The sequence below is a fragment of the Aphis gossypii genome, chromosome 3 (assembly GCF_020184175.1).
Source record: "Aphis gossypii isolate Hap1 chromosome 3, ASM2018417v2, whole genome shotgun sequence".
Taxonomy (NCBI): domain Eukaryota; kingdom Metazoa; phylum Arthropoda; class Insecta; order Hemiptera; family Aphididae; genus Aphis; species Aphis gossypii.
In genome coordinates this window covers 43,589,678-43,815,323 of record NC_065532.1, presented here as the reverse complement: position 1 = coordinate 43,815,323, position 225,646 = coordinate 43,589,678, and the positions used below count along the sequence as shown (strand labels likewise).

The window sequence follows — 225,646 nt, the reverse complement described above, 5'->3', positions numbered from 1 at the left end:
AATACTAACTGGTTCACGATAAAAAAATCACCCTGTATTATGCATTAGTATAATTCATATGATATTGCATGAAACTTACAAAAATACAATTTATCATCTATATTATATTATATACAACAATTTTTAGAATGATATTTGTTTTTTAATCATACCGATTCGAATTTAATATTCATTGTTTCTCAGCGTTTCGGTGCACTTGATTTATGTTTATACATTATTTAATAAATTACAATATGTACAAAGAATGCAATTAAATTATAATATTATAATAAAATTCTTCATTAAAAGTTAACATTTGACAATAATAATTATGTCAATTACTAATCAAATAATTCTTTTAATATTTAAGTATTTTTATATTTTTAATTAATTGTTTGAGGAATATTTCTAGAAGTCTCTGATTAGAACGAATAAATAATAGATATTATAACAGAAATGTGATTATCCTCTACTTGACATTTAGACATATTTTCAGCGGATATCGTTTCAACCCTAGACGTAATTTATGTATGTATAAAAGATACCTACCCCGGCCGCAATTTACATAAAAAATTAACGGAATAAACGGCGTGTTGCAACTGTTTACATCTTACAAATGTAGCCCTGCAGGTATCAATTTTAGCGATTTAGGTCACCCTCCAAAATAACACCGTCTATAAAGGTTTATCAGCTGCAGCATAATCTGATAGGATTAAAAAACTATTTTTGCAGTATTTTTAGTAAAGAAAACTGCGCGAGTCTATTAGACTGGGTACACCAATCGTACTTCTTATAGCATTATTTTTAACATTGATTTTATGTAAATAACAGTATTATAGCTCACATATAGGTAGTAACTAAAACTACGTATATATATATATTATTAAAACTTTATACTATGTAGTGATAGAAATCAATAAATATGTACACTGTACCTACAGTGAATTTAGAAAGATATGGGTGGGAAAACTACATTAATCTTACGGTCTTAACTGTTTATTATTTTGTATTTTTTAGTAATCGAACATTCAAATAATTTCAAATATATTATTTAATACTTAAATTGAATAATTGAAATTCTTTGGATCGACAGAAACCTTTTATACATCTCCTTTAGTAAGTATAGTTTTGGTTAAAAGTATTATACATCCTGGGATCAGCTTTCACAATGGTCAGTGGGTTAGGGGGTTAGATCCTTATTTACACTAATATAATATCATTAACACTTTATTGTTTTTCACAGCTGTAAAATGTTCTCTTTTGCAAAATTATCTTAATACACTTACAACGATGAAGAAAAGAATTTTTACGACGATTTGGAAACTTTTATGTAGACGATGAAGGTTAGCAAAAATACAGTTTGAACAAATATAATGAATGTAGTAGGCGATAGTAGGTTACTAATTACAAATTTTAGTTTTCTGTGTATTTGTATTTGTATTTGTGGACCACATGTATGTGTATGACAAGAATTCACGTTTGTCGGACCTACAGGCTACAGTATATTTAATATTATTTTATATTTTCTACTTCATTTCAACCATATTCTTTTTATATGCGTGTTAACATCTGAGTGTCTTTTTTTCGTTATTTAGTCGATATACCTCCCTGCAGGCTGCAATGTCAATGTGTATTGTGTATAAATACTAGCATTAGGACCGGATGAAGAACGTTAACTATACGATGATCAGCCTTATATATGCCATGTATTTACATTAGGTTTAATGGTGAACAAAAAAATAAAACGCAAACAAATAACACATCCGACTACCTAGTATTATATTGTTAATATATTTTATAACGTTTTACCCATAATCTTTAAGGAAGTACATTATATATCATATTATTCAGTAAAAATTGTTGTTTAATCTCGCATGGGACCTTTATTAAGAATACGGATATTTTATAATATTTAGTTCTTAGTATAGACTCTAGATGTACTCTTATTCGAAAATACAACAGCAGTATAATAATACTACATAAAAATTAATACATGATGTATTGTAGTTTTTTATTGTTCATACAGATATACACGTTTGAATTTTTATTTTTTTTTAAATAGAAAAACATGTTCTTATGTCAAGTTAAAATCGGAATTAAATATAAAAATATTGGCGCGTGTGTGTATTTTCTTCGATATTTGTGGACGTGTTTCCCGAATAAATGCTTACTTCAGTTTCGAGATTTTTCAGCCTAGGATATAATTTCCAGTGATTGTTGAATAAGGCGGTTAATCTTTTAATGGCCTGAATACACCATCATTTGAGTCTTTTTATAATTATTGTATAAGCTAATCTGATGGAAAATCTCCTATTAAACTTTCAACTCTTAGGTACCTATATAGGTACAAACAATTTTATGAATTTTCAACTACAAATAAATTTGCAAATATTCATGATTTTGACGAATTGTTGTTCATATTTGAACTTGAAATATTAACCAAAAAAATCTTGCCAATGTATTCTTATAATTTTTTAATCACTTAAAGAATAACTTTTGAGAAACTTTGTATTGAATTTTCAAGTATTTTGATTTGACCAAAAAATTTTATCCACACTTAAAAAAAAAAATATTATCAGAAAAATCGAAAATTTCAGTTGTCTTTAAATAGCTCAAAAAAAGTCTAAGTACTTTGATAATAAGTCTTGTAAATAAAATTCCAATCTTAATAACTGGTGAAATTTTCAAGTATCTTCGACTTATACTTTTTGAATAATAACAAATATTTAAAATCATTTGAGGATAAATCGTTATCGTTAATAGGAGGTACTAAATATCGGCCATACTTATATTCATCGTTTAAATAACTACGACATCCTGGCTACATTTATTAGGTTATTAGGGAACAGCGTTTCCAAACGCGTGTGAATATCGATTATTATTTAATGTGTCTACTACTTAGCATCAATACATTCATTACATTTAATCATATAGCTTTTATTAAATAATATACATTACAATTTATTAACAGTACGATGATTGAAGTTTATTATTTGTGAGTACGCTATACCAGGGATCTCCAAACTACGGCCCTCAAACAAATTTTAAATTTAGGATAATAAATATACAAGATAATATATCTATCATTTAAAAATTAAAAATTGTATGTTTTAATGTGTCATAATGTATGTGTATAAACTTTTGGCCCGCTAAGAGATGATGATATTTTTTGTGGCCCTTGAATAAAAAAGTTTGGAGACCCCTGCACTATACGATTCGATCACTTGGGCATGTTAACGGATGTGCATTGTATGGTTGCGGCAGATGACCTTAATGTGTCTGCTAATAAGCATCAATAGATACATTCTTTATATTATTGATATTCTTAACGTGAACATTAATTGTCAATGACTATACGAGTCTAATATATCCACTATTAAATTAGATTTTATACTCGTTTTTATTTGAGTTGCTATATAACATGAGAAAATATAATTTCATAAATTATAACAGTTTTGACTTCATTTAAAACAGAGGTATCCAGTTCTACTCTAAACCAGATGTTTTTGGTACGCTATGTAAAATAATAACATTTGATAACAATATATGATTAGAAATACATATTAAGAGCTATATATTATAAAATATCCGTATCTTTAATAAAAGGTACTTGCGCTTTATTTTTTCGTTCACCGTTAAACCTAATGTAAATAGGTACATGTCACATATAAGGCTGCTCATCGTATTGTTAACGTTCTTCATCCGGTAATATTGCTAGTATTTATACACAATACACATTGACATTGCATCCTGCAGGGAGGTATATCGACCAAATTACAAAAAAAAAAAAAGACACGCAGAGTTTAACACACATTGTATCGTTTTAACCAGGATATGGTTGAAATGAAGTAGAAAATATAGTAATATACTGTAGCTTGTAGGTCGGAAAACGATAATTGTTGTCATACACAGACGTGGTAAGTACACAAAAAACTAAAATTTGTTAGATCATCAACATTATATTAAAATACCTAATACTATTATAAAATTATACAAAAGTAAAACACAAGTACCGACTACCGAGACAAATTGATATGTGTACAACAACAACAATAAATTATTTTCATCTAGCAAGTATTTAAATGTTTTCGTAGGAATTAGGAATTCGAATCTATTCAATTTAATTTATTTATTGTATAATGTACCTATAAATTTTAAGCCAAATTGTAGAATTATATCATTGGTGCAAACGGTTGCACGGATAGAACACAAACTACACAAATTCTCTCAAAAAATTCCTTATCAATAAGCAACAATTAAGCAAATCGATATAATATTTTAGATTCTGAACGGAGTGATGAATGTATTGATTTTACAATGATGTATGTTTTATTTTTGTGTCTGTGTACAGCATAACTAATCGAAATAATGCTTCAATTTTAAACTTCGGGGGTGGTTTCCGATGGAAAAGTGAATATCCTTGGTGCATTATAGAGGTAAAAAGCAAACATTTTCCAACAGTTTTCAGAAAAACAAAAAAAAAAATGACGGAAAAACGGGAATTTTTACGCAAAACTAGTTTTCGACCGAATCGATTTTTTTATATGGTTGTTATTTAAAAACTAATCACTGTAAATACTTGAAATTTTCACCAAATGTTTATGTTAGTGTTATCTATATACAGTTAAACAAAATTTTTTTGACTTTTTTTGAGTTATTTATAGACCACTGAAATTTTCGATTTTCATTCGTATTTTTTTTTGTAAGTGTCGGTAAAAAAATTTTGGATGACCAAAATAACTAGAAAATTTAATACAAGGTTCTTTTTGTAGCTAAAAAAAATTAAAAATCGTTAGTCACAATTTTTTTTTATAAGCGTTTATAGTTCAAATTTTTACGAAATCTGTCGAAAACGTGAATATTTGCAAGTAATTTTTAAGTTGAAAAATCATAAAATTTTTTGTGCTAATAACTAAGAATTTAAAATACAACACTAAGTTTTCTATAAGTTTTCCTTCAAGTATCTATAGAGGAAACTCGAAGCATCATTATAAGAAAAATTTTAAGTTAATTTGAAATTTAAATTTTTACGAAATCGCGTAACGATAACGATTTTATCCTCATACGATTTTAAATATTTGTTATTATTCAAAAAGTATAAGTCATAGATACTTGAAAATTTTACCAGTTATTTAGATTGGCATTTTCTTTACATGATTTAATTTTCAAAACATTTTGAGTTTTTTCGAGCTATTTATAGACAACTGAAATAAATTTTTTTTTGAGATGTCGATAAAATTTTTTGGCCTTATCAAAGTACTTAAAAATTTTAAACAAAGTTCCTCATATTTTATTCTTATAGTAATTAAAAAATTATTAGAATACATAGGCACAATTTTTTTTTATTAGAATTTGAAGTTCTAATTTTGACGAAAATTCGTCAAAATTATGAATATTTGAAAATTATTTTGTAGGTATAATTCATAAAAATGTTTGTATAGATAGCTAAGAGTTAAAAATTTAATACAAGATTTTTTATAAGTTTAGCTTACAATAATTATAAAAGAACTTACATTTTGGTGTATTCAGGCTATTAAAATATATATAAAAAAAATAATTATCAATAATGTTAGTATAGATCTTGTAAATTATCGATAGTATAAAAATCGAAACTATCAATTGTTAAAACTTGAGTGAAACACGGGAGCGCTCAGAGTAGAGTATCTAAACGTGCTGTGGGAGTTGCCTTTCTATTTAATCTTTTTTATGGGCTTAAAATCAATTATAATCATTAAATATAATCAATTACGTTTACAAATTATTTTGTGTACTAAAATTTAAAACGTAACCATTTCTAAAAATATATTAAATAAAATAATATATTATTCTATTTTATAAATAATAAAAAATAAATAATTATCCAAAATGTAAGTATCGATCTTGTAAATTATCGATAGTATAAAAATCGAAACTATCAATTGATAAAACTCGAGTCAAACACGGGGAGCGCTTGAGTAGTATATCTAATCTATCTGGGCTCACTAGTTTGCCATTTTGCCAATGTGTCATGGTATCGCCAACAGTACACTCTACAGTCTACAGAGTACAGACCAACTCAGTCTCGTTTTTGAGTCACGGCTTCGAGGTATCTATTGTGGAAGAGAATACAATCGTCACTGTTCATCTCGTGTTGTACATTCAGGTATGTCTGTTTTATTTATATAAATAATCAAATATTATTTTATTTAAATTGCATTCTAACGACCTTAAGGGTGGGTGAGAACTGACAAGTATGGGATAAGGCGTTTAGATTAGGAAGAAAAAGGATTTTTAAATTTTTTTCGAAAGTGATTCTCTGCATGCTTGGTGTATTCAAATTAATTAGCAGACTTGGGCTGTATAATAACTTGATTAATTATAAATAGTTATTAGGTTTTTTATTCTCTGTTATTATGAAGTATTATGCATTGCTTTACATGACAAATAAGTTAAAGTTAAGTTATCAATTTTATGTAGATTTTTGTGAATAAATTAGGTATAGTTAATTATTGTATAATAATGTTTACAGCAACCAATTTACGAACAAACTGATTTCTTAATTATATTATAATCATTTTTTTTGTATAAACAGTGTGTCCCGCTTTATATGTAGGTACCACTAAATATCTCAACTCGGTGGTCTTAGATTAAAAAAACGGTTTAATGTGATAGATAGGTAGTACCAAAGTGCACATTTAGGGAAAGTTTTTACTCCTTTATTCTCGCAACCGCAATCCAAATTAATTTTTTTTGAATAAGATATATATATTTTTTTTTGTATGTTTTATGTGAATTTTAATTAGTTAAGATAAATACTTAATGTTTTATTTGCTACATAAATATTTATTTAATATTTGTATTATTATTACAGCTTTAATATATTAAAACTATTATTTTTGTGTACTTAACTATTTAAAGAATTTAATAAAATCAATTCTAATCGAGAAAAAAAACCGTTTTAAACTATTTAAGCTGTAACAAGATTGTGCTAGACTTTCGATTGTTTAATTTAATTTATATTAAAATGCACAATTTTGAATTAATGATTTTACTGAATCGATTTCGGACCAGCCAAAGTCTCACATTTTTTTCATAGCAGAATAATATGTCTATTTAAAAACTAAATTAGTGTATAATCACTAAAATCGTACCATTTTGTACTATTTGACATGATTGTGCGTGTGTATATTGTTACGGTTTTTGGAAGCCGGGCGAAATGTGTAACACACTAGTGCACATATACTAATATTAATTTACTTTGCACACACTAAAAAGCCTTATGGTAGTAGACACATTTAAGTTTCCTTATAAAATTCCTTAGGATATAACCGACTAGACAACATAAAAAATGTTTGTTATACGGTTAAGAAAATGCAATAAATTAAATATATCTACATGCTGATTTGAAAAGTCATTTCAAAATTGAAATTTCTTTAGGATAATAATGTTATGTCTCTATCGACGTAAAATGAGATGACCGTCAGCGATATACTGCAATACATGCGGGAGTGTTACCTTTTTCAACCAAATACTACGCTATATTAATTTGTATACAAGTCATTTTATACATTAAATCGTGTTTAGCGGTAAAGATGTTTTTCTCCTTATATTCAACTGAAAAATCTTAGTAATTATATAATTTTATTTCATATCTAACCGTTTCTACATAATATTATATTATCGGTTTTCCTACTTGACCGTGCAGATAGTTATTGAGATTACTTTGCGACACCGGTCGTGTGTAATGATCTCTCTTCGAGGACTGTCGTTTTCAGATAATTATATATATATATATAATATACATATGTATTATACATATCTTTACCAAGGCAACAATTTATAATCTTCGACTGAAAAGGTTTATACTTCTAAAGATAATTATATATATGTATATATTTTTTCTGACTATATATTTTAATGTCCTAGAATATATATATATATACCGGATGCTACTTAAATCAAGATTAAAAGTGACATCTTTTTAAAAAACAATATTGTCCAGTGCCCGAAAACTATTACAAGGGTATATAATAATAATAATAATAATAATAATAATCACAACTCTGCAGTATGGGCTATAACAGTCGTTAAATCCTCACACACAATGAAAACACATACTCGTATTATGCCGATGTATATAAAAGACTACCAACATATGGTGTCACACGAACAACGAAAAAGAAAACTATATCAGTATTATCGTGTTGGGGTCCAAACAGCGATTTCTCTTTGGAGTCTTCTACGGAATATTTTGTTCACAGCATGATCACACCCATGTATTTCATTGTATTTTCTCTGCCTATTGTGCTCGCAGCTGCAATATTCTACCGCTATCGTCTCCGATAAATGACGTTTACCGATTAAGCATTTTAAATTTCAAATATTTGAATACGTCTTGCCTATACGTAATATGTATATATATAAATTAATAAATTATATATAATATAATATAAACATAGTGTATACATTTATTGTTTCACTAAATTGGTAACCTTTATCATTTATTTTTCCAAAAAAATGTTTATTATTCGACAATTACTGAAACCTATAGTGATTAAACATAATTCCATGATCTATTATCTATAAAAATTCATCTTCGTTAATAATTGTCTTTTTAAAACTATTAGTAAATTTTTTTAAAAAACTTTGTCAGTTTAAGTTCAAGACATTAAATATGAACTAGTTTTATATTATATATAAACTTAAAACTAGTTCTTATAATAAACAAGTATAGGTACCGTTTTTGTTCACTTTACCGCTGAATCAATAAAACATTGGTTGTGACTCCAAAACAAAATAAAATTCAAATTGTAGCATGATTGTAATTCAAAATTTTAAGAATGATCTATCATACTTATAATGGGTTTCCAGTTTTTCAGAACAATCACTAAACATCATACATTGAATCAATAGTCACCTAATATGCATTTAAACATGATTGAGTGGCCCTAACTTAACCAAGTCCATTAAATTTTATTGAACCATTAATTTTATCAATTTTTTTGTGTAACACGTCAATAGAGGTAATACTATAGTTTATGAAAATTAACAATTTCTTATATGTATACTGAAAAAATGAAAAAACTCATTTAGTTCGTAAGTACTATAATAATTATAAATTTTATAATAAAAACACACTGCTAACACAAATATGTGTATGTACTTGGAAGTATTATTTATTACTGTTATGAAAAACAATTTGGAGAGGAAAATAAAGGTCATTTAGTCATATAGGTATTATGTAAATTGCAGCCAGTGTAATTTTAAAACATATGTGAATTGCCTCCCAGGTAAATTTGAAATGGACGTAAATTACGGAACATGGATATATTTGATTTCCTAAAGGCTGTTCAATTACAAGATAAGTATTAATATCATATTTAATATTGTTCAATGCTATGTGTTTTACAGTTAAAACGTGTAAGTATTTTATGAAATTTTATAATAATTTGTATAGAAAATTTAAAGATCGCAATTATTTACGAATTTCTGGACCAATTATAAATCGACAAAAACTTAACAAAAATTTAAAAAGAAAAACCATAGACGTAATTTACGTATGTATAAAATATACCTACCCGGGCCGCAATTTACATAAAAAATTAACGGAATAAACGGCGTGTTGCTACTGTTTACAATGCTTCACATCTTACAAATGTTGCGCTGTAGGTATCAAGTTTAGCGATTTAGGGCACCCTCCAAAATAACACAATCAATATAGGTTTACGAGCAACAACATAATTTGATAGGATTAGTTAAGTGTTTTTGCAGTATTATTAGTAAGTATATTGTATAGTATTTGAAGGAAATAAGTAATATTATACTTAATGATTTTAATATATTATTTAGTGTACTTTCTTCTTAGGTACTGCAATTTAGTTGACATTCGTTGTTATTATTTATATTTTTTAATTTACCGTGACAGAAAACTATGCGGGTCTATCAGACTAGGTACACCAATCGTAGTTCTTGTATCATTATTTTTAATATTGATTTTATATTAATAACAGTATTATAGCTCACATATAATATCATTAACACTTTATTGTTTTTCACAGCTGTAAAATGTTCTCTTTGGCAAAGTTATCTTACTACACTTGCAACGATGAAGAAAAGGATTTTTACGACGATTTGGAAACTTTGAAAATTGATATACAACCCTGTTGTATCGATATTATGAATTACCAGAAAAAAAAGTCAAAATTAAATATTGTAGATAATGATATCGAAGTTAAATATATGGAAGATGAAGGTAAGCAAGATTATAGTTTGAACGAATATAAAGAGTGTAATAAACTCGAATATTATTACTGTATTTACTTTTATTCATAAAACCCAACCATTGTTACATATTTTCCGTTTAACCGTATTAAATACTACTCTAATGGCTAATTGATCACCTTTTTCCTATAATCCAACCCTGCACATTCGCACATGATCAATCGTTGTGGTAAATATTGATAATGCTCCTGAAGGGAACGAGAATTTTCATTTCACAAGTATTTTTTTTCAAATAGTAGTCCCAGGACTTTGGAAGGCTATCATAAATATTTTATTTGATATGTTTGGTATAATACCTCAATATTTTTCACGGACTTGTTCTAATTTTTAATTAAGTCCTGCTGAAATATTTATCTACGCAATAATCTCCTTGAAAGGATTCTAACACTGCAATAAATGAGTCAACACTTTATTTACTTTTAAATATGCATTTGTATTATGAGTTATCCAGTTATATAATAGTATGTTAAATTTTAGATTACCCGATGAGCGAAAAGGCCGCTGCAAGTGGTCATTTAATATGTTTAGCGTTCACTGAAGTTTGCGGGTTCCCGTGGACACGATCCGTACGCGCAAATGCTGCTAAAAATGAAATTGAATACAATCGCTTTCGTTCATTTGATGAGGTCGTGTGCCAGGTAGCGGCCCTTAATGGCCAACTGGAGTGTCTAGTATACCTCCACAACAATGGGTGTCTATGGGACGATAACACGTGTAAAGCCGCCGCAGAAGGTGGGCATATTGATTTGTTGCGGTATGCGCATGAAAACGGTTGCCCGTGGAACGAGACCACGTGTGAGGCAGCTGCAAAACGTGGGCACATGGACATGCTGCGGTATGCCCATGAACACGGTTGTCCATGGGACGTGAGAACGAGTATCGCGGCCGCAACCTACGGGCACGTGGATGTCTTGCGGTATGCCCATGAAAACGGTTGTCCATGGAACGTGGACACGTGTAACGCAGCCGCAGGCTTCGGGCACATGGATGTCTTACGGTATGCGCATGAACACGGATGCCCGTGGAATGAAATCACGTGTACCATGGCCGCAAGCTCCGGGCACGTGGATGTTTTGCGGTATGCGCATGAAAACGGTTGTCCATGGAACGAGAACACGTGTGAGGCAGCTGCAAAACGTGGGCACATGGACATGCTGCGGTATGCCCATGAACACGGTTGTCCATGGGACGTGAGAACGAGTATCGCGGCCGCAACCTACGGGCACGTGGATGTCTTGCGGTATGCCCATGAAAACGGTTGTCCGTGGAACGAGGTTACGAGTATCGCGGCCGCAAAATACGGGCACGTGGATGTTTTGCGGTATGCGCATGAAAACGGTTGTCCATGGAACGAGAACACGTGTATGGCAGCCGCAAAACGTGGGCACATGGACATGCTGCGGTATGCCCATGAACACGGTTGTCCATGGGACGTGAGAACGAGTATCGCGGCCGCAAGCTACGGGCACCTGGATGTCTTGCGGTATGCCCATGAAAACGGTTGTCCATGGAACGAGGACACGTGTATGGTGGCCGTAGTCTACGGACACATGGATGTCTTGCGGTATGCGCATGAAAACGGTTGTCCATGGAACGAGATCACGTGTAAGGCAGCCGCAAAACGTGGGCACATGGACATGCTGCGGTATGCCCATGAACACGGTTGTCCATGGGACGTGAGAACGAGTATCGCGGCCGCAAGCTACGGGCACCTGGATGTCTTGCGGTATGCCCATGAAAACGGTTGTCCATGGAACGAGGACACGTGTATGGTGGCCGCATTCTCCGGACACATGGATGTCCTGCGGTATGCGCATGAAAACGGTTGTCCATGGAACGAGGACACGTGTATGTGGGCCGCAGGCTGTGGGCATATTGATGTGCTGCGGTATGCCCATGAACACGGCTGCCCGTGGGACAAACGTACGTGTGATCTGGCCAGGAGAAACGGAAAAGGCTCATGTCTACAATATGCGCTGGAAAATGGGTGTTCAGAGATTGATGTATCCCCGCAAGAATATCAAGAATTGCAAGAATGTGCACCATCATAGATTATATTTTATTATAACTTTTAATTATCGCTGGTAACCGATTAAACGAGCTAAAATAAGTTGTATTTTGTAAATTGTAATTTTTATTTGTAAAAGAGTTAGGTGGGGGATTGTCTCACCAATTCCCATTTTCTGATGTATTCATTTGTTTTTATCAAATAAACTATGGCGACCGGGAGGAAGTAATGCGAAAGCGGTTTCCTACCGGTTGTCGGTTCCAACCAGAAAAAAAAAGTACAATACCTTACAATTTATTTATTTATTTTTTCAATTATTATTATCGAAACGACCGTTTGGGTCTTTATTGAAGTCTTTTTCGTTTTGGGGTAGAGCGCAGTATGTAATACTTGAATCCCCTTCTCTTAGGAAGAGAATATTCATTTGTGTGGATTTCACTCCCAGTTGAGTGGGTCCGATGGGGGGAAGAGTAGGCAACCAGAACGACAGCTGGGAAGAGAGACTACCGAAAATTATGCAGAATATTTTTTGCACTGAGCCGGGTTCGAACTGGTTACTGCGCGCGTCGTGGCCAACTTGTGTGACCACTGCACCACACAGCCCCTTATAATTTTATATGAAACAAATGTTATGCACAGGGGTTTCTAATAATTTATTTATTAGGTATTCTTAGCAGTTTTGCTGGACAATTGGTTTTCGGAAAATTGTTGACATAAACGTTCTGCGGTGTTTGAATGATCACGGCATTTTGATCTTCGAAAATCACATAATTGACTTCGCACCATTAAAATGTGGATTACGAAGTTTTCTAAAATTACGTTTTGATTATTATGAAATTAAACTCTACATTTGCAAACTATAACTGTAGTGATATATACATTTTTATTTATCATTATTTAAATTTAAGAATATTAAACAAATATATCATCCGGTACAGCTACACAAACAATAATTAACAAAAGATATTTATTGTTAATTAGGTTATATTAAGATTTAAGATAAAGAAGATAAAAAAAATAAATGGAATATTATTTATTCAACTACACAAATATTAATTAACATAAGGTAACTATTATTGATAAAATTATTTTTAGAGTTAAGAAAATTATTAATCTTTGAAGCTGTATAAAAACAAATTATTATAATAATAGTACATATAACATGCCAATATACAAATGATTAATGCCGCCATCTGTAAATTTAAGTACAAAGGTAACATACTAACATTTATAAAATATACTAGGTATGACAATCAACAGGACGCTTAGTTACTCACCTAACACATTCTTAGTAAATGTTCAAAACTACTGTTCATTTTTATAAATGTAAAAAATGTAATTTTCTGTTAACTCTATCTTTCGATTTGTCTATTATAATATTTCAATAAAACTTTTTCTCTTCTAACTATTTAATATCCACTACAACAATTATGATAGGTACATCTGATGATCATGTTCGAAAGGTAAGTAAAAAATATACATAATAAATAACTTTAGTACTCGACACGAAAACGTGTGGATGACCGCAGCGTGACAGCGGTTCTATATACACTTGAGCAGTTTAGAAACTACCAACGCTAAAAGGCCACTGGGCCTGCAGTGATCATCCGCACGTTTTCATGTTGCGTACTATACTATACATTACCATTTCTTGGAGGAAAGACTCGTACCCATCCCCTATTTTATATCTCATAAAGTGATGAGTTAAAGATACATTATTGAAGAAACAAATATTTAAATACAATTCCATACTTTATATTTATATTTTATTTTTAAGTCATTATAAATTGGTAGAAGTTCAATGTTTGTAAATTGAGAATTTTCTTTTTTCCTTTAAGATTGAAATATATATAAAATTCTAAAATTTTTCAAGAGACTGCAGCCAATAAAATAATAATAATAATAATAAATTTGAAATACAAAAATATAAAAATTTTATCATTGAAAATAAATAAATTTAATTTCATAACTTGCTAATAAACAAGTTGAGTATAAAAAAAAACTGATAATAAAGATCATAAGTGCCATTGGACTTAGTAAAACAAATTGTTAGTATACAATTTGTACAAAAAATTTATATTTACAAATAAATTGATATGATTACGCGAAAATTACATTTTCAATTTCGTTTTCTTTCGTGGTGCAAATTACCTACCAAAATTAACTTATATATGTGGCTCAAAATACATGTAATATTTTTTTATTTTGGTGCAAATTACATACGTACTTACATGTACCAATTCGTGGCGTAAAATACAAGTAATAAAATGAGCAAAGAATACCGTCTCCCGATATGAGAACTTCAAATGTTACCGTTATTGCTATTTCGTTGTGCGGTGTGTACCTTTAATAATATATAAAATAAGGTAAAAGATAACACCTACCTATCTTATCTGTAATGGTCTCACGAACATAATTTGAATACACACCATAATGAATGGGTATAACCATGTTCAATAATTGTATTGTAGAAGAAAAAGTAGCAACGATTTGTTGTGGATCACATATTATAGGTCTGTACAGTACACACTTAATACACGATAGGTAGTAGGCGATAGTAGGTTAAAAATTACAAGGTTACAGATTATAAATTTTGGTTTTTTGTGTAATTGTATTTGTGGACCACGGGTGTGTATGATAAGAATTAATGTTTGTCGGAACTACAGGCTACTGTATATTATAGATATATAGTTGACGCACACTTATGACTTAACAGGAAATCATCTATATATAATTGACGCAGAGCGTGGGAAGGCGAATTTTGCACGTGCCACTGACCAGCAGGGATCTGCAGGTACCGCGGGAGTCCCTGGATGATATATAAATGCCCAGAATAGGCACATTTCAGACTTGATTCACCAGAATTAGAGCGAGCACCTTTACGTCACCCAGTTCAATAATTGTACCTTTTGGACCTAGAAAATACCTTTTTGGAATATTTTTTAGAGTTTAATTTATTTAATTATTTGAACATAGAATATTTTCGTAAAAATAAAATACTTAAAAAAATATTTCATCAGTCTTTATTTTATTAGCTAATCTACTTTATACTACATCTCTACCGTTGCTCATACGTGGCACGCTACAGGTACAAAAATTAAAATTAAATATATAATTGATTATTTTATGTAATTATAATTATATAATATGATCATTGATCACCATCAAATAACAATAATTTTAAATTAATAACTTATTGTATACTTTCGACGATATTATGTTTCAGATCGCTCGTACGTTTCACAATTATTTGACTGTTGTATTTTGTTTCATAAATATTTATTATGAGTGACTCATTGTCAATGATTGATAATGAAAATAATATACGATCTCGTTATATTCTTATTTGTATTTTTTTACTATTTTTTATTGCTTAATAATAATATAACCATTTTTACCGATGGGCATAAAATGGGTTATTTCGTTATGTTACATGCGTGAATAATATTTTATTTTATAAAAAAAAATTAAGACATCGGAAGTATAATCAAATAAAATCAGATGTTATTAAAAAGTCTGAAATTTTATTTATTTTTGCTATTGATACTAATGTTCTTAAAAATAATAAAAGATAATCATGATGCTACTGATTTAAAAACAGATCTAAACAACTTACACAGTTGGAGTAAAAGTAATGATACGTTTTTAAATATAAAAAAATGTAAGGTTATGCGTTTTAATTTAATCAAGAACCCAATTATTTTTTTACAATAATATTAACAATATTTTAAATAATGTAAGTTTTATTCCGCTTAAAATCAGACGATTACAGCTAGTCTCAAAATAGAAATAAACTGATTTCTAGCTTGAATGATTGTCCTGATTTACTATATTTGATCAGCTTTAAAATTCATTCCTTTAATACCAGAAATTCTGAACTTTTTTATTCTGTTCATTCTGACAAAAATTATATAATAAAATTGTCCTGCTAATCAGTTGATGTTTGTTGGTTATAGTTTAACTTTTAATTTTCACTAGTTAAGTTTATTTTTATATTGTCGGACCCATGTTTCTTTTATGATATTTTGAATCTTAAATGAATAGTTTCGTTATTATTATTTATATTAATTTGTATTTTGTATATTTCTCAATGTATACCGTACACAATTTATATTTAATTGTAATCTCTGTTATTGGCACTTATTGCTGTATTTAACCATTTGTTTAATGACTCTTTCCGTTTAATTATTATAAATAAATAAATAAATAAATAAATTATTATCTAACTTTGCGGGGGGGGGGTTAGGTTAGGTAAGGTTAGATACCTAACCTAACTTTCATGGGGCCTTGATAACATGATATAAAATTTTTAATATTTAAAATTACACGATTTTTATGCTTTAGTGTTCAGTATTTTCCGTCATTTATAATTATTATATAATTGGTACGTTGACTTTTATCTCTATTACGCCCCATTCCTAAAACCTAAAACAATGAATTATATTAAAAGAAATAGCTGTAGTATTTATCTATTGGATGACTGTTTTGGGAGGTGCCTATATATTTTAAGGTTAGGTTAGAATATGAAACATGCGCATAATTTGTGTCTACGTCTACTATTATTATGCCAGGTAGCGCCAGTGTGGCCAGACGTAACGGAATAATTTGTGTTGAATTGATAATTTTTTGTCTATTATAGTCAATTTGCCGTAAGTTGACCCACTCGCTCGATGAAAATCGGTCACGGCCGCGCACGCCACCGCGTCTTCGGAGCGCTAGTAGTGTCGTCCCCACCGCTCCTATTGACTACTGCACCGAACATTGTCGATTTCCGAACACCACCAACCAATCACAGACCGCCAATCTCCGACCGGGGGGTCTGAACGTTCTGGCGGCTCAGTATGCATGCGCGGAAGTGGGTCAACTTATGGCGAATAGACTATACTTATTTGTATTTGTATTTGTATTTACTATTTATCTGTTATTTAAACTATATATATTTTAATAATGACGTGTTTTTTACTAGTAAGAAAGTGAGAATACCGTCGATTACAAAAACTTAAGTATGTAAAAAATTATTCAATGTAAAAATTCATATTTAACTTATCCATAACAGTATTCTTCTTATAAATAAAGTTCATTATTTGATGTTTTCAGTTCAAATGATGTCTTATTGTTAACAAATTTTAGTTAAATATTTAATATAGGTTAGTTTATTTAAAAGTAAAAAAAAACATAAAGTAAAACAAGTATTATTTGTAACATTAATTTAAAACTTATTTTTTTTTTTATATGGATAATAACAATCGTGTGATCTAACATTTTATGGTATTTAGAATATTATAATAATATTTTCGATTATGATAAAAATAATATAATAAATACCCCAGTTTTAAAAGTAATGGTTTACTGTTGGAACATACAACTTATGTACTTATAGTAGTTTTCAGTTGGTTTACAGAAGTTAATCAATCGTTGCTGGTGCTGTGAAATATATATTTTGAAAAACATATGATCAAAAGTTAATTATCTTAAATAAAATTACAATAAATAATTAACTAGATTCTGCCATTTATTGTGGTACTTACAACTGTACTAGGTTACTAGTTAATTTCAGTACCTACCTATTGTTTCAATTGTACCACTTTCACCACTTATATCACTTGTACCACTTTCACCACTTGTATCACTTGTACTATTAGCACCACTTGTATCGGATGCATTGATTTGTAGTTTATTTTCCTCAATTTTTTTAGCGCACCATTTGCCTGAACCTTTAGTATAATAATCATTATCTACAAACAAAAATAAAAGTTACTATTAAATTTAATGGTCTCATTATTTGCGTTAAGTTAACACATAAAATAATTTATAAAAATGTAGCTGTTTATTAGGTGTTTTTTTATGAATAAATCAAATCAAACCCGCAATAGCAAGGTCGTGGAAATAAAATAATTTAATGGTTCGAGAGAAATATTCAGAAAATAGCCACCACGAACATACGTAATTAACGTCTTGACAAATTGTGTTTTCAGATGGGACTATTGCAGGATCTATTTATTTACTTCGATACTCACTGTGAATTAAAGGTATATTTAATGTGTGCTATATATGATAATTTAACTAAATCTATAATGTTTTACAAGGATTGTATAAGATTCCATATTATTTATTAAGAATTTATGTTCTTCATTAAAATAGAGTATGAAACAATTAAGAAATACATTTAATTTGTGTCAATAATTGCTTTTTAAATAAAAAAAAGCGAGCAAGTGAGTACCGCTCTGCTGTACATTAGGTGCCGTATGGATCATTATTATATATTATAGGAGTGTTAAATTTGAATCCAATGATAGTTATCATTGTATACGAAAAAGGATTCTGAACGAAGATGATTTGTCAGCCTAGGATATAATTTCTAGTGGTTGGTGAAAAAGGTGGTTTATGTTTTAATGGCCTGAATACAACAAAATTTAAGTTCTTTTATAATAATTGTAAGCTAAACTTATGAAAAACCTTGTATTAAATTTTCAACTCTTAGATACTTATACAAAACATTTTATGAAATATACCTACAAAATAATTTGCAAGTATTCATAGTTTTGACGAATTTTTGTCAATATTTGAACTTCAAATGCCAATTAAAAAAAATTGTGCCTATGTATTCTTATAATTTTTTAATCACTATAATAATAACTTATGAGGAACTTTGCATTAAATTTCCAAGTATTTTGATAGGGCCAAAATAATTTTATCGACACATAAAAAAACAATTTTCAGAAAAATTGAAAATTTCAGTTGTCTATAAATAGCTCAAAAAAAGTCAAAATATTTTGAAAATTAAATCACGTAAAGAAAACGCGAATCTTAATAACTGGTAAAATTTTAAAGTATCTACGACTTATACTTTTTGAATAATAACAAATATTTAAAATCGTTTAAGGATAAATCGTTATCGTTACGCTATTTCGTTAAAATTTAAAATTCAAACGCACTTAAAATTTTTCCTATAATGATGCTTTGAGTTTTCCCTATAGATACTTGAAGGTAAACTTATGGAAAACTTAGTGTTGTATTTTTAATCTTTAGTTATAAACACAAACAATTTTATGATTTTTAACTTAAATAATTTGCAAATATTCATGCTTTTGACGAATTTTTGTCAATATTTGAACTTTAAATGCTAATAAAAAAAAATTGTGCCTATGTATTCTTATAATTTTTTAATCACTTTAAGAATAAAATAATATGAGGAACTTTGTATAAAATTTTCAAGTATTTTGATAGGGCCAAAAAAATTTTATCGACCCTTCAAAAAAAAATTTTCAGAAAAATTGAAAATTTCAGTTGTCTATAAATAACTCAAAAAAACTCAAAATATTTTTAAAATTAAATCAAGTAAATAAAATGCCAATCTAAATAACTGGTAAAATTTTAAAGTATCTACGACTTATACTTTTTGAATAATAACAAATATCAAAAATCGTTTGAGGCTAAACTGTTATTTAACGCGGTTTTGTAAAAATTTAAATTTCAAACACTCATAAAAATTTTTTGTCTGAACCCGGTAGAGTTTTTTTTACAGATATTTGAAGAAAAATGTATGGAGAACCTTGTACCAAATTTTCAAAACTTAGTTATAAAAGAAAAAAATTTTATGATTTTTCAACTTCACAATTACTTGCAAATTTTCGCGTTTTCGACAGATTTCGTAAAAATTTGAACTAAAAACGCTTATAAAAAAAAATTGTGACTAACGATTTTTAATTTTTTTTAGCTACATTAAAAACAACTCATAAGGAACCTTGTATTAAATTTTCAAAACTTTTTGGTCATCCAAAAATTTTTTATCAACACTTTTAAAAAAATTTCTCAAAAAAATCGAAAATTTCAGTGGTCTATAAATAACTCAAAAAAAGTCAAAATTTTTTGAAAATTTAATTATATACGGATACCACTGACATTAACATTTGGTGAAAATTTCAATTATTTTCAGTGATTAGTTTTTGAATTACAACCATAAAAAAAAATCGATTTGGTCGAAAACTGGTTTTGCGTAAAAATTGCCGTTTTTCCGTCATTTTTTTTTTGTTTTTCTCGATTTGTTTGAAAACTTTTTACCTCTATAATGCACCAAGGATATTCACTTTTACATCGGAAACCACCCCCATTGTTTGAAATTGGAGCATTATTTCGACTAGTTATGCTGTACACAGACACAAAAACAAAACAAAAAAAAAAACACACACCATTGTAAAATCAATACATTCATCACTTCGTTCAGAATCTAAAAAATGCATGAATTTAAGTATGTAGGTGGTTCCAGGTATGAAATTGTACTTTGTTGGGTTACAATTTGTAGGGATTAAAAGCGTAAAGCATTTTTACCTATTAGTATCAATTTTTTAAAATAATAATAATAAAAAAAAGCGGTGATAACTTACACAAAAAGTTTTTTTGGGTACTCAAGGACCCCCACTCACCGAAAAAAGGTGGAATTGTCAGCTCTTGGCGTTAGAGTTTAGGGGCCACTGGATATAATGATTTTGTGCTGGTACTTCTGACACAGCAGTAAAACATATTTTAAATCAATCTTATGATAATTTTACTTGTGCTTGTGTAAATTTATTTTGTCTTTATTAAATATTAATGAAATGTACCCTCAGTAAAAAAATAGAAAAATCGATTGCCCTTTTACAAGACATAAATGATCCCACTTATCAATTATTATTTTATATTTTTGTAGCTTGTTCTAAGTCTTGAAAAGATGTTAAAAAGAAATATTTGTGTCCCCAACTCAATATGATTTTTATTGATTTGATGTCCGCAGCTTAACATTTTGATTACGAAATCGTGTGCACAATTGTTGTGTTATAGTTTTTGTCGAAACAGTTCATCCGCTACTATTATGTAGCCTTCAAGTCAACTGATTCTCAACTCTAGGAAATTTTCATTAATTCGGTTATATAAGTAACTAAAAGTACATACTTTTGTTCCTTTCGCGTTCAATTATGGATTTTTCTTGATCAAAGTATATCTTTGCCATCTCTAAAAAAATATTTACAATTTTATTAGGTAGTAGGTATTTTTAGTATTTTCTTTTTTTAGTAAAACTTATCTATTAGTATTTATTATTTTTTTGTTAAGGACAATTTGTATTTTTTTTATAATTAATAAATAATAAATACATATTTATGAATTTGAATAAATAATTGTTTATAGAATTAAATACACACATGTAAATAATGAGTATTGGTTTATTAATTTAATTACGTAAAAAAATTATAAAATTATCAATTTTATGCTTGGTTAAAAAAATGGTGAATTAAAAGAAGTTGAGTAAATGAGTTGAATAATGAGTAAACCGCTCTGCTGCTTAGTAGATAGCAAATGAGTACCTGAATTGGATGTGTTTTGAATTCAATGATATATAATTGTATACGAAAGAAGATTTTGAGCGTAGACGATCATCAGCTTATCGTAATAATTAATAAGTATATTATATATTTCATCATATTATATTTTCATATTGATGTTGCTATTAAATTAATTAATTTTACTATTAATATTATTAAATTTTTTTCAAAAACATTGTATTTATTATATTATTAGTAGTATTTAATTGTTATGATAATATAAAATATATATTTCCCATACTTATTACATAAGTGTTATAAACTTTTGAGTCAATACCACTTTACCATAAAATAAGTAAAGTAGTAATCAATAAAGAAATTATTTTTGTTGAAAACCGAATCAACGATAAAATCCCTGGTTTACTAAGAAAAGTGTTGTGAATTTTTACTCTTGACTCAACCTACTTGATCCGATTTATTACCAGAAACCACTTCTAAAATAGAAAACATTTCTAGTACCCCACACATTTTCATTACAAAATCAATACGACAATACATTCATTTTTTCGCTCAGAATCTAAAATATAACATGAAATATATTTAGTGATTTTATAGACTGATAGTCCATCACCATTCAGAATAATTTTTTGTATACAATAAAAAAATAAATATACCCACAATATAGTGATCCACTTTATAAGGTAACCTATTATACATATAACTGGTACCCACTTTTTAGATATTTATTCCATTTAATCAATTTACTTTTCATGGCAACTACGTTAGTGTCGACTTAGACTCTAAGTCTTAGAAGTAAATGACAATTAATATTAATTAAGCTACCATAATTTATTTTGTATTTAAAATTATAAAAATAAATTACCATTTAAATTTTCTAATGTATATTCTATAAAATAAAAATATAAGTACATTATTGAATTTATTGCTATACAACTTATGATTTTTAATAAATTCTAAATCTTAATTCTTAAGTTGTATTTTAAATTTAAATTGTTAACATTACCTTCTATATTAGGATCAACTAGGTACAGAATAAGGTAAGAAGGTGTTATGTACAAATAAATTTTTTGTTTTGATAATACATTTTATAAAGATTACATTTTTGCGATAATAATTGTTTTTAAAATTTAATTTTTATCGAAACAAAATTTAAAAATTATAATTTACATTTTGAATCCTTAATTATTTAGTGTAATAAAACGGTATGATTAATATTTTCTTATAAATAGTAAAAGATTTGAAATTTTATGTACAAATAGTATGTATATACTAACAGAGATATTCACAATATTGCAATGGAGTCCTAAATGGCAGTGTAAAGAAATTAAAAAATTAATATGATTTCATCAACTTGTGTCATATTTTATATTTAATAAATAATAAAAAAATATACAATATACAAATATTACTATCTAAATATACTATAAAACTATTAATACTTCAAATTCTATGAATTGTTTTTTTAGATAAATATAACTAGTATAAGAATAGATAGCAAGATCAACGAATATTGGTTACCATTATATTTTGTTTGTATTAAATCATCGCAGTACTCGTTTATATAAGCTAAAAAGTATAATTTTTGATAATTAGTACTGGGAAATATTTTTCATCGAAACATTTATATCTCTAATATAATAAAAATAACTATTTTATTATTTTTAGGATGCATCAAATGCCTATATACTTAAAAATGAATTTATTAGACCGATATGTCAAACTATGAAATCTACATTAAATAAAATGATTGGCTTAATTAAAATGTTGAATAAAAGTCTTTCAACTCTAATAAAAAAATCTTATTTATTTTAAACAATGAGCAAACTATTTTAAGCGTTTCAAAATTGTTTTAACAGTTTTATAAATGTATATGCATTCTTAAGACAATTATACGTAATAATAATATTTACTGAAATAATACAGAGACTGACAAACTCGTCTAACTGTTAATCTTATCACATATTTATATTTGTGTTATTATATTGAGCAGCCGGTAACTTAAAATTTATATCAAATAGTATATGGTTTTGATAATTTATTACTTATCCTCATAGAAATAAATTAAGCACTTATTAACAATTAGTAAAAATATAAATATTTAAGATTTTTTACTCTTTCGTATCGACTATAATAAATATGACTTTTTTACTTGAAAGGTTATTTTCAACTTGTCCAATATTTAGTAAAAATCGATAAAAAAAAAAACAAACTAAAATACTTACCTGGCAGAGAACCAGTATCTGTATAAAACTGTTCGTCCTTGTTTACTGAATCATCACATAAAAGAGGATCTTCTTTTTTCCCTAATGAAAGCATAGAAAAAAAATATTAAAAATGTATTAATTAGTAACTATATTGGAATGTTATACTTCAGTTATAGGTCGGTGAAAAGTTATATTATACAATATATACAAATACATCTAAAAACTTACTTTCATCATTATTCTTTTTTATATTATTATTAAGTTCTTGTAATGCATGATTTAGAAAAAGTTGACGATCATCCGGAAAATCACCTGGAATAGCCAATTTTTTTATCATTATCACTAATTTATGTTCAATTGCCACACGATTCATAAAATAAAAATTTATTTTTTGGACCTTTTTTTGGTGACTTCGTCTGTTACATTGATGCTATTTTTAAACCAATAATGCAATGTGTTCTGTGTTTTATTAGTATAAAGCATCCTCATTTCACACTCAATTCGTCATCGTTAATTTTGTTGTTATGTTACTATTACTTAAATATAAATACGAGTAGGTATTTGAATTTTTTTACTCTTTCGTATCGGAAGTATTACTTCATGACTTGTTCCATGAAACGTTTTTTTAACTAATCAAATTTCTGGTTAAACTTGATAAAAAATAATGAATTACTTACCTGGTAGAGGATCAGTGTTTTCCTTTTTTTTTTTACGTCCAAGTTTGTTTACTGAATGATTGCATATTTCACTTTTAGACTCTTTATTAATACCTAATAGAAAAATACAGAAAAATATTTAAAATGTATTGATTAGTATATACTATATAGTATTGATATGTTATAGGTCAGTGTCATTATTGTTTATAAATCAAGAAGATTGTAAAATAAAATAAATAACGAACTATCATTCTATTATTTCTTATCATATTAATTTTTAAAATTATTCTCTTTAATTTTAATTTCCCTTTTTTCCTTACATTTGTTTTACTCATTCAATTACCATTTTTGTTATTCATATTTTAGTTACTAAATTAAGTACATTAAGCGGGTACATTAAGTTGAAATACACAACTTATATCGTAATTAGTACATGCATGAATTATCATAAACGATAAACGTATTAACGAGTAAAGAAGAGTATTTAAAATATTGTTATTAGTATGTAATGGAGTGAATACGAAAAACTAAAAAGGTATTACGTTAACACATCATAAACAGGGAGACGTAGCTTAAAATCATACATTTAAAAACTTACTTTCATTTGTTATTTTTTCATTAAGATTTTGTGATGCACGATTAAGTAAAGGTTCGTGATCATCTGAAATAGCCAATTTTTTATTATTATCACTAACACACAATCAATTACCACACAATTCATAAAATAAAAATATATGTTATGGAAATTTATTTGGTGACTACGTTTCAGGTAATAGGTATACTGATACGGATACCATTGATTAACCAGCAATGTAATGTATTTGCATTTTATTAGTATAAATAATACAAGTATACTTTATTATAATAATAAAATTCTCATGTCGGGTTTCATAAACAATTATCATTATACATTTAATGACCTTAAAACTAACTAATGGTACACATGATTTAGTATTCCACTATTATTGGTAAATTTACTTTTTTTTTAAAAATGTGATAAAAAGTAATTATGCAATTATCAATAATAAACGGTGGTACTAACGAAAAATCACTTTGTAATTATTTTTCAAAGGTATAGATTTCAATGAACTAATGTATAATAGAATTTAATAGTCAAATTATTCAAATTTTTATATTAAAACAACTAAAAAAATTATATTTGAGATTTTTTAAATTTTACATAGAATAGTTATCACATACGTCATGTAACTCACCGAATGATTTTATCAGACCGTAATAATTATACGTAATAATAATATTTACTTAAATAATACGAAACTGACAAACTCGTCTAACTGTTAATCTTATCACACACTCACATTTGTGTTATTATATTAAGCAGCCGGTAACTTAAGAGTTATATCGAACAGTGTGTGGTTGTGATGATTTATTACTTATCTTTATAGCAATCATAGTTTTGTTATTATGTAACTATTATTAAAAATAAATATTTGAATTTGTTTACTCTTTCGTATTGACTGTAATAAGTATGACTTCTTTACTTGTTTCATGAAAAGTTATTTTCAACTTATCCAATATTTAGTCAAAATTGATAAAAAAAAAAAAACAAACGAAAATAATTACCTTGCTGGGAAGCAGTATCTGTATATAACTTTAACTTTTCGTCACATCCATCCTCGTTTACTGAATCATCACATATTTTAATAGGAGGATCTCTATTTACGGCTTCATTAATCCCAAATAGGAAAATAAAAAAATATTAAAAATGTATTGATTAGTATATTGGAATGTTATATTTCAGTTATTTGTCAGTTATAAGTTATATTATACAATAATATATAAATATACATCTAAAAACTTATAGTATACAACATTATTATAAAACGCTCATGTTGGGTTTCAAGAACTATTATTATTAAACATTTAATGGCATAATAATGGAATAATGATCTCTTATACATGATTTAGTGATCCACGTTTGGATCATTTATTTTTTTTCGAAATGAGATAAAAAGTAAATATGCATTTATCAATGATGGTACTAACGTAAAACAACTTTGTAATTGCTTTTCAAAGGTATAGATTTGAATAAACTATTATATAATATAATTTTACAGTAAAATTATTTTCAAAATATACACGTCAAACTTTAATATTATATAGAATATAGTTATCACATTACACGTCATGTAACTCACCGAATGATCTTAACAGAACGATATTTATAAATGTATTTGTATCTATAGGTACATAATAATTTGATATATCATAAATTTATTATTGGATGAAGTTTAAAGCTTATTTCTTTACTAGTTGAATTTAATACTAATTGAATACAATATTATAAACTAGTTTTACATAACTAATAAGGTTGCGTAAAATGAAAATGAAAAATATACTTACTATCAAACCCAATTGTCTTAAGATCAACTATTAGGCATTTTTCAATATTAAAATTATATTATTGGCACGCATAATATTTATTGAAAAAAATGATTTATAAAAATAATAATAGTAAAAATTTAAAACCTATTAAAGTTCATTTTAAGAAGATGGTCTAGATGAAAACGTGAGATGTGATTTTAGAGTTGAATTTCGTTAAAAAATAAGGCTTGAAACTATATCGTCGAAATAAAATGAGGGTGTGAGTTATTCACTGGTACCTATATGTAAATTGCACCAATTAGGACCCTTTTAAATCTTTTTTTACGTCAACTCACAGATATATTAATTTACTTTAAAAAAATGTTAAGTCTATCAATTTAAATTCTAATCTAAATTAAATAATTAATATACATAATTAACAATGATGACGAATAGTATTAATTCATAAAAAATTAATAAAAAACAAAATTATTGAATAAAATTAACAAAAGTTGGTTATAGCCAAAATCATTTGAAGGACTAAAATGTGTTTAATGTATAGCATTTTGTTCATATCAAGGTATTATATTATTATATTAATTTATAAGTTGTTGAAACAATATCGTTTAGATCGTTTAGATACTCGTAATATAGTGTGCAGTTTACATTTCTGTGCAGCTAAACTAATACCGTTGCATAATTGTGTGATATACTTAAATGCATTTCTTACTAGAGCATTCTAAAAAATATATGGATATCTATTAAAATTTTGTAACGTTATGATGATGCAGTATAACCTGAAATCACTCAATGCGTTATTTGTATTATGTATAATGTACATTGTATGTAGTTCGCTACTTTTTTTAATTTGTATACGTCATTAAATAAAGAGTCTCCTTTGCTTTCGGATACATAGGAAAAGAAAAAAGGTATCTATTATAACAATATTTAAAAGAGAGTCCGTTATTTTTATTCGTGGCGGTTTCCGAAACTACTGATTCAAAATACATAAAGTTTAATGTGATTTTTTTATAAAAAAAGGACATCGATCCATTATCTTTTCATAATTTACTTTATTAAATATGTTCAAATTTCCACAAAGCTACTTATTTATTTTTTTTTTTATTAAATATGATATAAATACGTATTTGATTAATTTGTTTTGCTTATCTTAAAATATTATTAAGAACAATTAAGTTTATTAAAAATATTAATTTAATTTTTTGATAAAATTAATTATGTTTTAGACATTTAATATAAAATAAGTAAACTTACTCAGATATGCTGGACAAAAAAATAACGATCGAATTTCACATATTATTATTTGCTATTTAGCATATTAATATTTTTATGTAACGGTTTATGTGTATTTTAAGATACATTTATTTTTTGTGATTAAATGTGATGTCCCAATCATGATTTACACTTATCACGTCATAAAAAAATAATTTTAATAGAATAAGTTTAATACATATTTTATAAATTATCCATTCTTTATAATGTTATCATGTGGTGCATCACGGTGGTGGCTGTTGTACCTCGGTGGTCTAACGATATATCATAATCAAATCACTAGAGAGCGCAATGCATTCCTTTTCGTTACCTACTAAAATATTAATTGTATAATTTTCACAATGATCGATTTTTATTCTAAGATTATGAATTGATTAAATATATTAATTTTAAATGAAAAATTACTTTGATAATGTGATTACGTTTTTAAATTATCTAAACCTATTTTTTTTTTTAAAGGTCGTATACAAATTTAAGTAATCTGAATTTTCACATAGAATCGGTTTTTGTCAGTATGTAACACGGCGTAGTGTAAAGGCAAAACAGGTGCATAACGGCGCTGAGGAATATCGTTTCATTATCAATCATTATGAGTTGTAATATTATATTGAATAAGTTTCAACTATATTTATTTATGGAGTTGTTCATATTATTATACAGTTATTTTATTTGTTTTAGCAGAGACGTATTATACATGTGTTATATCAATAATAAATAAGACTCAATTTGGAGTTTCAACAATTGATTTTAAATTAGCTTAATTTAAGAATATATTATAATCTTACTTTTACAATAATCTTTAAAATCTGTTATTATATTGTAATACTTTCACTGATTAAGTACAATAATGTCATATTCTAGAGAATCAATTCTAGCATGAAAATGAGTTATGAAGGGGAGTAATAATTATTCATATATTACATAAATTATAAATACACGATAGAAACTCGAATAAAAGTACACTATTTAGGTATATAATTGTGTTTACAATTATCTGTGTCATAATTATTTCATCATATATAAATCTGTGTAAAGCCCAGATGTTGTTGTCCTAACAACTTAAATGCATTTATTACCTAAAAAACACAAAAAAACGCACTAATAAATACGTAATGCACTAACAAAAAAAATACATAGCATAATAAAGTATATCGATAAAAGATTAGTGAAGTATTAGATTTGGAAAAATTTCAAAAATTGTATTTATGACATCTATTTGAAGAATATTTTTGTCTGTTTTTTGTTGTTGTTATTATCACTACTGTTGTCGCCGTATTACAATTTCTCGATCATGTTATTAAATTTTGATACAGATTGTATATTACTTGTAAAAATAAAAAAAAATAAAATAAAAAAAAAAATGTTATTAAATTATTCTCGTAATTGTGTACTATTTTTTTTTTAAACTATTGTTTGACTTAAGTATTTTTTATTATTTTAAAACACTAAGAAATAAAAATGCATTTATCACTATATTAAAATAGATAAAATTAACTTAATAAGTAGATATTGAATATTGATAATTTGTTTACCTATAAACGGCCATATTTTGAGTTTTAGCTTGCCGGAAAACTCTCTTTTACCTTCCTTCTCCTCCAGTGTTGTTCCTTCATTACCAATTAATGAAAATTGTAAATGTAAAAAAATATAATAATAACTATTATTAACTATTTACACATTTGTTTGGAACACTTTTAGTAAAAATGATAAATATACTTATATATAGGTACCTGGTACATACTCATGTACCACTTATTTATATTAATAAATATTGGTTATTTTTAAGAAATGAATATGTATTTGACGTACTATTCATTTTAACCTTGATAAAACTAATGAACAACAAAAATTACTAAATAATATTACAATATTAAAACTTTAAAATGTTATTGCATTAAATATATTATTATTACGGTGGTGTTTGATTATAACTTGTTTATAGTGTAAAAAGTTAGAAGTTGTCGGTTTTAACGGCTTAATCAGCCATGTGCTACGTTCTGCGTAATGCCTTAATCATTTTTCCGAGGCATTATTTGTATAAAAAAAGATTTTATAGAATATCCAATCCCACACTTTAATTATTCAAGTTTTTAAATTTTCACCTACAGATTGACGATACTATATAAATAAAACAAAACACGTTTATAATATCATACTTTTATAATAATTATAGTTGGTTCAATACAAAATAAAATGTAAGTAATTACAAACTCTTAAGTTCACCCTATGGGTATGCACGGAAATATCTCACCTTGGCACATTCTATATATAGATCTGCTTGTTATAAAATGTTGACATAAATAAATTTATATTAATTCTACCTATGTAATTAACGGAAGAAAATAATTAATGATATGGAAAACGTGAAAAATTATTGCCCACCCAATGTCAATTTTTGTATCACATGTTTTTTTTATCTTATTTATTTTTTGTTAGATAATTTATAGGTATTATAGATATGACATATTAGATTATATCTATCTAAAAATAAATTTTTCAATAAAAAATCGGGAAAACAAAAACAATACTTTGAATCATAATAAAACAAATTGGATTATATTAATTATACTAATATTGTCTTAATGAATCTTAATGACATAATGATTTTAGAAACCATTAAATCGGAGAAAGTAATTAAATCATATTATCTTCTTGAGTTTACAGTGCTAAAGCATGAAGAAATAATAGACAACGTGTGTAATGTGTATATATATTATTATGATTACTTGATGAGTTGATAAATTATATGTGTGTAAATCAAAATTTTTAGACAAATAATATAATATATATTTATTTATTTATGTATTTATGTATTTTTTGTATTTTATGTGTTTTATAATTTCACGTAGCGGATGACACACTAACCTTGTAGTGTTCTCAACAATCTAGAACAATACTGTAATGTCGATGTTATCTGTAATACTGTTATTGTTTTTATTACTCAGAATAAAACGATAAAAAAGTGACTAACAAATTATATCATTTTTTCAAAATGTTTGTACAAAAATATGGACTGAGCGAGTAGAGAGAAATTTGAAGACAGTATTATTAGAAGAACATAACATACTACTTGTACATACTATACAAGTATACAGATCATAAACAGTGAGAGGATGAGACAAAACGATAGGTTTAACAATATAATATCAACATATTTTTTCTTTAATAAAAGTACAGTGTACTTTGAACTATCACAGGTAAAATTTATTTATTTTTTAATAAAATTGGCACTAAGAAGTTCATGGAAAAATATGAATGACCCGCAGTTTAAATGCAGTTTATATGTTATTATCTATGGACCATGTTTAAATTAAAGTAAGCAAATTTCAAAAATAACGTGTGTATATACTTAAAAAAAAAGTTGTGAAAATTGTGACGTGGGAGAAGGGGTGTTCCACACATGTACGTCATATTGTTACTTTGCGTTTTAAGGCTAAGCTGTATAATGCCATGTACAAGTATGATGCATTTTCCTAACGTAACACCTAAACTAACTATGTTGCTACTCTCCGATAGTGGGTACAGATAGATATAATTTATTACTTTTTGCAAGTGACTGCGATAAGCTTAGAGGCCACGTTCGTATTTTTGGCATATTCTGGGGAATTCTTTTTTTTTCACAGAACCTCTATACATTTTTCAGCACAACACTATCTCAACGGATGCGTTACCACACGGCACACACCTGTAAGACATAAATAACTAGGAAAACATGTCGCTTACTATTAGTACTTATAAACAAAATTATAATAACTAGGTAAAATAATAAAATATATAAATTTCTCACAATAATCAATATGGTTAAAATAAATAATGGATTACTGGAATCAGCTATATCTACATTTTGCATTAATGCATAGAGTATAATACTTATTACTCACTTAAAGGATTGGGATTTTTTCATTATTTTATTTTTGGAGGAGTCTTGTTTTTTTATTTTTATTTTTTGGCTTGAATACCTTTTGGCTTTAAATACTATGATAAAAATCACATTATTTTTGCTAGTATACATATTATTGTTTATACTATTGCAGTAATTTTAAGAAAATATAATGTTAGTTTGTTATCAGTCGACTTCCAGTAATGAATGGGTTCTTGTTAATCTTTTACTTTTTTTCCAAAAGAAAAAAACTTATTTCAATTCAATTTGACAGCACGAGGTTAAAAATTTATCAACGTTATTAATATACTCGTATTATTGAAATACGAGTACATTAATTTTTACAAGTAATTTACAGTTTGTTTGTAATTATTTTCTGAAACTAATAAATAATTTAATATCAAAAGGCTTAAAAATGTTTGTGTACTTATTTCGATCAAGTAAAATTTTGAAGTAAAATTAATAAACTCGTAACTATACTTTTTATCTTTGGAAATATCTTTCAGAATATCATGATTTGGAATAGTATTTAAACGAAAAAATAAATAATAAATAGGTCAATCATTTCGAAATAACAATAATAATACAAAACGAGACAGTGTCACGTTTTATTAATTTTTATCGCTCAGTTAACTTAACAATTGAAATTCTATGCAAATTTAAAGGTGTTTCAATACAAATAAAAATTCGTACCTTAAAATCAATGCATTAAATTATTTGATTCAATTTTTATTGGATTTCAATTATTCCCAAATCGGCTAATGTAGTATTGTCTCTTTATTTTCAAGCATTTAAATTTTATGTTGCTGATTTAAAACGACGTATATGTTACGCGGTACTCTGCTAATGACTATAAAACATTGTCTATCTCTGGTATAGTGTATAAATATTTTAGTGACAGATTAATACCAAGTAGGGTAATGTTGGAGGATTTTGATGTTAATAATTTGGCACTTGGTTACACAGATAAAAATATAACGTAAATTTAAATAAAATGTTATTGTACAAAAACAAAATGTTTATTTTACTGTATATCGATGGTCTGGTAGCATTACGCCGATGAAACTACTTCAGTTTACACATAGTATATCACAGACCAAACGATTATCATCAAATATTTTGTAAAGTAATCAAAAATAAGTATTTCAACAGGAATAGTTATTCCTGTATGGTATAGGATTCCGTGATACTGATAACACTACAGACGAATGAAACACGATGTACGCGTATTCATATATACAATATTATGTATATTATACATAAATATTATTATAAATATATACATATTTTAATGTATATTAAAAAATATAAGTGAATAATAACAATGATTAATAACTGAATAAGACGTAATATTATTATACATTTTGATGGATATCAGTGTATCATAAATGAGCTTCATAAATGGCATAAACATAACGGCAAAGTGGTAGTCTATCGCGTTTGCATGACCCTAATTAGTAATTTATTGGAACTATAATATTTAATTAATTATTTAGATACCTAAGTTTGGGATTAATAATTGTTGGATGCATTTCGTTAATAACTTTCACCCAGTAATCACTGGACATTGTGATTTTGTAGAATTACAGTATAAATACAAACGTAAACGGCACGATAATAATTCAGGAAATAATAATATGTATAGACATTATGTATCTATACACAATAAAGGATTATGCAAAAATTAATAATAATTTGTTTGCTATATTTGTATGATTCAGGGGTGGATCTAAGGGGGGCAAAGGTGGCAACCCCCAAATAAAATAAAAATAAGATACTATAACATAAGTTCAAATTACCTATATATATTACTGTTTATTATATGCTCCCCCCTTGGAAAATTTTTGAATTTGTCCCTGTTATGATAAAGTTTTTGTAAATGTATCAAGTATCTATTGAATTTGTATTAATGTTAGAATTAATAAGTCCTTAACACAAAAAGTTTAGATGACAAAATATTGTCAAAAAAAAAAAAAAAGATTGAGTTTCATTATATTTTAAAATATTTTTAACAAAACTAAATTTTTTTCAGTTTCTTTGTTTAATATTAATAAGTTACGATTTTAACGGTCTGTTAAATAAGGTTAAGTTGAGTAAGAATAATGAAAATGTTAACAGTTTAAAAAAACTATATTTTTTCATTAAAACTTCAAATATAAATATAAAAGTTACATTTTTGTCTTCAGCTTAAATATTGTATTATTTAATATTACTAGTTGTTATATAAAATCTATCATAAATACATTAAAACCAAATAAATCTATTGTAGCTTTTTGTTTAATAAACGGTTTCATACAAAATTTTATTAAAATCTTAGTATTACACTACCTGTAGCAATATAGATCTGTATTTTCATGTTAATGGGTTTGGTTAATAAAATCTGTAAACGGCTGTTAACATCTACAAGTGGAAAATACTATAGTGTTTCATTTCAAAGGCTCCAGTTCGATAGAGGGATTATAGGTTTCTAGTCATTGACTTCGAAAGGCCATCAAAAATTCTTATTTGAATTCAAACGTAATACAAACATAAAACTTCTTAATACAATAATAAAATAGTTCATTCGGAAAATTCAATGTATGATATTATTGATCATTTGTCGTCACACCCGTTGTGTTTATATGTGTAACGAACCGGATGGAGTGGAATACGTCTAAATAAATCGGGTTAGGCCTTTTTTTTTTTTGCGATATCATACTTTTCTTTTCTCGCCTTAAGGATAAAAATGAACTTTTGTTTATTTTTCGTGACGTTTTGCGTTTGACGTTGGAGTGGTGATAGACTCGCGCATTTGGTACGACTAACACAATAGACGTAACATGACAACGCCTTAAGTGTGGACTAGGCAGGACTGTGTATTATAATACGCCGCTTAAATATACTACAGCAGTAAGCGTATTACTGTGGGAAAGCAAAACAAAAAAAGCACCAAAGCCTTGTCATCACTGAGACTGAAGTGTCTGTTTTCGTTAGAAAAATACCACTATTATTATTATGGTGGAGAACACTCATACATTCTACAATTACATTATGTCTTCATCGGTTAGCCGTCGGAAGAAAAATCGAAGATAAATCCGGCAATATTCTGTATAAAAGTTTTATAACAGGGCGATTATTTTAATTTTAGGGTGGTTATTTTTTATATTTTTTACAACACTTTTTTTTTACATCATTTTAAGTAATACTTAGAAAAAAATATTTATGAAAAAAATTAAATTTGTTATATTATTCATATTATTAAAACAAGATTTGTATAAATTACCACATTGGTAATTATGAATACGCGCACGAAGATTATAATATATTAATACTATAATACAATACTAGTGTAGATTTGAGGGTAATATCAGTTTTTATACAAGATTATAATATTATAATATTATATTATTTTATTATAATAAAGTGTAAGTATTGCGCCACAATCATTGAGTGGGCACAGTTTACCTAGGTTTATATTATTGTTTAATACAATGGTGGAAGTATGTTTGAGTTAATAACATTTATTCAGTTTTTAATATTTTAAATAGGTGTTACCTATTTTATTATTATTTAAAATCAGGGCCGGATTATAGTTATAATATAAGGAAGACTATTACTTTTGGTGAGGCAATTTTATCTAAGACAAGTTCATTTTTTTTTAATTAGATTTTGTAATTTGTGTTAAATCAAAAATAAGATAAACCTTAAATTAGATTTTTATAAATTATGATTCTTATCTTAAATTAGTTAAAATAACTATAGACAGTATAGAATATTTTCATACTATAATATTATCACAATATTAACTATACCTAATAAAACAGTACTTAATATTTGTTAGTCAACTAATGTTTAAAAAAACTTTTTTCTGTACCTACTTTGCTTCGCAATTTTCTTATTAAATTCTTCAAATGAAATATTCATAGCCAATTCACACTCTATTGATAGTATTAATAGAGATGTTAGCCTTGGATCATCCATCATACAACGATATTTATTTTATAAGATATTAAATAGCATTAAAAATGAATTTAAAATAAATATAATAATCAAATATTTCAATTTAATTATATTATATTTACTTCATTAGTGTTTGTATCTATTTCTTGGACAACTTCAGTAATTTTCGGTCTCAATGAAAGATTTTTAATATGTTGAAAGAAATTTGTCAATTTAGATATGTTGGCTCCATAATCTTTTCTATTTTTCTGGGCTCTTCATTTTGAAGCATAAGATTCATGTTTTCGGAATGACATGATTATGAATTTACAGTTAATAGATCAATTAAATTAATATAAAACTTTTTTAAACGTAGTTTTATATAATAATAATAAATACAGACGGAAATCTCAAGAAATTGTGGTGCTCTCTACGCTAACACAATCAATACTGCGGCTACGAAAGTCGAAAGCCGAAAGTACGCAATTAAAAATAATTTTATAGGTATTCATGTATTATTAAGAAGCCTTCCCAGTGGATTGGATATACCAGTGTGTTGTTCATTAAACGGTTATTTTTATTCTGCAGATCGGGAAGCACCTTCAAAAACAACGATAACGAGTTACGAGTTGAACGCAACAAGCGACGGCCACTGTAATAGGGTTTCGGTGATGATAAAGTGCATTTTTAATTCTGTTTTTATATTATGGTATAAATTTGAAATTTATAAAAATGTTTTATTTATTTGATGTCGTAATATACAGGAAAAAACGAGTTGGTACATTGTGGTCCCTTTCATTTTGCATCCTGGGGCTATAGCCCCCTCCCTAGCTTCCCTTGATCTAGCCCTGTTTAAAATATGTCCAACTAAAAAAAATTATTGTGTATATTTATTTTTTAGATTTTTTTAGTAAAAGTATGCAATACTTATGAGGAACAATATATTAAATTTTCACATCTTTGCTATAAAAATGGAAAATTTTATAAATTTCTTATTTCAAAAAACTTTTAGTTTTTAAATTTTTGTGACTTACGAATTTTGTAAAACAAAATTTTGTTAAGGTTCAAATATCGTGATATAATAATATTATGTTATGCGTATATCAGCTACGAAAATATAAGTACGAATACAATTAGTCTAGTCAATAGAAATCTAGACAGGAAGACGTCATTTTTAATATCAATATTATAATATTCAAAATTTTAATGGCAAGACGTTATAATATAGAATAATAATAATTATAATTTAATAAATCTGTGCAAATATCCAAAATTTTTTGGTACACTGTGTAGTTTTTAGTTGAAAAGGTTTTTTATTGGGTCCAGACTGTTGGTTTTTAATAAATTTTTAATTTAATGCTTATAAATATTTAGAAATTGAGCAGGATAATTTGATATAGTCAAAAATTTTGAAATGATAAAACGGCCAAGTTTCACGAGAGTTAGTCGTGATTTTAACTTTTGTAGATAACTAAAAACGGCTGAACTTACAAATTTCCAATTTGTGCTTACATAAACTTACAAATGACATGACAATTTTTGACTAAATTTGGAGCAAATTTCTTAGAACCTTTAAACTAATGAAAAAAAGAGTACACACAATTTGTTTTTCTTTCCTACTCTCTCATATGTACTTCTATACTATACAACTATTACAGATCAAAGAACAATTTTTTCCTGTGTGGTATGAATTTTTTTTTACTTAAAACATGGGGTTGGAATTTATAATTTAAAAAAAATCGTCAGTAGTTGTTACTGAAACGTAATAATCATATAAATAATTTATCAAATGATAAAACTAATGTAATGGCCTTTTTAATGATCTGGTACACTCAACACCTATAATTGTACAACAGAGATTTACCTTCTTGTCTGCATTTTTAGTTTTTAAACTAACAACAACTATAAACAATGTGTCATATTCTTAATATTAAATGTTAAAATACGTTTTTAATTTCTTGTATTCTCTTATAAGTTATACGATATTGCTTCATGCTCGATAAAAATATCACTTTGTATGTGGAGTAAAATGGTTAATTTAGTTATTTGAACAATAACTATTCAAAAATAGTTTTATAATTAATAATGCAGACATATTGTTTACCAAATCGTCTTTTCTATACATTTTATATTTTGTTTGTGAAAACGTAACAATAAAATCGTTTTCAAACAAGTTTTTTAAATCAATTAAATTGAATGAAACACACGAACCGGAGTTATATTGTGCTTTAGTTTTTTTTTTTATAAGAATGGCCGTTCAGGCTAATAAGAATAGCAATAATAATTCGGTCTTTTGTGTTATGAGCATACAAATGAATACGAATAACGAGTTACATTTCAAGCATTATTAGTTCCACTTTACTTTAATATTATATATTTTTATTTCAGAATGATAAATGAAACTTGGTGTTTGTATAATTCGTAAATACACTGAAGCTCTAGATTCCTTTTAACTTCATAACAATCCTTTTAAATTTGTAGCCAGAATAAAGTCGTAGTTACAAGTTTGTTAATTTTCATACACAATATACATTTTTATACGTAGCTAATTAGCCATTTATAGTTACAATCTAGAATAAAACAGAAATTCGAAATATATAACACTTTTTTTTCAATAATTATGGCTAGTATTATGCGTATTTTAATAAATAACACGAAATTATGGTTTTTACGTAACTCTTTCGAAACAATAATGAAATATTAAAAATATAACAAACAAATTACTGTCAGCCAATTATTATTCAATATACATATATGAGATTCAATATTAGTTCAATAATCAAGGTATCTTAGGTATATAGTATATAGATTATAGATATTGTGTATAATATTATTTATTTTTTTTTTTTATCGTCATTTATTGACTTTACGTGATAACAATATTATAATTTAGTATTTATATAGTTATTTCAGACCTCAAGAAGTCTACTGCGCAGCCTAAAAGTGATAATAAAATACCTATAGATATCGCCTATGACACACATTGTTGACAAACCGGAATCGTACGACGTCGTCGCAATAATATTATAATATAATATGCCTATTGCCAACGATAAAGCAGTTGAAATATTGTTCGTATTAGAATATTGAATGGAATTTTGACGTGAACTCCGACTGAAAATGACCCAAAAACCTATAAAAACATATATCGTGATATTGCACTGCGTAAATTAAATTGTATAAAAAATAAAAATAGAGACGGTTACGATTATATTATATTAGAATAACGTTGTAACATTTTTAGTAAATACTAAATTTATTTTATAGGTAGGTAATTTAAAACTGAGATATTAACGTGCTCTGGCTGCGCCGAAACGTTCGTCATGAATAAAAGTGTATAGACCGTATTTGGATTACATATTATGAAAACAGTATATAATAATGATTGGTACCTATTGGATAAAAAATTGTCTTTTGACACGAATAACCGAATATTTGTTTTTGCTGTATTCAATGATCAGCGAATCGTTGTACTCGACAATGATATTATTATACCTATGGTATCTGTAATTCTGTTTAATATTATGATATGTAGGTATGTCATCGTACAACACGGGCGAGCAGCTATCGTATACATATATCGGCACGATAATTTTGACAATTTTATTGTTATCGTTTACATCACGACATGCGATTAGAATATTGCGTCACTTTATTTTTTATGTTTCATTCGACTGTGAAATAATAAAAAAAAAAAAAAAAATTGCGGAAAATGTAGTATAATAAATCCGATATACATAATTATTTCATTATATTACAATGAAAAATATACGTTGTACAATGAACATAATAATATTATTACACAACGGGCGTGCGCCACTCATTTCCATTTTATGCTTTAACAGTAAGCATTTTTATTCAAATTCTAATTTTTGGAATTATTAAATACACACTTAAGGTGATATTTTTCTATACTTAGATGTGTATATGCGATTTAATTATAATATCAGTGGCAATAAATAAAGTAATTTTATTCAAATGATGAAAACATACATGATATGTAGACATTTCAGTATTATTATTATTTTGTTTCGTAAAATGGAACTACCGGAACATCGAGGGTCTTATAATTGGCCTCACGTAGAAAACGACAATATAATTATACAGATATATTTGTGTACATAATTTATATATATATATATATATATGTATATATATAACATATTCCGTGATATAAAACGGTATATATGTATAATATATAAATGTGTTTGCGTATCTCCTCGAGTACTTAAACGATTATACTTAACGGGCCGCGTCTTATGATTTATATGTATCGTAACGTATAATCCCGAAATGAAGAGCGCTAGCAACTACGCAATAATTATAGACGCAATTATGCTGTACACATTTGTAAAGCTTGCAGCGGATATTAATTACGGGTAGCTGGCATCTAGGTGTAACTATCCTAGACATTAAATCATCAACGCGTAGAATATAATATAGAAATGACCATCGCAATTAATAAGGAATATTATGCTTGATAAAAAAAAATAATTTTTTAGCACTTAATTAACGTTTAAATTTCGATCAAGTAGTATATTATTATGTCTTTTTAAGGGGGAACGAATTAAAGCCCTTATGAGTAACGTATTAACTCCGTTTTTAAATTTTTTCATTAGTAAAAATTGTCTAGTTTAGCTTTTTAATGAATTACGGAGAAGTAATTAGAAATATTCTAAAAAATGTTTATACAAAACATGTATTTAAATTTGATGAAGTACATTAAAATAACATTTTGTTAAGTGATTTTCGTCAAAATCTACAAAAACCATCCTAAAATCAGTTCATTTTGACATAGATGTACCTATTTTATTTTTGTTGTAGGAGAAATGTATACTGACTTTTGAGTTATCGTCTTAAACTTTTCTTAAATTTTTAATATAGTTATACAATTAAGAAACACTCATAGATGCGAGTATTCAATTGAAATAAGTAATATTGGATGCATAAACGTTTTACGCAATTTTAGTGCGAATTTTCTAACAATATCGGGAACAAAAGTAGAAACTTATCCATTGTTTAATATTAATTATTATTAAATAAAATAAACGTTCTTGATTTAAGATTTTAAGGTAATGATAAATGTATTGGTTTTACTATATGTTTTTTTTTTTTAGATTCTTTGTGTAACGATGAATTTATTAGTTTTATAATAAAGAATGTTTTGTTGTATCTATCATCAACTTTTGGAGCTGTTAAAAATTTAGATTTCCAACTGCATTATTTTTTCTAAGTGGAAAATTAATCTTAGATAAACTAGATTAAGTTAACCTTTGGGGAAACGATAATTTTTAGTAATTTTCTCAATTTGGAAGAATTGAAATTGTACATATTATTTATTTCTCAGAAGAAGTATTATTTAAACAATATATAATTACTGTTTTTTTTATTGACGTCTGAAATTCAAATATTGACAAAATTAAGTATTTAAATTTATTTAGCAGTTTTTCTTTTGTAATTTAAAAATATTATTTGTAGGACTTGAAATAGAAAAATAAATTATTAGTAATGTAAATCTATCATATTATTAAAATATACTACCAGGCTAAAATAATTTTGAGTATACAATGATTTATCATTGAAATAAAATTTAACCCATATAATACAGTGATTAACTCAATGACAAATTATTAACTTGAGAAAGGTTTTTAGTAAACATTGAATCAAGTCTACATTATGAGAGTGCCAAAAGTAAAAATTTTAAAGGATTGTAGAAACAACTCATGAAAAACCAAAATAACAGAAATATTAACAAAAAATCAATTTTGTGTGTGTGTGTGTGTGTGTGTGTGTGTGTGTGTGTGTGTGTGTGTGTGTGTTTTTTTGTAATTCGTGAACAGAAATCTACAAAACACATATCTTTAAATGTTCACTAAATATTTATTTTATAATTTTCTGATTAAATTTGAAAAATATATTTGGCTCTTTTTGAGCTATTCATAGACATTATAAATTTCCAAGTTTTTTAGTTTTTATTTGACCTTATAAAATAATATTTTTTTTATCGTGAGAAACAAACCTTGAAAAATAAATACAAGGTTTCTCAAATATTTTTCATACAATAATACTAATAAATACAGAAAGTAAAAATCATAACTCATTTTTTATAAGCGTTCGAACTTTAATTTTTTAACCAAAAATTATAAATCGTTATCTATAATTATCTCTGTTACATTCTTTATTTATATGCATTGTTTTTTTTTAAATACCCAATGATTTATTGTCGAATTCAAATATACATTAATTACGGTGACTTAATTAAGCAAGTATCTACCATTAAGTCGAAGAGCAACTTCTCCGTGTTTAAGTATAATATATTACTATAGGTATAGAGAAAAAGCGTTTACGGATAAACCTGATTTTTCCTAGAATAGGCATATATTTTTATTATAAGTATATGCACATTAGAATGTTGTGACCTAACCCAGTACCACTTCCCTTCTCATACCTTCTGATTCTTGATCCCGACCTCATAAAATTTACTTATTTTACTCATTATATATTCTACAAATTGTACATTATCATATATTAATTTATCGAAAATCATACTAATGTATTATAATTATATAATTACGATCAAGTTATGACGTATTAACCAATGTAAAATGTAATAATATATAGGTAGTAGTATGGTATAATATCAAATCGGCACATACTCTTCTTAATACAAATTACATTTGAACTGTAGCGAATACGTTTTATTAATACTGTAAGTCTATATACATTAACTTTTGGTGGTTTATTTTAAATATAATAAATATAATATATACACATGAATGTATCTCATTCTTAAACAGCTGAAGACGCTTCCTAAACGATCGACGAGAATTATGAAACGTTATTTACGCGCACTTGTGTCAGACGTCCGTTTTCCAATCGAAATCACTTTTTCATGATGCGTATATAATATAATATATACCTACTTATCAACCGGTACGCGAGTAAAACGTCAAACGCAGTGTGGTGCATTTATGATATTACATACGAATAATAATATATAAGTAGGTATATACACACACACACACACACACACACACACAGAGTGATTTACCGAGTAAGTTCATCTTCCATTTAATTTGCATTTATTCAAAATCTGTTTTTTAGATTTTTCCGGTAAATATGAAAATTTTTCTCTATCCAACCATAAATCGAACAAGGTATTTTAGAATTACTCTACTTTTTTTCTACTTAAAACGACATTTGTCAACATTATAATATCACCCATGAATAATGCGGTAAAAAAATTATGTATACGAAAATATTTTCTATATTACTTTATAATAAATACATATACTTAGATATACTTGAACATCTGTAGTTCAGATAAAGAATAATAAAAAAAATTAATAAGTATTAAATCAAATTTTAACTGGCCTAGATAAGATATGGTATTACATATTATATACGCGCGGTAGGTAAGGGTATTTACGAAACATTTCAATATTTACAAGCAGATTTTTATCCAGATTTCTAACAAGTGTACAAAGGTTAAGACCGAATACACAGTTACATTATGTAGTTATGTTCAAAATCGCTTTAATTATACTGTTTACTCGTTATATGGCTGTTAATTTGATTTGAAACATCGGAACGAGATATAACATATACGTATTATATATTATATATATATTTATATAATAATTACTAGGTACACGTAAAGATTAGTTTCGGTGTTTACTATAATCCCGACAAAATAAAAATAATCAAATATATAGATATAAATTGCACTATTATTATTATCACCTTTACGAAAATCAATCAAGCCTATGGACTTTGTTTGAAATACGTTTCACAACCAATATGTATAAGCGTGCACTTTCGTGATCTTTCAACTATTGACAGTCGTAAGCCACCAATAATAATTATAACAATACAACAACACGATAGTTTATAATTGTTGATGGGTACAAAAGTACAAGTGTACAATCAAGTATGTTTAGCACACGTGCATATTGTTCGATAGTGAAGGATTTTGTTGTTTCCGTTTGAAGACATTTTTTTTTTTCAAAAATAACAATTTGTACGAACGCATTACCGATAGGAGGATAATAATATAATAATATTATATGAAATGAAAATATAATAGGTATACCATCGTATTAATCATATTATTATTATTATATCTCTAGTAACCTTTGGGTGTGACTCGATTAACTCGTTTTTAATTGACTAGAGCGTAATAATAATCAGGCCGCGGCAATAGTTGAGCAATGCGCTATAAAATGTAATAAAATTATTATAATATAACATTAATATTAAAACGATGTATATCTGCGCGAATATTGTATGTAATAATAAATAAACGATATTATATCTACAATAAACACGCCCGAGTGTGTGTAACAATCTATAGTGAAGAATATAAGGTGAAACAGAGTCTATGCCTATGCGAGAGATAGAGAAAGAGAGAGTGAGCGTGTGTGCGAGAGAGAGATTAAATGTTGTTGATCGGTTTAGAAAAAAAAAAATGTGAATTTTTTATATCTATAACGGAAGCGCCACGAGTCTACGACGTAGAATAGACGCCGCCGCTACGAAGGACTTTAGCATCGGGTTCGGAGATTTTGTCGAGTGAGATGAGATTTTGTACGGGTTGCGTCACGAAAACCGGACGCAATGTAAAACCGCATATTATCGTATATTATGTATACAAAATAAATAATAATATTATGAGCGTAAAACGTATATAAAATATTATATACGCGTAGCTGCAAATTTCCCCAACGCTTAAATACGTATTACTGCAACCACCGTATTCGATGAATCGCGTGTTTTCGCCCTGCCACGCCCACACGAGCTTAAAGTTATCGACATATCGTCACGCACGTTATTTTACGTATAAAAGGTCTGAGACATTTTGCACAACGCAAAACGCTTATGCAAACGCTGTATAGTGCGCGATATCGTCACTGCAGGATGCTGCTATCGAAACCGCGGACAACCGTTAACTCTGAAACGATTGATGTGTAATTATTTTTTGACCAACGAGATTTTTTCTTCCATTTCCACTACCCAAATCAGTGCTCGGAGGATGGGGATTTCGAGATGCAGAGGAAAAAGTGAGAACCTGCAGATTACCGCAGACCATCACATCGATTGACTTTGACAAGATCGCTGTGAGATTAGGACTATCGTTTATGTTCAACTGTATTGAAGGCGGAATAGTATCTATACTTTGAATAATTTATCTGCTAAACTTTATTTTTTAATTAAAAAAAATAATAATAATCATTAATAATATTTGCAAATATGTGATGTTTATAAATAATATTACTATATACAACTTTTTGACCCGGCAAACTTTGGATTACCAATTATTTGCATATTATTTTATTTTGTTTTATTGTTATTATTATTTGTTTTTTTTTTTTTTTTGTAGAAGTAGTAGTAATAATAGTATCACTCAACCAAAACTAAAGCCGATGGGAGCATCTATCTAATTTTTTATGTAAATATAGATTCGATAGTACTTGAAGTTTCATACTTATATAGATTACCGAGTATAGTAGCAAACGCACAGTCGAGAATATAATATATATATACATTATACATATAAACATTTAAGTTACAAGGTCAGTGTCGTTCATCTATGGCGTATTAGTAAATTAGTTATATTATTTATAATTGTATAGGTACATACATCGATTGTCAAATTTACCAGTATTGAGTTCCAACAACTGGCATGCTTGACAAGTAGTTATACTTAAGTATATATTGGCTGTTCCTTAAACATGTGACACATTTTACCAACTATCTTCGAGAAACACACAAATGACAAATGTAGACCATTCCTGCAGCATTACAAGTGTCCACATGTGACAAACATTTGGCAAGTATATACGAGTCGTGGGAACTCAGCTCTAAAAGTTATATATAAGATAGTCAACATGACGATTTTATTAAGTGTCATAAACTTATAACGTTTCAATATATTTTACTGAAAATATAGGTAAAATCCACTTATGATCGGATAAATGGTGTGATTAATAACTAAATGGTAATACATTATTTGACATCAAACACGCTCAACACATAGTATAATGGCCGTGGGCTTAAGTACCTATTGCAAAATTTTTAATTAATATATTTTGTTTTTTTTTTTTTTAAAAACAATCAAATCTTGGATAAAATTACTAAAATCTATGTTATTAATAAATTAATCCGTTTGTGTATTTCATACACAGTACAGATTCTCTTCTCTGAACTTCAAGAATAAGTGAAAATGAAGTCTTCCTATATGGATTTATTAAATATAAGACATCGCATAACTGTAAAAATACAAGTAGGTATAAGAAGACAAATATATCCAATAAATTGTTTAGTAAATAGCTAAGTATTTGTTTTTTATGTATTCATTTTTAGATTCGTAACAGTTGATACTCAGTGAAGTTATTACCGGTTATCTTAAATTCTTAACTGTAGGGTTGGAAAGTATTAAAACAAAATTCTTTGGACGTATGTTTAAAACCGTTCGATCAACGTTTAAAATACTGTATTCAAATTAAAAAAAAAAGAAAAATTTTACGTATTTTTACTTTCTAGTTAGAATTTAATTATTAATACTGATAAATAAATAATTTTTTTTTTTTTTTTTTAATTTATAATATCTCAAAAAAGTATTGTTTTTAGTTTTTAAAACAAGTTTAAAATATATCACCGTAATTCACAGTTTACAAGAAAAACATGGTGTTAATCAAATAAAACATTTGTTTTGTTTATTTTAAGAAAAACTATTTTATTCAACCCTGATTATAAGTAACTGGACGAGTATTTATAGTATTGTAAGTAGTAAGTACGTAATAATAATATTATAGTGATTATTCACGGTATACATTTAACTGATTTTTACATCATTGGGTTGTGTTAGGGTAGTCCTCTCGCGAAATATCCCGAAGTTACAATTTATAATTGATATCTGTGACAAAATATATCAAAAATGTTTTAATCGACGTAGAGAATGTTCAATATTTATCCGCGTTTCCCCGCGTCGGGCCTCCGGTATGCGTATAATATTGTGACACAGTGACTCTCGTTATTATAAAACATTCAGCCGTTATTATAATAATAAGTAAGTATTATTAGTAAATTACATGACTATACCGTAAAGTAGTTATTAATTACGGATCGTTCGATAAATTAATTTCGTTAGTTTTTATGATTAGCCCTTATCATCCGAAAACCACGTTGTTGTACACGATAACTTATTATTTATTAGCATAACACATACAAATAGATACGCTTTTATCATCATATACCATATAATATTAAATACCTATCTATGTAATATTATAATAGGATATACCGTATTAAATCGCATTTAGGGTTCGCGGTTTTATTTTCATGTCGTCACTATTTTGGACGGTTGATCTTTTAATACTCTAAAATAAATAGGTACCTACACGACTATTATACAATTATCTGTTATTGTCACGTCGTCATGCTTGCAGTAAATGAGCTAAAAAATCGTGTATGATAAAATTATTTAAATCCATCTTATTTCGTCATCGTACGAGACGAAAAGTTAATTAATGTGTCTAACTACATTGAGACCATACCTAGTCATAATGACACGAACGATATACTTGTACGTGTTTCTAATTAATGTCTGTCGAAAACTAATGATGTAATATACCTATAATTTTAAAATATACTTAACTTCCTACACGACGTCAGTAGATTTATTGATAAGGAAAATATCGTTTAGTTTATTCAAATTGAAAAGAGAAATATACATAAATTATACTTTTATAAGTACAGTGAACTCGATTCACCGAATTCCGAGTTAAAGTTTCATCATAGTTTACAGATTTATTTATTTAGGGATCCTATGACATAATCAATTAAGGTATAATAATATGTATGTATATTGTATATGTTATGTATAATTATCGTTTTAAGTTTAAATGCATGTAATATAGTAATAAAAAATAAATTTAAAACATTAAATAAGTATTGTAATATTATACTACGATATCTATAAATTTATTACTGAATAATAATAATAATAATAATAATAATTATTATTATTGTTTGATAGAAATCTAAGTTCAATTATCTATGAAAATACGTATACGTTTTTAGACTACATTAGTAAGTTGTGAATGATGAGTATACAGTTTTTAAATGATTTAATATTATTTTTCGGTATATTACATGATATTATGATTGAAAAACACGGTCTAGGATCAGGATTATTAATACTGTTTCTTAAAAAGACTATTTTCAAAATCGGTCATAACTTTATAAGCTTAATATTTACTGTATATTTATTATATTAGCCTATATAAATATAATATAGTATACCTAATATTTATACATGAAATAAAAATGTATTCAATTGTTATCTAAACTCTTTGATGAAAATAAAAAGCATGAAAAAGCTCTGCTATACCTATGTATTAATAGTTAATCCGGCCCTGTCTATACACATAATAAAATGTATTGTTAGGATTCATAAACGCAATATCATGTCGTTTACTCGTGTCGTATCTATTGATGCAGTGAACGCATCATCGGTAGAAGTGCAGGATTTACACGTCTTATCGCGGTCAGGCATTTCGATATTGTTATTCGCGATTGAAGTTTGCGGATTTCGACATAATATTATGTACTTACTACGTCATAACGGGGTCGCGTGTATGTAAATGTAATCGATCAAAAGTCTTTAGTTTTTGGTTTTGCTTACTTACACCATTTACTAAAGTCAAAGCGTCAAAATTAAAAACGACCGGTGGTCTTGTACGTTATAATATACGCGCTACTAAATCGAACAACGACACGTTGTTCTTTACTTATCGAGTATACCTACCGTATTATCGTCGTTGACTAATATTAGGTACTAGATGTAGGTATTATTAAAAAGACGATTCGTCCAGAAAGTAAAACACACTGATATAATATGCAAAACGGCTAGTATGAGTTAGAAATTATAGTAGCCGATAAGTATTGTTCTTATATATACATCCGCATTTTCTAGTTTTTTTGTTAATGAATGTAGTATGTTATTAACACTTTTCGTTTGTGCCATAGTCGTCGTAAATTTCAGAGACAATGATGTGTGCGAGTGTGACTATATTATGTTCAGTGAATAGTGATAAAAATATCCACGCTAGATAATTACGACAATAACGACAGCGCACAAGATAAACAATTATTATTTATTTACAAATTAACGATAACTTTGACATTTTTATAGCCAGGAAGATGCGTGTGTACTCCGAGTGTGTTCGAGCGAGTTTTTTCGTCCGGATGACTATTTTTATTTAGCGCTCAGGTAGATAAGTCACACCGTGTTGATCTTGGTTATCTTAGCCGTGCGTCAGTTTACACAGTGTGTATTGCAATGATATAGTCACGTATGATGAGTTTGCGCACCGTCGCATATCAAAATTTTCGTTTTTGCGCCACAAAGTACTGTGCATATCGAATTTTTTTTATCAATGAAACCTATTCTCAGAACGGAAACTAGTCATAATATGTAGTAATTTATACCTGAGAGACAGCAATACCTTGATTTTATAGTTATAACTCTTACGTCATAATTATTGTATTTTTCGTCATGCAAAATTATAGGAAACCTATAGAAGTCATAGATCTCACATACTAACATAATAATATTCTCATAAAATAACTATCTATTTATTTTTTTCGGATTTTTAAAAATTAACATGTATTTCTTTAGAGTACTATTTTTAATTTATTTAAGACATATTATGTATCACATATTTTTGAATTTAACTCTTTCTATAAAATAATGCGTTATAATAATAAACATTCCCGAAAAAATGTGAACGTAATTTTGCATTGGTTTTGTGTCGAATATGGGGTTGAAATTACATACGCCCGCTACAGGAGTCACGGCCTTGGCCATGAAATAGCATATTAATGAGGGATACCGCAAGAGATATTGTATATATTGTTTTTAACCTGTTATCACTACAAACGAGCCGACCGACAAATTAAATTTCTCACTAACATAATTTAATACAACGTAATTGTGTTGCATAATAAATGATATATTCCGAACTTCACTTGCGTTTTATCTGTGTAACAGTATAATAATAATATTTTATTATTAAAATATATTATACTATGACAGAAATAATTTACTATACCTACCTAATTAATTATTTATTGTGTTAAGTCCGGTCAAATATAAGACAAAAGCGTAACGTTTTTAATATTATTATTAAAAAAAATATATCAACGAAGTTGGTATAGCAACGTAATTATAACATTATAGGTAATGTTGTTATAATATTTATTTCATCTTTGTTATTATTTGGTGGCCATAACAACTGTATCAGTTAGAAAAATAATGTACCCAGCCAAAAAAAAATATATATATATATATAATATGTTAATACATTAAAAAAGCTTTTTTTACAAACCACAACATCGAATGCTGATCAATATTTTCAGGGGTAAATTAGTAGGAGGGCACGTCGTAAAGGGATCAAGAGAATTCTTCAAACTAAGTGTTGTTTTTAAATTGTCTTCTTCTAAAAGTAAGTTGGTACGCTCTAGACTTAAAGTTTAAATAAAATAATCTATTATGTTAAAAATAACAATTTATTTTAAATTATTATTATTTTAATATTTTCAAGTTACTTTATTAAATATATGTTTTTGGTTATCTGGAGAAATCAATATAAGAGTTTTAATGGTATGTAGCTGGTACGTATACAGATCGGAGGGGGAGGGGGTTGGGGTTCACCCCCCAAAAAAATAATTTATTTTAATATAATTAAGTCAAATTATACACCTATTACTGTAAAATATTTTTTTAATTTGTATTGCTAAATTTGTAAGCCGCCCCAAATTGTATTTTGTGTACGTGCCTGATATAATGTGGTATTAATTTATAAATTAGAAGATGTATACTAATAAATTTAAGGATTTTTCCCCATCATAGGTCGTAATAACATAATATATTTTCACATTTTAAGTAATAATTATTATTTAGTTCTATATGTATGGAATATTTTAAATATCTTAAATTATTGACTTAACTTAATATGTTTGTAAATTTAAATTTAATTTGTATATTTAGAAGTATATTTTTGTAAATTATTTTATTACAAAAAAAGTATTATTTATACGTAAAAAACTTTTTTTATTGCCTCTGGTTTTGTCGCTGTTGATACTGGTGGAAGTTTGGTATAATAGTTGTATAATAGTTTATATATAAATCATCTTAGTTTATTAATATTTGGAAAAATGCTTGTATTATTTTTCTAAAAACTAAATTTTTGTTCACACACATCATATTATAATATTTATTTTATCATACAAGCATACACTTAGTTTATGAATATAAACATATCCAAAGTTTCTACATCTTCATGTTACATGTAATCACACCAATGTTTAAAAGAGGGGGGCTGTTAATCATTAGATTGAAAATGAAAAAAGTTTAAAACCAAAATTAAAGAAAATACAATAGTCGATTTGTATTACTGAATACTGACCATACAAAATAATGAAAAAAAAAAACAGTTGCATTTTATGACCTAGTAACGTAGATAGAACCTTATTATGATACAATTTACAAGTTGTTTTTGTGTTTTATTACTTCATTTATCTTTTCATAACTATTTTAATTTAACATCATATCATTTAAATAATATTTTAATTCGTCAAATCGTCTGAAATTGAATTGATAATGATATTAAAACAATAGTTTATAAACATTTTGTTTATATTTAAATTTTTTATATGTATATAGTATAATATTATATATAAAATAGTATACATAGTATTGTTATATTTATATATCATTTAAATATTGAAATTAAATGTTTGAATATGATTAGCTGAGCTTTATTTAGCAACTAATTGCCGGTCATTGTAAATAATTTCATGATTTATTCACGATTTGGTAAAAATAAAATAATAGTAATTTACAAAAAAACAAAATAAACATCACATTCTTCAATTTTGTTTTATAAGTCTATTAGTTAACGAGTTAGAAAAAAAAATAAAGCAGTGCGCTTCAATTTTTGAAATGGAATACTCGCATGGACATAGCCATCTTACAGACTCATTAATGAGTAAGATTTACGAAAATTACGTATAACGAATTTATTATGATGAGTGGAAATTTATTTTATTTTTAGTTACCTTAACGTAAGATTTGTTTGGTAAACTAAAAATTGTCATTTTATGTAAGCTGTTTCAAAATGTTTAAATAATAAGTTCAATATTGGTTGTTTATTGTTGACAAAAATGATAAACCCCAAACATATTATAAGTGCACAGTACCTACTTAATTCTTACGTTGATGTAAAACTTTTTAAAAATGTGCATTGTACCTATTTTCTTTTTCCTAGACCTTAGTAGGTATACGTTGTAATATTTTAGCAATAAAAATGTTTTTCTATATAGATCTGAGTAATAAACATTTAAATTTTTAAATTGATAAAGGCAATAGCATGTTTAATGTCTTTATAATTGTATTTATCTTGCAAATTTCCTTGATAACATTATATTATAGTACCTGTTACACATTACCTGTAGTGACATGTGATTAAATTGAAAAAAACAATAGAATCTTCGTCTAAAGAGTGAACTATGTATACATCTATTAACTAGTACTTTACTACGACAGAATTATACTATTATCATAATATGACGATCTAATAACAGGCACGTTGCGTACGTATAGGTATATTGTTATAGGGCACGCGCGAGTAGATCGTATGCGACATATTGTTTGGTGGGAGTCTGACTGGTCACGTGTTGAACATAGAGGAGGGGTAGAAATACGATAACGCCATGTAAACAGATTACGCTCCGCGTACACTTAAAAACGGATCGTCCGACGGTTTGATATTTAGTCCATCGTCGGCAGCACATAGCCACCGATTAGTTCTATCATAATATGCTAATATTCTACTTACACGTCGAATCCCAATGATACCTGAAGTCGTCATCTGATTTGAATCCGTGGTCATTTAGTTTTTTGACGTTATTTTCATATATTGTCACCGCTTTTTATCACAAAAAAAAAAAAAAATGCCGGATTTCGACAGCATCGGAGAGTAAGCACACAATATTCTATTATATTACAACATTGTCGTCGACCTTTTCGAGAAAATGTTAACGATAATATTTAATGACCCCGTGAAATTATAATATAATCATTAAATTATTCATATTGTGTTTTTTTCGCAGGGACGTTTCGAACTGCGGGCCGAAGGTACATTTACAGTGGGCTTCCGGATCGCAACCGGTCAGGAAGTTGAGCGTTGTATCGTTACTGCCCAATAAGGTACGAACAATAGTAATAACTATATATTATAAAGCATATCCCTCGTATGCTTTCTGTCCTTCTGGTGTTGGGCTTGGTATTAAATAATAATAAGTAATTGTCAGTTGTACGATTTCCGTTAGATTAGGTTATTCCTTTCTGAAATTCTACAAAACGGTAATATTGTAATAATCTATTCAATTTAAATATCTGAGAAACAAATTAGAAAATATTAACCTCGATCGTATAAATAAAAAATTATGACGTGATTGTGTAATTAATCTACATTATTATGTATCATTTGATTAGCAAGAAGCTAATAATTGTGTATCATATACACCCAGTTGTAAATTACTGTTTAAAATTAAAATTTTTTTTAAATATTTGTATTGATGCTTTTTTTTATAATTTTAACTGGTTTGATTAAAAACTATAATACACAATTACATATTAGCTAATTTAGTACTTTTATAAGCAATGATTACATTATTAGCATAGTTAGGTACGTATTTTTTTTAATATTATTAATAAATTCATTGATTCATGGACATATGTTTTTTGTTTTTGTCATCGACATAGTATACAGTTTGGATGGATCATACTAAATATTATTATAATTTGTTATTCACTATTATAAATTTTAATAGTTATATTAATATATCATATTATAATGTACCATTCTTTATTAGACATGAATGTATAGTTATAAAGCATGATTAAAGTCAATATATTAATATATAAATAACAGATCCGGACATTGACACATTGTATTATATACACCTAATTAAAACTTTTATTTTGTAAAACATAATAAATTCAAAATACATTATTTAATTTTTAATAATAACAATAAATCTAAATGTCTTCATTAGTTTAAACATTTTTAAAATAAATAATTAGAAATAATTATGTTTTATTTTCTTAGGAAATGTTATATTTGCGCACTTAATATTCTTATTTAAATCTAAACAAAAAAAATTAAATTTGAAAAAAATAAGAAAACTAATGTAAAATAGTAATTTCAACACCTTTCCTGTCTTATAATATTCGGTGGAATGATAGAAATCAAACAAACTTTACTCTATAATATTATTTGTAGGTATATTTTTTAATTTATATAGAAGCCATTAAGTATGTGTTGTTTAAAATGTTATATTTTTTAAATTTTTTTCCAAAATATTATGATTATATAGTTAAAGGATTTCATTGAGGAAAGCGTGCGGCTGTGCAGGCCGTCGAACTTGCACGTTTGTGATGGATCTGATGCCGAAAACGCGATGCTCATTGAACGTCTATTGGAAAACCACACCATCGTTCCGCTACCCAAATACAAAAACTGGTAAGTCTGATATATTAAGGTGACGACACATTACCATATTTTTATAGTTTTTGACGGACTATATTTATGGTTTTATCATTATGCATTAATAATAATAATATTAAATGCATACTGACTGGTCGCGATCCATGGGTTTAGGTGCCAAATTGTACAGTACATCTGTTCTAAATTTTAATTTTTTTTTGTTACTAGTGTTTAATTTTTGTTTTCAATTGTAATTAAATATAGATGATGGACTAATATAAATATGTCACAAATCTGGATGATATGTTATAATTATCGCAAGGCACTGAATTTTTTTCACACAAAACAAATCCAATATTGGTTTTTAATTTTTTTTTTTTAAACAATATCATTAGAATTATTATACTTAAAAGTGTTTTATGTTTACTTCAAGTAATCATTTTTTTTTTTAAATTCTCTCTGTATTTAGATATAACGCCTTTATGTACTCGTATTAAAATTTCATGTTTAATGGTTTCGAGTGTATAAAAATCAAATACGCGAAAAAAACTGTACAATTAGAAGTGTTAGACTTATAGTATTTTTACCATTAATTTACTCAATAGAAACTTATTTAACTAATTTGAGAATATACGGGCAAATTATCTTAGACATCACTAAACAATCATGGTTATATATTATAATCATAAATTTATGATTTACATTAATCTCAATCTTCGTCTAACTGATATCGATATAAAACTAGTATACGAACAGTAGCTTAATTTTTATCTACCATAGTAAGTATATTTAATAACTATTATAGTAATATTATACTTCCGCTGGCGTTTTATTTTACGCATTTTCAATATCGTACGGTATTTTTTTTTCGCACTACCGTCACAGCATAGTAAATTGGAATTTCGATTAGTTTCATTTGTACATAATATCCGGATCACAGGAATTCGTTTATAAATGTTTTGAAAATTTTCGTTTAGTTATAAACTCTCTCTCAAAAAATGTATTCTATATTTTTTATCATTAAAACGGCAATCCATGTTTAGGAAGAAAAATTAGGAAAACGGTTAAATAAATCAAAGAATTATATTATAGACGTACACTGTGCTTATGAACAGTAATAATCAATAACTACACGCGTTCGACGTATGGGGAATTCATTTTTCTCGCTTATACGAAACGCACACGTCAACACGTGTAGTACCTAATAGCTATACGATAATTTTTTCAAATAACCGAAAACGTCATTAATTTGTATTGAATTATAATATTATTTCAGACTAAATGACGCCAACTTTATGTGTTTAAATTAAAAGATTGTTTTTTCTTTTTTTAATATCTCAATTTTTTTTAATTTACACATTTTAATTACTATCTGCATATCGGGTGGTTAAATAATATTATTTCTATATTAGCTTGTGAAATAAATACGCACGTTGAATAATAATATAGCATCATCACAATTTTGTATTTATTACATCGAAAGTTGTTATTTTACGATGTCGATGTACAAATAAATTTCTAAAACTAATTTCGTGTAACGTAATAATATAATAAAATGTGTGTAGATGAAAAAAACACTGATATTGGTTTTATGTACTTACTTTACTTACTTTGTTTTTCTGTTTGAATGCGATGCATATTTTGTGTTGGTGGGAAAAAATATACGATTTAACTGAAACATAAATGTGAAACTACACTTCACGTTTTATATTATATCATATCGAAACAAAAAATAAAACATAAAATATATAATATTATAAAATTCATATAAAATTGAACGACAGAGGCCGAGTGTATTTTCGTTTCGGACTAGATTTCGATTTTATTCAGTGACATAAAAAGTCCAATATTTAGCATCGTGAAAATAAAATATTTCCAACAGAAATCCAGTTTTGCGAATAGATGCTTTCAGACGTTTTGTTGAGAATGCACTATGAAATGAATAAGCTAAGTCCCGTGTAAAGTCAAATAGTTTTGACAGTGACCGCACAACTGATTTTTAAACGATTTTCGGATACAATTAAATAACACTAACCGGACGAAATTCTAAGTTTCAGAACGTTTAGTGAAACCTGTCTCAAAATACTAAAACTATTTAATAGAATTTGAAAAGCTAAAGAAAAATTACCTCGTTCACTAACAAACCAATTTAATATTATTGTATATTATCACGATTAAACAATTCTTAACATTTAAAATATTGTTCTTTTCACTTTTAACGTTTTCTATATACAAAAATGATTATCGTTTTATTAATTTAATGTATTATTTCGTAAATAATTATAATTTTTAGTATTATTTGTCTATAATCTATCAATCTCAGTCGATGTCCTTAAACAATTATTGTCGCAGAGTCGTAAAAAAGATGATAACATTGTCGTATTTATCAAAATCGCATTATACAATTAATCAATAAAATAATTTAACTATATTATAAAGTTGATTATTAATTATTCAAGTTAGATAGCAGAATAATGTAGGTTACGCTAGCTATCATGGTTGGTGTGTTATAGTAGTAATATATTGTTGACTTAACAATGAGTTAAAAAATGTAATCTAAAAAAATAAGACACATTTTAAATAATTACACGCCAAAGAATACTTGCTGACATTTCACCTCGCGCGCGCGATAGAAACAACGTATTTGAATCAAATAATAATAATGATTAATTATTTAATTAGGTATTATTATAGTAGTTATCAACGCATTTTTAAAAAAAATCAGTTTTTTACGATTTATCTAGTTATTCATCTAGTATGGCAATATATTTCAGTTTTTAACCCGCATAAGTGTAACAAAGTGAACTCATGATAATTTTGTTTTAGCATGTAAAATTAAAAACATATTTAACGTTTTGCGAATCTGAGACGATAATAAGACACCAATATTGTAACACCGATATCATCGCGGAAAAAAAAGAAAATAAATATAGAAGTTTAAAAAAATTGGAAAAAATAGATATTTTATGTAAAAAAACAAAATATGACTTTATGTTGAAATTTTGTTGAAACAACGAAAAAAGTTAATTTCTTAACTACTTATTATACCACAAGCATATTATATAAAGGTTCTTAACTGCAATCTAACCAATAATAATTTTTTTTTGCAGCTTTTTGGCCAGAAGCAGTCCCAGGGACGTTGCTAGGGTGGAGAGCCGGACGTTCATATGTACTAAGAACAAGAGGGATGCAGTTAATGTGCCAAGGGGTTCGACCAAGGGGATGCTGGGAAACTGGATGAGTTTAGAGGATGCGGACAGGGCTGTTGCCGAACGGTTCCCAGGATGTATGGAGGGTAGGACTATGTACGTTATACCATTCAGCATGGGACCTCTGGACTCACCGTACTCAAAACTTGGAGTCCAACTCACAGACTCAGCGTATGTCGTGTGTTCGATGCGCATCATGACCAGGATCGGCACCAAGGTGCTGGAAAAACTTGACTCTCCCGACGATAGTGGCAACGGTGTGGGTTACTTCGTTAAGGCCTTACATTCAGTCGGCCATCCTGCCGATGGTCCAGTCCAACATCCACACTGGCCCTGTGATCCCGATCGTACCATCATCCTGCATAAGTCAGTATACCCATTATAATATAATACTAATTTAATAAAATCTCATATTGTTTAGTTACCATACACTCATACCTTTGAAATATTATACTCTATATATAACATTGTTGCAATTCTTAGTTTCTTCAATGAATAAATATCATTATATGAGTGAAGTAGAAATATTTATTTAATTAATATAAAAATTATGACAATAAACACTTTGTGCTAAATAATAAAATACAGAAAATACATTCTTATATAATCTTGATAAGAGAAAAACTACTCACTCATACTTTAAAATGTCTTTTAAATAATTTTCCATTTACAGCCTATTATATCAACGGTTTAACGAGACTAAGTAAATTTTAAATGGTATCAGAAGAATTCAATCTATTTATTTTGATATTAGTATTCATATTAGTTTACAATTCTTAGATATTTTGTGATATTATTATGCATATAATGTGTACATAGTAATTTATATACAATACAGAGACCATTACAGTATCAACAGGGGTCATTTGATTTATATTTTCCCGAACATTTTAAAAATAAGAAATTATAAATAACATAAATGATAAGACTTACGTTCGATTATCATAAGGGTCTAAACATTTTTACATAGTTAGGTTGTAGGTTGGTATAATATGCATTAGATGAAGTTAATGTGTATTAATGATAATTTACAGGCCCGAGATGGACGAAATCATTAGTTATGGAAGTGGATACGGCGGCAACTCACTCTTGGGTAAGAAGTGTTTCGCTTTAAGAATTGGTTCGTCAATAGCTCATCGCGAGGGTTGGCTTGCAGAACACATGCTGGTTAGTATTTAGTAATAATAATAATATAAAATTTATTATATGATATTTAATGATATAAGAGACACGATTCTTCGACGATGGTACGATAAAAAAATAATACGACCGTCACAATTCACGTATTCTAATTTGCAGGAGCTTATTTTCGATTCGTTTTCACCTCCCTTGGGACTTGTCGGAACGTTATTACAATTGAAATTTATGATAAATGTATTATCTTACACTACAGATCTTGGGCGTGACTAATCCGAAGGGTCGGAAACGGTACGTAGTAGCTGCGTTTCCTAGTGCCTGTGGCAAGACCAACATGGCAATGATGCGACCCACACTTCCAGGTTACAAGGTGGAGTGTGTGGGTGATGACATCGTATGGATGCGGTTTGACCGGAATGGACAGCTGAGGGCCATTAACCCAGAATTTGGGTTCTTTGGTGTGGCGCCTGGCACGTCTAGGACCACAAACCCTGTAGCTATGGATACCGTGTTTGAGAATACTATATTTACCAATGTAGCACAAACCAGCGATGGTGGTGTATACTGGGAAGGAATGGATAAACTGGAGCCTGGAGTTACCATCACAGACTGGCAAGGTAATCCATGGACACCTGGCAGCAGCACACCGGCAGCGCACCCAAATTCGAGGTGAGTGTTTGTATTGAAGTAAAATTAACAAAACTCGAATACGACCGAAAATGATTTTAAATAAAAAAAAATTACTGGTTTTGGGTAAAATTCAAATTTTCTAGTATTTTAGATAATATCTACAACTTTCATAATTTTCGATATCTACAATATCCCGATTTTCGAATTTATACATTTACTTGTTATATAAAAAAAAATATTTGTTTAACCCAACTTTAAAAAGTTAATTTATTTAATTACAACCGAAATGGGTCACTATTATATTTATTTGACAACTTTCATTTTTTTCAAATTTAATATAAACTATAAGTATTGTATTTAACATTTAATCTACTAAATCGCAAGACAAAATTTGGTTTGTCTATTTCAATAAACTACTGAATGAATAAAAATATACATTGGTTTAGTTTTGTTTTTTTAATCATTTTATACCTAAAGGCTATAATATTATTAAAGAATAAAATATTAAATTAATTTTTGAATTTTAAGATTTTGAATATAGAAATCTATCTTTAAAAAAGATTTTAAATTATAAGTATAAAAAATTTGTGTTCTTAAAATTCTTATGTAACTAAATTACTTTATTACAAGAAAATAACTATGCAAAAATAAAATTGTCTTTTTACTTTAGAAACAACTCTAGGTACTAGTTAATAGTCACCTTAATAAATTTCTTTATTACAAAGGACTCGTACTATATATTTTGTAGGTTTTGCACACCAGCCGAACAGTGTCCGATTATCGACGCTGATTGGCAATCTCCAGATGGTGTACCAATTGACGCCATCTTGTTCGGTGGTAGACGTCCATCTGGTGTGCCTCTGGTATACGAGGCATTTGACTGGAAACATGGGGTGTACGTTGGTGCTTCCATGAAGTCTGAAGCCACTGCAGCTGCCGAGCACAAGGGCAAAGAAATCATGCATGACCCATTTGCCATGCGGCCATTTTTCGGATATAACTTTGGACACTACCTGCAGCACTGGCTGTCAATGGAAACACCCAACGTCAAAGTGCCCAAAGTATTCCACGTCAATTGGTTCCGAAAAGATGACCAAGTGAGTGCATTGCTCAAATACCTGCAGGCCCGTATTCGTGGTTTATGACCAACGTAATTTATCATTTTGATTTTGGTGAACCAGACTTTTTTATTTATATCATGACAATTTACAATCTGTAATTAATTATACATAATAAATAAAAACGATGGCTGTATATAAACATAAATGACATACATATACCATAAAATAACACCAGAAGCTTATGATGAAGGAAGCCATCCAGCGATGGAACTCTCCAGGGGTTAAGTCAATCAGACTTATATTTTCGATTTTGACCATAAATAAAACAAAAACTGTGTCTTTTAATATAGGTAATAGATAAACAATATAGTTTCGTAAATTAATTAATAGTCCTTGAAAAAATTTCAAAAACTTTTATGATATTTAAATTTTGAAAAAAAAACTGATATAAATATTAATAAATATATAATATAAATACACAATTTTGTTTGACAAAAACGTCAATATCCTACATATTATATTATAGAAATCTTTTTCCTGGAACTTAACTTAAAATCTACCGTTTACCCATGTATGATAAGTTATGTGTTGAAATTTGCATAACTATTTTCACTCAACGTTCATTATTGTTAATTTATTCACACTAATAATGAATTAACGTGTGTCTGAACAGGGAAAATATATGTGGCCAGGATACGGTGAAAACTGTCGCGTTTTGGATTGGATTTTGCGACGAATAGACAACGAACCACTCACAGCACAACCAACACCCATCGGTTATGTGCCTACCCGTGAATCGTTCGACGTCCATGGACTAAACATAGACTTTGACGGACTATTTTCTGTTCCCATAGATTTTTGGACGGAAGAGGTAAGTCATTGTTCACATTTTATTAATTAAGCTTGTTTCATTAGTTTATATGTTTAACTATATTATATTTTTCACATTTGCAGGCCAAAGAAGTGGCAAATTTTTTGAATGAACAGGTGGATGAAGATTTGCCAAAAGACGTACAAGATCAAATCGATAGTCTGTTTAGACGTCTGAGTTCACCTCAACAAAATTAACAATTCACACTAACCTATAGACTATTCAAATGTTCTCTTATTGCCCATTAAAGTTATTGCATATATTATTTTTAAGTTAATGATTTAAAGTAATTTTAAGTTTAATTAAATGTATAATCCTAAATTATTAAGTTTATTTTTATAATTATATTATTTATATACAATATTGTACGTTTTGACTTAATTTGATCCATCGTTTTCAATTCCCACTTAAAATCATGCGGGGAAGTGAAGGTTATAGATTTATAGATTGTCCGAATTTGAAACCGTATTTCTCAGGACAAAATATGTTATAATAAACATAACGATGAGTTAACGTTTACCTATAGTCCTAATTTGACGTGATGTTTATAAATAATTATCGACTTGCAGAAACAGCTACCTATACTCAAATCAAGAAGTGTGAATAATAAAAAAGAGAAGTGAACCATTAAAATTTAAAATAGATAAATAAAATATATATATTATTAACAGTTTATGGCCAGTATCTACAATAAAATTTATATAGTATTTAATAAATCACTAGCTTTTATAAATTATAATAATATGACGATTATTAATACCTAAATAACGATAGTCAGGACTTATGCATAGGAGATAATACTGCAAACATTTGGACAGAAGAATTTTTGAATTGATGATAACAATAGTATAATAGTATCGTTGGATAGCTTTTATAAGTAGTACCGACTTTATCAATCATAACTATTGCCATGCTGGTCATATAACTCACATGCTATGAAAAGTTTATATTCATTACAATCTAATATTGTTGTAGTATCTAGATGATTTTCTATAGTAGTTATATTTGAACAGTTTCACTTCGAACTACATTATTTTAATTATTATTGTTATATACCTACGATCAAATACTAATTAGATGATATTATATTATATTATATTATGCACATTGTACACGTTTGCGTCAAAAAAAAAAAAAAATAGCGCAGCATCAGTTTAACGGTGACCATAATGTAATAATAATAATAATAATAATTATTATTATTATTATATTTGCGAAAATATTACCATATTGGCGTGTATAACGTAATATGGACTTTAGTTCTACGAACTAAGTCTAAAAGTGCAGAAAAAACACTACATAATGTTTATATATTATTATTCATTAATTAAACTATTTAATTGCGTGGTGAATTATTATTAATATTTTTATTACGATTATTATCACAATAATACTAACCCATCGGCCATGTGGGTGAAGGTCTTTGGCTAATACTATACCACTACGCACTTACATTTTCAAGACTTATTTTTGGGGTTATTATATGGTTATGAGGTTATGATTTATTTATTTTTTATTAATTTTAACTTTTTAGTGTTGAGTATTATAAGAACCTAAAATATGTTAAAAGTTTTGGCTATAAATAGAAAATTACCTAATGTGTCAATGTTGAACAACGTGTAATTGTAGTAAAACTACAATATACTGGTACGATCCTTGAGTTTTTGTTCAATAGGAAATTATAAAAACGGAAAATCAACCCCCAATAGATGTATTTTATTATTACAATAATTTGACGTGTTTTATTATCTTTATTAGTATATTTTAAAATATTAAAAGTAATTCATCACAAGATATACTCATTCACAGTAAAAATGTTGTAAACGTTGTATACGAAATTTTAACTCTCTAAATCATCTGTAAGTATATCGAATACAATTTTTACCTGTAATTCACAGAACTTATTACCTAATAGAGAAAAATTTGGAGAACCGATTAAATAGAACACCCATTCATTCTACTTATATTATAATTGATATCAATCCCACGTGTTAATTTTACGAGCATCATTAAAAATCGCGCACTTACCATTCATAATAATAATTTTTAAAATTTAAATACTCCAAGTACCCCACGTATTTTATCTACCTACAATTTATTGTTTAAAAGATAATTTTGACTTATTATAGATAGCTGAAAATTGCATACACTTGAATGATATATTCTGACAATTACATATTAATTGATATTAAAAAACCATGTTATTCGATATACGTTTTTTGATCCATTTATAAAAAATTATATAAGTAATTCGATTTATTATTATTATTTTTTTTAATAATACGAAGTTATTCAGTTATCAATAAGTTCTTCATTTATCTTATATGTTATCAGCAAAAGATGAAAATGGTTTTTCATCCGGACAAGTTGCTATTGTTTTAAAAAATTCATCAGAAACCAGAAGTGATGGTAAATAAGGCAAGCTAAACAATGGCTTAAAGTTTAAACCAACATCTAGATTGTAAATTTAAATCATTGTACGCCTCTTTTAATATTGTAATTGGACTAATTTTCTTATACTATGCTTCGCAAAGATGAAAACGACAGGCTTTAACAATAATTAATAATTAAAGGATATACGTCTTCTTTAACATATGTATATATATGAACTTCAAATCCAAAATTAAAATATAAGAAAAACGGTTGGAATGAATAATCCTGAAAGTTAAAAATAAGATTTATGACTAAATAATAATGAATAATTATACGTTTCTAAACGGTAATGTAATTTTAAATAAATGTGATATACGTCGTTGTTCCTAAATTCTCTACCAGTAGTTATTGTAAATAATTGTTATTATTACCTACCTGTAATTATTATTCAGACTGAAATAAAATCGTATAACTACATAAATCAAATTTGTATCATAATTATTTAATTAAACTAAATGGTATTGGCAAATCAAACTCGACAAATAAACTTTTCATCAATGAAACTATAAATAGCAACAGTCATTACAGCTAGAGAAGATCACAAGACAAGATAAAAGTATTATGTAAAATATACAATGATTATTATACCTAATGGCTAATATCATATCTTAACAGCTTGTTAGGTTTTGTGAGTTTTGGATAATTATGTTGTATATTATAGTGTCTTTAAAGGACCAAAAATGTTTAATTTGAGTTTTGTTATTATAACATATTACAAATTAAGAAAACTTAAATTTTCAATTCATTTTAACCAGAAATTAAATTCAGTCCATAGTTCTGAATAATATAATATTATCAAAACAATAATTATATTGTATGAGTATGATACTATAAAACTATCACATGAGTCATATGAGAGAGGTTACTAGTTTATTACACACACAATGACAATGATTACCATTTAAAATCGCATAACAAGTTAATATATTTAAAATTAACCATTGATCAATTAAAATATTGGAAATAGTAAACGCAATCTGTACCGCTACATTGCACGTTTGTTTAGATTTTAGATAATGAAAATAACATATTAATAATAATAATTAATAATACCTAAGTAATTATTTTTTTCAGTAATTAGTGGTAATAATTAATTTTAATTGTATTATTTATTGTGTCATATTTTGTAATATCACTATAAATAGGAATACCTAGTATACAATTGAATCATGGTTACAGTAAGCTGATAAGAAAATTAATGAAAATGTTTTAATAGTTGTTTCTTGTGCCGCGTTACATTGATCTTCAATTTATTAGAGACTTATTCGGTTAATGGTTGTTAAAAAACAACACTATCTCGCATTCTCGCATATTATTAAATCTATGACTCAGTTACCGACGTTTGATTAAAATTTGGTTTAGATATCGGTGTTTATTTTGTGTAAAATGAAAAATATGTATAGATGTAAATTGAATTTACATATAAAAATATGTAAAACAGAATCCGATATACCTAGTCGATATACTATAAAATGTTAAACTGTTTTATTTATAAATTTAGTTGTTACCATTTAATATTATTATGAACATGAACATACATAAAATATTAGAGTTTAAACTCTAATAAAAGATTATTACTGTTATAATATAATTATAATAACATCAAATATGATTCAAGATTTTTAGGTCATAAAATTAATTAAGTATATTTATAATTATGTCAAGAAAATACTACTTAATTTAATACTGTTGAAAATGCATTAAAAAGTTTTAATTAGAAAAAAATCTAATTTATTATTATTATATTCATTATTATTTTATGAATGTTCTGTTATAATTTATAACATAATGAATGTATGATAACTAAGGACTTAGGCAAAAAAAAAATAATAATAATAATAGTAACACTTACACACAGATATATTTAATATTAGTTATAATATATATATATATATCAATTAATATTTAATAGTTAAATAACTAAATAAACCAAAATTATATTGTTAAAAAATAGTTTTCTTGTATCATATAAAATCAAATTTTTATGATTAGTGTTACTTAATAAGTATAATTAACTATCAAGTTGGTAATTTAGTACTCAATCCTAGAAAAAACACAGAATGTGCAAGCCCATCACAACAAAACGATATGTAAATAATATCCTATACAGGTCCAACGTATATACACTGCTATTATCACATTCAGCCTAACCTAAATAAATAGGGTTAAACGGAATTTGAAGTGGATGGTAGAGAGGAGAATATAACTATGAATATTTATAATTTGTATTGATCCTCAATTTTTATGTTAACTACTATAAAATGATTCAAGAATGAATATTTTGTGTTCATATCAACAAAGTTTTAAGGGTGTAAACATAGTTAATTTTACGATGTCATTTTTTACTTCCCTTCAATTGACATCCAGAAAAAACAACTGTCAAATGTGATTTAACTTTTGAGTATAGTTGTATCGTCAGACACTATTTATTTTTCAATTTAAAATTAATATTAAATTGGTAGTTAAAATATTAATTAATCTTTGTAACCAAATAATATTATATTAAACAATATTTTTGAAAACAAGTGTTTTTTGAAACTATAAGTATTAAATGAATCACCCTGTATTGTGTTGCAACGCCTTAAATTGCCTTCTCACACGAGCCATACGTAGGTAAGACGTGCTGTTTTAGATTCTGAGCGGAACGATAAATCTATCGATTTTACAACTACGTTAATTGGTCGTCGTACAGATTTGTTGGGCATACGTAAACTGCACCCAAATGACCTCTTTTTTTGTAAACAGCGTTCAGATTATTATCGAGATTAAAAAGGTCTAATGTAAACTGCGCCCGAAACCAAATCCAATATCTGCAATATCAATATTATCAATGTAGAATATTTCAATCCGCATTGTTACGCGCAGAAATAGAAACTTTCGTCTTTATCGCGAAGAACGTGATGAGTGTACGCTCGTTATTGTGTGCAATAAGAACGGTGAAGAAACAGGAAACCGTGTATCTTAATACTAGCGTTCATGCAAACTAGACTTATTATTTAATAAAAATTAAAATCACGATGGTTTAAAAATTATCGGAAATTTTAAATTTTGACGAAGAACAGAAGACATTTACAGTTTAAACAAGCAAAGTATTTTTAAAAACATTATAATATGAAAATAATATTGCAGATCAATATTTATAATTTTGTATTAATCATATACCTATATGTAGTATATTTTAATATTTATTGTTATATTAAATTTGTATAACAAAGTATGTAAATTATATATTTAATACATACCATTTTTTTTTATTTAATAAGAAATATTTATAAAAATAGAATTAACCAATTTGAGTGGATCTATTTATAAACATTAAGAAACTTTTGCGTATATTAGGAAAATATAATAATTTAAAGAAAAACGAGCGTCTAATGTGTTTGGAAAGAAAATTAACTGAAGTTATCCGTCATAAATTTAAATTATAAATTTCATATAAAAATATGATTATAAGTGTTACAAACTCAGTTTCCATTATATCTTCTTAACATAGATAAAATCTTGAGCGAAGTTTACAACCTGCCAAATTTTTAGTATACCTTAGTTATATCAAGCATCAAACCTTTTCGTTACGAATACTGGTTTAAGAATGGTTTGTTTAATGTACAAATATACAATAATTAATTTTTATAATTAAATAAAAAGAGATTAGAAAATGTAGAATTTAAATTCTTATTTTTGATAACGTATATCCTGATATATAAATATTAAATATATTATATATTTTGATATTATCATTTGATGAATATTTATCAAGAATAGCTCATAATTTTTTAATACAAATAACAAATGTTATTATTAATTGTCTACTACTATTTCATAGTTTATAATATAATATTCCACTACAAATAAATGCCCAATTAATGTATTATAAGTACACTATGATAATATTGTCATTAATATAATCATAATGGTGTATTACTTATAAGTTTAAAAATGACAAGTGTTTAGTAAGTTTAGTTTGATTTAAACTGATATACAAGAAAACAATAGTAAAATACTTAAAGAAAATTGTACTTAAGACATAAGTCACCATTGAAAAAAATGTGTTAATTATAGCTAGTAAAGTTTTCATTCCTGTACTTGTAACTTAAAAGATAAAAAAAAATAAACAAACAGCTTAGGTTTTTGAAATAGCATAATTATGTATTAATACATAATAATATATATTTCGCTATACAAATAGTAACTATAATAAAATTGGTCCTAGAATTTACAGTAACACAAAATATAATGGTTTTTGATTTTATAAACTATGAGATATAAAGTAAATTGTTGTTATAACAAGCATAGAAAATTGGATAAAACTGTCGTAGAATTTGTTTGTCTACAAATATTTAAAATGATTTGACATTGTTCTCGATAAAATTAATGAATTTATTTATAATCAAAATTCTATAGGATGTTATTTCAACAGTGAATACTTAATATAATATTCATAGTTATTACCTGGCTGGATAAATTGTTGCAAGATAAAAATTATAATACAAGAATAGAATTTAATTATTTCTATATTATTCGTTCATAAACCTATTGTTCTTCTGTGTTTTTTACTTGTTAAAATTAAATTACTATTTAAAATATTATTTTTTTCATCCTTTATTTTGGTATATATACGTACCTAATACCTATTGTACCCCGTATATACCTATTGTTTTACTTTTTGTATTTAATATCTTAAATTTACCATCGATTGCTTTTAACTAATAATATAATAAATACTTATAAATTATAATGTTTATAATGTAGTTGTTGTAATTAAATATTTATTATGAGTTTGATACATTATTATTAGTTATTACGTATAAAAGAAAAAACACGGAATAAGTATACAAGCCTATGGTTATATTTTTTACGAATAAGTCTTAAATTATTTTACTATCCTAATAAAATCTAAACTTTTCCATATAAATTTTGGAATCAAAGATAATACGGTATTAAACTAAGAACAAATTAGGTTCAACGAAGTACGGTATTATTCAAAACACCTATGTTTTGTTGTAATTTTAGATAAATTAATAAAATTTTGAAAAATAGGTACCCACATAAAAAAACTAATTATTTATTTTATTTTTAAAATAAAATAACAAATAGTAGATAAAATGTTACATTATATAAAACGACACTCATGTCCAAAACTATTTATTACAATATAAATCGATTTTGTGGAACATATATTTTCTGAGTTTTCAATTAGCAGCTGCTTAAGTTTAGCACTTATAAATGTCTTAAAAAAAAATCTATTTAATTTTGAATGAATGGCTTTAGTCTGGAGATATTTACTAAAACTCTATTAGTGCATAAGAAACTTTGCGGTTTTTTCTTTTGAGAGTTTGGTCATAAAAATCGAAGGAATACCAATATATAGTCAGCACATAAACCGCAAAACTTATTAGATAAGTAATCGTTACTATTTATAATGAATAATGATGAGTATTACGACGCAATGTTATAAAATTTCGAAGATTTAAGATTTAAAAAAAATTGTAAAAGCTAAAAGTTCAAAAATATCACTATAGGCTGTAGATAAAAACATAATAATTTTGTGTTATATGGGTTAGACATTAATACGTTTAATCATATATAATATATATACATTTATTATATGTCACTTCAATATTTCAAACCATTACTCGACATGTAATAAATATATTAATATTTAGTATTTACAACATGGGTATACGACATGCGTATACGCTTTTAGTTAAATAAAAACCCAGAATGTTCAAAATATTTACTTTGCTAAGCAAATACGAAGCTTGTATAATAATTATTATGTTGTCTTCGTCACTGTCAAACGCAAACTTAAACGTTTTGGAGTGTTAACGTTTTAATTTTACAGAGAATAATGTGAAGCAATTTGCAATCAACGATACAGTTAAAAGTTTTAACAAATTATTTTATTAGGAATTTAAATCCCAAAATAATGTATTAAGAGATATTTTTATTTTCAAAATTTCTATTACCGATCTGGTATACAATTCTTTTTTATATATCCGAATGTTTTAATAGTAAACTATGATTAGTTTTTTAGTTTCAAGATATGTTTATAACATATTTAGCCGTTGAAAATTTATTTGTTTCTTTTTTCAAAAAAAATATCATAACGACATGTTCATAATAGATTAAAATTGTTGTTTACGTTTGCCCTACCACCTATATAATAATATATAATAGGTACTATAGGGGTGGATAGGCGGACACATACTAGTTGAGGACGAATTATTCAGGTCAGTATTATAACAAAAGAATTGCGGGCACCAGTTTCGCTGTCATCATATTAATTGCGTACAGAGCTTTTTTTAATAAAAACCACTTGAGTTTCAGATACAAATATTTCCCTTCGCCACTTTTCAGGACTTAGTACAAGCAACCAAAAAATTGGTAGGTGAGCTTAAAAATATGTGTGTTCTTAGTTCTACAAAAGAGCAATCGTTATTTTTAAAATTTTGTTAAATAATTTAACGTTATTATATTATATTATTAAGTTTTAATTTTGTGGCAAAATTTTTTTTTGAAACAGCCTATTAATAATAATATTCTACTGATTTCAACACTCACTTGAATAGGTGCTGCAACATTTATTATAATAATAATAATTGGACATTTGTCCGCAATTAGTATTTTATATTTTTTGTGTCCGCAATTCATATGTTACCATTTTAGGTTTCGTCCGCAACTCACATAGTTTTTGTCACTTTGTCTGCAATTCGGAAACACCGGGATAGGCCTATCGGGAAATCGGGATCTTCCAGGTGGCCCCTGTCCGTATCAAAGTATGGTGCTCCCAATTAAAACACAGTATTTTAATATATATGTTATTACTTATTAATAGGGCTTAGATTTTAAAACATAATAAGCAACTAAAAAAGCACACGATTGTTTTAAAAAAGCAAAAAAAAGTATATTTATTTTTTTAAAAAAGCAAAAAAAAGCATGACCAAAAATTAACATGAACTAGTTCAAATTAATAAAAAATTAATTTAAATTAAAAAAAAAGAATTAACTACCGTGTATTTTTCTTGAATTTAAGTAAGTAGTGAAACTGGCTCTATTGTCTGATAGAATACTTAACATTTAATATAGAAAACGAACTCTACATCCACTGAAGTGATCGGTGTATACTTCATACAAGAGGTTTCAAACTACAACACTAAATTTTAAATTTTGAAATGGTCGATATCGATGTTGAAAGTATACTGACCGTATGGGAACTGCAGGCTATATTATGTAGATTGACGATCTATACGTTTATTACATTTAAAAACTAGCCGATAACGAAAACAATAATAATCCAATATAAACATTTAGTCCGCATTCTGGGTTTTTACGTTTCTTATTAATTCAACTTTTTACTATAATATATCTATAGTAGCATAATAAACAGATACAGTAAGTTCCCGTTACAACGAATACCGATACAACGAAAAATCCCGTTATAACGAAAGTTATAGGATCCCCTACCGAAAAGCCACATACAAAAGCTATTTCGTTACAACAAAATTTTCGTTATAACGAAAAAAAAATTCGGTCCCTTGGAGTTCGTTGTAACGGGAACTTACTGTATTAAATTATTATTAACCTAATATTGGCCGACGTGTTTTTACACCATTGCTTTTAATTTTTGATACTAATATTTTTTTCTATCTATCATAACAATCACCACGAAATAAATTAACGTTTCTACTTTGTATTATTTGTATCCATAGATAATTCGTTGTTTCATCGCCATTATCCATCAGTACATTATATTTCGAGTAATAATAATATTAAATATTATGAGAAATTTATACAAGAAACTTCCACTGACAATACGATGTTCTAAACGTGAAATATAACATTTGATATCGCAACAACCACAATATCGTGTATAATAAACATTAAATTGTAACCGAACAGAGTCTGAACTACAGAACTGTATTTCACAAACCAGTATTCGCATCTACATTGAACGAACATATATTGCTTATAATATATTACAATGTACCCATGTCACACCCATATAGTGATATTGATTGCTTCATTAATTGGGTGTCCAATTAATATACTTTCGTACACTTGGTTTGCAATTTCACGTCACACATATTTATGTTTTTCATATCTCTACTCTCTAAAATTCGCCAGTTGCTTTTATCTTAAACGATAGTGCATTTGCGTTTTATTATTAAAATTGAATCTATATGTATAATATTTAAAATAATTTATTATAACATAATATGATTTTATGAGATCCGTATATTACTATGTTTCATACTTTTATGTATGTATACTTATATGAATCAGAGTAATTATCTAAGACAATTAAAAAAAAAAAAAAAATGGTTTAAAATAATATTACTTCAATGTTTATGATATTGATTTTATCATGAAAAATTATTTAATGTCTATCACAATATGTTAAAACAGGTAATAATAATTTAGTAGTTGCATTTTTGTTGTCATGGTTTTCCGAAATAAAATTAAAACTATCTGACGTTCATTATTATATATTTTTTAAAGTGTTGATAAAATCATTAGAGCTTACGCATATAATATATTAGTATATTCGACTCACCGCGTGTAAGCTTGATCGCCATCGTCTCCGTTGTTCGCGTTTGAAACCGTTTGATTAATATTAATTAATCGTCAAACAGCGAGGTTCATCGCAAAATAGTTCTGTCAAATCTGTTTGTGTTGCCGAACTTAGTACCTGTATTGGATTAAATATTAATAGTGATATACTATTATTATTTAGATAATAATGTCATACCTGCGGTTTTTATTTGATCGTCGCAAATATTATAATACTATTATAATGTCTTTGATAAACCCGTTATCATTATCCTGACTAGCTAGTAACCAGTAACCACTATTCCTTTCGATCCAATACGAAATTGATATTATATAATAAGGGTTTGAAACGATTCTTCAATGGTATATATTATACTAACATAATATTATAATAAGGATAAGACACAGGTCATCGTGTACAATACTATATTATAATGTATACCTACATTATGATAATTACCTATAGTGTTTCTTCGAGGGCGTATGACGTTGGTCGTGCGTAATGCAATTTAATATTGTCGTCCATGATCGTTTTCAAAATGTTATACCTGCACACAGTACCAAAAGTTCGGGGAAATTCGTTTTTCCTATTTTAAACAATAAATTACGTGATTACGTGATCGTAATATTATACGTGATTTGAGTGTTTTTATTGTACTTGGAAATTGTGTATACCAAATCCAAATGTCAATACAATTTTATATTGGTCGTTTTTCTTCCATGGAAATTAATTATTTTTTTTTGCAATATAGCCATTCTGTTTTAATTTTCTTACCTTTTAAGAATATCATGTGCTGTAGTGCTTATATATCCAATAATATAAGAAGTATACACAATAAATAATACATTTAAGTTGGCTGAGTAATAAAGTTGTACACATTGATGACTTAAGGTTATGTTATTGATGATAGATTTTATTATTTTCATTAGGACGTAAACAAATGGATACTACGAACATCAAATTTTTCAAGGTAACTGTTTTAAATTAAAACCTATTTTGCAAATATTATTTTTAACTTATGTTTCAATTCTGTGTTAAACTACTCGAATTATTATAAAACGTACTTAATAGTCCACAAGTTAATTAATTTAATACATTTAGGCTTTAGTACATTCAAACGTTTAATAATCTCAATTCTTATGAAAAAAAATACGCGGTAAATGGACTTTCTTCTTACATATCAATACACATCGTTAAAAATGTTTATATGTATATTATTATAGTAATATATTATATAGATACGTATATATACAATAATAATTTAATAGTATTATATATTATATTTATTACTTAAATCCCCCCCCCCAAAGTATATTCATTGAAATGGAACTACTTAAATGACTTACCTACTTTTAAAAACAATGGAAATACCTTACCTATTTAAATCATACAAAGATATTATTACAAACTCAAATTGTCACAAGAAATGTTAATTAAACAGGTCTGAGTAAGAATATTATTTATAGGTGTAATAGACGTACAGACGTCAACTAAAAATTTATTATCTGTAATCGCCGATTATTATAATGATTGTGGGGATGATTAAGCTTATTTACATTAAAGATAATAATAATTATAATAATGATAATAATAAGAATTTAGCTCCTCCCATGCACAATATACTAACACACATTATTATATTTATCGGGTCTGTGGGTCTTACTAAACTAGTTCACTGTTCACCCAAATAACTTGTTTATTTATGTATATATTAACAAAAACGTGTGATATCCAAATATGACTTTAGAGTATAGATTACAGTTCTATCGACATAGTCACAGCCTCACCTTGCGTGCCAATCCTCCCACAGATTAGACTCATACGTAATTGTACATTTAGAATTTATCTAACTAAATTCGAATTGAATTTGAGTTCAAAACACTCATCCAAGCGAATATGGAAAAAGTAATACAAAATTGTTATCAACTTTATTATACCACACCATTTAACTTAGGTTCTTGTGCATTTCCGTTATCAGGGATTTTTATTGTTGACCTTTCTACATTAAGGCTTGAGTTTTGCGATCTAAACTTAAAAGTATTTTGGTTAATAAATGTCCACTGAATTTGGCAGTTTATAGCAATGTTGTTTATTTATTTTAATGCATGGTAAATATTTTACACAGAATTCAACTTATTCCTACACTTTTTTGAGTAGGGTCTTCTTTTGACGTATTCAATTTATCTGGATACCTGACTCCTGGAAACTTCACCAAATAAGTAAAAACTTGATTCAATGTACATATAATAAAAGAATTTCAGTATACGTATGTAAGCAAGACCATTTTTGATAAAAATAAATCTTTCCCCTTTTTTATAGCTATTTTGAAATAATTATTTTCGATCAGTGCCCTATTTCGATCACCAATGTAAATTTGTATAATTAATTTATCATTAAAAATATATCACCCATTTTAGATTCATAAATTGGCCGTTTTCAAAAATCTTTCTATATTATTGTAGCAACAAATATCTGATATAATTGTTCTAATTTTTAATAGATTGAGTAAATATTATAATAGAGGCAAGAGCATAAGTATAGTTGTTTTAATTAATTTATTTAGTTTGTCCTATAGCCTATGCTAATAAATAATTTTACAAAATTTTTAGTTCACTACCTATGTTTTATACAATATTTGTAAAAAACTATCTATAGTATATGACGGAACACATATGCACATATAAAATACTGTACGTATTGTATACATTTGCACAATTCACAAACGTAACTCATAATTATTTATACTGTACCTCTTACTTCACCAATTATACCCAACATGATAAAACACAAAAATCTTCATTGTGGTAATGATTTTTATTTTTAAGTGGTTTAACCTCCAAATGATCCAACTGTATAAATTAATAATAATTTAATTACTAAATTTGTCTCCTTTTCAACTTTTAAATAGGCAATAAAATCAATATAATATTATTTCAATTTATATCATTATAATTTGTAACAAACAAATCACTTTGTATAGGTATTGCTATTGATTATAAGTACTATATTCGTAGTAATATTTATAATTAATATTAATATAGGTATATTACGTTTTCATTAATTTATCTTATATTCTATTCCCTATCTTCAGTTATAATGACAACCATATCTCGTGAGTTCGGTTACCATTTTCATTCATATTGTCATATTACTATTAATTAGGGAAATATTAAGTTATTGTTTTCCATATTCGTAGTATTATTTGAATTCTTATTTTATGATTTTTAATTTTTGTGTTATTAGTTTAATAATCACCAACTTAAACTTTTTAATTCGTTTGTTTTATAATTGAAGTTCACTAAGAGTTTCTAATTAATTATTATTAACAATATTATAATTGTATCACATATTATTATGTATATTAAGGAACTGGTACCGTGATTTGTTTTTATAAATTTAAAAAAAAAAACAAACATCTAGAGTCTAGACTCTAGTTGCTAGCTAAGTATCACCAGAGAGTGATTTCTAAAAAAAAAAAAACTATTGTTACGTAATAATATCACATCTGCTTATTGAGCTACGTATTGTACAAATACCTAATTGTAAAATAATAAAAATAAAAAATATTTATTATGTATACTAATCATTTTAAGTGATTACATTTTTGAAAAGCGGAATGATGAATTTATAAATTTGTATATTTGTATGTGTTTTTTTGTGAATATTTTTATTTTTGTATTCAAATTTTGAAACAGTAAAAGTGATTCGTTTTTAATTTAATCAAAACATTTTTTTTATGCAATTATGTAATTTTCAAGATAGCCATTTTGTTGATCATCTTTTTTTAAAACATATAATGTATATAATATAATATATTGTATTTGTATTATATATTATGGTGTGTATATAATGGTGTGTATATATATATATTATATATAATATATATATTAACCAAGTGAGAGGAAATAACGTTTTTCAATTTTTTATGACAATCTTTAAACAACTAGTAATTAATGAAGTTTTCAGTTAAGGTTAAAAAATTTAAATTTTTAATAATTGGTATTTTGTATGACAAATGTCAATTCATATTAATAAAAAAAAAAAATTAATTGTTTCACATTTAAATTATAAAATGTCTATTTTAGACTGACAATACTTATACATACGTAACTTTAAGTTTTGATTTAAATATAATTAACAATAGCTGTGTCTTATCGTTCACTGAACAGTGAAACTGGTTACCTACTTATTTTTAAGTATTTTTATTATCATGAATTGAACCTAAAAAATTACGAAATGAGGCTTAATCTCACGGTAATAATAATATTAACTACGCGTATTGCAATTTTGTAGATTATAATTAAAATTATTCATTTATTGTGTTTTGTCTTTAGCTATAACATTTTGTTTCGTACCTTATATATTGTTAAATATTTAAAAATGACTCATACTTTCTCAGTAGGTACCTGGTATATGAATACTTCGATATGGTGATATGTTACTTCCGAAACAACTAGTCATAGACAAGCTGCTTATAGCTATGGAATCAAATATCCCAATTATGAAAAACATCGTTCTAATTTATCAACAAATTAATATCTCGACTTTTGGAAATAGGTAAAATTGCGTTATCCTCGAGTTACCTATAATCTGGTTACAAATACTTTTTTTCTTACATATTCATAAACACAATTTCCTCTCACTTGGTTTATTTTTATTTAATTTTAATAATTTTTTTATAACTGTTTTTAAAAAAAGATAATCAACAAAATGACTATTTTGAAAAATTAAAAAAATTGATAGCATAAAAAAATATTGTTTTGAATTTTTTAAAAAAAAAATCGAATTATATGCCATTCAATCAGAATTTCCATACTTATTAAAAACACGTTTACATTTATTGATTTTTTACGGAGATACTAAGGGTGAATCATAGTGATATGGTACTTAAGGTCATGTTGAATGTATTATAGTCTTCTCGCAGTTTTTTTATTCTTTACAAAATACAAACATAAAAAATTAATATCAATATATTTGAGTAAAGATAAACATTTATTTTATTAATGAAGACAAATAGATAAACAATAATATATTAAGTGTTCTTCTTTAACATTAGTTTTTATTCAAATGGCGTACGCTTAAGCATTATTGAAGTCGAATCAAAATAGTTAAATGCAATGAATTAATTTTTCGAATTTTTTTTTAAAAAAAAACCTATTGCAATATTGACTAGATAAGAATTTAAATTTTCATCTTCATTTGTTTATCTAGACAATATTGTCAAAAAATGTATTTACTATTTGGTCATTTCGACTTTAAAAAACAGGAGTATTACAACAGCATTATAATTTATCAGTATTTTTATTCGATTTTATTATTTAAGATGACCAAATTAGTTATAGATAAATATAAAAATAATAATTGTGCACAAAATGTTTTATTATTATTATTATTGTTGTTGTTGTGATTATTTGATTCTTTTTTTTTAGTATATTTCCAAAATCACGCCCTAGTCACTGATATGAAATAATAATGATAATAAAAAAAGCGAACAGAAAAAAATTATGAAAATACTATGTCAGCGGCTATGGCTACAAGCGACGACGCGGAACCGGTCTTCCCACTGTACATCTGTACGGTACCAGTCAGAAACGGAAGAGGTGTCGTTTCAGTTCAGTTCGGGCCGGTCGTCTGCACGCGTCACCTACAATATTGCAATAAACTAACGGTTGTCCTACACGGAAAAGTTACAATCCATCGTCGTCCAAATAGTAGTGGATATCCCTGTGTCACGGAAGTAATATTTTATTACAATACATTATCTCGAATGCCGCACAACGGTCGGTGATCATCCGGTCCTAATCACAGACGACCATGAACCTGGTAACGTCGTCGCCAAAATCGCTGCTGTTACAGTTTTTGCTGTTGATAGCCACGCATGGAGCTCTAGGTTGGCCGTGGCCGTCGTTAGGTGGGCCTTCTAGAGCCGTCGGCAGAGGTACGTATACAACCTTTAGGAATAAAATGCGCGATTATGAATTTTTTGATTTTGATACTCAGAGAGGTCAAATAACGCACCAATATTGAATAAAATAGTATACAATAATATGTTTATCGTATGACTCGAGAACTTGTTACTTTTTGTACAATGACATCATCGAAAATAATCAAAATCTGTACTTCCACTTGGTTCGACTATATTATATACAGTAGGAAGTTTGGTTTCCTGAGTGCGGTAATGTAACATAACCAAAAATACGTAATTAATAAACACACACAATAATAGTATTAATGCTCGGTAAAATTTCTATAGTTTAAAACTAAATACTTTGAAAAACAAAAACGGGATAAAAATCTTTTAAAGGTATAGATTTACACCCTTGTCAATGATACTTTTAAAACTCTTGTAATTATAAACTCATATTGTTTAAAAACTTTTTGGATATATTATATACTATACAGTATACCAATACACATCATTCATAACATTTTATATGTAACAAAACATTTCAGTTAATGTGCATGTAGATTTTTTTAAATTCACTGTCTCGTTAATAATATCTTAATTTAGTGTTTTTTTTTTATATTCCATAAAATCAATATCTTACTGACCACTAATATTGAGCTTGCATAATGCAAGTAGTACAGTGACGTAATAGTTATCACTTATCATTATAAAAAACGTTTACCATGTGATATGAAATACAAAAAATTACGGATTAACTTACTGGTGGAAATACTTAAAAGACGTCGAAAAGCTATACGGTGTAGGGAGTATGGATTTAAAATAAGGTTAGCAATGTATTTAGTACACCTATTTATTATTTATTATTATATCTAATGTTTACTATACGTTTATTAAATTTGACCGGAATTTTACGTAAAAAGTGGAACATGGTTCTAGTTAAACAGGTCACATCCATGCGTCGCCACCGCTCACCATCGCTAGTGTTCCACATATTATTATCATTATTAAATAGAGAGCGGCCTCAGCCGTGACCGTCGTCGTGGTCATTGTCGTCCTTTCGGCAGTGACCAAAACGAAACCGGCTACTAGATAATGTTTTACGGATAACGGTGTGCACAAGGCCGCTCGTAGTTGGTCAAGTTCAAGAGCGATGTTTTCCCTCTGACGAACAAAAATATAAACTAGTTTACTCGCTTATCGCTAAGCACAGTCTTACAGTTTAATATATTATAATAAAAGTATAATAATATTTTTACATCACCATAATCTGTATACGTTTCCGCATCAATGTTTTGCATTTTCTTAAATCATAAATCCAAATTAATATTTTACTGTTATATATTATTATATGAGTATGGAGTTTGACTGTATTGAATCTTCATTTACACGAGTTACAGACTAAATATTTTTTTTCAGTTCAGTTTTTATGATGTTTTAGAATTTCGATATGATTAAGACATAATATTTCTAAATTTTGCTTAAAAAATCAAAAATTATAAATAGAAAACATTACATTTCTAAAATTGATTAGGTAGAAAATATTATGTAGACAATTTTTTTTTTTAGTTGATGAAATTGACAATTTTTACTGTTTTAAGTTGGTATGTTGAAATTTAAATAAGTCCATTTTAAATTGAGCTATTGTGGAAAAAGTATAACATAATAAATCATGCGTTTTAATTGATGTCCATAATTTATTACATTTAAATTATACCTATTATTGTTCGGCTTTTTGATGGAAAGAACTATTTTTTGATATTAAGTAAAATATTATAAAATTATGGCATATAATATGGAAGCCACTTTGTTATCTAAGTTATCTTTCAAAATCAAATGCCATATATTTAATCAGGTTATACCTAGCTGAATGTAATTTATCACTCAGTGTTATCGCATAAATACGTTTTGTGGTTATTATATTTTCACAGCGTGCTATCATGGCAATACTAGATTAGAACCTATATTTATTATAATAAATTTAATTAAAAAAAAATAAAAAAAAAATAGTATTGTACATTTAACAGTTTAAATGGTATATTTCGTTTAATTACGCGAAAAGTTTGTTAGCAATATAAGGGGTGGGGGCAATAACATAATATATTAAATTAATAAACAATTAAGTTATGATCACAATTACACATTAATAGGTATACACACATTTAGAGAATAATTGATTATATTATATTAATCACTTCAAAAAAGGACTATTAAATATTCTCTTGAACTTTTAGTACTAATGAGTAAAAATACACTTGGATCATAATAATAACGACATACATAGATATAAATTGCTAATTAATTAAAATGAAATAATGCCTTGAGTATTGAAAACGATTCGCTAAATTTCAAACTATTCTAATATCTAATATAAGATATTTATGTGCATATATTTAGAGTTCAAAAAAATCGTATGAAATTAATTTTGATGAAACTGTCATAAAGTATTTTATTTAAATGAAAAATAAAAATAATAATTATGGTCAACATTTTAAACATTATCTATCACATTATATAATAGATAACTCGCAACGTATTTATTATATTTTTTAGAAAACATTTTTGAAGCATTACTCTACACCCATTATTTATATCGAAATCTTCTGTAGCTCCAAAAATCGATTTTTGGACCGATAATAAAAATAATAATGTACTCTACAATTTTACGTGGATGTGAGACGATTGTACTGAAAATAGAAATCATTGTCGACTTATCGTTGTTTCGCGAGTCTATAAAGCCTGGCTTTTAAAGATAATAATATTAAATTGTATTCTATAGATGAATATGCCATATATAGCATATAACTATTGCTGTTAAGAAAATTGAGTAACCAAACAGAAAAAAGGATACACAAAAACACAGTTTCAGAATTTAAAATGTATACCTATATAGTACATATATAATTTGTATTTTTTTTTTACAAATATATAAAACGCAATGGGACGTATAATGTAAATGGAAGATTAAACGCTATAGCAGCAGCTTTTATAATATGTGCACATATATTTTTATATATTTTTATTTCATACCTACTACTAAAAAAAACTTTTATTGATGTATTTTTAGGTTTGATTTATGATGTATGGGTTGAAAACAAATTTCTTTAATATTGGTGATATACAATAAACATGTTACACAGAAATACAGCATTATATATTATTATAAACAGACAAATGTAATTGTAGCTTTCGATATGTTCTGCGCTTCATTTTTCTAACGAAATCTTTACATTTTATCCTTTATTAATATAACACAATACACTTAATAAAATGTGATCTAGTTAAAATATAATATAATAAATCATAAATCTTTATCAAACCACTATCACTAAAATCAGATAAACTGGATTTTTTTTTAAATGCACATTTTTGACTACTTTTTGAATTAAATTTTAAATGTTAAATAAAGAATAAAAGAAAAAAATAAACTCTATTGGGCTCAAACGTTTTTTCTCGTAACAAATTTATATTTCAATTTGCAGATTAATATTACACATTTAATCTTCTTTAGTAAAAATTAACATTATAAAAATAAAATGTTATTGAAAAAATAATGTAATTCTAATTGACCTTAGTATGTTAATACTATTTTAATATAGTTGGATAAAATAAATTATTTTTTATTCAATATCTTTTATTGAATACAAATTATTATGAAAATATATCTTATTAATTATTACTTAGGTTCCATAATGTTTTAAATTATACAAAATTGGATGTAATGAATTATTAGGTAAAATATAATCATTTGAGTAAATACAATTAGTTGAAATATTAGTTATAGGATTTAATATGACTTCTCGTTCTCTTAAATAATAACAGCTCATTTAACTTGAAAATAATAATAAAAATATAACGTAATATTGTATGATAGATAGTTTTTAGAGAAAATTATTAAACATTTTCTTCGACGGCATAATTATTAATAATTGTTACCGTAATTTTATTTTCTAACAACATTACATTATTATTCTAGGTAACTGAGTTGTGCCATACATCAGCAGAACACGTCCCAATTAAAATTAATTATTGAAATTTACAAAATTATAAGTGAATTATTAATTCGATAGCGCTAAACACACTATTGACTTTAGATTGTTCAATAACAACAACTTACACATTTAATATTTCTAATTAGATATTATACGTTACGTGCGTATACTGACGTAGCGTTACGTTGTTTTTGTTCGTTCGAGGCATCGATTTTACTGCCGATGATAAATGTCTAGAGTTTACATTATAATTTTTAATAATAAATATGAGTTTTGAGATATCATAGTCATTACACTCGTAATAATTTATCATTCCTTGCTGTGCAAGGGTAATATATATCCAAACAAGATACACTATAACCGTTTCACGTAAGTACTGTAAGATATATTCTTCTTATAATGCGCGTTCTCGTTTTACCGATTCATAATTCAAATAGGTACCTAACAGTAATAATTTCGTATCTTCTGAGTTGAATTGCTCTCTTTTATTGCTATCTCTTTATTTGCGTTTAATGATTCATTTAATGCTTCGTCTAAAGATTCTCTATGGTGTCGATGTTAAAAAATTACCTATTATATTATACTTAGTTCGAAATTTCCATCAATATTATAGGATTTATTACTCAGCCAACCCGATTTAATTAAACGTTACAAATTTTTCAACTTCTTTTATAGACATTTAATTGGTAGAAATCGTTTTTCAAATTAAAAAAAAAAAAAAATGGATAAAAAATGTTATCAACATTTTATTTCTACACTAATTGATCGTATCTATTATAATTGCAGAAGTCTATAAAAACTGTTATTAGTGTTATCTCTGATAACCAAAATATAATATAATTGTATAAAAATAATTTCTAATGTAAGATATTATTATTTTATGTAAAATTATTGTAAATAACAAATATTATTGCTACCTACTCTCATAGCTAGTACAAAAATACCCACTCGTATACTTACTGTGTTTTATTTTATAATTAATTCTTCCTGGCTTTTTTATTATAAAAAGTTCATGTTTATGCCACTTACCACTTGTATATGAATTAATACATAGTTGTTAAAAAAATTTTAAGTACCTCATACTATGTCGATTATCTTTTACACAAGTTTAATTACCCTAATAATAGTATATTGTTCTGTGGGGCCCATTAATATAACCGCTTTCTTTGAATAGATTTTTTAAATAACCAAATAATATGTGACATTGTGAAAAATTGTGTATTTTAAATATGCTAATAATGTAATATTAGATCTATGGCAGCAAAGAAGATTACGAGGATCCCTCGTAATGATGAGACATTCCTTAAAAATTAAAAAAATTCAATTAATGCAATTCAAATATAAAATTCGAAAATATAAAAAAACATAATATGATCAAACAATGTTAATTGTTTACTGCTTTGAGTGTAATTAAGTCTTTTAAAATATTGTTCTGAACGGTCACCCGAAGATCAATCAATAAGGTAAAAGAGTTCGAAGAGTTATAAGTAGCGATGTTCACTATATTAACAATTTCAATATAAAAGTTTAGGGTACTAAAAAAAAAAAATCTTTTACAAGCCATTATCTATAATTAGTTCTTCACTATAACTTTGGAATAATAAAGGAGAAACAAAAAATAAATGTATAAACAATATATACATGCATTAAATTATACCTTAGAAATCTATGCAGTAGTGACAATTATTATTGGATTATTGGATATTCGTATATAATATAATATATAAAACACAATCACAATAAATCATTTATCATTTCGATTTTGTCAGAACGCAAATAAACAGCTTATTAATAAAATCTTTAGAATCTCCATAATTTCATGGAAAAAATTAACATAATATTATATAATTCGATGTCAGTAGGTGTCTCTATAATATCCTTAGATATAAGAAAATGATCAGATATGGATAAGCCCGACGTCAAGTCATATAATACCATAGTATATAGTGTATACGTGCACATTATATTTATAGTGGCATAATACGTTTTTCAGCAGTATGTGCACTCATATATATTATGTGTATAGCGATATCCGTTCAGATTTAGTGATGTGGCGGAGGAGGAGATTGTGACATATATAGCGATTTCCTTTGGCTTTTAAAGAAACGGGTGGTTGTAATGTAGTGCCTATAATATACATAATGTATCATAATATACAGTTAGTCTATTTATATGTCTACACTTATTATTTCAGACTTAAATTGTGTTTGATTATTTAATTTAAATTTAAAACAAAATTATAGCATTAAAATTTTTTTACAGTCATAATTTTGCTGGTTTTAGTATTTTAAGAAGTATGTTTTATGCAATATTCCTATACAAAAATATCTAACTAAAAATGATATACTTATACAAATCTTCAATAAAATAAATATAATTTAATTTTAGATTCTGATTGACTTTTAATACTAAATTTTGATTTCTGATACCGAATTATTGGATCTAATTTGAACTTTCGAAGGTTAAAAGTAAAATATTGTTAGCACTTTCCAAACAATCAGGAAAAATTAAAACATTATTACGTTTTTAGGACATTTACAATGATATTGAATTTATTAATGAATTTCTATTTGACACATCTACTACAAGTAATTTCATCAATGACGTAAAATACGTAAATTACGTAAAATATTCTTTGTATATATAGTCGTATAACTATCATATTAATATATCTTTAATCGTATAAAATAGTAAGGAACGCGCAGTAAATTTCCAAATAGTCAAAAGGAAATAATAGACATATGAACATAATATAATGTAAACAAATATTTGTTCAGGATTTCAAACATGACTAGAATAAATCAAGTATAAATGTATTAAAGAGAAAAAAATGTAAATCTTTAATCATAATATCGGCTGTTATTATTTTTTTTTAATCTTAAAGCAAAATAATTCAAAATTAAACGTTATTTATATTGAAACAATATCGTTAATGTTTATTTATATATTTCACTGCCGAATTTTGATAGTATTTCTTGATAGTACTGACAAGGTATTAAATTAATATTATACTGATGTTATACGAAACTATGTAAACAATTATAGTATAAGATTTTGTAATAATTGATGAGTTTTTTTTGTGAGTGATAATTGATAATTACGACTGTACAGCAAAAGTTAGAGACCATATTATTGCCATTGTCAATATTCATTTCTATTGTGTCATAATATAAAGTGTGCATAAAAGTATAAATAGAGAAATAAATGGAAAGTCATACAATTGTTTTAGATACTACGTAACCTATGCGATGACTGAAAAAAAAATTGGAATCGAAATGAAATATATCTGACGAGCAAGACGGTAGGCCGTTATTATTTCTGTCAATATTACAACGATCGATCGACTATGCTTATTACTGTTTTCAAAACAAGTAGCGTATTTCACTGATAGGCTATAATAAAATGTAAAATCAATATATTGAGGATGATACATCATATTCGCAGCTCAAAATTAAAGGCATTAACATGTTCCTTTTTGTTGGAGTTTTAGATTTATCATTATAGACTGTAAGTAAGCTTTATTTTTTTTTTAAGTGCTAAAACTACTTATATTTTTTATATATTTAGATATATTTTTAATCAAAAGAGTACATGGATTTCCATTTCATATTTGAGTATTTAATGATCAAAATAATTTTTAATATTAATTATATATTGTACAACTTTGTAAATGAAAGAATAATCTCATTGATCCGAAGTATTAATGTTACGGCATAGATTATCATGACTAATATTTTTTATATGATATGTATTAAATTGTATATTATAAATTGTCTGTAGATGAAAAAAGAGTAGAAAATGTAGTTTGTATGTTTGTATTGAAAAATAATTCTCTATAATTTTTAATGTTAACATAAAAGTAAAAAAATAAAATAAAATAGTAATCATAAATGCATTAACATTTAGTAGTTTTGTAAAGTATTAATATTATTATCCTATAATTAATTATAATAGTGATTTGACTGGGATGTATAAGAGATTGGGACAATAACCGACTGTTTTACAAAAAACATAGTTTTAGAAACGATAGTATTATTGGAAATATTTATGTGTATACCACTATGACGTACGCTTACCAGTTACAGTACCGATCTGATATTATAAACAAGTTATTTGTAAGAAAGATCTTGTGTTCATAAGAGCTAGTTTGGTAACCCGTCTGCCGTCATGTTGTAATATACTCTGGTGAGTCTGAAAGAAAAATTGAATTATTATCACGCAAAAAACCCGTCGCCAAATATTAATAATAACCATCTATCACGTTGACAGTCTCTGGGCAATTAGCTATATAAATTCACCCACGAGACGGTAGTAAAGTTTTCGAGATACACGCATGTAACACAAACTAGTTCAAAAGTCGTTGTACCTCGTACAATTTTTTTTACGTCCGTATAATATGGTCGTATTATTGTACGATTATATGGTTATTAGCTTATTACAATTATTGATCACTATATTAATATTATTTAAAAAAATATATTGAAAGTTCACAATTATTACAATAATAATAAAATATTGATCAGTTTGCAGGCATTATTATTAAAAGAGGCAATTCATTTTTAAAATCGAATCAAGTTAATATTTTCTCTCTATATTTATTAATTTTAAACTTTGAGAATTAAATATGTTGTTTGTTATCGATTGACTTATTACTTCACGTTCAGTTTAATTTCGCTTGGCAACTTCAGTTAATTGATTTTATTGACTAGGTTAGACTATACCTTTGAATTGATATATTTCTCTATCAAAACTTATACTTTTGATGTGATTCGGAGTACGCGTGTGCTACCATGAATTATAGAATTAAAAAAAAAAAATAAAAATGCAAAGAACGCCTAACGTACTCGATATAAAACCATTTAAAAACGCGCCTCGTTTAAATTAACGATGATGGATGGATGGGAAATGGTAAATTTCTCGATGACTAAAATATTTACCACGGACACTTAATATAATTAATACGGCGACGACCTTTTTATTATATATTATACTTGTCAGTATAATTTTTAAAATGTAAATCCCTTTCTCGGTTTTTAATTTCCGGGAAACCCGAATTTTTGAGAGTTTTTTTTTCCTATCCAAATATATACATATTATTACACAATGTATTATAAATGTATATACATGTACGTCAAATGGTTATTATTATTATTAGGTATCGCGTTTAAACGTTTTCGATAAATTAACGTTTAAAATATTTAACGTATCACTCACAACTACCAACATAATAATATATATTATGGCGGTTGTTATTATTATTTTTTGTGTGCAAAAATCGTTCCTTAAAATATTCATCTTACCGGTGACGATAAATATTCAACGAGAGTACGTTTTAAAAAACAATGAAGTATTCATTTTTCTTGTTACATAAAAATATATATATTATTACATTCACTTTGCGTAGTTAGGTCTATAGAGACGTTTCACGGTTGGGAAAAAATTAAATTTATTAGTCAGTGAAAAATCGTAATAAGCATGCAGCTAACAAATTCGGTCATATTATTGTCAAAGAGCTATTTTTATTTTTGTACTTTTACGTGAGCTTACCGTATTGGCGCTTTATATGTATGATGAATGGCTTCGTAAGAAGTTCTGACATGTCCATTGATTTATTGATTTCTCGAAACCTATAGCTAGAATTGTATATTTATAAAATATCAAATAAAAAACTCTCTCTCACACACACACACACACACACACATACACACACACATATATATATTGATCTTGTGAAATATATATAAAAAAAAAAATAAGATATTTGATTGAAATTTATTAATCTACTTCTTTGTTAATTTAATACATTATTAAACAGTGATTCTTTTAAAAAAATAAAAAATTAGGGCGAATGAATGTTAGTATATTGTTGATAAAAAAAAAAAATCCTAAACATTATAAAAAGATAACTTAAATGGATTCCGATGTCTATAATTTTATTATTATACATGTAATCCGTCTATTGGCGAACATGATTGTGGGCTCAGAATACAATATCACACCCCACATGGCTGTCAGGAGACTGATTGCATTTTTTCGATGGTGACAGCATTATAATAATATATTAGAGTAGTAATAATAAATAATAATGATAAAAAAAAAAATCCATTCGTGTAAATTACATTAACATAGATACGCGTGAACACGCGGTGATCGATAAGTGGTAATTTACACGTTTTGACAAGCAATACTTTATATATATATATTATATGGCGTTTTAATATCGTTCGTAGATCATCATAATAATGTAATGTAGTCGTCCTGGTCACATATATATAATATATAAAAGCACGTGTGGTACACTATTGTGGTATTGCATTGTGATGCGAATGATCACTGGAAATTCACGTCGAAGTAATCAGAGAGTAAAAAACCCGCACGTACGTCTGTCTTTGCCGTATTATATTATTGAATTGTGTTATAGAGGGTTATGGTGACGTTTAAAGCTATTATAGTTAGATTCCGGGTTTGGCTCAAATATTTCATTTACCGTCGTCGGTGTTGGCGGAAAATGTACGAAATAAAATTTCGTCTTTCGTATACCTAAACATGCTCAGTACACTCGTTTATATTGCATATTAAAATAACACTACCATACTGCAAGCAATTTAACTTTTGAATTTGCTTATTAATTTTTCAAATTAAAAATCGTCTCAACTATCTAATAAAAATAATAACCAATATTCAATATACCTACGTACAATTATCGTTATTGAGCCGGTTTAAAAATGGTACAAAATAATTTAAATGGTTAACATTAACAATTTATTATTATCAATTAGTTAACTACTCTTGTTAAACGCAAAATACCTACGTCTCTAAATAAAAATCTCACTTTATTTACTGTCAAAGATCACATATAGCACACAACAAATAATAAATAACTTTAAGGCAAATTTTAAAACCACACAATCTACTTAATACTATTCACTATATCACTGCTTGATAAACCATTCAATTTTACAATCTTCTCATATTATATACTTTCATGTAATTCTGTGGTAAGTAGGTAATTTTAGAAAACTTCAAAAAAAAATTATAGTTTTGTTTGTATATATAGTATAGTCATATGTTATGAACAAAATTAATAATAATAATAATGTTTAAAGAGGCGTGACCGATAGAGGTTCAACCGAAATTTGTTCTTTGTGTCCTTTGTGTATTAGACAAGATTATTACTGCTCATCATAAAAATAGCATAAATTATATATTTATGTATATACTGTATATATATATATATATAATATGTTATAAAAAAAATATTTATAATATAATATAATGAATAGTCTCAAAAACTGTGGTGGTTTGGAGATGACACCACGACAGTTGACGATCGTCGTAGAACGTGTGTCGGGATAATGACCGCTCCTAGCTCGCGCGGTATAATTTATAGTGTGATAAATTATGTAATAACTATATACATATTTTTGCTTGACACACGAGCAGACAATCATAATTTATTATTGTATTTAATATTGTATTATTATAACGACACGCGACAGATAAAAAGATATTCGTTTCGTGGAAAGAAAAAAAAAACGGTAATAACAGAATTTCGAAAAACGCTACTCTATAGGTATGCCAATATATGCACAGTAAGTAGCGCACTAAGCATCCATATCGGACGTCACGTAATCTAATTACCTCGTCAGATCGTCATTTGAGAAAATTGTTCGTTTATCACGGTATAATAATGATAATAAAATATGTATAGCGTGTTAATAGTGATCGGAGCACGACAGTCAGTTGTCGCCACCCCGTTTCTCCCACACACACGATAATTTTGGACGTGCGCTAGGATTTTATTTTGCGTTCATGCACATAATATGATATGATGCGATACGCACTCAAACATAAATTTATATATATGCACGATAAATGCTCGTGATTAATCATGTTTTGGAATTGGTTGTTGGCAGTGTTGAATTTCTTCCCGGTGCCGGTGACCGAAGAGTGCCTGTCCGACGATTCGCGGAGAACGGGTAAAGTATAATATATTTTTATAACCGCGCAATGTAGCGATCGAAGTATATTGTTACGAATCGTACGGATGGATTTTTTTTTTTTAATTAAAATCATCACTTCGTAATTTTAGGTCTATGTTTGAACACGTATGAGTGCAGAATACAGAACGGAGAGTCTCACGGCGCTTGCGCTTTGGGTTTCGGAGTTTGTTGTGTTTGTAAGTATGATGTACACACCTTTTATAATAAATTATATATGTTTATGCACAATATTATCATATAGTCATATTTTAACGCTGTTATGCATAGGTGTAACGAGATAATTTTTTTTTTTTTTTTGTTAACATTTTAATTAAAGCTGTATTTTTTTTTTGATCTCGTCGAGTTACGCACCTATGTCTATCATCGCTGATATAAAAAGTCAGTTTTCACGAATCAGAATAGTTTATGTATTCCCCTTTATTCCACAGTGGCTTATCTGAAGGAAAGTGTCATCGCGAATACCTAATGGTGGATGTGCTATTAATATAGCTATATTTATTGTGATATTGAATTAACATAATATTATACACGTTGTGCATAGTAAATATATATATATATATAATTGAGTAAGATTTACGCACATATACACATTATTACATTTAAATATATTATATTATAACGCTCTTTAGTCAGTGTCACGAGTCTATAAATTTATTATAATTTCGATCTTTTTATAATGCGAAATATAAAATCTTTCGATAAAATACATAAAATATACACATATATAAATAGTTTATCTAAAAAAAAATTATACGATACAGTAAATGGGAGTTTTCATATTTTATACACCTTCTTCAAAATAAAAACACCCATTCCACACGCCACTGTTATGCCCTGCAAGTGAATTGTCATTCATCACCATGATATATTGTGTTGATTGTTCTAATAATATAAAATATGATATATGACGGGTATTATAACTATGATAAACTATATATATATTATATTATCTTGTATGGTTTGTCGCAGTCACATCGTCCTGCAACGCAGAGGTAGCCAACAACGTTACGTACTTTGTCAATCCAAATTTCCCGGGCCTGTTGAACGACGTGGGAGAATGCTCGTTGCGCGTCAAGAAGATATCCAAAGACATAAGCCAGATACGATTGGACTTTGTAAACTTTAATCTAGTGAGTCGCTTAACAACCACGGTCTTGGGTGGGACTCGCCCAGCTATTTCTCTCGAAACAATTACACCTATATAGTACAATAATAATATATTTTAACAAATTGACGATTGGACAATTCCGACTCTCGACTCTATAACGATATTATTGTTCGATTGCAGGCGCAGCCCAACAGGAAAACGGGAGTGTGCGAGACGGACACGTTCGTCGTCACCGGCGGAGCGTCCAACGACCTGAGGATTTGCGGTCTTAACAGCGGCCAACACGGTAAGTCGTTGGGTACACGGCGGAAGACTCGCAATTGTGTCAAATCCGGGTTCACTATCTACACATACGCCTCCATAGTTGAAAACAATAATTTTATAGCACGGTCACGATCGTTCGAATCATTATTATATTCGCGCATTCGTAATTTATCGCGTTATAATATTCTATCTACCACGTGTCACCACACGAAGTTATGCGGTTTAAACCTAAACGTTGCGATGCATATAGCGCGTGTTATACGCCGGTGTAACAAATGTAAGTGCGTTCGCGTTATACCGGAACAATGACAGTTGTAATAATCGCGTGCGAATACTATACACGGTAATTTGGTTGGATGCGTGCTAGCTTGAGGGAAAACAACAAATACGAGAAGGGAGGGTATACCACGGTGGATAGGTTAGGAGTGACATAAAATGCTACATTTAATATTATATATATATAATATATATATAAAGTGGTTAGGATCTCATTATAATTAAAATTCATGACAATGCTCTAAACAATTTTGGGCTACTTTTTTTTTTAATAATAGCTACTATAAATAATGTAGATACACCTACGCGTGTCTTGAAAGGTCGTTCATTTTTTTTTTTTAACGAAATCGATTTTTGGTAGCTCCAGTTTCTTCTTCAGGTTTTCACCGTGGATTTTTCATTTATTCACTCGTTGCAGTATCCGGGTTCATAAATTAAGTACTTTATTATAATATCATTGTCAAAAACGACTAACATTTTATTATTGTGATTTCACAGTATATTACGATATGGACGACGAGAAAGACTATATTACTATCAACATTAGACTGACCAAAGGCAACTACAACCGGATGTGGGAGATTAAAGTGAGTGTACAACTTACTACTTACCTACATTACAACAGTTTGTCGTCGTTATATCGTCGTTCGGATATCGTTAATAATTATCAACAATTATTGTCGTCATATTGCGTGTGTATTACTGAATGAACTATAAGTTATTTTTATAATATAGATCACCCAGATCGAGTTCTCTCAGCGTGCGCCAGCCGGATGCCTTCAGTATTTCCACGAAGTTGCCGGCACAGTGCAAACGATGAACTTCGCGGTCAATGGCCGACATTTGGCGGACCAAGACTACGTGATTTGCATACGACAAGAACACGGTAGGTACCTATATAATTAGCGACGTCATATATACAGTGTTATTTGAACTGCAGACCTTAGAATCTTTATTCAGAAAATGATCTAAGTAGTTCATAGACATAATATAGAACCAAATCCATGATCTCGATCAATTTTTTTAAGCTACCTATAATTTATGTAAGTTATACATATAGCATATAGTTACCTCAATAGTTTGTATAACTTAAAATGTTTATAAGGATAGGTACTTGCATAGTATAAATACCTAATTTAACATATTTTTCACTTAATTATTATTATAATTTTCTATAATTTAATCTTATGAAATAAAAAAAAAAAATTTTTTACTTTTTATTCTTGACTAAACGTTTTAAGAAAATAAAAATTGTTCTTTTTATTATTAGATTACATTTTTTTTTTAAATTTATTATTTTAATCCTATATTCTTATATATTGTAATAATTTTAACTTGTTCTTTATTTTCACGCTGATGAGTTTTAATTGGGGAACAGTGTAAAATATGAATGCATAGGAGAATATTATAGGAGCGAAAGCATAACTCGACACGCCCTTTATTCCACCAACACCACTGACTTCCAAAGTTCACAATTTCACATAATAATGATAATTATTATTTTATCGGTTAACCATGAAACCATTTAACTAGTTTTGGCGTTACAGGTATGTGTTCGATCGCGTATGAACCGTGTGACGAAAATTCGTTCAAGATCGGACCACCGATATTTTCAGGTGAGTTGAACGGGGGTTAATATATCAATATTATACATTAAATAATCATATCGCATTAATACGATAATTTAAAACTCTTATTGTTTTTATCATTGTCGTATAGACACAGGAATCGAAGGTTCGGGAGACGAAGGTGGCAGTGGTCCAAGCGGGAGCCAGGTGGTGTCCATGGACGTATTCCGGGAATGCAGCGACCGTGTCATGATGCCCTGCGATTCCGAAGAATTCATAACGGTTGGTATCCTCATCCACTAACTATAATTATAATATTTAAGCTAGATCATTCGTTTTTAAACACGTGCATTTTGTTTGTATTGTTTATTTTCATTGTTCAGCCTCAAGGAGGACCTGGGATATGCGATCTGCTCCACTGTGGAAATAATTTCTGCACAGACAAAGAAACGCCGTGCCGGATTGAGAGTGAGTAAATAATATCACTAAATTCTAGTAAATTATAGAGAACGATTTGTGTAGCGTATAATATAATATTATACGAGGTGATGTTTTCAACACGAGGCATTATAGAAGAATTTCCCTCCGTCGAATCTCATGCGAAATACTTTAAAATTATTTTAAGCGATAATCGTTTTGCTTATTTTTAAACAACAGACAGTAATTATTTATGTTCCATATTCTCAAGCTCAAACGTAATAAGAATAATTTCGATAGGTATAGGTAAAAATGTGATCCATTAACATTCACAATATATGTATTTTACATGCGCAATTTCGACAGACGGCGTTAAAAATGTATTTACCGTGTTTGTTATAATAATATAATCATACATATCTACTCTGCAAAGTTATATCAACCGACTTAGTTAGTGTTAACTTTCTTTCGCCGCAGGTAGCACAACTCCATTCGTGATGAGAGTGCAATTTGGACCAGGAAACAGGGAAGAAAACCCCGAAGACAACTTGGGAATGTGCATCAGATATGAACAACAGCAGTGTTCGTCGTAAATTTGTTTTTGTTTTATTTCGCACTTAGCGTGCCACGACACAAGGTGTCGCCGACCGTGTGAGAAGTCGGTGATAATGAACACATTTGGCGACATCGTGTGCGCCTCACCGAATTCAACGCCACCAAAGATTACACTTCAAGCTTAATATACTGATACTTACTATTGTATTTTTACTCTTAATATTTAAATAAATATTATACTCCTTTGTAGGTTCTATAATATTATCAATCACCATACAATACGTTCTGGGTTATGGATAATCTTATGTGTGTGTATGTTCCTATTTTGAATTTGTTAAGTGATTATCAAAAAGAATAAATAAATAAAAAAAAATACACAGCCAGAGTTTGAACGACAATGATGTAATAAAACTTTATAAAGAAATAACATAAAAACAACCTTAAAAATCACAACCAGGGAACGTAAAATGAATGTCAAAACATAATAATATAATCATAACTTATACAATTAACATAAAGAAAAAAAAATAATATACAAGAAAAAAAGTATTCGTGGACAGAAACAGAATTTAACTATAAAACATAATAATTTGATTATAAATAGATAATAGAATTATCGTATAATAACATGTTCATGTTTAATTATAATAATAAATTTAGTTCTAAACGAGTATAAAATGTTTTTAAATACAATATTTAAGTGTAACGTTTAATACATATGATATAATTTTTCATAAACATTTTAAGAACGACATTATTATATATATAATATATAAATGAGAATATGAATTTGTATTGTTTATCGAAGCAAATTATTATTTTTGTCTAATTATTCTTGGTGCATTCAAAAAATGATCGTAGATGATACTGCTACGCATAAATGATCTACTAGAGTAATTATTATGTACATAAAAAATTTAATAAATTATATAAGTATAATATATATATATAAATAATCATCAATGTTTTTTTTTTAATGTTTTTTTTGCCGAATAATATTATTGATAATAATAATAATAATAATAATAACGTGTTGTAACGCAGTTGTTGAATAGAAACAAAATAATTCTGTGCAACACATTTTATATATAATTATATAATATAGTCTATTATTTATTTTATATTTTATTATTATTTTTTTAAAAGTGAGCAAATTTTTCTCTGTAAAACCGTACAAATCCCACAATAAGGATATTTTCAATCAACAAAAAAAAAGAAACTATTATTATTATTATTGGTTTGTTCAGCTGTTTCGTATTCAACGACACGCATAATAATAACATTTTACATTATACACATAATATTTTTAGTAGGTACATACGTATATAATAATATTCACTTGGGTACAGAGGTCAATCCACCGCCGATTATGGCCAATATTATATATATAAGTCCGTTTCAACTATAATTAAAGACATGTTTGCCATGAATATTTAGCTATCTAATATCACAATATATAAATACATGTACGAGGTGAATTTTTGTAACGCAAGACACTGTGAAAAATAGCTTTTGATTAAAAGTAGATTATGTTATAATATATTAACCTATTTATTTGTATGCTCTTTAAGAATATAATTCTTTTGTCAGAGAATACATCATTTATAATAATATTTATATAATATACAAAATTACAATTACCTATACTTGGACCAATAGTTTATTGTTTATACAGTTTAGATGCTAATTTATAGACGAGTGTGCAAGACTAGCGAGAAATAGCTGCTAAATTTTAAAAAAGTATAAAAACTAATGAAATCTATAATATACTAAATAATATAATATAAAATTATGTATATGAATTATAGGTAAGATAAAAAAAAAAAAAATAATTTTTTGCATAAATTGCATTTCAAACGTATTAATACCATAACTTGTACGGTCACTTAAAACCATTTATAATATATTATTACAATACATAGTTAATATTGTGACGTTTTATATGAGTGTCTCACGTTAAAAAAATAAATTACCCCGTAATCCGTATGTATTATAATATTATATACAGCCAAATGACCATGGTTTTTGGTGGGAGTGATGACGATTTGTTCGATCGTTTATTTTTAACAATATGAGAAAACCGTTAACGAAAACGAAATGTTGCTTAAAAAAAAAAAAAAAATTAAACAAAAACAATATATTTACATCACGTGTTACTGGATGCGAATACATTAGCAACGGAAGGCTGTATTATAATATTATTATATTAACGATGACGGTGAGAGGGGGGGGGGCGTAAATACAATATTATTATACTAATTAGTGGCTGCTGCCTGTGTAGGTACCTTCGAACGTCGTGGATCTTTGGTCAGAACTTAATGCATACACATTACTTGGTCGTGTTTTGGTCGTTTTTTTGTGTGTGCGTGCAGTTTTATAGTATTAAAAGATAAATTTGTACATCATATTATTATATAGGACTGGAGTCTCTCTAACGTTAATAATAATAATAATAATAATAACAATAATAATATTATAACGCTATATATTATTATAAATAAATATACCTACTGCCGTCATATAGTAATAATAATACTCGGAATACAAATTACATTATATTATAATATATTATATATCATAACGAGAGTGTATATTATTATTGTTTTCTCGAGAGAAAACGACGAAACTTAAAAACGAAAAAAATAATAAACGATTTTGATCCTTGATTTTCACTCGTATTTTAGAATAAACGTTCCACTGCCACGGCGATCCGCCGTAGCCATTCACGTCTTCGTGGCCGACTGTTTCCTCGGACCGCCGACGCCGCCGACACCAGTGGACATCACCGGTTCAGCTTTAACTCCCACGCCGTTCGGGTTCAACGTCATCGCGACGCCGACTGCATTCGGAAGATGACGATGAAAAAAAAAACAAATAATACATTGATCAATAACACTGTAATGTCGCTTTCTATAAATAAGTTCGTAAAAGGCACGTTTATTTATCACACAATATATTGTCATTGTCATCAATACGACGATTGATTTGGAGTTCAGATGCTGCAACTACACACAACTAATAAAATCATTCAAAAATAAAGCGACAATTTTATATAAAACTGATAAAAGCACTTATTGGGATTTGGGGCACGGACACATCAGTTGCCCGGCGATAAGCAACATATCACAATATGCCATGTCCTAACTAATCACAATTTTCACAATCGTCGAGATAAAAATAGCGTCTAGCAAAATATCTTCTAAAATAAACAAAAGCACTAAAAATAAAGCAAAAATGCACTAAATTTCTATAATTCTAAAAAAATGCAAATATTTATTATAAAGCGAAATATTTTTTCTGAAAATAATCTTAAATACGATATGAGAAATAAAGGATTTCCATTAGTTAACTAAAAAAGTAAATAATAATAATTACAATAATTACAAAAAACCTAAAATATTATTACTATGATAAAAAAAAAAAAATGGTAAAATTTATCAAAAATAGATTATACGAATTATGTAACGACGGTTTACGGTAGAAGAAAAGTGTAAGTATAATATACTATATACATTATATTATATGACTAAATAAAATTAAATATATTATGTATCTAATATTACTGTTTCAATGTCCAATTGGTATTTGGTAAACAAAAATAGATAATAGATAATATTACAACAATATTATTTGCTATAATTATTATAGTAAACGTGCACACCCGACCTGCGTTTATTTCATCCGACCGTAAAGTCTACATAACATTAAATCAACATAATAATATTTGCCCGGCTTTATACTATATATATATATATTGTATTATATACTATATATACTTATTATAATGCAATATACCCTGCCGGTTGTCGATATTATGCGTATATAATACTATATATACTTGCTTAGGTAGGTACATACCTCTCCTTTAATATACACCGAGCGCTGACAAGACGTTCGAACGATGAAATTATTTTATAATGGAATTTATTAATAATATAACGGGCACACGACTGTCAGCAGAATGAATTTAATTTTACATTGGTCGAAAATTACGATTTCGTTTACTCTCGCGTTTTAGATTCTAAATGAACCGCAACGGAGGCGATCGGATTATGTTGGAGTCTGACGGTTAGACGTTTTGAACACTATTAATTATTATAATATATTAACACGAAGGTGTATATTATTATATTATTTTGTTATCATTATTAAAATATAATTGTTATCTAAAGCGCGAAGCTATTATAAAGGTATTTTTTAAGCCAAAATTTGTTTTTAAGTATTCGTTATCGTTAGTTTGATTAACAGATTCCATTCTGCCGCACATAACGATTTATTTTTGAATAGAAAAAAGCCTGTAGTATTATGAGTAGGTGAGCAGATATTATAACAAAAAAATAAAATACAAATAGTAACTACTATAGTTTCGAACGTAGGTACTTACACTTATCATAATCAGGTTACTAATAAAATTAATAATAATAAAACATAAACTAAAATGAATATATTATGTATTATAATTGAATAGTAATAATAAAATAAAAACACATTAAATATTTAAACGATAAAATATCATTGTAAGTGATATCTAACATTTGATAAGAATATTCGGTTTGATTTAATAATAATTATGACGGTATAGATTTTAAATATGATTATTACTACCTACCTATCTATTAATAATTTAATTGTTATTTTTACCAATTATTGTAACCTATCGGTTTATATGTTAGAAAAATATTATTTTTCTATTTCATCGTGTTTATGGTTTTCTTAAAGTATTTCACTAATGTATGAGTTAAAATAACGCTTATTTTATGTTTTGAGATCGTTAACTGTGTCGAAATGTGTACTATACTATGATTATTGTGGAGTTGGTACATGTTTAGAAAAAATTGATTTTAGTTTTCATTTTTTTTTTTTTGTATCATTTCATCTGTATTTTTAAACTAACATTGATACGTACATTAGTTATACCTATTTAATAATGAGAATTTGCGTTATCAAGTAGAACTATATATCCTTTAATAATATTATGTCTCTAGTGGTTTTTTCACTTATGAAATTGTTTTTAACAATCAATAGTTTTCTCTTTATGTACTCATGTAATTATTAATAAAGTATATTTCATGATAAAGTCGGTACAGATAATATATATATATATACTGTTAACAAAATAAATAAAATAAACAATTTAAAATTTAAAACATCTCTTGTATATAAACAAAGAAATTTTTTTATTTCTTAACTATTGTGATGTTGGTTCATTTTTGGTAATGATGTAGAATTTATATAAAAGATTAATGACAAAATATATTGAGTTATAGAAAAATAATTTAAATACAATTATGAGTAAATAGGACAAGTGACTTGCAAAAAAGTAGTATCTAAATGAAAATTAATGTCACGCAAGTCATGAAAAGTAAACAGATTTAAATTCATAAAATAAATTTGCTGTACATTTATACTACAAATTTATAATATTATTTAATATAATTATTTATCATAAAACATCTGGGGTGATTCCTACGACTGTTACAACTTAACTAAGCTATTTCCTAATAATAATTTATCATTTAATGATATATTTTTTTCTGAATTATGATCTATAATTGTTTTATTATTTCTATAAATTTGATTAAAATAATGTTTTAGTCGAGTTTAAATAAATTTAACCATTAATGTTTAATTTAAGTGTAGGTACATATTGATAATTAATTTTGTTTAGAGTTTTAGACATGTTCTTCGAGATGCTTAAAATTACCTTGTATTGATTAAAGTTTTTAGATGAAGTTTTTTTTTTTTTTTTTAGTAAATCAAACTAAATTTGAAATAGTTATAGTTACAATTCTAAAGCTTACATTTTTAATAATAATATGTACATAGCTTACTATGTTATAGTTTTTTTTTTAATTTTCTTTCTCGGATTAATTATTATGCTGTATCTAGGTATGAACCTACTCGTATATATTATAATACATTCTTATAATGAGTCACTGAGTTTTTAAAAGGCATTTAAAAAACTCTATAAAAATGTATTGATTATAAAACGCACCAACAGTATAAATCAATAAAACTAGAACTAGTGTAAAATACTATTTAATATTTATGTCTTCTGAATTATTAATATAAAATAGTTGAGAATTATTTAGTAGTAACTCAAAAAAATATTATTTGCAGGACTTGCAACTTTTTGATACTACTTATATGACGTATACTATTATTATATGTGCTTAAAAATACTCATTTTAAGCAATTTTAACTATGAGCTTAATTACACCATTTTACTGAACGTTGGTATTGAATTATACGTTAATAATAGCTGGTAATGTTCTGTGAAGTTAAATTATAATAAATATTATTTAAAATACTTGATTTTTATTTATTCGGCTAATCTAACGTAATTCTAATGGATTAATAAACTACTAATTTTAATTCAAGTATATGATAAAATATCCTTAGAAGTGCGTATAATATATTACACCGACAGACAGTCTCTGTTCAGAATTTTTTTTTTCGTATACAGCGAATTTAACATTGGATTCAAATTTATCACATCCATTACAGTGAACAACTCAATACGTGGTACACTTGATATTTATTGTAAAGTACGAGTATATGCTGAACTTTCCGGTTTATTAGATCCCCGTTTGTAGCACGGTATAATAATTATACGAGTACACCTGACAAACGATAGGGAATATTGTCAAAAGCCATCGTAAGTTTTAAAATTGTAAAGAATCATAAGTAATATACAGAATACACGATTTGAACGGGTTCCGGTGGATGTCGGAAAAGAGGAAAAATAATATATTGTCAAAATTTGTTTTCGCGAAAAGAGACGTGGACCGAAAGAGTTTCCGGAATAATTGTTAATGAAAACGATTTCTTTAGTAGGAAACAGCAAAATTTATTCTACTCGCGAACTCTGCGTCTTTGCTTTATATATAATAATCTGAGTATAGGTGCTTTGCTGATAGTTCTGTTTGGTATCTCTTATACTGTTTGTATCACATACGTCATGCAGTATAAACATATCACAGATATATAATTTATATATATTATGATGACATAGCGTCAATTAATTTTGAAAGTATCGTGTCTTTTCCAAGAACTGTCAGTTAATGTTTTTGTGTTTTAAAGTTACTTTGAAACTTAGTTTTGTTACATTTCAGTTCGACGGTAAATATAATTTTAACATCTGACGACTATTTAAAATTAAGACCAAAGTTTGAAGTTTACATTCACACTTAAAAAAAGTAAATAACGCCAATATACCTACATGTTTATTTAACAATTACCCGTGAAACTATTTTATTTGATTGGGGAAAAAAAAAACATTTGTGTTCTTAATTAGTTTATATTAATTATACACACACTGGTTGATTATATTTTTGTACATAAGGTATAATTTTAGATACAAATATTTCACTGAAATAACGTGGTTAAAATTTACCCGGCTGAAAATGTATAATTATTGAATTTCATCGTTATTTATCTGGCTACGTCCGGAAAAAATTAACCTAAGTTGTGATGTGTGTAGCTCTTTAGCATAATAGCATGTACCTACCTATTGTACCAGCCTATACATAATTCATTTTTAAAGAGAAAGATAAAACATGTTTTTATCAATAAAATCTTAGTCCGTGTTACCTTGTATCCACTATAAGTTGCATGTAGTAGGTACTATAGTTTTTACACGCATAAATATTAGTAAAATATAGACGGTATTGTTGTTAATAATTCACGAAACGTAAAATTTAAACGAATTTAACAATATACTCGGTGACCCTATATCGTAATATAGTTGAACCCGTTTGATATGATCGTCAGTTGTCGCTTTTGTATCCCTTGATGACGTATTTTCAAATATGTGCTCAAGTCGTCGAGGGAAATCAAAATCTAGTCACGCGTAAACAATAGGAGATGAAAATAATTTCGATTTCCTAAAATATGCGTACGAATATGGGGGCATCCCAGCATGTATTGAAACGATAATATGACAAATTCTGTTGAATTTATCGGAAACTATAAAATATAAAATATTATAACATTATGCATGAATACTATGTATAATATATATATATTATATAAGTATATGTATATATATATATATATATATATATATATTATATATATATATATTATATAGTTTTTTAAACATCGACTTAAACTCATTGTATTGTAAAGCTAAAGTGTAAAATTGTTTTTGATAGTTAGACTTACATATATTCAATTCACAGGATGAAATTTAAAATAGGCCTTATGAACAAATTAAGAATTTAATATATAACTTTTTTAATTTTTCTGTCAACTTAAAAAAAAGGAATTTCTAGTTGAAATTCACGTATGAAATTTAATAAAATATGACAAAGTAATATATACATTATAGTAACTTATATTACCTCAAAGCTTATATTTATTCTTATCTCATAAATCAATACTATGGTAACTTACAGTACTTCAAAGATGATCTGTTATTCCTGGTTTAATATAAAACTGAATAATATTTAATAAAACCAGGATATTATAAAAAAAAAAAAAAAATCAATTTTATCATATTTTTTTATGACTGAGGAAAGGAGGCTTATTACTATTACGTATTTGCTAATAAAATGTTTGGCTCGCTTATAGTTTCATAGATAATTTTAAAATATTTAATTTTTAAGTTCTAGTTTCCAGGATTTATTTCAAACCAACCAAAACCACGCAAACGTACCTGCAAAGTTGCAACATTATGTTTCACAATTGTGCACGCTATAAGACTTTAATGTTAATTAATCATAAAGCTATTGGAACATTATCCAATAGGTATCCGGTCAACGTTAACCAATGTTTAATGTGTTCACCGCTGTTAAACAACTGACAGTTGGTTAATGTTATTTGCATTATATTCTACGATTGTTACTAACATTATCTATATCTAACGTGTATAACATGATAAATATATACACATATATACATCTTAGGGGCGTAGTCGAGGGATAAGGGTAGCTAATTAGGATAAACTTCCCACCACCGTTAGCCATGTATTGGTTAGTAAATTATGTTATTAAAATATATCAGGTTAAGAGGACTAATGTACATTAGATTTTAATTAGAGCAGCATGCTATACATTATATTTGTTTGATGATGTTTATTTATTTATTGTTCTGTATGGAGTTTAGGCACATATTGTGTATGTGTGGTTATTTGCAAGTTGTGAAAAAGTTTCAAAAGTTTTTTCAAACGCCCCTGCAGCCTATAATGATTGAAAATCGAGTTCAGTTAGTACTACCAGGAGAAAGTTTTTCGGTTTCTTCAGTAGGTATACTACGCAATAGCTTTTAAAAAGACAATGAACAATTATGGAACTATAATAAATGCGTGATAAAATATTCTGAGGAAGTATAATCTGAACTTTGATGATTTACCTTTCAAACATGTATTATGTACCTATCTATTAACAGCAGTCCACCATTACAATATTGTGTTCTAAAACAAGACGAACGAAGTCAGACTAGTAATCGATACGAGCATTTAGAAAATACGATTTTATTCAAATAGTGTTGTCCTCTCGGTTCTACGCCAAAATTATTTACTAACTTAATGGTCTTAATGTAATCACATGTCACCACTATAGGCCTGCATATAGTATTAACGGTTAACAATCCAAAGTGCTGTTTTTCAATCTTTCTTAGAAACATTCTATGAGGGGTGTCCGTATAGTTGATTTTATTATTCTGCCAAATATTCGTATATTTCAATCATTATTTTCTTTCTTCTACTGAATTAAATGTTCATATAATTTGGGCCAACACACGCATTTTTAATTTAAAAATATATCATATAATATTTATCACATAATGTTCATTATTTTTAAATAAACACTTAGGTAAAAGTAATTGGTACACATTTTATATGGTAACATAGTAAATATAATATTATACTACTGTCATAATTTATAAAACCTACGCATTTTGTTACTTAGACAACATAACATAGAATTAAATCGAACGTAAAAAAAAGTATTTAGTACTTCTTTAGGACACCGTGTAATCACCTAAACTACTCAAAAAATTTTCATTTTTATACAATGTTCTGTGCTTTTAAGATATTTAATATATTTAATCTCTGGCGAGTGTTGTGTAGTATATACCTCAGTAGGTACTACTCATTCGTAACGAAGAAATTAATATAACTTCTAAAGTCGTATTTTTGTCAGTTTTCTGTTCAGAACTTTAGTTACTCGTAGTTTTGCTAACATTTAATTATCTTTAAGATCCTACTTCTCGTATAATGTTTGTTCATCACAAACTTTTCTTATATTTTATTATAAAATTGAGTGATGTATAAGTGGACATTATGCCATCAGGTTAGTGTACGTGGAAATTTATTTAAAAATATATTTTTTCATATTGTTATTTGAACTCGTGCAAACAAAAAAATACTACCCATAGAAGACTATTCCACTGAAATGTATTGAATCACGTCATATAACGTATCACAGATCTCTGATAATATGTAAAAAGAATATGATCACGATTTTCTTGCAAAAACTTCAATCTCCAAAAAACTTTAAACGAATTAAAACGAAAATAATCTTCGTCATTTTCTGGTAGAAAAAAATTATTTGTTCTACAGATATACGAGTTATGAGTCGAATGGTATGTGTGAATATTTTTTTGTTGAGTTTATTACTTGTTTATTTTTGGTATAATTTCTAACCTAATGTAGGATGTATTCGAAACGGGTATTTTTCGGCGTACTTAACGAGTGACGTCACAACAGTAATCAACTGAACCGCAAATACAGTCACTGCCTGCCGCTCTGCCGGTCCGTTCGAGGTCGGGTTTTTTTTTCCCCGAGATAATATATAGAGTTTTTGCTTCGTCATCGGTCGTTCACACTTCAAAAGTTCAAAAATTTTTTTTCGCCTCTCTTTCCCGTCCCGCAACGATGACGACGACGACCAAAACAAAAAACGAAGTTGTCTGGACGTCAGTCGGCGGCGGATAATAAATCTCCGCGGACGGGGTGCGGAGCGCGTATGCAGTCTTTGTAGTGCTTTTGACGGTTCATTTGGCGACTCGGCGCCTGGTGACACAACGTTTATTCGAGACAATAGCAGCAGTAGTATCTTTTCAAAAGTCTCCGGGACACTTCACATAATAATAATAGTATATGTGTGCACGTAATATACATATACGTACATATATACCCTTCACATCGACCGCGTTCAAAAACACAGTAATCAACAGCACATTGTATAGTTCACGGACCGAAATCGCGTACTTAAATCCATGCGTGCGCGTGCGCCGTGTGCGTGCGTGAGTGCGGTGCGTGTGTGAGCGTACATGTGAAAGTTAATTAATTAATTTTATATTATATAACAATAATATAATATCATTATCGTGGTCGTAGTTATATTGTGGTTTTGGGCGATGGGAGGAGGGCTTGTTTTTGAAGTCGGAGAATGGCTTTGTTTTTGTATTCGGTCCGGGGATTTCACGACCCTTGCCACGCCGTAAACCACGCTGTCCCATTACCGCCGCTTTTTGACGAAACGTACTTCCAACCGGAAACAATGGACTTCCGCCGAGTTCCATCACTATTGTTTGTGTCAACGTGCGCCGATTGCCTGCACGACGTTCCGGTATTGCAGGTGCTGCGTTGTCGGTAACAGTCTTATAGTGATTTATCGCCGGCCGCATTTGTAACGGACTTTGAATTTTCAAAATTGAATCAATAGCTGTCATTATATTATTAGTGTTAAAATAGTTTGAGTAAGATTTACAGTTTGGTCACTGATAAAAAAAAAAAAAAATATTGGATCTACGACGCCGATAGTTGGCATTTTTTTTAAAATTTTAACCACAGAAACGAATGTTTAAAAGGACACATAGTTTCCAGACACATCCAGACGTCTGTGGAAATTTCATGAGAGTTTGAGTAAATGATATTTTTCACGTCAGATGACTTAATTCAACCACCTCCTTTAATTAAATCCAAAATCGTTGAATATTAGATTTGCAAAACATCGTAACAAAAATTAACAGTTTGAAATATTTAACATCAAGTTCAAAATAAGTAATAAATAACTATGCAATATTCGAAAACAACAATTGATGATGGAGTTTATTGTGTTGAGTACGAAAACCCGTCAACGATGAGAAGGAAAACAAACTGAACTGAAGCAAGTAAAATTTTAATAAGCTTCTATATACATATAATATGAGTTTGAAACATATCATCTGTATATTTATATAATATAATAAATTCTGTTGTTTCAAATCTTATCAGAACAATAGATAAATAGGTACTCGTATTTTTTTGTAAAACCTTTATGTCCTTATTTTAACACAACTCCAGAAGTTTTTTTTTTAAATATTATCAAACATTTTTCAGAGTAAAAGACATTTCTAAGTACCTACATAAAATGTCGACTAAAATACGAGAGAATACGATTTAGCGTGTTTCGTGAACCAGATTCACACATACTTTACAATGGAACATATTATTAGTATGTGACTTTGAGTGCTTAAAATATATTTATTTTTAAGTTTTTAACGTATTATAGCCCGTTTTTAGGATACCTATCGCACATTATTATACATTTACACGCACGCCAAGTGGCTTATATTATTATTATTATTATCGCGTTTCAAATAAATGAAAAAAGAAACTACAGAGTCGCGAGTTGAACATAAAATTGTGTACTAACTAAATACTCCATTTCTAACAAAAGAAATTCAATTAAATATATTCTTCTCGACGAGTTTTTTGTAATTAAAAGAAAAGAAAGTACAAATATTGGACATATTACGTGTACGCCATTTGAGCACAATACTCCAGATTTCCTCATGTTCTTAGTCATGAGACAATTACGATAGTTATATATATATAAGTCCGTATTAATGTCGAACGTTTACACATAAATCATTAATCACCAAGATTGCTAACATGAATATTTGATTGAATTGTCAATTACCCGATCACGATAAATGGCGTTGTTTAAACAGAACGTTATACGCACGCTCAAAAGTTGTTGAATTATAAATAGTTCAATAACGTGCATAAGGGTTGCCACCCCGAAATCATTTTGTAATGCATCAAAACAATATTATCCTTTATAATAATATATACATCATACCTAACGATATTTGTATTATTATGATAAATACAATACACACGTCGCAAACAATAAAGGCAGACGTTTAACGTCACTAAACGCGTGGAAAAATGTAGTTGTCGGACTGGGGAGTTAAGTATGATTTTTCTTCGAGAAAACTTTTTGGAAAACTTTATAGGCCAACAATGACTTTCTTTCGAATTTCCAACCAATTTTTCTAATATTTTTCATGCAAATGCCAATTGAAAGAGCAGCATTATTTTTCGAACGTTGTTTATATATGGTAGTATACTTAGTATAGTATTGTATGGATATTACTTTCATTAAGAGCAATTAACGACAATTGTCATTGTTTTTTTTTTTATTGAATAACAATATGCATTATTTTAAGGACTTACGTCTACACCCAATTCAAAATATAAAATGTATTCATAGTTTTAAAATGTCATTATATAAAATTTTTTTTAAAGTAATTTACTTTATAATGATATGAATTATAGGAACACGTTAAAAAAATATACACAGCGAGAATATCTAATTAAAATATCATGAAAGAATATTGGTTGTACATCGTTTTAAGAACTGTACCGCTAATGTTGCATCACACTGTGGCCTAAAAATATATTTTATGTGGAAACTATTGATTAAAACTCAAAAACCTATGTAGTATAAAATATATAAGCATACTGTAAGTATAATAACACACGTATGTTACGTTCACCTTTGCCATAGTTTCTAATAGTATGAGTTTTCTAGAATTAATTATTATGAATGAAAAAGTCATCTGAAAATAATATATCCGTCAATAATTTCAAAAAAAATTGTGTCGACATACATTTCTATAAAGTAATGAAAATTCTAAGTGTCGTAAAAAAATTGATTTAATGAACACTAAAACATCTATACGTTATAATTATTTTTTTAAATTTACATTTATTTAGTAAAGCTCCAGTGCACCTCTCTCGCATCGATTGTTATATTATAACGTATAATGTACATGCACGACAAGACTCATTAAGTATAACATACCCTAAATTATTATAGCACGCGTAATTCCACAGCCACTATCGGCGCAGACGATGCGCATAAGTTGATTTGACATTTTTTCGAATGTCAGAAGTTTTTTACTTTGTATGCACTCATGCTTATACATTTATTATATTATTTTTTTATTTTATTGTGTTTTGCACTTTATGCTTGCCTTCATGCTATACGCCTCATCTACGTTTCGTTTTCAATTATTTTTAACCGACGTCTGTCGATCGATAGTGGCACAAGTTGGCATCGGGACATTTATTATATAAGTTCGATTTTCCTTTTTTGCAAATTCAAAACACCAATAGACACGTCGGTTTACATCGGTGTATCCGCACATTTCTTATAAAATTTTCAGTTTGTATAATATTCACTCTAATAACGGTAAAGTGCTAAAGATTTTATAAAAAAAAAAAAAAACCCGATCCCGCCAAGATTATTTACTTAACGTTTTCTATTATTGCCTTATAAAATAACTATGTAGTACTACGGTATCTTAGTATTATATAAACTATAATTTATTTTATTATAAACTAGTATATTATGTTGCATTATTGATCTTAAGTATATTTTCTTTTTCATCTGTATTAAGAAACGTGCGTTTAACTTATTAACTGTATCGGTATTTCCGACACGTCCATAATAAAAATGGCAATTGTAAATTGTAGTAAATTTGAAATTTGCTTGAATTTGCTGATAATGTTGAACAGATATTTTTTTTCTTGTACAAGATAATACTGCGTTATGAGAAACTTAACATTTTTTTTCTAAATAAGAATAACATAATATTTTTGATATCATAAAAAAATATAAAAAAAAAAAAAGAGTCCGAAATACATAATATATTGTAACAAGTGTTAGTAAGAAAATGTGTGAAAAATAAATTTAATTTCATGATATTAGCGTTAATTAGTGGAAATTATAAATTTGTGTGTTTCACACATATGTTAACGTCCGATTACAAGCCGAGTGTGTTACTATTATATCTGTGTGCATAGTAACATGTTATAAAAATGTTTAGGTGAAAATCAAGGTGTCCTTTGTTTATACGAAAATAGTAATACCTAATGCTCGGCCAAAGAGAACAGAATAAAATAAAGTTAATTATTTAATTCTACAACTTCTGACATCACACATTAATCGTAACGTGATAAAATCATGTTATGTCACACGAATACACGATATCAGAAATCATTGATATATATAATGTTAATATTAGACACTACGTCTTCGAGAGATACGCGTAAAGTCATAAATGTGCACATGCAACAAGACTTTCAATGAGATGATAATACACGGTTAAGGCGTGTGTTTTCAGTAACATGCGTCATTCACCCTAACTATAATATGATGCCTTTGAGCTGTAATTTATCTGTCAGTGCGTGTTACTAATTCTTTTCGTTGTAACTCAAAAGGATATTATATTAGTACATTTATGTGTGTACGGTGACTTTGTGATTTAAACAACTACCTATATGAAATGACTAAACTAAAAAGGTATTCAAATGTAAATATAATAATATTGAACCGCTGCAAACGAAACCAAAAAGCAACAGAAATGTTTGATGTGCATGCATACTACGTACACATCGCACTATACTAACAACTAACCCGAATGCGAAACAACAAAAAATAACGTTATGCAGATATTATAATATTCCGACACGTCGGAAAAGTATCTACTGCATTAGGAATCAATTAGCTTTTTTATTTATATTTTAGACGTCAATAATGTATAAAATACAATTTTAATTTTTGATAAATCCGTTTTATAAGCTGTCACTTTGCCATCAACCGAGGCAAACATATAACTACTGATTATTCGAATAATATTGTTATCATTATTATAGTACACGATAGTGAGTTGTATTTATAGTTTTTTATCGTCGAATGTGGGTTTACATGAAATAAGATATAACATCTCATAACATTCCTGGTATTAATACCCCAGGGACGATCAACGTTGAGACGTTCCAGTTGATGTAGTGATCTTCATTTCGATCACATCCCGGGGCCTCCATTAACATTTTTGAAATTAGATGACATGTCTTTTTATGATTTTGGTCCCGTCGGCCAATCGGAGTAGAATATGATTTCATAGTCAAACCGTACATTGAAGTACAAGACGTTATATTATTATGTCAGAGATATGTCTGGAGAAGTGGAAAATCAAAAATATATTTTTTTTTCTCCATGTCGAATAATCTCATTACACTACAGATATGATTCAAACCGATAACATTTCTTTGAAATAAAATACCATTACGAATAATAATATGAGTAATAACTAACTGACATGAATCCAAACATTATGATGACGGTTAAAATTTAGATTTAAAGTCAAAATAATATCTTTGAACAAAATATACTTTATAACTTATAGATTTAAAAATATCTAATTAGTTTAATGATATGTAAATACACTTTAAACAAATTTAATTTTTACTTAATTTAACTACATAGATTATGGGTGAAATAATGAGTTATTGTGTGAACTGTGAAGTATACCTAATAATATTATTTAAATTATCACTAACGAAATAACTTTAATAACGTATTACGGTGATGGATACTCGTCTTTTTATTGGATTCCTACTTTGCAATCAAAACTAAGATAATCGTATAATACTTATCAATGTTAAAATTGGATTCAAAAATACTAAATAAATCACCGTGGTGCGAGTAGGAAAAAAATATAAAATAAATGTGTAATTTTATAGAGTTTGTATTTTGTATACCGTTGTAGATTTGTTTTGTTTTTATTATGTTCAGAGTGTGTTATCGATTAGTATCTCGTGACGGGTTCAGTTTCTGTAAGCATTACACACAATTTATAAGCTCATGATTAGCAGTAGATATGATATGATCCAGCACCGCTTGTTTAACAACACACTTTAGGTCCGTTTCTAAAGATCATATGATTATAATAAATATAATATCCATTAATTAGAAAATATCGTTTTCGTGTATTTTTTTTTTTTTTATCTTAAATCTTATGCGTAATAAATTATAAAATTATTTTCAAGACATTTTGTTCTTGTTTCAATAATCTATACTTAGGACGAAAAGTGTTTTTAAACTCACGGCGTCCGTTCACAATAATTAATGCGAAAAGCAATGGCACTGGCAGACCTAACGTCTTACAAGTCTTCATTAATCATCACCGTGATTTAAAACCACAGAGTTGTGAAACACGAGTTTATGAACCATTATACAAATTATACCATACACTGAGACTTTAAGTACAATAATGGTAAATCGATCATTAAGACAGTTTGATTAGGAGGACTACTATTATAGAGCTCTTACATCTTTTCTATAAGAAATTTGGTAGAGTACTTGTGAATAATTTATTTAATTTAGAATTAAAATATTATAATGTGACGATCGAAACAAACTTATTTTAAACAATTTCCATTACTTAACAGGCTATACTAACGTTATTTGTGATGTAATTCAATTTAATAATCACAAAATACCTTCATATTATATAATAAATACAAATAAATATAATTTTAATTTTTCGATTTAAAAAAATTATTTAAAAAAAAAATGCGTAATCACTGTTGTCCGATATAAATAAAATGTATGTCCTCAAAACTGATTATGGAGTTCTATGTAAAGTTCTATATAAGTATTCAACACCTTCATAAAAGTACGAATTTGGTGAAACAGTCGTATACAAATGAAGTTTGCTATTATGGATTATCGTTGATAATAGATTTCCTGTGTGTTTAATAAAAATATACATAAATATAATATAATTTGGTATTTTCTTTGTCATTATACCCAAAAAATGGGGTACACGACAATGCGGTTTTAGTAAAAAAATAAATCGCTTTAAAAAAATGAAATAAAAAAGCAAAACTGCGGTTAAAAACGAACGATTAAATATTGTAAATCAATGGTTAAAAAACAATAAGTGCCTATATATTATACGTTTTTTTCTAACCGGTTTAGATGAGAATAACAGCACGGAAAACATAATATTATTTTATTGGTAAAATAGGAGAAAAAACCTTAAATCGCCCCTGTAAGTTCGCCAGTGTTCTGCCAGACCACGCGTAAAAAACGACGTGTCTTAACGTCGAAAAAGCTAAAACACGCACAGCACATAATATTATATATATAAAAAAAAAAAAGCTTTGCGCAAAAGCCAAAGCGGTCTAGAGACGGGAAAATAGCGGGGAGGAACGCGTAAAATAAAACATTACAGCGGTAAAGTAATATAATATAATAAATATAAGAAGACAGACGATAGAGGCGACGACGACGACCGGAAAAAAAAAATGGGTCGCGTCAAAGGTCGCGCCATCGACGTCGCGCGTTTGGTATCTCACCGACTTTGGGTCCCGCCCCGTCTTTGGGATGATTGCTCTTGATGGCGTTCATCCGCCGGTTGACGGCCGGCACGCCCGTCGTGTTGACCGGCGCTCCGGCCACGTTTGGCGGCAGGCCGCCGACGCCGGCGCACGGGCCGTGGCCACCGCCGCCGCCGCCTCCGCCGACGCCCATACCGCCGCCCGGGCCGCATCCGGGCTGGTTGAGCTGTTGCTGGTTCGGCGGGCCCTGGCCCGGCAGCCTGGGCCCGCGGGGCTGTTCGACCGGCAGCACCCGGCGGCGCTTCTTGGGCAGCTTGGCCCGGGCCTGCGTGTGCGAGTAGTACATGGCAAAGTTGGAAACGATGACGGGCACGGGCAGGGCGATGGTGAGCACGCCGGCCAGGGCGCACAGCGCGCCGACGAACATGCCCACGTACGTTTTGGGCGCCATGTCACCGTAACCGACGGTGGTCATGGTGACCAGGGCCCACCACAGGCCCAGCGGTATGCTGTTGAAGTCGTTGTGCGGGTTGGCCTGGATGCGCTCCGCGTAGTACACCAGGCTGGCGAATATCACGATGCCCAGCACCAGGAAGAACACGAGCAGGGTCAGCTCCTTGGCGGACGCCCGGAACGTCTGCATCAGTATCTTGAGCCCGGACGAGTGGCGGGTGAGCTTGAACAGCCTCATGATCCGGATGATGGAGAAGAACTCGAGTATGTCGGCGTTCTCCAGATGGGACGCGAACTTCTGCAGTATCAGGTCGATGTAGAACGACAGCGTGGCGATGTAGTCGATGATGTTCACCGACGCCTTCACGAACTCGCACTTGTTCGGCGACGCGATGAACCGCACCAGTATCTCGAACGTGAACCACGCGTTGCACACGCACTCGATGTAGAAGAACGCCTCGTGCGCGTTCGTCTGCGTCTTGTCCAACACCCAGGCGGTCGTGTTGTGCGACGTGTTCACCGTGATGTTCTTGATGATGGGCACCCGCATGTTCGGGTGCGTTTTCAGGCAAAACGACAGGATCGACACGCATATGAAGAACACGGACACGATGCCGATGATCTGCAAAAACGAAAACGACATTAATATTACGATAAAATTTAATCGATATATTATAATATAATATAAATATAATATATAATATAATATATTATAAATTTATCGGTGTCACGATAAAAAAAAAATCAGGACGTGATGTTTTTTTTTTACCAACATAATAATAATATTATAACATAAAACGACGGTTCGTCGAATACTACCGACAAACGGTCGAGTGGATATAACATTATAAATACTATAACAACTATGATATTCTTTTGTCGTACGATAAAATACAAAATAAAATATGCGTAAAGTTTTAAAATATTAATCGTATTTTGTTTCTCGACGAAAAAAAAAGCCAGCGAGGTACTCGGGGACTGCCGCGGTAAAGCCGTCGCACAGCGATTTTGTATAACCAAATGTGCACTTAAGACTATTTATTTTTCTACGATATTAATTCGACGAGTTACGCGTTTTAAGCGCACAGTGACGGAAAAGAAGAAAAACCCAGTGGGCCTTAGAATAGCTGTTTAGCGATTGTTCGTGACTGGTTGTTGAGCGTGGTCGCACGGCGGCGACAGCGCTGGTCGCCCGCGACATTGTCAGCAGCGACCTAGTAAACACGCGGCACCGACGGTGGCCAGTACCCGCGAGGACGGATCAGCGCCGTGGCCGGCGTGCAGGCGCGTACGAGTGGCCGTACATGTCGCGACCGGTCTCGTGTTCTGTGACGGACCGCCGCGGAGGTCGCCCGCCGGTCTGGCGCCAGCCGAGTCAGGAACAGAACACGACACCGACGCCCGTCGACCGCAGACAATAATAATAATAATAATAAATTATAAATCGTGACGGATTTTCGTCTTACGGCTCGTGTGTCGCGGCCTTGAACATTTACTCTCAGCGAGCGTATAGAAGTTTCACTTCAACAATAATATTATTAATATACGACAACGGTTCGTCGAATACTAACGACGAACGTTTGAACGATATTGGTTTTGAAACTCATACGTTATAAACTCAAAGCGTTCATTATGTATTTTTACGAACATTATTATTTGATTTGAGTGAAGATCGTTTTTCCAAAACGATACGAAACAAACGAGTTGGTAATATTTGAATCTTAATTATATTTTGTATCTCAATGAAAAAAACAATCACTAACAACATATATTACACATATCAATCATCGTTTCGCGTGAATCCATAACTCTTCATTAAAATATCTGATATCACCAAAATATATAGAAATCAATTAAAATGAAAACTTATCTTTTACTATTTTCCCAATTAGTTAATGATTACGATAGTTGATTAATAAACAGGATAATGTAAAATATTAAATTGTATATGATATCCACAAACATGAAAATTCAAAATAATTATGGCACAACACATCAATTTAACATAATAGCTAGTATCTTAACGGACTTGTGAAAAATATAGTGAACGCATTGTTTAAAAACACAAACAAAATATAATACGTTTTCAAGAAACAAATTTTAATACAATTAAATTGTAAATATCCCAGCATATAGCGATTACCATAAAAAACAAATAAATACCCTTTGTTCCAGCAGTGGTGTCACAATTTACATATCCGATATTATCTAAAGTACATAAGTTTAAATTTACGGAAAAGAAACGATTACCGTTTGAAATATATACTTATTAAATCAAACTTATTTTAATGGAAATGTCTCTGTTCAAATAATTAATAATAAACATTGACCATATTATATGATTATAACAGAATAATTTATAGCCAAACTTTTCATAAGTTTAATTTTAAATACTACTGAAACAATCAATTGACCCATGTATACAAATACCCAATTATAAACCAAAGGTAGAAGAAAAATACATAAATAGCAATATTACTAATACATAGATCACTAAACCCCCCTTTATCTTAAATTAAATACCTAATTAAAAAATGGTGAAATAAATTCATGATTCAAAATCACTTCTAGTTTAAATTTGAATGTGGAACCACTTAGAATCTGAAATAAAATAAAACCTTTAAATAAACTGAAGCGCCATAACCAAATAAATATACAAAGCGATAAAACTAACTATATTGTCCCATAACAAGGAATAGTATAACAATAAATTAGATATATACTTCCACAAAGACAATAGCATTTTCAATTTTAGTACCAAATTCAGTAAACAATTCAATACCGAAAAAAGAGTAATTTAGTTTAAAGTAAATCTAAATAATACACAATAAATTCAACTTAACAAAGAAATTCTATGAATGATTTGGTACACGTCCTATGCAAGTGAAAAATCAAAAAATCGGACTCAAACGGAATATTATATTCTTTTATCCGTCATCTTGCATCAAACAGTAAACTTTATGTCAGATTTTTAATGCAAATCTAATGAAACAGAAAGAAAAGTGAACAATTTACCAGGAAAAATGCTGTGTACTCTATTTAATACATCATATTATATTTATAAAATTGTTTTCATCTCTGTAGAACAGTTTATTAAAAGCATATTTATTATTTAGCTTTTTTTTTTTTATATATACATTTACGTAAAATAGAATAAAAAATGTTGATAATTCTTCCTAATGAACTCAAGTTCAATAACACTAATACTATTACACTACTACTACCTAATAATAATAATTATAATAATAATAATAATAATAAAGTTGTTTAAAATGTCAGCTTATTTGAATTCTTTCATATAATTTTTAATACAAATTTATATACATTTTTTAGGTATATTAATATAAAATTATAAAAGTTGCATGAAGAAATAACAAAAGTACATACTATAATATAGTAGGGATGTATCAATTTATACATTTATATTTTATATTAATACGAGTGATATTAAATATATTATATGTCGGCACAATAAGTGCATAATAATGTGTAATAAAATGATTACATATTTTTTTTTAAAATAGTAATAATTTTTTGTTGTAAAAAAAAATGTAATACTCAATGTAAATATAACAAGCCAGCATAGCACATCCTTTAAACCTTTTGTATCTTCATCTTTGTTTTCATCTTTTAATTGAATGTCCCTCACAGTGGGCTCCACGTGAATATACCCTTATAACTCCGTGGCTACCGGCTAACTTCACTATGCCTAGCTTTATTATTCCAATATCATGCAATTGTAATGTGTTATATATCACTATATATGTCATTTGATGTTTATGGGTTAGCTCATTTATACAATTTACTTCCCTATATACTCACCCCACTTATCGATAAATATCGTGATATTAAATAATAATTATTACATTATATTAATTTTAATATTGTATAATATAATCTCATTGGTAACGATATTAATTAACAATACGTAATTTTTTGATTTATTTTTCATTATTGAAACTTGAAAAATATCCCGAACAATCTATGTATTTATTTCCGACCGCCAGCAGTTTATAAATGAAAAATAAGATAATCGAAAGATGGTTTGATTACGCGATTGAATATTGTTCGGTCGATCGATCACTCCTACAGTATTACAAATTATGAATTTATAGCATTTAAAAAAATTACCTATTTCAAGAATGTGGTTTGAACTAAAAACATACGAATAACATATTATATTGTGTATATTATTATATAATCGCATCGATATCGCTATTGTCCGCGGTGGTCAATAAGAACCTATATTATAAAACGATACTTTATGTAAAAAAATATTTTTTGTTAGATTAAAGCTTCGGGTGATCCACTCGATCATTGTGTCCGTTTTTTTTTTCGATACCTACTTTTATTATAAATCGTCCGTGAGTCACCGCGGTTATTGTGTACGGCTTTGGACCGATCGAAGTCGGCTACATTAGTGTTCGATAAACAAAAATTCGTGTATATACACACAGGCATAATAGTTATCTACACAATCCGTATAGTTTATCAGAGAGCAGTGGAGCGTGGCCGCCGACAACAGAGGCGCACCACTTCGGCAGCGTATAAACCAAAATGGCATTGTATAGTAAAAAATATTGTTCGAGTAAAAGTTTAGAGCACGAACTACAAAAACGAAATTTCGTAAAAAGACGAGACCGCCGAGATTAAAAAGTATGAAAGTGGTTATCGAACAGTGAATAACTTATTTCTCGTTATAACACACTACATTTTAATAATCCGAATTCCCAATCTATATACGCATCTATTATTATTATTATTATTATTATTGTGAGTTATATGTAATATATTGCAGGATGTCGAGCAAGAGGATTATAATACAATTGAGCGCATTCGAGCTGTTTCTTGTAAATAAAATATAAATACATATTCATATAATATATAGAACTTTTTCAATTAAACTGAATAGAAAAAAAGTTTTTTTTTTTTTATATTATTCATTATTATACACACTAAATAGTATCATAGTAGTATAAATAGAGTATTCCTACTTGCGTTCGCTACGTGTCGTGTTTTGAAGTTAAGCCGTTGATTTATTATATTAATGGGGCGGGATTAAAAGTATTAATAAGTATCAATAGATATTGATACGACGACAGAATGTTATTATATAGCTATGTGAAAAATAAAGCGTCGATATTATCATGTTAACGAAGGGACGAATACAAGGTACCTATACTATAATAACGAACGTTGTAGTGACGTAGTGATTAAAAATTTTCAACGGGATATTATCGTAATTCCGTAACAGTTGAAAAATCAATGTTTAACCCGATTTGGAGACGAGAGGAAACGTTCAAGTATACATAACACTGTCACCGTGTAATGCGATTAGTTTTAATTCGTTTCGATGAGCAGATATTGTCGAAGACACGTGCCTATCGAGTGTAGTGAAATAGTTTTAATTAAAACTATTTAGTTAACCAGCTACCCCCCATACGAATATTCGTAAAATATAATAAACGTTTTATATCCGAAACGTACCTACGTGACACCTATACGTACCATACCATCCATATACGTAGCTTGCGCCTCGTAACCGAATTACACAAAGTATAATACAGCTCAGCTGCAGCCCATCGATAGACGTGACAATATAACATCGTATTTAATAATGGTTTGATGAAACTACGTGCCGTAGAAAGTTAATAGATGCTCAAAAAGCAACGCAAAAGTATTTGGCTTATTAGAGTAGCAGCAGCTGTTTCGTGAGTTTTAACTTTGATCTATTAACGCGTCGCCTTTTACTGGGTCGAATCAGAATAATATACACGAGCATGAATTGCGGTCAGGTGGTAGTAATAATTTGTTGTGCACAATAATTTATAACAGGGAATAGGTAGTGAAAATCAAAAATTCTGAAGTAAATAGTGCCCCTATCGTATATTTTGGTGTGTTATTATACATCATTTTGTATTTTATCTTAGTTTTACATATATATATATGTTTATTTTTGTTTATAATAAAATGTATAATATACATAATTGAACATCACCTATCTAATTCGTTGTCAAATAAAAAATTATCACTTTTTTGGAAGTTAGTAAAAATGATCTGGATTGTGCAAATTTAATGGCTTTCATGATTTACACCAAGATATGTTTAAGATTCATAGTTACAGTTTTTTATTACTCAAAAATAACAGTAAATACTCAGAAATTATTGACGAAATATAAATTACTTATTAAATATTTCAACCGCAAATAATGTGCTTTATTTCTAAGCTATTCTTACTACCTGTGATATATGAGGTGTTATTAATAATTTTTAAATTCTTCATTGGGTCCTATTTTAATCTACTTCAATGGTTAAGTATGCTTTTATGGAGTATTCCACTGACACGTTCTTTATAAAATACTATTTAAAACGATACAGTTCCGTTATTTGTAATAAATTGCTTATCATACGCTAAAGGGCGTATACAAAATGGCATAATGATGTTAAAAAAAAAAACTGCGAGATTATAGCGTCACGACAGCTATTCAATCACACCTCAAAAAATGTTTGAATGTCGATAGTAATAAATTATAAATAATATTATATAGGTAATAATATCTATAGTATAAGATTTTATACATTTTACTCTAAAAAACGTTCGTTAGTTAATCAACGTACATGAAAATATAGTAAACTTTAGCGTTCCGAATATAATGATGATTTTTAAACGTTATCGTTCCCATGTAATGAATAGAAAATATAATTTTGTATAGATTCTATTCAGATAAAAGTAATTGAATATAATAAGTCATTGAAAAGGCCAAGAGTATTTTTTTTCTTATTCGCGGTTGTTGGTTGTCTCACAGTTATTATTATTTATAATTGTTTTCGAATTGGATTGGGTTTATAAAAGTATAATTTAGTAAAATTATTTAATAACAATATATTATTCCTATTTTATTCAAACGTTTGTTAGTTTTTATTACAAGAACGAGAATTTCAAACAAGTTGACTGAATGAATTCGTTAACCAAACGAAATATAGTATAATGTAATTTTGCCTTTTTTTTTTTTTTTTTAGAAATAGGTCTTTAAAGAAACAAGTACAAATGTTTATGCTTCTGTATGTGATTACGAGATTTTGCTGGAGATGAGAGGAAACAAATGTCTCGACTACAATACGTATGTTTCATTTTATTTTATTTTATAGCCAGATACTCGTATAACCACGAATGAAAAACAGACGAATAAACGTCAAATTTTTGTTCCACCCTTATTTTACCATTCGAAATTGGATTACCGAAGTAATTCTCGAGACAAAAATTATTCGTAATTTATATAACAGTTGAATACACTATTTAAAAACGGTGAAGATATAATGTTAGAAGATTATCAAGTTTAAAATTTGATACGAATAAAGCCACAGAATGGTTGTTTAATGGGAGTTTTGTTGGTATAAAATACGCATTAAACTTATTATGACCCGCGTGGTTGCTTCAATTGGTGTAAAATGTTTAATTAAAATATTAAGGATTTTAAATTTTGACGGTGAAATAATAATTATTATCAATTTTATTAAAATGGCCATTTAGAATAACAGTTATTATCTATTGTACACGAGAAGCATAACGAAAATTGTTTTAATAAAACGAGAAAAAATATTACTAAAGTTTGTATGCACATAAATATATCTATTTACACAATATTACCTATGTTAAATGTTAAAACACGGTATAAACTATACATTTATAAATATATGTTAGTTTTAAACTTTGTTTAAACAAAAATATACATACGATTAAACGATAAAATGGAACAATATTGTGAGAATTTATAGAATTGTCACAATAATGTATTAAAAGTATGACACTCTTCATATGATTATATAGAACAAATTATTACAACCAAAAACAGTTTGAATATAAAATTTTAAAATTATAATATAAATTAATAAATTATTTAAGTTTATAGTACGGTAAATAATCTTACGTTAAATTTCATTTACATATATTGATAAGTAGGAACGGTTTTTGAGCAATTTAGACTTTAGCACCTGGTAGAAATTTAATTTAACCTAACATTGATCATTATTATACAATATAGTATATTTTTGAAGATATACATGACAATGTACTTATATAATTTATATTATACTTATATTGATTATTTTCGTTATAAATTTTGAACTTTTGAGTGGTATTCAAATGTCTTATCATCAGTATCTACACAGAAATCATCGAATAATATAAATACGTGAAGACTATTGATGATGACGAATTGGGACTTACAGATTATCACAGTGGCATCACCATGTATTATACACCCATCGAATATAAACATTATTAATATGATTTAATATTTGTTTCATATGAATATCTCCAACCTTCATCAAACAACATACATCAACATTCAACATCGCACCGGTGGTTAGTGAACAGCACTTAAATCGAATGCAACTTTTCTAGCAGGAAATCTTATTCCCTCATCACCTCCCACTGGATGATGCCAAAACAATATATTATAATATTATTATCATGGTGTATCCCTTTAATGATTTTATTATACACCCTTTTTTTCTGAACTTGGATCTAATATCTATTTTATAATGATATATAACACACCATAAACTAAATAACCACTTGAAGTGTTGGCACTCTTTCGGTTCTAGCTGTATCAATATCTTTATATTTTAATCTATTTTAGCGTTGACAACAAAATAATACCTTGGTAAAGAAGTTCGCACCTTTTTAGATAAATAATGAACCAACTCGTTAACGTTTATGTGCGCATTTCCAATGACATATGATCAATATGGAAGAATAATGTTGAAATCAAATTAACGCTTGTAAAATCTGATTATATAAACAATAATATTAATGAAAATCAAAAATATTTATAAATAGATTGTGATTTACAAAGTAAGAAAGAATTTTTAGTTTTGTTTAAATTTAAGGCGTGTGAGAATCGCTAATGATTTAATCATTTTAATCGATACGAAATATGTTGATATTATTATGGTCTTAAAAAATACGATTTATGTACAAATATTATGTTTAAGAATTTTATTCGACGAAATTCGTAGCGTTGTAAAATAATTAAAATTACGTACCTTGGCAGCGTTCGACGAATACGGTTCGTCGAACATGGACCACAGCTGGGGCTTGAAACGCTGCCACCAGGTGAGTCTACCCTGAAAGAACGCCTCCTCGAAACCGAATTTCCGAGCCATCTCTTCATCACTAGGCTTTTCCGTATCCAAGTCTAGTCGATCCAAAACTGCGAGTGTTTCTTGCGTATCTCTGTGCTATAAATAGAAAAACCAAAAACAGTACATAAGTACAACGGGTCTAATAATTTGGACAATAATATTACAGTTAAAATGCGATATATATTATTATATAATAAAAATAATAATAGTACACGTTATGAAGTTAAAGTTAAACGATAGACAATATGAGTGAAAGTTATTTAATTTAATGATAGATTTAATAAAAAAAATTCAATTCAAATACATTATAAAGGAACCAATAATATAATTACTTAGGGTTAGGTAATATTTTCGGTTTTCAATAAATATTTTGAGTTAACTTTCATAAAAATTAGTTATATAACTTGATTTTTCTCATAAAAAAATGAACTAACATGAAATGCGGGGGTATATAGATGTATTTCAGTTTTAATATAGCCATATAGGTACCTACCTATAAGTGCATTCAAAAATCTGAAAAATCGGTTTCAATATACCCCTTTGTAAACTATCTTTGAAATTTTCGTCAAAATGGGTCAAGTAATTTTTAAGTGTATTTAAGCTACAAACATACATTCACATATATGTATATAAATACAGAAATACAGAATGCGGCAAAAGTCGAGGTTATATTGAAACACATCACTGCACATCTGTACAACAATTACCTACAACACATTAACCATTCCTCAAAGCTAATCATTTGTACCTAAAATAATATAATTATCTGCCATTGTTATCAGTGCAGCTTTTTCTTCATATTCGTTGAGCATTGAGCGTTGAAAATAAGAACCTACGAGAACCTACTTTTGCCACATCCTGTGTATATATATATAATATAAATTATTTAAAAGTTTTTTTTTATTTCTGTAACCAATGGCAACTCTATATATAAACAGAAAACTATACTATACTATTTACTATACTATTTTAGTTATGTAAAACTAAATTCCTGTGTGAGCCAGCCTTTAGCAACCTATGTGGTTTGAAAAACAAAACTATTAATACTCAAGGATTCTAAGCGTCAACCTTTGTTTGTATATTTTGCATCAATATATTACAGAGAAACTGTTTTTAATTTAGCTATACCTACTTTAAATAATAACATTAATATATTTTTTCGTGATAAAAATAGATTTATGATAAGTTATTTAAATAATGTTTGTTAGTGTATAATAATTACGCATTTACTTTAGGATGGTCAATTGACACTTTTAAAAATATTTTGTTTGTAAGCATGTGCAATATTTTGCACATAGTATTAAGTATGACGTTTAGCAATACAAATTATAATAATATAATGTTATTAAAACCCAAGGAAAATAAAAACCATTAACACGATAATGTCAATACGATGAGAGTGAAAATAAGGTATTATTAATTATACTTCTCAAAGGAACGGGGTGAATTCAAACTGGCTGGTGCGATAATTTGGCAAAAAAAGTCATAATTATGGAAGTTTGAACTTAAAATGTTGTTTCTAAAGACCTATACCTGTCCATTCCAAAAAGGTAAACAAACTTAATGAAAAGTACAACCTTTAAAAGAAACTTGCATTGTAAAACAACAAGTGACACATCTAACCAAAATAGATTTTAATTTAATTTTACCGTACCTCATACGTACTGTTTGTTCTTTAATGCGGTATCAACGGTGGTGGATTCAAATGATACAAGTACTTTCATAATATATGAGTTAAAAAATGAGGTTTGAGAATGATCAATTTAAAACAACGCCAAATACCATATTTTAAAATTGTTTTGTATCTGTTGACAAGCTAAATAAAAATTCTACATTTTGACATGTATAAGTGGTATGGTAGGGAAATGTTCTCATTTTTATACATGGCGAGCGGTTATCAGTTATCATTTGTATAAAACACCTAGAAACCACGACGTCATTAATGAAACTGTCGATTATGCGAAAAAATTAGATATTATTATAAAATAATATAATAGTATGTGATAGTAGAGACACAATACATATCCGCGTACCGATGTATGCACTGCGGATACTCGTTCTTACCTATTTTATTCTGTTTCGTACATAGTTTATGGTACCAAATACGTCTTTTTATTTAAATTTAGGTACTAAGCTACGTCTTAATGATGTGTATTTTAGATTCGACCAGCTACGTAAACTTATAATTATAGGAATACCGTGTTGATATTAATTTAACAACCACAATTCACTTGTGTGCACTTTGGAGCGATTCCAAATTAGTGATGAGCCTAACTTAATTAAGCTTTCCTTAATGCATATCAAACAAGTCAATATTTGAGACCGGAATAAATATATATATGTTTTCATATTAAAATATTAATAACCTATTATTTATCTGTTTAGGATACGTGGATAAAAATGGTGAAGAAAATATATTTTCTAAAATATAAATTTACAATCATCGCTTTGAAAACAATCAAACGCACGATTATTAAGAATATATTTTTTCTACACATTTTTTTAACAGACCAAATTTTACAAGTTAATTTTTATTGTACTGCACACCTACACAAACGTTTTAGTCTCCTTATTGTACAGTGATCATTCGTGTACAATGGATGAAAAACAGTTTTCGTTTTATTGCGTTCGTACAAAATCGACCTGGTTTTTGGAAGGAAAGAAAAAACTAAATTGCAAGCATTTTCTCGGTATCCGTTTGGAAACCGCGCGTGGTGATGGCAATGTCCCCCCGACATTGGAAATGAGTCGCGCGACCAGAATACTTAAGTGGAAAACATACGACCCAAAATCGTAGAATTGCACGCAGAATCCGACCTCCGGTTTCGATCGTATACTCTTAGAAATTAATAGCAATTGAGTCAAAGTGTTTTTCAGAGAAATCATTTATTTTTCACCCATTGCAATGGCCGCTGTTTGATAAATAATACACGGTTTATTACATAATATTAAAGTAAAAAAACGACGTTTATTTGAAATAACTCTGTAGTCTATAGGCATGACATATAATAATATTTCATTGGACAAGGCGAATAATACTACGTTAGTTTTCTACGAACAGAAGAAAACCAATCTTCTTAAAAAAATCTCAAGGGAATAATATCTCTCGCAAAAAAAAAACTCCTTAAAAAGAAAAAAAATATTTACATTAATTGTTAATATTGACATTATAAAAGTAGTTAATCTTACACAAACTACTAATAATGATGTATTAAACCTTTAATCAAAATAATCCGTATAATATTATTTTAGTTGAGGTTAAGTTTTACAAATATTTTATATAGGTATACGTCATTATACATACATAAATATTATATAAATCAATATGTACACTTCATGATATTTAGTGAGTATAAAAAAAATATATTATTTAAATCTCATACAGATGTTGTTGGACATAGCTGTCAAAAATTATCCAATGCTCATAATATTTGTTTTGTTTGTTAACTAATTCTTTTAGAACGAATGTTAGTGATTTGGTTATTAATTCAAAATAAGTAAGTACTATTCATAGTTATATTTTTAACTATAACCATAATAATTAACAACAATTTTTATTATATTATTAGTTTAATATTTTAGATTTTTCCAATTTTACTTTTTATTTTACTACTGAAAGGAAGTTAAATACTTTTTTAGGAACTATTATTATAAAAATTATTTTTTCTGGGTTTTGTTTCTCTGTGATCTTTTTATTAAAATTTTAATTTCTTTTACTATAGTAAATCGTTCGATAATATTATTTATTTTTGCAGGAAAATTTAATTTTTAATTATATAATCATATTTACGTACATTTAGGTATGTATATTTACTATTTATAATCATATTCTAAAACTTCGTCGTTAGTCTCGGTTAAAAACTTAAAACTTTCATAAAAACTCTTAAAGTTTATATTTTGAAACAACGCTATACAAGATTGAATTACCAAAATGAAAAAAAAAGTACACAGCTAAAATACGGAAACTGAATATCAGGCACTCGTTTCAATTCACTCAAGTTGTTATTATGATTATTATTATTTTATAAATTTAAAAGCAAACTAAACATTTTACACATTTAAGATATAAATATTAATATAGTAAAATTATTTATTTATATTTATAAAAATGAAAGAAATATTGAATTTCAGTATTCAATACTCATTTAGTCATATGAATTAAATATCAGAAACGTATACCTGGTAATTTATTTAGTCGAAATGGTCATTAATAATTTATGATGTTTGTCAATATATTATGTGTATGAGATACAATTCAGGCAACAAAAGAAAAAAAAAGTATGAAATGACAATTGTAGAAATTGTTACAATAAATTTTATCAAATGTCAATAATGCGCATAACTGCAAACGTGCACATTAAATAAAAAAAAAAACTATTACACTGTTTTGAAGTCTATTAACTTAATTCTATACACGTTTTGGAGATTTGGAGAAAAACCCCATTTTTTACGTAATGTTACCAGAAAAATGTATTATTACACATAAATCATGTTTATAGTTCAATTGAATTTATCGTAGAAAATACAGTTTACATAAATCCAATAAGACTTACAAAATTTAACATAAAGGAATTTCCTATAGACTATAATTAGATACAGAGCTAACTGTACGAAAAAAACTCCTTAAAAATACATTTAATAGTATATATTATATAATATCAATATCAATTACTATAATAACTTCCCTTGATTTTTTTCCTCAGTTAAAATTTTTGGAATAATCGAGAAAAATTAAATTAATAGGGTTCATAATATCGCCTCTACTATTCATCTACAATGTACTTTTCCACGTATTGTTCGCATAGCATCTGGTATATTTCCGGAGTTGCACTGAACACAATATTGTGGTGTCTCTAACTTCAAACTTTCTACGAACTAGGTCAAACACGATGAATGTGTTATAATATTCAGAATCAAATTTTAAACTCAATCGGATCGTGGTAAAATTTTTATTCTCATGTGGCTTGTGAATGGTTTTTTAAATTATTATACCTCAACAGTTATGTACCTATATTGCCTATCGAATACGCCAGGTAATCGTTATTTTGTTATTTAAATATTTCATTAAGGACTCATCGTCCATCCTAAAAAACAATTATGTACTTAGAAATACAAAAATCAAAAGCAAAAAAAAACCAGAACTGGTACCATAAACTATATTTTTATATAGTTTTATTAAATACATATATCGTAGTTACACATTTCATACAACTCATTTAAATTATATTTAATTTTCATCAAAGTTTGATTTCAATAAAATTGTTCGGCTAATTTTTCGATTTCTGTATAATTGTTACAATATTCCAACAATAAAATACATAATATATTATAAATATTATGTGATTTTTATAATATTTTTAGCAAATATGGAAATTAAAATGTTAAGAATAAAAAAAATTCAGAATAATAAAATATATTAATAAACTATATACCTAAGGTTCGCAGAAACAAAACGAGCCTAAAAAAAAAAAAAATTAACAAACAAAAACAAAACATCATTGTAAAAGTAATGGAATATAAAAATATACAGTGATATATTTTTTGGCAAGCATATTTTTTTAAATTTAAGTTAATTATTATTTTTTTTGTTTTATATAATAATAGTAATACATAATATGTTGTTTTACACCTCATCATTACGATGCGGCTGAAGTACTTTTTCTGGTTGAATTACCTTACATAATGCTAATGTGTTATAAAAATTATGCATCATAAAAACAAGCAGATATTGGCAAGACTGACAATTGTATTTGAAACTCTCCTGATATATTATTATAAACGTTGAATACGATATTGCGTTAAAAGTGAATAATTAAAAAAGTTTGCGAACCTATTCTTGGGAGGTCCTGTTAGTAGTGTTTTTTGATTAAAAATAAAATCACAATGCTGAATATTATTATTATTTTATGAGAACCAGGCGCGCGCAACGTAACGAAATAACATAGCAGCGCGAGTACATTAATTCGGTCGGCCGACGAGCTAAAAATTAAAAATTAAAATCAAAAATATAAAACCAAAGTTTTTGTATTCGTTATTGATTTGTAGTGTATAACATTATGAAAGAAAAAAAAAAGTCAAAAGGAAAAAAGTAACATTTCCGAGGAAAACTGCGATCGACGAACGAAATAAATATAATACACCGTAGTCATGATGCGCGCACGTACATATAATGGCATATACACCGTATGACTGAGCGATAGTTCACAACCACGATACATGGTTTGTGTGTGTGTGTGTGTGTGTAACATACGTAAATAAAAAAGCTATATATTTATAAGATATTATTGTATATACCTATACGAGTTTTCGGTGTAAAAAAAAAAAGCATGTGAGGAGGTATGTACAAATAGTATTATGTTTTCAGGGGGAAATTCTGCGATTTTCAATAGTGTAGGTATATTATGTTTTTTTTATGTAAATAGAGAACGTATTGTCTAACAAATACGTACGACAATATATTTTATTGTACTTTGGATTTATAAACTGGTATTAAATCACGCGCTCTATGAAGTCACAATTAGCCGGCTATAGTCAACAACGTTTGCTGCACTTCTAACCTAACCTAAAGGATGATTTATATAATAATGAAAAACAGTTGACGGAAAAACTGGCCGATTAATACTTAAAAAAAAATAGTGATAGGGGATATCTAAGATAAAAGAATAGATACATACTAAAAAAAAACACATCACGAACTACGGTTGTCAACGTTTATTGAACATAAATGTATAATAATATTATGCAGAGAGAAATTTAATATTTTTATTGTATTCCTGTTAGGTTTATTTTTAAATATATGCATTTATGTATTTTTTTAAAAAAAATAAAAACTGTTATGCTTAATTTATTATTTTAATATATCGAAATTTTCGAACGAAATAGTTAATATTATCAAACGTTCGATAGCGTTACATTTTGATAATTTTGATGTCACTCGTTCGACGTATATTATGTACAGTGTTTATAGTATTTTTTCGGCATAGTCATGATGATAATAATAAAAAAAATAAAAAAAATAATGGTGTTATACCCACCGCGACGGCTTTGAGTAAAGTATATTATTATATATTTTCAATATTATATTTTATGTGCTATAATATGACATTTACACGAGACTAAAATATATTATATATATATATATACCTATATTATGTGTGTGTGTGTGTAAGCGTATCATGTGCAACAGTATATGTAATATTATAATGGTATTCACTACTCATCGCTACCACACCCTAGGGCCCGCGGATGTTATAATTTCCGTGTGGCTGACGCGTGAGGTGTTCCGATTTATTACACGGGTTTGAACGTTCCTCGTCGAATCTACATGCATGAGATCTGTCGTATTTTTATCATTCTTCTGCCTTGCCGTGGGTCTAATTAAGTGTTTATCATAATAATGGTGTAATTATTATCAATTGTATTTTTTAAAGAAATTTGAATATGAAATTCGATTTTAACTGCACGTAACTATAAATGCGCTGTTTCAACGATAATAATATATTATAAGTATACGTATAAGTATTATATGTATATTTTACACCATAGCACGCTTGAATATTTCTGGATTTTTATAAAACGATGTCACGACTAAACAAGCGAAATCGACATTTTATGCAGTTTTATACAATATTTTTTTCTATCAACTATCAGATATGTAACATTGGAATAATTGATCAAAAATAGTTCATCGGTTTTAGGTTATACTAATTTTAACTTTGTTATTTTTATTCAACCAGAACTCCTTTTTTTTGCGAAATAAACTCGAATTAAAATAAATATATTTGTTTTAAATATTAAACTTAACTTCAGTCATAAATTATTATCTACAGTTGAATTTGATTGAACTAAAAAGGAAGTTAATTTATTGCTATGAAAATTTAATTAAAATTGATATGATGATTTTTTATTACAAGACTATTGTAATGCGATTTAAATCTGATATTATTTTGTTGAAAATATAATTGTACTTATAATTATTATGTGTTGATATGAAAATTGTATTTAAGTTTCAATAAATATATGTATATATATATTGCTTAATATTTAAAATGTGCATACTTGATTAAATTGGTAGGTATTGTAAGTAGGTACTATGCAAGCAATTAAAATTTACATAACATGAAATATTCCCAAACATATTTATGTAAATTATATTATAGTTATCGATAGTTATATCTAACTAAATCAAATAAGTTATACATAGCTAGGATTAAAATTTCTTATGACCTTTTTTAATAAAGATTCTTTTTCTATTAGCAAATGAGGGGTATACGACGATAAATACAGAAATTATATTAATTAAATTACTTATCGTTCATACTGAGTTATCATAACTAACTAATAAATGTTATAATATTATAATCTGCAATGCTCGTTTACGAGTCACAGCTTTTATAATTATACTATTAAAAAATAATGATAAAAAGAGTCTCATTGCAGACAAGTTGACGCACCTGTCAAGAGAAATTTATTTATTATTTTTACAATAAATTGTTGAAGTTATATAAAAAATCAACGATGAAATTTTTGGGTACATGTTGTGCGGAAAATAATATGAAATTTATGTGATCTCGATAAATATACACTAGAATACTGTACACTCTATTAAAACGGGGACTTATGAATAATCTTTAGTAACTGAATTTTATTTGGTAAGTAAATCACACACCAAAACAAAGTAAAACCGTGTTTTCAATCTAATTAAAAAACTAAGGGGATTCATTATTTTGAGTTGGATCTCTGGTTATTTGCTCACAAATATATATTTTGATACTATAATGTCAAATTAAAAAATATAAATACAAACATTTTCTTAAATTGAGTTATACTTATCAATGTGTCTGAAATAATATGCATTTATTGCTGTTGTTTTAAATTGTGCTATATATTTTTAGTAGTACTAAGTACTTTCATGTGTTATCATCATACAAAATACATTTAAATTTGTGATGAATAATAAAAAGTATACACAACATTTTATTAACCACAAATAAAAAAAAATATAATTGCGGTCATGTTACCTCAGTTAAAGTATTATAATTCAGAGTTTGGGACTTACTCAGTTTAGGAACACTATAAAACGATAAAACATGTAATTTTATACGACCAAAAAAATATAGCTTTAGGCATTTAAATTTGAAAATGAATACAAATATTTATCAAACAAATACATTTTGAAACATTGCATAAGAACAATATTAATAATAATAAAAATATATAAATCATACAATTTAGTCAATAATAGTAACTATATAAAGTTTAAGTTATGATGATATATCATATATTCATGAGTTGTTCTATAAATAAAATATTAAAAATATATATATATATAATTATTGTTTGAAGATAATTGAATAACCAGCATTTTCTTTTCATTAGAAATATGGTCTAACAATAAAATTAAAATTTTATTAAGATTATTTAAAAAAAAAATAATTTTTGAATGATCAAACCCAATTTTAAATTTTAGCCTCAATAGATTATATTTTTAAGTATCCAATAAAATTGTAAATTATTTCATTTTTAAGAATTATTATCAAAGAATAACACCAAAACAATATGAATAAAATATATTATCACCTAAAATATCAAAATGCTTAACACCTCTTATTTACTTTGAAAAACGTATTTGTTTATAACTGATAAATTCAATAAAGATAATATGCAATATAGTTATATATCTATAACCAAACCTGGAATCTAATATAAGTACGAGGTACATATACCTAAGAATATTATTTTTTTATATATATAATAATAATAACGACCACACGTTGCAATCGCAATTCTACGACAAACGAATTTTACATCCAGTACTTTAGTGTATACACATTATGTACATTATATATTTACTATGTATAATGTGTGTGTATATATATATTTATTTTATATCACTTCTAAAATTGAATTTGAAAGCGTTGTTCACGAAAAAACGGCAATTTCCGAAGTACATTTTATATTTGCCTAAAGGTATTTTATTCAGAACATTTAAAGAACTCACTCGTATATTTTAGATAAAAGCCCCGGGATACATTTATGCTAGACTGTCCTTTTCCATTAAAACGAAAAATCCAAAAATGTTTAGCAATACCTACCTATATATATAGCGTGTATAAAATAGTTATTAATGTTGCACAACCAGAATAAATTTTTTGGGCGTTGACGATGAAAATAAATTATCTATTTTTTCCGAGCGCCGTCTAGTCTCTGGGGACTGAACACTCAAAATTGCCATATTATCTCGGTATAAGCCTGAGGCTAGTAAATTGGATCATTTTATTTTCAATTTTTTTTTTCCATATAATTTATAAATTCGATATAAAACAGCATGGATATAATGTAATATGTATATGGAGTCTAGTGTCTAGTGGAGAAATAAATTGAATTAGGAAAGTATTTTTAACGGATACAAGCATATATTACTAATATTAGTTGTATTATTGTAGTGCACGAAAGCCTTTATATCCAAACCATTATTCAGCAAAATGTCCTAATAATAAATAGAAATATTATGATTTATGATATACAATGCGTTAATAATGAAATAATTTATACTATTAAGATAATTAAAAATAATAACAAATAATAAATTTTAGGTTCATTATCGATTCATACATATTTTGAAAATATTATATTATATCAGCACGCAAACAGTGTTTTATGTTATAATGTATGTATATAATATATATAGTTGCCAACAATGCTTATTAAAAAATTGTACTGTCTGAGCAACGTCAAAGAAAAAAATAACGTAAACATAAACTAAAAATCAGGTCAACTAAAATATCTTAAAACTAAATATTTTATTTATCCTTTTTTTGTATAATTTATGAAACAAAGAACGCATAATGATAAAACAAAAAAAAAAAAAAATATGAAAAAATGTAATTATACGAAACCATTTTTATCGTATAATATTTAATTCCTTTATCCGCCTTTTTTTTACATTTGTTGATATTTCAAAAAGAACTAGGTTATACTATCATATTAGAGTGATAATTTATAACAACTGTAATAAGAATGAATATAATATATATATAATATACATATATATTATTATATTTAAATACATATATCGTTTTGTAAATACATTTGTATTGTAAACGCGTGTGTTCGAAAATAATTAGTGTGGTTTGAAATTCCATAGTAGCTACTTTAATTGAATTTAAATCCCATTTGGTTATATGAACAAATATAATCGTTTAAATATAATTTATATCCACCGGTTGTTCAAAAATGTTCAAATTATACAAAATATAAATTGAATAGTCATTAAGTAAATAAAATGATTTTTCAATTACATTTTAATTGAAAAGAAAAACTTTTGAGTGAGCGGTGCTTTATTATATAATTAATTCAAATCACATCGTTGACATAATTTAACTTTTTACTATGGTCATAAAATATGAAATTTTTCGTAAGATAAATACATTATTTCATATTTGTTTATAATTCCAAAGCATTATAACGGCCTAAAGTGTGTTTATTTTTTTATAATCGTGTTTTATTAATTATTTTTTACTTTGTTAGGTATATATATGAATTTATTTTTAATTGAATATTTTTAAATTAAGATTTTAAATTGTTTTTTTTTTTAATTATAAATATTATTTACGCAGTTACTTAAAAAAATTAAACAGTCAAACTAATGATAAAAAATAAATAAATCTTGAAAAGTTTGAATGCGCGTACCTATCTTAAATATTAAAAATAAACAAATAGTCCTTCAAATATTTAATTAAAAGCAGCTTTACACAAAAGCTACATTTCGATGTATTAATACCCATTAATAAATATTGCATTTTATAATAGTCAAATATTATTTAAAAGGTATTTTTATCGTCTTCCGATAGTATTCTTATACCATTCATTCCATGGTAGGTACGTAATATTTTTTATGCGAATATATTAAACTTGTTTCAATTTTTCACCACTAATATCCAATTTAGACAACAACAATTTGACCTAGATACAAGTAAATACGTGTTTTTTCCATCCAAACAAATATCTTATTATGCTACAAATTCCACGCCCAATATAGACTAACTCTTCACTCTTCGGTATAATATAGCTGAAAATCCAACAATCTCGCGTAAAACTGAGTGTGTACAATGTTCATACTACAGTACTAATAATATTATGCGGGTTTCGTTTAATTTTGTTATTTTTTTTTTTTTGATAAAAATAAAATATATACAAGACACTTATTATTCTCCGAACCATTTCGCCGTTCAGCACTCGAGACACGCTCACGTTAGAAATAAATAAAGGCTTCACGGGAAACGAGGCGTGTAGATTTTTTGGGGTTCAAGAAAAAGTTGTGATTCACATTATCTGGATCCTCTGGGCAGAGTGTCAAGTCTTGGAATACTGCAGTGAACGCTTAGACAGTATTCCGGCACTTGAGTGGCGACAGTTCAAGCGAAAACAAAAGTTGACTGACGGTATAGCAACGGCCGACGGGAGCAATGAAATGACATCGATTTGGACGTTTTATATTATTATAACGCTGCTGTGATATTTCTTTATTCGGATATAATTCCGTTGCTTAACACGATCGATCTCAAATGCGTTGTTTGTTCTTAAAAAAATGCTGTTCGATGAACAGCTGTAACTTTGTGTCCACGGATTAGTCCATGATGAGATCTAAAGCGTTACACCAGCATCGAAAACGCAAAACTAATACGACAACGGTCACTCGTCCGTTGAAAAGATTTACGGATATAGTTTTTAGAGATTGTCTATGTAACAATGATAATTCGTACGGAACTTTCAACGCTTTAATGATTATTGTATTCACGGTAAATTTATTAGTTTTCCGTTTTCACCCATTATCATTACAGGTCATAAAATATGATTTGTGTTCATTTAAAATAAAACATTATACTCAACCCCGTAACACCATCTTAAAGTGTGAAAAAAAAGGTGTCGTTATTAATAGTAATTTGTGAAAACATTTGTGAAATTATATTTTTAAAAAGTGGTTTTAGAACTTTAAACAAAATAATATATTCGCTCCCATTATAATACCGGCCTTACTCGAAAACGTATAAATCTTTTTTTCAGATTACTTGAATAAAAATAACGAAATTTAATACAATACAATCGACGAAACGGTATAGTTTCGTTGATATTTATTTCGAAACAAAAGATTTAAACTATTGTCGACTTCATTCCATCTAATAGCGATAAAAAAAAAAAAAAATACTATTTTAAACATTTTTTGTTATTAATTTCCTCAATAGCTATTGTCATTTCCATTCTCTTATAATCTAAAACCATATTATATATTATGTATTATGGTGTGTTGTTATTTTCATAAAGAATACAATTTATTTGTAAGCTTCAACAGCTATATTTTTTGAAAGAAAATTTTTCCATTAGAATTATTACATTATATATTAACTATTTTATAATGATTATATCATTATTCGATTCATTAAATTACAGTACTTCACGAATAATGAAAGTATAGTATTCAAGTTTATCTTTAAGCAAATTATTCAGAGTTTATTTCTACATAATATAATGTTTTGGATCATCATTTTTTTTCTGGGTTTTTTTTTTTTCATTTTGTTAATTATCATTATTCGTGCAATATTTTTTTAAGTATAAAAAAGCACATTTGGTAAGTAAATAAATAATTTCATTATAAAAAATAACGGTGGTTAATTTTCACAAAATATGACACAAGTCAGTGTGAATGTCTGTCGTTTGTAATTTGGGGATCCGTTTTTTTTTTTTTTTTTTTTTGTAGAAAATATTACTTCGTTTATATAAAAAAAACTATTCAACGGTCAAATCATGTGACAATTACTTAAATAGATAATCTCTTACGTATTTGGTAGTGTAATATGGTGTTTATGCGTCTAGAAAAGTATGTTTTTAATTGAAATGTTATCACAGACATCAGATGTGTACCGTCATAAATTACTGAAGTTTTCTTATCATCGATCATTCGAAATGGTTTATCGATTTAAAAGTTGCATGCATGGCCATATACGAGTGTGAAGAAAAATAATATTACAATACCATTAGATAATAATAATATTTTCCGATAGGCGATGACAAGCTACGGCCGATGTTAGGTATAACTTGATTACGAGAACATTTAGCCGTATACATCACCAACGCATAATATTTAATGTTATGTAAGTATCGAATGTTAGTATTTTAATTTAACCGAAAAACGTTTTTTTTCTCGTCTATTTATTCCCAAAATTTAAATGTTATCTTCCTTACGTATATAATAACGTGAGTATACGCAATGCCAATAATATATTTACATTATTATTATATTGTTTATTGCGAGTTATCGATAATCCAGGTCGCCTATGTCACGTGCGTTAGTTTCAAAGTGTGTGAAAAGTTTTCTATTTTTATTTTTTACAGCACACATATCCAATGGCAACGGAAATAACAAAGTCGGTTCGACGTCATGTATTATATATAGGTTCCGCACAAACGGGGTCGCTCTGATTACGGTTTATATCGATCCTTATAATATATTATTATCTTTATTGTAGACGTGTACATTTTAAACGTCTGTCCAAATACATTAAACTACCGTAAAAATACCTCTTTTTGTATTGATTACACGATGGCTGATCGCAAAAAGGTTTTATTAACAAGTTACCTACCAATCCTTATTGGTTTTTAGTCTTTTATTTCCCAGTTGCTACTTCCTATTACTACCCACTATGCAATTTAGTAATAATAAAAAAAACAAATAAATGCATCGAAATAATCCAAAGTGTTAGGTATACCTTCAGCCGGAATAAATTTGAAAGAAAACTTTTCGTTCAATTTAATTAGTTATTTTGTTTTCATTGTAACAATTGAAAAGAAAAACCAAAAAACATGGTCAAATATACAATATATTTTTAATAAAATTAATAATGCGTAATAAGAGAGTACGGTAAGTATGATTTAGTTAGCTACCATAAGGTCACCAGTGGTCATACAATAGGTTTTTGTTAGCCAGGTATATTTTTCAGTGTGATTTCAAATTTGTGTATATTATTATGTATTTGAAAAAAAAAACAAAAAAATAATTATTTTATAGATTTATTACATAAAAAAAAGTTGTAATGATTCCCGCTACACTATAGTACTTTTATAGTAAATTATTTTAGTGCCGTGGAAAATAAAAGAATATAAAAACTAATTAATTTACGGTCGCTGGTAGTCATTTGGCATAGTGGACGGTAGTAATGATCAACTATGGGCACCAACGACCACAAACGTATACAATTTGAGAATTACAGATGATCGCCGGTGGTCATTTGGCAGTTAATGCGTTAAATATAATTATAAAATACATTTTTTTTTTAAATAACTTAGTAGTTAAAAAAATAATATTCAAATAAGATAAAGTTGAGTTTATATCGTTTTTTCGTAATTTCTAAAAAGTTTTTTCTTATACACTTATCATTAAGTCCAAATATTTAAAAATTCTTTTTGAAAAGTAGCTACCGATTATAGTGCTATACAATAACTACTACAAAATGAGTAAGTATACAAGTACCAATATTGGATCAAGTATTCTGGTAAAAAAAACTGTTCAAAGAAAAAAATACATAATTTTATAAAATCACTAATTCCTTAGCTCCACTCAGAGTTAAAATAAATATACATTATTTTGCTTTCTATCCTCGTCTTATAGACATTAGTAATTAATGATATGTATTACATATTATTTGCAAACAATTTACTGTTTAATTTTTCGGAAACTTATTTTATAAAATATTCAAGATTTGTGATCAGTACGTATTTAATTTATATTCCTCCTTCAGAGTTCTCACACCCTCCAGTCAAAAATTGAATGAGTTACGACTGTACCATAATATTTTATAAGGAAGAGTGATAGGTCATGACGACTCGTTATTTATTATTTACTGCGGATTACGGGGTTAGGTGGGATTTTCGGCTTTTGAAAAATGAATTTTGACTGAGTTAACCCCTGCCGTTTCCTCCCCGCAGTCGTCTTCTTGGCTTTTCATACAAAATGTAATGATAGTGAGAGGAAAAACATACAAGAAAACAATAAGCCATCTCGCTAAGGCATAGGTAGAATAATATTATTTTTACTAACAAAAATCGCACCTAACTATAATATACGGTGTGCACTATACGTATACATAAATATATATTGTCTCGCGTGAAGACAATCGTAGCTATAGTATATTTTTTCGTGACACACGATCAAACACAGTGTGGGAAGATGAAAATAAGGGCTACGGCCTGTGTGTGCCGTAAATGAATTATCGTCCGTGGTACATGTAGTATTCCTTCGCCGTCAACGCGACGTAACAACGCGATATCTCACGTGTCTACACAAAAACGTATCTACACTGATAGTAATATGTATTGCGAGTACTTCTACGCCTCCCCTTGTATTACGGAGTTCAAGACAGGAGCAATAAATATCGGTCGCGATTGTAGGCTGCCGACGACGACTGTAGGTATAGTATAATATAATAATGTACACAGTGGCGATAGTGGCAGAGTCCTGAGATAAAACGTAGTTTTGTTAAAAATCAAAGCTTAGCCGGCCCTAACCCGTTTATTTTTCAATCTTACAACGATATTGGTTTTAAAATAATAATAAACAAATACATGATATTACCTAATGTGTACCGATAATATTTTCAATCCACTCGTCGTCTATTAAAGTCATAATATATTATTACAGTTCTGTACGGCGCGCGTGTCGGTGAAATTTCACGTTTCGGTCTCGAAAATCAGCAATTATTATCGTGTCCCCAATAAACGTTTTGCGGTGCTTCGATCGGCTCTGTACAGACGTGTACCGAAATCTAAGGGGGAAAAACCCTATACCGTAATCCGGCGTACACTTCGCCGATTCTTCCGCACCTGTACGCACGTACGGTATTCGAAAAAAAGAAAAAAACGATTAAGTATAGAAAGCCGATAGAGCCTTTGAACGGAGTTTTGGTTTGCTGACACACACGTGCACGTACGTACAAACACACACATACACGCACACACTTCGGTCGACATTACGCTTCAGCAGTGACCGGACACGGCGTCCATTAATAACTCGATGACAAATCGTCGACGCCGAGCCGAGCAAAAACAAAAGTGCCTCCTCCGCGAACCTATATACAATATAACACAATATTATATATATGTGATCCGAACGCGAGCCGATTAGCTACGTTTCGTTAAATAATAATAATACCAGTTATATAGCTATACATGGCAGGTATACACATCGGTTAATACGCTCGAATTTTACCTAATTTATAGAAACCTAATTTTCTGGCAGCGCATTGTGGTCGAAGGTATTATATAGCTTGACCAAGTGTGTTTTGGTCTCTTTCATACACGATTTCCCCTAATTTTTGAATTAACATTAATTTTTCATTACAAGAAAAACAACGAAAACGCACATATCGATGTCCAAAAATTTTTAATTTTATAGAAGATAATATAATAAGATAGAAACGTGTTATATTTCGGATTTTATATGTCGTATTATTTTTTTTTTATAATTTCCGTGATAAACAGATTAATAAATTAAAATAAAAAATAATTAATTGAATCATAATATATTGATTTTCGATACTTTTTTGATACTATTAGTATTCTGGTATTTTTTTTTTTTTTTTATCTATAGCTCGTCATCCGAAAGAATATTATGGTAAGTTATGCGATTTAGAGTTTTAATTATTTCATAACAATAAGGAAAATCTTGAGACAAATTGCATAGTCAGATACCTATACGAATGTAGTTTTAAACACTGAACCAAATAATATTATCATATTTTCTTTAGAAAAATAAAGTGATATCATATAATTTTATTGCATTTTTAGTAAAAAGGAGAAACTCTAGAATTCATGACAATGCGCCTTCAGTGTCTCTTGCATAATTTATTCATTTTTGTGCTTGCGCATCGTTGTTTTCGAGTAACCTACATGTTTTTACACTTTTAGATTCCACTAAAAATACTGTTGATTTTAACACTTATTCGGGTTGTTTTTTGAACACGAATACACAATATGCGTTATTTTATCGTAACGGCATTCTTATAAAGAAAATTTTAAAACATTAATGCGATACTAGTCTTATAATTATAGTATATCAAGTCATAGTACAACTATCAATAGGAAAGTAAAATTATATTTTGTATATAATAAATCTATACCTACATAAGATCATAATATTAATAAAACAATTAATAAAGAAAATTTATAAGAAATGTTTAATTTGTGCAAGTATAAGGTGGTTTTCAATATACATATTGTACCAATAAGATATCATTTTTTATTATATTAAAAATGGACGTAAACATCTATTCTTAAGAGAAAAATCTAAAAGCTAAATTGCATTTTTGTATACAAAGTGTTTAGTATAAATTATAACAATGTCCTATGTATAATTATAATGTATACTATAATACTGTATTCTATATTATGATGAATCATACATATTTTTTTTTCTTTCTAACAAAAAATACATTGTGTATCAAAAAATATATTTGTTATTATGCAAAACTGCAAAGAGAGAAAAAAATGAATTACATTATTTTTTCAACTCAACTAAAAAATGTATATACATTTTTGTTTTTAGTGAAGTGTGTTTTATAATGATATTAAAATAATTCGGGCCCTTTATTTTACTTACTCATCCGTTTACTATGCTCATTGTAATTCAATGATGTAAAAATATAACTGTACATAGTAGATGAAATTGTAGTGACTGCAGTTTATTCAGGACTATTGATTGTCATACCACCGTAAACTTATTTACTCGTTTGTAATTTCATCGATTCACGTGAACATTATAAAATATTAAAATTTCAGCAGCTCAGCTTTTTAACGACACTAAGGTTATTCAAAGTATGTATACACACATAGCTGTTATCCCTTAAAAATGTTCAAAATACTATAAACGAATATAGTAATTTTGGTAATTGATTTTCCGTTACTCACATAATATTGCATTATATTACTCGTGTATTCATATTTCATTATATACATTTTTTGAGTGCCAAAAAAAAATACAGTGTATATGCCATACATGCATCAACAGTTTCTAAGTGTAGTACATCAGATCGATATTCAAAAGAAGTAAACGCGACAAGAACTATATAGTATATACATGTCGATGTTTAATAAAAATATTGTTATATCATATGTTTTATGTATGTGCATGTATGATATATTGATATATATATATATACATGGACAAAAAAACCTAATCAATAAAAAAAAGTTCAAATTTATATTATGCTTGAATAAATAGTGATATAAATCATTGTTATTTTTACTTGTAAAAATATTATTTTCATCGTTTTTCGTACAATAACGAATTGATAACAATCAATCACGTGTCAATTACACGTAATGTTTTGAATAATATTAAGAATAAACAAAATTAACATCTATATAACATTTAAAGTTACTTAATCAACTTATATATCAGTCAGTTGTAAATGTATAGTGTATACTAATGCAACAATCATATAAAATGATTGATAGAATTGTTTTTTATATTATGCGTACCTACCTACGATGACATATTTATTAGTCTATTATATACATATCTGGTTTGAATCATTAATATTAATAGATTAGCTGACATCTTATCCGTAAACTTGATAATACCTATTTAATACTTATAAAATAAACATTTTAATATTATAGGTAATTATTATTTTATTTGCTATACCTTTTTTTTATTTATAATACTTCATAAAATACTGTGTAATTAATTACTCAAAACAATATACATAGTCCTCGAACTTACATTGAAGGTATCTAGAAATATATTTAATTTTATCAACGAATCTGAACTCCGACAATTGATTTAAAGAACTATTAATATAAGTAAACCAATGTATAAATATAAATTCTACAAATTTAAATAGATAAATTCAATTTAATGTAAACAATGTAATCGCTGGCTAATAACCATGTAGTTCATGCGATCATTAATTTTCCACGATGCATTATGGTGCTATTTCAACCAATAAAAACAAAAAAATGAAAGCACAAAAATACTACCTATATATTATTTTATATATTTTTTTAAATTTTTACAAACGTTGTAACTAAATCGTGTTTTACATTTTTGGCTAGGAAATACGAAATAATTATATCACCGATTTATTTCATTATGTTTTAATAAACTAGACGATGATAATATGAGTATAATAAGATGTGTAAAACATTATTAATAATAAGCCTATACAAGTACCTACATTTAAGCAGTAATACATTTTAAAAGTATTTTTATTTCTATATGAGATTCCTTCTGAAATAATGCATTATTTAGTATACATGTATACTATTAGAATTAAAAAATTCGTTTAGAAATAAACAAATAGAGTAATTTAAGTATGAGGATACACCTGCTATACAATATAAATGAAATAGATAGGTCTAATAAACGTAAAGTAATAAATCTTCAAGCTAAATAAACACGAGTAATATAAAAGTCAGTTTTGAAATTGAATCTAAAGGAAATCGATATCGTACAAAAAACTTTTATACTCAAATGTTATTTTTTTTTAAGACTGGCTTTGAAGTACTTTAAAGTAAATGTTCTGTGAAAGTTTCTTTGTTTAAGCTCCGTTTTATGGGATTTGTAGTAAGCTACAGATACAAATCCTACGTATAATATAGAAATCAGGGTCCAGTTGTCTAACTAATTTTTTTGCCCCAGTTTTTAACTCAACAAATTAATGTTTTTAAAACACATATTTAAATAAATTTTCATTAATAGTTTGTGCCAGTACCTTAATTGGTATTTAGAAATTTCAGTTTTATGATCAGTAAAAATAATGTCGTTAAGACAATGTAGACTTTTAATATTCATGACAGCGATTAACATAATAAAAACAATCGATTCTCACTAAACGCATTTAAATAGCTACCCAACAATTTCTTTCATTATAAATTGAATAAATTTTATTATCATAAATTGTTCTCAAATCATTTAATTTGACATCATAACGTTGATTACTTATTTTTTTTAGATAGTGACAAATACGTTTTATTTTAATAAACAGTTTACAATAAAAATAATTTAAATTTGCATTGAATATTTATTAACTTTATATTGGCATTCATTTGCATTGTCAAACAAACAGAAAGTTAAATATACAAGTGAATGAATTATTATATTTATGATAATTTTATAATAATAATATAGTATATACCTAAATAAGCCAACTAAATATTTCATTGTTCAAGTAAAAAGGAATTTTATAAGAATTATATTATTTTTAAATTAAAATAATTTGCGCGTGCAAGTCTTTAAGTTACTTCCAATACAATAAGATGATTATAATAGTGATGATAGACATTGCTGGCCATACATACGATAATGCGTTATTCCAAACATAATAATATAAGTAAAGTACGAAGAAAGCTACTCGATTAATTAGTATCTTTGCTACTAGGCAGTTATATTATAATACATATTATTATACTGTTTAGCTTTAACAAATACGAAATTTGACAGCTGTCGCCGTTTTCATAGCCGCGTGCAGTAATAATATAATAATCGGAATAATAACTAACAATTATAATAGTACAGTTTATCGTGTTATACAATGAATATTATATCAACCCTTCGAGCGCTACAGAGAGACAATAAAACGTAATACCGAGTTTGGACGGCTGTTTCCAGACTGTGTATTATTGTCTCGTGCGTGTTATACAGTCGAGGTTTCAAGTATGGACACGGAAATTACGGTGAGGTAGCTATAAGGTATCCTATAGTTAATTCAATACGCACACTCTAGGAAATTCCGACGATAGTATATGAGATATGCGATGTATTATAGGTAATAGGTATATATAAGAAGATGAATGTAGGCGATTAGCATTACCGATGCGGCGTTGACGTACTATTCGCAATGAAAACTGGCATCGTCCGCCACGAAAACGCTATATGATGTATAGTGTGAGCGATAGTGTTTTACCGTTTACTGTGTTGAGTTTAAGAAGAAAATGAGAAAATTCCACAGTGACCCATCCTGTACAGGGAAACAACAACCGTGCGTTTAACGATATCAGAGACTATTGGCAAACAAACCATATTATTTTATATACGATATACGATAATATTATATAGCTATACATAACGCTATATGCCGCTATATTGCTACTTAGCTCGAAGGCCGAAAGATTAAACACCATCGCCTCAAAGAAGAAATGCCTGTAGTAATGTCGTTGTCCCGTAACAGTGATAGTAATAATATTGTTTCCAAGTCTATAACGTGGGTACTTCAACGCGCGTTAGATGACGTGTTAAGTGTTTAGGAAGTATAATATAAGCATATAAAATCCCAAACTGCCAAAGAAATGCCACTGTCGACGTACAATAATAACACTAATAACACATTATTACGTTATTACCCATAAAAACCGTTATCGAAAAAATACACCGAGAGTTTGTATTCGTACCTACCTATATAATCGATTTCATATATATATGTATTAATTTTTATCACAAATATTATTAACCAAACGGAAATACGTTGAAAATTCGTACTCAAAAAAACATAAAACGATCATATTATCAATACGTAAAATAAATAAACCTACGAAAAACTAACATGTATAACTTGACAAAATATTGTTTTACAGTCAAAAATGAATAAATATAAATAAATCATAGTTATTTGAAAATTATAATAATTCAAAGATGAATTTAATCCACATATTTCGTTAAACATTTACCATAGTTGAATCAACTTTAAAAAGAATCGAATTAATATGAGATCTATATAATTTATGATATTGCTTGTAAAAATATTAAATGTATTCTACATACAATAGTTTATACGTATTGTTTTCATAACTGAAATACATACTTCAATTTATTAATGTTTATAAAGTTTATATTTATAAAGAAATCTGCACAAGATAAAAAATATAAAATAAAAAAAATTAAAATAAAACACAATTTATAATAAAAACTGATAAACCATAATGTATTTTTTGCAATTTATTTATATATATATATATACTATGGTTAGGTTTATATAACTAAAAATATTAATGGTAAATGAAACACGTTATATTGATTTATTATAGTTTATATATTATATTTATGCATATTAAAAAATAACAATGATTTTAAATCATGTTTGAAATTCGTTTTAGGGTTAAATATTAATTAATAATTATTAAAGAGAAAGTAAATACCTACAATTAAATATAAACAACACTTTACGTATAATTCCAGATCAAATGTATTTAATAAATACTTTATAATTTTGTCTTGTTAATATAAATGATATTGCCAAAGTGTAAATCTAGAAAAATAATTTATGAAGGAAAATATTTATCTGTATTTAAATTATAAAATATCATAACGATATAATTGTTGGAAAGAGTTCTAGGACTAATAATATCTGTTTTTTTTCAAATTATATGTTATTTAAATTTAATATCTAAGCATACTATTATGGTCGAGTATATAATTCTGATTGATTTATAACCATTGTGTTGTTTAACATAAATATAATTATGTTTAAAATTGTATTATGAACGAGTGTAGTACATTTTATTGACTATATATACTCGTATTATGTACACAGTCCACAAGGTATTTGATTATTATTTGCATTTCATTTTTATTAGTTACGATAGTTGCCTGAGTTTATAGGGTTTTCGATGTGTAGTGCGGTGGATGGATATGTGTTACGGCAAATGGGAATTTCTCTGTAATCCTTCCGTAACAACGGCCCAATCATAACAGTGCTTAAGCCATATGCTGTGTGTCTGTCATACCATACCATGTCGCATCCCGACGATGAAAAAAAAATACATTTGCGTCATTTGTAATAAAAAATAAAATAAAAAATGAACGCATATATTATAATATTTTGTTTAAACAATTGTAAAACTCATGACGTACACAATAATATATTGAAATATCGTCACTGCGAATACATAATATTATGGATAAAGGCGGTTTAATTGGAAGGAAAAATCATAACCATGCTTAAATGAATCTTTGCCTTTTTAATTATCATATTTTAAGCAATCCTATTATGCACCGACTTGGGATATGAAAAATACTAATAATTTTGCTGTCGATGTGAACAATATTATGTATATATTAATTATTATATTATGGTGTTATTTTATGTATTCCGAACTCTGACCAAATCAGACCAATAAAATGTATAATTGTATTTAATTATATAAGTATTTTATAGATTCAAATTTATTATGTGATATAATTTTCTCGATTATATATTTATTTAATTTGAAAATAAATACTTTAACTTTAAATCGAATGATGACGGTTACAAGTATAATGTGTACATGCTTATATTATAAATAATATTAAAATAATAATAGTAATAATAATAATAACAATGATATTTTAAAATCTCTGTAATAGATCTTTAGCATAAATTTGCTTTTATGATTCTAACAGCCTTAATCCATCATTGAATATAAAATATATTATGCAGAACGATTTTAAGGGCAATAAAAACAATATGATTATAGACGTAAAAACGTTTAATGGGAAAAATGTTTTAGATTCATGACACATAATATCACAATAAGGCAATAAGTATATTATACTAAGTGCATAATATATTATGTAATATTATATGTCATAAGGCTTTGTGTACAATGGGATCACCATTTAGCTGTTACAGGATCCATAGTGCATGTCAACACGTGCAATCAACTGCGAATGTGCTTTACCGTCATGAGCCATGACGATAATATGACAATAGGTTTTTTTTTTAAAAAAACAATTAATTAATGTGTATGTATAGTATTGTTATTAAAAAAAAATAATAAAATAAAAGCTATTCAATTTAATTGATTATTGTATAAAAACAGTGTGCATATTGTGCGATGTCAGTCGTGTCAACAAAATTACTAAAGAAACAGTTCATTTAACATTGAAATTACTATGCCAAAAATGTGGCTACATTAAATCGTACAGACATAAAATATAATACTAAAAAATGGTTCTCCAAAACGAATTCAGTAAAGTTTGAACATAATATTTCGTAATTTGTAATGATATTATGCATATATAACATTTAGGATCAAGTGGAAAACTACGATAACAATATGGAAAGAAATAGTGAGCATTTAACTTTAGTAAATACATGTTTACCAAGCAATATTTTATTTTTATGGTTCGTAAAAAATATAATTTCACCCTGTATCGTTGTACAAACAAAATTAACTAGTATAATAGCGTGAAACATGAGTCTGTAAAAACCATTAGATAGCAGCATGCCAATATTAGTATAGTGACGAGGAGTTTTTTTTTTTTTTTTTTTGAAATCCATAGAAAGTGTTTTATCAAAAACTATCTTGCAATAGCTAGTGTGCTCCTTTTACGGGCACACTTCCACTAAATTTAATTGATTTTCGTCGAAAAACCAGTAAGCAGGCGTGATAAAATAATATAACTCTTAAGTCCAGTCTTAGAAGAAGAATTGTACAACAATAGTATTCTTTATTTCAAATCCTCGGACCATCATGTTTTCCTTGATGATAAATGTAGTATTTCAACCAAAGCTAATGGACAAGAAAAATTTCCATAGGAAAACGCTTTAGCGAATACTAGTACACTAGCGAGAGTGTTCGCACATATAAACCAATAGTATTATATTATTTTCTTCCAAAAAACTACCGCAGTGATTTTCTTTTTATCACCACACGCAAGAAATTTTATACGATATATTGTACTTAAAAAACTTGAATTTTAAAGAAGTATTAAAAATGCCTAGAAAAAAATGCTTTTTAGTTAAACTACATAAATTTATATTTATATTTGTTTTTAGTATTTATATATATTCATAACAATATGTTATATTATTATAATTTGTCTTAAATTATTAATTAACATTTTATAGCCCTAAGTGTATGTAACGATAAAAAACCAGTTAAATTTCCATCCGAAAATTGTTAAAATTATATTGTATACAATTACATCCCTACCAATAGTAAAATTATGTAATAATCATTTAATAAATTCTTTATTAGAAATGAATTAAAATAAATTGTGCTTATACCTTAAAATTTAATGTAGGTTTTTGAATTATACTACCTTGTATAAGTATTTATTTACTTATTATTTTTGTCATAGTTATTGTATTTTAGTGATAAATTATGAACGTATGTTGTAAAATAATATTTATCATACTATACTATACAAAAAGTTCGTTTATATATACATGTATTATGTTCTATACAATTTTAACTTGACAATGTTTTTCACAAACATACATAACCCGATAACTACTATATTAGTAAATTATGGTGATTAATTTTATTTAATTTTATTAGTAACTTGTTTTTATACGAATTATTATATTACATTTATTTAAAATATAATTATATATTATAAAATCAAAAAATGAAACTTAAAAATCTAAACATTTCTCCACTAAGTTAACAGCATAATTTATGTTCAATTATTTTAATTTAACTATATAAGTATACATAATATGGTATATTTATAAAATGGTTCAAGAAAATTTGTTTATAGTTGAATATTAGAGCGAGAATATAAACTTTTGTTCCTTTGGGAGTTAATACATTTCTGTAATCTCAATTAATGTCTAAAATGTTTTAAAAATTTTAACTAAAAAATCTTTTTACATTTTTTTTTTTTATTTTAATTGAAATGGTAAAAGCATATGATTAATATTAATTCACTTGTATAAGATAATTAAAAGTATATTTGAAATTTTATTGATTATTTTGATTCAAATACAATTAATAATACATTGAACGTACCACTAAAGGATAAAAATAAATAATTATTTTCCAAATATCTGCTTGCTTTATTATTATAAATATTATTAGGTATGTATTTAGTACGAGAATGACATTAATTGAATATTTTTATTTATTTTGACCTAATTTACGCTGGAATAAATAGAGGGATCAAATATCGGAAAACAAAAATGGTATTTGACGTCAATTGGTTTTACTCAAATTTCAAAATCCAATTGACATCTCTATACTGAACGATTTATAACAGAAAAAAATGTTAATTAACATAATCTCATATGACATTAAGCTCAAATACGATTCGTTATTCTTAAAGAATTCAAAAAATTCATAGAATGAAATAATATTCTATACAAATGGGAAATATTTTCCTTATTAGCTAGTTAGTTCAAAATATTTAAAATTCACCAATGTTATAGGTACTTTTAAATATTATAAATGTAAAATAATATAATATGTTTTATACATAATTTTTGGATCTGAAATTTTCACGAATAGAGCAATCAAGATTGGACAGAAATATTTAAATTCAATATGATAAATTACCATTATGTTAATTAATTGTCTATTTATTTATATAAATCAAAAATGATAATATGCTGAGTATTAAAATATATAGTTTGAACTACCAATGCATAAAAATATGAATTATATTTTATATTTTAATTATTTAAAATACCTATTTGATTTATTATATAAATAAAATACTTACAATAGCTTTAGGTTATTTTTTTTTTAAATCAAAAATCTATTACATAGAACTATATATTCAATATTGACTTAAAAAATAATAATTTAAACTTATATGAATTTTAAAATGTGATAGATTTATAAACATATATAATATTATATACTTACACAGAATTTTTTTATAAATCTGTTTTATCTAAATAAAATTTGATTCTAACGACATTTAAATGTAAGTGCTAGTACAATTATCTTGAACACAAAACATTTGGATTTTATATATTTGCTAGTAACTAGACTTTCATTATTATTATATTTATAATAATAAAAAAAAAAATCGTGTATATTGTATAACAATATATTATTATAGCAAATTATTTAAGAATAGTGTTAACAATGATTGATAGGATCTGTGTGAGTTAGAGGTCAAGTTAGTATTGGCAAATGGCGATACAGAGTTTAATGTAAATCAATAAAACGAATTACAGTTTAATTAAAAAAAGTTAGTAAGAATCAATGTAAAAATATTGAATGGATCAATAGAAAAATAACGAATAAAGAAACCGTATATCGATAAAAATTAAACCTTAATGTTTAAGCCTTTAAACCTATTCGTCCATACCCCTTTAATTTATATACATTTTAAAGTATGTCCAAATGAGATCCCTTAAGACTTTAATTTACCGCGGAATTTAACCAAACGAAGGACATAAATTTCAAAACTTCGGTGTCTCGCAACAATAACACAACCTAGAATAACAACAATAAAATGGTGTCGAACGATGCTGAACTCAAGGGATTTATAATTCAATATGTAATCAAATTCCGAGTACAGTTTAAGACCGTAATTATTATTATTATTATAATATATATATATATATATTATATATATCTTCACTAACGTTTATTATATATAGTTACCAGCTATGTTAAATAATATAAATATATTCCAAATAGCGTATTTATCGATGCAAATCAGTTGAGTAAGGGCTTACCTGAGTGTAGGTCATCCAGCAACAGGGTTCTACTTGATTCGCGTCCAGACCCCAAAATTCCAATTCCTCTTCGAACAACGGCCCGCAAACATCCGTCGGGTAATGAAGTTTACCCGTCCTGGAAGACAAAACAACTCCGTTATACAAAGTTCAAACTTCAAATACGTGATGAATTGCTGAATAATTTATGGAATTGTAATGGTTATAAACGTAGTGAAACATTCGATAATATATGTAAGTACTTAAAGTAATTTTACGAATTACGATACTTCACAAATACGTTAAGTATAATATACTTAAATATTTCAAAACAATAGGTATCCTTGAAAATAATTATTATTATGTAAATTTATGATATTTCTAACAATGATAATTATAATTATTATAATTAAATTGGGAATTTTTAATGCATTTTACGAAAAAATAATTTAATAATAGTTATACAAAAAATATAAAATATTTTAAAATTGAATTGTAATTTATTTTGATGAATTATTTTTGTTTGATTAAACTATACGAGTATTTTTATAACTTTTGCCTATTTATTTATGTAAATGTATTAGGAATTTTGATTTTTTCAACATACTAATTAAATAACTACTTACTCAATTTTAATCAAAATATAATTTTAGGATATTTGGTTTTTTTTTAGAAAATTGACAAATATATCAAACATCAAACATAACATAACCAATATGTTATTATAACCTATTAATTTTAGAAATTATATCAATTTACAAAATATATGAAATACAATTATAATAGCAATTTTAAATTCAAAATCGTTGACAAAATGCGGCTATACAGTAATAATTGTTATGGAATTCATAAAATGTTTCAGAATATTTAGTTAAAAAAGATGAACTTTTACCTTTTCATTTTCCATCTTTGAAATAAAAAATTCATGTCGTATATATAAAAGCAAAAAAAACTATAGCAAACTTTAGGATAGAATAACAAAAGATTCTCGGAATTTTTGAAACAAAATTGTACAAGTAGATGTTTCCTTTTAAAAATATTAGGTATATATAAGTATAATATTTAGAATATAACTATACAGAGAAGAACGAAAGATAATGAGTTAGATTAAAACTCAGAATCACTTTATCGTGAAGACTTTACATTAAAAACTGTATCATATAATTAAAAAGATTTTAGGTTTCTACATAAAACATAAAGTCGATGAATTAATATTATACTGCTTATATTTATATAGGTAGCTTCAAAACCCCTCTCTTATCACCCAATTGTACTTCTTTGATAATATTTTCCTTTTTTTATATATATACAAATGTATAAACACAATTGATCATTAGTTTAATTTATAAATATTTTTTATTTAAATGCGAAAAATAAAATATCAGGAAAATGTAGATTCCGGTCACGAAAAATGTCGCTTGACCACCTTCATACTGCGACCTACATCCTGTCGATAGTCACGGTCTCTCAACGTGCAGCATCATATGCTTAAGCAACATAATATATAGGTACATTATACACGCTATAAAATTAATGTTAGTTTTATTTATAGTATTATGATACTATTTTTAATTTTTTTTATACACAATGTAAATAAAATATAAGATGATTTTAAATTTAAGTTTTTACACAGACAGCACTTTAAGAACACCTGAAACGATTTCACCACTAGCTTTGTGGCAGCAACGCTTGACTTTTTGTGGTCACGGCTACTTTTAATAACAGTTAAACATTAAGATTTACATAATGTTTAAATGTTGAACATTTTATTTTAAACAATTCAGAACTCCCAATTTTTTTTTTTTTTTACTAAATTACTTTCATTTTAATCTTACATCCCCAACAATTTTCATATAATATTATTATGATAATATTTATTTTTAAATTTAAACTAGAGTTTTAGATCTAATATTCTAATATTTATTCAATTAAAAATGTTTAACAAAGTACATCAAAATTCCTGTAGTTTGAACTTTGTTTATTACAATAGAATCTTCATCATTATATAAAGTATTATTATATTAGCTACAGACGTACAGTGATTAGGCATTGATTAACTTACACTTTTCGTTTCATTTTCATTTAGTAAAAATTTTATTGTTGACCTAAAATGGTATCTATAAAAAAATTATCTTAAAAATACTCTGTATAATATAAATGCACATGTATACACTCGGAATTATGAAAATCATTACAGTATTTATCGTGTAGATTCTATAATTTTATATTACTCACAAAAATAATCACTGTTGAACTGTTATAATAATAGTATGACAAAACTACATTGAACAATTGCGATAGATTTGTAGCGGTGAGTGATCTACAGAAACGAAGCTTTGTGACTTTTACGTGACCATGTAATATTATTACTAGTGTAAAAAAAGTTTTTGCGGTGTTGAAGTCGCACCGTAATATGTATACTGTACACAGAAGCACGTGCATTGTTCTATCTAGTCGTCAACTATATATGTCAAAATCAATTGTACAGAATTTTTGAGTATTATATTATACGGCTGTACCTACCGACATATTATATCACACGATATAATATTATTCTTGTCAACTAGCCGAGTATCACGCACATGAGCCCACCTCAGCTGCAATCAATATACAGGATGATACTACTTTTACACGGACACGCATATTTTTTTAAGTCAATATTTGTTTATATATATAAAAAAAAAAATCTCTACAGCGTAAAAAATTTAAAATAAAACGTTACACAAAAATAATAATGAGTACATTTTTTAATCACAGTGGCTTTTAATTTTTTTTTTTTTTTAATCTACAGAATGTGTAGCCAAACGTATGAATTGATTGAATTTTTGTGTAAATGGATCACTCTGTATAATAAACTTTTATACTCGTCCACTGCTGACACCCTTTTATCTGTGGCCTTTTTACTCCTTTTGACGTTCGTCTCTATGCTCGCTGCCTTGAAGTTCTCCTTCTCGTCCTCCTCTGCATCACGATCTTCTGCACCACCGTTCTACCCGATTTAACGCCTCACTCGTCGTCTGGTATCGTATGTGTGGGTGGTAAATTCATTTCGTACTCTCTATCTAAGTGTATACACACACGTGCACGCTTATATATATATATATATATATATATATACATGCATATAATATTATATTGTATATCACGTACGATGATGCTCTGACGGCATCACCACAAAACTGCAGGTCTCAGCTGCTGGCTGTGCCTGTATAATATTATATATACGACACGCGCATATCATATAAGACGACGTCGCAGTGCATTCCGATCCCCTATCCACACCACGCAGCATTCCGGAAATTATTATAAATTTTACCCGGATTAGAGAGAGAGGGAGAGAGAGATTAAAGAGAAAGAGGGATATACACTATGCATATATAGGAGACTACTTTAATTACAATATGAACTACAGCATTTTCAAATTTGGTATGATTTCGAAGACAATAATACCATATTTACCTTAAAATTACAACTATGAAATGAATTTAAACTCGTGCAGTTGGTAGGTACTATTCAAAAATGTTACAATTTTCAATGTAAAAGTTAATACCAACGTTTTAAATATTTCCTTAGACTGTGTCATATCGTTTATTGGGTATATTTTTTATTTATTGTGTTTACCAATGATGTGGTTTGATGTCATAATTTTATTAGTATATTAATTATTGCAAAATATAAATTTATAGATTTTTAACTAAAAGATAAACTAATTAAAATCTTTTTTTATTATTAATAGCATTTAACAGAAAGAAAACAAAAATATCTTTATATAAGTTTTCAATTTTTAAAAGAATATATTATTTAAAATATTATAGAACTACTCAACATTTTCCGTTAGAAAATAGTTTAGTATTGTAGAACAAGTTTTCAGATTTCTATTTTCTTTTGTTTTATTTATATCTGGTTGTATTTTTAACAATTAAATACATCTGCTACGACAGTAAATGCTCACAATTAATAGTACAATTTAGATTTTATATGATTATAATGTAACTGCATATTATTATTAATAATAAAAAATACACATATATTTTTGTACATGGGTACGGTATTTCTTATACACTTATGATTTAATATAATATATTTTCGTAAACAAACAAAATGTCATAAAAATCGTTTACAATATTGTACTGTTTTATACTCCATGTAAACGGTGTATAAAGCTTAATTTATAAAAACAATGCTAACTTTGTATTAAGTGAACTCGAAGACATACAAATCAATATGTTTTAACGTTAATTTTTTACGTATAATGTGGTGAAAATAATTTTTTTTAAGCCAAAATTATCTATCAGGCCATTAAGCGTGATGAGTCAGTGTTGAGTTATGCTGAATCCGGCGTCATAGTAAATATTTAAGTGGTTTTAAACGTTTAAGTGCTGAACGAAAATAAAAATGTTGTAATACTTAGTAATTAACCATGTAATTTGATACTGTGTTGGTACAAAATAAATAGAGTATACTCACAAGGAGTTGCGAAACTCGAATAGCTATTTTTTGGTTGTTTTATTATTTTTCTTCATAAATAAATTCAAAATGTCATTGTTATACGATACCTACCGGAGATACAGACTAGTGATTTATGTATTTATACTTCAATAATCAATATACTTATATGATATATTATATTTATGCTATCACGACATCATCAGTTTTTGCTCGAGTATCGAAAAGTTTCTATACATAATATAATTGTATTTCATTATTCTCGGATTTTAGGGATCGCAATAAACAATAACGAAATTGAAAAAGTTTCCGCTTTAAAATCATCTACCACATCGATATTGTGCGCTACGCATATACATAAAATGCGTACATTTATTATTAATACAAAACACATATTACTCACGGTAATCATCAACTTGTAATCTATGAACATAGATCGTTCGCAGAATACAATGCTGCAGTTCCGCTAAAAAATTAATACGAACTATGCTTGGATCTCGGGAGTTAGATGATTATATTATTTTATCTTGTTCACCAGCAAAAAGTGTATGATCCTTTTATATTTTTTTAGAATCAGAGATTTTGTTATATCGCTACGAATATTTTGTCAACAACTAAAGTGCCGTTGATCCATTCTTATAACGAGATTCGTTTCTATTATCTCAACACACACACACTTTTAAACTGGCACAGTTCAAATGATGGTCGAATATCAATTTAAAAAGCAAAAATAGCATATTGTAAATAACCAACACTCAACCCAATAATAATAAAAATTCTTCTTTATTTATTTATTCTTTATTTTTTCGACTTACTCCGTTTTAAAATAAACGCCTCGTGTTATTTATTCAGAATAAAAGCTCTCATTTAATTACAGTTAATGGTCTATATCATATTATAACGTGAGTTCATATTACAGGGTGAACCACCATATAAATGTTAAGATCAATGATATTTATGGCTTTGAACTTTTAATTTATACAAACTTCTACAACACTCCAATACGACTTAATGCGTTTAAAAAGTATAAAATCTTTAATATATTTGAACATTTTTAAGGGGACATAAAAATATTCATATGTATAATAAACGATTTAAAAAATTAACTTTCTATAATCATATCCTAATCAAAATATTTAGATTTTAGACACAACGATTAACCTAACACCACGACTTGTACATGAATAATTAGTTAATATATTTAGAATATACAAAAAAAAGTAATAACACTAATAACTTATCAATAATATTTGTTCCGTAGATTAACAAGTCTGCAGTAAAAATAGAAAAAAATGTGTGTATTATTAGTTTGTATAATTTGTAAATGGATTATATTACTCTTATACACTTTTCGTTTATCATACTATAAATAAAATAACTTAATAATATAGTTTTGAATATCTATTTTTTATAGGCCATACTAATGTGTTTTCTGTTTTAAGTAATTATTTGTACGATTTTATACTTGGTAATATGAATAAATGCTTGTGGTTTTTGTTTAATGTAACAATAATCGTACCTACTCAAATTATTGTGTAAGAAAAGTTGTTCTACTCGTTTGCATTGTTGTTACCGTGAATAATAATAACAACACTTTGGCTATAAAACTAACATAATATTAATTGACAGTTAATATACTTAAATTTAATAAGCTAAATTAACTACCTACTAAAATAAAATAATCAAAATTATAGTTAGTTATAAAGTTTTAATATTTTCTGAGAAATTAATGAATATTTTTTGACAAATTCGGGGAACTAAAATTGAATCATTAAATTACAAAAAATATAATAATTAATTTCATAAAACTGTCAAGTTAAAATTTTATTATAACTTTGACATTGACATATTTTATATATTATTTCAAAACGTATTTTTATCCATTCAATAAAATATTGTTATGTATTTCACTACATACATATTATGTGATACATGTATGATAATTGTTAAAACATTTCGGGATAATCGTAGAAATAAAACTGGATCAAAATGGCGTTAAAATTTAAAACTATTACTAAATAATTACTAAATATACAGTTATAATATACACTTACTAGCTATACTATTTGAAATAATATTCATCCGTAGTTTGTTTAATTTATTTACGCTAAACAATACACCAAAAAAAAAAAAAAAAAAAACATCTAAGTCAATTTACTTTAAAACATCTATCAAAAGTATAAAATTGTTCGTGTTTATTTTATAAGTATTGTATTAATTTTGTTTAATTTTAATGTGAATAATAAATCTAAATTAAACTCAACCATCATGTTTTCATAATATTATTATATTTATATAAGTTAAATTTTTTTATTTATAAATCATATCAAAGTTTAAAAAAAAAAATCCTCTTTATTCCGTTTTTATTCTATCTCTCTTATTGCGATATATAAATATTATATAAAATGATATACATAATATATTATGTTTCTGTGGGTGTGTGTTTTTTCGACAAAAAATCAATATCATGTTAAAAACCCTACAAACATATTATCTAATACACATATATATTATGTATATATATATATTATGCAATGTTTGTATATTATGTGTATTATGTATATACATATTCTTTATGGTATGACCAAGTTTGTTGGGTTCACCGATAGATTGACAACCTGTCAATTTCTATGTTTGACAGCTGCTGTTTAAAGCGTATTAAACAACTGGGATACTTTGGTGGGCTTTCCAGTAGGGCGAGGGATTGGTGGCGACACTGTGATGGAGTGGAAAAGAAGGTTCACAAGAGTTTTCAGAACAATTCCTTAACACCAACGGTAATATCGGAAGAGTTGGTGAGGTGAAAACAATCATCATTATCTGCGAATTCTCATTTTTCCCAAATGATAATAACCATGACGCAGTCGTGGGTTCGACAATGACTAGAATATTAAGACCATTTTTGACGACTGGATGAGGTAAAGGGATTTGTAATATTATTATATTAAACTTAGTCCGTTGGTACCAATGTGTGTACTTATATTGTGTGTATATATTATATACTTAAAATGCGTAGAATAATAAAAAAAAACTACCCAACAAACAATTTATATAAAAAAATATTTCACTTTATAAAAATCATAATAATATGGTATGTAATATAGTCACATGATATGACAATGATATATTATATTATATCATCACCCACCATGTGACAGTTTCAACAAAGTTCAATAATATATAAAGCAATAAAGATATTGAGTTGAAACATAACGGAACATGATATATATAAATATATACATATTTAAATTGTGTCAACATCGATAAAAAAAAACTGAACTAAGGACACACATGGATAAAAATCCTATATTTACCTCTTATTAAGCCACACCTTAATCCTGCAGATAAAACGCTTTATATTACTATTTACGGTAATAATAAAACCGCTACTAACTTACAATATTGCAAAGTTACAATCAGGATTTGTAACATCGACAAATATATATGGAGAAGTTAATTATGTTGGTATACTTTGGTCTATGCAATAATAGATATATATATATTAGACGGAAGTTTGGATAACATCAATGTTTGAGATCATTTTGTTTACTTAAAAATGTATTTTTAACTAAAAATAAAATGTGTTCTTAGACGATCGACGAAAGCATTTCTTTGTTTAGGTATATAAAATATTAAATGTCGTACAGTAACGTATCGTGACATACAAATGTTTATTTTATTTCAATTTATAGTAAAACTGTTCATAGAAATATTTTTCGTACGATACAATAATTTATCACTGAAACAGTTATTAAATTTGCTTAAAGTTAATTTACGCGTTCACAAGTTAATTCTAGATTCTTTGAACAGCGGAAAAACGGCGGATCAATATTGCGTACGCCATACCCTGCAGCAGTCGTCAGTTCCCAGCGAGGAGAAAAATTATTACCTACATAGGTTCAAAAACGACAGTAATATCTTGCCGATTTATCGTCAGTTTTCGCACCGGTGTTGGTTTTTATCGGTCACGCTAAAATCTGCGTTATACCTCCCACCAGTTTGGTAAACGAAAATAATAATAATAAATCGAAATGATAACCTCGGCACCCACCTAATCTAACCATAATGTCCTTAATAACATACCTATCTATTGCAATACCTACGGAAATGAAATAAAAACGAAAATACCAAAACCTCTTTTTTACGTGTAGGCATAAAAATATGTTTCATTTTACGTGCTTTACCCATACTATAACGTATCGATATTCCATGATGTTATTCTATAGAGCTATAATCGCGGAAATTTTTACTCCTTATACAGCGGAAAGGGAATGTGCCATTAATGTTTTTACGTATACGAGTATACAGTATGATTATTGTATCGTTAAACAAGCAATATCTTAAAAAGTTCATAAAATTTAATTTTTTTTTTTTTATCAAATTATAAGATTTAAGTCAGTATATTATATTGCTAATAATATGTTTCAAAAATATACTTTGAATGGTTACAGATAAAAAGACATCTGTAATAAATGTCGTTATTTTTTAATCATACTGCTGATAAAAATTGTACTAATTATCAAACATACGAATTGAAAACAGAAACAATGTCATTAAAATATTTAAAAATTTTCAAAAATATTCACTAAGTACTTTTAATATTTAATCCAAAAATAAATTATGAAATCAATTTATAGATAATCTAGCAAAAATAAGTGAATTAAAAGTTATAACGCTATTGATAATCGTTATAAAATTTCGAACTGAGTTTTAAGATTTTTTTAAACAATCATACTGTATTTTTAGATATTTTCACAATTTCACGGTGAAGGTATAACTCATACCTACGATTTACGTGCGCTGTCGGTACGTTATTATTATCATCATTATAGTTTTACACGAGCTGCTGCAAAGATAAAAACGAAAAATAACGACGCTGTATTACGCCATCACACGGATGGACAAGAGGAGAAGTAAGAGATGAAGAAAAAATAATGTTAACACATTTATAGTATGATAATTTGATATAGTTGTCGAAAGTACTAAAGGAGTACGACATGTGAATGAAGTTAAAAGTTTAACCTTACTCGTGCTGTGGCTTGTTGGTCAGTTTGTTTGTGTTAAACAGTTGTGTACGAATAATCAATTAAACCTGTCTCGTTAGAACATTTTACCTTTTTACGTAGGGAAATTTAATGGTTTTTTTTTTTTGTTTTGTTTTTTAACTCTGAAAAAATCATTTTTATATTACATATTACTACTATATTATGACTGCAACGATAAAATGCAAACGAAACCAAGTTATAACTCCAACCAATGATTGACATAAGGTAGGCATTTAGTGAGTTGTGAGAGTTTTATGGAAGATGAATGAGTATAAAGTGATATTCCGACACCTTACTGTCTAACACAAAATAATAAATTAAAGAAGAAAACAAACTTCTGAAAAACATAACTAAATATTATATTATATATATGTATATTTTACTAAAAATAAAATACCATTTCTATATTAACTTGTAGAAAATATGATCGATTTAAACGTATACATTTTACAAGGTACCTATATTTTATTATATATGATAATAATTTTCCAAACTTATTTTAATAATTATTATAATATATATATATATATATATATATATATATATATATATTAAGTAAGAAAATGGTTATATACTCGTATTTAATTTTGGTAAGATTTCAAGATTTAAGAAAATTACCACTAAGTATAAAAAATATATATATATATATATAAATATGCAATTTAAAGTTTTATATTTCATACAATATAATATATAAAATTAATTTACTCTAGCCGAGGACTACTGTTGACTACTATGATATCCAACCAAAGAATCTATAGGTACATACTAATGGGTAACCGTAATAATATGCTATAATAATCGCAGTGAGTTGATTCTCGAGACCTACTTACACCTACATTTTGGTAATTAATTTCATTCAACCGAAAAATCGTACGAATTTATGTACTAAAATGGGATAAAACACACACACACAATATATGTACTTATATTTATATATATTGTGTAATAATATAAGATGCGTAATTTAAAAGTATTTTTATTGCACATTTCTACTCCTATTGTATTTTATATTATTCAATGTTATTATTGTTTTTTTTTCATACTTTTAAATCCTATCAAGAGTTAATGCTGTGAACAGAATCACCTTGCTTTAGCTTAAGCTGATTATACATATAACAACAATATACACGAAGACCACAATAGTATTTTTAAATGTAAATCCCTTAAATCTAATATTCATGTATATTGAAATTTGCATTATAGTAATATAAACTTCGAGTAGCTATAAATATTATTGTTCAACAGCTTAAAATATGGATTGTGAATATATTCGGTATATGTGTATTGTATGTTATTATGTATAAGAATCTAAAACATTTTTTATCACATAACACAATATTATAAAGCATAGTAATATAACACGCGATTATCAAATTAAACAAAAGGTTCATTTTTCTTAAACTTTTTAACATAAATAGATAATTCATTGTTCATCAAATTAATAATAATTAAATATTAAAACGATTATAAATATTTAAAAAAAATTTTTTTTCCAAACACATTCAATTAACATTTGACCACATTAGTATTTATATCAGTAAATAATATTAATTATTATAATATACATTTATAATATTTTTTTTGTTTTTATATTTAATTTATAGATGTGGTTTAGTCTGTAAATATATTTTTCGTAATAATTACAGATGATCTTTAAAAATTAATTAAATAAATCATAATATTGAAGAGTTTAATATTTTATTTGATATATTATAAATTTTTCGTAAAAGTTTACAAGCTTTATGTGTAGATCATGCGCTCGAATATGAATAGTAAAAATGAATTACCTTTTTTAATTACGCAAAATTAATATTGCTCTCTGTATTCAATTTACACTTTTAGTGTCAAATACTTTATACGTAAATTATTTAGTAGCAATTTGAAATCCATAACTTTGATTTAACTCAACTGAATATTGTTTATTCGTTTTCAATAATCTCACCTCACTATATTAAATGCAAATATTATGACGTATAAATCCATAATATTATGCTATATTTAATATTATATTATATAAATATTATCGTTCGTACAATATTATAGTATAAAAAGCACGAGAATCGTATGATCACGCATTTTTCTGTATAAATCTAGCTATACAAGGTCCTTAAGTTATATTATCGTAATTCATATAGCATCACTCACCTGTAATAGTTGAGGACCTGAGCAAACACGCCCGGATGTCTGTCGAAGAAGTATTCGTTTAGCACCGGGTCGTAGTTGGCCAGCGCCTCGGTCAGCCGGCTCAATCTCGTGGCGGGTATTTTCTTCAGGGTCGCTTTGTAGGTCTCGTGCCTGATGCCGCCGACGTTCAGCACCACCCGGTTCTCGGCGTCTATGTTCAGTATGTTCATCATAGTGCCCGTGCAGCTGGCGCCTCCCGTCGATTGCGGCTGATGACCACCTACCATGTTAACCTGAACAGAACGAAACCACTGCAGCCACCGTTTAACGTCACCCTCGACCGAACTCCGATTACCGCGGTGGTCATACCACTACGTCCGACAAACCTTAACATGGCGTTTTCATGTCTGCAATGGAACCCAGATGCACCTCGACCGTGGACTGTATCATCCACACGCCAATCTTCCACCCCATTCTGAAACACCAGACGAAAACGACGGTTAACAATCAATTACAATTTAAATCAAACTAATTAATAAAAAACTATTCAGAAAACACTCTAGTTATAAACCGTCTTATCAATAAGTTATTTGGTCCGTTTTTATTGTTTTCCGCGACAGTGAAAAACTATGTTAAGTATCGCATTGATATTCACCGTCACATTTCCGTTTATTATTACAGTATCTACGTTGGACGTATTATCATTTAATTTCATATATGTATAATATTTTTTAAGTATTTATTTTACAGTTTTAAGTCACTAAAATATGTTATAGGTCTTCTTTACAAAAATAAAGTGTATTTTTGAGAATCCAAAAAAAAGGCCTATAAGAAATAGCCTATAAGAGCGTTTTCGTTCCACGGCTGTCTTGAACGACTATTCTCGAGCACAGTTTGGTGATAAAAAGAAACGACTATGTGTCGAAGCATGCTGCGTGTGTGATTATTCGAATGGTTACTGATGATATAAAATACAAAGGATGAAGGTTTCAATAACCATCCTGCACACCAGTGACTCTGTAGCCACTGCAATTATTGTATACATCAATATTGAATAAATCGATATTGCTCGGTATATTGTTTGAACGAATCGGGATTATTTTCTACTATTAAATTCCTATTCGAGATATCACATTTTCGTTTTAGATTATTACTTAAAGTCATCGATGAAAGGATTAAACGGGCTCGTTATTACGGTGTTTTTGAAAGAGTTGATTAAATACTATAGCTTCCAAACCCTTTATTCAGTTTAGCTCGAGTTAGATGTTTAATGAAAAAGAAGAGATCGGCTTATTGAGTGAATGAGACGTGTGCACAATATCCAAACGCGTACCTATACAACATCGCCAGACGAAAGGCCACTGCAACGCACGAGCTGCATCGTTTAATGACTTCTATTTCACTCTTAACGTAGCTCGTCAACTATAATCGATGTATACTACATTACACTGTTCCCCTGAATATTATTATAATAAGGTGCAGGTTTCCGTTTTGTGTTCGAAAAATCTTCATTCTAATTATAATGGCCGTCATTGATGAAAACCGTTTCATTTCACTTGTACAAACAACATTTTCAACGACAAAAGAGGTTTTTAATAGTAGTTTATATTTTATTTTTTTGTTGCAGCCACATCATCAACCATCATCGTATCCATTGGCCGAGATCCAGTCAGTCATTTTTTTTTTTTTTTTTTTTTTTTAAACAAATAAACCCAGACCCTTGAGCGTGACGGTGAAGCAAATAATGGGGACGGGGGAGAAGAAGGTATCTTTACCACGCTCGATAACGACTCTCACCTCCGACACACACACACACACACTCCTATGTATTCACGTACGTGATATTTTTTTTTAGCGAAAAGGGGTAAAAACTTTCAAAGCGTTGTCATGCTATTAACGCCACCAAGATAGAAATATATTTCATAATTTACAGCATTGCATATTACGATGATTTACAACTGTAATTTATTAGGGGCACATTTAGGGACAATTATTAATAATTTAATTTTTTTTTTTATAAGTAAGTAAGAAACAGCTAAAATAAATATACTTAATACATATTATAGTATACTCCTTAGGTATAGATTGAAAGGATATTTTCAGATTTGGTGACTAAGCACATCAACCACCTTATATTTATTTATGTAACTTGTTTTAAAGTAATTGTCATTAAATTATTTTTGAAGCTGGAGTTCACGTATTTAATTTCAATTGGATCTTAATCAAAGTCGCCAATAGTAAGGTCCTTATTTTTAATTTAATCAACTGATCGTATAAGCGTTTAAAATATATATCTAATCCTATAAAAGTATATTTCACTAGATAAAATCATAAAATTTATTCTAAATTTTGCTGCTAAATAGTTTATTAATTAATGTACGCACTTTATTTATGATTATTAAAATACATAAATATGAAGTTTTTTATTGATACTTTTAACATCGAGTAGATATAAATGTTGTTTAAACATAATATTTTTAAGTATTTTTTACTAAGGAATGGTACTTATTTTATTTGTTACAAGTTAATACTAAACATTCAAACCTATCTTCTACATGTCAAAATGTACCTCAAATTTGAATAACAATAAGTTCAAATTTATAATTAAAAGTTTTAAAAGTTATTGCACCCACGAGGTTGTGATGAATTACATAATATTTGAAAATATTTGGATTATAAGTAAAAATTATTATTTTAATATTTTTGTTAAAAAATGAAATGTAATTCTCATTCAAATCCTATTATTCTCACTTATATTGATTGATACATAAAAGTTGTTACCTATATAATATTACAGATAAATTCACAGTTTTATAAATCTATTCTAAAATATAAGAATAAAGTATAAACTGTGTTTGATTTGGAAAAAATAGTACAGTACTCTGATTCCATACAACAACAAAAAATGTGTTCTTCAGCACATAAATAGGTATACATTATTATTTTTATTATTTTATTCATAAAATATTGTTTAATTAAATAATAATAATTTACAATCAATGAATAATAATAAATAGCATTGAGCATTTTTAAACGAATAAAACCCGTTATTTCAAAAAGTTTATTTATTATATCAGCTATGGAAATATATATATTGATAGTCTAAATTCCAAATACTCTTGTATATATTTTAATAAATCATTTATTTTGTCAGATGAAATGAAGATAATACATTTTGACATCCTATCGGGATCATCGCTCCTGCCTCTTTAATACTGAGCTATTGCAATTTGCAAAACGCTTATTCGAAATAATCTGAGACGGAACCTATCTTTATAAATGATGCTTTAGAATGACGATTGAAATTTTTAATGTGTCAATTGGTCCCTAACGTCTTAAACCTTCAACGACACCACCACTGTGTAGCACTAAAGGTGCTGCATTTCTATACATAAACAGTTTAAACCATAAACTTTTTAACATGAATACATAATTGAGAAAAAGATAGTTAAAGATAGTAGACGATTCACTATTATAGCATGTGTGTATATAATAATAATGGGTTGATTAATTTGTCACATTAACCAAGCAATATAATTGGAAACATAACGATTTTTATTATTATTATTATTTTTTTTTACTAGTAATATACGCGCTTTGTACTTAATGAGATATTAAATATTTTTTATTGTAATATTAAACTAGCTAATCATGTTTATAAAAATAGTATACGTATCTTAACTAAAAAAAAAAATTTCAATTTCTCAGAAATAATTCCGAGTTTTTAATAGAATAGGCACACCATGGTTGTATACGTACATATATATAGCAGTTGTTTCTGTGGAGTAATTCATGGAGAGTTCGTATAGTTGCATAACGAAAATTAAATTATTTACAAACAGTAGTGTCCGTACCTACACTGCAGAGTTAAAGCCTGTGCGTGCACTATTCTAGTATATATATAATAATATGAAACAATATAATATACGCACAAGCGCATTACTTCTGCACTATAATACACCCTTTCTTGCCATGATGCTTTTCATGTTATAACAAGAACACAATCTAGTGCTAAGCTAGAGTACGTTATATTATCATAGGATAGTAGTTTTCAGTAATTTTGCACTAAAACTAATACTGCATAATGTGTACCCTCTGCATACACTGAAAACGTCTATACCAGTTTAAATAATACGTCTGTGTGATCTACGTACACCGTAAAATATATTATAAATATAATAAAAACGTTAAATGTATTGGATTCGCAAACAGATCTATGTATAAACGCCTGTGATGAATTGAAACTCAACTACTATTAAAACGTTGAAAATCGAATGAACAATAATTATGGAAGGAGAGAGGACGTAGTTTTACCTATTTATTAAAACTTATATGTTGACACAATCAACCTGCTGTTGTAGATTTTCGAAGCCAGTAAAATGATTTTTGGCAAATTAAAATATCGTGTTATTACGTTTTGACGACTTATTATTTACAAGAAGAAAATTAATTAATTTTATTCTCAAACTCTAAAAATAATGACAAAAGTTCAATTCGCTTTTGCCTCAATAAAACCATAAAAAAAAAAATGGATTATTTTTTGTATGAAAATATAATATTGAGGGATATGACGGTGACATTTTTTTACAAAGGTCGTATACAATTTGTGATTCATTGCGATTCATTAAGTTAAATACGAATTTTTTTATGAATATATTATTAATTTTAATAACATTTTGACGGTATTTTAAAAAAAAAAAAATCACGATAAATAAAATTGTAAGGTTATTTTGACCAAAAAGTAATTTAAATGCGTCTTTAGTAAAATACTAAAATGTAATACAGGTTAAGTGGCAAGTGCAGTAGTTTTAAGTAAATAATATCAAAAAATATAAATTAATATTTTAAATTTTATATATGTATATATATTTTTTTTATCGTGTAGTATGAAAAATTAAATGTTTTAACGTTATATTCCAATAATAAATAAAATGTTAAATTCATAAAATAAAATACATTTAATAATAATAATTCGTAATACGATTGTCAAAAATATCAATATCTGTTATAGTTATATGAATGTGTATAGTTTTTTCATTACATTTATTTCTATTAAATTGTATCAATATTTTCATTTCAACCTAACATTTTAAAAAGTATGACATTTTATTTTTTTTTACATTTTTTTAATTTTGTACATGGGCGTGGTTAAGTTGAGTTTCAACTATAAACTCAATAGGTATGTATTATGTATATACAATTTTTAAAACTATATAGTTGGTAGCTATATTAATTTATCATTGAAACAACCTACTTAAGTGTTTTAAAACCACGAAATATTAATGATCATGGTGTAATAAAAAAATATTGATTGAAATCATATCAGCCAGAATAGGTAATAATATAAATAATAATAGGTAATAGATGTAGGTATATAACGTAGTATATAAACGTTATTGTATAATATGTTTGGTTTTCCGCGTTTTAAAGTTTTATGAGGATAATTAATATTATTTATATAATAATATCTGTACCTACTATAGAAGTTATTGTTTAGTAAATCCATTTACTTGAAACGCGTGTGAACAGTATAAATTTATTAAACCGTTAAATTCAAAAAATAAATCATTTTAGTTGGCTATATATTGACACTATATAGTCGCTCTTTGTAATTTTTAATAATATTTTGTGTGACCAAAAATCCGGTTGTTCTATTATGTATACACTGTAATACCGTACACTCATTACTGTATTTTAATATTATATTATTCTGCCCTATAGGCTAACTATAACCACCACGTGCGTGGAATTTCATTTTTATTTTACAACATTAGCTCAGTATACCTACATAATGTGTAATATATACAATTATATTATACATGTATATGTGAAATTGAATGTAAAAACCTCGTTTTGAGGCCGTTTTATTATGTTGTTCCGTGGTTTTTGGGAAAACTAACTTGGAACACGCGAACCGTGAATTTTAATATCGTCTTACGATTGGTCATTAGAAAAACCTATATTTTGTGTGTTTGTGCACGCAGAGCAGGAGAGTAAGTTTTGAACCCCTCGCCCTCCGTCCAAAAATCATTTAACAATCGCGATACCAGCTTTCCCACCCGTCTGTACTATATATCCTGTACGTTCGACCCCTACACACCATCATTCCGCTACGCCTTATATAATATAATATATATACGAATGTCAAAATATCCACGAAACCTCTAAGTCGTGCGGCGTGTGTCCGCCCGATATCGATTTTAGCGTACACCTATGTACACATCACCACCACGTCACCAGTAGCGATCGCGATAGAGTGGAGGCATATCAGAGGTGGTTGTGTGTGGCAGTGTGGCGGTAGTAATAGCAGTAGGGGGGGTATGTGCCACCCTTATATCGATTCACGAGTCGTCCACCCATTCTCCCCATACACACACATACACACACACACACACACATCCACCTCCCTTTTCGCCACCACGGTACCACCCTGCCCGTCACGGTCGGTAGCAGCGTAAAGCGTATTCTGCTCACGGACTTATATCCCAAACTTCTCGCACACACATCCGTCACGCGTCTATACACACCGCTGCTACAGCCATCGTCATCGCCGCCGACAACGGGGGGGGGGGGGGGTTGGACTTCGGCAGACGCCCGAAAACGTCGTTGAGTCCTCTAGATCTCTGATCGCACTTGACCGTGAGGGTGTATAACGAGGACTTTGAAGTTTTGCTGACCACCACCACCACTACCGACTCAACTACCACCACCACATGGTATATGTACACTCACATCTCGAGTGCCAACTACAGTGGCTGAAGAGTGATATATATATATCATACTACCGTGAAAAAAATAAGAATTTGAAAAATATATATCGCCCACGTAATATTATAATATTGTGCATGTGAGTTATGCACAGTAAATAAGTAAATATTTTGAGGAAATTCCACTGCCTATATGCATTTTATTCTCAGGGCAACAGGTAGGTGCCCAAAAATATTTTATATTATCGTATCAAAATTCCAATTGATAATACAATATTGTTTACTCAGTAAGACGACATTTGTTTTATTATTTACTATTCTTCAATTTAGATTTAAATTTGATCATGATTATAATTATAGTAATGCTTATCGTAATAAATTATATATAATATTATTATTTAAGTGATGTGACTGTTGCAAAATTACCAGAAAATAGTTCAATTGTATTTGTATCTCACATACACCCATCATCAGCAATTTAAGCACGAATTGTGTTGTGCTATCGTCGAATAAAACAATTAATATTGTTCGAGTTTCTATAAATCGGGTGTTTTTGTTGTAGTAAACAACTAAATAATCATTTGTTCGACACATAGCCTGTTTGTACTATTATAAGCGTTCTTTAAAAACAAATTGGACAGATTTGTCTAAAATATTACAATTCTGTTCGTAAAAGTTATAAATAATTGTAAGTATAATATGTTTCATTAAAACGTTGACATAATTTAGTTTGTTATTTTATAAATGTATTCAAGTTGGAAGTTGTTTTAAATGCTATGCCAGAATTACCGAATTTATGTGCATGCTATGAATTTATAACTTTGTTTGGAATAAATTATGGAATTAAAAAATTAAAAAGTTTAACAAAACCTATTTGAAGATTTCCTAAAAAAAACTTTATGCTCGGCATATTCATTTAATTAACTTTATATTTCCCTACTGAGGTGCAAAATACAGTCAAAGTCTAGAGAAAAAAAACCTATGTGGAATTTATTACGGGATTTTCGTTTATGAAGTATTTTTAACTACCTAATATTATGTTTAAACATGGTAGCCCTACTCAATTTTCCATTTTCCTGTGTTGAAATAAGTAAACAAAGTAAAAAAGAACAAACGAAAAAATTGTAGGCCACCTTGTGTGTTGTATGCAGATATAGGGCATAATATATTATATTATTATATTCTTGTGCGGAATGTTGATAGTCAAAAGGCTCATAATATTATGCACATAAAAATCCAATGATAAGCTTGATCATGGAATGCGTTTTTTCCACCGTAGCAACAGTGGACTTCGTAGAGACTTTTCAATTTTGGTATTTTTATTATTATTATTATTATTACAATAGATATTGGACCTCTGGTTGGCCACGTCATGGTGACGATGGTAGTGGGAATGACAACTACCTATGAGCACGGAGATAAACGGCAAATATATTGTACATATTATGTGTAAGAGAGAGATCGGGGGCCGGTGATTGATGGTTTTGGCGCTTGCGAAAGGTATAGAGGACGTCTGCTGAGAAGACGTTTCGTCCGGCTCATTTATGTAAGGAATTCGGAGGTCATTTCGCGGAGCGCGTCGTTCGGTCACGTACCCATACGGGTAAGTAGGTTTATGTACATTGCGATAGGTAGCAGCTATATTTTAATACACTACCGGAAAAGGACTTCTATATGCTATATATTCGTCTGAATTTATACAGAGTGATTCAAAATGTATGTTGCAACCATATTTTTATAATATAAATATTCAAAATATCAAAAAATGTATGATATTATATGTACCTAAGCTTTTTTTCATTTACAATATCTAAAATTACTCGTAATGTTTTTACATAATATAATGTGGATTTTGTGGATTAACTTTAGAATAACTTTAAAACAAATAGAAATAACTGTGATTGAACGCGCACACTACTTGACGATGTGTCGATGTGTAGTCGAAATACAATTCATAAGAACTTAAAATGACTCTCAAACATAGAGAGTTTTGCATGTTGTTTAATCACTAAAATGTATTAAAATATAAATATTCACATTATGTTTACACGCATAGAAGTTCCCATATAAGTTTCTCAAGTCGATCCTCAAAACCTCTACTAAAATAATGCGAAAAAATATCAAATTTACAAAGAACTTGATATGTGTTCAAATAAAAAAAAAAAAAAGATTAAATTATACATTTTTTTCTATTTTGAATATCTATATGATAAAATATCTGTAACATAAATTTCCAATCACGCTTTATATGAATATATTATACACATATACATATACAATACATATTATTATATCAACTTGAAAGTTCAAGCGGCGCGCATATTGTGCATGCGTATTAATACAATTTTCATATCGATATAAACATGAAGTCTGTTTAATACCACAGCGTTGACGTATAATATAAACATATTATATAATAGATAATTATTTTTATTCACATTCTCATTATTATCACTATAGAACTTAGTTTGAGCTACACTTACGAAGACTTCTACGTGACGCGTTCATCAGGTGTATAGTTTTATGGTGTAATAGTGTACAGAACCAACCCTAAACATGAAGTTTCACAATGAGTTCCCGAGCGTAGATCGTGACTTTTATTTAAAGCGATGGATTAAGGGAGCAAGCTACCGAGCTCTTGTTTTTAGTACAAAAATCATTAATATAATATGTTTTTATAATATTATGACTATACCAGTTGAACAAATACTTTAAACACTTTTTTTTTATAGTTTAATACTACAGGTCAGTTACCCGAGTAGGTAACATTGGCTGAATTTTTTTCTTGAAAATAGCACAGTATGTTATTTATACTTTACTTTCTAAAATATTTATCAAAAAAATTTCGATATTCCAGAATCTCTCAAATTTTTTGAAATTTAAAACTTCTTAGTGCTGTGTATTATATGATCTTATTATTTCCATGTACATAAAATATATTTTGCTAATTACTATACCACGTGTGATTGACAAAGTCTCGAGATCGTCCATGGGTGATACGAGTCGATTGTTATCATTAATAATTTTAATCCTTTGTTTAGACGAAAACTACTGTACACGTCAACGTCAGATCTATTATTATTTTACTTGTATCTATATAATATAATACAATATAATATATACCTATATATTGTTATCTATCAAACACCTGCGATGCCGTCACCCACGCGATAACCACTAATAATAATTCCAATCGTGATCCCAAACATTATTATTATTAGCAGAAATTCAAATTGATACTCGTTTACCGAGTACACAATATATAATAATACTATTGTGACGTGCGTTCGTCATATCGACGTCGTTCGTTTGGGATTAAAGCCACTGCTCTAATGCGGTGTTATCAGTGCTTTGGGTAAATGATATTTATACGTGCAACAATCGAGCGTGTACATAAAGTATAGCTATCATTCACAATACTAAAATATTCTATACATACAGATCTGCCGTCGACATAGTATATTAAACTGCTGCAGACGACTTTACGGAACGTTTTTATTGCTCGGAAGTATATAATAATGTTTTCTGCGTAATTATTATTATACAAACATCTCGTCGAAACGTTTATAGTTATTCGCTTTGTTTCAATCTTGCTATTACCCGACAAAAGATCGATTAAAACAATATTATTATTATTATTATTGTAATCGTACGCGGCTGAAGAAATCCACTTTTGAAGAGGAAACATTATTCGGGCGTGGCCGTCGAGGTATTTTTAATAAATCAAATAAAATATATTGAACGTTTTATCGAATAGTTCTGTACACGTTAACTTGGTCGGAAATGTCGAACAAAGTATGACGGTTACACCCAGATGAACTTTTCAGTGAATATTTTAAAATTGCGTATACCGAAAATCAAACTCTATCATACAAATGCGTTCAATATCTACTGTAGTACAGCACAAAGCTTTTTATAAACGAATACTCACTTATCCAAAAATCAATATAATTTTATAATCGAAAAAAAAGTTTTCACATTAACCGAATTGTATCATGGTCATATACAGTTTTTCTTTTACATTACGAAGTATAAACTATATAAAATTGTAATATAGAATATAAATTTATTTATTATGTTTTACGTAAACAAATAATATTAATTTCAAAATTGATATAAAATACTCATAACTATTTCACTTAATTATTATTAATAATCTTTATAATAATTATTCAACTGAACAAAGAGAATTGTGAGATGATATCCTTAAACATTAAAAAGTCTAATGTTGCGTCTAATAGCTCTAACCGATTTCGATAATGATTCGATGAAAGGCGTATTATATGTATGTGTCGTTTCAAATACAAACGATGGTAAGTAGATATTATTGTTTATAACTAGAATACAATGAAATTCAAAATGTGAATAGTGGAACAATACTATATAGTACATAGTATAACATAAAAATATGAAATAAAATAACGTTATAACTTATAATATAACTAAGGCATAAAAAGTATTTTTATAAAGTTTTACATATTGATTACATTAGGAGTAAGAAAAAGAGTTCAATATAAAAAAAAAAAACAAATTGATTCAATTCTTAATAAACGTTATATTAATTTTTAAATCTGAGACAATACTTAGCATAAATATATAATATTTAAATGTAACTAATAAATAATATTTCGTATTAAATTAAGTTATAGCCTTTAATTAGTTTTAATTAATTTAGTGTTCATTATGGTATATTAAATTTTAATCATTTAATTGGATTTTCATTTTCGAAATAATTGTTTGATACAACAATAGAAAAACCTCAACTAATATATTTTGCATTGTTTAGCAGAAAATTACCTGCCTATAGTAACTCGATGAATACACTGTATAATGAATTATGTAACTATCAGTATTATTTAAATTTTTAAATGTATATAAATAAAAGTTAACATACATATTATTATTATTTTGAAAATTATATTTAAATTAATGAATCACTCAAGTGTAATAACATAGTTCCAATTGTATTTTAAATAAATTACTATTGCTTCAATACTTATGGTTGTGTGAAATTATATTTAGTTTCAACTATTAGGTACTATAAAAATATAATATATAAACTGAAATAAGTGTTTTAAAAATTAATGAATATATCATAAAGAGAACGCCTAGAAAAGTGTAAATAAATACCGAGTTCAATTTTAATATTTTAATTATTTTAATAAATTAACAAACGTTTTCACTTCGATGAATATCTATAATTTCATTATTGTTGGTATGTAAATATATTTTAAAAGGTTTACTCTTTATAGTTCACTAACTATATTTTAACTTTACCCCTTAAATTACTTTTCTTTTTTTTTATTATAAATTAATTTTTAACGCATAGCTGTCACCCTACTTTAGCTGATGCCTCTAACAGTTTAAGAATTCTATACATTTTTTTTTATCTTAGGGGACTCTGTAACAGCCAAGTTGAGAGCAAATAAAATGTACGATTTCTATACTCTCCACCGTCCACTAATGTACACTGCAAGACTTTGTTATTTCAAATGTTAATAACAAACCGAGTCTATACAAATAAATAAATGTAATGAGCTATTTTGATTTGCAATTACGACGAAGAATGCGTGTTTTCGTAGGTAATATACTTCATTGATACTATTTAATTATTACAAAATTAACATATTATTATGTGTGACGTGCGATAACCACAATTATTATATTCTCTCGTAATAAATAATAATATTGTACATCGACAAGAATAATTAGATGGTATGTGTATGGTATATTAAAGTGGGTTTAACCTAATATACTCCTTCTAGATTAAATTTAAATTCTGAACTCACGAGTTAACTTTGCTATTACGTCAAGAATTACTATTTCCACATTAATCGAGCATACATGGAAATTCAATAACTTTACATCAACTGAATCAAATTTCAAACTTTGTAAACTAAGACAAACTAACACGATAAATATAATTATTTTTATCATTTTCAAATACTATAAAACTATGATTATACAATACGTATTTGCTATTTAACCGTATTAGTAACGCACGTTAGGTATTATATTACCTAAAAACATGGTAACTATATTGTTATGGTTCCTGAGACAATACTAATTTAAAATGCTATGGGGAATAAATCGTTTTTAGAGCTTACAAATAATTTTCATTATTATAATAACAAAAATATTTTGTACGTGAATTTCAGTTTCATCAATAAACAATTTTTAACAGTTGAATTAATAAAATATTACTATTAGCTAGGAGAATTTATATTGTTTGCGTATAGAAAACTAAAAAATAAAGGAAGGAATAAGTTGTAAAGTTCTTTGGGATTAATGTCAATGCTCTGGAGACGAACGAAAATTAAACATCAATTCGTTACTACCATATATTATATTCGTTCACTCGGAAGCTTTTATCAACTACATCCGAAAATAGACCGAACCAAATTATATTATAGTGTGTAGTAATATATATGCATAGCAACCGCAAGTCCACCACCGCTGTCACCACTATCACCACTAGAGGAGGGACCGAAATGTTGTTCGATAATAAATTGGATACAGTTGCGTGGACCCTGCACGAGCTAGGGTGATGGGAGGTCAAACGAGGTGGTGAAAAGTTTCGTCGGTGGTTTACATAGCGATGGAAAAATTGCCCATACGAATAAAGGGAGAAAAAAAAGAAAACATTTTCCGATTTGTACTCACGATATTTACTCGGTCGACAGTGTCAATTTTCCACGTTTATTCCTCTCGAGAACAGTTAAATTATGACGTTTCTTCGGTGACACTATGACTGCTACCACTACAGCCACCGTTGACTCAACAAGCACGGGATGTGACACATATACACACATATGTTTTGCGAGAACAGTGACATTTCTATAAGACCAAAAACAAATATATGTTTAATACTATAAAGTTTATCTTATTTGAGGAAATTTATTTCGTTAGTTATATAACACAAGATATAATATTGTGGCTTATAAGCAAAATGCATCATTAAGGCAAAACAAAGTTCTTCAGTGTTATTATAGCAGGTAAATATAAGTACTGCATCAGTAATAATTTTAACTTGATTTAATGTCCATAATTTAATAATATAATGCACTGTTGTAATATGCGGTTTTATAATGGCCGATACTTTAGTTACTATTACTTACAATAATGCATATAATATGTCCAAAATTAATAATCACTCAATTCATAATTTTCGATTTTTAATTAAATTCGTTTATCTCATTAGCGATTAAAGATAACAGTGTTCAGACGATAAAATAAAAAATACGTTTTTATTCCCACGAGTGTTTAATATTGGCTAATTGATAATATTCATTACGCAGATAAAAGTTTAACCACGAAAGGATTGCAAACAGATCGATTTGTACCCATCGGCCAGTTAAACGATGGGATATTTTGATTAATTTTAATATAATTTGCGTTTCAATTACGGCTATAATCATATTCACATTTTAACATTTAATTTAAAATGTTAAACTTTTATCAATAATATAACTATTTATATATATTTTATAATACATTTACACCAGAAAATAAATAAATTAAAAATTCGTCCTGAACCGAATCGTAGCTCGTAGTAAAGATATGGAACGATGCAATTTCATTTACTTTCAAAATTAAAATGGAATGATTGGATTTCTATGTGCGACTTGCCAATAACTGAAATTCACGAGTAGATAATAGTAAAGAAGTACGTTAGCATATGACCATGTCTGGATATACATAAATAGTAATAGAGTCAGACAGTCAAGCAATTATTAACCGTCTTATACGTATAATTAATTTACTAATGATATTATTTTGCTTAGCTTCAATTGTAATTCTCTTAAATGTTTATTATTTTAAATATACACAATGATGTATGACGTCGATTTAACTTATACTGATTATCATAGTTAATGAAATAAAATAGTATGTTTGTAATTGATTATTAAAGAACTATAGGTATTTAAAATGTGTGAGGGAGGTGTTGACAAATTTATAAAACGAATAATTATTGTTTTCCTATTATTTGTGTACATATATATTTATACTTCTATTGATTATTACATATTTCATATAAAAATTTTATGAATCTTTATGATTATTAGGAAATCATATAATTCTTTTTTGGAGTCATAAATTATTAAACACGTTCAACGTAGATTTCTTCATTTTACGTCCCACATCCTAAACTTATGTGTATTACAATTAAACTCTTCTTAGCAAAATTAAAAAAAAAAGAAAAACGTATATTAAATGTTTAAGCTTTAATGTCAACGAACAAAAAATTTATCTTAAATACGAATCAAAAATTAACTAAAGTAATTCTAAAATTCAAAAATATGTATGTATATCACAAAACCCTTAAAATATACTAGTTATATTATATCTAGCTATAATGATCCATATAATATATTTAACTATATTCATGACCATAATATGTTTTAATAACGTTGAATCGTCTTAAATGTAAGTTTTAAATAAAAAAATTAATACATAGATATAAAAAAAAAAAATCAATTTTAATAACAAGAATATATTTATATTTATTTATTGTATTTCAGTGGCTTATATTGTTTCTAGAAAATGAGAGACAATCTTATACAAAAGGGTTTGAATCGTTGAGTATTCAATATCAATAAATATAAATATCATAATTTTTTTGCTTAAAACTGTATATTTATATATTTTTTAGATACACAGCTATACTTCTAAAATGTAGACTTGTGTTTATTTTAAACTAAATTCTCATAGGAAACAGTCATAATTGCCAAGGTAATTAGTTATCTAAATCGTATAATTATTGTATACGACATTCCAACTTAATTAAATTGCATTTGAATAAATGCACATCAATTAAAATATGATGATACAGTGTCATCATATTATGAAATAATAATAATGTTGCCCATGAAAAACTATAAAAAAATTAGGATCTGTATAATTTATTATCGGTCCTATATCGTTGGATTTCAGAATTTCATAAATAGTCCATTGTATATATTATTATAAATATAATATATGAATATAATTCAACAAGTTAGTTGATAGTCAATACGTAAGTATAAGCTGCTATGTACTTTTTATATTTATTTATCTAAGTTTCGTATATAATGTCATTTTTGTTTTTTTGCCTATCCGAACTTATTTAAAACAATGATTGATTATAATATTAGTGAATCAAAACTTTAAATATAATAAAAATTTTACATAATATATAATATATAATACCATTATTTTAAAATCGAAAAAATAATTTTTTTGGTAGAAAAATACTAAATAAACCAAAAATAGTATGGGCGTTAATTGATGATTCCACTAGTGATGACGTTACAATGCGTTATCAGTCGAATGTGAATCACGATCAATTCGGTGATCATTATAATATATTGGACTAAACACACTTCAATAATTGAACACATTTATTTTGTGTGTAATGTTATATATATATACATTGTTTTATGATGTGCGCTTAGATTAATATGTACTGTATCATAAAAACGGAACAAATAATTATATATTCTCGAGTATAGTAATATTATTATCACGATGTGTTTTATCATAATTTATAACTTTCATTTCCGTATAGACCCTTCTTTGTATTTACGGTTAACACCTGGGACGCAAAACGGATATGCTTTGGTCCATGTATCTGCGGAAATGATGACGTGACCACATATATATTATAATATAAATAGATGGCTAACTTGGCTTTAATGTTGAAGTAGTAGAACGGGCAACTGTTTTCATTAAAAAGGTCTATGCTTAAAATTAGTTCATTTAAATTTGAAATGTCATATGACAATCAAAATAAACAAATAAATTGAATTCTTTTACACTTTTTATTTGAATTATATTAATGAAAATATTGTAAACACGGGACCTCTTTGCAAAAAAAATTCGAACATTTGTCGAATTCAAATTATTACAATGAAGAAGTCGGCTACCTATTTGGCTATTTGTATCCATGGATTTAACTGATATTCTAACCAAACGTTCAACGTAAAGAGAATTAGTCTAAGCTGCATTCGTCCAAAAAGACATTTTACCTATGTAATTAAATATTGGAGGGGTATATCGTTGCATATAGCTATCGTGTATACATTGCAAATGTTCGAATTAATTACGTGAAAGCGAATGGCTTTGTTTTCAGAATATAATCACCATCAGCTACTACAGAGAGTCTACAAGTGTACAAAAGAAAAACCCGTGTTTGTATAATCATTGCTTGTCGACGGCGAATGTATAATGCTTATATAAAACAATAATAATATATATATATATATATATAATTATATACGGCACCTAAAAAATAACGATGACCAAAATAAGAAAACTGCTAATATGTTTGTGTGCTAATATATTTTACAAAATTAATAAAAATAATATTCTAATAATTATAGGTAGGTACATTCAATCTATTCAATATTATATATCTACTTTATATGATAACTGTTTATATTTCAATTGAATATATATTTTTATTTACACGAGCATTTTGTTTTAAACAATATCTTCAAATTATTAATAATGTTCTAATTAAAACTTATAAATTATATTAAATAGTTAAAATTGAAAAACAAATTTTCATAGTGTTTTAAAGTCCGTATGGATAAATATCAAGTGTTGTTGAGAAAATAAGCACAATTTTCAGAAATAACATATTTCAAAAAAAAAAAAAAAAACTTACGATGTGAATAAAATTAAAAAGTCTAAATAATTACAATAACATTTATAATGAGGAACGTAATTTAATTATTTAAATGTTCATTAAAAATATTAAAAAGAAGAAATCGTCTCAAACATTGATAGGTACTTACTACAAAGGAAAATATTATTATGTTCAGTTTTTGTTTTCTGATTGCACATTTTCTATTGTTTATTTTAATAATATTGTCCCAGTGCGCTATACCTATTTACTTGTCTTTACTCTTTACATGTTATAATTATAAAATAACCAACAATTTACTGATGAATAATAATTTTTATAGTTAATCATTTACACAATATCATAAAAACCAAATTACTATTACTTAATTACAATACTGATATTGATTCTTATTTCGTAAAGGTCAACATATTTAATATTTTATGATTATTTCAGATATAACATAATATTACACTTTTGGTTAGATTGTAAAGAGATAATTATAGAAACGTTAAATCATAAACATAAAAAAAAATAAATAAATACAATGTATTAGACGTCCAAAGTAGGTGTTTAAAAGTAGATAATTAATATAATGTATATTGTTGTGCGTTAACGCTACAATAAGTATGATTTTCAATTTATGAAGGAGATTTAAAAAAAAAAGTTCTACGAATGTTACTAAGTTTTTATTTATTGTTTATTCATGATAATATTTAAGATGTTTAATGTTTGTGTTAATTAAAAAAATACGATTACAATTGTAATAATGCTTTTATTTTGGCCAAACCAAGTATCAACAATTATATTTTAAAGTTTTAAAAGATAGTTTCTTAAGAGCTGCAAGTATTATAAAATACAATTTGTATGTACCTACATTTTTTTTATTGTTTTACAGTAGGCAATTTTTTTTTTTTAATTTATATAATGCCTTTTTAATAAAATATTTTATATTATTTTTTTTATAAAAATACCCTCGTTAGTAGTTGTCGGTCATTAAAATGATTCACATATATATTATTTATTTACATCAAATTAAATTAATTTTAGTGCTTATTGTAGTAGCATTTTAAATATAATATGTAAGCATTTGAATTAGTCATATTATATGTATCTGTACATTTCTCTTATATATTATATTCAAAATAGTTCTCTTACAGGTGCACATATTTTTGGTACATAATTTAGTAATTACAAATAATTGTATGCAATTATAATTCTTAAGCAATTAGTTTTCATTTGTCAATATATACCTAGGTAATTAAGTATGAGTCAATAAGTATAAATAAATATACTTATTTAATCAAATTCTTTAAGATAATTATTTATTAAATTATCAAAGATTTTTCTTTTTAATTAATATTATTTATAATATTTTAACATATTTATTTTATGCGTTATAGGAAATTTGATATATTTTATAATGTTTTTTTTAAATATAGAATAAAATACAGTAAGATACAGTAATATGAATTGTAATACAGTATACAATTGTTACGTAGAGAATGTATTACAACTGTGTTACTGAAAGACTATTTAAAAATAATAATTTATAGGTAAGAGGTACTAACTACTTATACACAACACACGTGCTTATGTTTTTATAGATTTTAAAATATTATGTTACAAAATATTTTATTTAATGATTGAATTATGTTTTTAAAACATATAGTGAATTATTTTATTTTAGTTCAGTAAATAATTTTAAATAATATACATGATAATTAGTTAATTAATCAATTCTTAACAACATAGACTAGGTATACACCAACAATAACTAACATTAACCATTTCAAAATTATAATTTCAATTTTAACGAGAAGTTACTATAATATAATAATACCGTTACGTGTTTATGGTAAATTTATTGTTTTGATATAGATATGAGACAATAATGACCCTAACCATATAATTACTAGGAATGCGTAACTACTATTAGTATATTGCAATGTTTTTTTTAACTTATTAAAATTATATTTGAAGGTTTTTTGAAAATATATTTAGTATACTTTTTTATAATGTGATTATTTTGATTATTATTATGTCACCAAATATGCAATTATGATTTATAATTAAGTGAAGTTCTTAAAATATAATGTTATACATATAATATACTTTGTATACGATCCAAAGTAGGTATACGTGTGAATAGCAGCAAAATATTTTGTCATTTTGTTAATATGAAATTTCGAAAGCAAATCATAATAATATGTAATATACTATATAATTGATATATTTTAGATTTATATCACTAAAAAATATTTTGAAATCAAGTATATGAGATTTACTAGGATAATTTGATAAGTCAAAAATACAGTTAGTAGAAGCATTTTGCTGATAGGATGGAATTAGGGTGAGGTTGAGTATACCTCATCATTGAATAAGTCACTGTAGTTTAAGTTTTAAATGTATTTGATTGTTAACGGGGTGATGAATGTATTGATTTTACAATAATGTGTTTTTTTGTGTCTGTCGTCATCTTTTAAGGTTGTATAAATGTTTCAATTATTAACTTTGGAGGTAGTTTTTAGGTAGAAATTAATTGTAAAATGTAGTTATTACTTCTCTTTAAAATTGGAAAAAAAAATTAAAAAATAAAGAAATAATTTGGTTTTTACACTAAATCAATTTTCAATAAAATTTAATTTTGTTATTTTATTGGAATTAAAGTACAAATAACCGTAAATAATTTAAATATTTACTAAATGATTATATTATCACTTTTTATACATATTACACATTTTTTTCAAATATTTTTTCTATTTTTAAACTGTTTAATAAAATTAAAATTTCGACTTTTTTTATTTTTTAAATATCAATAAAAATATTTTTGTACCATCGTACTGTTAAAAAGCTTTAAACGCATTAAAATATATACCAAAATTATTTTTTTATATAATATATTTGGAGTTAAAATTTCCACAGAACTAGGTACCTACATATTATTTTAATGATAAATAACGATGTTAATTTTGTTCTAATAATTCAAAAATAGGATTTGAGAGTACTTAAAATTTACATTTACATATAAATAATATACAAAATGTAATTTTCAAAATATATAGATTAATTTTAATATAATATTATCTATTTATACTATGAACCCATTCACTCTGCTTTACAATAAGGTTATATTGATTCAAAAGTTATTAATAATAATATAATAATGTGGAATAAATATATATCGAAAAACATATCATAAAATGTGCTTATTGATATAGATTATAGACAAATAGACCGTATTTGCTCAGAATCTTTTTTTCGTATAGTATGATATATTATTAAATTCAAATTTAACAAACCTATTAAAGTGATCAGTGATCCGCTTGACATCTAATGTTACAGTAGTGTTCCACTATTTTGTGTAATGTATTTAAACGATTATAAGCAGAGACGGTCGGTCATCATAAATAGTAAAATATACCTAATAGTAAGTATTTGCGCATATTTTAAGTCCGAATATGGTTTCTACTAGAATTTTAACAAAATAACTATCGTTATTTTTTATTTAAATAATTTGGGTTTCACAATTTGAAATTTAATCGATTAAAATATGAATCGTAACTCTAATATTTCTAAAACAAAGTTCCTCATTAGATGTAAATTATGGAAATAGAATTAAACAAAAAAAGCGTATACAGTTACTTTTAGCTCTTTAAAGCATCATTCACTGTAGATTAAATTTTCCTTTTAGAAAATAGATAATATTCAAGTCTAACATCGAATCATTTTTATCAATCTAAACAAAAAATGATATTGTAAAATCAACATACATTCATTGATCATCAGTTCAAAATCTAAGCAACTCGTACCCGAGCTATATCTTTGCAGCCCCTCGTGGTAAACCTACAGCACGAGTTATTGTGATACGTAATGTAAATATTCCATACACTTTTGCGCCGGGATGTACTCCAAGGCGTCTCCTCTCGCTCTGCCACTTCCATATCATTTCTGTGACATTATAATAACAGAATAATGTCTGTTGTCTTTATATGGGTACGCTTACCTGCACTCAGGCTTTATATATATATATTTATACAACTTATTATACACATGCATATGTATGATTTGCAGCATACATTATTATATCGTTCTGCCAGATACGATAGTGTTGGCGCACCGTTTGTGGGTTGTGGGGTAGGGGTATGGTTCGAGTTTTGGGAGGTGGTCCCGAGCCCGCAAGTTCCTCGGGGACAAATTACGGGCTATTCGAATGAGACGGTAACGGTATTAGCCGCGGCGGCGGCGTCGGTGCTTAAGAAGGTCGTTTTGGATTAATATATATATACACACGTGCGCGCGCATACACACGAGTGTGTGCATTCTCGGGGTAATTAATGACCATTTCCGTTCGCACACAACCCTTTTCTTTTCCCAAGCGTTGTCTGCGAACAACGAGAGCGGACTTCGGTAGAAGAGGAGCGGGACGATAAACGATTAACTCGTCGCGCGGGAAACCGGGCGGTGGATTAGCCGAACCAGGACGACGAGGATAGATTCGTATATATTCAGCGAAGAAGGATGACGAAGGGGATAATGCCGGCGAGATCTAAAGCGACCAGAATTACCGTATTAATAATAATAATAATAATACATATTTGAATTTATAATATAATTTAATGAAATTGACGTAGACACTAAGAGATCAACTTATTCGAGAAATAATATAAGTTCTATACGTGAATTCGATTGATGTCAAAATATTGCTTATCTAAAAATTATACTATGGTGGTTTTAATAATTTGTTGTCATTTTGCTTTAGTTACATGGCATTTCTGCAAAAATAGTATGCTAAGTGTTCAAAATATATTTAGTTACAAATTTAATCAAAATAAAGTTTAAGTCATAATATACTGACTACTGAATACTGATGCACTCTGTTTTTGAAAAATATCAAAAAATTCAAAATATTAAGTTAATGTTCTAATGTCTAAGTTAACGTTATAAACTTTATGTGTGTGAATCATGTACGAGTAAATATAAATAGTATAGATGTGTATAATATATTTATATTATATATTCATTATATTATAAATTAGAATATTACATATTATGTGTAAAAGAAATAACCGTATAGTAATATGTTATACTTAATTATTAGAAAAAAAAAACATTATTTTAATTCCTATACCTTTTTTTTAAAATTATCCAGTATTATTTATATAGAATCACGGACGCCGATAATTTTACATAATATCGTTCAAATTAAAATGTTATTATTATATCTTTAACGAGATCAATTAGTCTTGAGAAAATGTAATATGACTATGTTTTAATTATGTGTAAGAATACAGGGTATTTATTTCATCTTAGATAACTCGATATAGGTACCTATACCCTAACCTAATCTAATACATTACTCTGATTCAGGAGTGACCATCATGTAACACATTTGAGATTACCTAATTTATATTACATTTGCATTTAATAGAATAATGAATAATTTATCATACAGTACGTATTTAAACTTTAAAGGGTTTTTAATCGAATATTATTAATACTTAGTATATATATATATATATATATACGTATAAAATATGTACCTGATAAACTTAACATAATTTGAGTATCGAAGTGTACTATAAATACTAATCAATAATCATCATGGCATTTCTTAGACTTATAAAATATATTATAATCAACTTAAACTCAAAAATTGTGTTATATTTTATTATCTTAAGATATCATTAAATAATGTATAATTTTAAATTATGAAAAAATGTTAATTTTTTATAACATGCCTTTATTTTTTATTTATTTTTCTCAATACAGAAAATACTGACTGACCCTTCTTCAACTATTAGATTAAGTTAATAAAAGTTAGATTTGATCAGGGTGAGGTTATTAAATGTTTAACTATTCTGAGGCAAACAGAATGTACACCTTATACATTATTTTCCGATCATTGGTACTATATCCATGCCAGAAAATCGTTTTTATTTAATATAATCTCATCGGTGTGCGTACGAGTTAAATGGACAAGCCAATTTGTTAGCACTATGTATAATATTTTTTCCCGTATACGTGTATCCACTTCGAGGGTCGGCAGAGACGAATGGCGTCGAGTATACATTATATAAATGGTTTAACCGTTTTTGCTCGGGTAAAAAAAAGATATCTACGATTTTCGTTCTAATCCTGCTGCACTTTAAGCGTGGAATCTGACATTGCAAGATACCTCGACTGGCGTTTGGACAATATACTACAGAAAATTGATTATCTTGCTATAACGTATCAAATTGTTATTTACATTGTGTTTCGTTGACATAGTATTGTTAAAAATAAATCTATAAAAATGTTTTCAATATAAATGTCATCAAATACACTATAAAATTTAGTTTTGAAAAAAAATCTTGTATTAAACAAATTTCGTTTGTATTTAGAAACTAAAATATTATGTCACTAAAGTACCTTGAAAGTAACATAAAGATACATTATAGGTACTTTAAAGTTTAAAGCATGAGCACTACCAATTCTATGAAAAAGCTGTTAGTAAGGTTGGGTGTTACGGTTTCATAATTTAATTGAAAAAATAGAAAATAGTCGTGTAAGGTTGGACTACCACGTGATGGTATATCTTATACATTATAATGTTGTAATGTTTTAAAGTTGCTTGTATAGTTGTATATTATAGTGATTTACATGACTTTATAAAAAATATTTTATTGTTTTTTTCATTATTTAGATTACTCGGAGAGTAATTTTCATTAATATTACATTAGCATAATATAGTTGTGTCTGCAGCTTCGCTGAAACGCGCTATGTGATGACGGCTAACGTTTATTATTGTTTATGTAATAACAACAATTATTTTCAAAGTTATTTAAATGTAGAAAAAATGTAGAAAATTCTGGTTTCACCAATGTTTTAAAATACACGAGAATTAAATAAAAATAAAACTAAAAAATCATTTATAACTGTGCAAAATAAAATTAGGAACTTTAGCGAGTATCATACAGACTGCTTTTAAATGACAATAGATGTATTATATTTCCAATTTATTCCAGATAATTGTCTGTTTATTATTTTTTTTTTTATGTATATATTTTATTTAAATTATATGGGGTTTTATACTTGTCGCTATTAATATTATTGATCTTAAATAAAATATTAATTAAAATTATTATTCTTAGAAAAAAATAATAATAAAGGTAATTCAATAGTTTGGTAAAAACAAATCTGTTTCTTGAAATAAAATCTTATTTTTGAGTTAATTAATTATAAGCACTATTTTTATTAAATCTGCGTGAAAAATGATTTTAAAACCAACATTAAATAAAATAATTTTTATCCAGAAATTGTTTACAAAATTACCAAACTCAAGCAATGAATAGTGTTCCTAGAATGCAACTTTTGAAAAGGTATTTACAGCTAATATTATAAATAATAATCAATATTACGATTTATTAAAAACCTGATAAAGTAATAACTAACTTATTAGTTAAACCAAAAATATACTGTGAAATTTTACAGCGATTTGTATTTAATTAGATAACAACACTTCCAGTTAACCATGACTATACTAAATAGAAAATTCATAGAAAAATATAATACAACTGGCTTTATTTGAATTTTAAAAGTAAGATAAAATATAAGTTGTGATACAACTCTGATTAAGATTGGATAAATCAAAAAAAAAAAAAAACATTTGATTTTAAAAATTCCGATGAAATAATCGTATTGAGCGAGATTCATTTAATTCTTATAACGAAATTCGTAGAAACAGTTTGCACTTTTGTTAGTTATTATTTATTAATATTGACGTATGTTGCGAGTGTTGGTCGATAAGACTTTTATTGCAAAGTACCACGAATTTCAAGAAGAAAGCGAAGAATTAGCTAGAACATTATTTTACACTAACCGGGAACGAAGTCTCAGTTATTAGTCTATGGCCAGTAGATTTTAAAATCCCTCGAGTTATTTAACCAGCCCAAAAGAGCTATAGCGTGCTCTACGCCAATGCCACATGCCACAACAAATTAAAATGTACATATATATCAATATTATTATCTACAACAATCAAATTCGTAAATTTTATACGATGTAATGTGATTACAGCCGAATGAATGTTTAAGTAAAATGTAGGTACAGTAAATATAGCTACCCGTAAATAACAATTTAAAACCAGTAAAGTATAATAGAATCTAAACTATATAAACATTATAATATCATAATTTGCATATGTGTTAAATAAAAGTAATAACGATCTTTATTTGTAGTGTCACGATAGTATAATATGTTTTTAAATACTTTAAATTTTTCAATTTGAATAATTGTTTAATATTTAAATGTAAGCACTGTATTTAAAAAATCATATTCACCGGATTTTCATTTATTAAACGCTGCAATGACCTTAAAATATAGTACCGATGCCGATGCCATCTTATGATTTACACTTTCGCAATTTAGTACCCGAACATGTATAATAGTATAACCTTTAGTTTAAATACATTTTTGTTTTGCATACATTTGGTATTTTAGTTAAATAATGCCTATAGATACCGTACAGAAAATTAATGCAAAACGGCTACGCTCCAAATCGCATAAAAATGATTTTATCATAAAACTGTGTATTACAATACACACGTATATAAATTTAGAGTGATATTAATAATATAATTGGGTCGATGAAAATATTGGCTTTGTAATAATTTAATCGAGGGTGAAACGTTGAGCTCCTATATAATTAATGTATGTACCTATGTATACATAAAGATACCTAAATTAAAAAAGCTAATTGAATATTTAAAATATACTGCATCAATAGAAATTACAAACATTTATCATAATACTATCATTATTTCATAAAATTTTTTTAACTGAGCGATAATTATTTAAAAAAAAATTATTATTAATTATACAATTATTTTATCAAAATTAAGCTTCTTACATTAACAAGTGATAAATTCTATGATTTATTTTTAATTTAATTTAAAATTTAAAAGAAACATCAAAACGTACAATTATATAATAATAAAAAATTTGTATTTATTCTTTCAATCTGGCATGGTTAATAGTTATGTATGTAGCTCATCATCATAAAAATAAAACAATTTCAATACTTATTCATAAAAAGTCTAAGCTTATAACTTTAAACAGTACAAATCTTAATCCTAATATTTAATTAATATTTGAAACTATTTTACAGTTGTTTTTGTTTTAACTATAATATCATCAATGTAACTAGGCAATTTAATTCTAACGATTGGAAAAGAAAAAATAGAAGCACTATAATATTGTATATGATTTAAGTATTAGATGTTTTTATATTTGAACAAAGATGTTCAAATATAGGTATGTTATTTATTTCTATAAATGATAAAAATATTATAATACATATACACATTAAGTGGAACTTATAACCCTATAGTTTAACCCCACGGACACTTACAATTTTTTTGACGGATATGATGTATGAAATAATCTTATATCATCATTTATTTAAATTTTACGTTGTGATTGTATCATATTATTTATATTATTTTTTTACTATCATTAACAAATATTATAACAGATCACTTTATTATTTTTATTGTATAGCAATTAACTTTGAAAAATATGATACAAATTATAGTCACGTGACATAAAACTAAAATTAAATAAACTATTAAAATCATAGCTACTACATATTTTATCCATTTAAAGTAGGAAATTATTTAAAAATGTATATATCATTACTTTAGATTATCCAAAGTTTCGAAATTTAAAAAAAAAAAGTAAACTTATAATAATATCCAGCTATATTCAGTTTCAGCAATAGTTATGCAAATCTCTAATAAAATGTTATTCCATTATATATAAAAAAAAAATATGTACAAACACATTAATTTACATAAAAAAGGTATTATACTGTTTAAAAGTAAAACTAAAACGAAAACAAAATAAATATTTACTGTTTCTATGCATTATACAAGTTAATAACCTACTTGGAAGCATTTGATGTCTGTTGCCATTTAAATTTATAAAGATTATTTAATATGAATTTACGGCTATGTTGCGGTATTAAAAACTATGTGTATATTTTGAAGCTTATACACTAAAATCTATCTATCTAGATTAAATTAAATTAAAGAAAATCTTTTGGAAAGCATTATTATTACTTATTTTAAGACAAACATTAAACGTTTTAAAATGTTAAAATATATATCTTATAATGTATTATATTTTTATAACTTCATTGTCAAAACATAATAGGAACTAATAGCATTATTATTGACTATAGGTACTATCTATATCGTATTTGTGATTATTTGTGTTTATTATCCTATTGCATTATGTTTCTAGGTTATCCACGCATATAATAATTATTACTTCGTATATTAAACGTTTCAAACTTTAGTAATATATAAGCAATAAATGAATTTAATATTACTTCAATAAATTTATTATAGTTTTATGAGTTTATGATGTTATTCAGATTTACGATCTTGGACAATAAGTACAGTACCAAATTCAACTAGGATTATTTTCAACGGAAGGTTAGGATTGCACCATAACACAAATAACACATAATTATAAAATCTGTTTAACTTTAATAGTAAAACGGATTATATCAGCCGAATGAGCTTAGATTGAAATTGGAATTTTCGTTGAAGATGGATGATAATATAATTTTTTTAAACTTTCAGTGTGTACATACACAATACAACTTAAGTTTTTCTATTTAAATGGTACCACAATTTATTATTTATTACTACCAAATTAAAAAAGCTTACTTTTTCAAACGATTTTGTTACATAAACTATTATTTTATCAAAAATTAACATATTTCCAACTATTAAAAATATAAACAAATACGTGTTATTTTTAATTTTTCAAAAAATGAAAATGTCGTTATTTTGTCATACTTCGTGATACTTAGAAATTATTTGTTTTACATAATACACTAGTTAAATGTCTCTAAATTAAAAAAACCAATAACTGGGTAACTATTGATTTTTTTGTAAGCCGGTTAATCGACAAGATAAAGAAAACGTGTAAACGTTTTTTTAAAAATATCCAAAGCGTGTGTGTTTAGTGTCCTATGACTCATCAAAAATGTTCTTTTATCTGAGGTCTTTCGGCTGAATTATTCCGTTTATCAATTTAAGTGAAACACACCATATATATATAAGCTACACATAACGATCGCAGCCCAGAGGGAATAATCACGAAACAAAAAAAGAAACTAAAACCAATCGACATCGAAACCGTGCAATGGGATGAGCACAACTGCGCCAACGCAACAACGTGCCTAACGATAATGACGATTTCCATAAAATCCCATCGGATTCGTTGCTACTCGCAGACGATTACGATGACGATGAAGACAAACGCCCAACATCACGGGACCAACGGCTAAATACAACGGTGGTGCGACAACAGGGTGAGTGTTAGTACGATAGTATAATATAGTAATAATTTGGACGAACGGGGCAATCGATCAGCGGACGCTAGCAGCGTTTTTCGACGGATGCCGGAGATTAAAGTTGCTGAAGCATTTTCTGCCTTTGTTCCCGTAGCGGTGGCAGAGCATTAATTAATGTCTTTCCGCCGTTCTCTAACGTTATGCAGTAGACTATTATATATGATAAGTAATGTATGATATATATATATATAATATAATATTATTATATATATGTGTACACAATACGCACGCCACTGCAGCCTCCACCAACACATTCCACAGTCGTGGACCAAAAAGACGTACCAGATACGTATAAAGGTATAAAGGTAATGATCAGATTCGCCACCATGGCTTCACATACGGTTGGAAGGGAGTAGGGAGTTTTTACCATCATCTACCGAAACATTGTTGTTCAAAAATTTTGTAGTATAATAAACAAGTGTTCAACTGCCAATTCATGGAGTGCAGTAGACTGGCCAGCTGGTCTCCTAGAGCCCATGTAAATAATAAAGTTGACACACACAACGAAAAATTCACAAAAATATAAAAATAATAACACGATATGGAAATATAAAGGTAAACGATTCGGGCCCACACAAAAAATATTATAATAAAATATAGCACAGGCAATTTGCGCATATGAACAAACAAATTTATAGTTAAAATTGTAAAATTGTACTACGGCGATAAGCGCACGTAAAACAAAAAGGGTGTTCCCGTTAGTATCGCAGAACGAAATGGTAAGATAATAATTATATTATACGGACGACGGACGATACCGCATCGTCGCGTAATTGACATATTATATAATTCACTATGACAAAATAAAATAAACAAGTATAAAGCTATACTAAAATGGACAAACACGTAAATAAGACAGCGGCGATGAGTATAAAATTAACATATTATATGATTCACAATTTAAACGATAATAATTTTCCAACAATAATAATATGTGCGTGTTAGTGTGTGTGTGTGTGTGTGTGTGTGTGTCGGTGTTGGCGTAAACAATATTAAAAATATAGACTTATTTTAATTTAATCGTCAACAATTTTGAGACAACAGAATATAAATATATTTACCTATAAAATTTAATATTAAGGTACTCCGTATAAATTTATTAACGATTATTCAACGTTAACAAGAGTTACTAAATTGTATGAATTTAAAATAATAACATTAACCTATATACTAAATAGATTACCTACTAATAAATTAGAAAAATGGTAAAATAGTGACTATTATAAATATCTTAAATTATTTTTTAAATTGTTAGTTCCTTATATTATCAGTTCAAAAATTTGTTTTTATTTTCAAGGGATTTCATGAGGAATTTTTAATAATCGTATAGTGAATTTATGAATAATATTTAGATAAATCATGTTTGAAGCTAAAATATATATTTGTTTACACATTCAATTTTTTTAAACTCTTTCTATAACCCATCCCTTTCCCCAACAGTCGCCAAATAATAAAAATTCTATTAGGTAAGGTTGATATACACATATAATATAAGATGCATGTATGATATTATAATATATCGTAATTTGAACTTGCCCAGTGTGAAAATAATACAAATAACGAGCTGAGTTACAACATACTCTACATCCGCATTACACAATGTATAGTTTTCCATATTATAAATCTTCTGTGTGCGAAATTTATCTTCCAGATACTACCACAAGGGATAAATCTGGAGGTGAGAAAAATTTTGTTTATGGTTATGGATGTAACTGATTTGTCCATTAAAGTTGTTCATATGATTTCAACACTGAGGTTCACGATAATATTTTTATACGGTTTAATCAAACGTTTCACGGTTTTATACTTAATAAAATCAGTGATAATTTGAAGATAGACAAATAAAACTATCCTTTTAAATTTTTACTTTAATAGACAGCTCGAAATAGTACAGTTACTGTATACTGTATATTAATTACGATTATAAACTGAATACTTTTAAGCATGTATTCGAATTTAAATTACCCTTATTTATTATGTGTTAAGTATTTTAAATGCAGATAATATGAGACATGTTTGACTTTTAAACTTCTAATATAAATAGTATTACGACCATCAAAATCTTTAAAGGTGGGTTTTTAATTGTCTATTTATATGTCAGAAAAACAACAAGATTCAAATCAAATAACTTCAAAATATATGTTGGTAAACACAAACAAATCATTAAAAATTCTCATAGCATTAAAATTAATTTTAATAAGATTAATATATAGGAAATTATTTATTCATATTCATATAATTTATACAATTGATAATTATGATCTCTTATTATTATTTTCTTTGAAAAATAACATATAGTTCTCATATTTCAACTTAAAAATGTAAATAGATAATTAATATTGAATATATTTCGTTCGTGAGAATATGGACAGAATTATAATATTAGTTGAGAAATAAATAAAATAAAATTACTTGAAAATGTATTTAAAATACGCTCAATGATAGTTAAAAAAATATATAGATGTATTTTTTTATATATAGATACAGATACAAGTGTGTATACTCGAAAGTCGAACTAGGCATGTGTGATTTTAGTTTTCATTACTATTGAAAACACAATAATAATTATAAATAAAATAATTAATTAAAAGTAATAATTTGTAAATGTATGTTATAACATATAATATATAGATTGATATTAAATCAAAATAATCGGCTTCGCAATGTTTAATTTCCAATTATTTTTCGAAAAATTAAAAAAAAATAATATTAAAAGTAAGAACGGAAATTAATTTAATAACGAATTAACAATTTCTAATCGATATACCTCCCATTATAATATAGTTTTTATAATTTTATTCAGTAGATATCTATGTAAACAAGTTCTACTCACAGAAATAAAAACGTTTTAACAGCCATGAAATAGAAAGAAAAATAAATAATTGCAAAAAATACCAAACTAAATATAAAAATAACTATATTATTTTGGTAAAATATTAATGATAAGAACACGAACATTATATTGAAAATACTAAATAATATTATACGTTATTATTATTTAATGAATTTATGATAACATTTTAAACCATACAATAACAATCAAACCCTTTTGATAAAAGCGAATAAAAAACAAGTGATGTCAATAAGGATCCTTCAAGTATATATAGGGTACCAACTTCAAAGCTATTGTGTTGATACTTGATATGTATATTAATTTATTATTGTTTTCTGAACACCATTAACATCGTTAACTTTAAAGGGTATATAATAAGCAGATATTTCAACATTCATTTTTTGATAGTTTTATTTAAAATTGTGCTAAAATTATAAAACAATTTAAAAATTACGAGATAAATACATTTATTCTATATATTTATTTATGCATTATTCATATTTTATACTTTTATTAAGATTGTTAGGTAATATTCCTAAACAATTAGGTATTAAGTAATTATGTATTCTTTCTTAAAATATATTATATGGTGTAGGTGGTATTTGATACAGCTATGTTTTATTAAATGTATACATATTATGTAGACAATAAATAAGTTTCAAATGTTTCAATAATACTGATAAAGGGTAAAAATAAGTTATTTAATGTTCTTAGTAAATATTATTTGTATTACGTTTATTTCATAAATCTAAATTATAATTAAAAAAAATAAAAATATAAAAATATTTATGTCGTGTCTGAATATTTATGTATTTATATCTCTACTTATTATGTGGCTATATGTAACAAAACAATTCGAGATTAGATTTCGTGTCAATTATAAAATCATATAAAAAATACCAAAAATCTTTATGTACTCTATAAATAAGTTTTAACCATAATTTTTAATTAAAATTGTTAGTTCCCAAATTTTAATACGATATAATAAATATAGATTTATATAAATAGAATTTTAGTTTTTTGATAAGATTCAAATATTAAATTATATAAAATAGAAATATAACATATTAACATATTATCATTTGTTTTTATAATGTATACAGGGTTCTAAATAATTGTACAATTTTTTTTTTTTTTTTTACTATTATTTCTCACGAGCAAAAATAAAATATGCACAACTGTATAAAACATAAATTATAACTGACAGATAGAGAAAGATTTTGGGATAAGCTTATTCACGTTAAACGATTAGCTTAAACCTTTGAAAGTGAGCATATCCATTTATCATATTATATACTACCTACATAAAAACCTTCTTTGTGTTTTTAAAGTATTTAAATGTTTGAAAATAAAACATATCAAGTTCTTTTGAATAATTTTGAATTTAACTATATTTTTATAAAAATAAAAATAAAACAATACAATATTAATTAAAATTACTTTTGTGCCTTAGTATAATATTATTTAATTCACACGAGTAAAATTACATTAAAAATGTAATTATGTATCAATTATTTTTTACAACATCAGAATATTCTAAATTGCATTATTATGTGACACTAAATTATTTTAAAAATATTTTGCTTCCTTAAATATCTATGATTAATAATAAAACATATACGCGTTATCACTCATTATACAAAACTTATACAATTAATAACCTTCGTATTATTTTCTAATATATAATAAATTTAAAAACTAAAAATTCTCAATATTTAATGAACAAATATAAAATTGAATATTTATTTTTATGATGTTCTGGATAAGTTTTAGATATAAATAATTTAAAGCAAAGTATTTTTGTTTATTGAAGGAACTTATTTCTCAAAATTTATCGTCATTTTCAGCATTATACTAACTCATATTTAATAAAAATAATTATTTTTTCACGTGAATAATAAGAGAGATTCTAAGTAAAAAGTTCAAAGAGTTTATTAATAATATCTTAATGAGATACAAGGTGCTAAACATCTCATAAAGAAGATCTAAACAACTTAAAGAACAACTTCTGATTATTATCATTATTAAATATACCTACGAGATATAATACATACGATTTAGAGAAAACAGGTATAGGTATTTTTGATATTTATCATTCCTTTATTGTTACTATGTCAGGAAATAATGGATATTTATGAAATAATACCAGTGTAATAATCAATTTTAACTAGATAAAACGATTAAACCAATCGATATATTTTATAGTAAACAATAAAAAGTATAATTATTAATTAAAGTCTTCTAGTTAAAAAACAAATAACTAATTCAATAAAAATATATTTTGCTTAAATAACAGCTTTTATTTAAATTATATGAAATAAAATTAATTAAAACTTGACTAATGACTATAATATATAAAACAATTCTAATTATTATTTAAATCCAGTATTTTTAAACAAATTATTGTTTTAAAATATAAATATCAACATATATCACATTAAAAATGGATTTTTAATCTTGATGGTTATAATTATTTGAATTAAAAATTAATTTTATGTATTTCCTAAAATTTGTATTATAACTGTTCAAAATTAAAACTTAAAACCTTAACAAAAAAGTGTATTTGAAAAAAAATATTTCCATACATTAATGAACATTTAGTTTAAAACTATATTTTTTATTTAACCAATTATTTTTATGAATTCTTAAGATTTTTTACTAAGAACAATATTAATATACAAAAAAAAATTAATTTTCTCATTGATATAATCGCTAGTTAAAAATTGTACGCTATTGTTTGATTCTAAAATAAAGTACTTTATGAAATGTACAAAATATAAAAAAAATACATGTAAGCAGATTATACTTCTATGAGTTGGGATTAATTTTGATTACAATAGAGCTTGCTAGAAATAAAGTTAATTTTTTATGGCTATCCTATTTTAAGGTAGAAAAAAAATGTCTTCTTTTTGACATAAACATAATATTTTTAAGTAGAAACACTTTAACCAAATGTTTGTTTTAATAATTCTAGTTAACGCTTACAAAAATTAAATATCAACTTAGCTGAAATTTTTAAACCCATATCATTTTTATACTTTATGCATAAGTCCTAACTATTTAATAGTGAAACTATAAGCTTTTAATACATAACATTAAGAATAATATTTATATCAGTTAAATTAAAATGTAGCAATAAATTAATTCTATATTTTTGAATAATACTTTTTTTTTATTCATTATTAATGATTTTTATTTTTATTAAAATTACATCACGTCTTCAATAATACATATAATTTTTAACAATTTTTCTATTTAATAAATGGTTTGTTATTGTGTGTTATAACATAAACAATGTTATCTATACAATATACTCTAGTATTTTGTAGTTAGTTACCATGTATAAAATATTAACTGATTGAAATACTGTTAAAAAAAAAAATAAATAAATAAGACTAACAAAAGAAAAAAGAATTAGCTTGGTAAGATAATTATACCAATCAGTCTTACAATTTAAATGATGAAATTATTTTATTCGTGATAACCGTTAAAAAATTAATTTGTTTTTATATTACAGTCGATTCACTTGTGATCGTGAAGTAATATTATTAATGGAAGGTCATTCAATTATATTTCTATTATTTCAAAAATAAGTGGATATCCTCTCATTCCTATGTATTTTATATTTATTATATAATGCCTATGTGCTATTAGAAATAACAATTATTTTATTGAAAAAAAAAAAAAATGTATAAGTAATATAATAACGTTATTAGGCATTATGTTGTAATAATATTTAATAATGTGAAATAGGTGGTCCTGAAAAAATAATGAAAAAAATTACAAGATTGATTTCTTACTGTCGTCTGTAATTTACCGACATAATGTATATTGAATTGATAATGAATAGAATAACGAGTATAATGTAGAGCAACGATTGAAGAATAGTATACCTACCTTTCCATCATAAGACTGAAAAAGTCAAACATAGCCAGTGACGTTGTATATACATTTGTAATGTTGTTTTTGTTGTGCTTAGAATAGGAAATCCTAACAAGAATTTTAAAAATTATAAAAATAACTTGACTGAGAAAACAAAATTCATTGATAAAATTAAAATTAGAAAATTGTATTATATTTAAAATTGTTTTAAAAAGTTTGTACGGTGATTATAGTAGTAAAGTATACAATCAGTAATATTAGATTTTATAATATATTTTATTTGAACGATCCGTTGTTTTTTACTTTTCAATTAGAGAGGAAATCCTCTTTGAAATCCATTCCTGGACTTTCTATTATATGGAATGATGACAATGCATAGACTAGACATCATAGGATAGAAAAATTGTCAAAGAAATAACACAAAAATTTTCTTGTAAACGATTTTCAACAAAGAAATGTTAAAGCCAACTATGTATATTATAGTATAAGTCCGACTTTTACTTTGACGATGTAATTATAATTTTACAAATAAATATCAAGACATAGATTATAAGTAAATCCTTAAGTCCGAAAACATAAGTATAATCCACTGATTTAACCATCAAATAAATAATAAAATAAAAATATTTGACATATAAGTTTAACTAATATACCCACTTTCTTGATAAAATACAATTTTTAAGTTAAGAAAACTAAGAATAATATTAATACATTATAAAGCTTGTAATTCAGTAGTTTTGAATAGTTACTACAACATCTAACATAAAAACTGTTTGAATATATTTTAATTTACGTATTGGTATTACAAATGTATCTCAGGCTGCAGTATAAGTAAGTACTAAATAGCAACAATAAATTACAAAAACAATATTGTAAAGTACTAACTATAGGTATGTAACTCACCAACTATCAAAAAGTGAACATACATATTTCACTCAAAGATTCTCTTATATAAGTAATTTATTATAAAACACAATTCCTGATAATCCCTTACACAGACTAACGCAACATTTACCTAAAGACTAACTAACCAAAAACTCACGCTGGTCGTACTATTATTGGGCACATATTTTTAACTTTTTATCTGTTCTATCACTCAACATAAACTTTAGAATATTTATTCACAATCTACTACATAAATAAACAAACTATAAACGTTTATTATAAATGAGTAATATTGTAAATAACTAATATATTAAATAAGTTATTCATTATTAACACATTTTAATTAAATTCAATATTATGTGACAAAATTATTAGTTGTACGTGGAAATTATGAATATAAATAACCATGAAATACTCAGAGGATATAATTAAAATTAATTTTTTATAAATAAAAGTTTAATGTAAAATAGATTTTAAATTTAGATTTTCTAATGTGACGGATGAATTGAAACATGGACACTTAATAATGTATTTAAAATTTTAAAAATTATTTCTGTCTTGTTAAATAAAAATATTGTCATAATATACTTATTTAAACAGGTAATAGGTGCTTACTTTTTTTATTTTGATGGTTATCAAATTAATGATAATAATGCTATCTAATTATCAAAAGCTTATTATATCATCAAGGGCAGAGTATAATTTATTTTTAAAAATGTCTAATCATCAGAACTACTTTATAACTAAGAAATTACAATAAATCAATACTAAAAATAATTAGGAATTGAATTTTTTTTTTTAGATTACTATTTTAATAGCCAATTCTATATTTTTCTAATTCAAAAAATAGGTAGTTAATATGAAAAGAGTGATAGTATAATTATGTATGTTAAAATATATTATCTTGGTGAGAAACTTAAATGAAATGCAAATAAATAAGGATGACGTGTATAAAAAAAAAAGTAAAAAATAAAAGAAGATGGAAAAAAATATTTTAAATAAAAGTCTTTTTAAATCATGAATAATGAACACCTACTGAATTCTTTTGGTTCAAACTCTCAACGAAGTTCCTAAAAAACAAGAGGAAAAAATAATACAAATGAGAAACAGTATATTTTGACGATAACAGGTATGCCGTTTACGATGACAGGTATAAAAAATTAAAATTTTGACATACGATTTTCAACTAAGTATAGTGATTTTTACTTAATACATACCATATAGATATAATAAATAAGATATAGGTACATATAAAAATTATTGATGTGTAACTGATATTATTTCATACATAACATTATTTATGCATATATTATTATTATTAATATTTATGTTGTACAAAACATATATTTACTGATATCATAGGCACTGTATATGTTATAAGTATGTACCTACTGTATATCTATATCCTATACCTACATCAAATATTTTGTAGAAAATGATTTATTTACGTAAAAATAATGAAAGAAAATACTGCAATATAAATTATATAAATAAGTAAGGTAAATTAATACATATATTTGCTACTGTACAACAAAATATGGGATAAATACGCCAAAATGTCCGGGTTCGACACAAACACACTAGACCTCCTCTCTCACGATGACTTCAAAAACTCCACAAAAAATAATATTAAAAAAAAATAGCAATAACTATGGAAAAGCCAAATCGCTAAATTAAACCAGATCAAGAGAACAATTTTCAGATGGAAAACCCCTAACCTAAACCGAAATAACAAAACTACCATAAATCACCTAAGAATTGGATATACTCGGATAACGCATGGGTTCCTGATGTCGAACAATGAGCCCCCCATTTGCAAAGCTTGCAATACAAAGATCACAGTCAAACACATCATCACAAAATGTCATGTGTACCAACAGGAGCGCACTAATCTCATCTTGACGGATAGGAAACACACGATGGAATTCTTGGACAAAACCCCGATCAAAACACAAAAATCACCATTACTTTCATAGAACTATTCAACTTTATAGATGAAAAATGATTATAATTGTTAAAATAATGTAATATAATGAAAACCTCACAAAAATTGTAATTTGTGTTTAAGAGATTAACTAATGGCGCATGCTGCCGAGGACAATAAAAAAAAAACATAATAATATGCGATAAAAAATAAAAATTATATGAAATAAATAATGATATAAGTTTCTTAAAAATATAATAATAAATAAGATAATATTATTATACATGTAAAAAATTGTAAAGCATAACATTAGTTATTATTGCTCATTATAAAATATAATTAACTATTTAATTTACTTTGAACTCATAAGAATACTGAAAATACAATTTTTTGAAACATGTTCTTATATCTATGAAAAACAATATTTTTTCACTTGAGTCCAACTATTAACAATATGTGCTATTTTTGTTCTAATCTAACTCAACCTATTAAGTAAACTACTTTATTATTTGTATTACAATAAAATATAGTTATTGTGCATTGTATTCATTTTAAATAAGGTACTCTTTCAATAAATGAAAAAATGTATTATATATATTTAAGGGACCCTTAAAATAAATAATAGATAATAAGATTATATTATAATATTTTATATGCAATTAATCAATATACCTGTAAGGACGAAAATCTTTAACGTACATTATAAAGGTTTGGTTTATGAGATCTTTTACAAGTAGTATTTTATATATTATTTTAACTTACCAAAATATATTACTAATTATTCTACCGTGACCAAAATACGAGTATATGCATTTGAAAACATTGATCATAAATAAGAGGTTACTTTTTTAATAATTTTACTAAAGAGGGCCAAATATCAAAAGGATAATATATTATTCAAAGGGTGATTATTATTTTTTACGAATTGTCCTAAATGGTTGACGATTTAATGTGCCTTTAAAGAGCATTAATATTTTTTAACAATTTCAGTTTTTCGACAGTAAAAGGTAGTTTTTAGTGAAATATAATATTTTAATTTCAATGTTAAAATGTAAAATATTTTCAGACAAAAACTGTTTTTATTTGATATTTTAAAGTAGCATTTATCCTATTTGTATAGATTTAAAAAACAAATTGGTGGTGAAAAATATCTGAAAACATTTTTCACGTAGCGAAAGTAGCTAATGGACTGAATTAAGTAAAAAAAAAAATAGTCTTTATTATAATGAAACATAGCATCATAATTTAAGTAGTTTCGCTATATCTACTTAAAATCATAATATTTTAATAATACTTAGATGGCAAGATAAAAAATATGATAATGGACATCGACAACTGTATAGTGCAGACAGAGACTTCAATAGCGATGGCTTGCAGTGGCGATAATTATATATTTATATATACAATAATGATACTTGTAATATTCAAATCAATTTTTGGATATTATTTTTTGTAGTTAAATATTTGATATAACAATACTGTATTGTTAAAACTTTAAAATATATTAAACTATAAGAAAGATATCCATACAATTATGAACATAGTATATAATTGTTATTAATTATTAGGTATATATTAATCATAATATTATTATTTTAGATGAAATTGTATCATTTCTTATAAATTGTATACATTTACTGTTTACAATACGTAAGTACTTTAAAATATGTAAAACAAAATGTAACGTTATTTAAAATATATTTTTTTTAAAAAAACAAAGTTTTAATTATTTTGACTTTTGTTAATTTTTTAGTTATGATTATATTATTTTAGGGGTTATGTCACAATGTAAAAAATACTACCTAAAAATAATTGGTGATAGAACTTACACTTTTAATACATACATTGAATATCATAATAACGTTCCTCACTAATACTATATATTATAGTTTTTTAAAAATACTTGAAGAAATAATTGTTTTATAGTTTGCAGAGTACTTTGGGAATTTCACTCATTTTTAAATACTTGAAATATTTAAGCATTCTTTTTAAATACTTCAAAAAAAAAAAAAATGTTTTATCTAGTTCTTACAATAATAATTAATAATAATAATGTATGACACGATCACGAATAAAAATTCAATGACGTCACGATGTAATAATAATAAGAAAAGTTACAATACTACGTGACTATATATTTTATATTATAATAACATAAACGTCGCAGTTTATTAAATGCGTATAGTGGACCACGTAACGTTTTAACGGCCACCCCGCGAGAAGCGCAACACGTCACTTGTAGGCCGCACTGCATCGTCTTTATATTATTATATTATATATATATATTATAATCACGTATTTTGTTATGTATAATATACGCTCGTGATATGTGAACCACCCTCATCGTCGGTTGACCTTTATTGTTATCTATATAAATATAAGTACGCGAATAACTCGTATACGTGTGTGCGTGTGTGAGTCCGATTCGTATTTTAATATTAAAACTGACGGACCGGCGGCGGCGGGGGGTGTATACTGCTTAGAGGTCCCAAGAGGCAGGACAAGGGGGGGGGGGGGGTGCGCTCGCTCGAAGTGTGGTAGCGCAGTGGTTGGCGGGCGTCGGCAGAGTCGGTGTGCGTGTTCGCTCGGAGTGGCTGGAGGTGTTTCCCCAAGACGCCGGCGGCGGCCCACCACGACTGCCGCCGTCCCGTCGCGGGTATTGATTTTACGGTCATCCGCCTCCGCTCACGTTTCCTACCCGACTTCGCCCATCCACCCACCAGCCCACGATTGCATATTTACACACAGGGCGGTGGTGGTGTCCGTGGAAATAATACGCCCGTTTCGTTTACCCAACACCGCCACCGCCATCAACGCCAGAAACGTTTATACTCGCGCGCGCCAGCGGCCTTGATGGTGGTCGTCGCAGTGGCGGCGGTGTCAAAGTCCGGTGGCGGTGACATTTGCATGCACAAACTCGTCAAAAGTCCGGCGGGTCTTTGACTTGAACCGGTCCTATCATAAATCTTTACGCACACTCCACCCTCCTCTCCACCTATGTATCACGATATGACCACATACCTGCTGACCGTTCAACTAACCCCTTTGATGATATTACTCTTGCGGTATACCTATCGCCAAAGATGTTCCGCGACCACTATAGAGCTCCACGTCACTGTCAATGAAGTCCCAGCTTTAGATTCGTAATAATATATAGTTCTCTGGGTTTGGGGATTGAAAGTCAACAGATTCCGATAGTATTTATAATTTTGCACGTATGCAGAACGTTTTTTGATTTTTCCCTAAATAAATTATAGCGAACCGGAAATTATTATCAGTGATTCTCAAACAAAAGTAAAGTTCATTGAAAACACATAATAGATAAAACTCGAAAAAATATAGTGTAAAAATAGTATTAAAAACAAACATTACGACGTTATTTCATGTTACAACTCATGATGAAGATCAAAATACTAACACGAGAATTTTTTTCTAAACCATTGAATACATTTTAAATCAATTACTTTCGTTATATGAATAGCATGGTATCGGGTATTTTCATAAAACAGTAAATTGAAATAAGGACAATACTACTTTAATTATACTTCTTCTAATGACTTATTACGATTCCATATTTTAGTTTTATATATAATATTAATATTATTGTTTTGTACTCCAAACTGATTTTTTTATGGGTGACAATGATAAATAACTAATACCCACTCAGACCAGACTTAGACTTTTCTTTTTATCTAGGTAGTTTAAAACTTTTTTTAGTAACAGAGAAAAATAAAACATAACTTAGTGCTATTATGTTTATAATATACTCGTAATATATACCCATCTACACTAAATGGATCTGCCCTCTGCTCGCTTTGTTCAAAAATTCCCTGGAGGCTTAACTTTCGTCATCCAAGGGTTACCCCTTTGCAACTTGAAATTCAATATTCGTAATGAATTACAGTATTTAAAATTTAATAATTGGAAGATAAAATTACTAGACTTTTGTATATTTATACATAAACAAATTATATTATCATATATTATTATTATATTATTATTATTATTATTATTATTATTATTATATTACATAATATATTATATATATCTATATCTAATATTATCTATATGTATACATAACAAATTACATAAAGCATTCCATACTTAGCGATATTACTAATACATTTTAGTAACATAGTGTTATGTTAATAATCATATTTATTAGCTTAAATTGATTGAATTTTAATTGTTAAAAATAAATTAATATTTATTGTCATTCGAGATTAAGATTAAAATTATTACCTAGTAATAGTTTTAGATTTTACAAATTTCTAAATTATCAATTAATTTTAGTTAGTAATAATAATATTTATATATACCTAATCATTTCAAATTTGCATTGTTACATATTATAGCTAATATACACAATGTTATACGAGAACCCTCTTAGAAACGTTTACTGAAATACCTAGTGTTTATTTCTTATTACTATTGTTTTATTTTATTGGAAGAAAATAAATAAACAGAATTTATTAAAAATATTTAGTATACATTTTTTTAATATATTATTATATTCCTCATAGTATAAGTTTGATTTACACAAATTAATTTTTATATAATCAATAACAATAAATAAGGAATGTTATTTAAGCACAAAATAATATAATAAAAATATTAAAAACTATAAATAGCTATTTATAAGTTATATCATTCGATTTTAAGTTCCCAAGAGTAATAATCCAATAACCTACTACGTATTTAGTTTAAGTTCTAGTATATAACTTTATAAAATTTAATATCAAATAGATTTATTTTTTCTGTTTCTTAATAATATTCTGATTCACTGATTATACATAATATCTTTATAAGTTTATAAGCTCAATATAATAAATAATTGTTATTATTTTTTTTATTTTATTCAAAAAATGTTGGTTATATGCGTGGTTATTTCAGAGTATAATAATATACGTTTTTAATTCAAATTAATTATGTGTTATTGTCTTATTAATAAATGATAACTATACATTTTTATCTATCTTTAATAAGTAAAAAATAATCGTGAAAGATTAATATCAAACAAGTAAGATGTTAGATTCTGAACGAAGTGATGAATGTATTGATTTTACAATGATGTGTGTTTTTTTTTTTTTTTTTTTTTTTTTTGTGTCTGTGTACAGCATAACTAGTCGAAATAATGCTCCAATTTCAAACTATGGGGGTGGTTTCCGATGTAAAAGTGAATATCCTTGGTGCATTATAAAGGTAAAAAGTTAACATTTTCCAACAGTTTTCAAAAAAATCGAGAAAAACAAAAAAAAAATGACGGAAAAACGGCAATTTTTAAGCAAAACCAGTTTTCGACCAAATCGATTTTTTTTTATGGTTGTAATTCAAAAACTAATCACTGAAAATACTTGAAATTTTCACCAAATGTTAATGTCAGTGGTATCCGTATATAGTTAAATTTTCAAAAAATTTTGACTTTTTTTGAGTTATTTATAGACCACTGAAATTTTCGATTTTGTTGAAAAATTTTTTTTAAAGTGTCGATAAAAAATTTTTGGATGACCAAAAAGTTTTGAAAATTTAATACAAGGTTCCTTATGAGTTGTTTTTAATGTAGCTAAAAAAAATTAAAAATCGTTAGTCACAATTTTTTTTTATAAGCGTTTTTAGTTCAAATTTTTACGAAATCTGTCGAAAACGCGAAAATTTGCAAGTAATTTTGAAGTTGAAAAATCATAAAATTTTTTTCTTTTAAAACTAAGTTTTGAAAATTTGGTACAAGTTCTCCATACATTTTTCTTCAATATCTGTAAAAAAAACTCTACCGGATTCAGGCAAAAAATTTTTATGAGTGTTTGAAATTTAAATTTTTACAAAAACCGCGTTAAATAACAGTTTAGCCTCAAACGATTTTTGATATTTGCTATTATTCAAAAAGTATAAGTCGTAGATACTTGAAAATTTTACCAGTTATTAAGATTTGCGTTTTCTTTACGTGATTTAAATTTCAAAATATTTTGACTTTTTTTGAGCTATTTATAGACAACTGAAATTTTCAATTTTTTTGAAAAAATATTTTTGAAGTGTCGATAAAATTTTTTTTGGCCCTATCAAAATACTTGAAAATTTAATATAAAGTTCCTCATATGTTATTCTTATAGTGATTAAAAAATTATAAGAATACATAGGCACAATTTTTTTTTATTAGCATTTGAAGTTCAAATTTTGACGAAAATTCGTCAAAATTATGAATATTTGCGAAATATTTGAAGTTGAAAAATCATAAAATTTTTTGTGTTTATAACTAAGGATTAAAAATACAACACTAAGTTTTCCATAAGTTTACCTTCAAGTATCTATAGAGAAAACTCGAAGCATCATTATAGGAAAAATTTTAAGTGCGTTTGAATTTTAAATTTTAACGAAATAGCGTAACGATAACGATTTATCCTCAAACGATTTTAAATATTTGTTATTATTCAAAAAGTATAAATCGTAGATACTTGAAAATTTTACCAGTTATTAAGATTCGCGTTTTCTTTACGTGATTTAATTTTCAAAATATTTTTTAATATAAGCTGGTTTTTTTAAACCACCTTTTTTACCAACCACTAGAAATTATATCCTAGGCTGACAAATCATCTTCGTTCAGAATCGTTTTTCGTATACAATGATAACTATCATTGGATTCAAATTTAACACTCCTATAATATATAATAATGATCCATACGGCACCTAATGTACAGCAGAGCGGTACTCACTTGCCCACTTTTTTTAAATTAAATTTTACAAGATAGCACACTATAACAGATTATTTAGTTATAATTTAAGAGTAAAATTTAATGTATATTAAAACTAAATGTAAATATATTTTTTGGTAAATTTACCAGAGCCAATGAAATCATAACTAATTATTTATAATAAAATGATATAGCTATAGATACTTTTGAATATTCTATTTTTATAACTATATATATAATAAACTTATTGTTTATTTATTAGATGCATTCATGAAATAACATATTAAACCTAGGGTATTAATTTTAATAATAATTCCTACAATAAATAATATTATAGCTTTTCAAAATCAAGGCTCAAAATGGCATAGTCATTAAAATAATTACCTGTATAGTTACAATAATTTAGATATTAAAACAAGCACTTTCCGTCGCATTGTACTAGAGGGTCAGTACTATAATGGTCTTAGAAGAATAAAATAAACGGGTCACACAATATCGAACGGAAACTACTGTAATAACTCGATGAAAACAATGCGTTTTATTGTTATTTTATTTTTGCCAGACCGTTCATAAACAATTTCACGTTTGTCATATATTGTCATACTATAAAGTGTACGGAAATCGATAACATATAAATCATAAATGTATAAATTGCTGCAACGTTTAATTATTTCAGCTGAAAATTATTGCAGTAAGTTTTTGTGTATTCGATTCGGACTTCAGAAATTAGAAAAAAAGAGAAAGATTATTCAAAATATTTATACACATCATACACACACACACACACACAAATATATATATATATGTGTGTGTACAATGTATATGAGAATCGAGTTAGTGCGGTGACCGTATGTTAAGGTTAATAATGCAATTGTGGGCGTGTACGGCAGTATATGTGTGGGTGGGAATGTGTAGTGGTAAAAAGGGTAGGTATTGGAAATTTACGAATACGTCACTCGATATACAGTGTCGAAAGTGGGGTCCCACCAAAGTCCATTAATAATTTAACGGAGATACCTTTTGGTAACACACCGTGATTGTAACATCCATCAAGAAGTTTTTGTTTTACTTTTTTATCACCGAATGTGTTAAAATTATACATAACGATCGTAGTATTTGACCCAAGAAATGTGTTATTTGATAAAGGAAAAAATAAAAATAAAAAATAGAACGATGATGACAGGCCACCGGTTAACGACGAATATCTTTTTTTAAAGATACGCAACAGGAAGAATAAAAATAAAGCTTTTCTCTTAACAAGTGGCATCTCCCTCGTAACTATCATTCAGTTGTGATGCTACAACCTTAAATAGAAGGGGAAATATACTTCTAAATGTACACAGAAGGGTAGTGGATAATAAATATTTATTTCAAATAGGTTTATCGGCATTCTGTAAACATTACTTTTTCTCTCATACACAGTCCACAGATGATTGCAAACTGTCAGGTGATGTGAAAAAATAAAAACTGTACCTATCAATCTTTATAGCTACGAATATTACATCGATAACGTTCTTTTTTATGTAACAACCAGTTAATACAACGCTTGTATCTATCAAATCAAATGTTATACATTTATTGTTCTCAGTAAAACAGACACAATGTGATTTCAAGTTTAAACAGAAATTAAATCCATACGATGTCGGTTTTAAATTAAAATAGATACAACACTGTCTTAATATTATTTTAATTTAAATTAAATCTGATTGTGATGGTAAAATACATTAATATATTATTATGTTTTTACTTCGTGCTGTTTTTATTTTAACTAGTAATATTATAAGCTATTAGTATTAATCAGTAATAGGTAGCCATATACGAAAAAGAATAAATTACAACTATAATGAATAACAGTCGTTAGAAAAACTGATTTTACATCCTACCTTCAAGTTTTGTCATTATTTATGATGGTGACCATAGACCTATAATTTTACACTTGCAGCTTAGTAGTTTCATGTGACTTGTTATATCAATTTATTTCTAAGTACTGTAAAGTTGATGACATACATTTAAACTCGTTGTAACTGTTTCTCGGACCCTAGAACACAAATGAAATATATTATGTTATATATTTCCTGGAAAGAAATTATTTTTTTTTATATTCTGTTAGGTATTTTTAATATTAGAGTGAATTAATTTACAACCAAATATATTTAAATATAAAGATATTATCTATATCTCGTAACAGTCGTAACCATGAACTAAGATTAATCCTGGACACCGGTCCATACTTGTCCGAGCTCGGACAGAATATTGGTCAGCGATAATATTATTTTTATCGTGGAGAACTCGGATCGGGTGCGTGTTAATACATAAATTTAAAAATAAGAAATTAATATTTCTGACTAAACAGATTACAGATGTCATGACGAAATGGACACGGGTTGAATTAGAATCGTATGTGTAGTGTGGAAAGACGAATAATTTCATATCGAGTTATTGAGAGTATAACTCTATTGAGTGTAGTTGTATAGTTTACAAGCGAATTTGAATATAGTTAGAGATAACGAAAAATTTAATATAGCGACGTTTGACATAATAAGAATTTACTGTATTATACTTTGAAAATTATAGTAATTATAGATTTAAAACATATACATTTTATTGTATCAGTACATTTATTGATTTATATGAGTTGTATGTAATATAATGTAAAATATATATTATATAAAGATATGTAAACGGTGGAAAAAATACTGAATTTTTAAATATAATGTCTTCAACGCTTCATAATATAGTTTATACGTAAATACTTAGGTTGCATTATATAAATATTTGATTACTGTAATTTATATAGGCTTAGCATGAAATTGACATTTTATTTTCGGTTAAATACAAATTATATTTATCTTTCTGTAAAAGTTTAAGCTCAAAGTTATGGGCAATTAATTCTGAAATACTCCACTGAGCACTTAAAGTTTACGAAGTGATGACTGGTTGTTTTAGATATTCTGTGTAAAGTTTTTTTTTAAGTGATAGTGAATACTGTATCATAAGTGACGCAGCAATTTCTATAAATGTAAAATGGATACTTCTCCTTTATACAAAATAGGGTACAATCGGTATTCACTTTTGCGAGTATAATTTACTCCTGTTGTTCAGGTACCCAGGATGATCCATTTCCCTTATAGAAGTGCACAAATTTCAACCCTACCTTTGTATTACTGGGTTTGATGTCTGGATTTGATGGCAGCATCAATCAATGTGCTACGATCGGGTAGTGTACGAATATGTTAACAGGAAACATAAAAAAAAGAGCGAAAAGATATATATATATATATATATATACATGTCTAGATTTACGATTGTAGGAATACGTAGTATATGGGTTATATAACCGAAAGTATAAGAATTTTCGTTTGAAAATGCTCACAATAGCCTGACAGCTGCCCAGGGAGTTTTATGATTTCATCTAGTCTGCAGTATACGTTTTTTTTCATTATTATTTTACTAGCTTTTCTTATAATACAACTCAACAAACGAGGAGCTTACAGTTTTTAGCACCTTACATTCACTAGAAAATGAAGTTAATTGATTTCGAACTTTTATATTCTAAACAAAACTTATGATGTAAGTATAAATGTAAAAAGAAAAAAATCAATTATTGTATAAATATCTAATTCATATCATATGATGAAGAACAAATAATAAAAGTAAAAAAAAAAGTATTTTCCTCGTGAAACATTTTGTAACTAAGTAGTTATCTGAAAAATTATTTAAAATATATATTACAAGTACTTAATAATATGTTATATTATGTTATTACAGCATAAAAAATAATCATCGATAATTATCATAATTTGTGTTAAGTTATTCAAGCAGGTACCTTCACCTTCTTGAAAAGGAATTACGAGTATAATAAAACGTAGTAGAAATAATGTCAGATGAATAGATTATTTTTATGGCTAAACTTTATACACGAATAGATATTGTTTTGAACATCTATTTAACAACAATACAGTATAATGACATATTTTGTAATAATATTTAATATGATTTTGTCATATTGTGAATTATCAAATAAAGTGTAACAATATTTTATATCATATTTATGTATTTAATATTTATGTTGTTAGGCATTTCCCTTCTCCCATATCATTGTACCAAATGTCCACTTATAGCTTTGTTAAAATTTATTGAAAATATATAAAATAATTCATAATAACTTTAAAGTTGTTTTAATTATAAGTGTTTTATTTGTATGAAAATTTCAAATTTAAATTAACGAATAAGTCGTTGTCTTGAGCCCTTCACAGTAAGCCACAAAAGTTCCATCACTATTGTACCGTAACTACATAATGGATTTCCGGAGATTACACATTTACACAGTCCCTATTATAGATACACGACATCCGGGTTCTTACACACACTTGATTCGTTGATAAAAACATTGTGCTCAGGATATTATTACATCACACTGCGCTCTACAAGACTGTCCTTACCTATATAATTTACAGGCTACAGTGAAATAGATAAGTGTTTATACTTAACTTAAAAATCTGATCACAAACCCCAGTAGTTATAAGACCAAAATATCGTGTATTTTTTACAATTCTTAAATTAAAAATTAATCTATCATACTGAGAAGAACGTTGTGTATCAACTTATGCAGTGACAATAATATAGGAATGTTTTATTATTCAGAAACTCGTCAAAAATAATTTAAAAATTAATAAATTTTATGATAGGAATTTAAAAATATTTAGTCATCATTATGTTAAATTAAATTTTAGTTTCAATATACTTGAAAAAATATAATAAACAATAATTTTATCAAGTGCCATATTTAATTAATACTATTGTATATTGGTAAAATGCATTAGTGCTACATAAAAAGTACAAATAATTCTTTATATTTTCCAAAGTTTGATTTTTTAATATAATAATTTTTAATTTTTATGATCGGCATCAAATTTTGAATCTAAATATTGAATAAAATGTCTACTTGCAATATTTATGACGTAAAATATAGTATTATAATAATGAAATATAGTTATAATTTATAACTCATAAATTGCTAATTTATATTGCATAGGTATAAACTACAAGGTTAGGTACAATTTATTATATCACTTTACAAATACTTTTTTCAAGTTTGAATGTTTGTTTCTGTCGTAGATAATAAGCAAATATTGCATAAAGTGGAATGTAAAATAGATTGGCTACAGAATCTTTTAAAGAAAGATTCTCCCTATCCATCGAATTGTTTTTTTATCTTGAAAAGTACTTTGATATGTCAATCTTATAAGGGGTAAATTTAAAAAATACATTTGATAGATTCCTTATTTTATGAAGAAATAAAATATTTGTAATTTAAAAAATAATATTTATGTATAATATAAAAACAAGCTAAAAATGGTCAATGATTTTTTTTTTTTTAAATATGTTTTGATAAAACTAATAGCTATCGATGAATATTAAAACTCTTTTATATTATATAGACTTTAATTTTAAATTTAATATTTGAGGCAACTGTGACATACACAGACAATTTTAGTAAACAGGTTAAACTGTAGCTTTGACATGTGTAGTAGCCATTTTATAATCGCTTGAAAAAAATGTAGTTATATGATTTAGAACTGTATTTTAATTATAAATGACAAATTTCATTATTATTATCTTTTTGCAACAAGTGTTGGTATAATACTATATAATATAGTATAGATAACGTAGGTACAATGTATTAAACATATAGTTTTTATTAAAATTATTAATTAACTTTTGTAAAATATATGTATAATATTATGATTATTAAAAATATTGTTGGTTGTGAAGTGGAACAAAATTAAACCATTACTCCCTTATAAAATTCAATTTAAAATAAATCTAAAATATAGGAAATTATTTGAAATAAACACATATTAATGGTGTAGAATGAATATATTCAAAATAAAGTTAATATAATAAATAGAAAATCTTCACCACAAGCTCCTCAAAGTTAGGTGGTATAGAGATCTTCTTTCCTAAATATTAATAAAATAGTCCAAAGCTAAATCTCACTAACAATAGGTGGCTCCTTTATCACGCAACCAAATTGTTTATAATGTGATCTCACATATTATACTGGTTGTGCTAAATTGTGTGGATGGTATATTACTTGTAAAATAATAATAATAATAATAAATGTCATACTTGTAAATATCAGTTTTAATAATTATCTATTTTCGTTTAGAGTATTGACAAAAGAACAGGTAGGAAACCGTTAGTAGGAAATTGCTGTCTTGTTTGACACTTGGCATATACGTTAGAAATCTAATAATAAGCTAAAATTATAAATACCAATCAAACTTTCTATCCAATTACTATATTATAATGGAATCCACATTTTTACATTCTTATGCGTTATTTATTTTGTTAAATATTTTATATTTATCAATTAGATACATCTCGAAAATCTATTTTTTTTTTTTTTTTTTTGAACATGCATAAATGAAAAACAATACAGGAAGAAAATTTGTTATGTGTTTAAATAAGAATATAAACTATATTTAAATTTTTAATTTAAATATATGAGACGCAATATAAGTATAACATTACAATACTAAAATTAAAATTATTTTTTTTTTTAATTATTTATTGTTATTGGTATATTCAACAATTTGTAGATAAATTTAAAATTATTTACGGTCATCAAATGTTATCGAAATAGTTTAACTAAAATATAATTCAATTTCTTCTACTTGTATTCCATCTTCTTACTAGGTAGTACTTCTCAATAAATTATAGAATTATATAATATTGTATGTTTAAAGGTGCTAGGGGAATTAACAGTATTTCCTTAAGTAAACTGGTCGTTAACTTCTATGCACTTCGTTGAAGCTATAAGTGGGACAACGTCTACAACTGTAGTAATCCAATTAATTATAATCAAATTAACTGACAAACGGTCATGTTATAAATAAAAATGATTTGTACATTATATAGACAAATTTATAATATTAAATAAACATAAAGTAAGCATGCACGAATAATAACATATTGATCAATATTATAATATTATTGGGAAATGGAAATCTACGAGTACTAACATAATAATTGGTAGTAATCTAAGTAAATATTTATATTTATTGGCTTAGTAGTCCAAACACATTTGACTAAAGTCTATATTATCGTATTTTAGTTTAAGTGAAGAAGAAAAGGAGATATTTTTAATAACCTCCTACTCAAAGTACTGTTACAATTCTTATAAATCCTAAAATGCACTTAATGATCAACTAGTTGCACTTGATTAGATATTTAATCGATATATTTCTAATTAGATTATTAAACAACTTATAGATTATCATTTAATATTTCATGTATGAGTGCCTCAATTATACCGAGTCAAAACACTTGATTTTCCGCGTCTAATTAACAAAATACTGTTTGTAGCGGAGGGTAAACAAGTAAAAACGTATGTAATATTGTATGTACCTATCTTTATTTTGTCTATTTTAAACTTAATACAATATAAGGTACTGTACTAACGGGTAAATTCCCTTCTTATGTCTTGAATATTTATGAATTTTATAAGATATTGTTATTATAATGATATATACAAAATGTTAATTTACCATGTTTTTATTAATAAAACAAATTGTCACTCAAAATAAGTAAGTTGAAAATTAATAATATGATATTAGATTTATTTTTAAATAAAAAACATTTATTACTTTTTATTGAATAGTTTATAAATTTTATAAATTGTTTGTAAACTAACAAACTTTATCTTATATAAATCGTTACAGTTATTTTCATAACATTTCCACAAAAACTTCAATTATCTGATTAAATACCATAATTGTTAAATAAATAATATTACAATGTTTATAGTAGGTACTTAATGAAGTTTATTTTCACATCATTACTAATTTGTCAAGAAAAAAAATGTAGGTACCCTGATAGATAATATTTTGACAGCCAATTAGGGTTGTGCAATTTCCAGGAATGTTACTTGGCAGAAATTACCGGAAATGCTTGGGCATCCTCAAACAACTTAAAGCAATTAATTTATTTATATATCACTTTATTGTTATCTACTAATGGTGTGTCTCAATTAGATATTAAATCTTTTTTTCGAAATATATTTATATAATATATATTATATACATTACTCGCATAACTCACTTAAAAATAAAAAATAAATAAGTTGTAGTTTTTATTTATTAGGTTAATGTATAAATAATAAATATATAATAAAAATAAAAATAAAAATAATAAATAAATTATACTATGGGAAACAAATAATTGAAGATGCATCATTTATTTAAATTAGAAAAAATTAAATGCTAATATTAAACTTAAAATTAAAATGAGAAATAAGACAAAAATTCGTAATTAATATTATTAAACTATTAAATTATAATATTAACATAATGGTGCTTATCATAGCAGTTATAGTGGTGTTAATACCACAGAAAACCATTTATTTTGTGGTTATATAGTAACACAATGATGTAGTTAATACATAATATCATAAATCATAGCAATTGAATACGAATTTAAAGACCGACGAATTTCATAAAAAATGATTAAATAATAAAATATTGGATCGATTCATATTTACTTGATTTATCGATTTATATTTTTTTTTGTCGATTCATTTACTCTATTATTACATCGATCAAACTATCAAATATTTCTTACGTACTACACTATTTTTATAAATTAAATAACAATAATAAGAGGTTTGACTAAGTTCTTACATACGACGTGTATCGTACGTGTAAAATTAAAATAATAATATAAGATTTACTAAATAATAATTAATGCAAAATGTAAACATTGAGAGTAATATTAAGTAAACAGTTAAATACACTGGTAAATAACCTTACAAGTAATTACGCAGTATGAATATAACGCAATAGCGACTGGATAACCTGATTAACAAAGAAAATGTGTTTGACCAAGAAGTGTGGCGGAGCATACATTTTCGGGAAATTTAATATTAGTTTGACAAAATTTAAAATTTTACATATTTTATTCAGATTATATAATAATGAGATTTCAAAAAAAAAACACGAGCAAATTGTTTTTTTCTTGTTTATTATGAATATATGCCCTTTCTTGCATTGTTCGACAACCCTTTTTCAATATTTTTATTGTGACATAAGAGTTGTATCATTGTTTCCCCATCGTTCTTAATATAAATTTGAATTTTTATAAGCAAAATTTCACTAACTGAGCTTATATCTGCATTCTGAATACTAAACGAAACGTCAAGCGAGTGCTAATAAATTATTATCAACGAATATTTTGTCCAAAATATATTTTATTAATTTCATCATCATCGTACAATAAATCTTTATTTTTTTGTGAATACACATTATGTTCAACTAGTTTAATTTTATTGATTGTCATGAAAATTGTTTAACGAAACTATTTTTTTTTTTTTTTTTTAACTTTTTTTAGAAGTTAGAAAGATCATAATAAATTTATGAATATATTGCACAATATTTAACTATTATATGAGAAAACTGTTTTGTATTTTTGTTTGGGATTATTAGTTTTTTACATGGGTATGTACGATCATACAATACTATACCTATATATTATTCACTAAATAAAATATTTTACAATTATTCGTAATTTTTAAATAGGTATATGACAAGTAACGTATAATATACAATGAATCACTCTCGCGAAAATCCAATTGCTAACTGAAAATAAAACGTAGCGACCTTTTACAAAATTAATTGCTTGGCAATGATCAAAATAATAAGTGTCACTTGGTGCGTATTGTTATTAGCGAAACCTTACTCAACTCAACTTGAATAGTTTTTTTAAAAAATGTTAGTTCTTTCTTTCATTATAACAAATAAAAAATTATATAGAAAATGTATTTCATTATTTTCGAGGATTGTATATTATTTAAAAAGCTAATATTAAAAAAAAAAAAGTAGTATATTTATTTTGTTCTGGACAGAAATGTTTATTAAGAATTTAACAAATAATTTGGATGTAAGAGACAAAAACAAATGTCTGCTTATAAATTTAGAAGCACTTAAAAATTCTATACATTTTTTAATAAAAACAAAAATCAAGGAAAATCGTATTAACATTTTGGAAAATTATTGAAAAAAATATAATATTGAAAATAAACTATTCAACTACGAATTATTAATGTGTTTAATTATATTGCCTAGTCAATTCTATTGATTTAGATTTTTTTAAACATTATACATCAAAAAAATTAAAATATGCAGTAGTGTAATATAAATATAAGTGTAGTGCAAAAATCAAAAGTATATTATTATATAGTGAATTAATAAATATAAATTAATCGTGTTTAAACCATAGTCATACGAATTATGAAACTATAAAACGACAACAAATTAGTAATTCTTACAGAAGAAAGGATTTAAACTCCATAGTTTAAAGACACCATCAAAAATAATAAAAAAATAAGTATCTAAATATACTACATAATGAAGGAGATTTGACATCACCCGATTTAAAACTGATAGCAAGACATATTCACAATGCAAAAATATATTGTTATCCCAAACTGCCAACATTAAGAAAATAAGTTCAAGAGTTATTAAGTATATTAAACTAAAAACAAATAGAAGTCAGTTATTTTTTATGACAAAGATGTCCTTAATGAAATTATTATTTTTCCATGTAAAACAATCCAATATTTTTTTAAATAATTTGATTTTGTTTACATGGTTGGTACTTTTAACTATTATGATAAATATTACACACAATTATACGTGATTTATGACACTAAAAATAAATTATACATTCCATTAATGTTGTTTTTATTACCAAATAAAGAAATAAAAACATAGTATTGAAAAAAATTGAATTAGTAATACGAATTATTTTAGGCTTTGAAATTACAATAATGCATCAAGCAGTATTTGAATCTTTTAGGAAATAAAGGTATTCGATTTTATTTGGGTCAAGCTTCAAAAATTCAAAATATAACTTATATGTCACATAATTTAAATCATTAAATAATTATGAAAGAAAATGGTTGTTGTATATTTTTTGACTTTATTCTCTCAACCCAGAGGAAATAGAAGAATATTTTATAGTATATTGTATGGTAAATAAATCTTAAGATTCTGAAATAACAGAATTTTATTATTATTTAATAGAAAAATGATAGATTTTACCTCCAACAACGTGGTCGTTGTCTGACACAACACAATATATTATACGACAAACCCACGTGAAAATTTTTATTTGGATTTTAATTAAAATTTATATCACCAACATACAAATTTAAAGTATTGAAATTCCCAAACTATTCTTAGTAAATACATAGGTAAGTAAAAATAAGAACCACTAAAAGTAAAAAAAAAAAAAAAAAAACAAAAAAATCAGTCAAAAATATGCTGGAAAAGAAAATGTTATAAACGACAAAACTATTTTAGTTATTCAACTAATGAAATTAATTAATATGGTTATGTATAATTTATAATCTTATTACTTATTAGTTATAAATGCTTTGATACTATGGCAGTCAAAATAAATAAAAACGAAAAGTTTTCGACTACGATGATTAATCACTTATTAATTGAATTATTATTCTACCAGCATAAGAAAAAGCGTATAATACTTTAATAGTGTAATAGGTGAAAAAAAAACAAAAAGCAATTATTTTTAAAATTTGTAATGCGATTATATATTTTTTTTAACCTTTTGAATATTATCATAAAATATAATTTTATAAAGATATAAAAATGGTTAAACTAATTTAAACATGAATACCAAATAAAAGTATACCTAAGTTTGTTATGAAAGTTATTTAAAATTATTATTGTTATTTAACTATTTAGAACGAAAGAATGAAAGCATAACCTTATAATATTTATTTATTTATTTAATATAAATAGTAACCTTTGAAAATATAAACTACCTACGGTAAAATAATTTATTTCCAAATTAAAACTATAGGCACATACATTAAATAGGTATTAACAGTAAGGAAATATAACAAAAATTATTTTAAGTTGTGGTACGTTAATTGTAATAAATTAAACATAATTATTAGGTAAGCTAACTAGTTACCGGTGATTTGATTTCTATTAATAAATCTATTTATTATAAATATATTATTTAATATAACATAATATTATTATTATTGTATCATATTATACTAATATAATACTACTTACCTATATAATTTTGTTTGACATTTTTTTTTTTTACTAATAACATTTTATTTAATATTTGTTTTTTATAAGAAATTATTGTCCAATTCGAATTACGAATACAATTATATTGAATAGTACTCAAGATAAAAATCTTACAATGAATTTTCAAATTCAGCTAACTGAGCTAACTTCATAATTTTTTTAAAAGATTTACATTTGTCATTTACTTAAAAGATGGTATTTCTTTTGTTAATATTTTTTTTCTATCATAGATATTATATTAGCACGATAGCATGAATAAGTTGGGATCATATTTAAAAGTTAAAATACAACTTAATAGATTTATTAAGTTAGATACAATAACATGTTTATTTTATATTTTTACTATTCGATGATATTTCCAGTAAAAAAAAAAAAAACGGTTGAAAATTGATAAGTCGTAATTAGAGATTCTATAATGCAATGTTACAACTATGCTATCGTGTCTTATTTTTCTATTTGTACTATAATGTTATATGCATTAGAAAAGTGTTAATTTCCAAGTACTTTTCAGACCAAACCTTACTACTATAATTAAATTATTCAAATACCTATCTCAAACTTTTTAATTTATACCATCAAATATAAAATTCAATATAATTTGCATCTTCATTATTTAACCTAATGTCTCGCCTAACACTGTTCTATATATTTGCTGTAGATGCATTTAATAAAAATATAAAAAAATTTAAAATCATGTAAACATATAAATACAAAGATACACATATTAAACAATTTGATTTAAACTTTCATCAACAAAAATACAAATACAACAACAAGTATTTAAATAATTAATATTGTGGATAATGTTAACATTAATCATGCATTTCGGTTAATGATTTTAAAGTTACATAATTTTAATATTATCCGACTAGGTACCTAGGTAATGTTAAAAATGTATCATAAGTATTATTAATTTTTTTAATTGTATACGTTTCTATTACCTTTTTGAATATTATATAATATTATTGATCCATTAAAAAGTACTTTATTAGTTATTTATTACGAGTATAGGATTATCATAATATTATTCATATTATATGATGCATATATAATAATAATGAACAATTACTTAATTCATAAGTTTTTCCTAGTGATCGTTAGACTACGTAAGAGTGTCTTTACCTTATGTCAATAAAATCTAAGAGAACCTGAGGAATATAATATTAATTTATTTTTTGCCAATTTTGGATAAAAAATTCTTTAGACTTGGAGATAAATATGGTACTTTACCATAAATATAAACTAGATACCAATTTGATATTTGCCCATCACCCTTAATATGTTTAGATGAAATACATATTTCAGAGTTGGTAGATGGTTTGGAATAGTGTATCTACATTATTGAAGGAAATGAAAAGCCAGACAATAACTGTGTAGCGGTCAAAGTTACAAAAAGTGTTCTTGTAAAAGAAAATTTGGTCCAAAAAGACTTAAATGTAAATCTTCAAATGTATTACGCAATTTAAATTAGCATATAGGTTTAAAATAAATAATTTTTTTTTTTTTTAATATTTTCTTTACTATATAGAATATAGAATATTAGATCATTTTTGTATCTTTTGTTGCATATTAAGTTTAAATTTAATGCAATACTAGTAAATTTAATATTCAATTTTTTTATTTTATTAGTTAGATGCTAGCATAAACTATTTTAGTTCAACAATTAAAACAATACAGCTTATAGCAATATAGGGGTAGAGATTCATAATTTATGATATAAAATAAAGACGATTAAAATGAGAATAAAAAGATATTCAAAATTAATTTAGTATTTAAACATGATATCTGGCATTATAACGTCCAATAGTTTATAGTGTATCTTGTTTATGACAGATAATATTTGCCTATCACTAATTTATGACTTAATCTAACTGTGTATATTATATTTTATGGTATTTTCCTACAAAAAACTTGGCTAATTATATATTATCCAGTTATTGTTAACATTACATATCCATTAGTCATTTAGTTATAGTTTTAATTTATTAATATTTAATAGTAATATTAAATAATAATTGTTTAAATGTATTTGGTTTTTTGTCATTTTCAAAATAGATCACGATTTGAGTACAGGGCGGTGCCCAATTTTCAGCCTACAATGATATTATTAATTATAATAACGATAATACAATATTAACAATAGTATTTCTGGTGAGGGTGGAGTTTACATGCATGCCGTTTCGTGTTATTTCATTGAAATAATAATATTTATTATTATTATTATAATGGACGTTATTTCTACTCTACATTGACCGCCGTCATCGCCCGACAATGTGTGTGGCGCGTGTGTGATGCAATAATAAAACGGTAATAATAATTGGCCGAGTGCGAATTTCCTGCCACGGACACGAGACGACTACGCGGCAGACAGATGTATTACGTGTAGCGTTGTAATAGCGTTTTGGCCTCTGTCCCGCCAAATCTCTTTATTTTCGTACGGTTGCGGCGGCGGCAGCGGGAGAATACGGGAAAGAATAATAACGCACTTAATAGTTAGACGTGATAAAAATAAAAAAATAATAATGTATAATGTATCTATGCCATAATCGTGATATTAACATAATTTTTTTTTACCTTTGGTTTTCGCATGGCTCCTCCTCCTCCTCCGCCACCACCGCCACCACCACCTCCTCCACAACTGTTTTCGCCGGTTAACAGTTACTTTAACTACAACCGCGACCGCTGTCACTATTGCAGTTGCAGTTTGCTTTCGTCTCCAGTGAAATCTGTATGAGGGTATCCGAACCAGCCCCACGGGGGCACACGCCGCCGCTGGTCGTCCGCGACGGATCGCCAGGGACGCGCAAAAGATGAAAAGTACGAGTAAAACTTAATATATCTACTACGGCGTCTACGGACTAAATAAAACGGAATTCGAGAAAATTAGATCTGAACACGGGTCCGTAAACGAAAACAATCGAAATCAAAAGTTCTCGCGCCAAAGTCGCACACGCGTCCGGCGGCGGTCGTTACGGCACTGCGCTCTTCTTCCTATGGACTTGCGCTTCGCGCGGTCCGTGCGCGCCGGCTCCGTGGGCGAACGCACACACAACGCGCGTATCCGTGGTAACCGCGGTAGCGGTAGGTATATAGCGGTTGTGTTCAACGGTTCATATTATATAGCGTCTCGCATTTTTTATGTACACACACACACGGTATATACATACGAGTTAGTGAAGAAAAAAATTTATAATATATATATATATAATTTTATATAAAAAATAAATGCACACGCGTCTGACCGATGGTGCAGGTGGCGGCATTTCGTTATGCGTACGCAAAGGTATTATTATTTTTTTTTTTTTTTTTTTTGCAAAAGTACCTATTTAATTATTATCAAATGACTTTTATAGCTTTATACCGTTTAAATGGCACCACGACATCAAATTGTAAGCGCGAGTGAGTTTTATTCATTTATTATTATTATATTTATTTTTTATTATCTCTTTTTAAGAAAATAAGTTCCCGTTTCTGATCAAGGTTTATTCTGTTAATATTATACGAGTGTATAACCCCACACGAAACTTGTTCAGTGGAGCCTATTATCTTCTTGAAGAATAAATAAAAATATACAAACAGTGATTATACATATAATATATTATAATATGATAATAATCGTACATATTTTCATATTATTTCAGTTTGACTACGGCTATAATTTCATCAAATCTTAACAATTAGAAATATAATAAACCTTCTATAATATAAGAACCTCCTAATAAAACGTAAAATCTAAACCTTATTAATACTTAAGGGCTAAGACAGTTGGGTATTATATCAGTTATAATAGATTATAAAGGTATTTTTACGTTAACCAGTAATAATCATAAATTTTTGATTATATTTTTATACAACGATTCGTTGAAATGCGATCTACTGTTCATTCCTGTGATTTCATTATTGTATCAAAAATGTGAACCGTGTATCGACTATTAATTTTTACACGATACACGATCAACTTGAAAATTATACTAGTTTAAACTTAAAAGCTAATAATATGTGTACTGTTGCTTGTCCAAATAATAAATTCCAATCAATTTATATCAAATTCTGGATCATAAGATCAATTTTCAAATTTATACATATATTATAATATATATATATATATTTTAGTATATTACATTAACTATTAATAGTACTCATGTCCAAGTTAATTTTAAAAAGTTTAAGTGTTTTATTTATTATCTAATAAAAGTAGTATAATAGCAATGTGATGATTATTATATGGTAACTACGGTAGTATGCAGTATTAAGTTTCTAGAATATCGATATATAGCGTATAACCAGCTGGAGATATCCATAGACCTCCTGGTGGCCGTTTTTAAGTGCATAAAATGTAAATACCTGATATTATGATACACAAAGTTTAATGATAGTATTATAAAACTTTCACTATATATTATTTGATTTTCATCGTTTTGATACTCTTAAGTAAAGTAAAAACATTGCATTTCACAACTCCTTTACAAAAATCCACATTCACACTAGTAACGATATTATGATGAATGACGTATGTATTCGGTCTATGATTATCATCAATTTAAATAATAATATAAATATTATGATAGCTGTAATATAAACACGCTGTATACCACAGCACCAGTTGAACGAAACGGAACGACATTTATTGAGATACAAAAACTTTACGGGGGCTCTCACGATGTCGGTCGTTGTTTGGGAGATGATGATTATGCATATAACTGTTATTCCATACTTTATTCCTAGCATTATCATTAAGTTATATATGTATATAAAATTAAATGAGATTAAAGTTGTTACAACAGAATAACGCTTCATGAAGATTATTGTAAAAATTGAAGATTAAATTATTTAAAGTACTTACTAATTTATGGATGCATTGAACACATTTTATCTTATACATTAAATTACATTATATTATATATTATACTATATTATTTTCACTGTTTGTAATTTTGTCTTTTTATTCATTCGATAAATTTAATTACCAACTATTCAGAAAATAAATAAAAAGTCAACCAAATTATTATTCTCAACAATTTGCATATGTGTAATAAAATATGATTGACAGTATTTCAGTATTTATCTTGCATTCCATAATATTATTATATTTTAAAAAAACCAATATTTTTGTGTCATTAAAATTTAAAATCTCTTTATATTATAATTATATACATACAGAGAAAATAACATAACTTTTCGTCACATAAATAGAAAAATGGATAACATCTATACAATGTACATATTTAATAATATTATGAAAAACAGGTCACTAAAAAAACAATTCTTACATAACATTATCACCAACTTTAAAACTTACAACGGTATTTATGGACAAAAAAAATATTGGTCTAAACCTAATATTAGTTATCATTTTTAAGTTACTTACTCTTTTAAATGATAACATATAATTTTTGGTTTTATGTTCGAAACAAAATATTACTAGGAGTATTCTGTATTTCTAGTATTTCTACCTATAAAAATCAATTAGGTATAGAGATATCTATATAAAGACAAATGACTGCAGTACCTCCACTGCATAACCTAACTGATATTTTCTATTAAAGATTTAAAATTTAAAATTATGAATAGCTAAATATTGAAATGTTATTAAGATAATGATTAATGATGTTTACTCATAATTTTAAAAGACTAAGATTACTAAAACTAATTTTATGACTGTCGGTAAAGTAATATTTATATAATTTTAAAATACGTAAAATTATGTTGTAAAATATGAGCATGAACCTATTATTTTCATTAATGTTTAAAATTTAAAAATGTACGTTATTAACATAGTAATTAAATAAACTGAAGTAGTTATAATGATCAAATACGTATGGGATTTCTGTGACTTCTCTCCAAACATTTTGTTTTTGATAACGATCCAAATAATGTAATTTAAAAAAAGTAAAATTTCTTCAATCAATTTTAAATATTAAATTATGATTCAAGAGAATAAAAATAGAAACAATTAAAGAAATTATCTAAATAAAAGTATCTAGTTTTGTTGCAACGAAAAAATAATGGTGCATAGTCATATATTATGACTATAGTCAGTATAGTGTCATGTATGTATTATATTTGGATAAAATTGTGGTAGGATAATGGGTCAAGAACTTCAAGTTTTAATTTAAAATACACTATATAAAATACAAAAACTTTTATTACAGATATCCAAACAAAT

General features: G+C 27.0%; 5 protein-coding genes and 2 long non-coding RNA genes across 17 annotated transcripts in view; 4 read left to right on the top strand and 3 right to left on the bottom strand.

Moving 5' to 3' along the window:
- Positions 1–12,467, top strand: part of LOC126551160 (uncharacterized) — a 33,238-nt gene extending 20,771 nt beyond the window's left edge. Inside the window, exons 2-3 of the mRNA XM_050203939.1 lie at positions 10,017–10,210; positions 10,717–12,467. Of these exons, the coding sequence (XP_050059896.1) occupies positions 10,024–10,210; positions 10,717–12,290 (1,761 nt within the window). The 5' untranslated portion in view covers positions 10,017–10,023 and the 3' untranslated portion in view covers positions 12,291–12,467. The remainder of the gene's footprint in view (positions 1–10,016; positions 10,211–10,716) is intronic.
- LOC126551093 (uncharacterized) overlaps positions 1–29,655 on the bottom strand; it is a 79,272-nt gene extending 49,617 nt beyond the window's left edge. Inside the window, exons 1-10 of the mRNA XM_050203860.1 lie at positions 29,626–29,655; positions 27,480–27,507; positions 26,789–26,815; positions 26,584–26,625; positions 26,009–26,110; positions 25,023–25,085; positions 24,446–24,538; positions 23,997–24,080; positions 23,787–23,867; positions 21,176–21,235 (exon numbers count right to left, since the gene is read on the bottom strand). Coding sequence (XP_050059817.1) covers positions 21,176–21,235; positions 23,787–23,867; positions 23,997–24,080; positions 24,446–24,538; positions 25,023–25,085; positions 26,009–26,110; positions 26,584–26,625; positions 26,789–26,815; positions 27,480–27,507; positions 29,626–29,655 — 610 coding nt within the window. The remainder of the gene's footprint in view (positions 1–21,175; positions 21,236–23,786; positions 23,868–23,996; positions 24,081–24,445; positions 24,539–25,022; positions 25,086–26,008; positions 26,111–26,583; positions 26,626–26,788; positions 26,816–27,479; positions 27,508–29,625) is intronic.
- Positions 29,656–44,429: 14,774 nt separating this feature from the next.
- Positions 44,430–47,741, top strand: LOC114121274 (uncharacterized). Its single transcript, XR_003592186.2, has 4 exons — positions 44,430–45,004; positions 45,220–45,412; positions 45,473–46,122; positions 46,203–47,741. It is a non-coding gene; the product is annotated as an uncharacterized LOC114121274 (long non-coding RNA).
- Positions 47,742–52,663: 4,922 nt separating this feature from the next.
- Positions 52,664–61,665, top strand: LOC114121272 (phosphoenolpyruvate carboxykinase [GTP]-like). The gene is made up of 9 exons (XM_027983525.2): positions 52,664–52,882; positions 53,016–53,112; positions 54,285–54,430; positions 57,505–57,969; positions 58,638–58,770; positions 58,997–59,409; positions 60,119–60,467; positions 61,105–61,302; positions 61,386–61,665. Exons 1-9 carry the CDS (start codon positions 52,857–52,859, stop codon positions 61,497–61,499), a joined length of 1,941 nt encoding a protein of 646 aa, XP_027839326.1. The 5' UTR covers positions 52,664–52,856; the 3' UTR covers positions 61,500–61,665.
- Positions 61,666–72,214: 10,549 nt separating this feature from the next.
- Positions 72,215–73,193, bottom strand: LOC126551165 (uncharacterized). The gene is made up of 3 exons (XR_007605038.1): positions 72,746–73,193; positions 72,485–72,660; positions 72,215–72,424 (listed from the first exon to the last, which is right to left on the bottom strand). It is a non-coding gene; the product is annotated as an uncharacterized LOC126551165 (long non-coding RNA).
- A 4,681-nt stretch (positions 73,194–77,874) lies between these two features.
- Positions 77,875–94,623, top strand: LOC114121275 (uncharacterized). The gene is made up of 11 exons (XM_027983529.2): positions 77,875–78,224; positions 90,100–90,162; positions 90,276–90,362; positions 91,156–91,316; positions 91,475–91,580; positions 92,333–92,421; positions 92,570–92,720; positions 93,382–93,450; positions 93,554–93,684; positions 93,786–93,870; positions 94,297–94,623. Exons 1-11 carry the CDS (start codon positions 78,101–78,103, stop codon positions 94,410–94,412), a joined length of 1,182 nt encoding a protein of 393 aa, XP_027839330.1. The 5' UTR covers positions 77,875–78,100; the 3' UTR covers positions 94,413–94,623.
- A 136-nt stretch (positions 94,624–94,759) lies between these two features.
- On the bottom strand, positions 94,760–222,483 carry LOC114121276 (potassium voltage-gated channel protein Shaw). Of its 11 annotated transcripts, XM_050203951.1 has the most exons (10): positions 222,055–222,483; positions 209,360–209,390; positions 175,793–175,966; positions 162,809–162,897; positions 162,444–162,715; positions 150,826–150,943; positions 122,285–122,479; positions 112,802–113,858; positions 111,200–111,272; positions 97,098–97,213 (listed from the first exon to the last, which is right to left on the bottom strand). In XM_050203951.1, exons 5-9 carry the CDS (start codon positions 162,707–162,709, stop codon positions 111,247–111,249), a joined length of 1,662 nt encoding a protein of 553 aa, XP_050059908.1. In that variant the 5' UTR covers positions 162,710–162,715; positions 162,809–162,897; positions 175,793–175,966; positions 209,360–209,390; positions 222,055–222,483; the 3' UTR covers positions 97,098–97,213; positions 111,200–111,246. The 11 variants fall into 11 exon arrangements, with proteins under 11 accessions (XP_050059898.1, XP_050059901.1, XP_050059902.1 ...); XM_050203941.1 differs by lacking the exon at positions 111,200–111,272 and having other exon boundaries at positions 94,760–97,213; XM_050203944.1 differs by lacking the exon at positions 111,200–111,272 and having other exon boundaries at positions 94,760–97,213; positions 162,444–162,897.
- Positions 222,484–225,646: the final 3,163 nt, after the last annotated feature.

Coding starts and splice junctions, on each gene's coding strand:
- LOC114121272 (XM_027983525.2), top strand. CDS start 52,857: ATGCCGGATTTCGACAGCATCGGAGA. Junction 57,970..58,637: donor CGTACCATCATCCTGCATAA/GTCAGTATACCC, acceptor GATAATTTACAG/GCCCGAGATGGACGAAATCA. Junction 60,468..61,104: donor GGTTCCGAAAAGATGACCAA/GTGAGTGCATTG, acceptor GTGTCTGAACAG/GGAAAATATATGTGGCCAGG.
- LOC114121275 (XM_027983529.2), top strand. CDS start 78,101: ATGAACCTGGTAACGTCGTCGCCAAAATCGCTGCTGTTACAGTTTTTG. Junction 91,581..92,332: donor TCTTAACAGCGGCCAACACG/GTAAGTCGTTGG, acceptor GTGATTTCACAG/TATATTACGATATGGACGAC. Junction 93,451..93,553: donor CGGACCACCGATATTTTCAG/GTGAGTTGAACG, acceptor ATTGTCGTATAG/ACACAGGAATCGAAGGTTCG.
- LOC114121276 (XM_050203944.1), bottom strand. CDS start 162,709: ATGGTAGGTGGTCATCAGCCGCAATCGACGGGAGGCGCCAGCTGCACG. Junction 122,480..150,825: donor GCTGGATGACCTACACTCAG/GTAAGCCCTTAC, acceptor TTCTATTTATAG/CACAGAGATACGCAAGAAAC. Junction 97,214..112,801: donor CGGGGCGGGACCCAAAGTCG/GTGAGATACCAA, acceptor TTCCGAATGCAG/TCGGCGTCGCGATGACGTTG.